Source organism: Bacillus rossius, chromosome 14 (assembly GCF_032445375.1).
Source record: "Bacillus rossius redtenbacheri isolate Brsri chromosome 14, Brsri_v3, whole genome shotgun sequence".
In the NCBI taxonomy this organism is placed as follows: domain Eukaryota; kingdom Metazoa; phylum Arthropoda; class Insecta; order Phasmatodea; family Bacillidae; genus Bacillus; species Bacillus rossius.
The window spans coordinates 3,663,392-3,946,463 of record NC_086341.1 but is presented as its reverse complement, the minus strand read 5'-3'; the positions used below and the strand labels follow the sequence as shown (position 1 = coordinate 3,946,463).

Sequence of the window (283,072 nt, the reverse complement as noted above, 5' to 3'; positions counted from 1 at the left end):
GACATGCCTAGATCACTCACGTATTGATGCTAGTTGTATATAAAAGGGTGATATGCTATCGCTAACTCTGCAGTCATGTCTCTTGAGGCTAGTAAGTTGGAGCGCGTCATAGAAAATGTTCGTGCAAAGTATCTACTTGCCAAACGAGCTCGTTTGGAGAGGGATGCAATTAATGAAGAAATATTCAAGTCTGTTAATTCGCGTTTGGATAAACTTGGACCTACTACATCGCTCGCACAGTCTATCGATACTGTGAAGCAGGATTCTGCGGAAGAAGCTACTGTGAAACAATATTTAGAATCAAGCGACAGTGATGACTCGAATGCTATTCCTTTAAAACATCACGGTGTTCCATATGATGATTCTTTAGGTGGAGTGCAGTCTTATTTGCAGAGCTACAACCTTCGCTCTGGTGATGGAACCTATGGTGTATCTAAACGACATAACCGCTGGTTTTTAGGGGACACGGAAGTATTTTTTCACGATAACAATATGATTCGCGTTAAAGATGAACTAATACAACCTGCTCCTGGTTTATTTGAACTTTTATTTCGCAGAGAGCCGCATACGTACTCGGAATCGGCCCTTAAACAATATGGTAATCTACTAGAGCTTACAAATGCTTATTTTAAAAAGAATGATCCTGCAACAAATCTCTATAAAAGCACGTCACATGCGAAATTTGATATCATTAAGCAACTGTTTCCACATATTGGTTCGCAGCAACGAGGAAGTGGATTGTTACATAAAACATTGGATTTAGGTCGTAAACGAGAGTTCATTTATTGGAATGATCCGAATGAGATAGTAGATCGACTCAGGTTGTTAATGGCCTCGCAGGCTTCTGGCCACACCGGACACAATAACGAAATCCTTTCGATACTTGAAGAGTTACAAGAATCAGGATACATTGCAAAATGAGCGACGCACAGCGTGGGATTGCATACGAGCTTCACCGAGGCAAGCGTATTATATTTCCTCGCAGAAGGGTTTTACATATGGACTCCATGATTTACTACAGATTGATTTGGTAGAAATGATACCATACAGTAAAGTGAACAGTGGTTACAAGTACATCCTGACTGCCATAGATGTGTACAGCAAACGTGCTTATGCAGTTCCAGTTAAACAAAAGACAGGTGTGATGGTTACTGCTGCCATGAGAAGTATTTTGAAAGAAGCAGGAAGTTTTAAAAGTATTCAAAGTGATGCGGGAACAGAATTTTATAACTCAACTTTCAGAGCTCTTATGAAAAGAAAAAATATTAATCATTATTCCACTCACAGTGAGATTAAAGCAAGTGTGGTAGAGCGGTTTAATAGATCTCTAAAATCGCTGCTTTTTCGCGAGTTTTCAGCTCAAGGAAATTATAAGTGGCTTAAAATTTTACCACAAGTTCTACGTGTCTACAATAACAGATTCCACCGCACCATTGGCATGGCTCCGAATCAAGTGAAGGATGACTCTTTGCTACAAAGTGTTTACAAATATGTAAAGACAATTGACCCTAGAAAACCTAAGGCTCGTGTGGGGGATCATGTACGCGTGTCACGAAACAAGAAAGTTTTTGAAAAGGGGTTTACACCGAATTGGTCTCACGAAGTGTTTAAAGTAACAGCTATGAGGTCCAGCTTTCCGCGTGTGTATAACTTGAGTGATATGGATGGAAATGAAATACAAGGTGTTTTTTATGCTTCAGAAATTCGAATTACAAAATACCCCGATACATACTTGGTAAATAAAATTCATCGAAAGTGTGGTGAAAGATTCCAGGTGTCTTGGAAGGGGTTTCCCGATACCGTGAGGACATGGGTAAATAGAAAGGATATGGGAGTTTAAGATTACATATACACATTTTATTTTACCTTATTGCTTGTTCTCAATCGAAGCATATTCTATGGAATCGTTTGTGTGGGCTGTTGTTGAGATTCTATTCCTGCAATGTATTTATAATGTGTGGACTACTTCCTGAACACGACCCAGCACTCTGCAGCTTGGGATCAACAAGCTGTGACGTCAGCCCGCGCTGGGCGCCTCATTGGAATGTGTAGCGCGACATCGGGGTTGCATGTCATCTTTCCGTCAAGACCAGGTCAACTATAGTCTTCATTCTGTCTCTGACAATTCCATAATGAACATGGCTGCTTTTGAGGAAATGCGCGATTGCATTGAATATGCGCTTCATGCTTGCATCGGCATGAATATAGATGCGATAGTACACCATCTAGAGGTCTCCGCGATCAATTTGTTCGCTGCATTTCCAGAGGAATACGAGTTTCTAACATACCTTTACAACGGTATTATAGCATGCTTTGAAGCTGTAATGGAGGCTCAAGAGCAAGTGGAGCCAGATGATGGAGTGGACAGCGGCTTGGGAGAGAGTGACGGTGAAGCATAATGCTTGCGCCCTTGTTAAACATGGAAAATAGGCCTCTCGGGGAAACTCGCCATGTATAAAAAAAAGGAGTTAACGCATCTAATGCTGTACCTCCTGAGACATAGTCTCTAAGGTGATGTGGAAAGCAGCATACCACTATAAATTCAAACACAAGTTTTTATTTATTTATTTTTTTTTTCAGCTTACACTCCAGAGAATCTTCCGCCACGTCGAGATGAAGAGAATGAGACTACACATCATAGTTATAAATTCACTATCACTAAATAATAATAATGAGCTTACACTATTATTAAATGCATTACAGGAAAGCTAACACTAAAGTATGCCTATAAGAAAAAATTTCTTATGCCTGCTTCTGATGCATATAAAGGAACACATATCATGATCATTCAATATGGTGCACTCTGTGCATGTAAGGGAACAATCTTTTCGGTGCACTCTGTGCATGTATTGGAACGAGTCCTTGGGTGTATCATGTGCTTCCAAGATGGTGGGGCTGTTGAATCCAAGATGGCGGAGAATTGTTTAAAGGTTGTAATATTTTTTAAATTTAAATATCGCGCCCTCTGGTAGCAACACTTGTTACTAAATATATCGATTAGCATTCGACCTATCGAATGGTGCTGCGCCCTGGCAGCTAAAATATGAAATAAAAGTAAATATATCGATTAGCATTCGACCTATCGAATGGCGCTGCACCATGGCAGCTGAAATATGAAATAAAAGTAAATATATCGATTAGCATTCGACCTATCGAATGGTGCTGCGCCCTGGCAGCTGAAATATGAAATAAAAGTAAATATATCGATTAGCATTCGACCTATCGAATGGTGCTGCGCCCTGGCAGCTGAAATATGAAATAAAAGTAAATATATCGATTAGCATTCGAACTATCGAATGGTGCTGTGCCCTGGCAGCTGAAATATGAAATAAAGATGGCGACGGTGGCACACTCTGGTAGCCAACTTGAGAATCAAGATGGCGGCGCCTCTGGCAACTAATTTTTGAATTTGCCGCGCGATACTAGCGACATCTACCAGCCAACTTGAGAACCAAGATGGCGGCGCCTCTGACAACTAATTTTTTGAATTTAGCGCCATCTGGTAGTCTGTGCTGGAATTAAAGATGGCGGCTGTATAATAATTTTTAATTTCAAATGTGGCGCCTTAGGTATGCATTAAGGAAGGCAAAAATACCCTCCCCCCATTTATCATCAACTTGCCGTCAGTACATAGCATATATAGATTATTTATTCCACCATATTCCAATTGGTCTCGTGGTCTAGTGGTCAAGGCGTCCGCCTCGTAACCACGACATCCTGGACGTTTTCACGTCCCATGGATCGAATCCCAGCCTCGGCACTGAAAATATTTTAGTTAAAATAAAATAATACCTGCTGCTACCTGGTGGCGACCAACAGAACTATATGACGTCACACAAGATGGCGGCCTCCAGCAGCCGAAACAAGATGGCGACCAGGAAAAATCAAGATGGCGGCCTCCAGCAGACGAAACAAGATGGCGGCCAGAAGAAATCAAGGTGGCAGCCTCCAGCAGACGAAACAAGATGGCGACCAGGAAAAATCAAGATGGCGGCCTCCAGCAGACGACACAAAATCATGACGTCACGATTCGAAGTTGGTGGAAATTTCTAGAAATATAAAATGGCGGATTTGCGGATTTGCGATTTGCGGATTTGCGGATTTGTGAATTTGCGGATTTGCGGATTAGCAGATTTGCGGATTTGCGGATTTGCGGATTTGCGGATTTGCGGATTTGCGAATTAGCCACTGGATTAGCGGATTAGCCACTGGATTAGCGCATAAAAAACTGGATTTGCACATAAAAAACTGGATTTGCACATAAAAAACCATAAAAAACTGGATTTGCACATAAAAAACCATAAAAAATGCGTAAAAAACCATAAAAAATGGGATAATCCCCGGATTACCCCGCTCCCCCCTCGCCTATGTTCCAGAGTCGGCACGCTCTCCCTACTTAAATGATATTTCATAATTTATAAAAGTTTTTTTTTCTCTACTAAACAAGTTCTCGTTTAAAGGTTTTTATGAACTTAAAGGCAAAATTTTTATGTCAGTCCCAACATGTTCTGAAAGCATGAGGTCAGGTGGTATACAGTTTTGTATCGACCCTTCGTATGCTGCCTTCGTCTCCAAACTCTTCATTTGCAGTACATCATTCATTAAATCAATAAAAAAATTATGTTTCCCCAAAAAAAAAAAAAAAAAACAATGAACTCAGATTTGCATAGTTTTATAATACATCTAATTTTTCATTGATTTGATGAATGATATAGTAAAATAAGTGTGTACACATACATTTTATGAAAGTTCTGCCAGTCAAAATGTAGACAAGTTTAACCATGTGGAATGTAAATATAAAATATTTACTTGGAACGGGGCATACAAACATAAGACTCCATGATCCCAGTGTCGTACACAGTAAAAAAAATCAAAAAAAAATCGTTTTAACATTTTTAAAAAATAAAATAGGATACTATTTCCCAAGAATTATTTTTTGTAAAAGTAAAAGAAAATTTCTGTAAATTCTACAGCATATTATTGGGGAATTCACAAAGAAAATTCTGCATTTATACAAAAGTGCTTGCATGGTTTCACTCAGGAAGTAACTGGAACATATGGAATGTGTTATTTGAAGTGACTGTTTAGTCAGTGAGGTCTGCGGGCAGTGTTTTGTGATGTCACTGGTCAGATGTCCCGGGGTAGGTATCTCTCGAATCAAAGGCGGATCAATATTGAAGTGTCAGGGGCAGTGGCGGATCCAGGGGGGGGGGGGGGGGGGGGGGCCACCAGGGGCAAGTGCCCCCCCCCCCCGAAAAACAAGTTGTTTGCTACATTAATATTGCCGACAAAAATGATTGTTACTGAAAGCAATAAAATATTTTAATATAATTAATGAATTTATTGTAGAATCATAAAATCTGGTGGTTGGATGTTATGTGTAGTGAGTATATTAAATACAAATGTAGTAATTTTAAGACATTTTTTCTCTGGCTACTCTGAAATCCTAGAGTGCCCCTCCGAGGCGAACCTCTGGATCCGCCCCCTCCCCCCCCCCCCCCCAAAAAAAATGGTTGTTTGTAAAGTCGGTTTACGGACGATAGTTTAACGTGACGTCATAACAAAACATTGATGAAATGATTGCATACTTTTAAGAATAAAACTGAATCATTTTTATTGAATTATCACTATTTTGTATTGATACAAAGAAGGAGTGAAATGAAATCTACAATTTAATTGATAATTTTACTTTTATTTGCACTCATTAATTCAAATATGTTTATTACTTTAACGAATAGATTATTTTAACGATAACTTTTATACATGTTTGCTATTTAACTTCTTCCAATCTGTGTTATTCTGTTAAGGATAGGACGATGATAGGAAAAGTAGGAAACGAATGGGAGTGTTTCAAGTTTAATGTGCCTCGAAAAAGTCAAATCGATGGTTGTTCCAATCGAGTGGAAGAGAGATAGATGCGGCGCAAGCGTACAATGAGCGTAACGGGACACAGGGTACCGGAACACAACCAGAGGCGCAACTACTAAATTTCCAAAGGGGGGGCAATATACCTTTTTATAAAGAAGCATCGATCCCCCCTATTGGGTCCTCCCCCGGGAAAATTTGTATTTCAAGGTGGAAAATGGTGCTATTTAAGCAGTTTTATTATCTAAAATTTTATTAAACAGCACTTTCTTTGCCTCCGTTTACCCCCACTACAAGGTTTCAGAGGGGGGGCAAAATACCATTGCCCCCCTGTTGTTGCGCCCCTGGACACAACGTAACGGGACACTTTCTTGTGCGTACAGCCGGCGTTCATCGATTTATTAGACGTTGTCACGTCAAAAAAAAAGTGTTTGCAAAGGGGTTTGAGTTGGAAGACTGACAATATTGGCCACTATACCCCCCCCCCCCCCCCTTTCCCCATAAGGCCGGTATTCGCCTTTTCGGGGACCGCCAGTTTCTAAAGGTGGGTAGCCAAATGTTGCAAGATATCTGTTGCGTGGCACCGTTAGGTATCACCCTTGTGACAATACATGGTGCAACGATGTTGGAATTCCCGCCACGTCGTTTATCCGTTACATCGTACCCGGATCATAAACAGATGTTAAACGTATTATATTTGAAAGATTTGTGCAATGGGAGTGCATGACTTGATGTAAGCTTTTGGACATTGCTTAGCAATGGCGTGCCTATGTCCAAAAGCTTACATCGAGTCAGATGTTACAACGTCCCGTGGACACACCAGAAGGATGATTCATCAGCAGCCTTTAGCGCAGATTAACTTGCAGCGGCCGTACCTCTCGCTTGAAAAGAAGCCAGAAGAGAAAGACAACCTCTGAGGTGGATGTCAAAAAGTGCGGAGCCGCACGGTGATTCGTGTTTGTCGGCTGATTCGAAGTTCCAAGCGGTGAGTGGACTGTACAGGAACTTTACGAGGATTAATTCGACGGGGATTTTAATTAATTTTTCTTTGACGTGATAACGTCTTGTAAATCGATGAACGCCGGCTGCACGCACGAAAAAGCATGACTCATTATCACGTTCCGCCTGAGCCGAGCGTGCAAAAACCGGCCAACCACCGTGCGAGAAAATCTTCTATAATATCAAACAGGTTAAGTCGGGCTTTTTTAAAAGCAGCAATTTTAAAAAAAAATTGACATATGTGTCCAATTTCGTCATTTCAAAATTAACAATTTATTGACATTTCAGTTTATTTCTATAAAAAATTGTTCGTGATTATCTATATTTAAACAAATGATTTAAATTAAATTTGCAAAAACTGTAAATAATATTTGAAAATCAAAAAGTGTGCAATTTTTCATCAATGTTTTCTTATGACTAGAGACCTGTAAAATACGCGGATTCATTTCGCGATAGGATAGAGTCCAAATACTTTTGACATTATTTTGCTTCAGTGATTGGGCCACAGTTTATCTGAAGGACTCTGGGCCAATGAAAAATATTTAACAGAAGAATAAGCGAATCACGATCATTCCAGTCAACAGGTGTTACGAGTCGGTAACCAATCAGCAGATGTAATTTGCACGAGTGAGTAGAGGATCATGGATTTGTAGAGACCGGAAAAATTCGCGATTTCAATGACCTGTAGGATAGACTCCATGATCCTCTACGCACGCGGGAAAATGACATCTACTGACTCGTGTCGCCTGTTAACAGATACGCTAGTGATTCGATACTTCTTTTGTTAAAGGTGTTTCATTGGCCGAGTGCCATTCAGATAAACTGTGGCCCAATCACTGATGCAGTAAAGAGGCAAACGTTTTTGGATTCTAGACTATCACGAAATGAATCCGCGAATTTTTCAGGTCTCTATGGATTTGAAATCGCGAATTTTACATGTCTCTACTTATGACGTTATCACGTAAAATTATCGTCCGGTTGGGCCGGAAAAAAAAATATGAAGAAGAACGACAGGCCCCCTAGTCCACACTGGTTCACCCGTCGAGCGGCGATGTCCTCTGACGGGCGAATGACGCATCGAGCCACGTTGCGTGTATTCGTGTCAAGTTCCGACACGCAACGCTGCGACGAGTCCCCGTCCACACGTGAACGTCTCGGTTACGCAACGGGACTACGTTAAACGGTCGCTCGCAAGAACATACGAGGTGCGCTCTTCCTCTTGGCAGCGGGCCTTCTTTACATGTTCCGAAATTGACACAGGTTTAAAAACTTTTTTTTTGTTCTTATACAAATATTTTTACTTTCACAAAAATATTTTTTTATAACATTTACAATTTTTTTATATATATATTTTACTTTGTAACCAAGACTACATTTAGGTTAGGTTTTTCTACAATAAGTGCCACTCCTACCTCAGCCTTTTGAAAAGTACATCGTTGACTTTTGTATTTAAAACCATGGGCGTCGCAAGGATATATTTTTTGGGGGGACTTAAATTGATTCAGTTGTTGAGGAATATCCATCCCCTGGAAGAAAAAAAAAGCGGATTTTGGTTTTGAAGGTACAAAAAGGTGGTTTTTAGGCATTTTTCTTTCCTAAATATTCTAATTATAGTTGGTTGCAATATATAATTTATTTGTTATAAAAATTATTTTCAGAGAACAAATTTGTAAATACACAGTTAACATATCTTTCTGGTGCTATATCCACACAAAATCATTAATTTAAACATCAGGAGAAACCTGAATGTTACACTTAAATGACGCAGCAGTATTAATAATATTTCGCACATGTACACAAGCATAAGTAATAAAGTGATTATATTCACTATTATTGTAGTATCTCTCCTCGGTATCGGACCTGATTTTGATTTTACACGAAGATCGAATTAAAAAGTGCTCACATTACCACGATTGGACTAAATGCACCATGCGCAACATATGGGTTATATGACAGAAATCATATTTTTAATATACCTACGAAACTAAATAAATTATTGGAGGGGACGAAATTGAAGACTTTTATTATTGGGGGGGACGTGTCCCCCCGTCCCCGTCCCCCCCCCCCCCCGGTTGCGACGCCCATGCTAAAACTATCTAATGCCCGACATGCGTTGAAGTGCCTCAATTATTATTTTTTTGTAATTTGTTTTAAATAGATGCACATATACAACACATTTCTCTCTCTCTCTCTCTAACATATATATATATATATATATTAATAATTCTCTATCTCTATCTATTCTCTATATATTTGTACCTCTGTCTAGCTCTCTAAACATATATATTCATATACATATCTATATCTCTCTCCTCTTTATACTTTTACCTGTCACAGGCGTGACATAGCTTTGTAAAAATACGCGCGTATTCGTATCCAACGCTGTGTGTCAAAATTTCAAAGCAATCGGTGAGGAACTTTCGAAAATTCAAGATTTCGAACGAATGGATAATTACATTGTTATTTATATTGTCATGAACGCAGACAGGAGCAGAACGCGACGCCAGGTTCCGAGCTTGCTTGCGGCCCTGCACGGCCACTGGCGTTACGCGCTATGTCACGTGCCAGCCACTGACGTGAGGTATGCCACGCGTGCCTGGCCGGATCACGAGGGTCGTCGCTACCTCCCCTTCCCCCTTACACGCCCACGCATCGTCCTTACTCGGCGCTGTTATCTGTCGCTGAGCGGCCTTGGGAATTCCGCGGGGCCGCCGCGCGGAGTGGCGTGAACGAGCACCGCCTTTCTCGATGTTTCGGGCGTCGGGTCGGCCCCGGGATGACGCGACTCGTCACGGCCGCTCTCGTCGGTTCGAGAAGGACGCCTCAGGTATTTAAGCAGCGACGCCGGCCATCGCGGCAGTCCCGCGACGGAGTCCCATGACGAGTTCCGCGACAGTGTCGCGACAGTTCCGAGCGGATCCCGAGCGAAGGGAAGTGCGAGATCGGCGAAGAGGGTGAGAGACCCCCTTTGAGAGTGGCGCGACGCGGAGCGACGGGATCTATTTTGGTGAAGTAAGAATTACAAACAAAAAAAAACACCGAAATCCTCTGTTTTGAAAACGAAATTGGAATAAAAATAAAACCATAATTTTTTTTCTAGCACCTAGAAAAAAAGGCAAATGACTGCTGCAGATAAAAATTGATGACTAAGTTCGCAAGAACTACACTACTCACCAATTACATTAAACAAAACTGTGTGCGGTTTTAACTATGAATGGTTTAGTAACAATTGAAAATGCATGTACGTATATGTGACACTTTGTGTTTTTATTACATAATTTTCTTACGATTTTAAAACATTTTTACTAGCAAAGCCTCATAAAATAAATGTTTGAGAATGATATTTGTGATTATATTTACATTAATTTACAAATGTTTGTTTATTACATATATAAAACCACTAAGTTTCTATATCTAGTGCTTATTATTAACATGCGAAAGAAATGTCCGTGTTTTGTCTTGAAAACGAAATAGTTAAAGTTCTGACATATTAATATTAAACTAAAAAATATGAAAATTGACATAATTTCCCGCTTAAGACAGGACCTAAGATAAAATAAATGTCTGACTTAAAATTGCATGTATTTATCTTCACTTACATGATGTTTTGGGCTGGTGTTTCTCTGTCTTTCATCCAAAAAAAATTTCTAACAATGTAGATGTACCTAAGATAATGTCCTCTTATTTGGAGGTTTGTTTGTTCTAAAGTCTTTTCTCTCAAATTTGTTAAAAAATAATTCTTGAATTATTCAGAATTTTTTTTATTAAAGGATTTTTGAGAAAAAGTTCGATAAACAGAATAAATACGCCAAAGACAATTCCAAGACCAAGGCAGATAAATGGTGCCTGAACATGTTTCATCGCAATCACCTTGACCTGGGACTTTTTTTGAAGTACGTACGAGGATAGTTCGGACTGACGAATAAAGTCACGCCGCCACTTCCCCACCAGACCAGCCTCAACCAGATGTCTGATCACGGAGTTCATTTTTGCCAAGAATGGGCTACTGGGAGAGGACGCAATGAAATACGATGGGAGTTTTATCACACAGGAGTCCATGATGTGAACTATGCAACGGCCATTCTTGTACCACTCTGGCTTGTTGAAGTCGTAGGTCCCTGAGAAACTGTCCATCAGAGAGAATGCTTTGTTCTCGACGCCAATCAACTTCCCGACTTCCTCGAAACTAGAAGCGAATGTAAGCCTGTCCGCCAGGAACACGATGTCATCGTCATCGATATCCAAATCTGAAGATATGTTGCCCACGTCATCCAAATTGATGTAAATGGAGAATACAAGATCAGAACGTCTGACTTCATCGATGGTATTCATGTCGGGATAGAAGTGATCCATCGTGAGGAAACTGGTCATTGATCCCAGGTACACGTTGCCGAGTATGACTTGAAAGAACAGGGCAAGAAAGATGATCGACCGATGGGTGAAGAGGACTGGCATGCGATGCGTGCCTCCTTGAAGGAATAGTCGCACACATTCCATCACAGTAAAGAAGTTCACGTCACGTTTAACGCCAAACGTTTCAAATACGTACCATGCAGTACAAATGAGTACTATCGAAGCAAAGTAAAGAAACCACATTTCCTTACTGAATGGTAAAATAACGTTCATATATTCTGGAATGGGCCTTCCTCTCGGGACAATAAGAGCGATGCAACCTTCTTCGAACGCATATGTTACTTGGTCCACTATAGTACTTGTAATGAAAACTGAGTTGATAACAAAACTTTTAGTTGAAGCATCTCCCTTAGAGTTGTAATTCTGTAGGGGAGGATTGAGAGCCATGGTGCCGTTCATATTCTTCACGAGGGTGGTTATGATCACACCATCTGGGCCTTTCAGTTCAACATTCCCCATAGTGTCTTTTTCTATGAAAAGTGTTGGATGAACCTTGTTGAAGTCCAAGTGTAATTTATAGCCCCGAATGTCAGCAAGCTTTTCTGAGTACAGTTTGGAACCAGTTCCGTGCAGCATATTCCTACAAGATGAAAAGGTCGGACGATCTTGAAATATGTTGTATGTTGCAGCGTAGATGTTGCGAGTCTGGTGGTCAACACTCTCTTCAGTCACCAGCACCGCCAGGTTGAGCATGTTGAACCACTCCCAGCAGTCACGGAACATGGCGGCGAGGTCCCAGTGCCCAGCGGGCAGTGCTGATGTGATTACGAGAAGGAACCGCGACCGGGGGTTCCAGAAGGGGAGCGAGGTCCACCGGCTGTTGACGAAGCACTTGCCGCTGAGGCTGGACGCGAAGGCAATGAACCCCACGCCGTCCTCGTAGTTGTCGCTGCGTCTGAGGGCGCCGAAGTACCGGTGACCCCACGACTGCTGGATATTGACGACTGGTGCGATGGTCCTGCCGTGGACGTGACGTGTCACGTCAGTGTGCAGCGGCGTGGCCTCCGAAACATTTTTGCTGACAACTATGAAGTACAGACCGCTGTTGAAGTAGTTGTCAACCACGTGAGCAATGCAGTCAAACATCTGCGGTGAGGAAATGTGTTGATGAAGTCTGTTGTCCGGTTGTTGGCATGTGACAACTCCGAGCTGCAGCAGCACAGTTAACACTTTGGCTGCGTTCTGCTGCCAATACTTTGGGAAGAGTTTCATCTGGAATGACATACAAAGAACTAATTATTTTGAATTAGTAGTTTCAATTTAAGTTTATCACTAAACAAAAATAAAATTATAAGTTAGCCCACGAAAGTGGATTCGTTGATACTCAATTCATATCTTACTTCCCACATGTTTAGGCATGTTATACTAAGAAATTGTATGGAGGACTATAATTTACGATTTGGAAACATTTTTTGAAGTGCTGCAATTATTATATTTTGTTTTATATTTAAAATTTACACATAATTTTTTTTCGAAAATTAAAAATTCATAGGAAGTTTCACCAATAGAACTTTATAACGTGTTAAAAAAAAAATTTAAGCAAAATAACATTTTTTAAAATTACCAGACGTATAATTGATTTTTCAATTTCGTTGACAAATGTTGTGCATGATCTAAAGACATTCGCAGAATAAAAGAAATTGGTTTACTTCGATGAACATTCGTCTACGGTGACAAAGGGCCGCGGCCAGTATCTTGAGAAGGAGGAGGGACATTGTAAGTATTACATCATTTTTATGCGCAAATTTTCTTTACAATTGAATTTTAAATTAAAATTGACCGTCACACTAAATTCTCGGGGAATCGTTGACCTTCAGAACTCCAACGTTTTACACACAGAAATTTAAGCAATGATTTGGCATGAGAAAAGGAAACTGAACGTTTTATATTTTGGTTTTTATTTGATCGTTTTAATACTTTGTTCCCAAGTAAATTATATGAATAAATTAAAAAAAAAGTAATAAATACATATTACTAGCTGCAGTACCCGACGTTGCTCAGGCTGAACACAGGGGTGATATAATATATATATATTGCCTGCGAATTGAAGCAAAATGGATAGTTCTATACGACAGTGTGGTGGACATAGAGAAATGACGCACAATTGCAATTTGCATGTATATAAAACTATAAATTTCTGTTTGCAAATGGCGATCGGTTGAACGGTTTGAAAGTTGATGCGTCGCAGCGCCATCTAGCAGCGAGTTACAAAAAAAATGGATAGCATAATAACCTTCTCCATGGAAATTTAAAAAAAAACCTTCGATGGGCCAACTTTCTCGAAGATCGGTCAATGTGTGTCCGAGTTTATCGACGAGATACATACCAACATACAATTATATATAATCATGTTTAGTGTAAACGTGAATTGTGCACAGGATTGCAAACAGGAATTAAATCTAGACTATTTGGAAAAGGAATTCCTTCCACTTTTGTGTGTGTGAGTCTTTGGGGGGCTGTAATGGGTAGGATAGACACTAATGTAGCCCACGAAGGATTTAAAAAAAAAAATTGGTTGTCTGTAAAGTCGGTTTACGGACGATAGTTTAACGTGACGTCATAACAAAACATTGATGAGATTATTGTATACTTTTATGAATAAAATTGAATCATTTTTATTGAATTATCACTATTTTGTATGGATACAAAGGAGTGAAATGAAATCTACAATTTAATTGATAAATGTACTTTTATTTGCACTCATTAATTCAAATATGTTTATTAGGTACTTTAACGAAGAGATTATTTTAACCATAACTTTTATACATGTTTGCTATTTTAACTTCTTCCAATCTGTGTTATTTCTGTTAAGGATAAGAACGATGATAGGAAAAGCAAGAAAACGAATGGGAGTGTTTCAAGTTTAATGTGCCTCTCGAAAAAGTCAAATCGATGGTTGTTCCAATCGAGTGGAACAGAGAGTTAGATGCGGCGTAAGCGCACAATGAGCGTAACGGGACAATGTGCGTTAAAGGGACGCTTTTTCGTGCGTGCAGCCGGCGTTCATCGATTTATTAGACGTTTGTCACGTCAAAAAAAAAAAATCCTTCCAAGACGATATTTTCGTACCCTTGTATAGTTTGGGTGGATGGGAGGGTTCCGGAGACATCGCGGACATGGGGGCTCTCTTACCTCGGACGACTCGGCAGCCGGCAAAGAACTGCGGAGCACTCGGGGGTCGATGGCTGCGGGTTGCACCACCGGGGGTCCCCCCGTCACACGCCAGCCAACCCCCGGGACCTCGGAGCTAAACGCACAGCGATTATGACTGGCGCCGGTTGCCCCGATGCCACGGCCATTAACCAACAGTTCCGGCACTTAAAAAGTGTGGCTGTGACGAGCGATACGCTACAGTTGGTTGGGAAACACACAGAACTTAGCATTTTTGGATTTTTTATCGCGCTGTTTAGGTTTTTAAGTGTAGGTTTTTTTTTTTTTGTTATTCACGTCCACGCTCTTATAGTACCGTACAAGCCCTGTTAAAGTTAGGTATTGGAAAACTTCCATTTTCGAGAGAGAGAGAGAGATAAAATCTTATTCGGTTGAGCATAAGAAAGGGTAGAGCCAAATAGGTATGCCAGAAAGGCTATAGAAACATAAGGGCGACATGTTCGTAGACTGCCTACCTAAAGCCTGAAAACAATCACTTGTTTTTATCAAAGGTACACTGGTCTAGACACAGAGAAAACAGTTACAGTGTTGTTTGGGTTCATGTTTTTTTGAAAAAAAAATTGGTATCATTGTGTACTAACTCCACAAAATGTATAAAACAAGAGAGCAGAGTTATTAAAGAAATTAAACGCATTTGTTTATTCTGAGGCTATTTACATAAACATACTCCTTAAAATTATTCAATATGACATGTCAAAATTTGTTTTTCAACTATCAGAAAATATATTACTGTCTACTGGCTTCGGGATTACGCCTGGAACGTGAGCTGCGGTCCTGCTTCCAGGTATAGAGGCTGCAGGCCAAACACTCATGACGCACCGGTTCTTCAGATTAAGGACGCGGTTACACGGAACAAGTTTAAGTAAACTTGTTTACAAACGCGAAAGTTTACGGTTACGCGGCAGCTGGTAGGAAGTGTGTCCAACTACAAAACCCGACTGTCTACTGTCACCGAATGAATGTGCTGTGGATCCTACTTATTAAGCAATTGTACCTCTTTTAAAGAATTACCATCAGCATTAATTTTAAAACAATGAAATATCTACCTTTTGATCTTTTATGTTGCAGTCGGAAAAATATTACACGAACTTGTGCCTAGACATTTTCCATCTTGCGTTTTTTCGCAGAGGATTGTTTATACTCTCAACGTCTCAACATTCAACAGCCCATCAGTTTAGGTTGAAATAGTAATGGCCTCGAACTGGACATGTTCAAACTGTGTCCAACCGGACGCAGAAGTTGAACATGTTTACTTGTAGTAGCTCGGAGTACCGTGTTAACTACGCCCTAAAACTCCTCATAACGAGGGCTTAGAGCCCCAAAAATTGTTAAGCCCCCTTTTTCGCTCATGTTGAGTTTCTGGTGTTTCCTGAAGTATCGAAGGCATCCATGACCTGTGGACAGGCATAGTATGCATTTCAAAATAAACTGAAGACAGTCGCCAGACCGTTATGCACCGTCGTCATCCCAGTAGTGCGTGTGCTACGACAGCATGTGGGAACACACCCGATGCAACTCGGCGCGGCGACTATCGACGTGCGGTAGTCGACACGGTGTTTCCAGAAGTTTTCAGGGCATTATTAAACATTATGGCTGCATCCGAATACTGGCCTGGGTTCACAATTAAAAAAATTAAGCGAGTGCATAGCAAGCCATGCACACGACCTGTGCGAACTGTGAAATCGGTTCACAATTGAATTCTTACTGTTAATTTCAGCCAATGAAATTTCGCGAACTATGCGACATCTGTTAGCAGTATTAATAAATAAACATATTAACTTTCAAAACAACGAAAATACTATTATTGTCTCGACATTTTCTTACCACAATATGGTTAATAAATATAAACATATATCTAGTCCCGCCTACAAAAACACCCTGCTGTTCTCTCATTGGCTTTTGTGCCATGCGTACGCGACCGAAATAAAATATATTCATTTCACTCCTATGCGCACGACCTCGCTCCCATGCACACGACCAACTCTCTGCTATTGTGAATCGTTAGGTTAGGAAACATGGCGTTCATATCCTATGCACACGACTTACTGTTACTGTTATTTTTTCAATTGTGAACCCAGCCTAATGGATCCCTTAGCTAAGGGATCCACTAAAAGTGCATCGTAGTGGACGCGGCCATCTTTGGGTTGAATCCGAATTATCACAAGGGATGCCGATGCATTCCTTCACGCATCCACTAATTCGAGATGTCTAGGGATGCGACACTCGCATCCACTAACGCGTCCCTACATCCATTAGCTTCGGAATCGGGTTTTATTTTGTTTGTGTATATTATTACTTCAGATTTTCAGCATAAGATTTGTTTAAAACATTATAAGCGAAAGTGATAACTTAAACAGAGACAAATGAAGATGTTAAAAAATATAATCAAAATACGAAATTAAACTTAAAGTATAATTCAAAACTCATAAGTATTTTTAAAAGTTTACAATTTATAAAATATATTTTATTTGGGTCGCTAACATGTATAACATGCACGTTACATTATTTTTTAATTGGTAGGTATTTATTATTTACGTTTTGCTGAATATTCGTAGATATCCCTACACAAAATGGCTGCGTGAACATTAGTACGACTGAAAGTAACAGGTGGTGCTAGCAGTAAAAGTATTCGGATACTATCCATCCATTAGAAATGCGTCCATACATTGTGGCTGCATTTGCTAAGGGATGTAGGGATGTGTGTGCTAAGGACGCATCCCTATGTATTTGGATACAGCCTATGAATCACAACATCGGCCTGTAAAATTACGGAAGCCTAAGATGTCCAACAAATTCTGTCCCTGCCCGAACACGCCCAAATATTCACCTTCGGCCAACTTCGGGATTTGTTTTATTTTTGCGCAGGAAAAATGAATTCAAATATTAAAAGTGGTCGGTTAGGTTAGCTACATTAAAACGCTTTAAAATACTATGGACGGTTAATTAGGTTAGTATAGCTACATTAAAAAAAACAGAGAAATATAAATATAGAAGAAGGGGGGGGCAAGATGGGGTCGTGAGGCAAGATGGGGCAGGTGTTTATTTGTCTGCATGGTGCTGCCATCTTACGGGAAAGGATTTAATATCGAAGAGCAAGTCACGCTGGCTCGGCGTACAAGATTTTAGTAAGCTTGGAGTATTTAGTTGTGTTCGGTGGCCATTTTATTGTATCTCACTGTTTTGATCTTATTTTAATTGGTTTTGGCAAGGCCAACAGGTAAGCCACGATTTAAAATGTTATATTTCTTGGCTTGTATTGAATAACATTGTGTTTGAGGTATTTAATACTGTAACCGCGGAACTGACTAAAAAAGCTGTAAAGTTATTATACTTCTTTTAAGTATTATGCTACAGTTGAGGCAAGATGGGGACGTCCCCATCTTGCCCCTTAACATTGCTCCCATCTTGCTCCTTAAAAGCTCCTAAATATTGTCATGCCAAGAGTAATGCTTTTGATAAGTTGTAGTTATATTATAGGTTTAAAAACCATACCTGCTCGTTTGTAATAGTCTAGTAAAAACCAATTTTTTTAACTATTAGGACAGCTGTATGACCAATACCAAATTACTCCAGACAGAGTGTACAACTGCGATGAAACAAGTGTGTCATCAGTGCCAAAGTGAAGATCGAAAATCATCTCTTCGAAAGGAAGAAAACAAGTTGGAGCTCTGAAATCGGCAGAGAGAGGACAAACAGTAACTGTAGAACTTTATGTCCGTGCACCAGGCGTTTACATGCCACCGATGATATTTCCTCGACAGAGAATGAAAGACGAACTGTTGGATGGGTCTGCACCTGGAACTTGGGCCGAATGTCATCCATCAGGCTGGATGCAGTCCGACATTTTTGTAAGGTGGTTCAAGCGGTTTATGCAATTTACTAACGCCTCCAAAAATAATCGTGTTTTATTACTGTTTGACGGCCATTCTACACAAACAAAAAATCTTGAACTAATTGATCTAGCAAGAGTAAACGGGGTTATCCTCCTCTGTTTCCCGCCGCACTGCACACATCGTTTCCAGCCACTGGACGTTACATTCATGAAGCCACTCAGCACATATTATGAAGTTGCAGTAACCATTGGTTGCGATGCCACCCAGGGCGTGTTGTCACAATGTATCAGATAGCCAGCTTGTTTGGAAGTGCTATTCTACGAGAAGCCACAATGACGACAGCCATCAATGGTTTCAAAACCACGGGAATATGGCCAATACACCCTGAGGTCTTTCAGGATAGTGATTTCTTGCCTTCCGAAACAACTGACAGACCAGCGCCTAGTGTCGTTGAAGGAGCCAGCATACCAGAATCTTCGGGTTCTCAAGTATGGAAGGATAATTCTGTTCCTAGTTGTTCGTCCAAAACTACTGACAGAATGATGCCTGATAATGTCACTGAAAAAGATAGCATACCAGAGTCCTCGAATCCTGTAGTAAACAAGAATTGCATATTTCCTAGCTGTTCGTTCTCCACTGTACAAAATAACACTGGTGCATTGAGTCGAGTATCCCCAAAAGATACAATGCCGTTTCCCCATTTCGGCAAAGAAAGGAACAATTATAGTGATCGGCGCCGTGGGAAAACTGTTATTTTAACTGAATCGCCATATATAAATGACCTGAAAGCTCAAACTGGGAAACGTGCTGTTTCTTGCAAAAACAAGCTGAACCTAGAGCACAGAATGATGACAACAAAGAAGAGTAGGCCCACCCAAAGAGAAAAAGGACAAAGGTTCTGAAGTGAAAGAAACTGACGATGCTAAGTGTATTTTTTGTGGTCATTTGTTTTCTGAATCAACGGAAGCTTGGGTTAAGTGTATAGAATGTCAAGGGTGGGCTCACTGTGCATGTGCTGGAGAAGACGATGAGGACGAAGACACTGCTTATGTATGTGACATGTGTAAATAATGGCACCCCATCTTGCCCCAAGTTATGCCCCATCTTGCCCCATGTATGGGGCAAGATGGGGTGTTATTGTGAGATCGTAAATGTTTTGCCATTGTTTTCAGTGAGTAATCTGTAACTATCATTTTAGTTTACAAAGATAGCCTGACATTTTGTGCACCTGTAGAAATATTTGTCGCCATATTAGCAACAACCATTATTTTTTTAAGGCAATTTCTTCTTAGCGTCCCCATCTTGCCCCCCCTTCCCCTATATAAATAAACCCGAGGTTGGCCGAAGGTGAATATTCGGGCGTGTTCGAGCAGGGACAGAACTTGATGGACATCTTAGGTTTCCCGTAAAATTACAGACGATGTAATCGTTCATTAACGAGTCCTTGATCAACCTCCTGTTCGATTTGCGATCTCCCCGTTAATCGAGTCCCTGGTAGCAACGCACGGCCAGAGGCTATCCAGAATCCAGTTCCACACCACCACCTGCAGAACTTAGGCCGGGTTTATAGAAAACGCAAGAATGCAGAAACGCAAGAACGCAGGACGCGACAACCGCAAGAAATTCACAGTCGTTTATAAAAAACGCAAGGACGCCGGCCGTCGCCAACGTCAAAATATAAAATTTCAGGAATAAGTCATGAAAATTTTTAAAATTTTTGTTGTACTTATCGTACAGGCAGGGAAAATTTTTGGATAAGCTGAACAAGAAATTCATCAGCTTCTTCCATTGTGCTGTATTCACTAGAATAATGCCAGCCCAAAACATAAATAAAGAAACACAAGCGTAACGATTACAATCACAGAGCCTTCTATATGCATTACATGACAGTTTCAGTTTTTCACATACTAAAGCAACCAGTATAGAAGGCCGAAACGCAAGGAGAAAATGCAAGAAGTAGAAAATTGAACAACTTCTGAGTTGCGTTCTTGCGTGTCTTGCGTTTTTTTTAAACGTGCTGGTAGAAGAGTTAAGGTTGGACTTTTACCGTAGTTGCGTTTCTTGCGTTTCTGCGTTCTTGCGTTTTCTATAAACCCGGCCTTAGACGTGGGTGACCCTAAGGGGGCCCAACACTCTTTGTTAACTCGCTGACCAGTCACTGCAATGGCTTCCATCAACCTAACCATGATTCAAGGCTCTGCAGTCAATCACCCGTGATGTTTAAAGTACCAGTTGCTTACTCAGATTGTACTGCCGTCAATTATTTTTTGCATTACATAAGCTCTGTTGGGGCACTATTCGTAACACATCCTTCATCTTACTTAATTGTGGCCATGCTGATCTACCACTGTTTCACCCTTGAGGGGGTTTCTACCCAAGGACAACCAGTGTATGAACTTTGGGGTAATATACCGGGTCGGGTAGGAACTGCTCGTAACACTGCAACCCACGTGGCTTCAACTTTGGACCCCGCCTCAAGCTGTTAAGTATAGAGTAAATAATGTGCTCCGTGACACACGATTGAACTTTGTGGTAGTTTACAGGGACCGCCAGCAGCAATTCAACCCATGTGGACATCAGCTTAATTTCAGCCTCCGGGCACATTGACAGTCAACTGTCAAACGTGGTCCCATGTCCCTCAGACAGAAGAGCGCTGATCAAGAAAAGTGCAACGGGCCATCACTCATCCATGCTGACCCCGTGCCACTAGGCTATGTCACTACCCAGCGAGAGACACTTTTTCTGTGCACCGGCGCGCAGTTGAAACACCCGCTATTGGGCGCCCGGCTCAACACGTGACAACTGCACATAAAAAAGGGTTTCGCAAACCTTCATGTCGTGATTTGTCGAAACTAAATACACTGGAAACTAAATGTTTGTGCACTAAGCCATCACTACGTGTTCTTGATCCTCTACCTTATTGTGTTGCCAAAGCTAACATATAAATATTTTTCCTCATATGAGATTCAGAATTTTTAATTACCATGCTAGAAAAATTATATTAAATAAATATAGTTTAAAAAACTAAAGAAACATGCTTTTAAAGATTATCAAACTAAAAAGTAAAAAATAATTTTAAAATTTAATTTATGACAATAGCATATAAGCAATACTAGTATAAATGAGAAAAAAGCTTGAAGCGCTTTGTGCCATATTTTTTGTATATTAATCGCCCCATGCTTTTTTCTCATTTATACTAGTATTGCTTATATACTATTGTCATAAATTAAATTTTAAAATTATTTTTTACTTTTTAGTTTGATATTCTTTAAAAACATGTTTTTTTTAGTTTTTTAAACTCTATTTATGTATAATTATCATAGGGAAATGATTTACCGACACTACCTATTACCATCTGAGATAACTATTTGGAGTTGCAACGTCACAAAGAAATGGTAAAGTCTCTCCGAATCATTTACAGTTAGATGTATGGATATAATCTTAGAATTTACGGGAAAAAAAAAAACATTTTTTTTTCGGCGTGGCCGGGAGTAGAACCCACGATCCCTGAATCTGAAAACTAACGTCACAGAAGTCGCGCACCTTAGACCGCTCGGCTAACGAACGTAATGAAATTGGTGGGACATTTTACAGTGATGAGCCACTCACTCTTAGTCGAAAGAGTTACAGACGGACAGACAAACAAACATACAGGTGAAGCTAATATAAAGCATAATAAAAAAAGCACTCATTAAAGATAAAAATGTTTTCTTGAACCCATCCCAAAAGGGGTTCGAGAGTAAATAAGTCGACCTTGAAACCAATCATGATCAGGCAGGAGCATGGATGTCACTGCGACCACCTAGCTCCTAACTGGACTGAAAACCCATAAATAAGAAAAACATTTCACATTTTTCATTTCAATTTTCCATAAGACTGAACCACACAATTCCATAATGTAAAGTCACAAAACGTCCGGACAGCTTGTATATTTGGTTCCTCCCGATCTTACACCAATTCGACCAGATATAGCATTATTTCAATATGTCGGTCAGTTGCTCATTGGCTATGTGCATGTTATTCCTAGTGAGAACATTAAGAAGCTGTCTACTTTTCACAAGCAGAGAGACGTATTACCTGGAGGGTTAGGAGACTGTGTGTGCTCAGAAATTTTTTTGTTGACTAAGACAGGTAGTTACCATTGTAATTTTAATCAGTACCCCTACTACATGTCTTCACGCACAATATGGCCACACATATCATTATGCCTACTGTCATGGCCACCAACTGTTATGAAAAATACTAATATATACGCATATTTTGATCAACAAAGTGCTAATGTCTTAATGCCCGAAGATTTGCCTACCCTATACCATCGTGTTCACAATAAAATAATCTACATTTATATACATAATTACACAAGTAAACATGAGGCTAAATTACTCATACACATTTATCTGTTTTATCCCTGGCAAACTTACATTATTGCCTGGGAAAAACGTGGGCAACCTTACTTTGGCATTTTATTTACATCTTTTACTCTTGATTGGTGCTAAATGCTTTGAAGAATCTGCATGACAGTAACTATCTAAACAATTCAATTAAATCATTCTTAATTTAAAAAAAGCTATGCAGTGATATGGGGCGGCAACGATATGGGGCGGCAACCCCGGCACGTTTTGTTTATTTATAAACTATATTGCGAAAAATACAATTTATTAGGAAACTCGTTGAGGGAAGTTCGATTTAAGTCAGGTTCTTGTACTATAACATTTGACACAAAACATTTGGACCAACATGGTGCTCCCATAGTTCGGAAGTCAGTACTGGGCAGAGAAGTTGGAGAAGCGATGCCTGGCTTGTTCACTATATCCAAGTGGGGAAAAGTAATCGCAACTGATGGACACATTTATCCAGAAAAAGCATTTTTTGTTTCTAGCATTGCCTCTCTGACATCACAGATGTAAAATGACACAGACCCTTGACACAATAAGACATCCTGAATGACGTCTGTGTCATTAGTGCCACAGAAGCCCAGTCCGTTGCTATATTTAATTACACAGACCCTTGACACAATAAGACATCCTGAATGCCGTCTGTGTTATTAGTGCCACAGAAGCCCAGTCCGTTGCTATATTTAATTACACAGACCCTTGACACAATAAGACATCCTGAATGCCGTCTGTGTCATTAGTGCCACAGAAGCCCAGTCCGTTGCTATATTTAATTACACAGACCCTTGACACAATAAGACATCCTGAATGCCGTCTGTGTCATTAGTGCCACAGAAGCCCAGTCCGTTGCTATATTTAATTACACAGACCCTTGACACAATAAGACATCCTGAATGCCGTCTGTGTCATTAGTGCCACAGAAGCCCAGCCCGTTGCTATATTTAATTACACAGACCCTTGACACAATAAGACATCCTGAATGACGTCTGTGTTATTAGTGTCACAGAAGCCCAGTCCGTTGCTATATTTAATTACACAGACCCTTGACACAATAAGACATCCTGAATGCCGTCTGTGTTATTAGTGCCACAGAAGCCCAGTCCGTTGCTATATTTAATTACACAGACCCATGACACAATAAGACATCCTGAATGCCGTCTGTGTTATTAGTGTCACAGAAGCCCAGTCCGTTGCTATATTTAATTACACAGACCCTTGACACAATAAGACATCCTGAATGACGTCTGTGTCATTAGTGCCACAGAAGCCCAGTCCGTTGCTATATTTAATTACACAGACTCTTGACACAATAAGACATCCTGAATGACGTCTGTGTCATTAGTGCCACAGAAGCCCAGTCCGTTGCTATATTTAATTACACAGACCCATGACACAATAAGACATCCTGAATGCCGTCTGTGTTATTAGTGTCACAGAAGCCCAGTCCGTTGCTATATTTAATTACACAGACCCTTGACACAATAAGACATCCTGAATGACGTCTGTGTCATTAGTGCCACAGAAGCCCAGTCCGTTGCTATATTTAATTACACAGACTCTTGACACAATAAGACATCCTGAATGACGTCTGTGTCATTAGTGCCACAGAAGCCCAGTCCGTTGCTATATTTAATTACACAGACCCTTGACACAATAAGACATCCTGAATGCCGTCTGTGTTATTAGTGTCACAGAAGCCCAGTCCGTTGCTATATTTAATTACACAGACTCTTGACACAATAAGACATCCTGAATGCCGTCTGTGTTATTAGTGCCACAGAAGCCCAGTCCGTTGCTATATTTAATTACACAGACCCTTGACACAATAAGACATCCTGAATGCCGTCTGTTTTATTAGTGCCACAGAAGCCCAGTCCGTTGCTATATTTAATTACACAGACTCTTGACACAATAAGACATCCTGAATGCCGTCTGTGTTATTAGTGCCACAGAAGCCCAGTCCGTTGCTATATTTAATTACACAGACCCTTGACACAATAAGACATCCTGAATGACGTCTGTGTCATTAGTGTCACAGAAGCCCAGTCCGTTGCTATATTTAATTACACAGACCCATGACACAATAAGACATCCTGAATGCCGTCTGTGTTATTAGTGCCACAGAAGCCCAGTCCGTTGCTATATTTAATTACACAGACCCTTGACACAATAAGACATCCTGAATGACGTCTGTGTCATTAGTGCCACAGAAGCCCAGTCTGTTGCTATATTTAATTACACAGACCCTTGACACAATAAGACATCCTGAATGACGTCTGTGTCATTAGTGTCACAGAAGCCCAGTCCGTTGCTATATTTAATTACACAGACCCATGACACAATAAGACATCCTGAATGCCGTCTGTGTTATTAGTGCCACAGAAGCCCAGTCCGTTGCTATATTTAATTACACAGACCCTTGACACAATAAGACATCCTGAATGACGTCTGTGTCATTAGTGCCACAGAAGCCCAGTCTGTTGCTATATTTAATTACACAGACCCTTGACACAATAAGACATCCTGAATGCCGTCTGTGTTATTAGTGCCACAGAAGCCCAGTCCGTTGCTATATTTAATTACACAGACCCTTGACACAATAAGACATCCTGAATGCCGTCTGTGTCATTAGTGCCACAGAAGCCCAGTCCGATTCTATATTTAATATGGCTATCTTTCTTTACTTACATCGACATGTATAATGTACAGGGACAAGACTGTATGGTGAGTTGCGATAAAACCGAAATAACACCTGAAAACGTGTCCAAACACTGCATAACAACGAAATGCAGGTTAATAAACCTATAGCACAGAAATGCAAGTTGTACCATGAAATTAAGTAACATTTAACAATGTTTGAAACTCAAATAACGTCATTTCCAGATAAATTTTTTTTTATCAAAGTGCGTAGATCAGAAAAATTAAATTAATTTGTTTTATTGTGCATCTCTTATTAAACCAATTTTAAACCAGAAATGATCATTCATTTATTTTTATTGTTCTAATCATATCTGTTTTAGACCAATAAATATAAAATTGTTTAACATAAAAGTGCAGAATATAAATTTAACCCCTATTTTGGTAGAATAAGTATTAAAATACCACTTTCATAAAAATAATCTCCCATTTTAAAAACGAAATTGGACTAAAAATAAAACTATAAAATCTTGTCTCTATAATTTTTATGTAAACATGTTAGCTGATCAAAAAATATTATTTTTTAATTACAGAACAAGCTCACAAATTGTAGTGAACAGCACATATTTCTTGTCCGGCATTGTGCATTTTAACAAACAATGATCATGTATTGTTTTTTATAATAATCATTACTTGGATCTAAACTTCCACAGAAATAACACTAATTTTTTAAAAAGACGCTGTTTCATCTCAATTTTTCTTGCAACAAACAGTAAAATCATGGTCTCAAGCACAGTTGTTTTTTCTGAAGTGTTTTAAAATTGATATTATTGTATATAATTATGTAAAAATGAAATAATTAATGTAAAACATCTCTTAACAGATATAGACACATTTCTGTGTATGTTTAACTAATCAACAAGTTGGACATGTATTAGGTAAATTGCACCGCACCTTAACTTTACTTAAACTAAAAAAAAAAAAGTTTAATGTTACAAAATATTTTTAATATTATCACAATCATGCAAGAAAATAATACCAAAAAACCCCAAAAAAAGTTTACATTTCATTGTTGTAAATGAAAAAAAAAAAAAAAAAAAAGGCAGATATATATCATTGGCATGTACATATACAATTCAAAAGAATATATATTACGTTTACGTATATTGAACTCAAGTACAAACAGTGAGTATCATTCTCAACAAAAACAATATAAAAACATAACAACTAAAGACAAATATGTAGTTATTAGTGTGGAATACCATTTGAATACCATCTTGATCATACCCTTAGAATTACTGTGTGCATGATATTTATTCAAAAAAGGTTTTTTAATTCTAAGTATCGGAAGAAGAGGTATGAAAATGAAATCTCTAATAACCTCGCCACCTCACTAGGAACCCCAAAAAATGGTGATACACGAAATTCACGAAATGCGATAAAAATTATGTGGTTTACAACATTATTTGCGAGATTTCCAAAATTTTTGTGGAAACAAAGTTTTGCAAAAAAAGTTACAATTTTTTAATGTGTGTAAATCAATACCCTTTCTGAAAACCTCTCATGATGCATCATAGATTTTTAACACAAAAAACTAACTTCGATACCAAAGTATTTTTATATTCCGAAATTAGGATTTTTTCTACAATAGTGCCAATTGATAGTACTCATGGATGGCACAGATCTGAAGAAAAATTTTCTTCATGGAAAAGTCAGAAAAAAAATGGGTGTGTGTACTTATGTAAGCACGTGAGAAGTTATACTTCTTTACTTTGGCATCATTTAAAAATAGTTTTTAATTGCATGCAAATAATTAATTACAATAAAATAATAAAAGGGCTGGAAAAAATTAGTCAACACAGTCAATAAAGTTCAGTTTAAATTTGAAAATTTAAATAAATAAAATTTAGAGAATAATAAATATGTATGACATAATTTGTACTAAATATTATAAGATTCTTAATTTTAAATTATTATTATAGATTATTTAATATTTTAAAAGAAAATAAATAAAATTAATAATAAATTTAAAAATTTAATTTAAGTTTATTAATTTTTTAAATATTTATTATTTTCTTAATTTTATATTTACTTTTCATTTTCATCAAAAAGTTTTCATTAAATTTGTTCATTTATTTTTATAAATATTTATTATTTATTCAATTTAATAATAAATATTAAAATTTAATATTTTAATTTGATGTTCATTTTAATTTTAATCACAAATTTTTTATAAAATGTTTTATTACATGTATTTCTTTATTTTGTAAATATTAAATAATCAATTATAAATATTTAACATTAATAATTTAATAATATTTTGTTTTAATTATATTAAATAATAATATTTTAATTTATATCAATGAATAATACATACGGATAGTTCACCTCAATTACATTGGATTACTTAAAAATTATAAAGGCACAATTTTTTTTACTAATTTTTACGAATAGTAAATAATATTAATCAAAATATTTAATTTAAATCACTACTGAATATAATTTATTAGCAAATTTATAATTCGCACTTGTATGAAACTAAAACACTTGTTGTGAATGTAGAAACTAGAAACATGTAGATAAATATTATAAATATGAAAACAGTGATCAGAGGCAACGAGCGTGCCAACATGTGCGACTAATAAAGGGTCTATTTATATTTAGTTGGTAGATTTTTTATTTTTTTTCGAGACTTAATGAGCGGTTTAGCAGGCAGCTTCAACCTGTTAATTTTGTGTTACAGTGATGTGCGCGCATGTTAAAATTTCTCTCTCATCATTTTTTCATAACGCGCCTAAAGAAGTATAACTTCAAAAAAAGGAAGCAAATATTAATACTGAACAAACCTATCTTATTTGTTTATGCTTAGCATTTTATTAATTTTATATTTTAGATAGCCAAGATAAAAACTGTTCATACCTAATATAAATGTTATCATACCCTGAATTTTAAATATATATTGTGTTCTCTCTTTGTTTACATTTGATTTAAATATTGTGCACCTGTTTATGCCAGATTATAGGAGTAAGTGAGCTGCTTTATTAAGTAATTACCAACTATTTGTCTTCAGGATTCAACAGTAAACTGTATGTTAATTTGTTGGTTGAATTTCACATTGGCTGTAGACATTTAGAACCTAATTATTTCAAGAGATTTTTGGGGATGATTTCTGTTACCTTACACTGTTGATATAAAATAAATAATGCTACACTTGATGCATAGAGGCTAAAGACTACAAAATAAATAATAAAGGCAAAAATGAACATTTTATACCAACTTTCGGAAATTACGTTAAAATAATTACACTGGTTTTTCACTTCGCTTCTAGGTTTTTACACAGCTTTTGTAGAATTTTGGGACCACAACTCTGGTTTGCTGGATGCTTTCCAACAAGCAAGCTAACCACTCTCTAAATGGTTACTTAAGGTTGTAAGTCACACCACATTTTACATTTTGTTTTGCATAAAGAACTACCCCACATCATCACTTGTACCTAGAATTTACCCTGTACCTCAACATCCCAGCTCGTTGCGAGTATAGGTCTGGCTAATCCGTGGACTAACAATGGAAATGGAATGCAGAATGATTTCTTTTCTTCTGCACGGGGGCAACCTACCCCTTACAACCTGCCGACAGAAACTGTCAAAATTCAGCTGATGTAGGCAAGGCTGTGTGTGATTCTTTAAAATGGTACACCAACACACACAGTCACACACACAAACCTTTTTTCTAATAAAAAATTTAAAAAAAAATAAAATTAAAAATTAAGTTCTTTTAGCCAACAGCCGAATAATGCACCACAACCCTGTACAACTTATGTATGCAAAATTTCAACACATTCGGACGTCGAAAAGTGGGTAAAAACTGGATGGAAAGATTTTATTACATAGTCCATTCGTTCATACATACAGGTCAAGCTAATAAAAGATTGGTAAAAAAAGGGGATTACAACCTGCCATCGTGAATTGCAGAACATTTTTTCCACAGCCTGACCAGTTTTCATATTACTGTAAATGTTTTGACTTGACTATGCACCTAGTTTATGGGTGTTTGCTGAAGCCAACATTTGTGACCTGGGGTAACTGTTGTGACACTTTAAATCACCCTCGCAAAACAATCGGTTAGGTCCTTCTGGTGTATGTCACGCTCAGATTGCAGTACAGGCAAATTGTGTCCGCTGTTGCCCGAATAATATTACCAAACATGTTAACATTTTAAATCTTATCTTGTATTCCATCATTAATTATAATAAGCTTTGTTTTTTATTATGCTATTTTTTTTTTTAAATATTTCTAAGACTATAAAATAGTGTTTAAACAGTATTATTACAGCTGTATACATTCTGAAAGAAGAAAAAAAATAATTCAATTGCTAATCACCAGCTGTTATTTCACAGGAGAAACTATTTGTAGTAGTCAGTCGCTATTAATAGCAAGGCATCCCATGTGCTATGCTCAAACACAGCCAAAATTTTCAATACTACATTACATAAAAATTTGACAAAAATGGCTGAAACCAAGATGGAGTCTTTCAGTTAAGTCTCCTTAGAAGTGAAAAATTGAATATTATCAGATGATCTTGATAAAAAAAAATATATCTATATACCTCCAGAATTTTCATCATAATTATTCTTTAAAAATAAATTTTTCAAATTCATTTTAAAATACTTTTCTTTAAATTAAAAAGGTGAGACTAAAACTTCTGTGCTCGATCTTTGTGGTGTACACCTGGCAACAGAGCACAGTGAAACAAGGACAGCTAATGGCAGATAGCATTGGAAAGAGACAATAAATTCCCTTTTAAAAGGTAATCAACAAACTAAGGATGAAACAAGCTTACAGTATATACATATGTATCCGATTTTAATGACGTGTAAAAACTTGGGAATTTATTTGCACCTTTTTTTAGCACATAATTTGGATAAAAATTTCAAAATTGCAATCACAGCAGAAAATTCAAAATCCATAAATTGTGGAACCAACGCTCCTTCATTTTTAGCCGACGTGAAGCAGTGATTTAATGCATGGCATACTAGTAATGAAACACCAAGCACTTATTGCAATTTAAGTCAGACATACACAGAGTTAAGGGAGTTTATTGCGAGTCGCATCAGCTTTTCGACAGTTCTGTCGGCAAACAAGCCGTTCAGTCTCAACACTTCCCCGGTCAGCAGCCGGCGTGCGCGGTCCACCTCCAGGGATGGACACGGCGAGGGAAGCCGTGCCAGCTACTGCTTCCGGACGAAGTGGGCGTACAGTCCCAGGATGGGGCAGCCAGTGCCTTCGTCGGTCGAGGTCGTGGCGGACGGAGCTATGTCGAGGTGAGTGTACTTCAGCGGCCGGTCTGAGTCCAGGCCGTGCTGTGTCCGAGCGGGCGGGGAAAAAAAAAAATAACCAGTGGAAATTGGACTTTCATAAACAATGCAGAACTCAAATACTTCGACTTTCATAAACAACGCCAAACTCAATAATTCTGCACTATGCTGTAAACATAACCAGGTTGATGCTTTTACGATGACATACAAGTAAGAAGTGAATTTACTCACTTCTAGACCAACTTTATTTTTACACTTATTGTACTTTGAAAATAAGGTGCTTCTTACAATAAATTGCATTCTCAATTCGTCAACATTTATTTGACGCTACGGTGCACCTTTGTTGCAACTTTTGAAGTCAAGCGCATCTTTAACGGGTCGTCTTAAAATTGACAAGTGTCTTAAATTTGAGTACAAACAATATAGAGAAACACCCATGAAAAGAGAGGATTGAATGAAATGGTTTGGTCGTAAGTGGCGGAAGGAAATTGAGGAACTGTGAAAGGAGTTGATAGACTTGGAAATATAAGGTATAAAGACTTTTCAAAATGACCGAGAGAGACATGGATAAAGGGAGTGTGAAGAAGTGTGCGGATGTTGGGTTGAACATGGGTAATTTTGGGCTGGATATCATTTTTAAGTGATTATAAAGTATGAACATTTTGTTTATATCATAAATGTCTTGAAAGGTTAACCGTTCAGCATTAATAACATCACTAACTGAGAAGAATCTGTGGATGCTGCTTAATCTACACAGATTCAACCTTGCATGCACTTGTGCATGTCACAGAGCGGTTATCAACACCATAGCACTACCGTCTCTCAAATCTCATCCACACACACACACACACACTGCCTACGTCACGCCCTAAACATAAGCATTTGCTGGGACCATGCACTTCACAGATGACTCTATAGACATACGTCAAGACCCCTATGACATCATTGTTTACTGACATATATGAGACAGCTTGCTGATCAATTCTTTGATTCACACTACACATACTTGGTTATATTGGAAGAATTAACATGTTTCTTTGCCTGAACATTACACCAGATACTGTCAAGTCCAAAATGTTCATTGCAGCTGGGCTTGTCTACAAGAAAAGAAGTTACACTTCATCCCAGAAGACTTTGGATTATTTTTTTTATTTAAACAGCTGGGTTCTGTGTTCCGTAAGTGCAGCGGATTTATTCTTTCCCTTTCCCACCCTACTGTTATGTTTTTACAAAAAAAATATAAGCGTCAAAAGTATCTGGGTTATCAAGGTACTACGATTGTGCGAGTGCCACGATTATGCGATAAAAGAGGGTAAATTATGGTAACAGTTTTTATAGAAGGTTATCATTACATAGGACAACAGAAAACTGGTGTAAAGCACAGTAGATTTTAAAAACAATGAGTGTAATATATTGAATAACACAATAAGGATCACAAAACCGTTAATTTCGACACAACATATTTTTCTGCGTACAAGTCGGGAGCTTGATGGAAGTATGCAGAACTTATAGCTGCTGTTCCTCTTAAATGACACGTCGTCTTATGTGATGGCAATCTTAAGTCACTGTTGCACAAATAAGAATGGGCAAGAGCTTTTTTTTTTTTTAATTAATTTATAACTTGAACTAATTTTTACCCTTGTATCCAAAATTATTATAACCTTCACATGTTGGTTTTCTTTGTTTGTAATGCTTTACTTTATGATTCTGTTGAACAGAATTCCATTTAAAAACATTATAACAAATTTCCCCTCTTTTGTTTATAAAACTGCCGGTCACCAAATATTAAGTAAACAGATTCTCCAATATTTTAGAGAGCCACAACATGTATTTTCTCTGTATCTGCATGGAATTTTGAAATGTTAAAAAAAGGAGAGAAAATCAAAATATTTTATTCACAAATGAACATAAAGTCTTAAAAATAAAGGCTACTTAGGGGAAAAAAAGTATAAAATACGGTAGTCATTAGTAGAGCTCTACTGATAAAACAAACTAATCTATTTTAATTAATTAATTATTAAAATAATAAAAAACACCTGGGCAAGTGCGGTGGCAGGTGTTGATACAGCAGGGTACAGGTAGCATTTTCACGACGTGCGTTTCGACTGTGCAGTTTGATTTTGTTCGGCATTTTTTTGTTTGCGCTGTGGCAAGAGCTGTAGGAGCCGTAGAATGCGGCTCGCGAGCTCACTCCAGACCCAGTGCAACTGCGGTGCCGTGAAGGGCAACCCACAGAGAGCGCGAGGCCAACGGGAAAGGGGTCGTCCATTAATCACGTGATGTTTTTTTTAGCAAATTTTTAATCCACCCTCCCCCCTAGTGATTTGTGGTAAGGTTTTAGACTTACACCCCCCCCCCCCCCCCAAAAAAAAAAATCACGTGTATTTTTTCGGTACAAAATATTTTTAAAAATTTCAGAATATTATCTTTAAATATAGGTATAATCTAATTTAATTCTGGAAAATTAAGCACAGCATGTATATTCGGCGCCAAAATCACAGTCTTACTGGCGACTGGCAAGCCAAGCCGGGCGGGGATATTGTTGCCTGGCTACGGCGAGTCAAGGTTTAGCAGAAATCGCGTGAAAAAATAAACACACGTGATGTGTCTCTACACCCCTCCTCCCCCCTTGTGATATATCGTGATTTTTTTTCCGAAACCCCCCCCCCCTCCCCCCTGTTCGAGCCTCACGTGATTGATGGACGATCCCAAACGAAGGGGGGAAAGCGACACGTACCTCGTCCAGCCCCGACGCCAGGACCAGGAAGGTGCCCGCCCCCTGATGGCCCCGCGACAGCTTGGTCGCCGACTTGTTGTCCAGCTGCAGCACGTCAACGCCCTCGTTGCCTGCCAACACGACAAGACACTCGCCGTCGCCCGCGCTCCTCGGCCAGAGACGTAACATAGACTAGTTTCCATCATCATGGGCGCCCCTTCACCTTTTTTTTCCTTTCAAACCAACCAAACCCGAAAAATTCTCGACAACACCTCTTATCGCCACCAAAATTTTAATTCCAATATTCCAAGTTTTTTGATTCAACTTAGTGTGTGAAAAAATGCCAGTTTTTTTTTTTTAATATTTGACGTTATACACACATGTACATTTCAATACAAATAATTCAGTTCATATTTTTTTTGTTTTTGTTTTTTAACAATCTGATATTCAAGTATATACATATTTATTGCAAGAATTACTACTCTGCCACTTAAACACCCCCCCCCCCCCCGCCCCCTTGGTTACGTCCCTGATCTCAGCCGTTATCGGGCAGCAGGCAAGCAGGACTTTCCTACGGGCTAGCAACGATCGTAAAGTAGGAATCAAAATTGCAATAAACTCGAAAAACATTGCGAACTGTTACGTTCTTAAGTCAAAATGTGATTTTCTAAAATTTTTTTCTGTAAATTTCATTAATTTCTACAAACGTAAACGAACGTTACATTTCCGACTATGCTCAAGTTTTTGTACCTCTTCTCCCTAACATCAAGAAGCATCAGGACTGGAACAGCTTAGTTGAAAAACTACACGCTCTGCATCTAAACTGTCTAAACTGTGTTACTTCGCTGTTGTTTTTCTTTACGACATTTAAAGGGTCGGTCGTAAGCAATGTTGAAGTGTTATCTATGCTGTCTTTTGATGACTAAATTCAACAATTACAATTGCAATTTTTATGCACCTTTAGTTTTAAATGTAGTAAAATAAATCAATTACAAAACAGATTTTTAAGTTATGTTAAAGTTTAATATTTTTTAAAAAAAACTCTGTATTATCAGGACTAACCATAAGTGATGACTAATTTCCCACTGTTATTAATTTCTACCAGTAATTTTGTCACAGTGGTTTTTCAAATACAGTAAAACCTTGTTTTTCCAGCCCTCGACCCTTCGTTGATCAGGATCTCCGGACTATCCGTTATATCAGATTTGTAGACATTTTATTTAATGTACATATAAAATTTTTTTTGACTATGTTAGCAAGAATGTAACTGTAAGTACTCCAAATATTCACTTTTCAGTTTGATTCAATGTACACTTCCTGCATAGATGGTAGAACTACGGTAATAAAATGATTTTTGTTGAGTTTAAGAAAGCATATCAGCTGACAAACATAAAGGCGTGGTCTGTACGAATATCAGATTTTTTAGTCCGTATTAAATACGAATATCAAATTACGTATTCTTGAATAGTAATTTTTTCTTTTCACATATAAAAAATACATATTGAAAGAAAAGGTGAATGTGTAGTGTAGTGACTTATGGGAAATTAGATAACTAATACTAAAAAGAAAGGTTGGTTAGGTTAAGCTGGCTACAATTACTATTGGTAAAATTTTGTTGAAATATTCAAATTTTGAAAAGAAAATACAATTAATTTATTTTTCATAGTACGTAATAAATATATGATCTGCATAAAAAAAAAACAAATATGTAAGCCAATTGCAGTATGTGCGAAGAAACTTCGAGGGTGAGATTAAAAAGAATGTACAGTGAGCAGGTTTAATCTATAGTTAAATATGACGTATGTCTAAAAAAAAATTTAAAAAATTGTTTGTTTGAATTTTTTTTCACTGTGTGAAAATAAATCAATATTTTTGTATCAACATACTATCATTTATGGATTTTTTTTTTTCGGGGGAGGGAGGGGGGGGGGGGGCCCTTGTTTAAACTTAAGTTTAGGAACACTGCTTTGTTTTTTCCTCTTTTTTTTCCTGTCCAGTGTTGGTAAAAGAGGCACCCACCGTGGCCCGAGTAGTTCTTGACGTCCTCCCGCCGCAGGGTGCTGATCTCGAACATGTCCCCCAGACTCTCGCCGCGTTCCTGCAGCTTCTGGGCCGTCTTCAGCTGCCTCGCCGGCCCGTTGTCCATCGCTATCTGCACACGCAACCAGCCTTCGCACACTTATATACATACATACATACATACATACATACATACATACATACATACACACACACACACACATATACACACACACATATACAGTAGAACCCCTGTCATACACTTTTCAACGGAGGGCACAAAAATGGTGTATGATGCGGGAAAGTGTATGAAAAGGGAATAGCAATAATGAAATTTTTTTCCAATCCAGCATATCAGCACAGTGCCAGATTAAACATAAATATATATGTGTAAATAATTGCATTATATTAATGAATGATATGAATTCATCATTATATTATACATATAATAAAACCACCAGAAATGTAAAATACAGTCCATAATCAAGTAAAGCTGACATGAGAAACAGTGGCCTTAAAAAATGTTATGAAGTCCTTTCTTGGAGGGGGGGAAAAGTCACCAAGACTAAATTAGAAATTTAAAAAATTAGGCTATTGTAAAAAAAAAATCAGAAATTTTTGCTTGTTTTTTACATTTTACAAACAACTTTATGCAACAGAACAATTTTCAATAAAATTTTAACTTGAGAAACGTAAAATTCAAAACAATCCAATCGTAAAAAAACAATAACAAACGGATATATTCAGTTCAAAGATAAACGACTGCACAAAATATGAGATCCGTGCCTTGGTAAAGCACGTGCACCATTTTCATGATAATTTCTTGTTTGCGCCACTAGTCTCGCTTGGTGCTGGCCATAGATGCTACTAGCGAAGTGCACAGTCTTCCTGATACTATCCATATCTATGGTGTGATAGTTATTGGCTGTATCCAAATACTGGCCTAATGGATCCCTTAGCTAAGGGATCCACTAAAAATGCATCGTAGTGGACGCGGCCATCTTTGTGTTGAATCCGAATTCTCACAAGGGATGCCGATGCACCCCTTCACGCATCCACTAATTCGAGATTTCTAGGGATGCGACACTCGCATCCACTAACGCGTCCCTACATCCATTAGCTTTGGAATCGGGTTTTATTTTGTTTGTGTATAAAATTACTTCAGATTTTCAGCATAAGATTTGTTTAAAACATTATAAGCGAAAGTGATAGGTAACTTAAACAGAGACAAATTAAGACGTTAATAAATATAATAAAAATACAAATTTAAACTTAAAGGATAATTCAAAACTCATAAGTATTTATAAAGTTTACAATTTATAAAATGTATTTTAATTGAATCGCTAACATGTATAACATACACGTTACATTATTTTTTAATTGGTAGGTATTTATTATTTACGTTTTGCTGAATATTCGTAGATATCCCTACACAAAATGGCTGCGTAAACATTAGTACGACTGGCAGTCAACAGGTGGTGCTAGCAGTAAAAGTATTCGGATACTATCCATCCATTAGAAATGCGTCCTCTACATTGTGGCTGCATTTGCTAAGGGATGTAGGGATGTGTGTGCTAAGGACGCATCCCTATGTATTCGGATACAGCCATTTTCTTTCGTTTGCAAATGTAAACAATGATCGTTTTTCAAAATAAAAGCATTAAAACTGAGTTTATAAGGAGGAATATAAAAATTTTTTGTGGATTTTAGGACTTTTCCGCTTCGTAAAAACGTATGAAACGGGAAATTAATGGTTTTATAAGTGTATGTTCCGGGAAAGTAAACCATTGTAAATATACTACTTTCGGCGGGACCGAAATTTATCGGCGTATGACACGGGAAAATGTATGAAACGGGAACGTATCATCGAGGTTCTACTGTATATATAGTTTTGCTTTTTAAGATAACTATTGATTTTTTTTTTCTGCACATGAAGCCATCATTGGCTTACAATTTACCAGAAGAATTTTCAATACCAGCCGATGCAAACATTGGCACCTGCTTTTGTTCACATATGGTACTTCAACATATATATACACACACACACACTTGACTTAAAACCATTGAATGTTGAGTGATATTCTGATGCAGAACGTATTCAATAACTGCCATGATTCATGACATTTACTGACCGTTCTAGTGACGAATAAGTCATTCAATGGTGGATTCAAAGGTTCTCTAGTGTGCGGATTACATGCTAGCGCTACATCCATATTTAGTCTATGCTCCCAACCCACAAGCTGTTAATCTAAACAGATGCTACCCTGCAGCGTACTCACTCAAAAATAGACACTTATTGCATACTGCGCACGCACAGGGACATCGTGAGAAACAGAGAGCTCCTAATATAAGATTTTTAAAACAAACACAATTTAAATTTAAAAAAAATAGGTTTGCAGTAAATTCTAACAAATTATTAATTTAGTCCAACTATTAAAAACAATCTCGAAACTCAACTGAGACCTCCCCCCACCCACTACTCACCCTCTCGACAGCCTTGACTACATACCAGAGCAACCCCAGGCAACACAAGGACATTAGAGCACAACTATGGACTTCACCCGGCAGCGCTGTGGAGAGAGGGCGTAACAGGGTCGATTCAGTGCTGCCACAACACGTAAAGAACACCATGGAAACATCAACCACGATGACAAGAGTGTTCCCCCTGCAGTACCCAAGGTGCACCAGTTATTCGGCACGCTGCGAACACAGAGCACATCTGACACTCACCGTGTAGCCCTTCCCGACGGAGCGCTCCGCGTGGCCGGTTAGGGTCGCGATGGTCACCAGGTGGGGCTGCGTCACACTCACCGCCATCTCCTTCGCCTGGAGCAAACGCCGGTGCGTGAACACGCGTTGCCGCAGCCCGGCTCTTGCACTCGCATGCAGCTTCGTCACACAACTCCCACACGTGACATCAGTAGCATAGCCAGGATTTGTGTATGGGGGGGGGGGGGGGTTAAGAAGCACGGTCCGCACCCCCCTATTAAAGCGGGGGGGCCCAGGGGTCCTCCCCCGGAAAAAATTGGATATTAAGGTGTAAAATAGTGCTATTTGAGCAGCTTTCGGTACTTAACTTTAAATATTGTAATGGTAAATATATTTTATTAGTTTATTAATAAAAAAATTGTTTGAGTGATGAAGTAAGAAATGAATTAATGATATTTCAATCAATCCAAGTGCCTTGTCCACGTCCCACTCAAAATCATAAATCATGCTCGAAGCTCGACAATACAACAAAAAAGGAATAAAAAGGGTTGGGTTTCGGCAGAACTGGCCTATTCCTGGAAACAATTAGCTTTAGCTTGAAGAGTTACCCAGTCACCACCTGCTTATAATTACCGCTCTGGTTAAATACAGTAGGTGTAAGATATTTGAAAACTTGGGACCCTTCACGGCGTCACAACCTTATAGCTTCTGCTCGTGACAGGGGTAAGGGGAAGGGAAGGAGAATCGGTAGGGCTCGCTTACTCTTCCCCTCCAGTGCAGTGGCCGGTGATAGCAGTAAGACACCCAGGCTTTTAGCTAACCTGCTTTCAGATAAGAAAAAAAATAATGGCTAAAATGGGGTTTAGAACCCCTAAAACCCCCCTCTGGCTACGCCCCTGCATGACACGCTATTACTGGGCTTCTGCGAAACCTCTTTTCATGACATGCATCACATTTCGAGTCCTATATAAAATTATTCACGAAAATTAAATAATTTTGATATTTAATTTAAACGTGCAGTAAAAATTTTTTTCTTCACACTCCACAGAAGTTCAACAAAAAATTATGCAAAATACAGTAGAATAATAACTGTTGTAATATATTTTGCGATACCACATTTGTATACTTTATTTATTGTTTTTTTTTTACTATGATTGAAACTTCTCAGGCATAGTAAAGTATACTTCAGCCCTACCTATTTTAATGTAGAACATGATACCGAAGTATATATTACAAACTTATATTTTAATTTCTCACTACAATAACTCTTGCAAAACCACATGTGTATTTGCACATCCAAAATGCTCATTCCCAGGCTTGTACTATAAGAATGTACAGGTCATAATTATTTCAGCACAGCCTTGCGATGTGTGTCTACATATATATATATATAAAATTAGCTCACCTACCCCCACAAATACTTTTCTTTTGTTTCTATCACTTCAATGGTTGGAAAACTAACCTTAAGGAAAAGAGCCATTTTTACATTAACGAATAAATTTTATAATTCACCTACCCAAAGAAAAAATTCCACTTAATATCGCAAATAAAACACATAATACATCTAACCCAACACAGCAAACAAAATGCACATAAAACACAACTAAACTCACAAACATTTAAAAGCCATGAAAACCACTTACATTTATTGGCTTTACGGCAATACCGTATTTACTCGTGTATAGCGCGCACCACGATTTTTGCAACTAATTCCAAAGAAAAAAAAAATTGAAATTTTTTTTTCCCCCATAAATAAATTTTACTAACATTTTGTGGTACCTGATTATTTAAATTGATGTGTGGTGATGCGTCAGGAAAATACATAAACTCTGCTGTCTAAACGGAAGATAATGAAGCGCTATATCGTCACAACTGGTACGTGGAAGGAAGGAAGGGAGGGAGGCGTGCCGCGCTACGTTGCTAAGCTGGCGCGGAGAACTTGATGACTCACCGGTGAGGAATGGAGGAAGCGAAGAAGCTGGCCGGGGGGGGGGGGTGGGGGGAGGGAACTGGTGACAACATTCTCTCTCTCTCTCTCTCTCTCTTTTTTTACTACTTCTGAGCTGGCTATCTGAAAAGGGGGGAGGTCTAAAAATAAACAAGAGACCATGATGTGCGAGCTTGCGCGCGCGCGCGTGTGTGTGTGTGTGTGTGTGTGTGTGTGTGTGTGTGAAAGAGAGGCCTTGTTGCTTGTGCGTTGTGTGGGGGCTGGCCAGAAACGTCACCCGTCACCCGGCAGTTAACGACTTCCACTCCTCCCCCCCCCCCCCCCCAAAAATTTTTTTTTCCGTGTATAGCGCGCATCCTTATTTTTTTCCTTTACTTGAGGGGAAAAAAGGGCGCGCTATACACGAGTATATACGGTAATCATTTACTGTCAATATTTATTTTATATATATTAATATTAAACCTACACAAAAATTTTTTCAATCCTCCAATTCATTCATTCGGTATCACGAAAAACGAACCATTGTGTTCCTGGTCACAACTACAATTACAACCACTTTCTTTCTCTACAATTTTTCTAATTCAATATAAATAAACACAACCTTGATATTATCTCGTGACTGCTGACTGCCTATGCAATTTTCATTCAAATGTTGTGAATGGGTACCACTTACTGCATTTAAGTATAACAAATAATTTTGAAATATTAGCAGACCCCAAATTACATCTTACATGTGACCAGAATGGAGGGCTCCATATTTTATAAAACAGATTTTTAAGATTAAATGAGGTACCGTAATTACATTTGATAACAATTAAAATAAATTCGGTTTTGGTTTTCACTGTTTATAATATGTGATTCTAAAGCAATTTCAAAAAAATACTTATAACTAGACACCTCAGTGGCACTCATTTGACACAGGATGTCAATAAGTATCGATACTTGGCATTAATATTGGCAATATAGACCTTATTCATAATTTAATTCTAAGTGAAGATGTCATCCTTTCAAAACACTACCACTTCTATCTCTTGTTTTTTTTAGTCCCTAAATGTTGCTCGGTTCCCACACCATAGTCCGTAACGCACTCAATGTCACCGACACATTTCAGAAACACGTCGTGAACTTACCTGAACACTTAAATGATTCTGCAATTGTTCAGAAATGTGTGACGAACTTAGTAATGCAAAGTGTTTGCACTCCCGGACTACGGGTTTTCTTTATGTTTTTTTTCATAACTAGAAGGTGTTTTTGTGTTGGGAAATTTGGCAGAGTAAGATGTGGTGCAACAGAATTTAGATTGAGAAGGTTGGTGTGGCCAGATGTGGTTTTTTTTTTTTTTTTTGAAAAAGATACAACAATGGTGGTGGAGAGTGATGAAGAAGCTTGGGTTTGTGTTCCGTCGTGAATAAAAAAAAAATGTCTTTGGAACTTAAAACCTGAGCATTTTGTTATTCGTGAGTGGTATCGTAAGGTGTTACTAAGAGCAACGAAATAAACAAACAGGAGGAAAAGGAAAACGGCGTCAAGGAGCCGGTACCATAGCAATGCTAGGAATCGCGAATGTTTCTTCGCTTGCGTTTGCGGTCGGGCTGAAACGAAGAACGCCGCCAACCCAAGGCTCGACTTGAACGACCCCGAAGCATTACAGTTACGTCGCCACGGCCACACAGTAAAACGTCGAGGACTTCACGGGATCCTGGCGACCACTACGGTAGCGCCCGTGGGAATCGGCGGGGAGGAGGCGACTACTCACGTGGCACAGGACGTCCGCGAGGATCATCCGGCCCTCGGCGTCGGTGTTGACTACGCGGACCCGCTTCCCGCTCCTGGCGGTGATGATCTCGTCCGCCACGTAGCACTCCGCCCCGATGTTGTTCCTGACCAGGGGCATGGCTCCCACCACCTTGACGCCTTCCGGCCGGAGCAGCGACAGCACCTGGCACACGGGGCGGTTCCCTTCACTCCGCCGGCTTCGCACTCTGGAAGATACTACTTCAACATCACACAATTAAAAAAAAACTTTTCCTGATAGTGTCCAGTCAATTTTGTTACCTTATCCCAACTTGCTGATAAACTTGGCTGGCAGGGTTCCTACTAAAACATGATAAATCAAAATTTCTAATTTTTTTTTTTTGACAATTTTAAAAATTCTCGAATCATATAAATATAAATGGTGTACATAAAGTGCAAAAACCTTTCCAACAAACTCAACAAGCATTCTTGAACAGCTGATTTTAAACAGTGCCGTTTTAAACAACAATATTTATTTTAAAAAAAATTGTTTTCACTTAACTAGGCAACCATGCAGAGTAAAAGATTTAAGTCGTGATTGATTTTGGTTTAAATCAAACAGGGATTTTTAATTTTAATCTTTTTTTTTTTTCCAAATTGAACTCATTCTGAGACAGTAAATCTTCATACTATCCATGTAATTTACAGACTTCTGTCCATATCTTAGTTTTTTTAAACTTTTACCGATATTTTAATTCCCAAGTCTGGAAATATAACAGGACCGTTTTCTAAAAATTTTCGACGTAACTGAACATCTCTCCTGGCCACGTGAACTCATGCATCCCATACAAAATATTTCTGTAGCCATAACTTAGAAACATACAAATTAGAAAACAGATGACTTATAGAAACGCATAAGATACAATTTTTCCAAGTTGTGCTTGTTCTAAGTTGTATGGTTCTGAGTTATGACAGTTATACGTTGCGTGTTTCTAAGTTACGACGTTTCTAAGTTATGCCAGTTATAAGTTGTATGGTTCTAAGTTATGACAGTTATACGTTGCGTGTTTCTAAGTAATGACGTTTCTTAGTTATGTTGTTATAGGTTGTGTGGTTCTAAGTTATGACAGTTATACGTTGCATGTTTCTAAGTTATGACATTTCTAAGTTATGCCTGTTCTAAGTTGTACGGTTCTAAGTTACGACAGTTATACATTGCGTGTTTCTAAGTTATGACGTTTCTAAGTTATCTACTATATAAAAATAAGTCGGGTTTTCCTTCCTGACGCTATAACTCCAGAACGCACGAACCGATTTCCACGGTTTTGCAGTCGTTGGAAAGGTCTCGGGCTCCGTGAGGTTTATAGCAAAGAAAATTCAGGAAAAATTCAGGACAAACCAACATTTTAAGTAGATGGCGCCGGTGCGTGATACATTGTTTGACAGCTACTCATTGTTCTCTGCTCAGTTAATTTCATGTGACAAACCGGTATTGTGTTCACTGTGAAATTGTGAAAAAAAAGAAAAAAAAATAAGTTATTCGTTTCCAAACATTTCAATTGGAAACCATCAAATCAACTACTCATTGTTCTCTGCTCAGTTAATTTCATGTGACAAACCGGTATTGTGTATACTGTGAAATTGTGAAAAAAAAAAGAAAAAAAAAAGTTATTCGTTTCCTAACATTTGCCGATTTGTAGACTCTCAATTAGCTCTTATAGAAAATGTTTTCCCAAACATTAGTGAGAATTATCAGAATTATGCTTGGTTAAGTCAACGAGCAATTCTTGCCGCAAAGAATAATGATGTACACGCACTGAATTTCACCATTCAATCAAAAATTTCTGGCGATTTGGTGACATACAAATCCGTTGATTCCATAACAAATCTCGATGATGTAGTAAATTATCCAACGGAGTTTTTGAACTCTCTGGAGTTACCAGGATTTCCACCACATAACTTGCTACTCAAAGTTGGTACAGTTATTATGATATTGCGTAATTTTAATCCACCGCGACTTTGCAACGGTACTCGACTTTCGGTAAAAAGACTTATGCTGAATTTGATTGAGGCAACCATTATTAACGGAAAGTACGCAGGTTAAAATGTATGTATTCCTCGAATACCAATGATTCCGACTGATCTTCCGTTTGACTTCAAACGATTGCAATTTCCAGTTCGCCTTGCGTTCGCAATGACAATTAACAAGTCGCAAGGCCAATCGCTTAGTGTTTGCGGAATAAATTTAGAAAATCATTGTTTTTCACATGGGCAGTTATACGTTGCGTGTTCACGAGTTGGGAAACCATCCGCTTTGTTTGTGTTAACGTCAGACCAAAAAACAAAAAATGTGGTTTACCAAAGAGCACTTCAATGAAACGGATAATTTGCGGACACGTATAACGCTTCGATTCAGTATTTACTTTGGATTCACTTTCATTTACTTAGAGAAGTTCAACTACATAACACTTCATTTTTGTTATCAAAATGAATTCATTACTTTTGTGAAATGAAATAAAAATTTTCCTTTTCAAATATAAAACAAAAAAAATTTTTTTTTCATCTTTTAATCACCAAACGAAATGTTACATAAAACGAAGCTATCTGGTGGCGAAACGGAGTTCGCCGGGTTTGCTAGTGTTGTTATAAGTTTTTTTCCCCAATATGCGAGCGAATGGGGGGCGAGCGTTGCGCACCTTCATGAATCCGGCCACGGCCGCTGCCCCGCACTTGTCGCGCGACATGCCGATCATGTTGCCGGTGATCTTGATGTCCGCGCCACCCATGTCGTAGGTCACGCCCTTGCCCACCAGGTACAGCGTCTCCCGCACAGCGCCGCGCGGCTCGTACGTCAGGTAGACGATCCTGCCCTGGTAGCGCTCCACCGCTGAGGAGGAGGAAACACAACGCTGCATCATCCCTTGATCCTGATGGCACTGTCACCACTCACCACCTCTGGCTGGCTCAAAATTAGGTGATGAGTGGAACATGCAGGTTAGTAGCAGGTCACGAAAAAATTTATATGCAATTTTCAATGTATTACCTGCTTTCTTTTTATTCATGTAAAACTTCCAATATCTTTCGCACAAACAGAATGAATATTAATTATATGTACATTAAAAAAAAAAAGATAAAACACGGAGCCATCGCCCGAACAACGACCGCTCGGCCCGGTGCTCGGACAATGACTGATCTTACAGCCTTCCTTCCCTTTGTGCGGGCAGTGCCCTCGGCTAGCTGACGTTAGTTCTCAGCCAATCACGGCGCATGGCAACAAAAACTTCCACGAAATGCTTACTTCTGTACCCACGACACAGCGATTTTGTCTCTTTTTATCACACTGCCGTGACCGTGACTCACACGCCTAGCGTGTGAATCAAAGCCTCGGTCGTGGAAGAAACGAAGGAGAATTATGTCAGCTTGCCTTCCTGCACAAAGAAGCCATAAAAAAAAACCTTCAAAAATAAACTTATGCATTTTAAAAATAGAAACAATAAATCCGGTGAATTATGTTCACAATAAGTTTTGAAAGGAAAAATTTTTACATCCAACCTGAAATCTGAAAAAAAAAAATTATAACAAATTATTATTACTGGATTGCATGGGGAAGGATGTAATCTGGGTTATTACAGCATGATCCTGTGGTACATGATGCTTGCTGTTATAATATAGCACGTCGAAAGATCCTGGACACAATAAAAATATTACAATACAAACAATGCTGATACGATGATACAGTCATAACTCATTGTTAAGTCACAATTTTTTTTTTATATTCGGGATCTTTCGATGTACTAAATTAACACAGCAAGCATAATGTACCACAGGATCAACGTATTCAGGATCATGTCATTCGGATCAAGGGATAGGCTTGAATACGCAATACAAAACTTTTACCCATGCTGTTTCCTAATACATACTCCTTAAGGGATCCTTTAGCTTAAAAGAGCTTTGAAAAGTGCATTTTAAAGGGATGTCAGCCATATTTGATATTTGCCGACCTTCCCAATAGTTGCAAGATTCAGAATAACTGATGCAGCCTTTTGTGAAAGGTAGTTTCCATTGCAATGTTTGGAAATGCAGTGCTGCCAAAGACCTTTCAAAATATTTCTAATGTAAAATTAACATCGTGGAACATGCATGTGGACACCATATTTCCAGGAATTTGGTAGGTTGCTATAAAAAGTATTTTAAATATGGCACAGTAATTCACTGTTTATGTAAAACTTACATATAAAAATTAATTTAATGTATAATGCATTAAAGTCTAAAGGGGAGATATATAAAAATAAACTTAAATTTCACTTTCACATCACCAATTTTTCTGTTCACCGAGGTACATTGCACAAAAAAGAAATGTTAAAGTTGTTTACAACGGCAACAGAAGCTGCAGTGACCACGTTCACGAAGTAATGCACAATAACTAAACTTCACACCATTCGCTTTCAACTTTTTTTTTGTTCCGTCCAAAATTTTCTGATGGCTTTTGCTATTACATAAATGCAACGCTGTTGCAAACGTAAACTGCAGGAAATGCTTCGACATAAAGCAGGAAAGCAATGCATTGATGACTGTGCAGGTAAAAAAATCACGGAATTTCGTGAACACAGGTCACGTAAAAATTAGGTTCTACTGTATCTTGATATCTTGTCAGAAGTTAAATTGCCAAAAAAAAGGAAAAGTTGGGGGTTGCGGCAACCTGGATTTGTGGAGTGCTGCCTTTTCTTGGGGTGGTCAATACCCCAGGTGACAAAATTAGCTAGCTTGGGCTGATTTTGTTGGTACATCTGATTTAACTGACTTTTTCTCACTTCTGCTTGATAATTTAAAAGATGTGAATATTTTCCTGAAGAATGGCCAACTCATTTTTTTTGCCTTCGGATGTTGTGTGATAGAGATCATCGTTCGACCAGTCACGCGTCAGGAGACACACGCCGGGAACTCGGGTCGGGCCGAGGCGGGGCCCCGAGAGGGGGAGAAGCGACTCACCCCGGCTGGCTCGGTCCACGGCCGAGAACAGCGGGTACTCCTTCAGCAGCCGGCCCGCGTCCATGACCACCTCCAGCTTGACGTCCGAGCCTCGGAACACTTCCTCCACATACTCCTGGACCTTGGCGGGGCTCATCCGCTCCGGGTCGCTGGCGCCCACGTCGCGAGCCACCTTCCTGCGACACACGTCACCAGGGACGCAACTAGGAGGGGGGGGGGGGGGCAAGTGGGGCGTACGCCCCGGGCGCAAAGCTGTGGGGGGCGCCGAAATCGCCGGCTTGCATTGTAATTCATACTAATACTGGTAACCGGTAAAAAAGTTTTTTTAACTCGCATGCCAGGAACGTCCAATCTGATTTACAACATAACGTCTCAACAAATATTTAACGAACAAGTCTATGTGATCATACGGACTACTTTACGGACATGGCGGGTTCGTGCACAGAAGGTACAGTAGCACAGAAACTGTTACACGTAGGTATTGAAAGTGCTTAAATAGCACCATTTTTTCCGTGGGAGGGCCCCCCGGACCCTACCCCCCCGCTTTATCGGTGTGGTACGTGCAAAAAAAAAAGAGGGGGGGGGGGGGGAGCGCATGAACCCATTCATGCCCCCGGGGTGCCAGAGACTCTAGTTGCGGCCCTGCACGTCACAGCCGCGCGGATGACCATCACGCCGCGACGTCCACGTTGTAATCATAACGGGGGCCTCTAGTCAGGGGTGTATTTGTGTGGGTGGAGCGGGATGATAAGTGCGACGCTCGCTGGCGCTCGTTTCAGAAAACAGACACAGGTATCCTGTACGGTAAGCTGTGAGTGCCTCGAATTTTTTACATTACCCACCAGCGCGCTCGCGTTCCTCCATGTTCGACCAGCAGCGGAGAGAGCGGCTGTTGAGACAGTCCCTGCATTCCCCGCATAGATAGCGCTACCTGTCGTGAATTTCACATTCCTTTCGGAGACTTGGCGTGTTTCCAATGGCAAAAAATTGTTTGAAGAAACAGTTTAACACACGCAGTTTATCTTTCTGGTGGGAGTATTTTCAACAGTGAGTAATATTTATTATTAATTAACCAATATTGATTGATCAATGATTATTGTCATCCAGAGCATTTATTTTTAAGTGAGTAAAAGTTTTGTTAATTCATGCTTACTTAGAAAACTGTCTTCTTTCTCTCTCTTTCTCTCTGCTGTTTTACCCCCTCATGATATACTTACAAGGCGAGGTTTGAATTGCCAAAGAAGTTTCACTTCTATCAAGTGTACTCAGTTATAAGAGCTTTTTTTATTTTATATGTATATATATGTGTGTACGTAGTGTGTGTATATATGTGTGTGTATGTGTGTATATTAGCAACTGTAGAGGAGCACCACCACAACCCCTCTGTAACATTCACTGACTTTCTCACGAGAACCAAGCTCCTAAACCGAGTGCAAGATGTCCTGTTGTCCACCCTCGGAGCTCGATGGAACTAGTGCCGTGCACTCACCTGCCACACTCCAGCGCCGTCGCCAGCTTGACGATCTCCGCGCCGTCTTTGCCCCGCGTCCACACGCCCAGCTTCGAGAGCTTGGAGCTCTTCGCCGGCACGTCCTCCCTCAACTGGAGGGGCTGGCGGGCGGGAACAAGTCAGTCACACACACGCACTCGGGAAGAAGCTAACACAGGAATGTACTACTGTATTCCACAGTTAGAGACAACATTTTATGGTTTCATTTTCAGTGCAACTTCAATTTTGGAACAAGAGGATTTCGGTGCTATTGCATTTATTTTTATAAAAGCTGTTTTGTTATATTCACTCCACCAAAACAGTGGTAAAATTAATACGCTGCACTTTTAGAATAAAATAATTTTCAACAAATTGGTCTAAAACAGATAAATCCAGAACAAAAATTAATTAGCGAGCATTTTTTTTGTTTCGAATGTGACACGTTTAATCTTTAATGACGATAAAGACGAAATCCACTAGTTTTAATGACAAAATTTACTTTTTTATAACACCGTAAAATCTTGGCTCTAGGCACAGGTTTTATGGAAACTCTGTTGACTTATGACCATTATATGTACGTACCAAACACTATAGTGTCCCTCATCCTTAGATTACAATGTGTATTATTTTCCAATGCACAATATTTGTTACTAGCCCTGTCCTTGATTCAGTGTGTTCTGTTGTCAGATATACACCACAGAGCACAAAAGTTTTAGATACAACTAAATAATGTAGGTAATAATAATTTTTTAAGATATATTTTAAACAATTAATTTTGCGAAGGAAAATTACCTATGAATGAGAATTTTGGAAATGAATTTTCTTATATTTCATCAACATCATATTATGTTATTAATTTTTTACATCGAAAAAATGTAACAAAGATGCCAACGTAGTTGCAATAGTTTTTGTCATCAAATATTTTTCTATCTTTGAATATTACAAATTAAATTATGGCTGTGTTTGACCAAAGCACATAATTCTTGTGATGCCTTGTTATTAATAGTTGCCAACCGCTAGAAATAGTTTCTCATGTGAAATAAACAATTGGTGTTTGGAATTGATATTTCTTTTAGAATGTATAAAAGTGTAATAACACTGTCAAAAGACACTACTTTACAGTCTTCAACCAACAGTATAAATTTAAAAAAAATTATTATAATCATTGATGGTATATAAAATATAATATTTTAATGTTACTAAACCAGGTAGTACTATCAATTTGGCAACAATTGGCACTATTTGTTCTGTACTGCAAACTAAGGGTAAGGCTGACTATATAAAATGTAAATGCAGTATTTTTTTTCCTGAACACGTACCACATACAGAGCTTCCAAAGCTCCGAGCAGTGATGCCAACTGACACGAGGGAAACCACTTGTGTTCAGGCAGAACCAACAGTGGGGCTTTGGCCCCCGCTTCCAACGCCCTGAAAAAACAGTAAAAAAATTATCACTTCTCTATGATCGCGAGGTCACGAGAGATTTATTTATTTAATGTAACATGCCTGTCTACAGTTTAAACCAAAACCTAATCTGATAGGCACAACATACTGAACACACATATACTAGCAACGCAACATGAAAACAAATCATGAAATATCAGTAAAGCACCTTGCTATGGCCTATGGCTGCGGCTATGGATATGGATATTGATATGGCTATGGCTATGGACCTATCCCTGTATTTTACTAGCATGACTTAGGGAAACCAACAAAATTTAAGAATCAGTACCTAGAACAGGAATGGTTAACCTTAATTGGTTAATGTGCTATTTTTTATGAGAAAAATTTTTTTACACAATGTGCCCTCAAAAAATCTTGACTTAGTGATAATAATAATGGATAAAAATATAACTAGATGCTATTTATTACCTTAAACTCTTTTATTTACAACTCAAAATTTGTACAGCAATGGAAATATTTACTATTTTATGTTTATTTAAATGAAAGAAAAGATTGGTGTGATTGCTGCAGTAGCAAATTAGATATTTTATATTTTATATTTATATATCTGTATATATTTTATAGGCTCGTGCTTTGTTACTTTTAGCGATCAAGTGCATAGATTCTTTAATTATTAGCGTGCCCCAATTATTTTGTAGCGTGCCACACATTTCACTGGTTCACCATTTTTGTCACCTGGAGCATGATCATCAGACTAACACCAGAAATACAATAGCTTGTCAGGTCCAGCCATCTTCTGTCTGTCCACCGTCCATCCATTCATTAACCGCAGAGCCATTTACAACACGCTGTTCATCCATAATTTACGACACTCCGTCCGTCATAATATTATTCCATTTAAATACTGCCAAATAATGAGAAAACTTAAATTTTGGAGAAAATATATATTGTATAGTTAGATTAGTTTTGACAATCATGTAAGCTATGCACTTGTAATTCATTAAACACAAATTTTTTTTTCACTGTGGTGTTTAAACATTTTCAGAGTTACCACACATAACCAATTACACTTCTATGACACTAACAATTTTGATGACAAAAAAATATTCAAATTTTAATAAAATATATGTTGAAAAATAATTATGTAATAAACTAAACAATAGAGATGTACGAACCTGCAAATTTTTAAGGCGAGTCGAGTCGAGTCGAATTTTACAATAATTACCTAGTTCGAGTTGATTCGAGTCGAGTTTGTAGATCATAAATTCAAGTCGAGTCGATTCGAGTCTGAATTTTTATTTGAATCTTTGACACATAAGTCGAGCTTGAATATTTTCACTTTATTGCTAAGAGTCCTTAGATGGTTGTCTTGTTATATCATGGCCCACTTAATCAAATATATTTAAAATACAAGTATTAATACAAATAATTCATTTAGGTTAAATTCTTAACTGATATAATACAATTCAATAATTGAGGTATAGAGCATAGAATAAAAGTATTTTCGGAATTTTTAAATTTTATTTAACAAATATCGCCCAAATGTGAAAATTAAAAAATTCGATATATCCTCAAGTATTTGGAATTTCTTATATCCGCCAGCTTTAATGAAAAGAGGAATTTAAAGAGCATATAATAAAAGTATTTTCAGATTTTTAACATTTTTTTTTCGCAAATACCACTCAACTACATATTTACCTTATTTTGAACCGAACGAGTTAGCTGCGGCCTGTAGCATTCACGAGTCAATAAAAAACATTGAATATAATTTAGGCTTGTTGGCGCGAAGGTTAGGGTAAGTTTCACATAATCATTAGAACATTTTTGAAAACTTTCACTTATGGGAAGTGTAAGGCCGTGCAACAATTGGCGCAACATTACAATAAACGTTCCCATAACAAATATAATACATTTAAAGATTTTTGCTACAACACTAACGCCGTTATGTTGCCGGCCAATCGCAAGCTGGCACTTCCAACCAATACATGCTTTTGTATTTGTATTGAATAGTTACACTTTATAAAATACTTTATACTTCATAATTAATTTTAACTTGCCACTTAACTTGGATAGCAAACAATTATACAAAACGCAATCTCGCCGAACGTAATAATTTAAACAAACACGGAAAAAAAATTCATGTTCGCCAACCTATACTTCCTAAAATTAGTGGAGCAAAGTTTTTTTAAATGCCATTTCATGATTGGTGGCGTATCAGTCGCAAACATGCGCACAAATATAACGCTACAGTTAATTTATTATTGTAACGTTGCGCCGATTGTAGCACGGATTTACTAAAAAAAAAAGTAATATTTCTGCCGATATTATGATTATAAAATTTAATTCGTGTTTTGTTTATTAAAAATGTGTTCGTCTTCTTTGCTATGTGGTCACACCTGTTAAGTTGGTAATATGTAAAACTAAAATATAAATAATATGGCCGATTGTCGTCATTGTTTGTAAGTACGTGATTCGGTCTTACGTACGTATTTTTAGTGTCGGCCGAAGTCACGTAAGGAGATTTTAAGAATTTATTGTAATTCAATTTTATTATATTTTATCATCGAGTTTTACCCGAATTTCCTTTCGATTTTCGCCCCGTCGAGTAAAATAAACTCGAATGCCGAGCCGAGCCGAGCCGAGCTGATGCTACTCGCTCGACTCGACTCGAATTTTCGAGTCTCGGCCCATCACTACTAAACAATTAAACAAACTTTAAAACCTTCTAATATAGTATAATTTGACATGCAAATCCTTTGCAGACATTTGGAGGTTGTAATTTAATCCGTCCGTCTGTCCGTCAAAAGTATGAAGTCACCAAGCTTTTGTCGATCGTCCGTCAATCATGTGATCTTCCGGCTATCAGATGACTTGAAAAAGTCCATCCGTCCGTCTGTCAAAAGTTTGGTGACTTCATACTTTTGACGGACAGACGGACGGATGGACTTTTTCAGGTCATCTGATGGCCGGAAGATCACACGGTTGACGGACGCATGACGCTGTAGTTCTGGCTCACCCCTGAATTAACGGCATCAGTTTTTACCTGGTAACCCCAGAGCTGGTAGCCTCCGCGAACGAGCGCACATCGTGGTAGTCCCTGACCAGCTTCCCCACCGGCGAGTAGACCAGCCGGCGAGCGGGCAGCCCGACTTCGAGAACCGAAATGTGCTCTTGGATCGCAGAATCAAGCTGGTCACACAGACAGTAACCATCACTGTTTAACAGTACACTCTCAATTTGTACAGCTATCAAGATCTTTGCTTTATCTGGCAAAAACAAACAAATCCTCACATATATAAATGTTAAATAAAATAGAAACACTATAATGATAATACTCGGAAAGTTCTTAAATTGTAAAACTGTTTACATGTGCCAATAGTAAAAATATTGTATTAAAATACATTTAATAAATCAAAATACAAATAAACTTGATTAATAGTCCACAGCTGTCCTAAGTTAATTGCACTAAAGTGGAAATACAAAATCATAATATTTCTAGGTCTTCCCTAGCCATTAAAGAAGCTCTGTGAATGCTTACAAGAATTTACAAAACGCTCACAGATAAGAGTATATTTTTGCTGGAATACAAACTATTCTGATTATTTTTATTCCAGACACAGGGAATCGAATCAAAGCTTTACTTGGTAACAAAACACGTTAATTCACAACTATAGTTAATATCACGTCAAAGCTTCTTTACTAAGTTTTCCTCATCACTCTTCACACCAAAAAAAATTATTGTAAAATTGTACATTTTCTCACACGGGATGCAACATGAGACATGCATGAGTGCAGACCAACAACATTTCTGTGCCCTGAAATAAGCCCGGCCCCTGCAGCAGAAAGATTGAGATATGCCATTACACACACACGTCCAAACACGAAAATCTTGGCGAGTGAAAATTCTGATACAGGAAACTAGTCATAGTCTGTATACAACCCAAGTGTTACAAATGTCAGTTAAGATGATCCGTGCCGTTGTGATTATCACTGGATAAATAGTGGGGCATACCGCCCAGACATTTGGCTCGGACAGTACATACGTTTACAGTGGTTAATATATTTTTCTAAGCTACAAAGCTGAAGCTAGCAGCAGCAACAAAAAGTTTCTCTTGCAATTGCCACTTATCTACAGCATAAAATTACTTTAATACTCTTCAAGAATAAATAAATGGTAGGATGGAAAATATTTAATAAAGCTGGACTCTCAATGATACATCACATTCGTACGTCAACAAGCCGAGCAATTCACAATGATCCGCATGTCCGTTACAATATTTTTCTACTTGAATACCGCCAAAAACTATGAAGGCTTATATTTTTGAGGAAATCTCACTCGTAAGTAAAATTTTACCAGTTGGACAATTGAGTACACTAAAAAAAACTTATGATTAAACAAACTCTAAAATATTTATTTTAATTTATTTTCTAGTTACCATGCTTTATTGATTACTTCTGTATCTCGGGACAATTTTTTTTTTTAGACATCAGACTAAAAAACGTTTTCACAAGCAAGTTGAAAACATAATACGGAAGCAGCGTTTCATTTGCTCGACCGTCTTGAGTTAAAGCTTGGCAAAGGTTATGACAGTCGGACAGGTGGAAAATTTTTCGGGCCATCTGATTGGCCGAATGTCACGTGATTGGCGGATGGATGGAAGAGACGGATCATTGATAGTCCAACTTATCTCGACACTGTGGGGGGAAGGGGAAGTACAACAATTTTCCAGACCATTTGGGAGTTTATTTTGACTGTTTTAAAGATTCTAATATTTCTTAAATTTTCTGAGTTTTCTCGATTTCGGCCACACTGTGACCAGCTCAGGCTTCTGCACGTTTGCGTTCTCGTCGGGACGAGCGGCCGCAGCGACACGGACCTGCGCGGCCTTGTCCAAGGCTGCCTTCACGGGCCGCAGCTGCGCCTCGCTGTCCAGTTCCGTGCTGGCGACGAACACCACCGCGTCGTAGTCGCCGCTCGCCAGGTCACCCTCCTCCTGCACGGCGTAGCCGAGGCTGCGGGCACGGCGCGACACGCCTCGGGTCAACACCGTGTCCGCCCAGGTGCAGGAACACAGCCTGAACTAGCGACCGCACATCTACCCCGCTCTGCGTCTTCACGAAACACACAAACTGTCCGATAACTAGAGACCGGAAAAATTCGCGGGTTCAATGACCTTCAGGATGGACTCCAATATCCTCTACACACTCGGGCAAATGCCAACTGTTCATTGGCTGCTGTCTTGTGAGTCGTCTCGATTGTGTGGGCCTGTGATTCGACGCTTCTATGAGTGATGGGTCTCTAATTGGTCCTCAGTCTTCCAGATTAACAGTGAACCAATGGCAGAAGCAGCACTAAGGTATAATTATTAGAATTTTAGCATAACACGAAATGAATCCGCGAATTTTTCAGGTCTCTAGACTAGCCGTAACATCTCCTCGGCATCAGGGGGGTAAATGAGATGAGAATGTACCATCAAAAGAACGATCAGATGGAGGAAACAGGACTACCTCAAGACAACCCACAACAAAGTCCATCACATTTCCCCACTTTCGAGGAATCTGGGATTGATTTAAACCCGGATCGTTTTCATAGGAGACAACCAAGCTGATCACTAGACCAATGTGGCAAATATATAATACCTCTTACCAGTTCCATACCTATTCCCTTGGAAAAATAAGTGGTTCATTTCCCATACCATAAAAAAATTTATAGCCGAGTACAAATGATTATTAATGTGACACAGTGATTAATCACATAGTACACATTAAGCAAATTAAAAACCACAACTGTGGGAAATCTTGGAATGGATAGTGACTTTCATGATATTCACAATTCATAACTTATTTTTGTTTTAAGGACTTTTTTTTGTGACATATTAATTCAAAACTAAACTTGGAGATGTTTGCACAGCATTGTCAGCACATCAGGAAAAGACATAGAAAGATCAGAAACAAATAAAATTAGTTTATTCTTCTTTTAAATGTGCAACGATAATATTTGGGGAGGTGGTTCAAAATAAAGTCGTGAAGTTTATCAAGGAAATGACATTTATAGGTTCAGCTATTTTCCACAAGTGAAATTTAAATTTTTTTAGTGTTTAAGAAAGAAAATAGTACATGTTGTAAAAAAAGTTGTCAACATTTTCTGTGTTCATGTTGTAAATGGTGAAATTTGTGCTGTGAAAAATCTGCAACATTCTACTTTGTTGATTTTCTTCTGTCAAAATCAAGCTGAAAATAAAAAACAGAAATCATTTGCCAACACAACAGGCGGGAAGCAATGAGGTTATGAAACAGTGCTGTCTAATTCCACTCACGCTCCGGTAAGCAGTGCTGAAGATTCACTAAGTATATAAAACAAGTAAAAATTATATCATACACAATTATTCGGAAAAAATTTATTAAAATAAATAGTAAACAATAAATAGGGGTGTACTATTTCTGTCAAGTGGCTACAGCTATTTACAATCAAAAATATTTCTAGGGAGGTTCAGTCTGTGTTCAAATTGGCAGGTATTATAGGAAAAATGTTCACATGTCCTTATCTTGGGTAAATATTTACTTGGGCGGTATTTCCGAGAAAAAAATGTTAAAAATCCGAAAATACCTTTATTTTGTGCTCTTCAACTTCCTCTTTTCATTAAAAGTGGCGGAGGTAAGAAATTCCAAATACTTTAGGAGATATCGAATTTTTATATTTCATCATATGTAGTTGAGCGGTATTTGCGAAAATAAATGTTAAAAATCCGAAAATACCTTTATCATATGCTCTTCAACTTCCTCTTTTCATTAAAAGCGGCGGAGATAAGAAATTCCAAATACTTTAGGAGATATAGAATTTTTTAATTTTGCAATACAAGACCTGTGGAACCATTCGAGCGGCGCCATTTTTGTTATTTTGCCGTGTGTTCGTGAATACATGAATCGTGAATGCGTAATTAATAAAATGGTTGATTAGGTCAGGTCAGTTACATTATTAATACTTTCAAACTAAGCCGACATTAAAAATTATTTTGTGAATTAATTTTAATGGCTGTTTAGTTTTAAAATATTTATAATGTAACTGACCTGACCAAACAAACCCGGACAGAGGGTGAACAGTAAACTAAAATGGTCGATTAGGTCAGGTCAGTTACATTATAAATACTTTCAAACTAAGGTGATATTAAAAATAATGTGAATTAATTTTAATTATTCTTTAGTTTTAAATTATTTATAGTGTAACTGACCTTACATAACAAACCCGTAACAAAGGATGTTCCAACTCACGTAAATTTTTTTGTTACTTATTACTTGCGCAACAATATCAAAATAACAAATAAGACTTTAAAATTAGAAACGTTAAAAACTCACCTAAGTTGGAGGCGGTAATTAAACACCGTTTTAAACAATAATTGAACTAAATAATCACGTATTAGTTCATTTGAATTCTGGCCTATCACGAACAATCACGTGACATCATTATCCAATAAAAAAATAGATACTCGTACGTAAACAAGAAACAATGGTTCACGCACGCCACAGGAATGCGCTGGTTTTGTGCTGAAATTTAAAAATTCAATATCTCCTAAAGTATTTGGAATTTCTAATCTCCGCCGCTTTTAATGAAAAGAGGAATTTGAAGAGCATATAATAAAAAAAATTTCGGATTTTTAACATTTTTTTTCGCAAATACCGCTCAACTACATATGAAGAAATTTAAAAATTCGATATCTCCTAAAGTATTTGGAATTTCTAATCTCCGCCGATTTTAATGAAAAGAGGAAGTTGAAGAGCATAAAATAAAGGTATTTTCGGATTTTTTAACAGTTTTTTTCGGAAATACCGCCCAAGTAAATATTTACCTTATCTTGTATACAAAAATGGTAAAGTATTTTGTAAATCTTTTTTCCTTATTTTGTATCAAACAAAACTCACACTAAAAGTTACAAAACATTAAATTAATTATGATGAATTTAAACCTTACCTATAAGTATTGAAAATGAACTTTCTTTTTATTATTAACTTATTACAAAATTACAAATTAAACACAATAATCCAAACATGCCTAAGTAATATAACTTAGGCTGATGTTTGCCACTATAATTAGCTTTACATTTTTTTTATTATTTCAATAAATACAACTGCAGTACGTATATAACATTTTATGCATTTGAATAATTTATTTTGCCAATAATATTCAAATGTATTTCCTCCAAAAATATTTATATTTATTTTTAAATTATTTCATATTATCCATACAAAACTTAAAAGTGTTGTTAATGAGTGTGACTGCTGAATACATTCCAGAACTACAAATAAACCAATTGGAACACAGCCTCAGGAAGTGAGAACGTAACTGGAAAATTGCGATAGAAAAAGGCATTCAGTTGTCAAATGACCTGTGGTAAGTAAAGTAGGGCAGTTAAGGAAAAGTGCATTAAGATAGTAGGGCAGAATGTGCGCCACTTACAGCAAGCCCGGCTAAAAATTGAAGTTTTGTCTGAATTCAGAAGAAAAAAGAAACTTATGGTCTTAAATGTGCCTAAAAAAATTTTCTGATGCAGTTATTTTTAAGGGTGGATGAGGAAATTTGTTAAATCAAACCCTACCATCAAACACAGTAGTTAGAAAGAATAACGTACAAATTTTAAAACATTGACTTCTAAGTCATTTTTAAAAAAATTACCTATGCCACAAAAATATTTCATTAACACAAAAAAAAATTCCGACGAGGCAGCCGTGTCTAATATCAAATTCACAGTGAATTGCTTACATATATAATATAATATCAATAAACTTATTTAAAATTACGGTTTTCTAAATTATTTACTCACCAACTTTTCGCTGCATCCATTTAAATTACTTTACGAAAGGAAAATTAAAATGCCGCTTAACCTTTAACGCGCAGATTACCTCCGCTTTCAATTCGTTCACTTCAGTAGTCTGAACAATAAAATGCTACAGGCGCTGATAGTGCCTCGATAAAGCTGATAACAAGGGCGTTGACTTCGTTATCTCAAATACTTCTTTATCCCATCTGTCAAGTTTCAAAAAGGCATTTATCATGTGCACTCTCGCACTGGTGGTTAGATGCATCAACTACAGCACAGAACAGGGAACATCCAGTTTTATACTTGCAGCTGCGTTTAGCGCTACAAGCGATGGTATGCACAACTAACTCAGTAGTATACCCCAACAATGGACTTTTAAACACCAAAATGTTCATAACGACCAGGAAGTAAAACATAATAATTATTCATTACCTTACAAGAGCAAAAAAAATTTGCAAACTCGTGAATTTTTTAAAAAAATTAACTTCTATTACAGCGCTCACTGCGGAAGCGCGCAGTACTACATTGCCTCACAATACTCATTTAAAAATCCAACATCCTGGTCCAGAGCTATGTCCAGAGTCCAATTCCGGTAGCAAGGGTCAAAGATCGAACTAGGAAAACACCATGGAGTTAAGAAGTTCCCTCCATGGAAAACACTGAGTAGAGAGTATTCATGCAGAGGACAGAAGAGTAGGGAAAATGTCCGACCAATTGTGGAATATCCCAATTGTCACTAGCTCAATGAGTGTCTAAAAAAATAAATCCCAAGGACACACTCTGAGGACACAGCTAATATCGAACATTCGAACTATTGTCAGTGCTTAATTTCTAAAGTTTTAGGTGTGGGAACTCTAAAGCGGGATGCTCAGACCGGGGGGGTCTGGAATACCCCCCAGGAAGGAGGAGGGTCCGGGGGCCCTCCCCCGGGAAAAAGTTTTGAAAATTATAACTGTAAACCCGCGTTTTTAGGCCATCCAGACATAATACTACAATTATTTTTATAAAAAATTGATATTTTAATGGTGATTACTTTTTAAAGTGCTTGATTATGATGTAAGAAAATAAAAACATGAATTTAAATTGAGTTCACCCTTTGCTCCATTAACATCTTGTTGACTACTTTCACTGACCATTTTAAACAAAGCATAATATTGATCCAACGTAATTGTTTTTTAAACTTTTAGTTTTAAGTGCGTTCCCTTGCGTTCCGGCACTCTTGGGAGGTAAGGGAACGCCGTTCCCTTGCGTTCCCACTGAAATTAACCCCTGACTATTGTGGCTTAGATTTCCCGCTATCCACTCCTTTTCGAGGAGGCAACTAAGTTATAAATCAAAGGTCTGATTTCGATACTAGTCGGCAGTGGCGGATACAAGAATTTTTTTTTTTCGGGCGGGAAATAAAAAAAAATTTGTCAGAAACAAGTATAGCTTGGAAAGTTATAAAATCATTCTCATCATGCATTCCTGCCATTGTGGTTTGAGACTCCAGGTGTTGTAAGATTCACCTTCCATCACCCAAAATAACATACTTCCTTCGCCCAGATCTTACACACATTTCATAATTTCAGGGAAGAGATATCCCCCCTACCCGAATCCAACCCCTTGGGTCCACCATTGCTCGTTGAGGGAAGCCTACAATTCACAGGGATGAAAGCCACTCCCGAAAGCGGTTCCGAATTTCTGTTTGACGATCGCTCGAGAGATAAATTACAATAATTTATATCCTTTACAGCCATAGAGATTTTAAAGAATGCTAAAACCTAGCCTTACCAATCCTTAATTTTAGTTACAATAACATAACCTAACCTACCCTAACCTCATGGAAAAATAATAACAAACTATTATTTGTTATACTGACCAAACCTAATTTAAACTATCCTTTTACTTCGGTGAACTTCGGATCTGTTCGGGTTGTGGTTGTAGCTTTGAACCCCGCGAGTGGGAAACATGGTGGATGTTGCCATGAGCCAGTGGGTTGGTTTTTTCACGTTACTTTCGTTTCTCCCCCTTCCGTTCATTCTGTTAATGCTCCATACTAATCTAACCGAACCTTATCTTCTCTAATGCCTACGATGTTGATGTGACATTAAGATATCTTAATACATTATTACCTCAAATTGCACAACTGTAATCGTGCGGCGAGTGACAGAGTAGATATAACGCAAGGCACGCAAATTTAAAAGGAATAATACCTCACCATAGGATTTTGAATATTAGCCCCAGCTTAGGCCGATTTTAGAATGGCACAGGAGCGGAGATGGATCATGTAAATGGAGACAGATCTCACGGAACAGAGAATCTATAATGTCACGCATGCGAACACCAGTGGCGTAGCCAGGATTTGTGTATGGGGGGTGTTAAGAAGCATGCCGGCCCCCCCGTATTAAAGCGGGGGGTCCGGGGGTCCTCCCCCGGGAAAATTTGGATTTTAAGGTGTAAAATAGTGCCATTTTAGCAGTTTTCGGTTCTTAAATTTAAATATTGTAATGGTAAATTTTTTATTAATTTTAATATGAAATTTGTTTAAGTGATGAATAAGAAATTAATTAAAGATTTGGTGCTAGGGGGGGGGGGGGGGCCTTGAACCCCTAACCCCCCCGCCCTGGCTAAGATGGCCGCCGTGACGTCATAATCCAAGATGGCGGTCGACACCACGGCACCGCAGCCTGAAGTCTGGCGCAAGATGAACTATTATACATTATTCAGAAAAACGTTTTAGAGAAAAAAATTGTAAGATTTTCATAAAAATTTAACAGTTTCGACAGTGTGCCTATAAGGTAGTTATAAATTTTCTTGTCATTCAACCCCTGCTTATTCCACCCCTTGCAGTAACGGTTGGTCGTATAAAACATTATATCAGTCGAAAGTTCAAGATAATAATTTAATATTTTGCAACAAATCAGAACGGATTTGATAGTGTATATGGCACAGAATTGATTAACTTTTTTAAATTATATTTTATAACCCCCTACAACAATAGCTCACATTGACAAAAAAATGTTGTAGACAAAAGATTTAGGTAAAACTTATGAAATTTACAAACAATTTGGACGGATTCGATAGTGTGAATATACTAAGGGAGTTATGATTTTTCTTTAATTCTGCCCCTTTTTTTCAACCCCTTGCAGCAATGGTTCATCTAATCAAAAGTTGTTTCAGACAATAAGTTTTACATAAAAATCATAAGAATTACAAACAATTTGAACAGATTCGATGGTTTTCCTACGAAGGGAGCATTGATTTTTTTTGTCCTCCAACCCTTGTTTATTTCCCCCACCCCTTGTAGTTATGGTTGGTCGTATCAACATTGTATTTAGACAAAACAAATTTTGGAATTACTCCTACAAATTACAATACGTGCAAACGGATGAGATATTCTTCATATTATGGGAGTTACAGCGATTTTTCTGTTTTTCAAAAAACCTTCCCTTTTTCTACCTCTTAGGTCGGATATTGCTCAGTAACGAACTCGACCGAGATTTTTCACTACTATATGTTATGTGTCAGTTTGGAAGTGATTTGTGAAAAATTGCGGCAGTTATCTGAATCTTTGTAGAAAATGCGCCGTATTTCAACTCCTGAGGTGTATGTTTCGTTATAAACAAAGGTAAACACACACGTGGACAAAAAAAAAAGTGTTCTTACTGTAGACTTGACACGATTCCGAATGTTTTATTAATATTGAAAGATAATTCTTTGTGATTTATGTTCAAGGTTAGAATTTTTTTTTTTAACCTAACTAAAACTAAGTGTATTTTGGAGGGGTCCGGGTTAGGGAGGGACCTAGGTGCGTCTCAGGCCGAAGCCTATACGCCTAGTCATGCTGGTATTAGCCATGCAAGGAGAGGGTCGCATGCATCGTGTGCTAGGAGGGGATTGGCCAGCCATGGCAGCGATTGGCGCCATGACTAACTCCCCTCACTCTTAAATCTAGACTATAACTATAGATAGGTTGGGCCCAGGTAAAACCTACATAGACACAGGGAAAACCCTGGGCGCATTCATGCGGGATGCAAATTGGCATGGATTACGTGTAGGAATTTACAGGAGACAGAGGATGGTCTGGATGAAGTGTTGGACGGAGTAGAAAACAGTCTACCATGCGGGGGGTTGGGCACTTGGACTTCAAGGTTAGTGACCTCAGTGTACTTACGTAAATTTACGAAAATAGCCGTAGATTTACGAAGATACCTCGATAATATGCAACCAGCGTTGTTCGTAAAGTCAAGGCTAAAACTTTTAGCACTGCAGGTGAGGTGGGTGTGGTGCTGAACGCACTAACAAATGTTAGACGTTTCTAATCTTCTTAAGCAGCGCGAGAATTGACGGTCCTGTTCCGTGCTAATTAGGGCGTCCTTTCTAATTGTCACCGTCGTGCCATCTTGTAGGGAAAAAATGGGGGGAGGGGGGACATGGCTAAAGAAAAAAAAAATTGGTTGTCTGTAAAGTCGGTTTACGGACGATAGTTTAACGTGACGTCATAACAAAACATTGATGAAATGATTGATCCAGAAGAAAAGGAAATATCATATTCGGCCTGAGACTGAGCAGTAATAGGTTTTTACAACCAAACCATTTAGGCATTAAAAATATAATATTATTTGAGGAAGAATTTTTTTTTTTAATTTTTCTATCTTTTGTATGATAAAATCTACCTCTGGTTACTTTTATGAATAAAATTGAATAATTTTTATTTAATTATCACTATTTTGTATGGATAAAAAGAAGGAGTGAAATGAAATATACAATTTAATTAATAAATTTACTTTTATTTGCATTCATTAATGAAGTTTCGCGCGCGGTATTTAATTTTACAAGTACAAATAAAATTCGCATCGGCCGAGAATCGAACCGTCAACTTTTGGATTGTTTTTTTTAAATAGTTAATAAGTTGTTTATTCACGTGCTCTTTTACATTTTACAAGTTTGGTACATTTTTTATTGATATTCCAGCACACAGTGCTCCTTTGTCAGGGTATGTTTATGAATATTTACAGTAATTGGATTATGTTATAATTTAGTTTACTTGAGTTATAAATAAAAGGAAAAATTTAAAAAAATCTTTTGTTAAGTGTTTTTGGAGCCTTTGGTTCAATGTTTCTTCAATGGGATGTTGTCAAATATAGAAACGCTTATGATAATTACATTATTTACAGACACTTATGATAGGTACATTATTTACAGACGTTTATGATAAGTGGATTGGTAGTCAGCTATGATAACCGCACGGCCACGAGGCCATATTGAAAATTATTGTTACAGATGTTACATATATATAAATTTTGTTTTGTGTTGTGGGAGTTTTAAAAATGTATGTAGTCCGCCATCTTTATTTCTTTAGTGGTAGGCGGGAAATTAAAAATATATTGTCGGCTGCAAATCGGTGGGCGATCGTTAAATTACATAATATTAATAATTCAGACGACGAAAATATTATTGAAAAGTCAAATCGATTGTTGTTTCAATCGAGTGGAAGAGAGATGCCACGCATGCTTACAATGAGCAAAACAGGACACATCCGTAGTGGGACATCTGTAGTTGGACAATGTGCTTTACGGGACACTTTTTCGTGCGTGCAGCCGGCGTTCATCGATTTATTAGACGTTGTCACGTCAAAAAACCTTCAAGCTGCATTGTGGCCTGTTTTTACATGTTCTCTCCTTTTCTCTTAGTTTCTTTTCCTCTGGCTTCATCGTTGTGTTTTTTTATCTTGCTCGTTCCTTTACGTTTCTTAATTTTCTTCCACTTTCATTTCTTTGGTCTTCTCATCCCTCTTTCTCTTATTTAACATAACTTTTTCTTCTGATTTTTATTATTATTTTTTTATTTTCCAAAACTTTTGTCTCTAGTAGTTAGATTATGTACCCCCGGGGCCATTGGAATGAGTATCAGGATTTAGGATTCGTGACCTTTGACCCCTGACATCACCGCCGCCATATTGGATTACGTCATTTCCGACTGAAATTTTTGGTTTCATCATTTCCGATCACCATCATGGATTACCATCATTTCATATTGGATTATGTTATTTCCGGCAACCATCTTTTTTTTTTTTCGTTTGTCGGATCTAGCAACCCAGTCTTTTTTTGGTTTTTTTTTAACTCTGTCCTAGACGGAGCACAGAGTAAAACAGATCAAAGGCATTCCTAGGAAAAGGGCGGGTTACACTACTCATGGCGAGTTGAACCTGCCGTCCACCTGATTGGCTGACATCTAACAAGCTATATGCACCCGCCCCCGTCTAGGACCAAGCCCCTTCCGAAACTCACCCCCTCCCCACAGGGAAATTTCATCTTTTTATACCCTGGTGCCTTCTCTTCCCACTTACCCCCTCCCCTCACCCAACTTCACCACTTCCACCCTCTCTCAACCCGAGCAATTCCCGCTTTTATTAAATCTTCCCTTTACTAAGCTTTGCATTATTTTTCTCGTCTCGCCCCTTCATTTTTCTTGAATATATATTTCATGGCTCATCGCGAAAGGATATTGGCTTTCTTTTTTTTTTAACATAACAAAGTTGTTTCTGATTTTTTTTTTTTTTTTCATTATTCGTCTCAGCGATACAATCGCGTTAACACACCCATAAATTTTTCTTTTTTTTCTTTGGGTCCAGAAAATGATTTCTAGAGACGTGCGAAGTTGTCGGACTCGTTCTTGGAAGCTTGTGGTGTCTACTCGCCTCGCGAGCAATCCACGCACGCCACAGGAATTATCTGGAATCCCACAAATAGCCTACATCAGGGGCGTAACTGGGTTAGCGAGAAACAAAAGTATAAGTCATTGGTAACGGGGAAGGGAACCCGACAGGTTCATTCGCCCCCCGGGGCCTTAATTCCTCTCGAAGGCTCAGGTAGCATGGACCGTGTCTCATGATTGGTTGTGATTATTTCAGGCGCCAGTTTACAGCAGGCAGAACCACATAAACAATTTTTTTGTAGGTTTTTCAAATGATCTGACTTTTAGAAACCAGTCGACAAGAAATATTTTACAGCCTAATACTAAACGAAAAAAATCTTGTGTATTAGCTGCTTTTGCATACAAGAAATATGTTTAGAAATTGGTTTTAAAAAAAAATTTGCTTTGATGACACATCATTTAATATATAAAATTATTCGCCCATTTTCGTAAGAAATACTTAGTATCATATTTGAAAAAAAAAGTACTGATATATGTAAAAAAAAAAACTATAACCATGTGTTTGTTGTGCATAGTTGCAATATATATTTCTTGTAGTATTGCAAACTGTTGTCCGAAGTAATATTTTGTAAAAATAAAGGCAATTATTAGAGACCGGAAAATTCGCAATTTCAATGACCTGTAGGATATACTCCATGATCCTCTATGCACGCGGGAAAATTACACCTGCCCATTGGCTACTGACTCGTGACACCTGTTAACTGGGCCGCCAGTGAATCGATACTTCTTTTTGTTGAAGGTATTTCATTGGCCGAGTATCATTCAGATAAACTGTGGCCCCAATCACTGATGCGGTAAAAAGGCAAACGTTTTTGGATTCTAGACTTATCACGAAATGAATCCGCGAATTTTTCCGGTCTCTAGCAATTATATATTTTTTTCTTCTATGCGCCGTTCTCAGCTTGATGAGGTTGGCCTGGCGGGGGAAGGGGATTGTGAAGGGATGTTGAAGGGAGTGAGGGGTGGGGTTTATCTGGACACCCCCCCCCCCCCCCACCTCTCCCGCGGGTATGAAGAGACCGTAGAGAGCGAGAGAGAGAGAACAAACTCCGTGTTCGCGAACAAGTTGAGGGTCGAACGATGGAATAGCCCCTTCGTCCTGCGGCAGATAATCCGGTATTAGCAGCCTCGGCAATATGTTTGTTCTGCCCCCCCCCCCCCTTCCAATTTCTGTCTCTCACCTACCTCACAACCCACGAAATCCATTTTTCCAACGTGACACACAACTGCTTGCGTCATCGCGTAAGTCGGCTATAACTAGAGACCGGAAAAATTCGCGATTACAATGACCTGTAGGATGGACTCCATGATCCTCTATGCACGCGGGGAAATTACATCTGCTCATTGGCTACTGACTCGTGACACCTGTTAACTGGGATGCTAGTGATTCGATACTTCTTTTGTTAAAGGTTTTTCATTGGCCGAGTGTCATTCAGATAAACTGTGGCCCAATCACTGATGCAGTATAAAGGCAAACGTTTTTGGATTCTAGACTATCACGAAATGAATCCGCGAATTTTTCCTGTCTTTAGCTATAACATTACAACTGATTTCTTCAAAATCGAGTTACCAAAAAAATTCTTACAGATAGTCAACAAACGTAACACACCCCATTGGAATACGTATAATTATTTTTTTTATAATCAAGAACAGGCCAGTATTGTACTCTCCCAAATTATGACTAACACGGAGTGTAACGTATTTTTTTTTGAAAACTAATTAAAAATAAAAATGTTAGTGTACAAAGACCCCAACTTCAGCATAACATAAGTAGCTGCACACAATTAAATATGTTTTTTATTTTTGTATTTCGAAAAAAAAAAACTCTAAGTAACAGTTGCAAACACTGTGCTCGACTATTACACACTACTGTAAATAATTTCAGAGCTAAAAAGTTAAAATCTTGCAAAATTTTTCGCCTCAAATACAATTTACATAAATTCACCTTCCTTGCCTTTCGTTGGTATAACAATAAAAAAAATAATCCAAATACTGTAGAAAAACACAAAAAAATATTTACAACGTATATTGTTATAGTCTCACTTGTAATATAGGTTTAAAATAAATCAATAAACAATTAGCGTTTTTTAAGGCCAAAGCCATCTTTGCTAATTCGCAATTTTCTACTTTGTGATTGTGTGAGTTTCATATTATACAGTATAAGAAAAAAGAATTTACGAAATACATCTCCGATTTTGTGAAACAAAATCGTATCACGTGACCAGTTTGTTTACAAATTCTTCCTAGTCAAACGCGGAATCATTGAGTGCGCGAGGTGGCACAGGGAGGGGAGGAGGAGGTAAGTAGAAGGAAAACAGTGGTTCGGCCGCATGGTTTTAACTCCATTATAAAGCGTGTTCTCACCTACTGCCGAGGGAAATCTAATGTTAGAGACCTGAAAAATTCGCGGATTCATTCGGTGATAGGCTAGAATTCAAACACATATACCTCTTAGATAATTTTGCAATTGGCTTACTGTTCATCTTGGTGAATCTCAACCAGTTATAAACCCTCAACCAAAGAAGGATCGAATCACAGACAAACCAGCTGAGACGACTTACAAGTCGGCAGCCAATGAACTTGCGTTATTTGCCCAGTGTACAGGAGAATGTGCAGTCTATCCTGAAGGCCATCGAAACCGCGAATTTTGAAGGTCTCTACGTAATGGTGCTCGACGGGGCGTGCGCGCGTCTCTGGCGACACCCAGCCCCCCTCCTCCCTCTGCCTATGGTACATCCGAGTGTAGTGTGACACGAATCAAGCTGGTAACTATCAACACTCACACACAAACATGTCGCGGAGTCAGTACGCATTCTACCGGCTGGACTTGAGTCACCTGGATTCAGTGATGAGTGGCCTGTGATCAAAAACTCATGGCCCCCCCCCCCCCCCTTCCTTCAGTGAAGTATTCATTTTATAATCATGAAAAGTGAAGACTAGTAGGGGGAGAAAGTGAGTTCTGCGCCACTGCTTGCAAACCCCCCCCCCCCCCCGGGTCAAATATTCTATACATGGAGCTGCATAGATGTAGACGTCACAAATTCTTTCTGCGCCCGTTAAATTACCTATTTCTTCTTGCTCTTACGATCGGAATAAATATTAAGTTTATATTTTTTCCTAACAACGGACGTCCCATAACTGTAAAGCTTTGTCTCGTTGTCTGCAGTTGAGAGTGTAAATAGCTTTTCATCGTTGATCACAACTAAAAGGAAAAAAAAAAAGAAAAGCAAATACGGACAGTTGTGTAGAAGTCTATCAAACAGTAAATATTTCCCGCGAAGTCAATTTTTGACGTGATAACGTCTTATAAATCCATGAACGCCGGCTGCACGCACGAAAAATTGTCACGTTCCGCCTGAGCCGAGCGTGCAAGAACCGGCCAACTACCGTGCGAGAAAATCTTCTATAATATCAAACAGGTTAAGAGCGGGCTTTTTAATTAATTTTTCGTGATTATATTTAAACAAATTATTTAAATTAAATTTGTAAAAAACTGTAAATAATATTTGAGAATTAAAAAGTATGCAATTTTTCATCAATGTTTTCTTGACATTATCACGTAAAATTATCGTCCGTAAACCGACTTTACAGACAAGACCTCTTTTTTTTAAACGGTGAAAGATAGAGTGCTTTGACAAACCTCTTGACCAATGAAATATGCAGAATCCCCACACGCAGCCATATGACAGCGATAATGGTCCTTGTCTAACCGAGGTATACTGACAAAGCTCGAACTATAAATGTACATACCCCCTCCCTTCCACATTTTTTTCTTCTTCTCGGGAGCTGGAAAGCCTACTGTAACTTAGCCCAGGTTCCGGATATCCACGCGAGGGGCTCAAAGCAGGCGAGAGCAGGCTTTAAGAGAGCCCGCTGGCTCGGTTGTAACGAAGCCAATCAAAGGAACACTGTAATTAGCGATTCGCAAAGAGGTTCGACAAACGCAGCGCTCCTCCGCAAGGCTGCCAACTGTTCGGGAAGTTCTCTCCTCCCCGCGCAAGGAGCGGGGCTTTGAGCTCCTTCCACCCGGATCTTTCCAGAAGGGGAGGGGGGGGGGGAAGCTGTGCACAGTGACACTACAGAGGAGCAACCATCCACACTACTGCAGCAACTTAGAAACACACAACTTAGACACAAACAAGATAGAATTTTCTATGTTATGGATATGGACACCTGTATTTCGCGATTTCATTTCATGTCTAGGTATTTCACAAAACACTGTAGCTTCATCTAAGAGTAATGGCAAATTGTGAGGGTGCAGCAGTACGGTGACCACATTCTCATTGGCCCCGTCAAGAGCGGGACGACACCTCTCACCGACCTCAGCCAATAACCACAGGAGAAAAGGTGAAATACCTTGACACGAAATGTATTCGCGAAATACAGGTGTCCCTAGTTATGGAAGTTCTAAGTTATGACTTTCTAAGTTGTGTGTTTCGGCATTGTGGGTTTCTAAGTTATGCGTTTCCGAGTTATGACAGTTCGAAGTCGAGTGTTTTGGCATTGTGTGTTTCTAAGTTATGAATTTCTAAGTAGTGATAGTTCTTAAGTTATGATTTTCTAAGTCATGGTGTTTATAAGTTCCGTGTTTCGGCATTGTACATGTCTAAGTTACATTTTTCTAAGCCAAGATAGTTCTAACTTATGTTTTTTTCCCGATAATTTTAAGTTGTGATTTTCTAAGTTGTCTGGGGATTCCCAACTGCGTCACCGAGTAGAAACTCTATGTCTCACGTGCCACAATGGTTATTTTATTTTCTTGCAATGACTATTATTTAAGGGATATTCCTGTTAATTTAATCCGACAAATTTGTTTAATTTCTTGTTTGGTCACAAATGTTATCACCACAAATTTACTAAACTTATTTTCTGAGTTGTGAAAGAACACGTATTGATTGTAATTATGAATGCGTGCGTGACATTTTACCACAAATGGATGATGTTTAGCAGATGTCTGTTAAAAAATGTTTCAGGCGTGATAAATTGTCGAGAAAAGCCCTCGAATAATATTAATGATTGGAAAAAATTAATGAACCATATGACGTGAGATGTCGAGCCATAGCTCACAATATTTCCACACATTTAAGTTCTTTCCGTCTTGACGCCCAGCGAGAGAAACAACTCAGTGGTGGGAAGGGGATGTGGTATACTGGGGGGGACGCGGGCAGGCAGCAGATAGTGTTTGTTCATTTATTCATCGGCGCAAGCAGGCCATTAGAGAGCTCCCCCCCCCCCCCCCTCCTTGATACCCGTGGCAGCCATGTTGGAACATGGCATTTCCACGTCATTGCTACACGAGAGGCGTTGTCGCGGGAGTTATTATTAGAGACCTGTAAAAATCGCGATTTCAAATCCCAAAAGGATAGACTCCATGATCCTCTATGCACTCGTGCAAATAACATCTGCTGATTGGTTACCGACTCGTAACACCTGTTGACTGGAATGATCGTGATTCACTAATTCTTCTGTTAAAGATTTTTCATTGGCTCAGAGTCCTTCACATAAACTGTGACCCAATCACTGAAGCAAAATAATGTCAAAAGTATTTGGACTCTATCCTATCGTGAAATGAATCCGCGAATTTTACAGGTATCTAGTTATTATTGTTGTAACTTTGTACTTTTTTTTTTACTTTAAATGTTAATTTCTATTGAATTATATTTTCATTTGTTCATGAAACAACGTTAGCCCATATTTTATACGTAGGCATATTTTTTTTACGTTATACGTTATATTGAATTTTTAATCAATTGCTTTTTTTAACTTTAATATTTATAAAACAAATGTACGGTTTCTTAGGTTTATTTTATATTATTATTTCTCAGTTATTACAAATTTATAAATGTTTACTTTCGTCAAACAACCGCATGTAGGCTAATTTTTAAGTGACTAGATGCACTCACATACAAAATTGCTTTTGTGAGTGCTAAATTTCCTGGCTAATAAAAGTAAATATTGTTAAGAATGTGTAAAAAAAAAGGAAATTATAATTATTATATTATTATAGAATCTCACCATTCGATGTCCATCGAGACACTTCTACGTGTCTGCAATGTTGCTTTTCTTATTAGCTTCGATCGGCGAAAGGAGCTTTTTCAAAGCAAAAAATTTCCTTCTAATATTTCTTGGTTTTTCAAACGGTGTTAAGATAAATTCATAATATAAACATATTTAATTATTTATAAAAAAATTCTACTTAAAAAGTTTTTTATGAAATTAGGGGCAATTTTTTATGTCAGTACCAGCGTGCTATGAAAGCATTAATTAGCCTACTTTATTCTTAGTAAATCAACAATTTAATCAAGATAATTAGTTTGAGACATAACTAGGGTTTAGAAAATTTCGCGGTTTCGATGACCCGGAGTATTGACCACTCAGTTATACGAAAAAACGTATAATATGTTCAGTTTATTGACTGCTGACTTGTGAGTCGTGTCAAAACTGGCATGCCTGTGATTCGAAACTTCTTTGACTGAGGTTTTCTCATTGACTCAGAGTCGTCCAGATGAACAGTAAGACAATAGCCATTCGCGAAATTAATCCACGAAGTTTTCCGGTCTGCAAGGCCATAACATCTCGGAAACCTTGATTCACGAATGCTATAAAAAAAAAACGAAAATGCAGTCATGGGGACTGTCGACAGAAGTGGAAACTTAAAACTTAGTTTTTAAATGTTTAATATGACATCATCACTGACACAGTATTAAGATAAACGAGTTTGGATTCCAGCCTGTCTCGAAAGGAATCTGCGAATTTTTCCGGTACCCACCAATGAGCACATGTAATTTCCCCGCGTGCATGGAGAATGATGGAGTACCTATATCTAGGGACACCTGTATTTCGCGAATACATTTCATGTCAAGGTATTTCACAAAACACTGTAGCTTTTTCTAAGAGTCATGGCAAATTGTGAGGGTGCAGCAGTACGGTGACCACATTCTCGTTGGCCCCGTCAAGAGCGGGGCGACACCTCTCCCCGACCTCAGCCAATAACCACAGGAGAAAAGCTACAGTATTTTGTGAAATACCTTGACACGAAATATATTCGCGAAATACAGGTGTCCCTACCCATAAGTTTTGCCCGTACCAAAAATCGCTCAACGCTGATAAAAAAGTTTTCTCTTAAAAAAAAAAAGTATTTGAAGTTTAGAGGTTAGGTGTAGTCTGGACAGGGGTGGATGCATTTTGTCTCTCGCGATTTGTTTAGTTCTATCGGTCGTGTGAAGGGTGTGGCGGGGGTGGAGGGGAAGTCAGGGGGGCTGAATGATTGTGGAGGGAGGGAGGCAGGTGCGAGTGGTACCGCGCGCCGCCGCCAGATAGCTCTGCCCGCCTCCAAGTCGCCAGTGGCGCAGCGGCGATAGGCCAGGCGGCCCGCGCTACACGGCCGCCGGGTCGCGTCGCCCTTTTACCGTGTAACACGGGCTTCTTCAGCCGCGAGAACAAACAACACGTCTTTCTTTCCACCCCCCGCCCGGCGCGCAACTTCTGTTTCTTTCAACAACCGACAGTGGGCCAGAATGTTGACGCCATAGACAACAACAACAAAAAAAACTTCGATTCGCACGTGAAGTAGCCGTGAGTAGATAAAAAAAAAATAAACATTATAAATGTCTCCTCACCGACCATCAGAACTCTTTCTCCTGTGGAGCGTCTCGTTGAGTTGACTTCTCGATGCGCGGAGTGTGGAAGCGTCGCTGTGGACGGCGGACGATGGAGACCTCTGTCGGACTGTTCCTGAAGCTCGCGGGGTTCGTGCTGGTGCTGCTGTCGCCGCGCGCGTGCGGTGAGTCCCGCGCCATAGAGCAACGAACACGAAGAGTCGCCACTCTAATTTTCCTTGGAGATCAGCGAACTGTGCGGTGTTCATAACCAACCTGACAATCTAAAAAGTCGTTAACTTTTCGAAAGTAAACATTGGCTACCTTGATTGTTAGAGAACGGAAAAATTCGCGGGTTCAATGACCTTCAGAATAGACTCCAATATCCTCTAGACACTCGGGCAAATGCCAACTGTTCATTGGCTGCTGACTTGTGAGTCGTCTGGACTGGGTGGTCTGTGATTCGACACTTCTATGAGTGAGGGTCTCTAGTTGGCCCTCAGAAGCAGCACTACGGTATAATTATTTTAATATTAGCAAAACACGAAATGAACCCGCGAATGTTTCAGTTCTCTATTGATTATTATTATTTCACTGTTTTGGCCGTTCGTTGCCAGGAATATCCACCATAAATGTTTCAGATTATCTGTTTTCCGAAGCGGAACAACAAAAAAAAACACTATCTTAAAGTCCTTTGTCTTTCGTTTCAAAACTTAAAAACTGGGATGCTCGTGGTTCGATACTTCTTTTGTTGAAGGTTTTTCATTGGCCGAGTATCATTCAGATAAACTGTGGGCCAATCACTGATGCAGTAAAAAGGCAAACGTTTATGGATTCTAGCCTATCCCGAAATGAATCAGCGATTTTTTTTTTTCCGGTCTCTAGTACACACTGTGGCTTCAGATAATAACAACAATTTCCCTCTCCTTCCTTACTGTTGGCGGCCCTGGCTGGCGCGCGCAGCCCAGGAGGATGCTGGACGTACGCGTCGCTGCGCCTCTTCACTTGTGGCTGTTCTGTGCGCACCACCACCACCCTCGCCGGAGCGGCCTAAGGGAGATTGATGCGAAAATAAGCCTTCGTCCCAGCTACGCCCCGCCCCGATACTTGTCCCGTCGAGCCGCGCCAATCGAAAATCGGTTCCGCTCCGACGGGGTCTCGCAGGGGAATTGCGCCGCGGGTAATATTGAAAAGAAGGAGGGGGAGAGGGGATGAAAGGCGTGCCGATGTGCTGAGAAGATCGTGAGGAGTTAGCACCCCTTTCTCCTCCCCTAACAAACCACCCCTCCCCCAAAACACTCCAACGGACCCGTCTCGTATCACTAGAGACCGGAAAAATTCGCGATGTCAATGACCTGTAGGATCAGGGCCGGCGCGTCCACACAGGCGAACTAGGCCTAGGGCGCCAAGTAGCTGGGGGCGGCGCAGCACGACACATAACAGCTGATATAACATGTTTAACGATTATTGAAACTAGATGAAAATTGATTTTTATATAACAGTTTGGAATGTTTATATTGACATAAGTAATTATTTAAAGTCCACGGTGACCTGTTTATGATTTGTAATAAGTAAAAAAGTAAAAAAAAAAAAAAAACACAAGCCTGCTTACATTTTATTGGTGACAAAATCTTAGGCTTATGTGATGTATTTTGAGGCAAGAGAATTTTTTTCTTTTGTCCCGGGGGGGGGGGGAGGCACTAAGATTTTTCGCCTAGGGCGCCAATTTACCTTGCACCGGCCCTGTGTAGGATATACTCCATGATCCTATATGCACGCTGGTAAATTACACCTGCTCATTGGCTACTGACTCGTGTCACGTGTTAACTAGGACGTTAGTGATTCGATACTTCTTTTGTTGAAAGTTTTTCATTGGCCGTGTGTCATTCAGAAAAACTGTGGCCCAATCACTGATGCAGTAAAGAGGCAAACACTTTTTGGATTCTAGTCTATCACGAAATGAATACGCGAATTTTTCAGGTCTCTACGTATCACTAAAGGCCCTGCCTGTCACTCTGTTCCAACTTGCGATTCCAAACGCCTTTCGATATGTCGCGTCGGACAGAGTTTGGGAGCGCGTGTTGTGACGTCACCGACGTCACCAGCGCGCGGGGAAAGTTTGTCTGACAAGTTGGATGACTTGAGCTTGCACCGAACTCTTGCTAGGAGTGACGTGAGTTGCGTAGCTGGAAATAAAATTTAAAAAAAATATTTGGCCCCGGGAGTGAAGGGGTGAATTTACAACACTTGTGGGGAATAAAAAAATATAAATAATCACAAAATCTAAAAAAAAAAAAAAACATATATATTATTAGTTTACATGCATTGCCTCTAAAGTGCAATATTTCGCTCAACGCCCTGTCACACTGTCAAATATTTGTCTACAATATACATTAGACAATAGACAATATACAAGATACAACAGAGTTTAAAGGGACGTATTGGACGGAAAATGGCTTCTAATTCTCTCAATCAAATATATTTCGAAAGATAACCTTAAATATGTTTTAAATCATGTCACACCACCAAAGTTTTTTTTTGTCAGAGCTAGGTATCTCAAACTTTTCAAAAAAAAAATTCTCAATTCGGAACTTAAATAATGCAAACATAATTTCATTTTTACGCATGAAATGTTTTCGCACTCATCATTCAAATAAACATTATTTGAGTTAACATTTTTTTAACCACTTTGATGAGTAGAGACCGGAAAAATTCGCGGATTCATTTCGTGATAGTCTAGAATCCAAAAACGTTTGCCTTTTTACCGCATCAGTGATTGGGACACAGTTTATCTGAATGAAACTCGGCCAATGAAAAACCTCTAACAAAAGAAGTATCGAATCACTAGCGTCCCAGTTAACAGGCGACACGAGTCAGTAGCCAATGAGCAAATTTAATTTCTCCGCGTGCATAGAGGATCATGGAGTATATCCGACAGGTCATTCAAATCGCGAATTTATCGGTCTCTAGTCAAATCATATGCGCTCTTCGCCATTTTAAAGAATCGTTGTGATGGACACGGAAGTTAGTTCCATTTTCGCTTGGCACAATTTTGATTGGCCGATCGCATCCAACATCCAATTGGCTGTGCTAGTGACGTATAATTAGGACCATGAAAATTTCGCGAAAAGATCCCGAGAGTGGCTGGAAGTTAAAACACTGTAGCATCGTCTGTTTCGTGATTGGGTGAGTTACTTTGAGGTGCATGTCGATTGTTACAACAACCAATCACACTAATTCAGTGTGGACGTAAATTTGTCCTTACTGGCTCGTGCAAACAAGGCAACGACTTTTCTCGCAGACGGCCGCCAATCACAAGGAAGAAACCACTGGTGTGGGTATACCTTGTTGCAGTCTATTAGGCGTTCAGATTTTTTCGCGAAAATTTCCTGCCCCTACGTATAACCCTCCACTTTTATTTAACACGAAATACTGGAAGGTGTTGGAATGGAAAATTTGATAGTGATAGAGCTTTTAGTATTTAAGAGTTATATTTATATTTTAAAAAAATTTTTGCTAACCTAATTTTCAAACATTTTCTGTGTTAGGAGCCTCGGACACGTATTTCCAAACCCTAGATTGATTCGCAAGCTGGCCATTGAAGCGTGTTGGGATCGGTCACATCACAGGCACGGTTGAGAAGGAGGTGGGGGGGGGGGGGGGTTTACGGCTAGGATCACCGTGCCTAGCTTAAATTCAAATGGCGTCTGTTTCCATCCCAACGAATCTTTAAATATGGCCAAGGACACATATGCGATTAAAGAGGTTATAAAATGTGCATATGAATTTTTTGTGCAAAATTATTTAACTTAGTAAAAGGACATAATTTTTCCCCCCCTTTCTTTTTCTATAGTGAGAATATCTTGGCTTCTGGGTTGTAGCCGTGTCCTTGGAAAAATGATTCACCAACGTTTCGGTCGAATATTGCAGTTGCCATCATCAGGGAGCAGTTACCTAATGATGGCGAAACGTCGGTGAATTATTCTTAAGGACGTGGCTACAACCCAGAAGCCAAGCTACTTCAGACAATGGCCGTGGAGAGCCATGCGAACATTATTATAGTGAGAATAGTGTTGTGAACTAGTGAGCAGTTACGTCCCCTGACCGCGGAGTCAGGAGTTCTGCTAGCACTGCTTTCCCGGTCACGTGAGGCATCCGGGTGTTGGGGCGATCAATGGCGCGGCGCGGGGCGTTAATAACCTCCGAGGAATCCCTCCGCGGGAATATCCCCGGCTATAGTCCCTGTGCACCTCCCCCCACCCCTACCCTATCCCCCCACCCCTCCACATGCACACGAACAACACTCTCGCTCACGTACCGGCGTCCGGCTACCGTCCCGTCGTTTATGGTCCGTTTCCCCCCCCCCCCCACCCTAACCCCCTCTTCCGGCTGAGAGTTGTTTGCGGGAGGAGGGGGGGGGGGGGGTGCGCGGGACATTGCAACCGCGGTCAGAGAGAAGCACCGACTGGGGAACGGGGAGAAGGGAAAGAGAGACAGAGGTTCGAAATTTCACTTTTCGAAGAGTTTGGGTTTCAGGAGGGAACGTGGAATGGTTGGGGGGAGGGGGGGGGAGGTTGGAATGCGTCCGATAACATTCCAATTATCTGCGGGCGTGGGAAACGTCCCGTCCCCTTCTTCGCGCGCAAGAGTGGCTCAAGTGCCGAAATCGTAAAACACTTCACAACCGCTCGGCGAGAACTACGGGATACAGCTGATAAACCACGCATGTTATAGACAGTTAAGACCTTATAGTTTTATTGCAAAAAAAAAATAACAAAATTTCAAAAAACTTATGTTGAGAACCTATTTAAAAATAGTCTATTAACTCAATATGGACCTACAAAACTTTTTTCTCAATATTCTTTAACGTTATTAACTATTTTTTTACGTGAATTTAAAAGGACATTTTTAGATTGCCTAGCAAAAGTTAACGAAATTCCATAGATTACAGGACAACACTTTTAGTAGGGCGACGACAGAGACATAGGCACTACGAGGGACCTTGTAGTCAGAAGTCATGGAAATAGTTTGAAGAGGCTCATATTGACGCTCTTCACTGACCGACTCCGTAACGCTGTCAAGATGGCGCCTGCCTGTGGCACGACAGAGTGCGGCGGGAAGTCGACACACAGCAAAGCTTTCATTTTCTTATGTGCGCTAAGATGAGCATTTGATTTTTTTTATTTTTTTTACCAAAAAGTGGCGCTGGAAGTTAAAGAATTTTTTTTAATTTAAGGGTTTTATCATTATTTTACTTCCCTAATTCGATCAATTAACATTGCAAAGTAAGTAAATATTCACTTTATCGCTGAAAATCAATTTTCATTACGTGAGTGTATCGTTATAGTTCATAAAAGATTAACGAATGAAACAATTCACACGCGTTGTAGTTTTTCAAGAGGTTATTCATTAAAACAATTTTTTTTGTCAAATATTTTTTTTTATCATTTCATATACATCAGAAATAGTTCCCATTTGCACAATATATTAAAGAATGTAGAAATTTTGCTAAATATTTCGAGTACATTAAATTAAAATGTTTGCTGTATTCACTATCAACTAGTGTGTCTATATACATATCCATAGCACAGTAATAGAACACACCGAATGTGTGTCCGTGTAAGCGGTGCCAGTGAGGATAGAGTGCACTGTTCTCCGCACACGCGGGCGAATAACGCCAGTTGATTGGCTGCTGATACTTGCAAGACGTCCCAACTGGGTCACCTGTGGTTCGACACTTCTTAGGTTGAGGGTTTCTCATTGGCTCGAGCGTCCTACAGAAAAGCTGTGAGCCATAATGAAATAAGTGAAAACTTTGTCGCAATGATTTTAAGAAAAAATATTATCACACAACAATTTTGTTTCATCACGTTAGTAAAATAACTCCTAAATTACTATAAAATACGCATTGCATAGTAATTGTAGGTATTAAAATAAATAAATAATGATGTTCTTAGTTTTTAGGTTATATTGCTACAAAGACTCCGTTTTCTTCGTTATTCAAACTATACATCTATATGAGAATATTAATATATTTTATACTCACTTTTTACTGCGCAGTAATCGTATACTTAACATTTAAAATAAAAATTGAACAAAAACACAATTTGAACACTAATGGGAACAGATATAGTGTTATCGTTAACACGTCACGTGACCATGTCGATGACGACTTACATGAATTTACTCCCTATCCAAACCTTCCCATAGAGGTTTTCACTTCAAAAAAAGCACAAATGTATGAGTAGCCTATTAAAATTATTTTAGCCCTTCTTTTCCCGGCCTGTACCAATGACACCTCTAGACGTGAGAATCAGCTGGAGTGCTGGTAAGTAGAGACCGGAAAAATTCGCGGATTCATTTCGTGATAGTCTAGAATCCAAAAAACGTTTGCCTTTTTACTGCATCAGTGATTGGGCCACAGTTCATCTGAATGACACTCGGCCAATGAAAAACCTTTAACAAACGAAGTATCGAATCACTAGCGTTCCAGTTAAACAGGTTACACGTGTCAGTAGCCGATGAGCAGGTGTAATTTTCCCGCGTGCATAGAGGATCATGGAGTGTATCCTACAGGTCCTTGAAATCGCGAATTTTTCTGGTCTCTACTGGTAAGGAATATCTTGCCACGTGGCGTTTCCTGGAGTTTAACTGCATCTATGTGTTTTTTTTTCCCGTCGAGCGTAAAACCCATCGTCGCTCCAAAGCTCCGTGTTTGTCCTTCTCTCGAGCCGGACTCGCTATCTCGTCCTGGAAGGACGAGCGAGTCCTGACCTCGCATTCACCGGCGGATCACACGACCGATCGAGTGTGTGTCTGTCCGCCTCTCGCTCCTTCCACCATCTTTTATCTTTCTCTCTCTCTATCTCTCTCTCTCCGCCGAACGAGAGCTTTTCCCCCTTCACTCGGCTGAAGGGAGAAACAAGAAATCATTTGTTGGTTTGTCGACGTGATCGGTGTGTCTCCTTCCTCCACGGACGGGCCGGCTCAGGAACGAAACACTGTTACTAGGGACAGGCATTTTTCGCGAATAAATCTGAACGCCTATTAGACTGCAACAAGTTATACTCACACCAGCGGTTTCTTCCTCGCGATTGGCGGACGTCTGCGAGAGAAGTCGTTGCCTTGTTTGACCTGAGCCAACTCAGGACGCGTTCGCTTCCGCACTGACTCGCTGTGATTGGCGTTGTAACAATCGATATTGACCTGAAAGAAAGAAACTCACCCGATCACTAGACACAGACGATGCTACAGTGTTCTAACTTTCAGCTATTCTCGGAATCTTTTCGCGAAATATGCACAGTACTAAGAATAAAGTAACTTCTTCCTCGCTGCCCACGAACACCGCCTTAAACAGTCAATGAAAGTGCACACTGCACACCAGGTCCGCGGACACACAGACAACCACGCCATGTTCGCCATGTTCGCTGCGCCGGGTGCGGCCAGACGGGGCAGTCTGGTTCGCCCATGTCGGAGACACGCATGCCGTGGGATTCCAGTGGTGATTACGACGACGATGATATTCTTTTGTCTCTCACAGAATGTAGACGTAAAAAAAAGAAATTGTTTCATGAGTCAGATATAAGAAGAAGAAGAAGAAGAAGAAGAAGAAGAAGAAGAAAGAATTTGATCAATTTCGTCATTTGATGAAGCAGTTACTTGTGAATTCGAAACCAAATTTATGGATTATTTCAGGATAGATTCAACTTAGTCTGGTAGCATTCCCTTGGAATCAATTCCCAGGCATTATATATATAGGCCTATGTATATATATATATATATATATATATATATATGTGTGTGTGTGTGTGTTCGCGATGTTCGCCACGCGAGCAGAATACAGCCAGCTGCATCTCAGGTATCATTGGCCACACAAGCCAAATGGCCAGCGGCATCGAACTCCAACGGTTTCTGATCCCGATCGGGCATGCCCGGGTAGGAGATAGGATGGATCTTTTACGTGTCCTATTTCGGAGAACCTAATATCGGGCATGGGTTCCGAGAACCGGGAAACAGATTATCCAATCGCGGCACGGATTCTGACAACCGAACAGCTACGTACGGGCGTGCGCACAGTGAGATAGCGTGGCGCATAATTGAACAAAGAGGCTCGCGCAAATGTGTGAATAATCTTGCGAATACTTCTTGTCTTCACGCACGGTAACAGTTTTTCAAGCTTGCGAGGCCTCAGGATAAAGGCCGTTCGAAAAGTGGATAGAATACAATTTGGGCAAATTGTAGATTTTATGCAAATCAATTTTCTTCATGTTTTAAATTTTAATGCCCATTTTATTACTGTAATATTGTAGCACTCATTGAGACCAGAACATATCGTCGCCTGAGAATTGGAGTGTTCTGTGTCCATTGAAGTCAGAACTGAGATATAAGCATTTGAAAGTTCAAATAACTATGAATATCATGGCATAGAACACAATAATATTGGTCTTAAATTAAGAACAAACATTTTTATGTGCGTAGACGTGTGTGGATATAGTACAAATGAATACTAATTTTAATTTCGTGTCCATAGCATAAAAAACCTAAAAAGTGGACATAGAACACTCCAATACTCAGGAGGCGATATATACTTGTCTGCTATATAACAGCACAGCGCCTTTGCGTGGCCGTTACTCGAGGACGCAACCCGCACAGCACGGCCGTGGTGCGGGTTGCGTCGCGGTCTCCGCCAGGGAAAGCCTCTTGCCTCGCAACCCCCCTCCTCCTCATTTTCCATCAAGGCTAGGCTAGGCTAGCACTCCGGCAGCGCGCTCTGACGAATTAATTGGCCGGCCGACAGGCGTGGCCAATCAATAGCGCTCTTCGCCGGTCTCTTATCAACCGGCCGCTCCATTAGCGGACCGCTGCTAGGCCTGTGACCACTCCTGCGCCGGCGACAGAGCGCCGACATCAACGTCACAAAGGACGCACGTTCGGTCGCATTCGTCATGGTCAACGTGTTGTTGGGCCACGGGAAAAAAAAATATTATCTCCAAAATTTAGAATTTCGATTTCTTAATTGAAATAACAAAAAAATAATAATAAGATTAACAAAAAAAAATCCGATCAACATTTTAGTATTTTAAGTAGCTTGGCTTCTGGGTTGTAGCCGTGTCCTTGGCGAATAATTCACCCGACGTTTCGGTCGACATCGCAGTCGCCATCATCAGGGAGCAGTTACCTACTAAGATTCTTAGGTAACTTCTCCCTGATGATGTCGACCGAAACGTCGGGTGAATTATTCGCCAAGGACACGGCTACAACCAAGAAGCCAAGCTACTTCAGACAATGGCCGCGAAAGCCTGCGAACATTATTTTAGCATTTTGTCTTATGGATTCCGCTTCTCTCAGGACTTCTTGCACATAGAGGAGCAATTAAATGTCCCGCCAGGACTTCAGACGTTGGACAGTTCGCCATTGAAGGGTACTTGCTCGTCAACTTCAAGAGAGGGTGACATCCCAACACATTTCGCTGAATCGTGAACTAGCGTGTGAAGGATCACACCCCTCCCCCCCCCTTCCGATCCACCCTCAGCAACATTTCTGCTGAAAGACCGCAGACGTCACCACCATCGGCGTCATCTCTCTCGCAGAGATCTCTGACGTCACAGATGGATATTGCGACCCATTAAAGGAAATTTTTGTGTTCTGTAAGTTCCATAACGACGCTGGTAGGAAACAGAACATCGACCTTGCATGCGCGGGGAAGAGCGACGCTAGCGTACTTTCGGGAAGCAACACCAATAAAAAAAAACACGGCGGCAATCGTCGGATGAGAACAAGATGGCTGCCGCCACCAAGATGGTTGCCTCCAGCAGACAGAAACAATATGGCGATGCCACCGTAACGGAAAGCGCGTGCGACAATCAAGACAGGGTAGTTCGATGGTAATGCCAACGTAAAGGAAAAGTTCAACGTTTTTAGGAGTGGGACACTCGATTACAAAATACAGGCCGAAAATTATGCAACCCAAGTTGCAACTGGAAGATGGCCGCCGAGGTCAAAGGTCAGTGTCATCGAAGATGGCCACCGCCTATCTCTGGATTCAGAGCTGTGAGCCATTGTTCCCATACTACCGATAACTACCGATAGGTACTAACATTTTCGGTCGTACGACTCTAGGGAAAGTATAAGTAGAGAACGGAAAAATTCGTGGATTCGTTTCGCAATAGTCTAGAATCCAAAAAAGTTTGCCTTTTTACTGCATCAGTGATTGGGCCACAGTTCATCTGAATGATACTCGGCCAATGAAATACCTTTAACAAAAGAAGTTTCGAATCACGAGCATCCCAGTTAACATGTGTCACGAGTCAGTAGCTAATGAGCAGATGTAATTTTCCCGCGTGCATAGAAGATCATGGAGTAGCCTATATCCTATAGGTCATCGAAATCGCGAGTTTTTCCGGTCTCTAAGTACAAGTGTAGCGCAACTGACTCAAGCCAAGGGACTATCAGCTGAACAGCTGCCGACCACGTGACGTGCTGTACTAGCAGGCCAAGTGTGGTTGGGCGCCTGACGGCGGAGATACCAGGGGGACCAATCAGCTCGATCCTGTGAGGGGCTCTGGGCTCGGATCGCATTTAAAGTGCAGCATTACCCCCTCCCCTGTTCCACCCTCTCTCCCGACTCTGGGAACCAATTAAAGGGCAGCGAGTCCTATGTAAGCCGTTTGTTCTCTGGCCGGGGACGGAGAAAAAAAGGGGCAAGCATAATCTGTAGAAGAAAATATCCGGACCAAGGTTTTTTTTATTGTTTTTTTTTTTTTTGGATTTGAGACTGAGTTTTGTTCTTAAACAGAAAATAACATTTCCTGTACTATTATAAAAAAATTTTTGGTAACCAGTTGCCAAGAAATTGTTTGTAATACTGCAAGAAAGATATTGTAACGTTGAACAACACATTTTTGCATGTACGAAAAACTGGCGCATAATTTTATATTTTAACGCATCCGTTTTCTTTCCTATAAACGATAGCTAGTAAAAATTTTGTGACATCATCATTCGATGTTTCTGCATTCTTGGCGATGATGGATCACGATGGGTTATTTTGGGAGGGGGTGGATGGGGGAAGGCGTGGATTTCATGAGCTGGAAACAATTTTAAATCACGTCAGAAAACGGCTCTCGTAGTCTTCTGTCGCCGAACACACACGCGCGCTCTCGGCAGGAATTGAAATGCAGAATAAAGTGCGAAACGTTGTGCTGAGGGTTAGGGGATGTGTATGGAGGGGGGGATAGGGGGCTAATCTCTTGTCGACACGGGCGAAGAGAAATGGGTGGAGGGAGAATGACATCCAGCCAACACATCTCCCCCACCACCACCACCCACCCACCCCACATCGACACAGGTCCATCAGTATCACCGGCGCTGGGACTAGCACCACTGAGCCCCCTGCATATTTCAGCGCAGCTGGCCGGCTCGGGCACGGCGCGGCGTTGCCACATCTGCCTGCGACGCTCCATGGTTGCCGGCTCGCCTGTGCCTCGCCCTGCAGTGGTCTGTCTCTTGCGCTCAGACCGGGTTCACAACAGCAGGCCAGGCGCACCACCTGTGCGAAGCTATTGTCACAATTGCAATACATATCTTTGCTGTTAATTTCAGCCGATGTATCCACATCTGTTGGCAGTGTTGGTAATCAACTATATTTAGAGACCGGAAAAATTCGCGGATTCATTTCACGACAGCCTAAAATTCAGATAGTTGTACCTCAGTGCTGCCTCTGCTATTGGCTCACAACTCACCTGGACGTCTCTGGGCCAGCGAGAAACACTCAACCGAAGCTGTATCGAATCACAGGCCGCCACATCGGGACACCTTCACAAGACAGCAGCCAATGAGAGGGTGAAATTTGACCGAGTGTATGTAGAACTATAAAGTTCATCCTAGAGGTCATTGAACTCGCGAATTTTTCCAGTCCTTAACTATATTAACTACCGAATGATTATTCCGTGACGTCTGACCAGCAGTTTGTGAGCGCAGTTAGACCGAGTCTTGAATCACACTTCCTAATTCCTGTTAACGACAGCTGTATTCACAAACCAAAATTACGTAAAATCTTGTAAAAAAAAAAAGTATGCCCTGTCGAGAAAGTGGGGAAGCATCGAATCGACAGATCTCGGCCGAGCAGCCAATGAACAGGTGACATTTGCCTGAGTGCACAGAAAAAAAGTTTTTCCCGCACTTCAACAAAAGATTTCTTCGGAAACCTATTGCCAAGAAATAGTTTGAAACACTACAAAAAAGACATTGTAACATCGTACAACACATGGGTCTGGTTAATTTTGCAAGTATGAAATACTTTTTTCTTGCGAAAATTGCCGCATGATTTTTAAATTTTTGATTGACGTTTCATTCAACCATAATTTTGCTAAACCACGGACAAGATAGTCAAATATTTAATTATTGGACTTTATTTGATTTTTATAAATGCCCATATTATGGTGCGCGGTTAATACTGGAAAGACATTCAGGGAACGGATCAGCTATTGGAGGAACAGAGACAATACAAATCATAAACGCACGGATAAGAACCAGTACGACCGCGAACACTATTATGTGGTGATACAGTTGATTTTCATTTAAATGCAAAAATAAAAATTTACAAATATCCGTGATTTTACGTTAATATTTCTGTTTGACGTGACGTCTAATAAATCGATGAACGCCGGCTGCACGCACGAAAAAGTGTCCCGTTACGCTGTGTCCCGTTACGCTCATTGTACGCTTGCGCCGCATCTATCTCTCTTCCACTCGACTGTTTATAAAGTGAAGTGAAAAGTTAATGTGGTTTTCCTTGCTTATTACAACAACAATTTCGGCAATAAAGGTTAATTATTCTTGCATTTAAAAAATCTGATTACTAGTATAATTTCAAGTAATTATTCTTTTATTATTAAAATAAAAATGATTCAATTTTATTCATAAAGTATGCAATCATTTCATCAATTTTTTGTTATGACGTTGTCACGTTAAACTATTGTCCGTAAACCGACTTTACAGACAACCAATTTTTATATATATAAAAAACTGGAGTGTATGCAGAGGACTGTGTAGTCCATCATAGCTGTTGTTCCTGATAGTCCTGGAGAGGCTGGTTCGAAATAGAGACCGGAAAAATTCGCGGATCCCTTTCGAGACAGGCTGCGAAATCCAAACTCGTTCAGCTTAATGCTGCGTGTCAGTGATTGGACCGCGAATTTACCTGAAGGACTCTGAGCCAATGGCAAACACTCAACAAAAGAATTAAATCGCAGTAAACAGGTTGTCCCGAGTCGGTAGCCAATGACCAGGTGATAGTTGCCCCGAGTACATAGAGAATCGTGTAGTGTATCCTAGTGGTCATTGAAACCGCGAATTTTTCCAGTCCCTAGTTCGAGCTGTGTATCCTGCCGGCTGGTAAATAGCTCTCCGGGGTTGGGTGAAGGGTGGGGGAGAGTTGGGGGTGAAGGACTCGGGGGAGAAACAGGAAGTGTCCTCAGCGGAGGAGGAGGAGGGGACAGCGAGGGGAATGCGCGGGTCTCATGAAGAAGCTCTTTAATATCCTGGGGGTGAGGGCACCTCAGGGCTTCGCACGGACCGGAAATTGATATTCCTTCAGCGGCGATGTTGATGGCGCGCCCTTTTTAGGGCGGGAAGCAGCGGAGGTCTTCCGCGACCAGAAGAATCACCTCGCGGTCAAAAAAGCCTCCCCCCCCCCCACCCCCAAGGTGGAAGGGCAAGTTACGGCGATAGCAACCCCACACACCCTCCGGTGCTTCATCCATCACCATTCGAAGCTGTATCGCTTCCACCTAAAAGGGACCAGCGCAGAATGAAAAATAAAAATAAAAATTCAAAAGCCTTTCTCGGGAGCGGAGAGTTGTCCCTCTGGCGATAAGAAGAGGCGTCGAGAGAGAAACCGCGCTCTGTGTGCGACTCGAGCAGTCCACGTCGCGTGGTCACTTGTAACACACGGACATTTTGGAAAAGAAAAAAAAGACAGCTAGCCTTTCGCTACTCGCCAGAGACGTGTTAACATTCTAACCTCCGTGACGAGAAAAAATTCATTTTTTTCTCATCTTGCAAATAGACTTTATAACTAGGGACTGAAAAAATTCGCGGGTTCAATGACCTCTTGGATGAACTTCATAGTTATACGTACACTCGGTCAAATGTCACCCTATCATCGGCTGCTGTCTTGTGAAGGTGTCCCAGTGTAGTGGCCTGTGATTCGATACAGCTTCGGTTGAGTGTTTCTCACTGGGCCGGAGTCATCCAGATGAGTTGTGAGCCAATAGCAGAGGCAGCACTGAGGTACAACTATATGAATTTTAGGCTGTCGTGAAATGAATCCGCGAATTTTTCCGGTCTCTACTTATAACGCAAAACTCGGACACCGAAATTAACGTCGAATACCTTAAAAATAATGCCGGCCGTGAGAAATACACGTAAAAATTTGTGTTTCCAAATACATTTTCTTGACGCGGATCGCACGTAGTTTCCGCAGCTACGTCGACTATTGAATCAATTGATAAGCAGACTGAATGTTTTAACTATTTAATGAAAAAAAAAGTGAAGAATACTTGGAAAAAAAAATTACTAAACCCGGGCTTTTTACAGGTTTTTTTTTCCTTCGACCGAAATTTTATTAAATACTTTCCATTTTGTTAAAAATCATTAAACAGTTAATTCGCTTGTCTCCGAGGTATACGCATATCTTTGGTGTCACAGAGTCAGCGAGTCAGCGATTCAGCGAAGAGCGTTAAGGGGCCCGCCTCGTCAGGGGTGTATGTGTGTCGGCGAGGCGGGATGATAAGCGCGACGCTCGCTGGTGCTTCTAGCGCGGTGTCGCCTCTGGACTGGCGCGCAGTCTTCTCGTCGTGCACATGAGCGGTGACCGTAACATTATAAGGCCGAGAAATGAAGATAAAGGTGTAATGCAAAGTAACTTAAGTGCTTTCAAGAATCTGTACCGGTTGTTTTACGCCTAAAAATTACTCCGAAAACATGCGTTTTAGCCATTTTAAGTGTTCTAAAAATACAGTTTAAAAACTTAATCCGAAATCAAAAGTACTTTTTGGCCCTCAGCGAACTCTTAAATGCTTTTCGTAAACAGACCCCACCACGATATCTTTAGTAGTTTTGAAATCGCGTTGTTTTTCCTGAAGCCCTGTGCACCGCGTGTGTGCGCGGGCGGGCGGGGGCCTTAACTACGTGTAGGATTGGTGAGAAGGGCTCCTCCCGTTTTCCTGGCTCGCCCGGTGATAAAGCTGCGGTCGCTTCGCTGCAAGACGTCCGTTATTGTACGGAAAGGTGAGGTGGGAACCACACATAACTTAGAAACACACAACTTAGAACAGTCATAACTTAGAAACCTAGAAAAAAATATCCACGTAACTTAGAACTGTCATAATTTAGAACGATCATAAACTTAGAAACACGTAACTTAGAAACACGCAACGCAGAATCACACAACTAAGAAATGCGTCGTTACACAGAAAGTCATAACTTAGAACTATCACAACTTAGAACTGTCATAACTTAGAAACAAGTAACTTAAAAACACACAACTTAGAACAGGTATAACTTAGAAGATTCTAGCTTGTGTGTTTCTAAGTTGTGTGTTTCTAATGTAGTATGTCTGCTACCCCTAGATTATTTATTTTTATTTTAGCTTTGTGAGCCCGGAACTTGTTATTAAATGACTGGTAATTTTTTTTATGTTTAATTTAGTTTTGTTTCCAATTTTTAAATATTTTAATTGGCCATTAGAGGCGGGCCGAAAGCCATCGTGATAGCTTTAGAAAGTTTTGTGTTAATTAATTCAGTTTTTTTTTTAAATTTGTTTTACTATTATTAGTTTTATTTATTGCCTGGTTTATTTAAGTTACACTAAGTTGTGACAGCACCCCAGGTGAGGTCATCCGAGCCAGCGAGAGAGTTTGTAAAATGGCGGCAGGAGCTGAGAGTGAAGCCAGGCCGAGGCGACCAAAAGGAGGGGGGGGGGGGTAATTCGGCTGTAACGAGCGTTACTCGCGCTTTGTTGGCCCCGGAATTAATTTCCGCGCCGGGATAATGATCGCTGCTCTAGGCCTGGGCCTAATGACACCGCGTCACGATATTTCCCGCGCACCACCCTCCTTTTAATTACTACGTCTTCAACCACACCTCACCCGAGGCGCTTCTTCAGCAAACAACTCCACGTCACACGCCAACCAAGGGAAGCAACGCACACGCGCCAATCCGTTCTGTGGATGATTCCTGACGTGCAGCATCTTAGCTCCCGGTACACGTGAAGGGGTAATTTCGTCCGGGAACAGAAACGTGTAACAACGACGCGAATTGAAGTTAAAAAAAAAAAAACTAAAATGAATATTTAATGAATTTTTAACAAGACTGGCAGTATTTTAATGAAGTTAATTTGTTCGAAAATCACGTCCAAAGCAAGTGTCTAGTAATTTTTTTTCAAGTCTTTATCACTTTTACCACAGCCGTTTCATTAGATAGTTCAAATATTTCTCTGTACAAATCGAATGATTACGGACTGCAATGTCCAAGCCCCCAATTCCCTCGCATGGTAGACTCTTTTCTACTCTGTCCAACTCTTCTTCCAGAACCATCCTTCTGATGGGTTGTAGCCGTGTCCTTGGTCGAAAAATTCACCGACGTTTCGGTCGACATTGCAGTCGCCATCATCAGGGAGCACTGCAATGTCGACCGAAACGTCGGGTGAATTACTCGCCTTGGACGCGGCTACAATACAGAAGCCACAAGCTACTACAGACAATGGCCGTGAAAGCCTGCGAACATTATTACATTTCATGCCGTCGTTGACGAGTCCCGAAAGTACCGAGAGAACCGGGAATCGATGCTGAATTCTCCGGGTGTTCTGCTGTATCGATAGTAAAGCCCTGGTCGCCATCTCTTCGAGCTGGAGGTCGAGTCCGGCCGACGAAGAGGCGCCACCCCGGGAAACAAACAGCCAATCAGGTCGCTCCAATCCCGGGTCTTTTCATCGACGAGTGAGTCTCCCCCCCGTGTTCAGACGAGACCCTTGGGGGACCCTTTTCTTCGCCCTCAAGGGCTTCCGCGTCCTCGTCTGGGCGATACAACCCCTTCGTGCGTGTGTGAGGTGCTTCGAACCTGGCGCGAATACAGATCACGTCTGCTCCCGGGTCCTCTCCCCCCCTCCCCCCTCGGCCACCCTGCAGGCCAGAAACACGCCTCCAACAACCGCGCGGAGCACTCGTTTCCCAAAAAATCTGACAGGGGCACGCGTATTTCGCGGAAAGATTCCGAGGTCAGCTGAAAGTTACAACAATGGAGCGTCGTCTGTGTCTCGTGATTGGGCAGAGTTTCATTTCAGGTACACGTCGATTGTGACAACACCAATCACAGAGAGTCAAACACGTCATGAGTAGAGACCGGAAAAAATTCGCGATTTCAATGACCTGTAGGATAGACTCCACGATCCTCTATGCACGCGGGGAAATTACATTTGATCATTGGCTACTGACTCGCGACACATGTTAACTGGGACGTTAATGATTCGATACTTCTTTTGTTGAAGGTTTTTCCATTGGCCGAGTGTCATTCAGATAAACTTTGGCCCAATCACTGATGCGGTAAAAAGGCAAACGTTTTTGGATTCTAGACTGTCGCGAAATGAATCCGCGAAATTTTTCCGGTCTCTAGATGTAACTTGATAGTTGGCTGCCGGCTTGAGATGCGCGCATCAACTGCGGGGTTGGCTGCGGTTCAGTACTTCTCTGGATGAGGGTTCCTCGTCTAGAGACCCAGAGGACCTCCGGACCGAGTTCCCCGCTGCGCAGGTGCTGACGGGGAGGAGGACCTGCCGTCGACGGGGAACGACAGCCTCTCGCCCCACTTCGACCTGGACGTGGCCCGCGAGGTGACGGCGGCCGCGGGTCGCACGGCCTTCCTGCGCTGCCGCGTGCAGCAGCTGGGGGACAAGGCGGTGAGTGGCCGGACGACACAATTTTATTTTATCGTATGAAATGTGCGGCGAATATAAAACGGAGGCACAGAGTTAGGAAAGCTTCCATCTATAGACAACAAAACATTGGCAAGCAAAAATCATTTTGAGCGCGCGAACGAGTACTTAAAGCGTAGCCGATTTTTTTACTTTATTTACAGACTCGTGTAGTGAAGTAGCGTTTTTCGTCTCTTTTCAAATTAACGACACCTGCTGTTAGCGCTGCCTTTGTCTCGCTGTGCTATGTTGTCAGATGTACGCCAAAGAGCAAAACAGTTCTAGACACAGCTATAAAATGTAGTTTCAATTTTTTTAATGTACTTAAACAAATTATTTTGTAAAAGGAAAATTTTGAATGAGAATTTTGGAAATAATATTGTATTTCATCAAGGGCCTCATATTATAGTGTTCAATTCTTTCTTCAAATGAAACACAGTTGAAATAATCAATTTTGATTTCAAACTTTTCATAAAGTATTTTTATTTAATTTCATTTTAAAATTTTTGGTTCTGTTTGATAGAATCTCATTATAAACATAATGCCTTGTTATTAATAGTGACCAACTGTTTCAAATAGTTTACCCTGTGAATGAATAACTGATGTTAAGAATTCATATAATTTTTTTTCTTTCAGAATATATGCAAACACATTAATACTATCAAAATACACTATTTAATTGTCTTATAAAATCAACAAATCGAAAATTTTTAAAACGTGTGGATACTAAAACGTCTTATAATTACTGATCGTACACAAAATAAGTATTTTAATCGTAACGAACCGGGTAGCTTCAATCTGGCAACAGTGTGTGCCATCTACCCTGTGCTGAAATCTGAGCGTGAGACAGATTGTAACAGTAGCACAGCTCCTGGTGCTACTCCCCCCTCCCACCCCGCACCCCCCCAGCATTGGTCGTGACGTACCCTCACCGCTGCTTCTGACAGTCAGCTGCAGATGACTAGGGAAGATGTCTGCTGAGAGGGGTGAGTGAAGTGTTGTTAAAGGGGGGTGGGATGCGACTAAATTAAAGTGAAGCTATCAATTACCATCCGCCATGGAGGAAGAGGGGCGGGGAAAGGGGAGTGGGTGCTGGTTGGTTGAAAGAGTACTTCACCTCCTCCTTCCCTTCCAAAAAAAAAAAAAACCCACTGCGCAGAAGACATTTCGGCAACTCCATTAAAATTCGCCTGCCAGCCACCGATTTGTCATGAGCGGCGACGCAAACACTTCCGGCGATATTCCTCCACAGACTGATTCCTGGCGAACTGATACCTCTCCTGTCCCCCTTCCCCACCGACGAACACACATTCAACCCCCTCCTTCCTCTCTCTTCCTTCTCTTCCGCGCCAGAAGTTCGCACCCTGGTTCTGTTTACCCTCTTCATCACTTCCTCCCCCCCCCCCCCCTTCGTACGGTCAACCCACAGCGAACAACCGCGTCGGGAAATTTTAATGAAAATTTCCCTGAGAGTCGTCCCATAGCCTTCGAGTCTAGTCGGCGCGCGGTTACCACCGCGTGTTTGTTTACGGAACTATTTCCAGCGGAAGCACACACTTGCACTCCTGAAGACAGTCTCTGAATAACAAAATAGACCGGTTAAATTTTCAAAAGTTTAATTCATAGAGACCAAAAAAAAAATAAAATTCGCGATTTCAATGACCTGTAGGATATATACTCCGTGATCCTCTATGCACGAGGGGAAATTACATCTGCTCGTTGGCTACTGACTCGTGACACCTGTTAACTGTGACGTTATTGATTCGATACTTCTTTCGTTGAAGGTTTTGTTCACTGGCCGAGTGTCATTCAGATAAACTGTGGCCCAATCAATGATGCAGTAAAAAGGCAAACGTTTTTGGATTCTAGCCTATCACGAAATGAATCCGCGAATTTTTACGGTATCTATTAATTCATATATTACTAGCGACTCGCCCTGGCTTCGCGCGTGGCGTCATTTATATTTAATAAGTAAGTACTTATAAGTGTTAAAGTTCTCGTAACAGATTAACTGACAAAAATAATATCGCGCAAAAAAGCACGGTTTGGTGGCTCACTTATCATATGGACATATGGTGTAAATTTTAATTATGGTCTAAATTAAACGACTAAGGTAACTAACAGTATTTATCGGATAAGTATTTTTACTGTGTCGGTCACAACAGCTTCGCAAATAACTCGTTGTTTTCGAACAAAATTACGAAAGATAAAAATGGTTTCTGTAAGTAATCTGATGTAATGTATTTCGTACTTTTCTGTTTTTTTTTTAATACCTACTACAATTCCGTGGTACATTAATTTGACGTATCCGTCATGTAGGCGCCGTATGTGTCTTACGTTCTTTAACTCATATTTATTTATTCATACATCATTATTTGTAAAATTTATTTTGTACTGCTTTTTTTTTTTTTTTTTTAAGCGATTCACTCTGACGTTGTTTTTGGCAAATTTTAATCTTTTAGTTTGATCTATATTTGTGTATGTTGTGTCATTTTGTGGCTGTGTCCTTTGCGTATTGCGTATTTATTTGTGTCGTGTTTTTGTCTTTATTTTGTGCCTAACTCTTATATTTTAAAACTGTCGGTAGGCATGTTACAAATAAATAAAATTAATTGAAATAAATGGTTGCAGCCGCAGGTTCCGTGTTCACGTGCCACGATAAAATATAAATTGAGACCGGAAAAATTCGCGGATTCGTTTCGTGATAGTCTAGAATCCAAAAACGTTTGCCTTTTAACCGCATCAGTGATTGGGCCACAGTTTATCTGAATGACACTCGGCCAGTGAAAAACCTTTCAACAAAAGAAGTATCGAATCACTAGCGTCCCAGTTAAACAGGTGTCACGAGTCAGTAGCCAATGAGCAGATGTAATTTCCCCGCGTGCGTAGAGGATCATGGAGTATCCTACAGGTAATTGAAATCGCGAATTTTTCCGGTCTCTAAATATAAATTATTATTTTCATGACGGGCACGGCGGGTGGCGAAGCGCTCGAGTGGACACGAGGAGAGCCAGCAAACTCGACCAGGAGAGGTGGAGTCAAACACTGTGACAGTCAGCCGACTGTTGATCTCTGCGGACAATGGCCCGTTCTGTCGTAAACAGATTTTTTTTTTTTCATTTCACGAGTGGGGAAAACAGGTCCGGTAGGCTATAGCCCAATCAGTTAATTGCATTTCACCAGCTAATATTTACACTATTGATTAAATTACGTCAATCTAAAATTATGTCCACAATTTTAATCACAGTTTCAATTAAGTCCACTTCTTCCTCTTCCCACCAGTGGCTCTCTCTCTCTCTCTCTCTCTCTCTCTCTCTCTCTCTCTCTCTCTCTCTCTCTCTGTGGTTCGCGCACCTCGGTCCCAGCACACTGCCTCGCACCACTCACCCGTCCGCCGCGCACACAACACCACCCCGATGCACCAGTCTTCACGCGCGAAGCCAGTCGCTCGTCGCCCGTCATCGCTCGCCAAAAAGGATCACCTTTTTGCCGTCGCAGGTCACACGGAACCCACTCGCTCACCTCTCAGCCCGGCCCCCGGGAAAAAAAGGTCTCGCAGCCCTTGGAAGAGTCGCGTCATCGGAAATTCCTCGACTGCGAGAAAAATGGCGTCCTAGTTACGCCACTTCGCGCAGACGGGGCTCTAGAACATAAATCTCTGATGACCTCGGCCGCCAAAACTAAACAACCATCTTGGATTATGGAATATCCCGCCATCTCAGATTCTATAAAATTCCACCAATTTAATTTCAGAAAATTCTATTTCCCGCCATATTGGATTGTGACACCGTCACCATAAAAAAGATAATAACAACGTAGAAAGTAGTATAATTTATAAAATAGTTAAACGCTAAATCTTGCTTACGACATCGTTTACGGAGTCCTTGGATCGAACCCGGTAAAAATTAAAATGTGTTTAATAGTGGCCAGGACTTGGACTACGTTTATTGGGATGACCCAAAGGAAATACTCGATAGCCAGACTGTAGCTGGCTTCAATAAATGCAGGGAACTTTTCACACAAGAATGAGATAGTCACTATAGCCTACTTGAAGAACTGGGTCAAACTGGAATTTCTCTGGAAGTTTGCGCTCTTGCAATTTGCAAAAAAAAAAAAAAACCGTCGCAAAGTTATAGTGAGTGAATTTTATGATTTATTCCTGGCAGACCTTGTTGAGTTGAATTAATACGCCCGTATGAATGAAGGATTCAAGTAATACATATTGAGATTCATCGACGTGTACGGCCAGTTCACGTTGTAAAATCTATGAAAGCTCTTGATGTACCCGAATCCAAGGCAGACATTTTGTGCGATAGATCCATACATAATTAAAACAGAAATATATTTGTACATTTGTACATTTACATGAAAACGACTGTATCACTACAAAATGGTGTTCGCAGTAATACTGTGTTCAGATTATTACCCGGGCATTTATGCTTTGTGTTGTCCCAGTACTTCCAATAGTTAAAGTTATTTGTAAACCGTTCCCTTTATAGCTTTCCGCGTAATAAGCACGATACAACAAAATAAAGTAAAATTGTTTAACATTTGATTATCTTTTCCATAGTTTAAAAAATTATGCTAGAATGGAACATAAACTTTAATATAAAAAATATGCGCCAATTTTCGTACGAAATATTCAGTATTATCTCGAAAAACGTATTTCGTACATGCAAAAATAACCATAGTCATGTGTTGTACAAACGTACAATATCTTTCTTATAGTATTACAAACAATTTCTTGGCAACTGGTTGCCAGATGAATATTTTTTAAAAGTACAGATTTTTTTTTTTGCGAACAAATCTTACAAATGAATCTGCAATGCGGCCATCGAGGATTTGACGAAACATGGAATCAAACACTACTCTACGTTTAGTAGTAGTTGAAAGGTTCCACAGAACTCTAAGCACCAGGATGTGACCGGATATCACAGCTAATGGAAATGACAAGTGGTTGGAACATTATTAGCAAGTGAAAAATTGCACGATGCACACAGAAGACAGAACCCAATATGGCGGCTAATGTAGCTGCCATGACAAGAGACAGGAAAAATTCGCGATTTCAATTACCTGTAGGATAGACTCCATGATCCTCTATACACGCGAGAAAATAACATTTGCTCATTGGCTACTGACTCGTGACACCTGTTAACTGGGACGCTAGTGATTCGATACTTTTTTTTGTTAAAGGTTTTGCACTGGCCTAGTGTCATTCAGATAAACTGTGGCCCAATCACTGATGCGGTAAAAATGCAAACGTTTTTGGATTCTAGACTGTCACGAAATAAATCCGCGAATTTTTCCGGTCTCTAACCATTACATACCTCCGCGAGACAAGCGATGCCCCTAGCCATGCAAACAATTTTGTTAGTACAATATATTAAAGCTTTCATTTCACTTAAATTGCTGCTTATTTTATATAAATTATTTTGAAACATGAATTAATATTCAGGCATACGAAAAATACATAACAGTATTCTTTTCATTACAAGAAGATTCCCCCCCCCCCCCTCAAGAATTTAGATTAAAAAACGTGCCTAAGTCATGGAGGTGTTACTTTTCCCCTCCATGGCCTAATAAGTCATCCATTAAAACCAGAGATTAAGAAAGGACACAGATGGAGCATTAGTCGTTAGACGTGAAGCAGTTTTTTTCTTTTTTCAATTTATTTATTAATTTCACATACCAATATGGTGGACATTTGTTTATATATATATATATATGTGTGTGTGTGTGTGTGTGTGTGTTTCTGCTTTTATTAACGACTGTAGTTGTTCAGAAGAAATAAAATAAAAATATTACTGGTTAATATGTTTATATATAGGCCTACATATTAAAAGTCCGAAAAGATTTTTCATAATACAAGTGTAATGACATGAGATTTCATTTTTCTCCAATTTACCCTCCAATATAGGTACAGATGGTATATTTGTAAACAAATGGCTGCCATATTTGTAGGTGTAGTACACTGATCTTCCCCTCCCCTTTTGGCTTCAACCCTCCCCCCCCCCCCCCTCGTCTAGAATCGGACCTTATGTCCCATCTGTATATTTCCCTCATCTCTGATTAAAACGTACCTACACAAATTCTTATTTCACGCGTGTGCATAGAGCTCACGCCGCTAGGAGCGCTGTAGCAGCCCTGAGTTTCCGATATTGTCTTCCACAATATTTGGCCCTAGTACGCGGCAAAGCACGTCGACGAATAAAAAAAAAAACTCAATTTGTTTCCGAGGCCCGAAAGTTCTATATTTGCGATGACCGCAGTAACGAAGTTAACGGGTTTGTCAACAAATTGAACCCGCCAACACGAAGCGTGTTTCGGGCCGTGATTGGGTGAAAAGGGGAGGGAGGGGGAAAATGTGTGGATTTGATCAATCCGATGTGGCAACAGTCGTCATCATTAATTATTCCGGCCGAGCTTGAAACGGAACTCGCCATTCTATTTTGGCGTGCCAAGTCGTCCCGGAGTGTGAGCACGTGAGTGCGCCTCCATGGCTGGCGTAGGGACGGGTGCGTTCCCAAACAAGCTGGGAACCTGGGTTTGCGATGATAACGATAGGCTTGGTCACATTTTGTCGATATTCACCCAAAATATCGTCCAAAAAAACAATAATTACTACTGACAGCACTTGTTGGGAAGGGACTCCATCCTGGTTGCACAAATAAAGTTTACAGGTCCACCCTTTGATAATCGGGGAAAGAGCCATTCTTTCGTGCTGCAATCGAGAGAGAGAGAAAAAAAACAAAGCAGTATTCGCGCATGTGCTTCATATAAAACTGTTAAGGGTGACCTTGAACCAACACTCCACAACTATTGAAAATCGATACTATTAAATATTATAACGTGAACATTCTTTTTAATGATGGTAGTATACTAATGTCGGTCCTGCTACTGGGTTCCGGGTGAGGTGCAACAAAATGGCGGGAAAAAACAAAATAGCGAGAAAAAAAAGTGCGGGGGAAACTAAATAGCGGGAAAAACAATATGGTGGTAAAACAAAATGGCGGGAAAACAAAATGGCGGGGAAACTAAATAGCGGGTAAAACAAAATGGTGGAAAAACCAAAATGGCGGGGATAGAAAATGGTGGGAAAACAAAATGGCGGGGGAACTAAATAGCGGGAAAACAAAATGGTGGAAAAACAAAATGGCGGATAAAGAAAAAGGCGGGGGAACAAAATGGCGGGGGGAAAACAAAATGGCGGGGGGAAAACAAAATGGCGGGGGGAAACAAAATGGCGGAATGCAAGATGGCGGACGGCCCAGAGCCCAGCAGCAGGACCGCGCCGTGAGGACGGACGGTGACCGCTCGGCCTGCAGGTGTCGTGGATCAGGCAGAGGGACCTGCACATCCTCACCGTCGGCCTGCTCACCTACACGAGCGACGAGCGCTTCCAGGCGGTGCGCCCCCGCGGCTCCGACACGTGGACCCTGCAGCTGAGGTACCCGCAGCTGCGCGACTCCGGGGTGTACGAGTGCCAGGTGAACACCGAGCCCAAGATCAGCCTGGCCTTCCAGCTGCGCGTCGTGGGTGAGTCCCTTCGAGGCCCGTGGTGTCTGTCCTAGCTCGGAGACACGCCGCTTGGAAACACACAAGTTTTGGCAGTACCAAGTTATGACGTTTCTAAATTGTGTGTTTTGGACGTTGTGTTTCTACGTTGGATAGTTCTTATTATTTATTTCTTAGTTATGAATGTTCTGTGTGTGTTTCGGCGTTGTGTGTTTCTAAGATATGTGTTTATTAGTTATGACAGCTATAAGTTGCGTGTTTCTACGTTGGTGTAGTTATTATTTTTTTCCTAATTTTTACTGTTCAAAGTTGTGTGTTTATAAGTTACGTGTTTGACAGTTATAAGTTGCTTGTCTCTAAGTTGGGATAGTTCTAAGTTATGACTGTTCTAAGTATGTGTTTTTCGGCGTTGTGTGTTTCTGAATTACGTGTTTATAAGTTACGACAGTTCTAAGTTGTGTGTTTTTAAGTTGTGATAGTTCGAAGTTATTTTTTTAAGTTGCGTGTTTCAGTGTTGTGTGTTCCTAAGTTACATGCGTTTTAACTTATGATTTTCCAAGTAATATGTTTTTTTTTTTTATTTCAAGAATTCTAAGTTATGGCACATTTGGTATGTACCCTAATGTTAACGAAAGTGTCCACACACGGGTTTATATTGCTAAGCGTGGGTCCGCCATCTTTGTGTCACATTTCCGTTCCATTTTTCATGAAATTACTCCTACCAAATGTTTACACACCAAAGAAAAGTTACGTACATTAATATTATAAATTGTCCACGATACGATACTAAATGAGACGTAAGTTGTCTACGCACGCCGCAAAAACAGCCTACTTTAATGTTCCCGCGCACTCACACCGGTCGCGCGGTGATTGTCTGCGGGGACTGATCATTGTTGCGTGAGTTACAACCAGCGAATGCCCGCGGCTTTGCACGCAAAAGTACTGCCAATAATCGCCGATGTGAAATCCGGCTCTGGTCGCGGTGTCCATATTTTAAACATATGAACTGCGTGTTTTGGGGCCGACAAATTCATGGCCGCAAAAATAAAAACAAATGAAAAAGAGGGAGTGAGTGGGGGGAAATCCCGCCCGCAGCGTGGGAAATGCGGCCAGTTTCGCGCGGTATTTATCGCTGTAATGTTGGCGAGGGCGTCGCGGGCATTCTGTTGCACGGTCGGAGGAGGGGAAGTGAGGGGGAGTAACCCCTCTCCCCCTTTCTAGCCGCGACGATAAATTAACGGACGACCTATTCATACCTCGAGCGGTGATTCAGCCCCTTCCAGCCCGCAGTTGGCCGGCCTGGAACAACGGCTAGCGAGGTTAGGGCTCTGGAAACACACAGCCAAGGAAGATAGAATCGCAACTCAATGCTATGACTATGACTAGGTTCCCAATAAAAAAAAATGAAACGAGCGCCTTGCAGATCACGCGCACGACCTGTTGAAAACTATGTGGTTTTTCAGAAATAATATTTTAGGAATAAAATTCATGTGCCTTTATAAAAAAAATTTCGCCAAAAACTTTTAAAACACTTCATTACAAAGGTGTTGGTCAATAGTTATAACTAAAATAATACTGAAAGAAAATATATACCGATAAATGGTTGAACACACAACCACTTACTGACTGATACAATCTTAATTCAAATATTTTATGTACAAAACCAAACATTTTTTTAAAATGTTTTAAATGTTTGTTTGAGATTTATTCATGATAATGCTACAGTTACAAAACCTAAAAAAATATATTTTTGCAAAACTCCGTTCCCCCGGAGAAACCCCCGGAATGGCCACCGTATGGAAGACACCGGGAAGGTTTTTTTCTGTTCCACCCACCGTTTCTTTGGTAGCCTAACGTGTTACAAGGGATCGTATTCCTACCAGAGAAAATGCCACCATTTCATCTGGGCAATCCGCCTTGGAGGAGCCGGGGCGCGAACCCGGGTCCTACAAGTAACAAGGCAGGCGCTCTACCCCAGAACCAGAGTGGTAGAGCGGATACTTGCAGTCTTAGGGCGCGGTTACACGGGACCCTGAACTACTTCAGGTGAACATGTTTAAGTAAACACGTTTACAAACGCGAAAGTGTACGGTTACACGGTAGTTGCTGAAGTGTGTTTAGCTCTAAAACCGATTGTCTACTGTCAACGAATGACTGTGTTGTATCCAGAAAACGCGGGATTTTCTCACTTGTTTATACAGCATTATCAGCAGAAATGGAATGTGTTTACATATTGCTCAATATTTTTTTACAAATCGGGAATGCAAACAACATGCACAGTAAAATTTTTAAACTTATTTTTTATTATTTTTGAGCGAAAGTACCTATCTAAGTTTTAAGAAAATTAAGGTCAGGATCAATTAAAATATATATATATATATAATTATCTGTTGATTTTTTTGTTGCATTCGGTAAAATATTACTCGAACTTGTGCCAGAAACACTTTACATCTTGAATTTCTGCAAAAGACTGTTTATATTCTAAACAGCCAATCAGAGGCTAATGTAGAAGATATGTCGATCTGAACTACTTTGCCAACCTGTTTAAGTTAAATGGGAAATGGCCTCGAACGAAACATGTTCAGACTGTGTGTAACCGCACTCAACAGCTGAACATGTTCACCTGAAGTAGTTCAGACTCCCGTGTAACCGCGCCATTATTAACACTGACATGATATTATTCCTCGAGTTTACTGTAGTTTCGTGTGTCATTAACACGTGCAGTAACATCTAACCTCGGTAACGAACAAATTTATGTGTTCTTATGTTGTTCGTTCAGCATGATTTATGTAATTTCATAACAGTGAAATATTTGTATAACTAGTCTGCAAATTTTTTAGTTGATTTCCCGCAAACAAACTTACAGTCTCGTTGTACAATAATTATATAGAAATATAGACGTAAAAAAATACGTAAGAGCTTACACTGTCGATGGTAAAGTTATTTTGAAATAAATGTTAGATATTAAAAGAGTGTGTTTAGTTAAAATATGTGTGCGCTTAGAAGTATAAAGTTATTGTATAAATAAGGTTGTATACATGAATGGTTAGAATTTGAGACGTGTGTCTCTTCGAGGTTCTTTATTAAAAAGCCTTACATTATCCTAATTAAAAATCAAATATCTAAATTAAATGAAGAGAAAAAAATACAACTTTTTATACAAGTAACTAAAATGACTTAGGTACAAAAAAAACTCTGTGGAAAATTATATTATCATCCGTCAAAAATGTTTTCAACTAGCGGTCACTATTAACAAGTAAATTTTCGAGTTTTAAACTATTAAACACACACACTTAGAAATTACGGTACGTAGGTTTACGGATTTTTTCTTACGAAGAATTCACTTCAATAAATTGGTAATTTCATAAAACTGAATCTTTGTAGAAAACTAGGCCGTGTTTCGACTTAAAAGTTCTGTTTTTGGATTAAACACACTGCTGGAATACGTAAATAAAATAGTTTTTTGCACAAGTCTTAACACGTTTTTGAATGTTTTGCTGGTACACCAAAATTATATTCATGGATTCAATTTCAAAGTCAATTAACTTAGTTTACGAATAAACCGTCAACTTACGAAGATCCTTGGATAATATATAACAGTTCTTCGAAAATTTAAGGTGAAAATTTTTAACAGTGCATAAGACAGTCGCGCAAGGCGTTTTTGATTAGATGGCTCACAGTAATTATTTTCCCCCCTCAAGACGACAATCCGGAGAGAAGCCCTGAAGCTGTTCATTATTTAAATTGCAGCGAGGCGGGGTCGGTCTAATGAAGGGCCTCTAGTTGGCAGGCTGGCAGCGCCTCGCGCGGCTGTTCCGACAAGCTTCGCTCGGCGTGGCGACTGATGGCTCGTTCCGCGCACCTGCCGCGCCGCACTAGCGCTGCCTAACGGCGAAACTTTGCACCACGTGACGTGCCAGCGCGGGCGACGGAGAAATTCCCAACCAAGCTTTCTCTCGCGAAGGCTGAGTGACATGGCAACCCTCTTCTGTTAGGTTGTTGAAGAGATTAAGGGGGAGCTATCTAATCCAAAGTATTTTTCTTCTAATAGTTTGTGGTTTTTCTACATTATTTATGGAATCATAAAATAACATATATAAATTTTTATAAAAGTTATTTTTACTTAAAAAAAAAAAAAAAAGTCCTTAATAGTTTTTATGAACTTAAAGCCAAATTATATCTGTCAGCCCTAGCATGTACTGAAAGCACGAAATTTTTAGTGTACAGTTTTGGATAAACAACTTTTAGTATATGATACATTAAATTTTAAAAAAAGTTTTTTTTTCAAAACCATATAAACCAATTAATTTCTAGATTTTGGAAAACCCTAATTTTTATTTATTTATGAAAGATATACTAAAAATAAAGAATTTCAATGTGGAGGCCACGTACAAACGGTTAACGCAAAACTTAATACCACACGATTTCATGCTTTCATTACTTGACATAAAAATGCCTTTTAAGTTCATCAAATACTTTTAAATAAGTCATTGTTTAGTGGAAACACCTTTTTTAAGCAATTAAATATTGTAATATGATGATTTTATTTAAAATAATAAGCAAAAACAAGAAATGTTAAGAGCAAAATAATTTAGGATACAACCACTTACAGGAACTTTAACACTAAAACGCAGACATTTGGGCCAGGTTGGCGTAAAAATAATAAACACAGTAAATATTAAATTATATTTACTCCATCATTGCTAACATTTTATTTCCCTTCCCAATCAAATTGCAGACGGAATAATATGCAGATATTCTGCTCAAAACCATAATGGTTTATCATACAGCATATTTTAAATTGTTAAGGTCGTTTTCGAACCTTCAACTATAATTTGTTTTAAGTACAAAACTTTTCCTGACATCACTATCGCCACCACACATTAATTAGATTACAATTTTCCAATTGTATTTGCGATTTAATTTAGAGGTTAAAGAAATAGATTTATATGCAGTCATTTCAATTTCAATACATCGCGATTTGGATAGTACGCGAAATGTACCAATTGTTAAATATCCCCAAATAAGTGCTGCCAACAATTCATGTTTAACTCTTGAAGATTTATATAGATATTGTTTGCTGTGTATGTCGTGTTTATGTACGTAGGTATTGTATTACAATTTCCTCGGAAAAATTCAGTCGTCATTTAATTGTTTGAATGTGATTTAACTCTATTTATCACAACTCTGTATATAACCTCTAAGGCCCCACAAAGTGGCATGACAAATTTTAAGTTATATGAATTATGACGGTTACTGCGGCCCTCTAGTATATGCGTGGAACGACATTTAACAGCTAGCAAAATACATACTTTATCTATGGTCAGGATTAGATTCATACATATAAAATATCTGCAATAACAAATTGATATTTATTCAAAAATAAACATAAAGAAATAGCAATTGGGTCACTACAGCACACTATAATAATGACAATCCGTATGATGACCAAGGAAGAAATAATGTTCAAAGCTAGTTGCCGTTACGGTGCACACAATTATTTCAAAAGTTCATTTATATTTACAATGTTCTAAAAATCTCAGGGAATGTTTTTCTTAAACTGCTCCGGCGTAGTTCGGTAAGGTATTTCAACGAAACGAATCTTTCAGGACTACTAGTCTTGGTAACTCTAGCGTGTGAAAATGTATAATTGAATTTGTTAAAATGTCAAAATAGTTCACCTTGAAGTCCTAAAGTCACTAGGGAAACGTGATATAACGTGGCGTCACCTCAAAACGTAGTAGCAACAGCCTACCTTAGCCGAGGGATGCTGGGGTCCAGATGTGAACGCAGATATCGCACTCACGCACGTAATAATCGCGGAGATTATTACAAACAAATGTTCACGGCGATTTCGCGAAACCGATTTAATATGACAAGAGTGTCAGTGCGCGGATTATTAACAAAATATCCCGATTGCCGAGACACCGTCGGCACGGCACGGCACGCACTCAGCCGTCCAGGAAACCTTCTATATTTTACATTGTCGCTTTCGTACCGGCCGCACCTCGGCCGCCCAATCACGACGCACCATCGCGGAAACGGCGGTTGAAGTTCTAATTAATTTCTTTATTTACTGAAAATGGCTTAAATTAGCGCAAATAAAACGTCCCAATGTATTTAAAATTAAAATTAATAAGTCTGGAATGTTTAGTGTTTATATTTGTAACAAATAAAGTTTGTTGCTAGGCAACGATGGTAAAAACGTAAGACACGGCGGGCGGACAGTGTTAGAACTCGGTAATATAGTAGATACATGTTACAGTGAGTTTTAAGAAACTGTAATGTTATTATACAAAACATCTGAACGACCTTCAAAAACACCACAGGCCTGTATTCTGGTTACAATTGATTGCCGCGGCCAAAACCATAGTTATAATCAATCTGTCTGTTAGGAGTTAAGCTGGGTTTACGATTGATTTCCTTAAGAATTATAACTTAACATCGAGCACACGATTAAGTCAAAACTACATTTTCCAGTTTATGATTGACATAGAAGTCGTTAATTCTAACCAATCACAGCACGAAACACATGGTCGGCCATTGTTCGAAACGGAGAAGCAGGTTTGAAATAGGTTATTGACAAATGGGCTATCTATTTTTCGAAATGGATGACGATTACAAATGACAAATATACGAATTCTAACCCAAAATACTGCCTCACTCGGTCCAATAGTAAGACATAAACTTCCGGTTGAAAGGCTCCGGTTTGTTGTGATTGGTCGCTTCCCTTAAGTCTTAACGAAAAATATAAAATATAACCATTTCTGTTAAGTCTTAAGTCATCATATGGTTCGCACACGACCCGTCTAAATTCACAAACGACAATCATAAACCATTCCACTAGTTTACATAGAGTCATATGGTAAGTATACAACTAAGTCTTAAGTCTTAATTCTTAATTTTCAATCGTAAACCCACCTTTAGAGCTTGCTAAATTTTTGACGGACGGACGGGTAGACTTTTTTGGGCGATCCGACTAGCTGCAGGTCACATGACTGACGGACGGAGGGCACAGGCTATTGTAATTCCGCCTTAAGTTATTCAGTTCATCTGCCCTGCAACATTTTTTCATGTTGATATTCAAGTATATATCTATAGTAAAAAAAAATATCCCACTGAAGAGATTCGACCAACATCCTGCGAGGTTAACAAACGCGCGTCTTACCGCTGAGCTATTCAGTGAATAAAGAAATTAAAAAGAGAGTCTGGTTATAATGTTTGTAATGCCATGTTTCTAAGGTATTTGAACATTTCAGCTTTACCTTTTACTGTGACCATTTTAGTTTAGCCTACTAAATGTATTCCAGGATAGTTCCACTATCATAAAGTGTCATTTGGTGCACCAAATTTAAGGCCCTTGAAGCTGAAAAAAATCAGATAAATGCCTAGATCCTGATATTGTCCAGGATAAACCTACTTTTCTTTGGGTATTATGCTGTATGGTTCGCAGTGTCAGAATCGTTAGTGATCGTTTTCACAGAGAAAAAAAAAAGATTATGTTTAACGTGGGACAGATATCTGTTTACTTCTATACTCATTGTCCCTGGCTGCGATTTTGGAACGGCAGGAAGGAGCGAGGAATGATCAGGAATTAGGGTCTGATTCTAGGATACGGTGTGATGCCAAAAGGGGACTGGGATTTCAGTGTATTACACATACCAATATGGCTGCCGTTTGTTTACAAATTTACCAGCTGTACGTGTATTGGAGGTTAAATTGGAGAAAAATGTCATCACATTTGTGTTATGAAGATTCATTTTGAAATTTGAATGTATGTAAACATATTACCCAGTAATATTTTGATCTGTTTTTGCTCCGAACAGCTTAACTAGTATTTAATAAAAGCAGTATGGAACAGCTATATGTACTAATGTCCGCCATATTGGTACGGTAAAATCAGAAGAATGAGGGAAGCCTTCATTTCACAGACGAGAGAGCCACACCCGAAGTTCCCCGAAATTCATGCTCGCTTTTTTTTCCCGTTCTATCTCATTGTATAAACCGGTGTGGCATTAAATTTTACCCTCGATTAGGATAGGTTAGGTTTGCTACATTATAAATACTTTAAAACATTGTGGATGGTTGGTTATATTAGGTAAGTATAGCCAGTGGCGGATCCAGGATTTTGGTTTGGGAGGGGCTTGACCCAGCTGAGGCTAGGCTTTACCTATCAAGGCAAACACTAAAACAATAGTGGACCCAGATGCTTTTTGAGGGGGCTTGAGCCCCTTAGCCCCCCTCTGGATCTGCTAGTGAGTATAGCTACATTAAAAATACTATAAAATCATTTTTATTGTTGCTTAGCAAATAACTTTTTAATCTGTAGCTATCCAGCGCTAGGAAACCGTTTACATGGCTATCCTAACCAAATCAACCGTTCACAATGTTTTAAAGTATTTATAATGTAGCTAACCTAACCTTATACGATGAACAAAAAAATAAACCCGAAGACGCACGACTGGGTGTTTGACTCTCTCGTCTGTGAAAAGAAGGCTTCCCGAAGTGTGAGATAGGTGGGTTCACGCGTGCACGTGTTGCCCGCAGAGTGGAGGGCGCGCCTGCTGGGGCCGGCGGACCTGTACGTGCGCAGCGGCAGCTCCGTCGCGCTGACCTGCGTGGTGGGGCAGGGCCCGCACGACCTGGGCACGGTGCTGTGGTACCGCGAGGGGTCCCCGCTGGGCCCCCCGCGCGCCGTCGTGCACGCCGAGTGGCGGGCCGGGGAGCTCACCTCGCGCCTCGTCGTGCCGCGCGCCGCCCCGCGCGACTCGGGCAACTACAGCTGCGTGCCCACGGCGGCGCGCGGGGCCAGCGCCCTCGTGCACGTCATCAGCGGTACGTGCCGCGCCCCGACACCGCGGCCGAGCAGTCCGCACTTTGTCACCATCTCAAACTGAAAACTTCATTTTTGATGCCAGACCTGTCTGAGGAGAAAAGCCTAAGATGTCCATCAAGTTCTGTCCCTGCCCGAACACGCCCGAATATTCACCTTCGGCCAACCTCGAGATTTGTTTTATTTTTGCGCAGGAAAAATTAATCCAAATATTAAAAGTGGTCGGTTAGGTTAGATACATTAAAACACTTTAAGACACTATGGACGGTTAGTTAGGTTAGTATAGCTACATTAAAATAAACAGAGAAATATAAATATATATAAATAAACCCGAGGTTGGCCGAAGGTGAATATTCGGGCGTGTTCGGGCAGGTACAGAGCTTGATGTACATCTTAGGCTTCCCACCTGAGAAGGGGAGGCCTTCTTTTCAAAGACGAGACAGCCAAACGTCCGATCGTGCACCTTCGGTTGTTTTTTTGTTTTATTTTAAAAGGTTAGGTTAGCTACATTATAAATACTTTAAAACATTGCGGACCGTTGATTTGGTTAGGATAGCTACATTAAAGTTACTGTGAAATCATGTAAACCATTTCCTAGCCCTGGATTATAGCTACATATTAAAAAGTTATTTGCTAAGCAACCATAAAATGATTTTACAGTATTTTTAATGTAGCTATACTTACCTAATGTAACCAACCATCTAAAATGTTTTAAAGTATTTATAATGTAGCTAAGCTATCCTAATCGACCGCAAAATTTAATGCCACATCGGTTTATACAATGAGATAGAACGGAAAAAAAAAGCGAGCATGAACTTTGGGTCTTCGTCTGTGAAATGAAGGCTTCCCGTCTGAGGGGGGCTGTTTATTGTTATCTCTGTTAAGAGGGCAATAAGAATTATCTGTTCTGTTTTTTTTTATAGGGGAATACCCGGCGGCCATGCAGCACGGAAACAGTCCGTCTCGAAGCGTGTCTTTATCTGTCTATGTCGTCGTCTGCTGCTACACTGTTATGTTAATAAAGAGTATGAGATGACATGTTTGTTAGAATTTTTTTTAAAGTGTGTTAAGACTTTTGCCCACCTATTGTTCTTGTAGCCAACTTATTTGCATTCAACTATGTAAAAAATCTATTATTTTGGTTAAGCTGAACATTCCCCGATTGGGCGAACAGTAACAGATTAAGCTCTAGAAAATAGCGGTTTGCTGGAAATGTATAATTTTCAGGTTATTTGTGCTGCTTTTTTCTTTTTTTCTTTTATCATAATTTATGTTGATGGCTGCATTTTGTTTGGTTGGCTTATGAATCATTTGGTTGGGAAGTTGATTGGAATGATAAGATTTCCCTACATTGTATCTAAAGTTAACTAGTCAGTTCAAAGTGAGATTCCACTAGTTTGTTTGATCCGGCATGATTTGACAGTTTTCTCATTAAAGTTTTGCAAGAAAATCTACAAAATCAACAATTTCACTTCAGAGAGAAATTCAAGCGATTGAGACATGGTGATGACAGCAGTTCAATCCAGAATCCAAGTGGCTAACAATGGAATGGCATATTTTAATCTTCCCGGCGACTCAAAAAATACGCCGCCTGGGCCAGTCTTGGTTCAAGAAAAAGATAGATAAACTTCTTTGTCAGTGAGGCATCAGCCACGAGGAAATAATTTCTGCAGGACAAACAGTAAATGCAGCGGTCTACCAGGAACTTTCGGAACATTTCACAAGGCATTCCGAGTGTTCTGCCAGAGAGTTGTACGAGGCTTCTAGTCGGTGAACGTTGCTGCGTGGAATGCCCTTGTTCAGTGCGATCCCTGAGCACCAGTTCTTGGCTGAGTGCAGCGGGTCTGTTTTCGAACACCACCGCAATGACCTGATTGGGTGCCTGCATCAAGTGTCCTAACCCAACGAAGGATGTAAATAGAAATCAAGGCCCGTCCAAGCATTCCGGGCTTGTATTTACATCACAAGAGCGCTCTGCGGTTGCGCAGGCAACCGAGAGGAAAAAACCACAGCAAAGGAGGAGAAGGGGTGACGATGACACTAGGAAAGCCTGAGGGGGGGAGGGTGGGAAGGGGCAGGTAGGTAGGTTTTTATTCCCACGACAAACTTCAATTGATTTAGTTGTTGAGGAATATCTATCCCCTGGAAAAAAAAAGTGGGACCCCCGGGAAAATATGGGGTTTGAAGGTGCATAAAGGTGGTTTTTAGGCATTTTTCTTTCCTAAATATTCTAATTATAGTTGGTTGCAATATATAATTTATTTTTTATAAAAAATATTTTCAGAGAGCAAATTTGTAAAAACACAGTTAACATATCTGCTGGTGCTATATCCACACAAAATCATTAATTTAAACATCCGGAGAAACTACGGAACTAAATATATTATTGGAGGGGCCGAAATTGAAGACTTTTATAATCGGGGGGGGGGGGGGTGTCCCCCCCCCCCGTCTCCCCGTCCCCTCCCCCGGTTGTGACGCCCATGGTAACGGGGAGATCTGCAGGTACGCCGTCTTCAACTTTCTACTCTTTCCAGCAGTAGGTAACTCTGTAAGTTAATACCTTCTGTTTATCGACTTTCTTTACACTGAAGATTTCCTGGAGACCTGCAAAGCGATGATTTTAATGAATCGCACTTAAAATTCCACAGCTACTTTGGTCAGAATTGATCCTGGTGTTTCAGGATTGGGAGGCGGGCTTACGACCGATACTTTATCAAGTCTGCTTTCAGAAAGAAAGAAATTAATTTGGTTTGAAAAAGGTACCAAAAATTATAAAAATTAAAAAATCGGGATCATTAGGGGCGATGGATTTGGACAAAAACCACATAAATATCTCACTGTATCTGTTGCTCGTAACCTACCATTAAGCATTTTTAGACCCTCTTCACTTTTGTGTATTAAAGTGAAATTATTCACTTACAAAACAAGTACTAAAAATGCAGGTTGAATATAAAAACAGGTGTGAGTTGTTTATTGCCTTCAAACATGCGCATGAGCAATACCTGGGTAACTCACTGATTTCACTGCACACTTACAATTGCAAATGTTTAAAAACAAAAAAAAAAATATTTCAACACAACACTGCTTTGGATTTTGTATGATGGTGTTATAAGAGTATATAATTCCCATTTATGTAAATACAATTTTTTTTTTTTACAATATCTATTGAACATCAAAATAAAGTATATTTTAAAAATAAGCTCTAGAAGATAATTCAAAATATACACATATTATAAAACATTATTTTTGACTAGTGATATCACTACAAATGCAAAATGGTTACAAATATATATGCTTAGCATTCAAAAAAAGACATATTACATAAACACACTATAAAACCTCGCTGTACCTAGCAAGATGTCATGAAGGTAGGCACCTAAATATACTAAATATACGAAAATACTTTTGCACAGATCAGAACTCATGACACCACAAAAAACACAATACAAACCTTACCACACCCTCTTTTTGGATCTAATATATAAAATATGGAAAAAAAACTGTTATTTGTCACAAACCAGTGACGTAAGAATTTCATTGTTAATGAACTTACATATTTTGTTTATTTAGAGGTGAACTAATATTTAAAAAAGTGAAATCTGATTATAGTTCAAGGTGAACACATTAACAAAACACATCTGACTATTTTCACAAATTATAAAACAGCAACCAAATTGAACTGAGTGAAAAAAAAGTTAAATTTTTGAAAAGTAATAGATTAGATTCAAATATAAATAGTTTAAAATTGTATTTAAAAAAAAGAAGAAAGAAACGTTATATTTTCTTCCCAAAAACACTGTGATTTAGTTTTTGCAGTTTAAAAAGGGTAAGATTATTGATGTTTCATATTTTGCTCACACTGATACCCTACCAATATGGCTATAGAAGTCTATATGAATGAATGCACTCTCAAACGGGTACACTCTCAAACTAACTTTGCGTCATTACGCTACAGGATGTCTGAGAATCTGGGCGATCACATGCAAAACATGGTTCTTTGTGCGAAAGGCCTCCGTGTTAAGCAAAGAAACATACCTATTTAGGTTCATGTCACTACAATTGAAGCTTTCAACTAACACCGTCAAAAACATCAAATACAAAATTTTAATACCAAGTCTAGCACAGAAACCAACGTACATTTCAAAAACACATTTACATTTTGTTGATAAAGTGACTAAATACACCAAACTTAAAATGATAAAAGACTTTTTTTCTCACTATAACAATACTTTATGTAAGCATACCAACACTTTCACATCATTACAAGTTTCAACAGTGAATGAAACACAATAATATACTCTCACCTACCAAACACAAGCTTTAAAAAAATTCACACTTAACTAACAAAAAAAATAATAATATTGGATTCATTTGATAAACAATTCATGCAACAAAAAATAAAACCAAAGAAATAATTTTTATTGACGATAAGTTTGCAGTAAAATGCCAGCGAAGATACTATGTAATAGCAGCACAAAACAATGTTTAGGGACCCCAAATTTCTAGTGACGATACAAGTAGATTTCACTACTACCACACATTACTTAACTAACAAAAAAAATAATAATATTGGATTCATTTGATAAACAATTCATGCAACAAAAAATAAAACCAAAGAAATAATTTTTATTGACGATAAGTTTGCAGTAAAATGCCAGCGAAGATACTATGTAATAGCAGCACAAAACAATGTTTAGGGACCCCAAATTTCTAGTGACGATACAAGTAGATTTCACTACTACCACACATTTCACTAAACATAAATGAGCTACAAAACCCGACCAAGACAACAACCTCGATACACAAAATAAAAAGGAAGGGGGGGGGGGGGGGGGGGAAATACGTACAAGCAGCTACGTTCTGCCATCAAGTGCAGTTACTTTTTGAGTATTACTCAGTCTAGTTGTACGTGGAACAATGCATGGTGACTACAAATTATTTATTGTCACTTGGCTAACAATACCGCCTAATCAACATTTTAGTAACTTACAGGAGGGTTAAAAGAACTGCTTATTTTTGAGTACACATTGCGTGTATTGAATGTAATGCAATTTTTATTTTAAAACAACACTTCGAATACATTTTTTTTTTTACTATGAAGCAACGGGCAACCAATGACACTCCTCTTATCACCTGAGCCTGGAGCCTATTGCTCTTAGTAAGTCTGCTTTGTGTATTTACGAGGTCCCATTTTTGTGCGGTGGTGCAGCTATCCCGATGATTTTTGCCGTAGGAATGGTATCGGTGGATGCAAAACATCTGTTAGAATGCGTTTGAACCAATTAGTCTTATTTCGTTAAAAATGTCAGTTTGGCAGTACTGTTAGCTAAGCTACGATAGGCTACTATAACACCAGTTTGTCACCAACGTTTTTTCTCTTCGCAGATGACCACGGATTACTCCCAAGTAAAATAATGTACTGTACGTGAAAATCTTATTTTTGTAACTTTTGACATGCACTTAATAAAAAAAAAAAGTTTACATTTATTTTGTACGTCACATGCTACGACCTCCAGCTGAAATCACAAGTGGTTCTTGAGAAAGAAAAACCACACAACAGCCAGAAAACTGAAGAGCAATGCACTATTGACTGGGAGGGGCTCGGAGGTAGTGTTCGATCCTGTCGTTAACAAATGCCAAAAAATTCTCTGCGGCACAGCCAACCGTGGAAACTTAACTTCTTTTTCCAACCCTCTGGTTGAAACATTTGTAGTTTGTGATGTACGGCGCTCACAAAAACTAACATTATAAAATATTTTATATCTTATGACTAGAGACCGGAAAAATTCGCGATTTCGATTACCTGTAGGATAGACTCCATGATCCTCTACGCATGCGGGAAAATTACATCTGCTCATTGGCTACTGACTCGTGTCGCCTGTTAACTGGGACGTTAATCATTCGATACTTATTTTGTTGAAAGTTTTTCATTGGCCGAGTGTCATTTAGAAAAACTGTGGCCCAATCACTGATGCAGTAAAAAGGCAAACGTTTTTGATTCTAGACTATCACGAAATGAATCCGCGAATTTTTCAGGTCTCTACTTTGACACTACTGAAACATATTTAACATGCAATTTTTCTTGCGTTTCGTGAATCCATGTAGTGAGAAGAAAAAAAAGTGTTTGGGATAACGACAATCGAAAGTAAACAGTTCCTACCAACTACTGAAGGAAAAAAATAAATGGTAATGCATGTTTGCTGCAGTGTCAGGCACGACGACTGCGATGGATCCGCGTCGCTAGTTGCATCCGCGTCGCTAGTTGCATCCGCCAGCCGGCTGCAGCGTCGGCGTAGCTCGCTTCGTCTGGGCAACCAACTGCAGCCAGTTCGGGACGGAGTTGGGCCTGCAGACGAGAAATAAACACTCTTGGCATCTCATTTTGTACGCGCTTGAATCAACAACGAAATCTTGGATCCTTTATAAAAACACTATTGTTCCTGGTAAGATTACATCCGTCCATAAATATAATGAGACTCCAATCACAGGAGTTGTTGATATTAACGAGGCATTTAACACAGTTTCCGACATACACGAGCTGTCGAGAGGAATGTGGGTTAAGGGGGGGAGGGCCACTACCAGGGGGCCCTTTTGAGTTTAGAGATTTTTTTTTAATGCGCGAGTTTATTCTGATGGCAGGATGAAAAACTACACGGACAAAGAAACGGACTAGAACTGCCAGCGAGAAGAAAAACTAGTCCAGGTTAAGTTGGATTACAAGTACGCAACAACTGCTCTTCTTTCCTAAGCATGTCAAATTGTAAATATAATTGATACTTTTCAGTTAAACTGTGTCTTTCAGGCCATTATGAATAATTTAATTCATACCAATTTTTAAAAATTAATAATTAGTGTCAGTAATACTTGTTCATTTGTTTTGAATAAACTACTGAAAATTTTTTTTTTGCTGTATTGTATAACTTAAAATACATTTGAATTTGATTATCCGTGATATTCGCTTATCCATGCTGACCTTCCCTCCATTACCCGAGTTAATCAAGGTTCTACTGTAACTTAATTATTTTGCAATTTTCCGAAAGAAATACAGAAAATCAAGCCTCCTCCATCCCCCATGGCTGGCGTGGTTCAAACAGAACCTCGCATACATCATATTACAGTGCGTATGACTATGTGCTAAGAAAAACACCTAAAAAAATGCTTTCGGAATCTGGGTGATGGCAGACTGTAGCATGATATTTTCCCCTCAATTTACTATCACTGGGAAAATTCCACTACTATTCAAAGAATTTCAAGTTAATTCCCTGACTTTCCCTGACCGAATCAAAACTTCCCTGACTCTTTACACATTTCCCCTGACTTTCCATAATGTGGACAACCTACTTCAGTTAAGGTTACTTTTTCGTGACTTTTGTGACGAGACACCCTGCGAGATATTCGGGTTTATGTTACTTTTCTGGGGCAAAAAAAAAAATTGTGAGCGAGTGTTTTAGTACTCACCAGTGATCTGCAAACATCTAACCTCAGTAACGAGCAAATTGATGTAGTCTCGTGTTGCAGATAAAATTATAATACGAAACTCTGACACCAAAACAATGCAGAGCATGATAAATACATGAAAAATATTCATTTTAGGGAAAACCAGTAAATTTTTTTTTTTCCTTTTTAAAACCTAACTATGATTTTGTACAAGATTTTATGGCGACCATATAACATTGATTTATTAATATTTTAATTGTCCAAACATTATTCAACCATAAAATGGGCATTAAAAAACTATGGCGTGACAATTGTATGATTTTAAGAATTATTAAAAATTTACTACAAAACAAAATTAAATTCATACATTTTTATAAACGTTTAGTAGCAGTCACAGCCCCGCGTGTGTAACCGACACGTAGTGGAGCGTCGTGGAACTGACGTGATTCTATTTGCAAAGAAATCACGTGCTGCAAATATTTGGCAACACGCAGGGCCGGCGCGTCCATACAGGCGAACCAGGCGACCGCCCAGGGCGCCAAGTAGCTGGGGGCGGCGCGGCACGACACACAACAGCTGATACAACATGTTTAACGATTATTGAAACTAGATGAAAATGGAATTTTTGTAACAGTTTGGAATGTTTATATTGATATAAGTAATTATTTATAAAGTCAACGGTGGTGACCTGTTTATGATTTTTAATAAGTAAAAAAAAAAAAAAAAAAAAAACACAAGCCTGCTAGCATTTCATTGTCGACAAAATCTTAGGCTTACCTGATGTATTTTGAGGCAAGGAAAATGTTTTTGGGGTGTCCGGCCTGGGCGGGGGGGGGGGTTCATTAAGGTTTTTCGCCTAGGGCACCAGTTTACCTTGCACCGGCCCTGGCAACACGACTGCGTGTCTGGTACTCACACGGGGGTGAAGCGGCCCACGGAGGACTGCATCTGCTTGGGCCGGGACACGGCGAAGGGGGCGAGGTCCCGGGGAACGCTCGCCTCGGAGACCGCCATCTCTTCGTCGTCGTCGGACGGGCGCTGCTCCGCCGCTCGCAGCAGCTTCACGTCGAACTTCAGCGCGGCTGCGGGAACACACGGCACAGCTCGACTGAGGACCCGCCGTGCCGGCTTCACAGGGTTTATGTTGATTCAATTGTTTAATACCGGTGTGGGTCATGCAGAGATCCGAGTTGAGGGCACACTCACAGACGTCGACGGGCCCCAGGCGCTCGGCCGCGGCGTAAACGGCGTCGGCCGTCCAGAAGTCGGGGACGCGCGCGAACGCCTTGCCCGAGTCGGCGGGCAGGTGAAAGCCCAGGCGGTGCAGCAGCTGCGCGAAGCACGGGCGCTGCATGGCGGCGCGCTGGCGCCCGCTCCACGGCACCACCGGGATCGACTGCCGCAGCACTGCGCAGCGGAGAACACACCGCCCGCCCTGTCTCACAACACTGGGGGGCCTGCGGTGCGGAGGGGACCCCCCCCCCCCCCCCCCGCTCTCGCCGCGGTCCCGGGTTCCCTTCCTCGCCGCGGCCTCCCGCAACACCCGCGCAACAGCATGGCGACAACACTGGGCCTGCGATACGGAGGGACCCCCGTTCTCGCCGCGGTCTCCCGGAAAAAACTCCAGACGCTGAGGTGGTTTCTTACACTAGGCCAGGGGTTGGCTCGCTAGCCGCATGTGGCTCTTTTCACAGTATTTTACGGCTCTACGACTCACTAGACTGTCACAACACCGGACAAAACCAAGCGGGCCCAATCACTACAGAGGGACCCCCCCGCTCGGCGGTCTCGGGTTCCCTTTCTCGCCGCCGTCTCCCGGATAAACTCCAGGCAGACGCTGAGGTGGTTTCTTACACTAGGCCAGCGTTCGGCTCGTAACCCGCATGTGGCTCTCTTCACAGTATTTTACACAGCTCTACGACTCGCTACACTGTCACAACACCGGACAAAACCAAGCGGCAGAATCACAAGACTTGTCCTGAACCTGCGCACCGGACCCTACCACCGTAAACGACCAGGGGCTTTTTTTTATTTTAATGATTAATGAATTTAAATAATTTAGGTTTTCTTGTTCTATCAGCAGTGCTCTACAAATGACTACCATATTTATGACATTTACATTTTTTTTTTTACCTAAGTAGACTTTATTTCAAGTCTTTATGTTGAATTTGCGAAAAAAATATTTTTGGTATTATCTCGTTCATCGTCTTAAAATTTCCAAGTGGACGCAGAGGAAATACACGTTGCGGCTCTCTGAAAATTTTGGAGAATCTGTTCACTTGATATTTGGCTCATCTCGCTCGGAGGTCTGCCCACCCCTGCACTAGGGCAATGGCTGAATTCTTTAGCAATATCGCTGGTCCTGGGTTGCTGTCGACGAAATGCTACACCCACAAAAAATTAAAAGATCGAGCTCATGATTGGTATGGACCAGCAATGGCCAAGAATGGCCCACATTTAACACCTCCCGCCTAAAGAACCTTTCAAGACAGTAATATATTCAGGTATAATGTTATGTGTTAGACACCTTTGTTTGCATGTATGTGGTATAAGTTGTTAGCACAAAAAAAAAAAACCATTATTTTTTAATAATACTAAATTATTACTTCTATTTATGTTATACATATAGTTTTATGGAGATTATTTATAAATAATTAATTTGTTTAAATTTCTTGTGAATACTGTTTTTTGAAGTCTTATTCATCACTTCAGCACATGCCGCATATATAGGGGTAATATTATACTGTGAATTGCGATAAAACAGAATAAACACAGAAAATCATGTCAATACAACATTTAACACTTAAATGCAAGTTAATACACCATTATGCCTCAAAATTTAAATACAAACGTGAACTAAATCAGCAATTTGACAGAACTTGACTCAAATGACAACAGTATTAACTTTCACTATAAATGGATTCAAATAATTTTTATATTATTTTTTTTTTCATCTTCACATTTTACATTTGACACCAACAGGCAGATTTTCTTTAAAATTTATATGATCATGATAAGGAAACAGAAAAAAAAAAGCACAAAATATTAATTATTGAAGTTGATAAAGTTTTCTGTCTGAAAGTGGGAAAATTTTTGGACTTATTTAAATTACTTTTGGATAGAAAAATGTACCTAAATCTTGAAATTATAAAGAAATATAAAACATACTGTTCGTAAAGTATTTGAAAAGTAATAAGCATGGTATTTTAAGTTATATTTATGTTTTCCTTGCAAGAATTACAGAGACAAATTTTAACACACATGGTAGTAGGTAATTAAAATAATATATTCTGGATTCTAGGCATTTTAAATTTGTCTTAAATTACAATGTTTTAAAATCAGATTTAGGATTAGTATTATTTTCCTTTACTGAAACCGTAATACCAACGTAGTCTTATTGTTAATCAATTCCTGTTTCTTATGATCATCTTCCAAGTACACAACTATTCCAGACATGGACTGCTGGGAGGAATACTGTGGTAAGCCTGTGGGGAAACCCAAGGGAAGGTAATGGGAAGTTGGTGGGAAGCCTTGTAAGCACATGAGAAGCTAGTGAGAACCCAAGGGAGGCCAGTCGGAAGCCGGTGGGAATCACTACTCACTGGCGTGCACCAGCGGGATGGGCTCGGTGACGGCGTCACCCTCGGCCGGGCCGCCGCGCGCCACGCACAGCTTCACGTGGCACGTCTCCAGCAGCAGCCGCTGCAGCCACGCCACCACGTCACCCATGCCCTCCGCTCGGAGCTCACCTGCGCGCAAGGCACGTCCCCTCTAGTCCCCGGCTCTCACTCGTTCACTACATGATCTGACCGTACATACTTCAAAAACTCACCAGCTATTGCAATTGAAAGAACGTAAATCTGAAGTAGAAATTAAATAAAATGATATACCCAGATTACAAAAAAAAATAATTCAGAAGAGATTTAAAAAAATAATAATAATTTAAAAGCTCATAATCAATTTTAATGTCAAATTAACAAAGGTGTGTTGCATTTAAATGTTTGTACAGGTATTCAATAATTTATAAGGTTTATAGGAAAAATTTAATCAACAAATGTTTCTTTGCGAATAGTACAGCATTCGTAAGAATGCCTACACATTCCAACACCGCTACAATGCAGATCATTTCATCTTAACAGCCCCTGCGGAAAAATGAAAATGGAAAAACCACCAGTTGATGCTACCCTTAGGTTTAGCTCTAAGAAAACGGCGATGGGAGTTTGGATACTTTGATACTGTGATACTTGTCGATATCACGGCGAATCAACAGTATCGAGTATCGATAAAATCATAGAAACCTAGAAACATGTTACACCGGAAGCATCAACTAGTGATTCTTATCCTACTTCGGTTAGAAAAAAAGTCCTTCAAGCACCACCAGCTGCTCTTGAGTCTGAAAAAATGTTCAGTGCAGCTGGACTTGTCAACAACATAAAGATATGATAAAAAAAGCCTCTCAACACATATTTGTAATTTTTTAATTTCTACCTAATAATAAGTTAGGTTTGATTAGATATTTTATTTAAAAAAATTTCAGGAACATAATGGACGTAGTTACGCAAAAAAGGAACCAACCCACAATTTTGTTATATTTTATTTGGAAAAAAATTAAAATAGTACAAGGTTGATCGTACCGTCGTTGCTATTATTATATATCAGTATTTATACTAGACCATTAAAATTTATACCCACATTATATTATCAATAGGAGAATTACAATTTATAATTAACTTTAACTTCAAAATACTTCAGAATAGGTTTCATGTGGGTTGGTTCCTTTTTTGCATAACTACGTCGATATACAACAGTATAAACTACTAACGACAATCAAAATTATTCTGTCATCACAAATCTACAAAAACCAAATTTTAAAGGTTATTAAAAAGAAATCGAAATGTGAATATACTTACCTATCAACTCTTTCATGTCATCCGAAGAGGACGGGCGGTTCTCATCCGCGCCGCGCTCACCCTCGGAGGATTCGTCCATCCTGACGCCGCCGACGTCACCCGCGACGGCCGAGCCGGACTCCTGGGAGCAGTCAAGGGCACAACGCTGAAGCCAACAACACTCCCCGAGACCCGGGAGGACGCAGCACGGACGACAGAACGGCTGAGGTGCCTGGGCTTACCGCCGCCTCCGTCTTCAGCAGTTGCTCGTGCCGTTCCGGGGAAATCACCTTCTGCACGAAAAGCTGGCGGATGATCTGCAACCAACGAAAGGGCGCAAATTACCAAAAGGTTTACTCCCGACAAAGGCTGTGGTACCTAACTTCTGTCGCCCTCCAGGGTATGTCGTGGACCCAGGGGAAGAAGCTCCGTCAGTCAGCCACGGCCTGTAGGCGGCTCTCTCTGTTCACGGAGCCACTGGCTAGCCAACAGCTCCAAGGGACGTCCCAGAAGAGGTTCCTTTTTGTGATCTCTGGCTTTACTGGTAATTAGGTAATTTGTTTCGGCAATATGGGAATCACCAACAACTTTATGTGAACTACATCTGGTATCAAATCGTCTTGATGTTGGGGGAAAAAATGTAAAATAACAGACAATCTTTCATACGGTTTTGAAGTACTTAAATATGACTGGAAATTTTCCTTTGAATATTATGTAGTTTAAATTTTTGAGTCATTGATTTTGCCAAACATTTTAAATGTTCTCTGTCATTTTATCTCTTAAAGTTTTTTTTAGGCCAATTCACACGCTAACATGGTTCGTACCCTATGTGCAATCAAAAATTAAGAACTTCTTAAGGACCTTTTACTTCATCACATTCACCACTATCAAGAGGTAAAAAACTATTTGTAATGTCAAAAACTCCTCAAGAAAATAATAATGTTAGATACCGAATAATAATAAAAAAAGAACTTTCTTGGTTAGTAAAATTCTTACACATACATGCCTGTTATCCATAATTATATCTGGAACATACAGGTATATCTAACCCAAGCATAGTATCTATCCAAAATTTGAAGCTTTAACATTTTATTTGATCACATTTACTTTATAAGTTCAAAGTAAGACAGTAAAACACATGTTTTCAGTTTGAAGCTGAGATACAAAACACGAAAAGAATGAATTCATAAAATCTAATCATTTGGTGCAACATTAAAATGTGCATATTTATTCATTACGTGCAAGCTATCAGTCTTTATTAAAGGAGTTTTTTAGGAAAGGTTCTTAGTGAAATTTAAGGAAGTTTAAAGGCCCTTTATTCAATTAATGACAAAGTAGGGACTTTTTAAGGATATTAATGGCCCCGCCTACCTGGACACACATAGACGTGCAAAGCTTCAGGAAAAACCACGCAATTTGAAAACTAATCAAAATATCCGAGTGGGGTGTGTTTACGAAAAGCATTTAAGAATTTGCCGAGGGCCGGTACGTAGTTTTGTTACGGATTAAGTTTTTAAACTGTATTTTTAGAAGAGTTAAAATAGCTAAAAGCCGTGTCTTCAGAGGAATTTTTAGGAATGAAACAACCGGCACAGATTCTTGAAAGCACTCAAGGGACTTGCGTGACGCCTTTATCTTCATTTCTCCGCCTTATAATTTCATAGTGGCACTATGCACGACGAGAAGACTGCGCGCCAGCTCAGAGGAGACACCTCACACACACACACACACACACACACACACACAGACACGCCCCTGACAAGGCGGTGCCACGGCGCCACGCCGGGAAGCGAGCGCGTACTCACGTCGGCGCGGGGCTTGGTGACTCCGTCCTCGGCGAACAGCTGCCTCACCCGCCCGACCGGGTCCTGGCCGTCGCAGCTCCGGCAGTAGAACCAGGACAGCTTCTCCCAGTCCTCCCGCGACCACCTGCAGCGAGAGAGTCTCCATGGCACGGTGCTGGATACGGTACACATACACTGAAGTTACCGCACGATCGTCGCACATTCTATACTAAAATGAAGTCTGAAAAGAAGGTGTGGGATTTTTACGTGAAATTTGTTTAAGTAAAGTTATACATAAAAACAAAACCTATTTGTGGAAAGTACATTTATTTAAAAAAAATAGAGTTTTCTAATGCACTCCAAAAAATTACATTTATAAGTAATGCAACAAAAAACATTTTGATCAACTTTAAATAGAAAAGAACGAAAACCATGAACAAAACGCGAGATGAAACTAACGCGTAACTATCATCGTAGTACTAACTCACCACAAAAGAGTGCGTGTTATCAAATGTAGTTTACTCTGCAATAGACAGAGCGTGCGTTGCGTGCAATCGGCAAGCTATCGATATTGATGTTCGACCTTCTATACGGAAATCAACATAACCAAACATGAATGATGCCAACTAGCGCTGGCTACATATTTATATGCGGTACACAGCAGCGACGAAGACGTATAGATAAATGTTCAAACGTTTGAAATTATCTTTAAAAGAAAATTTACACATCAGAAAACCTCATATTTCTGTAAATTAAATAAGTAAGCGGTAATATCCAAGTGAATATTAGGTTTCAACTTTAAAATACACTGTTTTATACGGGAAAACTACCTACTCAAAATGCTGGGAATCTAACAACGGGACCAAAAACATCATGTGAAGTTTATGCGAGAATTTTTTTCTCCAAATTTTGATGCCCTAAACCATTGGCGTAGCTGTGTTCATAAAGTTGGGGGGGACAAATAATGATTTTGATGTCATGTAAACCCATTCCCCTGTTGCTAAGACGGGGGGTCCGGGGGTCCTCCACCGGAAAATTTTGGTTTTAAAAGTGCAAAATAGCGCTTTCTAAGCAGTTTTTGTATTTAACCATTGAATACATCGATGTTAAAATTATTATTTTTTCTTTAAGATAAAATTTGATGAGTGAAGAAATTACAAATAAAGTTGGGCAAAATAATATTATAAAATAAAAATATCACGGTCTAGAAAGTTGGGGGGGACAGTCCCCTCCACCCAAAAAGTTCAGGGGGACACGTCCCCCCTGTCCCCCCCGGTTCCTACTCCCCTGCCCTAAACTAACAATGCGACGATTATGCGCGTGCGATGATCGCGCGATAAGACACTATGCACTGTCGCCGGCGCCGGCACTCACCCAGCGTCGTCCGCCCCCAGGGGACCGCTGACGCTCTCGGCCGGCGCGCGGACGTCTTCAGGCAACGCCTTGGCCCGCTGCGGGGCGTTCACGAACTTGTTGACCACGTACCCTATGAGGTCGGACCAGTCCTGCAACACACAGGCCGCGGTTCGCAAGTTCGCTGGCTCGGGCGCCCGCGTCAGAACTGCCAAAATGGCGGACCCTCAGTCAGTGTCTTTCACATGTTCTGAAGTACTAAAACATGAGTGGTCATTTCCTCATACTAATAGTAGTGTTTTTGTAATTTAAATTCTTGATGCACTGATTTGCCGAAAATTCTCTCACGTGATGAAACTAGACAGTTAGGAGCTGCGTTCAGGAAAGCCGGAATCACAATACGCCGTCTGCCTGTCAGCCACTGAGCAATTTACAACATTTCACTTGTTTGTCATAATGTTTTTTTTTTTTTTCATTTCAACGGTGCCAAGATTTTAGAAAATTTGTCTTGTATAATTAGATTAATTTGGCAGTCCTATAAGTTATTCACACAACAAATTACACTCGAATTTTTTCACTAGAGTATTTATTTTAACATGTCCGAAAATCCATTGTGTAATAAATTACATTTCTGTGACTCACAGGATTTTTGTTTAAAAAAAAAAAAAAAAAAAAAAACACTTGTACTAAGTTTAAACATAAGTTGAAAAAATAATTACTGAAGCAGCTTAGCAATTAACTAAACTTCAAAACCTTCTAAAATAATATTTGACTAGCAGAAAAACCTTGCAGACATTTATTGGTTATATTTTCATCCGTGCGTCCATCAAGAGCATGAAGTTACCCAACATTGAAGGATGGACGGAGGCGGCGACGGACTACTGTAATTCTGGCTTGGCTGGTTCTCTGAAGTCGGAGCGCCCTTAAAAAGCTCATTTAAAACCATTTGTTTCATAGTGGTATTACTATGATACCACTTTATAAATATGTTACTATTTGCAATGTTCCAGTGTTATCGCCGAAATACCTCGCCTGAGTAAGCCTTGTGCTGCTATCTGGTGATCCTAACAAGAACAAGCAACATTGGCTGCTTTAATTTTTCCTTAAAAAGTTACACAATAGATTCTAATTCTGTGTATCCGTACCATGTGCGTCTCTGCCTGAGGATGGGAGCAGATAGCAGTTCCTGAAACGTCGCTTGTTTCTGTTTTGGTAAAACTATTGTATTTGTTTGACTTTTCGTTTTGTCGTGTTTTTGTCTCGTTTCAACTGTTGTGCTGAATTATTTTGGGTTCAATATTTTTGTGTTGTCATCATTTGTGGGTTTTTTTTTTTTCGTTCTCTTAGTACATTTTTCTTTGTTTGTTGACCATATTCCTGTTTCGGAATATTTTGTGGTGTTCATATCCTTGTTGAAAACAGCAATTGTTTGCTTAATTTTGTGTTGTTTTTTTTTTGTCTTTTTTGGGTATTTTTATTTATTTATTTTATTTATTAGTTTTTCTTCAACAGAAAAAGTTCTTAGCAATGGCGTACGTCCAAAAACTTACATCAAGTCATGCACTCCCATTGCTCAAATCTTTTAAAGATAACAGATTCTAATTTATTTTAATATATTTCTGTGTGCCTCAAAGGGTTTTGACTCGAACACCAGGGAAGGACACTCACGTCGCAGACCCCGAAGTCGGTCTCCCAGATGTGCGAGAAGGTCTTGAGGATGCCGGGCTGGAAGAGGGCGGAGGCCTGCCCCATGTCGCCCGCCACGTGGTGCATCATGGTGAAGACGCAGTCGTTGACGAACTCACCGTTCTCCCGGAAGTCCTCGAGGAGCAGGCCGTACTTGTGCATCATGTCCACGGTCGCGAACCTGAGCAAGCGACAGTCCACCTTACAGCATGCTTCACCTCGCCACGTGTACTCCACCGTGAGACACCACTGATTCCAGGGGCGTAGCCAGGAGGGGGGTTTTAGGGGTTCATCCCCCCCCCCTCCAGCACCAAAACTTTATTTAAATTTCTTATTCATCACCCAAACAAATTTCATATTAAAAATTAATAAAATTTTTACCATTACAACATTTAAATTTAAGTACCGAAAACTGCTAAAATAGCACTATTTTACACCTTAAAATCCAAACTTTCCCGCGGGAGGACCCCCCCCCGGACCCCCCGGCTTTAATACGGGGTGGACCATGCTTCTTAACACCCCCCCCCCCCCATACACAAATCCTGGCTACGCCACTGACTGATTCCAAGGTGCATCAAAATGCAAAACATCTGTTGTACAATACATACTATACGAGCCCACGGTCACTTATGTGGCAAAAGACTTGGACTGTAAACAAGAGAGTTGCTGGAGAAGAAGTTCAGGTACGCACATGAGTGTTATTTCTCGCCTCACGTTTTGGTTCACGTGTAACTAACTGTTTTATTTTTCGCTTGTGCTTGCTGTAGTGACGTAATTTACAGTGTCGCTTATTAGCTGATTTCAACAAGATACATACCTGATCCTGTTGTCGCCGCCTGACTGTTTACGTGATGCTACGTGCAACATGATCTTGTGGTTCTCTAGAGATCCTTACGAGAACATTGTAGCCAAGGCTGTTTTATAACAGACACAGATGTTTGATGTCAGTATGTTATGACCCGGGCAAGACTTTTTCCCACCCTAATACCCTAATAAGGCACAATTAGGGTGGAAAACCAACTAGGGCAGAAAACAGTCTTGGCCCCGGTCATAACGTACTGACGTTAAACATCCCTGTCTTTTAGGAAACAGCTCGGCTATGCTGTATTGTAAAAAATCTGGTGGACCACAGGATCATGTTTCAGGTAGTATCAAGTAAACAGTAGGGCGGTGAAAACAGGCTATACAATATATCCATTGTTGAAAACAGTCTCGGGTGCAGTAAACAATACCAACATGGTGACGGCCGCATCACTGCACAGGCAACCTATTTATACCTATAAACAATAGTTTGTCTGACTGCAATATGAATTTTGTAATGCTGTACCTTGAGGTATGATCTGTATTGTAACGCTGTACCTTGAGATAGGGTCTGTTTTGTAATGCTGTACCTTGAGATAGGGTCTTTTTTGTAATGCTCTACCTTGAGATAGAGTCTGTTTTGTAATGCTGTACCTTGAGGTAGGGTCTGTTTTGTAATGCTGTACCTTGAGGTAGGGTCTGTTTTGTAATGCTGTACCTTGAGGTAGGGTCTGTTTTGTAAAGCTGTACTTTGAGATAGGGTATGTGATTTGTAATGCTGTACCTTGAGATAGGGTCTGTTTTGTAATGTTGTACCTTGAGATAGGGTCTGTTTTGTAATGTTGTACCTTGAGATAGGGTATTTTTTGTAAAGCTGTACTTTGAGATAGGGTATGTGATTTGTAACACTGTACCTTGAGATAGGGTCTGTTTTTTAATGCTGTAACTTGAGATAGTGTCTGTATTGTAATGCTGTACCTTGAGGTAGAGTCAGTAGTGTTGAAGGGTACCTTGTTGATAGGGTACCTTGTCGATAGGGTACCTTGAGGTAGGTCTGTAGTGTTTAAGAAAGCTACTTTAGAAATTTTATTATTTCATCTACGGGAAAGTATGTTCTTGGTTCCCTCAAGCAACACTGGACTCTGACACCCGTCCACCTCGCCAGCGGACTCTGACACCCGTCCACCTCGCCAGCGGACTCGGACACCCGTCCACCTCGCCAGCGGACCCTGACACCCGTCCACCTCGCCAGCGGACCCTGACACCCGTCCACCTCAGCAGCGGACTCGGACACCCGTCCACCTCGCCAGCGGACTCTGACACCCGCCCAGCTCGCCAGCGGACTCTGACACCCGCCCACCTCGCCAGCGCACTCGGACACCCGTCCACCTCAGCAGCGGACTCGGACACCCGTCCACCTCGCCAGCGGACTCTGACACCCGCCCAGCTCGCCAGCGGACTCTGACACCCGCCCAGCTCGCCAGCGGACTCTGACACCCGCCCACCTCGCCAGCGGACTCTGACACCCGCCCACCTCGCCAGCGGACTCTGACACCCGCCCAGCTCGCCAGCGGACTCGGACACCCGTCCACCTCGCCAGCGGACTCTGACACCCGTCCACCTCGCCAGCGGACTCTGACACCCGTCCACCTCGCCAGCGGACTCGGACACCCGTCCACCTCGCCAGCGGACTCTGACACCCGTCCACCTCGCCAGCGGACTCTGACACCCGTCCACCTCGCCAGCGGACTCGGACACCCGTCCACCTCGCCAGCGGACCCTGACACCCGTCCACCTCGCCAGCGGACTCTGACACCCGTCCACCTCGCCAGCGGACTCGGACACACGTCCACCTCGCCAGCGGACCCTGACACCCGTCCACCTCGCCAGCGGACACTGACACCCGCCCACCTCGCCAGCGGACTCTGACACACGTCCACCTCGCCAGCGGACACTGACACCCGTCCACCTCGCCAGCGGACTCTGACACCCGTCCACCTCGCCAGCGGACCCTGACACCCGCCCACCTCGCCAGCGGACCCTGACACCCGTCCACCTCGCCAGCGGACTCTGACACCCGCCCACCTCGCCAGCGGACTCTGACACCCGTCCACCTCGCCAGCGGACTCTGACACCCGCCCACCTCGCCAGCGGACTCTGACACCCGTTCACCTCGCCAGCGGACTCTGACACCCGCCCACCTCGCCAGCGGACTCTGACACCCGTCCACCTCGCCAGCGGACTCTGACACCCGCCCACCTCGCCAGCGGACTCTGACACCCGTCCACCTCGCCAGCGGACTCTGACACCCGCCCACCTCGCCAGCGGACTCTGACACCCGTCCACCTCGCCAGCGGACTCTGACACCCGCCCACCTCGCCAGCGGACTCTGACACCCGTCCACCTCACCAGCGGACTCGGACGCGGACTCACAGCTCGACGTGCTGGCCGAGGCTGGCCGGGCCGCGGTACTCTGGCTGCTTGTAGACGTCGTCGAGGAACAGCATCAGCGCGTGGTTGGTCACGACCAGGTCCTGCAGGAACTGCTTGCTGTGCACGCCCGGCTTGTACTGGCCCAGCAGCAGGGCGAACAGTCCCTTCAGGTCCTCCATGGCAGCCACCTTCACTGCGGCACGGCAACGACAAACCACGTGATACATTCACATGTCGTAGTTCATTTAGCATGAAGTCCAGGGGCGTAGCCAGAGGGAGAGGGGGTTTAGGGGTTCAACCCCCCCCCCCCCCCCCCCTTGCAACAAATCTTTAATTAATTTCTTATTCATCACTAAAACAAATTTCATATTAAAATTAATAAAAAATTTTAACATTACAATATTTAAATTTAAGTACCGAAAACTGCTAAAATAGCACTATTTTACACCTTAAATTACAAATTTTCCCGGGGGAGGACCCCCGGACCACCCGCTTTAATACATAGGGGAGGGGGGGGGCATGCTTCTTAACACCCTCCCATACACAAATCCTGGCTACGCCACTGATGAAGTCATTACCAAAATCTCTGAATAGCATAAAACAAAGTTGCAGTCTGTTTCTGTTTCCCTGCTTTTTCTAAACCATACAACGGATACCACACAACGGATTACGATACGGTTTTCACCAATGGAAAAAGCGTTAAATGAGGAAGGATTGTATATATAATTTGTAGATACTTTTTGCAAAATTTATGAACTATTACGGTGTTTTGTCAATAAAGCAGCGCTTTACCCTATAGCAGAGAACATTTAGTAAAGATAACACAATTTTTTTTTCTTTAAATTTATTATTCTCTCTAAATAGTATAAAAAAAAGTCGCTGCATATATTTATTGTCCCTGTTTTAAAATAAAAAAAAGAGAGTAATATACATGGAAACATTAGCAAAGAGGTGTAAAATAAAGGAAATTAAAAAAAGAAAACAACCTGGCAATGCATTTTGCTGAACAAGTGAATTTTGTTTCAAAGTTGTTTTGTTGATCTGGTTACATACATTAAATATAATAATATTAATAATTTTAAATCATAATCATTAATTATATGTTAAATATAAAACAAAGTGTAAATAACATTGCAGTACAAATCAAATTTTATCAATCATCTTAGCCTCATAAAAGTTAATTTTTTTTTTTAATAATTATTTTTTATGAATGTGTCTGACATTGTGTATGCCTATCTATTGGTAACAAATAATTTGGAAAAAAAAATTTATATTTTAAATGTTGAATTGAATATCAAAATACCTACTAACAAACATCAAATATTTTTCAAGTACTCACAGACCTGTAATAGTTTCAAGAAATAAAAGGTCCAAACACCAGTTAAGTTCACAATCAGTTTACAGAGAACCAAATTATGCATACTTATGATTTCCGTACGGAGAAACAATTCTAGTAATTGACACTAGGCCTCAAGAGTTTTGTTGGTCACATAATGAATAGGCCTACTGCAGATGTGTGTTCACAAGGTGCTAATCTCAACTTTATTTTGCACCAAGTCTTAGAACACAGTATGTCCATGAATGAATATCCCAGTCATAAATTTTAATAACATAAACTCTAAGCATTGTAGTGTGTTTGTTCATTGTCACAATAAAAGAGTCACTCAGTTTAAGATGACAACATGCGCGAGTACTCGATTGTTGTTTTCTCACTCGCAGCGCTACCTACGCAAAATGACAAGTCCTGAGAGTAATTAGTAGAGACCTGAAAAATTCGCGGATTAATTTCGTGTTATGCTGAAATTCAAATAATTATACCTTAGAGCTGCTTCTGCCATTGGTTCACTGTTAATCTGGATAACTGTGGTCCAATTAGAGACCCTCACTCATAGACGTGTCGAATCACAGGCCACCCAGTCGAGACGACTCACAAGTCAGCAGCCAATGAACAGTTGGCATTTGCCCGAAAGTGTAGTGGATATTGGAGTGTATCCTGAAGGTCATTGAACCCGCGAATTTTTCCGGTCTCCAGTAATTAGTAGAGGGTAGGATGAACTTGTAAACTTTATTTGGAAAAAGAATGGAGCCCTGTCCATTGGAATCTCTTTGTACAAGAGTGTTTAAACATTAAACATCGAAGTCCCTGGCCGTTGGAGTGGTCGTAATGGTCGAGATGATTGAGCTCTTTTTTCGCTGACCTCCACAGTCACCCGACATAACGCCGAAAAATTTTTTTTTTCATTTTGGGCTTTATAAATTATGTCTACGTTCCGCCGCTACCTAATGATTTGCCAGAGTTGGGACACGGAATCGAAGAGGCTGTTGCTTCCATTACTTCGGACGTGTTAACCGCAGTGTGGGGAGAGTTGGACTTTAGGTTGGATGTGTGCCGTATAGGCTAAAGGTGCACACACTGAACCATCGTAAGAAAAAACTAGGTTAGTTTACCAACAATTTGATGTATGATTTGCTGTAAATAATCTAAACTGAACTGCAATAATATAGCATCAGAGGACACCCCAACATTAGGGTGATGCAAATACGATCCCAGCCGACGCTACCGTGGCCGTGCTCCTACGTAACGTCGTAAAGTCACCCGAGCCGGGAGATGTCTTACGCTGTAGTTTCTGAAGGTGCTCCCTGTTCTCGGGACTGAGGTGCGGCATTCTCTTGAAGGCGGTGACCCTCTCCAGGAACTCTCTGATCGCCGTCACCACCTGCAAGGCAACACTCGGCCATCGGTCGATCCTCCCGCCCGCTTGACGACTTTGCCCTGAACCCTTTCAATGCAAAAAAAAAAATAAAATAAACTGATACATTGTGTGACAAACGTAAAGCCAATCATTTTTCGGATGAACTACTCAGCAAATCAATTCAGCTGTTTTTTACAAAGCACATTACGAAAGGCTGAACGTCGTACAAAAAAAAATCACACATTAAAGTTAGGAAACCCCCGAAACAAACGCACTATTATAAGCCAATTTGCAAATTTAAAAACCATGTGGAACCAGGGGCACAACAACTAAATTTCCAAAAGGGGAGGGGGTGGGGGGTGGGGGGAAATATACCTTTCTATAAAGAATCATCGATCCCCCCCCCTATTAAAGCGAGGGGTCCCGGGGTCCTCCCCAGGGGAAAATTTGTATTTCAAGGTGGAAAATGGTGCTATTTAAGCAGTTTTATCATCTAAAAATTGATTACACAGCACTTTCTTTGCCCCCGTTTGCCCCCACTTCAAGGTTTCAGAGGGGGGGGGGGGGCAAAAAACCCTTGCATTCCCCCCCCACCTCCCCTGTTGTTGCGCCCCTGTGTGGAATGAAAATTAGCAACTTCCAACTTTCTTTCAAAAAAACAATATTGGACTGAGAGCAAAAATCCTGTCCCGAGGCGGGAGCGAGGCAGGAAACGTGAAACGCGCTCACCAGGTGCATCCGCCTGAGGTACGGCTTGACGTCCTGTCCCGGGAAGAAGGCAGCCGTCTCGAGCTGCTCGCACACGTGGGCGCCCTCGTACACCAGGTACGCCATCACGTCCCAGGACAGCACCTCACTGCGGGCACACGACACCAACACACGGCCCGGCTCAGCGCAACGCGCGACTAACCAGCCACAACCCTCTCCCCGCGAGCACGCCGCCATCGGCAGGGGCAAGAGCGCACGGTAGACACCGGCGAAACAACGAAAACACAGATATGGAAGTTGATACACGCAGGGGTGTAGCCAGGGGGGGGGGGGGGTAAGGGGTTCAAACCCCCCCCCCCCCCCTTTAGCACCAAATCTTTAATTAATTTCTTATTCATCACTCAAACAAATTTCAATATTAAAATTAATAAAAAAATTTTAACATTACAATATTTAAATTTAAGAACAGAAAACTGCTAAAATAGAGCACTATTTTAAACTTTAAAATCCAAATTTTCCCGAGGGAGGGACCCCCGGACACCCCGCTTTAATACGGGGAGGGGGGGGGCATGCTTCTTAACACCCCCCATACACAAATCCTGGCTATGCCACTGGATACACGGCACAGCAACAAAGTGCAAGGCCAAAAAAAAAAAAAATTAAAATTAAAATTCACCCTATTCATTTGGGTTCATCTATTAAAAATATAGAATTCATTTAATAAATCTTAAGTTTAGGTTTTTAATTTCGAGAACTTAAAATGTACGAACTGAGTAAAAAAAAAAGTCGTTGAGTTTGAAGTTGATGATTGGTGTGTACAAATGCAGTAACTGCATCCCTAAATCGGTACTGTGATGTCATTTAACCCCTAATCCAGAAGACAAGTGACCTTATACCCTGTACACCCTGACAGGTCAAAAATTGTTTTATTAGCACAGGCTGCACCTTCCACCACGCTGCAACCAAGACATTCTACTGATGGGTGCAACTACACCTTACACAACTACTTGTGCGGTGGTGGAGAAGGTGCAAGGGATATAATTTGAATAACGGGTATCGCATGAAACTAAAGTTATCAATCAGTTGGTTTTTCGAACATTTCCCAGTCAGCGCTGGGTAGACCTAGGTGTACACAGGTAAATGCCGAACACAAATTTATTTCAGTTATTATTCTAAACTTTAACCGACAAACTTGGATAATGAAACCTAAGTTACATCCTTCTTCTAGCATTACCAGTAACATATACACCCATGTACCCCCGTGGGAAGAGGTACAGCAGGAGGCGCATGGAGGCGGGCCACAACTAGAGTCTCTGGCACCCGGGGCATGAATGGATTCATGCGCTCCCTCTCTCTTTTTTTGCACATACCACACCAATAAAGCGGGGGTCCGGGGCCCTCCCACGGAAAAATGGTTCTATTTAAGCATTTTCCATGCCTACATGTAACAGTTTCTGTGCTACTGTACCTTCCATGCATGAACCCACTATGTCCATAAAGTAGTCCGTATAATCACTAGACTTGTTCATTATATATATATGTTGAGACGTTATATTGTAAATCAGATTAGAGTTTCCTGTTACCAGTTGTAGTAGGAATTACAATGCAAGCGATTTCGGCGCCCCCCACAGCTTTCCGCCCGGGTGGTATGCCGTGCTTGCCCCCCCCCCCCCTCCCCTTAGTTGCGGCCCTGCGTGGAGGGCGGGCTACCTGACGTGCTTGAAGTCGAGCTCTAGCTGCGCCGCGAACTTGAGGAAGTAGGTGACGAGCCAGAAGAAGTGGGAGGTGTCGACGAGCTGCGCCCCGCTGACGTTGTCGACCAGCTGCCGGTACAGCTCGCGCACCAGGCAGCCGTAGCCCTTCAGCAGGAAGTCCACCGTGAACTCCTTCAGCAGGTGGAAGATGTCCTCGTCCATGGGCGTGTGGTGGACCAGCGCCTTCACGTTCACCCTGCGGCCCCGCGCGTCACTCACTCCTTCCGCTATCTCCGAATATCCCTGTTTCAACGTAACAGGCCTATTTTAAACTAACCAAACTCACGAAAATCATAAAATTTACCCCTCCGTCCATTTCTGATTTTTTGTAATAATTGGCCCAAAAGACAATATGAAGGGGCAAGTGTGGATGAAGGTGTTATGTTACAAAACTATTGTTCTGAGGAAAAGGCTCCGAAAGTAATTTGTTTGCTACTTGTTTATGTGTACATAGCATCTTTATCAACACGTAACTATTGTATGTTATTTTTGAAGTTAGAGGGAAGGTGTCTTTACCATTACATGGAATGCATCATAACACCTTCATCCCTGGACTTAGTGCTTAGTAACATAACACCTTCATCCATTTACCCCTTCAATTCTACTTGTGTGTGTCTCTACAGTAATCTGTCGTAAATATGCATAGAACTCATTTTTTTTTTTATATATCCAGACATAATAATTCAACAATTTATTGTAATGATAATAATTCAACAGCGGGAGCAACAAAAATGATCTCCGGTTGAGGCTTTTTCCAAAAATGCCAGCAGGCACAGCGAGCCCATATCCATTACTAGTCAGGCAAACTTCAAATTGTGTGATTTGTTATAGCGATAATAAATATTGAAACAAAAGTCATTGTAATACTTTTGACAAAATCCTGCAAATAAATCGAAGAATGCCACGTTTTCACGTAAAACCTTGGTTCTTTCACATGACTTAGCCCGTCCCAATTTTTTTGCTTAGGGTAAAATTCTTTCCAGACGCTTTACATTATCGTCATGCAGAAGTTTTCATCACCTTGCCACAACGCATGAAACGTAAAGCATAACCCTGCTGAAGGCTCGTACTTTTGCACACTTTAAACATGCTGTATAAGTATGTGTAAGTATTTATTCTACTGTATTGTTTCAATTAAGGGGGTGCATCACATATTAGGTCATTGTCTTGTATTTAAATGAAATGCTGGTAAACATGTAGACTTTTTGAATGGATTAACATCCATGAAACAAAAAATATTTAAATCGCATAATTTTTGCATAAGAAGATGTCAGATACATTTTTATTGTTTTTGAGGCGTACAAATAAAGAAAATCAACTTGAAAACAGGACTAAAATTTTCTAGGTTTAACAGCAATCCTACTGGCTAATTCAAGAAATGGTTGGAAATTCTTTTCAAAAAATGTTATTTAATTTTACCTGGCCTTTCAAAATCCTCATTTTGTGATGTTTTTGACAAATAAGCAAAATAAAATAAGTTTCTTACGTGATAACTTCTTATAAATCGATGAACGCCGGCTGCACGCACAAAAAAGCATGACTCATTGTCACGTTCCGCCTGAGCCGAGCGTGCAAGCGAGAGCGCGGAACAAGCGATAGAGAGGCACGATCGGCTTGTGACGCATCTATCTCTTTTCCACTCCATCGGCCGATGTGTCCGAGTAGAAGAGAGAGACAACCTACACGTGAACTGTATTTCAACTGTTGATAAAGTGAAGTGAAAAGTTAATGTGGTTTCCATACTTTATTACAAAAACAACCGTGGCAAAAAAAAGTAATTAATTCTTGCATTTTAAGAATTTGATTAGCGATATAATCTCATAAATTTGTTCTTTGATTATTAAAAAAAAAGTAGCATCGGTCGGCGAGTGCAGTAATAATAGGTTATGTTACAATTTTGACTAAAAAATTATTATCTCATATAAACTATCGTAAAAAAATTCAACTGCTTTTATTTAGTATTCAATGAAAAAAAAATTGTTATTTTCAATTAAATCATTTTGTATTACACAAAATAATGATAATTCAGTGATAATAATTCAATTAAATTCATAAAAGTATGCAATTTTTTCATCAATGCTTTCTCATGACGTTATCACGTAAAATTATTGTCCGTAAACCCTGACTTTACGGACCACCCACCCCTTTTTTTTTTGTAATAAATGAACATACCCTATCATGAAGTAGCTAGTACTATTTTATTTAAACCTAAAAAAGTTTTAGTCCTGTTTTCCAGTTAATTCTCATCTGTTCAGGCACCCCCCCCCCCCTCCCCACCAAAAAAAAATTAAACTTTGGCAGCTAATTATGCAAAAAGAATGCAATCATTATACTATTAATTTTGTAAAAGTTAAACAATTTAAAAAATCTACAAGTTTGTCTGTAAATATGAAATGACCTGGAATGGGAGGCACCCCCTCAAGACTAAATGCCGCCAGGGCCCTCACATGGAGGTCTTGCTCCGCTTCACCAGCTTCTTCCTCCGCAGCTCCTTCTTGTCCTGGGGACCGGCGACCTTGCTGCTGTTCGGCCGGCTCTTCTGCACCATGTGCGGCTTCTGGTGGACCGGCCTGCAAGCAGGTCCACCAACACTACATACAGCCTCCGCGAGTCGAGGCGTCGGAACTCCTTCGGATGGGAGCACGGTTGAGAAAACAACAGTAACCGTAGGTCATCTGCACACGATATGACCACCGCCAATATTTTCGAACTTACTGATTCACAACGGTCGAGAGACAAGATTTTACGGTTTTATTTTCAGTCTAACTTCCAGAGTGTTATTTTTTTTTTATTTTGTAAAAGATGTTTTGTTATACTTACTCCACCAAAATAACAGTAAAATACATATGCTGCATTTTTTTACATAAAATAATTTGAGTTCAAATGGTCCAAAACAAACGCATTCTGAACAATAAAAATTAATTGGCCAGCATTAGTGATTCAATGAGCTCCAGGATAAAACAAATTAAATTCATATTTCTTATACGTGCACTTTGTCTTTTGTTGGATGCAGAGCTAGGTATGGAGACCGCAATGTCCACCGAAATGCCAGTGATGTGTATTCGCCTTGAACACACGGCTACGACCCAGAAGCCAAGCTACTTCAGACAATGGCCGCATAAAGCCTGCGATCTTTATTAACATTTGTAATGTTTGAACTAATTGGGGTCTATATACGATTCTATTAAAAATTAAAAATTATCACGCATAATATTATCGAGCATTACATAAAAGCAAATGCAGTGCATTCTTTTGATTTTTTTTTTTAAGCGACTAACTTTGTTCTAGCAACAAGTATAAAAAACGAACAAAATATTTTTTAATAATTTCTAGAGCGAATCTTGGGTTTCCAATGTTTTAAAACTTTTGCAACCAACGTGAAGCTCCACATCAGACGCAAATCTTCACATTACAACCGAAGATTCGAATAAAATGAAAAACCTGGTGAAGTGAAGTGGAATAATATCTTTGAAAGATTTGTGCAATGGGAGTGCATGACTTGATGTAAGTTTTTGGACATATGCCATTGCTAAGAACTTTTTCTGTTGAAGAAAAACTAAAAAAATAAAAAATAACCCCCCCCCCCCCAAAAAAAAGACAAAAAAAAAACACAAAAATTAAGCAAAAAAATTGCTGTTGCCAACGAGGGTATAAACACCACAAAATATTCCGTAACAGGAATGTGGTCAACAAAAGTGGAGTATTGAAAAGAGCCACTGTTTATTCGCGCGGACCCGGACGAGGGCAGACGGGGGCACGCACCTCTTGAAGTCCGGCGCGTCGTCCTCGTTGCTCGAAGTCGACACGGACTCCTGGTTCTCAGCCTGCGTGACGTACCCGCAGTCCACGGCGTCCGACGGCGACGGCGACAACTTGGGGCAGCCGGGTTGGCCCCCCTGCGCACAGCGACACACGTGGTCAAACACACTAGAGACTAAAGGTGGGTTTACAATTGAAAATTAAGAATTAAGAATTAAAACTTAGTCGTGTACTTACCATATGACTCTATGTAAACTAGTGGAATGGTTTATGATTGTCGTGTGTGAATTTTGACGGGTCGTGTGCGAACCATATGATGACTTAAGACTTAACAGAAATGGTTATATTTTATATTTTTCGTTAAGACTTAAGGGAAGCAACCAATCACAACAAGCCGGAACCTTTCAGCCGGAAGTTTATGTCTTATTATTGGACCGAGCGAGGCAGTATTTTGGGTTAGAATTCGTATATTTGTCATTTTTAATCATCATCCATTTCGAAAAATAGATACTATCCCATTTGTCAATAACCTATTTCAAACCTGCTTCTCCGTTTCGAACAATGGCCGACCATGTGTTTTGTGCTGTGATTGGTTAGAATTAACGACTTCTATGTCAATCATAAACTGGAAAATGTAGTTTTGACTTAATTGTGTGCTCGATGTTAAGTTATAATTCTTAAGGAAATCAATCGTAAACCCAGCTTAACACCGGGCAGCTCTATACTAACACAGGCGAGTGTGTGAAAAATAACCTAGCGGCAAGAGGTGTAACTAGAAACATATTATATATATATAGTGTCAAATTATATATAATATAATCTAGTGTCAAACATTATTAATTTAATTTTTAAAAATTTAAGAACTGGAGGTTTTATATCTCTCATAAATCTGTACTATGATTAAAAAAAAAAAGTTTTTCCAAGAGAAAAGAAAGTTTTTTTTTGTTGCCATAATGTTGGTACCATATGTATCTAAACAGATACATTGTTAATACCGGGCATACCATTTGCCATCTTATCGGACTGACGTGACAACAATGCAGAGGTTTTCACACAATTTTTTTGGAGCTGTCCGGTATCAGTCTCTAGTGTATTTGATGTGGTGGCACTCGTGGGGGCAGCCGAGTAGAGAGTGTAGCCAAACATCGTGACGAGACAACACGGGAAACTGCTGGCCAATCGGCACTGGCGAAGCGGGAGACAATTCACTGCATTGCTTTCTAGCTATTTCCCACTCCAAGCCGCTAGATGCTACTGCTGGAACCAGTCTCACGCACTTTTAAAAACGTAAACACACTCCACACCAGGTTCGCTGAATTCACTTGTCTCGCGTATTTCTTACCAGTTTCCCAATCTATCCCTAATGTAATACAATATTTGGTGTCGCAGACTACGGTCTGTCTCACACTTAGATTGCAGTACAGTGAAAATAGCACCCACTGTTACCGGATTGCTATTTCCCGGCTCGTTATCATTAAACATATTATTTTGTATATGACTGATAATTACAAAGAGTTATAAAACTTTTTTTCATTTCTGAGACCATAAAAGAAAGGCTTTTGACAGTATCATTACAGTTGTAAATATTCTGAAAGAAAAATATCGCAATTCTAAAATCCAATTATTATTTCAAGCATTTTTAATATTAAAATATACATAAAACTTTGATGACATAAACAAGATGGTTGAAAACAAGATGGAATCATCTAGTTACGTTTCCTTAAAAGTAAGAATAGAATATTTTCAGATGATGCAACAATATTAAGTATTTTCAAAATTCTCAATCCAATTTTTTTCTTTCAAAAATAATTTTATTGTTCCTTTTTTTTACACTTTTAATTACATTATACAGTGAAATCTCATTACAACGAACTTGAAAAAAACGCACATTTTTAGTACTTAATAATGAAAGTACTTTATCCTGAACTGTTACTAAATGTAAAACATCTTGTTTGTACCTGAAAACATATATGTACTTAAAACATAGCCTGTATACAAGTTATTTTAAAATTATGGTTACACATCAAAATTACTGATATATTTCATTAAATGATATTTTTGAACTCGAAACTAGGAGGTAACAAATGAACAACCGCAGTTACTATCATTATCGCCATCACTGCAGCTCACTTTCTCTTCACTGCCGGTTGCACTTTCTTATGTACTGACAGAACATTTCCGGCTAACAAACAACTCGCAACTCATTAATTTGTAGCTTAAAAACGATTTATTTTTAAAAAGGATTTTACACCATTGTAAAATTTCAGAAACTTTCCAACATGCAGAGTGAAACACACTTTTTTTTTAAAGTACCCTATACTGAATATATTTTTTGGTTTTCTTGCAATTTCTGGAATGCCAACAAACTAGAAATCAGGTGTGCATTTTTTCTTTACAAATTTATGGAAAAAATTTCCAACTTATACAATATGCCCATAAAAAAAATGTTCCAGTTTTAATTTTTAATAGTATAAACTGTGCGTCACCTACGCAAAATGGGTACTCCTGAGCGTAATTAGTAGAGGGGGAACCTGTAAACTTTATTTGGCAACAGGATGGAGCCACTCCCATTGAAATCTCTTTGTTCGAGAGTGGTTGACCGTCCAAGTCCCTGGCCGTTGGATTGGTCGTAATGGTCGAGACGACAAGAGCTCTTTTCCCGCTGGCCTCCACGTTCACCGGACATAACGCCATGCAATTTTTTTTATCCTTTCGGGGCTTCATAAAATACAGTGTCTACGTTCCACCGCTACCTAACGATTTTCCAGAGTTGAGACGCACAATCGAAGAGGCCATTGCTTTCATTACCCCGGACTTGCTAACCAAAGTGTGGGAAGAATTTGACTTTAGATAGGATTGTGCCTTATGATTTGTTGTAAATAGTCTAAATCAGGGCTGCCACCACTTTGAAAACAATATCCTTGATTGAAATGTGAAATATCCTGTAATATCCTCGTTTTGAACATAAAATATCCTGTAAAATCCTGTACATTAAAAAAATAAAAAAAAATGCAATTTTTATGAAAATTACTCCATCATAATGTAAGTAACTATACTTCAATCAAAACATCACAATTTTTAACACTTTATACAAGTATTTACACACACACATGTAGCCTACACTTCACCACTGGCAGTATTTAAATATCACTTTTTCAGATGTTTTGCCCTATTCCTCATTTCTTCTGTTGGCTGGAATTCTGCCATATTCTTCCTAGAAGAGATATGCAACAAAGCAATTGAGCATTGGCGATTCAAGACATGGATGTCTTGATGAGGTTGAGCTTACCAAATTACCTTTCCACCCCTGCATTGCTGTGTGGAAGAATAAAGCATTGCCTTTGCAAGTTTGCAAAGCAGCGGAAAACATATTTTCCCGTTAATTTCATACTGTGACACTTTATGGCCAAATTAAACTGCTGTAATATACCACTGAAACTCTTGACGTTCTTTTACGGACACTCTTGTGTTCAGGACAATAGGGAGAGTTCCCGGGAACGGAGCCCCCTGGTGACACGGCGACACCTCGGCTCGCTGCGTACCTTGCGGGCGGGCGAGGAGAGGAGGGAAGACTGTCCGCTGTCGACACTGGGACGCTCCTTCCTGCGGGCGGGGCGCAGCGCCTGGATCGAGTCCATCGCGGCACCTGCGCAAGCCAGCGGCACGCACCAATCACAACGCGGCGGCCGAGGGGGCCGGTCCCGGTGGGATCGCAACCGCGTCGTTCGCGAGTGGTAAACACGACAGCGACGAGCCGGCCAGTTTCCTCATGGTTTACGGTAAGGTCTCGAATAACCAAGTCAAAAATTTTTCACCTAGGGTGGAAGAAGCATTCACCACTTTAAATAACTACAGCATTCATCTTACACACTGATCGTACTCATTTTTTAAAATTAATTTCATCCAAGCCCCCATCTTAGAATGTAAAATATTAGCACGAAAACGGAATTTTATTACCATTCTATCGTTTTGGTACTACCCAAAATAACATTTTTTTAAACCTGGGAATCCCAAACCTTTTACATCTGCAGATCCCTCAACTTATTCATTGTTTTTGACGGTGCCTCCAAAACAAAAACCAGTATGAGGTTTGTCTCAAAAATCGTTAAAACAAACTTAATAGCACAAACCCACTGATTTGAAGGTCTCCATTTTAATTTTAATTGTTTTATACAATTTAAAATTGTAATTTAAATTAATGAAAATATTAATTAACAAAAGCTATTTTATAAATAAATAATATTAGATGGTGGAAAGAAGAGTTGAAGAAAAGAGCACATAGTGTTACATTCCAGATTGGCCCGGCAAAACAACCCAAAATAGTAACAAATTATTTGAAAACTTGATGTTTGTATGCAATAACTTTAATATTATTTTTAAGTTACGTCTTCAAACCAAAATTAGATACTTGGAAAAGTTTTTTTTTATTTTGAAAAATTAATGAGTTAACTTCCTTTGTTTATTACTTCCTTAAAAAATATATATTATAAAACTTATACACGGTACCAATAGGTCCTGACCAGCAGGCGTTACATGGTCACTTCACATATTCCTCATGATATTTTCATGAGTTGCCAACGACGCAACCGCATGCTGCATCAATCGAGCGACAACTGCCTTGCACTACGCAGTTACCTTCCTTTACAAAGTTAGAAATAAAAGGGAGACAATCCCGTGGTCACCCTGGCCAATAATTTAAATGGCTATGCCTAATAAAAGAAACAAGATAAAAAATTAATTACCAACAAAAAAAATATTACGGAAATAAGTTAAAATATTAGCAGAGGGCAGGAGTTTTGCTATGTCACAATAGAAACAGTATGTGTAACACAGTTAAGGTAGTGCATGCTTACAATCTCTTACGTTGCTAGCTAAGTTATTCACACAGGTCAGTCAATCGAGCGAGTGATTGTGTGATAGAAAAAAACCAGCTGCGCTGCGGCACACAATTTGGGAAACCCTGTTGTGAACCAAAACACTTTAACAAGATAAAAGACCTGACTGATAACAAACATAAAATTTAAGAACATTTTTGGTGAACAATTTGACTTTTCTGGTCCAGCAGACACGACCGGGCTGAGACATTCTCTCGTACCTCCGTCATCGCTTGGTGACAGGCGACATTGCTTCCTCGTCTTGCGCTGCAACACACAAACAGCCGCGTCACGACAAACACTTCCCGTGCAGTCGCTCACTAATCACAGCAAAGACCTTTACAGGGTTGCTACAAGCTTGAAATTCCAAAATTGCCTCATGTTTACAGCTTTACCAGATTTAAATCGACAAGTTTCCCTAATGTTCAAAACACAAATTATCCTATGGCTCACTTGGTGTTGCTTTCTTGGGGGTAAAAAGACGTATGTGCTTTTGAATGTGTAACCTTAGCAACATTAACAACATTTTAGATAGATATATGTGTTTGTATGCAACAGTTATAGATTCATCTAAAGCTATCGAATGTAGGCTATCGAACTTGTACGTAAGCATTCGGGAATGAGTTTATCCCATTTGTGTATACAGTGAAAAGACCAGGGTTTGAGGCGCCTGAACGTTGACGGAAATGGTATTTTCGGTTTAATTTTGTACTCACAAGTAAGAATTACAGAAATATTCGGTGATTTCCCTGACTTTTCCATGTATTTCCTAACCATTTTAATTTCCCCGACTTTTCCCTATTTTTTCTGTTTTACATACCTGCAGCAACACTGCTTTATGATGCAATCACAACTGTGTGACGGTGCAACCCGTACAACACAATGCGAAGAAAAATTTCGTGTTTTTGAAAACAATGCTAAGAACAAGAACATCCCCAAGATTCACTCAACTAAGGTAATAAAAATATATTGAGCATAAAAACATTCCTTAATTATAGTTTTAGTGCAGACTACTAACCAGAATGAATTTTATAATTATTTGGTTTATGGTGAACATAAGTTCTTTAAAAAAAATGATTTATTAACTTAAAAATATTTGTTTCCTATTCTCTTCTACTTTTTTCAAAAATTTATTTAAATAAACAACTACGAGGGAAGTTCCAAAAGTAAGTTTCGTAATTTTTTTTTTAGAAAGAGCAGATGGTACACCACGTGAAACAAACAAACGCCATAGGTATCCACACCCGTTGCTGGTTCAACGACGGAAGCAGTGTCAACGAAGGAGGAAGGACGCATGTGCAGAGCGCCGAAGAGGAAACAGTAGCAGCAGACCGGAATGCCCGAGGTTATTCGACCACAAGTCCCGATGGCAGACAGACATGTGCTGACCTCATGGTCGCCAATGGAGGTGCGAGCTGTTGTCCCTGCAGTAAAAAGCTGCACTCTCGGGACGTCACTTCAAAATCAATGCTGATGTGGAGCAGGCTGTGCGACAGTTCCTTCCATCGCCGGGCACCGAGTTTCACCAGAGCGGTTTCTCCAAACTGACTGCACGCTACGACAAATGTCTCAATGTCGGTGGCGACCATGTAGGAAAATAGTGCAAGGTGTATAGCTCATGATGCCATGGTGCATTCATTTTTGGCAATAGAGTTTTCGTGTGAAAAAAAATTTACGAAACTTACTTTCGGAACGTCCCTCATACATTGATTTTAACCAAAGCCACAATACAATTTGTTAACATCAAAAGGAGGCTTCGATTTTCAACTGAAAAACGTGATGCGCAGTAATATCATGCACTGTATTCCCCCACGATATTACCCCGCAAAAATTAATCGGGAAAGTACATACTGAATAATTTCTTCAAAAATAATAGCAGTTAAATACATTTATGGTGATAATGATGCCAAATTTACACAGTAACACAAAAATAATTGGAAAAACAACCGGTTTTCACTCAATATCAATGAATACAATGAAGTAATTACGAAGAAAGGATAGACAGCACTCAGTTTATGCGAGAAAATGGGATCTCTTTACACTACTGCTGCTATGTCCCTGCTGCAAGTGAGCGATATTAAATGCATTCGAGGTAAGTCGAACGATGCAGTTAAAGAGTCGACCAGCAGGCCGCTAGCCGGCCGTCGCTGCTACGGAGAACTCCTGCGTGGAGCCACGCCACAGAGGCGGGCCACAGTCACCTTGAAGTCGGAGTCGCAGTCGGCAGAGGAGAGCGAGCTCATCTTCTCCACGCTGCCGCCGCCGTTGTCCGACGAGTCCGAGGTCGGGTCGGAGGTCAGCACGGGCGAGGAGTTGACGGAGCCCTGCGCCTGGGACACGGACCACTCCTCAGCCACGACGGGACACAATGTCACATTTACGTGAAACGACGTGAACGCCTGCTGCTTGCACGAGAAGACAAGACGTGTACGTTTACTTACCGCTCGAACCTGTAAAAGAATCGTCGAGGGAAAAAAAAAAATACCACGTGAAATAAAAATGTTTTAAGAAAATAAGATATATTTATTGCTATTATTTTGATTTTACAAAAAAAAATGGTTGTAAAGTCGGTTTACGGACGATAGTTTAACGTGACAACGTCATAACAAAACATTGGTGAAATAATAGTTTAGTTAAAGTACTAAATTTAAAAGCTACTTTTGAAAAGGCCGCCTTAACCTATTTAATATAATAGTACATTCATAGGCCAATCAAGCGGAAGAGAGATAGATGCGGCGCAAGCGTACAATGAGCGTAACGGGACACAGAATAACGGGACACCTATTCGTGCGTGCAGCCGGCGTTCATCGATTTATGAGACGTTGTCACGTCAAAAAATAATCAAGGAATTTAGCAATACAGAAAAGTTATAAAGAATTTTTACTGTTTTTTGTTATTCAGCTGCTACAATTAACTATCATTAATTAGTTTTAATCTAAACAATATAGACGTCTTCATGCACTCGCATACAGCGGATCATGTACGAACCCACAACTGAGTGCAGTTTGAAGACTGTCTTCTGATGGGGCTTGGTTTCCAAATTCTCCTTACACACGCAAAACTCAAGTCAGCGTCCGCGCTGTCTTGCTGCACTATTTAGCAACTTGGTTAATAGGAATTTTGAGAATTTATTGATGACAATAAAGAAGCATAATTAATGCATTACATTCAAATTTCATATTGTTTCCATATTGACATAATTTATGCATCGTGCTTATGGGAACATCACTCTGATGATAGTTGTAGTCACCCGCGTAAAAAATAATAACTTGCTTCTTTGCGGCATAAACAGACTGGATCCTGTTGGTAAATGTGTGGCTGCAACAAGTTAAATAAAGTCCGGGAGATTTGATTCATGTCTTGGCATGCAGAAAATCGGGAAAAATAGTTCAAACTTAGAATTATAGCAAAAAAAAAATGAGAAATGAAAAATCCAAGCTGGCGAGACTAAATCCCCCGTAAGATACTACATGTGAAATTGCTGACGGCTACTGTTTCGCAGCCAATTTATTGTCGTTTGCCCTGTGTTTCCCAAGTTTCTAGGACAACATTTCATATCTCCGGAGTTAGCCCTGTGAGCGGGAACCATAGAGACGCGGGCAGGGCCGCAACTAGGGGGGTGCAAGCGGGGCATACGCCCCGGGCGCAAAGCTGTGGGGGCGCCGAAATCGCTTGCATTGTAATTCCTACTACAACTGGTAACTGGTAAAAGATTTTTTAACTTGCATGCCAGGAATGTCTAATCTGATCTACAATATAACGTCTCAACATAGCACCATTTATCCGTGGGAGGGCCCCCGGACCCCCTGCTTTATTGGTGTGGTATGTGCAAAAAAAGCGGGTGTGGGGGGGGGGGGGGGCGCATGAACCCATTCATGCCTCGGGTGCCAGAGACTCTAGTTGCGGCCCTGGACGCGGGATGAAGGACAACGGGGTTCTCGTTGTCCTGGACATGTTGAACTGAGGTGACGGGGGGATGAAGGACGGGGGTCAGACGCTCACCCGCGGGGAGGTGTTGCTCTCGTTGTCCTCGGAGCTGTCGCTCAGCGACGCCTCGAACCACTGGTTGAGCAGCTTCTGCAGCAGCCCCACCTGCTGGTCCTTGTACATGAGGGCAACGAGCTGCACCAGGGTCACCGCCCACCGCGACTGCCGGCACAACACAGGCGTTGTGTCACGCGCTACATCTTAGCATGTGCTGCGTGGGGTACTGCGAGAATCGTGTGCCGACCCTCGACGAAACTCTCATCATTTTGTCGTAGAACCGATGACAAGACAATAATTTAAGGAGTATTATCTGCAGAGGTGTAAGGGGGAGGGGGGTTCGGAGGCTATGTGCAGTAGCCATTCTTTTTGTGTATCCATGAAACCGGGGCATGGTGGGAAATTTTACCCAAATTCGACTACCCCTTCATGGCGGAAGGGTGGGAGGGGGGGAAATGTAGATTCTACAAAATTTCAAAAATAGTTTCTCTTTCGATTTGTAGTGTTTCCGAACCATTAGGGGGACCTGAATCTACCCCCTTACCCCCTCTTCCGCAACCGCAGTTGGTCAGAGAGCGAGGCAAGGCTTGGACATGTGTGGGATTTACGATCACAGAGGATCATCGATTATCCGAACCTCGGTCAACCCAACGATCAGTTAACCGAACGCGTTCCAGAAGGCAATTTGCTGCAAAAGCGAAAGGAAATTTTGGGACTTCTTTTCTTAAAATGTATTTAGACCTAGAGTACTTTTAATTCTCTGCAGATTTCTTTGATCATTTTAGTACTTACATGATTGATTACATATTTTGTGTACTGGAATTTGTTTACATATTAATTCTTGTGCGAGCGTTGCAGTACAAAAAAATACATGATACATATTTGCGTTTATCGCTGTTTCATTGTTTCACTGTGCTCATATAACCCAAGTATATTTGAATGGCTATCCGAAATATTGTTTATCAGAACAAACCAAGTTACCCATTAGTTTGGATAGTTGATGCTCCACTGTATTTATTTTGAACTTCTACCACATGATGGCATTATCTTATTTTTTTCCCCAGCTTACGTATTTTTTTTTGCCTCCGATACCATTCAACACATCTAGGGGACGCCTCGCAGGGAGCGTGGCTGGAGAGAGAGAGTGAGAGTGTACCTTGTGCGGGCCTGTGATGAGGCTGATCATGACCTTGTCGACACTGTGCGTGAACAGGTTCCACATGATCTGGTTCTGCAGGCGGCAGCGCTGGCCCCCGTTCCCCCACCACTGCGGGATGTGCAGCACGTTGCGCAGCAGCAGCAGGCAGTTGTTGATGCTGTCGCACTCGGCGGGGCTCAGGTCTGCCTCCTGGGGACGCGGGCAGGCAAACACAACTCGACAACCGTCGAATATATGGTTTTATCTTCTGTCCAGTTTCCGTTTTTGAATAACAGAGAATTACTGCATTTGGTTTTTATCTTTATAAAAACTATTTTTTTAATACTTAACCCTACCAAAAAAAAAAGATAACATTTATAAGCTGCATTTTTTTTTACGATGGAACTATGTATTTATGCATGATAGAGAGAGACCTGCAAAATTTGCGGATTCATTGACCTCTAGGATAGACTCCACAGTCCTTTAAATACTCGCGGAAATGACACCTGTTCATTGACTACTGACGCGTGAGACGTCACAACTAGGCTGTTTGTAATTCGGCACTTTCTTGGTTTAGTGTTTCCCATTGGCTCACAGTTCCCCGGATAAAATGTGGGCCAATCGCAGAAGCGGTACGAGGGTATAGTTGTTTTGATGCTAGCCTATCGCGAAATGAATCCGCGAATTTTGCATGTCTCTAATAATAGATACTACATAGAACTATAGATACTATATAATAGCTACTATTAGAACTTTTCTGCTTTGTTATGTTCCAAAATATATTACAAATTTGTGATACTGTTTACCCCTCTGATCCTATTCACCTCGCCCTGGGAAAGAGAGAGGCCGGCCGACACCAGCCCAAGGCCACAGCCAGCGGCGTAGGAACCGGGGGGGGGGGGGGGGGGGGGGGGGAGGACAGGGTGGAACGTGTCCCCCTGAACTTTTTGGGTGGAGGGGGACTGTCCCCCCCCCCAACTTTCTAGATCGTGATATTTTTATTTTATAATATTATTCTGCCCAACTTCATTTGTAATTTCTTTACTCATCAAATTTTACCTTAAGGAAACAACAATAATAATTTCAACATCGTCGTATCCGATGGTTAGATGCAAAAACTGCTTGAAAAGCGCTATTTTGCACTTTTGAAATCAAAAATTTTCTGGTGGAGGACCCCCTGATGGCCCGTCTCAGTAAGAGGGGGAATGGGTTTACATGACATCAAAACCATTATTTGTTGTCCCCCCGGACTTTACGAACACAGCCGCGCCGATGGGGGCCCGGCAGCGACGCACGTACCTTCTCCAGACAGCCGCGCATGTGCTCGACGACGCAGCGAGTGACGCGCGCATCCGCGAACGCCTCCTTGGATGTGACCAGCAGGTGGTTGATCTCGAACACGGCGATGCGGCCGGCGTCCGTCCGGCAGGCGGGCTCCACCGCCAGCAGGCACTCCGCGGGAAGGGTCAGGTTCACCAGGACCCTGCGCGGACGCACGGCGCGGGTCAACACACCCGCTCGCCGTCCCCCCGGTCTCCCCTGTCTCATCCCCTCCCCCGCGCGGCCGTGAGCACATCTCAAACTGCACAGGATGATCTACCGCTTCAAGTAAGAGGATCGTCCATTAATCACGCGTTGCTCGAAAGGGAGGGGGGGAGGGGGTCGGGAAAAATCACGAAACATCACAGGGGGGGGAGGGGGGAGGTGTGTGTGTGTGTGTGTGTGTGTAGAGAGAGAGATATCACGTGCATTTATTTTTTTCGCGCAATTTCTACTAAACCGAAAAGCGACGCGTGACCTTGACTCGCCGTAGCCAGGCAACAATATCCCCGCCCGCCGCAACATGAACCACCCGGCTCGGCTTGCCAGCCGCCAGTAAGACTGTGATTTTGGCGCCGAATACATGCTGTGCTTAATTTTCCAGAATTAAATTAGATTATTACCTATATTTAAAGATAATATTCTGAAATTTATAAAAAAAAATTTTGTACAAAAAAAAATACACGTGATTTATTGCGAAGGGGGGGGGGGGGGGGGTAAATCTAAAACCTCACCACAAATCACTAGGGGGGAGGGGGGGTTAAAAATTTGCTAAAAAAAATCACGTGATTAATGGACGACCCCTAACGCACTTGTGTACACAAAAAAAATTAACACTGAATGATACTAGACACCTATAACTACCCTTACATAAAAATCTTCATTCCAATCCATTTCATTATTTAGGTGTGACCAAGTTAAAAAAAAAAGAAAATATCTCTTATTATATTGCAGTAAGGAAACAAAAATGTGAGTATAACCTACAAGTGGAAAATTTTGAAAAACTAACTTTTAAGAAAACAATTCCCAAGAGCTCTCGACTGGTACTCCACCGGTACGTACGTACGTAGTCAGGGTTTACTTACCGAACACGGCCAGAGACGACGACGGCTGGTGCGGGGGTAACGCGAGTGCCAATGAGAAAAGAGGACCATCGGACGTCACCGACGTGAAAGCTCGATACATCCCGGCGACAGTTGCCAGAGACGACCATCGGTACTCCAAAACGCCCGACAACTTTTTTTTTCTCTTTTCTTTTTTTTTTGGTTTTTCAGCTAACTCCTCCAAGTATTTATGAAGTAATTATCCAAGAAAATGGGACAGTGGAAAAGTTTTGTATGCAACGCAGTAGTGGAAACACGGAAAATTAACTTTTCCTTAGTGATTACGATGCTATTAGTGGGTAAAAGGAAACTTTAAAAATTATGAACAATTACCTCAATTTACACATATCTGACGCAAGGAAAAAACTAGACTAGTTTCCACCCGGGGCAAGAACTTATCTTGGCACATACCCAACCCCCCCCCCCCCCCCCTTTTTTTTAAAAAAAACCAACCAAACTTAAACCCTGACAACACCTCATATCACTACCAAATATCAATTCCACCATTACAAATATTTTTGATTCAACTTGTGTGGGGATTCATTTTAGTCATTTAATTTTCAAGACATCACAGTTGGAAAGTTACCTTAAAAATACCAATTATCGGCCATCCAAATTTTTTTATGTGTGTTACAACATTACGATATTCAATTAAATATCTATATTAAAAATTACTCTGCCAGTTAGGTGCCCGGGCCACAAGTCCCATGTGCCTCTCTCTAGTCGCGTGCCTGATCTGACGAGCAGTACCTATATATCTGGTACAAAAATTAACACCACAAAAAATTTTGAATGCTTATATATTAAAAAATCTGCGGGAGTTGCAATATAGTAAAAAATAAAGATGAGAACTGGAATGACCCATCAAGGCGGGTGAAGGTCATCAATACTCAGGCACTTCCGCAAATCCACTAGTCACAATCGCTTCATTCTTCCCGAAAAAAATGTCTCTCTATTCCTGAACTGATAACTCATTTGCACCAAAACAAACATGCATGATACTTTTTGTGAACTCCGGACTGTGTGGTAGTGATAGGCAACCAGTGTGTGCAGTGTGAACGCCATTCAGAACGAAATATGTCTGTAAACATGCAAGTAAAAAAAAAAAAAAAAAAAAAAAAAATTTAACATTCAGGAGAGAGAATTCTGATACTTGCCCCAAACTCACTCTAAACTACACAGAAAACTACCCACTAACTAACTAACACGTATGCAACTAGACTGGACAAACTATCATGCCTATCTACCTCTTCCGAACGATGCCACCTTACTAACCCACTCACCATATTCCCTCGCCATGCAACGCTCTACTGCAAAATGACAGCGCTTGTAAGGTGAGAAAAAAAAATGATACCCACATGTTCATAAGAATTCTACTTACTGGTACTAGCCTTTGACTAGGATTTATTCTGACAAAGCAACAGGCAAAATAAAGCTGTAGAAGGTTACATACTGAAACATCATCTTGACACATGTGCGGTATTTTCAAATGCAAAGAGGAAAATAAAAGGTGGAGCAAATATGACAGTCCCAGAAAGTGCGTACGAAAGGAAACTGCTTCTATGATCTCGGAGTTAAGTACGATCTCAGTCACGGAATCAGCACGTGACATCACAACTTGAGGGGGCCTGCCTTACTCGAGACTCGGCCGAACCCCGGGACAGGGTTTTACGTGTTAGATAATATACTGCATCATTAAGCCATTTTCGATGTGTAACATCTTAGCTCTCGGTATACGGCATTTGGTGGAAGTCATTTAGCGAATGGAACGGAAGTCGCGAGGAAAGGAAACGTGTAACAACCACGGTGCTGCCATCTGTGGCGGATAGCGTGAACTAGAGTTCACAAAGACAAAGGGGAAACTTTACAGTATTAACTGTTTAATAAACTTCAACAAAATGGGCCATATTTTAATGAAATACCTTGTCATAAGCTGCGGTTGAGTTTTTTTTCAAGTCTTTTTTTTGGTCTTATCAAAGCCGTTTCATTATACAGTTTAACCTTTCACTCTGCAAATCAAATAATTCTATAATCAATGTAGCTAATCCAGAAGCGAATTCTAGCAGTGGGAGCAGAAACTGTGTGTGATTTGCTTCTAGAAATTTAATTGAAAACACAATTTGCGTATATTTATCGTACTCTTGCATTATTTTAAAGAATTCTACGTGTTGTTTCGTGTCCGGGTTTTCTTATTGAACGTGTATTTGCAACACGAGAACACATGAATATGCTGGTTATCGAGGTTAGATGTTACACATCACTGGCTAGTACTGAAATACTTGCTCTCATTTTTTTCATAATATCACTTATAAAATATAACAGCACTGCGCATTGCAGCGATACGAACATGGCTATAAAAGGAAAATTATGACAAAGTCTTGTAGGTTTCTTTTTCCATATTTGTTTTTGAAATTTTAAACACTGTAGGAACACTGTGACACATAACAACAAAATTTTTCTCATACTTTTTTATACCCATGTTTTTCACTTAGCCACGCACATTGTGGGTTTGGCTGAAAGTGATATTTTGAAAAACGGCAGAACCAAGCCTTTAGTTACTGAACGAGTAAAACCGTATCCTGGGGCACAGCTTGGTCCGAGGGATGCAAGCCTGCTTAGGGTGGTCGCTTAAGCCAGCCCCACACGATACCCATTTCCTCGGCAGTTTTCATACCTATTTTTCTGTTTGCACGCCTGTTCCCACGTAGGTAACATTCCAGCACCCTTCCAAGGGGTCTGGATCTGGTTATAAAAATATTTCATACCCTAAGTCTTGGCCAAAACTGTAATAGAACGTGTTCTATTTTTCTGCTATGCCCACGAGCGGAAGTCATCAAGATTGTGGACCCACGTGTAGCAATATAAACCCTTCTATAGTCCCTTTTGTAAAAGTAAGGGCATGTAACAAATGCAATGGTATACCAAATGAAACTTTATGATAGTCAAACTATCCTGGAATATATTTTGTAAATTAAAATTATTGTTGAAATATATAATCGCAATTAAAAAAATCCTTCACTTTAGATTCAAGTTTATTATGCGAACTATTTGGGTATTAGGTATGTCTCACTGGGTTACAAAAATTGTTAGTTAAAATTTCTCAAATAAAGTAGTAAAATAAGTTAGTAATCAAGTAACATTTATAAAATATGTGAATCATAGCATATTTTTAAGATTATAATGATATTTGCACAAATAATACTGTGAATTAGCTAGATGAAATGTCTGATTGATGTATTATTATAAATAATTCACAAAGAAACTGCATTAAAGCAAACCTAATATCCTTTGTAACCTTTAAATTTTATATTACCAGATTTTGAAACTAACCTAAGAATAAAAAATGCAATCTTGTTAATTTATAAATTGCTCTGTATATGTTTCTAAATACTAGATCAAATTTTTTTTAATATTTTTGCAAGTGAAATGTAGAAAATAAAATATAAAAATACAATCCACCAGGTTACATAATTTTTAAAATACAGAGCTGCAATTTTCATATTTTTTTTTTCTCCCAGTATTTGGTTAAACAGACAGCAACATGTTTATCCTACCCCGATATGCTTTCTTTGGTCGGTAACTGCGCTGGCTGGTTTTCTGTTAACATTCTGGGCATCGTGTGTACGGAGTTAAGAATTCTTTCTTTCTCTTCTGCTAAGCAAACTTCAATGCCCACTTCTACGCCCATGGGTATAGCAGAAGTTACAGCAGAAAATGGGCATCGTGTGGGGGTGGGCTTTAGAGACACCATCCTCCCCCGTCAAAGTACTGTTTCACCCTGGAGGAGCAAAGACACTAAAGGTCGACACCCTCCACTTAAAGGCATTGCAATCCACGCGGGGCCCTTGGAGTCGTGACACCTGCGGCAGAAAACAACATCTGAGGCCCCTTGAGTACTGTCATCCAACAAGTTCAGCTTCACGCCAATATAATACAGTTATATTTTCTCATCGCCATTACAACAACTTTGCACACAAATAAAAAATTGCTGCCATTAAAAGACTATCTAAACTTTCAACTTGCTTTTGTGTATGCAAGTTTCAACATAACAAATACAAGTTAGATCATAATAGATTACATGAATGCATGCTGTCTAAAAAATCTGAAATACTATCGCAAAGCAAAGTCTTATTGCTAGAGACCTGCAAAATTCGCGGATTCATTCGGTGATAGGCTAGAACTCAAACACATATACCTCCTAGATAATTTTGCTATTGGCTTACTGTTCATCTGGACGAATCTCAACCAGTTATAAACCCTCAACCAAAGAAGGATCGAATCACAGACAAACCAGCTGAGACGACTTACAAGTCGGCAGCAAATGAACTTGCGTTATTTGCCCGAGTGTACAGGGGTATGTGCAGTCTATCCTGAAGGCCATCGAAACCGCGAATTTTGCAGGTCTCTACTTATTGCTTGTATTATTTATTATGTGTAGAGCTTCTGAAAAGTATGACACCAAATTTTTAAATGTCAATTCTCTTTATGCAATTAAAATTCAGATAATTTTCTAAGGAATGGTGCGTGGGACAAACAACCCCATGCACAACCCTGAATCCACGCACATTTAACAAAAGCCTTAGTAACGAATAAAAAAATAAAAATGAAAACATTAAAATGGGAAATAAATTAAACCAACGGAAGAGATTTGACGCTTGCAAATTTCAAAACCATTCCTGCAGACTATCTGTAGGTGCAATAAATACAGAAACATGACCTTAGATCATTACGGTATTTAAAACTGGAATCAGTACAAAATTAATAATAATACCCACAGCTACTGTGAATAAACATGAAACATTTAATAATAATTAGGATTAGTATCAGTAATATAAAATTATTTCCTTGCTATACATCTACATAGTTGAGCAGTACACATGAACTGCAAAAAAATCAGGAAAGTATTTAATATAGAAACTTTTGCTGAATTAATTGCAATTTTTAAACGTGCACTTGAGAAGCAACTATTTCCCAGTTTCCATAGAAATAAACAAAGCTATTCTTCTGTAATAAGAATAATTCCCTTCACAGCCTGACACCGGCAGTTAAATTAAAAATAAGCTAATACTATACAAACAGTAAACAGCCAATAAAGAAGCTATGTAGTAGTGATGGGACAATTTCACATTCGCCTGGATCTCTGCTCATGTACCATGTCAGAGATTCCAGTCAGAGATTCCAGATTTTGGTTTTTGAGTTTTATTTCATTAACGTACTTTACACTAGTCAAACTTTTTGTGCCTCACAGACTCCACTTTCTTAGCTTCATATGTCTTTTACTTGGCATTATCCAATCTGGCGCACCATTAGTTCTGAACTGAACACTAAGCAGTCGTATTGCTCGTCCAGATGTGGCACTCAATAACAATAATTTATTACAACAGATAAGCTCAATTGAAGGAAATAAAAATGTGGCCAGCATTCACTGTCATCCAATTTATATATTAGGAATATTTCATGAACCTAATAATTATTTTTTTGTTTATCAACACAGGCAAGTCAAGTTGATTATCAGAAATTAGGAACCAAAACTATTAAATCGGCAAGTTCTTCTCGCGAGGAACACTTTTAGGTCGAGGACTCGTCACTTCTGGGCAGAATGGTCCGAAGCTCTTGCAAGACTCCCTGTCCAGACATCTTAAAACATCAACGGAAATCAAAATATGCATTTTTTTTTCCTGCTGGTTTTCTAGCCTTGCCAGTATTCCGTGATTCTAGCTGCGAGTCTGTGACAACATCATCACTACAGCTCTACAAGAAGTACAGTTTGGAGTATCGGCCAGTCTGCGTTATGACTCGCGGGTTGAACGCACCAAGCCCGACAAGGGAGCAACTATCGAGCGGGCTTCGTCCACCGCATTAATTAAGGTATCTAACGTTCAGCAGCAAACGCAGGCAGGCTGTGCCCGGGGTGGCTTTTGAGATCGGCGACCAGCCAAAGAGGTTTTGTCCCCGCACACTGTTTGCAAGTTACGCCGCACCCTTTCGCCAGGTGGCGACACTCGCCGCAGGTCTTCCGAGGAGACGTGTCGTGTCGCAGTGGACGGCACCGCCAGGCGTGAGTTGCCGCAACGGAGTCTCTCCCGAGGCCTGGTCCGGTGCGCGCTTCCCTAACGCACACGTTCTAAGATTCCCGACAACACCGACCCTGCACCGGTCACAATCACTTCCTGGAAACTGAAGAATTACTGCGTGTTTATCACCAACACTTTCGTGTTCACAAAAAAAAAAATGCAGCAACATAAAACCTTTAAGTGCTTGAAAAAAATAACATACAAGTTAAACTAGACGCAACATAACTCCGAGCCTGGGTGACGGTTAGAAAATCGTTGTGTGTATGTGAGTCCCGACACTGGAGAAGGCAGACGTGGCGCGGCAGTGAGAGATAATGCGTAACTTGATAACAGGGGCTACACGCTACTGCACAGAGTGAAAACTTAGTCCTTCGGTGAAATCCGACGAATACGTTGGTACTTACTAAACGTTTTCGTTTACAGTTTGGATCTGAGGTTTGTATGCATGTAGTGTATCACTTTTGTTCAGAGCCAGTGTTACATATGTAGTGCAGTACTTCAGTAAAGTACAACTTTATACATAAAATGCCTCCAGTGTTGTCAAAAGTTAAGAGTAAAAAACTGCACTCGCAGGCGCGGGAAATCGTCTATAACGTTCTGCAGTTTATGGAAAATGAAGCGCGATTGCAGGAACCCTCCATTTCACTAGAGAAAGCACAGCTGAGAACAGCAAATGCGACGGGTGTGTCTCGCACGACTGTACAAACAATATGAAAAATGGCTCACCGAACAATTAATACAAAATCTTCCACCAAACATTGTTGTTGTGATAGATAATCACAATGTAAAAATAAATAAAAGACCCACCTCCAGCTCGACAAAATTGGAAATGCAGCAGTGGTTAAGTAAGGAGAATATTTCCTTTACTAGCGACATGCTCAAACCAAACTTGTATAACCTCATAAAGAAGCACAAACCTTCGCAAGTGCAGTACTCGGCAGACAGACGATTGGTAAATAGTGGCCACACATTACTTCGTCTGCCCCCTTATCATCCGGATTTGAATCCGATAGAAAGCATATGGGCTAAAGTTAAAGGAGAAGTCGCTTCAAGAAATGTTACTTGTAATTTGGCAAATGTAAAAAAAAAACTTTGCGAGGAAATATTTAACCGAATGGGTCCAGAAGATTGGATACCGATTTGCAATCACGCCAAGACACTCGAGAACGAATACTGGGATAAGGATGTGCGTTTTGACATTGAAATTGATAAAGCGATTGTTCAGTTAGGTGATGCAAACAGTGACAGCAGTGACGTTTACACATCAGACTCTTCGGATGGAACAGTCAGTGGCGTTGAAGAACTGAGGTAGTGCTTGGAACGTCAGTGGTAAGTGGTCAATGTTTTCTGCTTTTCTCTACCTGCTGTGCAAGGTCGCCGTATCTGCTTATACCCCCTCCTCATCCACCCGACCCCCCACACGTGTTGCAGTCAACACTCCTCATGTGTGACGTAGCTCAAGCTCGGAGTTATATTGCGCCTAGTATACACATGCTTTTCTTTTTCAATACTTACCTGTAAAAAAAACAATTTCATATTACTTTTAAAAACCAACCGTTCTTCTACAAATATGCACAACTGCATTCACAAACATTTTATTTTTCCATCTTTCTCCGCAGATGTTAAGATAAGTTTTGTTTACCAGTGGATTCATGCCAGCAGTATAAAACAGTACTTTATGAAAGAAAGTCTTGTTAAATGAAGTTTCTTCCTTTCGTAAACACTGCGAATGAACATGCCCATGCATAGAGATGATGCGAACCACGAGCTACTTCAAACCATGCATATACACGTGTCTGGCTGAGGAAGGTCTGGACGGAACAATACAGATGCATGTTCTAGGTGAAAGGTAGAAGGCTGAAACGCTCGAGACAGAATTCCTAACTTAGCGCCGTTACAGGAACTTACGCTTGCGTAACACAGCTCGTTCGTGTGGACAACCAGAGACCTGGTCTTGATGTAAGCTTTTGGACATACGCCATTGCTAAAGCACATGTATGTATGTATGTAGAAGAAAACTCACATCTCTAATGAGGAATGCATGTTTTCGATCTCACAGCATGAATGTGTGTCGCGGCACCCAAGAAGAGAATTCTGTCTCGTGCGAGCCAGGGGTGGTGAGGAACGTGCTGCTCGACCGTGCGAGCAGGAAGGACGAGGCAGTGGTCGACACCGCCACGCCCCCTGGAGACCAGACACAGAACCCCCAGCCAGGCCGACCCCGGCGAAAACCCCCCGAGCAACAAGGACACAACTCCCACCTCGAAGGTGCTACCCAGAGTGCTACAAGCCGTAACGTAAGAATGTCTCACCTCACCGTGGCATCGAGCACTTTTACATTATCTTTAGTGTTGATCAAAAGGGGCAGTAAATCCTGAAAATTAAAAAAATATATATAAATAAATGATTTAAACCACCAGTCAAAGCAACCAAATCAGAACACTTAAAAATAAAATTTTTTTTAACAAAATTTAGAGGGGGAAAAAAAATCTTACCTTCTTTATAACCTGAGAAAACCCGAGAGTTCTTCTGTACTTCTGGGCAGTTTTATCCTCATTTAGTAATTTCTCGAGGATCTCATTAAGAACAGCTGGAAAGAGAAAGGACTCTTACAACACAGCCTGCTTTAAAACTCACACACCTCATTACTCTCTTCACATTCCAAATCCATTATCTCCTGAAGCAATAAAGGTTCTTCGAAACCATGGTAGGGATGATAATGAAAACACACTTTATTTTTATAACTGAAAAGGCTTAGTCTTAGAAGCTTATTTAATTTTTTTAATTTTCTTGATATTACTATTAATAAAGATATTTCCCTGCAAATATATTCTGATAGCTCTCTTTTGCATTTGTTGCTGGATCACAAATTTTCTCACCAGATATTTACTCAATGATATTTCTGACATATAAATGTCACGCAAGTAATTGTAATTAAAAACACTGGTGCAATTTGTTGCCGCTATTAGCCACATAATATTTATTAAATACCTGTTGAGAAAATTTAAGATGAAACGTAACACGCAAGAGAACTATCGAGATGAATTCAGAGGGAAAGCCCTTAATAAAAGTAACTACAACTAAAAGTTATCAAACGGATATTAAGAAAACTCTAATTGTGAGCTGGTAGTTTTAAAGGCAGCATGTTGTTAAAAAATTGCACCCTAAATTTAAGAAGAGCTCTAATAAAAACTATGTAAAAAAACTGATTTCTTGAAACAAAATTCATGAAATTTATAGAACATCAATTAAATCATAACTTAGTTTCAACAATGTCTTCCTACAAAGATGAGGATGTTCTAATGCCGTATTAGTGGCTGCAAAATAATAAAAAAAAGGAAACGTTTTTACTGGGTACAACCACTTATTCGTTATGTAGTTCCAAAGTAATTAAGTGTCGATAAAGAAAAATACAATTTTTTTTTTTTTACAGAATGTCTCAAATATAATTTAACATCATCATCAAAAGAAGAAAGAACTAAAAGCACACCAATTATATTAATATCTGTGAATAAAAGTCAATGATTCCAGTTGGAACTTGAAATTTCCATAAGAAACTGATGAAACTATGTTGCATGAAACCAAAATTACAAATTTTATGAACCTATGGTTGTGCAACTATGTGACATCTTGGTGTCGTAAAACTTGGCGTGCATACTTATTGGGTTTTGCCAGGGTTGGCTGATTAAAACCACAGTATATACCATGGTTTAAGCTACCATTTTTATAAAAAAAAAGTTTTTTAAATAATGTATTTTTAAATAGAATATCTTAATTTTTTTTAATGAAAGGTCTAATTCCACTCTAATAAAAAAAGTTTGGTCATTAATGTTTCTGGTGATTAACACAAACAAAAAATTATATACTAATCAAGATGTTATCATTTAAATTATCTGAATAAGTTGTAAAACACACCCAGCTAAATACTCCTCTAAAAATAAAAAAAATATTAAATAGTTAAATCCTATTCTGTCGGAAATCCCTGACTATAGTGTGAATCTATATTCTGTGGGGAAACAGCCATTCTATGGAGAATCCTCCTCCTGTGGAGAAATACCCTTTCTGTGGTTAAGTCCCAGTCAGATGTGCAGATTTTCTGGGATCGGTTCTTTGATTTTATAACTTTTCGGTTCAACATGAGCGACAGAAAGCAGGATGTCGCATGGCTTTCATTCGAACTTGCTGAGAACCAAAATAACTAACATCATAAAGAAAAAAACCCTGGTTTGAACCCAAGAAAACCTATTTTCAAAAAAAATTTTGGATTTTTTTTATTCCAACCCTAGTTTTTGCTCTGAACACTCTAAAAAAAAAAATTTGTTCTTTTACAAGGGAAATTCTTGGAAACCCTGTTGCCAAGGATATTTCTTGCAAAACTACAAGGCAGAAGCCTTGCAAAATCGCACATGGTACAAAGCTCTGCCTTGTAGTTTTACAAGTAATATCCTTGGCAACAGGGTTTTTCCATGGATTTTCCTTGTGAAATATACAAAAAATGTCTTTCAGTGGATGGTTTCATGAAAAATTAAAGTTTCACATTTAACAAAACCGGTTTTTTCATCGTAGAAGATTCTTCGATGTTTCGAAATAATCCCCCGCGGCTGGGAGCTCACCGAGACAGTCCTCGTTGGCGACGTACGAGTCTCCCACCTGCACGCCGAGCGCGAACGTGCTGTGCACCTCCAGTGGGTTTATCACCATCCACTCCATGTCGGCGGTTGGTCGGCCTGCGGACGAGAGAGCAGCGTCGAGCACGCCGGCCCCGAGCCCACGACCGAGCTACACAAAACTGCTACCAAACATCTCAACACGCCTTGAACATTCGTACGACACCGAGATCGTAACACTGCAAAAGTACTCACTACACACGTCCCCGCAAAAAATTCTAGAAACCAAAATTATAAAATAAAAAAAGGGGGTTGTCCGTAAAGTCGGTTTACGGACGATAATTTCAAGTGATTAATGTAATGAGAAAAAATTGACGAAAAATTGCATACTTTTTAATTTTCTAATATTATTTACAGTTTTTTGCAAATTTAATTTTTAAAATTTATTTTTAAATATAATCACGAAAAATTAGTCAAAAAGCCCGCCTTAACCTGTTTGATATTATAGAAGATTTTCTCGCACGGTAGATTGGCCGGTTCTTGCACGCTCGGCTCATGCGGAACGCGAGACTTTTTCGTGCGTGCAGCCGGCGTTCATCGATTTATAAGACGTTATCACGTCAAAAATAAAATGATACATGTATTCATATACAAGCATTAGAATTATACTTCGCCATAATTCAAAGAAGCATAAAAAGTAGTGACGAGTCAAACCACAATTTTCTCTAATTCGAATCCCAAAGAGTACCTCGAAAACACACCCTCGAATCTGAGTCTACATCTCAAAGGTCAAAATAAAATAATATGCAAGAAATTTAAAAAAATCAATTAACTATGGTGTTTTAACATTCAACCCTTTAAATGTTTGTTTCACAAACTAAGTTTTCAGAATCAATACATATGATAACTTTATTTATGTATCACCTGTTAAAAGTGCAATATCTTGGGGAATGGTAACAGGATATGCATGAAGGAAAAAATTAATCTAGTAAACTTCAGATATAATCAGTGTTGAATTGTTTAATTTACTTTATTTTTCTCCAAATCATCTTTAATGAATATTAAAACCTTGGAATACTAAGGAAATGAGGTTTTTGAGAATTACATTGGCCATTTTTTTAATAAATAGTCCAAATCAAAATTAAGAGATAGGTAACATTAGTCATATTAAAACAAACCAACCGAGTGGTAAATGTCAATGACGTCTTGTTTGTTCTGACACAAATTTCTTGACTAACAAATTATAGGTAAGCCCAAAGGAAACCAAATTACAGAATCTGTGTAACCTGGTTAAAGCATTATATAAAAAAAATAGGTACAAGTAGTTGCAACTCAGGTTTGTAGGATTTTGGGAAAACCAATTTTTAATTGATTTATGAGTTGTAGTCAAACAATAAAGTAAAACATGTCAAAGGCTACACATAAACGATTAATTTAAAACTGTATATAACATGATAACATGCTCTTACTTAGTTGATGCTAGGGTTGACATAAAAAATGGCCTTTAAATTTCTAAAAACTATTAAATAAACACATATTAAAAATATAAAACATTTTACAAATAATTAACAATAGTTAGGACCATTCTTGTTAATTGTTTAGGGTGTATGTATCATTATAATTCATTATTTTATTTTTTACATTTAACATGGTTAAACTTGTAGACTTTATGAGTGGCCGAAATTCAACAAAATGAAAAAATAAGTGTATAGCGCATAATTTTGCATAATTAGCTGGGATAGTTGAATTTTTAACATTTTTGTGCAGTATGGATCAGCAGAACCAAATGGAATTAAATAACTGAAAATGTTTGTGTTTAAAGGAAATACTGGTGGCTTAAAATTCTCTCAGAAAAAAATTATTTAATTTTATTCAGCCCTTTAAAATCACAAAAATTCTGATGATTTTAAAAAGCCACGTAAAATTAAAAAAATTATATTCTGAATGAAACTAAACCATATGACATAGCAGCCAATAAAATTGATTTCAAACCTAAAAAATTACAGTTTTTTATTCCATTTAAATTCTCATTATCCATATAGGACAAACATGTTAAAAATTCAATATTACACATATTAAATATTTAATGTTAAAATATGCAAAACGTATGCTCTATATGTACACACACACACATACATACACACACACACACTTTTTTTTGTGTGAAAGTTCAGCTACCCAAAGAGTTGGGACGTTTAACAGTGTGGAAACTACATATATAAAAATGGATGTTGGTATGTACGTACGTGTATGTGCATGACATTGATAAACTCTTGACACCGTTTGACTGATCACCATGAAAGTGGGCACATCAAAGTGTTTTTTTCAGGGAGACGGTTTTTTATGCTATCCATTTTGCTATAACTCGTCACTAGATGACGCTGCAGTAGCAACATCTACACCGTTCTACCAATCTCCAAGAAACTTTGTATATATACAGATATTATACAGAGAATATTTTCACGGTATACATTTTTCTACAACTTCTACCGTTCAATCACAATGGGTAAACAGAAAATCATAGGTCATAGACATGCAAACAGCAATTGTGTATCATTTCTCTATGTCCACCACACCGTCATAAAGCACTATCCATTTTGCTTTAACTCGCGGACAAAATATCACCCTGTGTTCAGCCCGGGCAACGCCAGGTACTGCAGCTATGAAAACTGGTATATTGTGATTTTTACTGTCCTTAATCCTCAATAACAACAAATAGTGATTGTAACTGTGATTAGTATTTGGTGAGTGAGTTTAACATGGAATACCATTTCAAACGCTTTATAGATTCTAGGTTACATACAAACAATCCATTTAATATACACAGAGGTATATAAATAAACCACAGCAGGAGACAACATCTGCCGAGTTCTGCTAGTGTAAATATAAACTAATGAATTGGAACATGACATACACCCTTAGGTAAAACTTCTTGACAGCAAGATCCGAATATTAAGTATTCTGTGATGGCACTCCAACGCTTCGATATAAACATGCCCATGAACCTACCCACACCCTTCGTACCTTCAAAGGAGATCGCAGGAGATCGGACCAATCAAACACCAGCTTCACCAACTGCTTGTTCTAGTGTTCCGCCTGCAGTTTGACGCTCGCGAAACAGATTGCTTCCCTGGATGTTGATTGGTCATCAGTGGTTCCCTCGCAGGGCATTCCCTGGACTCAGCGGACGTGCGTCTAGCGATGTCTCCGCTCGCCATACAGCTCGGACAGAACGCCTGCCAGACAAACCAACCAGCGATGTTCATTCACTTTTTATTTAAATAATTCATGTTAGTGGGTAGTACCTAAACTTATTTTGCTTCTGATAATTTTTTTTCACAAGATTTTAAATAAATTCATAATATAACCACATTTAACTGTTAACAAAAGGTGTTTTCAACTAAACAAGTCATTAATGTTTTTTATGACCTTATAAACAATTTTTTTCTGTCAATCCTAACATGTACTGAAAGCATGAAAATTTGTGGAATAAAGTTTTGAATTAACCATTTGTATGTAGCCTTTGTTTTCAAACTCTTTTGTTTAATAGATCATTCATAAAACAATAAAAAATGAGGTTTTCCCAAGACCCTGAAAAACACAAGTTGATATGGTTTTAGGAAAACCTAGGTACTTTTTTTTAATTTAATGAATGGTATACTAAAAACAGAATTTAAAGACAAATTAAATACTAAAAGGTTAATCCAAAACTGTATTACACAAGATTTCATTCTTTCAGGACATGCTATGACTGACATAAAAATGTCTCCAACTTTATAAAATCATTAAATAAAGACTTGCATAGTAGAAAACCTTATAAATAATTAAATAAGGGTATATCATGAATTTATTAAAATAATGTGAAAAAAACACAAAATAATAGAAGCAAACTAATTTAGGGCTCTACCCCATTAAATTCACCTTTTTCATTACCAAAGCTACATAAACTCTTCCACATAACAGCTAAAAATCAAAACAATTATAAATTTATTTTATTTTCTGTCACACACATTAAAATTATAATGTAATTTAGTATTATGGTAGGTATCATTAATATCTTTATCATAAATATAAGTGTTGAAAATATAAACATAAAAAAATAATTGTACACCGCAAAAATCAAGCAAGCAAATTTTAAAACTAAGTTTGCTTATAACAGTATATTTCAATATTAGATGTATTGGAAATGCATTGCAACTTATTGAAGTGAAAACTTATTTAGCCCCGTTGAGCGATTTTTGGTAGGGGCAAAACTTATGGGTTCGCGTCACCGACATGCTAGTGATGTGTTGCGCTAGACTGGCGAATCGCAGCGGCCTGTGTACGTGTTTACGCATATACACACTAATACATTGTATATACTCGACTGTATCATGTGCGTGTTGGGCTCTTTTTTTTGATGGGTAAAATCTTGTGAGTTCGCATCACCGACATGCTGTAGTAGCAGTAAGTTAACTTAATTTGACCTGAATACATGACCTAGGTCTGACATCACTGGTAAGTCATAGCTAGGTAGTGAATTTTTTTTTACGTAATTTTTACATACCACTGGCATCTTTTGTGACTAAAAAATGATGTAAGGATAAATTATATCATGCTGACATCGTACTGATATATAGAGACCGGAAAAATTCACGATTTCAATGGCCTGTAGGATAGACTCCATGATCCTCTACGCACGCGGGAAAATTACACCTGCTCATTGGCTACTGACTCGTGACACCTGTTAACTGGGACGCTAATGATTCGATACTTCCTTTGTTAAAGGTTTTTCATTGGCCGAGTGTCATTCAGATAAACTGTGGCCCAATCACTGATGCGGTACAAAGGCAAACGTTTTTGGATTCTAGCCTATCGCGAAATGAAGCCGCGAATTTTTCCGGTCTCTACGGGTGATGTAATACGAAAATCATTTTCTTACGTACATCTGACGTAGAAATGACGTCATACTGCACGTTTAAAAAACAAAGCTTTTAAGTTTTCACTTCTGTTGACAGTCCCCGTGACTGGCTATTTCTTTTTCTTTTTTAATTTAACGGAAGCAAAAAAAAACCCCCACCGGCGAGTGCTGGGAGGGTGCGGGGAGGGGGAAGTTGTGGCGTGGGCGGGTCCGGTCCGGACGGGGGGTTACGTAACAGCAGCGGGGGGAGTTGTCGTCAGCAGAAGGTCGAAGGCCACGTGACAGCGGCGGTCACGTGGCACGCGGTCGGGAGAGAGGGGGGGGGGAGGGGGGAGATTGCGCGGATTCTCGTCTCGACACGACGCTGCTTTCTGCTGTTCGCCCGCCAGGCTGTCCACAGTCAGTACTTTCATACTAGATCTAGTACTTTCATCATTTCGACGTGACGACGTCTAATAAATCGATGCACGCCGGCTGCACGCACGAAAAAAGGATGACTCATTGTCCCCTTACGCTCATTGTACGCTTGCGCCGCATCTATCTCTCTTTCCACTCGATTGGAACAACGCATCGATTTGACTTTTTTCGAGGCACATTAAACTTGAAACACTCCCATTCGTTTCCTACTTTTCCTATCATTGTCCTATCCTCAACAGAATAACACAGATTGGGAAGAAGTTAAACAGCTAACGTGTATGAAAGTTATAGTTAAAATAAATCTCTTCGTTAAAGTGATAAACATATTTGAATTAATGAGTGCAAATAAAAGTAAATTTATCAATGAAATTGTAGATTTCATTTCACTCCTTTGTATCCATACAAAATAGTGATAATAAAATACAAATTATTCAATTTTATTCATAAAAGTATGCAATCATTACATTAATGTTTTGTTATAACGTTGTCACGTTCAACTATAGTCCGTAAACCGACTTTACAGACAACCAATTTTTTTTTTAGTGGTCTAGTACATTTACGCTCAGATCTAGTACTTTTTTCTTCAATATAAAAATATTACAATAACTACAATACGTTTTATTATTAAGCGTAATTATTTTTAAAAAAACTATGGAATGTATGTGTGTGTGGTGTGATATTTAAGTTCGAGCATTGCAATGTCATAGTAACTTCCTTAATTGTTAAAACCATAACAAATTATAATTTAGTACTTTTTTTTAAAAAATCTAGTACTTTTTTCTCGCCTAAGTTGGTACGAAATATTTTTTTCCTTGTGGACACCCTGTCACCCACTGACTCCGAGCCGGTGGGAAAACCCCTCAGCCGAACCAGTCCGGCGACTGCTCGCAAGTCAGCAGCCAATGAACTAGAGTTATTTGCCACAGTACTGCGAAACCTCATTTTAAAAAAATGGGTGCGTGTACTTAGGTACGCGCGTGAGAAGTTATAATTCTTTGGCATCATTAAAAAAATAGTTTTTAATTGCATGCAAAAATAGTGCGTCGAGTCCCTCCGCGCGGAAGAAGTGAAACTTCGTGATGTGGAAATGAAATTAGGAAGGGGTAGAAATTGATTTTTAGTGAAATCATATTGTATCAAATCAAACTAAAATAAATCATGAAATCATTCAACGATAAAAGCTGTTTATTTAATTAAGCGGACGGGTTCGCCCCATGGAGAAAATTGACGCGGCGAGACCTCGTGGACATAGAGAAATGACACACACTCACTATTTATGTGCGTCTATGAAACACGCATTCACTCTCGCTCTGTCTCTTTCTATTCCCCCCTCCCCAGGAGCGTTAAACATTTAACACAACCTTGTTGGAAGTCGCATTAGAAGTTTCACTTCAAAAACTGTGGACCCATCCCCCTCCCACCCACCGTTCCCGTTAACATTCTTGGATGTGTCCCTTAATGTGACGTAGTGCCAGCTTTCGCGATGCCCACGCCTGAGGTATAGGCAACCCGGCGCGCACCCAAGAAAAAAGTGTCAGTGTAAAAAAAAAACAATAAAACTGATTCACCGGCATTATTTAAATAGTTTTACAAACAAGTTCGGGTTTTCTAAATCAGAGGTGCTTACCCCCCCCCCCCCCAAACACTATGACTCACCCCCCCTAACCTAATGATGCGCCCCCCTCCCCCCCGAAATTCTTTATGCCATTTTCTCAATGATTTACTCAATTATTTTATATTATACTTTTTTAGTATTATATTTGATCACATTTCGCATTAATTTAAACTGATTTTCTAATAATAATAATAATTTTGGTCATATCAGGTAATATTTCCATCCTGAACCGACAGATGCCAAACTGCTTTTGTTGAGGAAAGTGCGGGGTTGCCAATTTGATTTACAAGATCCCTTTCAATTATCAAAGCACCAGAAACGTATTTTCAAATTAGAAGCTATAATTATGTTAATAATATATACATTTTTATCTTCTTTTAACCACCCCCCCCCCCCCCCCGAATTTTTAATGACGCAGTCTGCGTCGTTACCCCCCCCCCCCCCCTTGTGGGCACCCCTGTCTAAATTGTACGTACCTCTTTGTGGCACGAATTTGAGCCATTTCATCCTCTCTGTGCTTATATCTGCCCGGGGTATGACAAAATTTTCAAGGCGTGTACTTACACAGGAAGTGACGACAACTTTCCTCCCGTGGTGATGTTCCGACGTCGGTATTTCATTTTTCTGAACGGAAAACGTTAACAATGGAAGACACGCGTCTCTTACGTTTCTAAAGGCTTCTAATTGTTTGCAGCATCTATGCGCGCTTTTACTACACCTCTGTGGCACCACCTGAGTCAACTATAGCGTCAGGGCTTTGGGGAATTAATACCAGATCATGTATGAATGTGTGTGTTAGTATGTGTAGAGACCCGAAAAATTTTCGGATTTATTTCGCGATAGGCTAGAATCCAAAAACGTTTGCCTTTTTACTGCATCATTGATTGGGCCACAGTTTATCTGAATGACACTCGGCCAATGAAAAACTTTCAACAAAAGAAGTATCGAATCACGAGCGTCTCACTTAACATGTGTCGCGAGTCAGTAGCCAATGAGCAGAAGTAATTTTCCCGCGTGCATAGAGGATCATGGAGTGTATCCTGCAGGTCATTGAAATCGCGAATTTTTCCGGTCTCTAATTATTAGTGCAAAATTACTACTACATCGCGTTGTTTTACACCAAATATGGGTTGATGTTTCAAAAACCTCAAAATTCGTGTAAAAATACAAGGTGGCCGTGTAAATTAACGATTTTTCTGATAGTTTTACACCCACAATGTTATAATAAAAATTTCACTAACATGAAGTAAATTAAGAAGTTATGTTGTGACCATAATACACCAGCGGGGTGTGAGTAATTCAACACAAACAGTATGCATTTCAAAACACTATCTGTAGGGGCATGCATATTTCACGAAAAGATTACGAGACTAACTGAAAGTTAGAACACTGTAGCATCGTTTGTGTCTCGTGATTGGGTGAGTTTCTTTCAGGTCAATATCGATTCTTACAACACCAATCACAGCGAGTCAGTGCGGATGCAAACACTTCCTGAGTGGCTCAGGTCAAATAAGGCAACGACTTCCCTCGCAGACGTCCGCCAATCACAAGGAAGAAACCGCTGGTGCGGGTATAACTTGTTGCAGTCTAATAGGCGTTCAGATTTATTCGCGAAAAATGCCTGCCCTTAACTATTAGCTAACCAGTAGTAGGCCAGCGCCTATACCTCCCTCTCCATCACGACGCCGCTGTGATGCGGGTGCACTATACGCGCGGCGCACTGGTTCCCGCGTCAAGACTTATCGCGCCTCCCTACTAGTCCACCCGCCTCACAGCGGTGTCGAGGAGGAGAGAGAGGTACAGGCGCTGGCCCTATATCTCTATTCACTGGCGGCTGACTTCTTCGAAGAAGGCATCAAGAAGCTTGTGCACGATATGACCAATGCCTCAATCGTTTTGGCGATTATTTAGAAAAATAGGTAAGACCCTGCTGTACTTTTGGTGACAAAATTACTATGTTATGTAAATTTGTCTTTTTTCATAGCCCATCGGAGGTTGGGAAAAAAAGCCCTTGTACTTACAACTCGCCATTCGTCTTCCAAAATATTAAAATACTCCTTACCCAGAGACAGGAAAAAAATTGTGGATTAATTTCGCCGTAGGTTAAAATTCAAATACAGATACATTTAAAGCTGCTTTAGCTAATGGCTCGCTGTTCATCTGGAAGACTTTGGCCGATGAGAGAACCTCAACCAAAGAAGTGTCGAATGACATGCAAACCAGTTGAGACGACCCGCAAGTCAGCGGCCAATGAGCTGGCGCTATTTGCCCCGAGAATACTGAGAACTGTGTAGTCCATCCTGAAGGTCGTCGAAACAGCGAATTTTTTTTTCACTCCCCCTAATCCATACCTTCAGGTCTAGCACCCATACCCTCAAAAAAATGGGGGGGGGGGGGTGTTTGTCTGTAAAGTCAGTTTACGGACGATAATTTTACGTGATAACGTCATATCAAATTTTTTAAATTGCTGCTTTTAAAAAGCCCACCTTAACCTGTTTGATATTATAGAAGATTTTCTCGCATGGTGGTTGGCCGGTTATTGCACGCTCGGCTCAGGCGGAACGTGACAATCAATGCGTCATGCTTTTTCGTGCGTGCAGCCGGCGTTCATCGATTTATAAGTAGAGACCGGAAAAATTCGCGGATTCATTTCGCGATAGGCTAGAATCCAAAAACGTTTTGCCTTTTTACCGCGTCAGTGATTGGGCCACAGTTTATCTGAATGACACTCGGCCAATGAAAAACTTTCAACAAAAGAAGTATCGAACCACGAGCGTCCCAGTTAACAGGTGTCACGAGTCAGTAGCCAATGAGCAGGTGTAATTTCCTCTCGTGCATAGAGGATCATGGAGATCCTACACGTCATTGAAATCGCGATTTTTTTTTTCCGGTCTCTAGTTGTCACGTCCAAAACAATAAAAACAACTATCATGTGGGCGCCCTTACCTCTAGTCACTGTTTCGAGAGTTCGGTGACCCGCGGAGACTCGCGGTCAAGGTGAAGGCTGCAGGGTCGCCGAGTGACGTCAGCGGGTGCTGCGGACAGACGCCGACGACCGACTGACGCAGCCAGAGAGCCGCAGGGAGGACCTCGTACCTTCGCCTCCCTCCCCTGCCCCTTTCCCATCACCACTCACCCCTCCACCCTACTCCCAACAACAATGGAGAAGCCAAAGATGTACTTCAAGTTCTGTCCCTGCCCGAACACGCCCGAATATCCACCCTTCGGCCAACCTCGGGATCTGTTTTATTTTTGCGCAGGAAAAATGAATTCGAATATTGAAAGTGGTCGGTTAGGTTAGCTACATTAAAACACTTTAAAAACACCATGGACGGTTAGTTAGGTTAGTATAGCCACATTAAAATAAACAGAGAAATATAAATAGGTATATAAATGAACCCGAGGTTGGCCGAAGGTGAATTGTTCGGCCGTGTTCGGGCAGGGACAGAACTTGATGTACATCTTAGGCTTCCCGCAACAATGAGTCTCTCTGGAACATCCAGAGGAGCGCAACTGCACGGGCCGAATATGGCTGTGCGGTCTGAGAGATGCCAACATCGAAAATTAAGTTTTAAATATAATATAAATAAAAAATTAAAAAATCTCTTTAAAATGATGACTTAAATAACAATAATTAATTTTTACAAACATTCTTGCTTCAGAAATTATTTAATGGTACACGAGGGGAAAGTTTTTTACTTCAACATGATGGAATGGTACACGAGGGTTGTCTGAAAAGTTTTTGACTTCAATATGAAGATGGTAGCACTCAACAAAAATTGGGGGATGTGTTTGCGCATGCTCTGGAATGTACTCCCTGTAATCACACGCAGTTTTTTTTTTTTTTTAATCGTTTGCCTGAGTCTTTGCAAAATAGTTGTTTACGAACGTGAATACCTCATCGTTCGACAAAAATCTCTGATCTCTGCGAGCGACGTTTAGCCTAGGGAACAAAAATAAATGTCAGTTGGGTGCAGATCTGGTGGGCAGGGAGGCTGGTCAAGCTTTTCAAGACGCATTTAGTGTATTTTCGTCATGGCGACCACTGAGGTGTGAGCTGTTGCGTTGTCTTGGCGAAACAATTTTTTTTTGTTTCTGAAAATGTGACGTTTTTTTCTGCCATTTCTGCCTTCAGCTTGTCGAGTAATGGTGCGTAGTATGCTACTGTCATTTCGCCTCCCCCCCCCCCCCCTTTTTTTCCGAGATAATTGATTAAGACAATTCCATAACTATCCTAGAAAACAGACATAACTTTCCCGGCCAAAGAAACAGTCTTTGCCTTTCTTGGAGACCGGAAAAATTCGCGATTTCAATGACCTGTACCATGAACCTCTATGCACGTGGGAAAATAACATGCGCTCATTGGCTACTGACTCGTGTCACCTGTTAACTGGGACGCTAGTGAATCGATACTTCTTTTGTTAAAGTTTTTTCATTGGTCAAGTGTCATTCAGATAAACTGTGTCCCAAACACTGATGCTGTAAAAAGGCAAACGTTTTTGGATTCTAGACTATCACGAAATGAATCCGCGAATTTTTCCGGTCTCTACGCTATGGGTAGAGACATGCAAAATTCGCGGATTAATTTCGCGATAGGCTAGCATCAAAACAACTATACCTTCGTACCGCTTCTGCGATTGGCCCACATTTTATCCGGTGAACTGTGAGCCAATGGGAAACACTAAACCAAGAAAGTGCCGAATTACGGACAGCCTAGTTGAGACGTCTCACGCGTCAGTAGCCAATGAACAGGTGTCTTTTCCGCGAGTATTTAAAGGACTGTGGAGTCTATCCTAGAGGTCAATGAATCCGCGAATTTTGCAGGTCTCTAGCTATGGGTATAGACCTGCAAAATTCGCGGATTCATTCGGTGATAGGCTAGAATTCAAACACATATACCTCTTAGATATTTTTGCTATTGGCTTACTGTTCATCTGGACAAATCTCAACCAGTTATAAACCCTCAACCAAAGAAGGATCGAATCACAGACAAACCAGCCGAGACGACTTACAAGTCGGCAGCCAATGAACTTGCGTTATTTGCCCGAGTGTACAGGGGTATGTGCAGTCTATCCTGAAGGCCATCGAAACCGCGAATTTTGAAGGTCTCTAGCTATGGGTCACTGAGATCGTGAATTTTTGAGGGTCTCTATCGATTAGTCGAGCCGCGATTATGCCACGCGTAATGTCTTTACTCCAGGATGGACTCGGCTGTCGCTCACGGAACGAGCCCCACCTGGTCTCAGCTGCAGTCGGCAGCTTCACAGCGATGCGAGATGCGCCGTCGACCTTGGCTCCTCCCCCATCACCCACCACCACCAACCACCAGCCGCGGTACATTTCCCCTAGTGGGATGGACGAGGCGACCTCGACATTTCGCGTTCTCCGGCCCTGGACCAGATGCTCCGTCTCCCGTTGCATTCGACCACCACGACTGACTCCGCGCTCCTCTGCACTGTTTGGTAGGGACAGGAAAAATTCGCGGGTTCATTTCGCGATAGGCTAGAATCCAAGTGCGTGTAACTTATTACCGCTTCAGTGATTGGGACACAGTTTGCCTGAAGGACTGAGAGCCAATGAATGACCCTCAACGTAAGAAGTATCGAATCATAAGCATCCCAGTTAGCAGGTGTCACGAGTCAATAGCCAATGAGCTGGTGTAATATTCCCGCCTACATAGAGGATCGTGGAGTCCATCCTAGAGGTCATTCAAACCGCGAATTTTTCCAGTCCCTACTGTTTGGAACAACTGCAAACCCGCGGACTTTTCAACGAAGAACTAACCTCAAATAAACGAAGAGTCCTTCCGCAATCTCAGACAACAGGATCTTCGTAGCACTCACGCCGGCTTCCGACTTCCGAAAATAAGGCAGACGCACACGCGGAAGAAAAACAAAGAAGGTTTTTGCTGTAGGCTTAACAAGTTTTTGAATGCTTTGTTAGTGTACTCTATCGGATTCGTCTGGCCTCAGGGTAGAATCCAAAGTCACGGGTGTGCTCAACCCATTGTTTGCTTTCCCATTGGTTGATTTTTTTTTTTAGCGAGAACTTATTTATCATTGATAATTGACACCACCTGATTCGCTTACTTCTCTCCTGGCTGGGCGTCGTTGGCTCACGGTCGTGGAGGGGCGTGTCCAAATAACTTCAGACCAATCACAACACAGTGCGAAAGTGAGAAGATTTGCATTTGCATTTCATTTATAGAGACCGGAAAAATTCGCGGATTCATTTCGTGATAGTCTATAATCCAAAAAAGTTTGCCTTTTTACTGCATCAGTAGAGACCTGCAAAATTCGCGGATTCATTGACCTCTAGGATAGACTCCACAGTCCTTTAAATACTCGCGGAAATGACACCTGTTCATTGGCTACTGACGCGTGAGACGTCTCAACTAGGCTGTCCGTAATTCGGCACTTTCTTGGTTTAGTGTTTCCCATTGGCTCACAGTTCCCCGGATAAAATGTGGGCCAATCGCAGAAGCGGTACGAAGGTATAGTTGTTTTGATGCTAGCATATCGCGAAATGAATCCGCGAATTTTGCATGTCTCTATGCATCAGTGATTCGGCCACAGTTTATCTGAATGACACTCGGCCAATGAAAAACCTTCAACAAAAGAAGTATCGAATCACTAGCGTCCCAGTTAACAGGTGTGACGAGTCAGTAGCCAATGAGAAGCTGTAATTTGCCCGAGTGCATAGAGGATCATGGAGTATATCCTACAGGTCCTTGAAATCGCGAATTTTTCTGGTCTCCATTCATTTAACATGAAAATTTTTTTTAATCAAATCATTACCGCATGCTTAAATATATATATATATATATATATATATATATATATATATATATATATATATATATATATATATATAATTTTTCACTTCTATCTTCTGCACCTTAAATTCTCCCGCTGCTCAAAAACTGCCGGATTGTGAATCGGGGCCAGACTTACATATCACGATACCGCTGGCTGTCGCGACAGCGATATCGGAAGCGGAAGTGAACCCAAGGTCGCCGGCCATGGCCACAAGAGTTGAAGACCATTGCGGGAATAACAAAACATTGTTTGTTCGTTTTGTCTGCTGTAAATTCGTTTATTTCTGCTTTTCACACGATACGGTGATGCATTTATACACTGAAACAATGTTCCAATGATAGGACGATGATAGGAAAAGTAGGAAACGAATGGGAGTGTTTCAAGTTTAATGTGCCTCGAAAAAGTCAAATCGATGGTTGTTCCAATCGAGTGGAAGAGAGATAGATGCGGCGAAAGCGTACAATGAGCGTAACGGGACAAAGCGTAACGGGACAATGTGCGTAACGGGACAATGAGTCATTCTTTTTCGTGCGTGCAGCCGGCGTTCTTCGATTTATTAGACGTTGTCACGTCAAAAATAATACGGTAAACGTAACCATTAATGTAATCAAAACGTATCACATCACTTGTAAGGTTTCCAATGAATTTTATCAGCAACAGCTTGTAATTTTGTTCTACTTTCAGTATTCTCACGCATTAAGAAAAAATCTCCAAACTCAACATTCCCCCCCCCCCCCCCCCCCCCCCCCAAAAAAAAAAGAAGCAAAGGTTGTTCAAAGTTCCAATAGTAGTCAGGTCACGCGTGGTTAGCGAATCAAAGGTGCTGAGTTTGATTCTCTGATGAGCCGGAAATATCTCACGAATATTCATAGTACAAATTTTTTTATTCAAATGGTGATAAATAATTTCTTAACATTAACATGAATTTGATTGTCAACCAAGGTTTTTATGGTAGCTGTAGCTGTAGTTAATAAGTAACAAAGACGGACTTCCTATTTCAAGTATGTATGTATGCCTTTGCTTCTTAGGTTTGTTACGTAACTTTGGTACAGTCTGTACTTAAATGAATTCGTATATTACACATTGGTATGACATTCACTGAATATACTATAATATTTTTCGTACATATAGTGATTTGCAGAATGTACTTGACTGATTTTATCTCCGTTCACTGCCTCCGCAGAGTTCTAAAGTAGGCCTACATTTATACACAATGAGAGCACAAAATAAGGCTGCGCGTCAGCTTATAAAACATTTCCTGGAATGTGCAGCTATTCAAAAATAAATACTCCAAATTATTCAACGGATATATGCCTATTATATTTGTACGTATAAGGTGAACTAAAGACTATATTGTAGCAGTAGCTACTTGAGGGCTAATTTAGTTTGCTTATATAGCGGTAAAACTTACCTTAACAATATTGCTCCTTAACCACTATTCGGTAGGAAACTATGACTGCATCAAATCACTTTTAATTTATTTCAAAATATTACACATATTGCTTACAGTTGTACTACTGTCACAAACACACAACTTTGCCACCTGCGTACATTCAACACATCACGTTTGTCACGTGTACTGGCAACGTGAGTTTGATTGCTTGAGGTAGTTTTACAGTCTGGGCAAACTGAGCGCCCGAATAAATCAAGGACATGTTAGTTTATGGGACAATTAACTTAATACTTCAAGGCATGAAACATTTAAAATTTAATAATTGTCCATTTAAAAGTGTATGATATACCTTTTTTTTAATGAAAGATCCGTGATCATTTACGCAAATAAATTTCTCAAACTAACTTTTTTTTTTGTACTGTATGCGTGTACGTTGTTAAGTTATATAATTGGGCACATACTTCATGTGTACTTCTATGGTATAATGGGGTTGTGTTTACAAATGGTGTTGCCATGAAATTTAAAACGTCAAATTTAGACGATCCTAAGCATAATGCTTTAGTTTGTTGTGTAGGTTGGTGCAATGCTGAGGAAGTGTATTCTTGTGGGTAAGATTATTTTTGTTCCATGAAGGAAATAGAGATTTGAATAGTTTCTTTTTAACCTGTTAGAATATGGTAGAGCATTGAGCTTTCAAGAAGTTTATTATTTCTAGACACACATCACACAAAAAACACTTGAGGTGTCACAATTGTAGTTCTATGCTGCGAATAAAGCTAGCTACTGCGTGCACAGTCGTAAAACATGTTAGAATCGTCCCATTTTACAAAAAAAAAAATGTATGCAATTGTTACAGAATAACTTATTGAAAGAGACAGGAAAAAATTCGCGATTTCATTTAACTATAGGCTAGAATTGAAATAATGTATGCCATTGTGCTGCGTCTGCTATTAGTAGGGGCAGGCCTTTTTCGCGAATAAATCTGAACGCCTATTAGACTGCAACAAGGTACACCCGCATTAGTGGTTTCTTGTGATTGGCGGCCGTCTGCGGGAGAAGTCGTTGCCTTGTTTGACCGAGCCATTCAGGACGCGTTTGCTTCCCCACTCAATTACTGTGATTGGTCGTGTAACAATTGCCATGCGCCTGAAAGAAATTCATCCAATTACGAAACAGAGACGATGCTACAGTGTTTTAACTTATAACAAATCTCGGAATCTTTTCACGAAATATGCATGGCCCTAGCTATTAGCTTACAGTTTATCAGGAGGAATGGACCAATGAGAAACTCTTAAGGGCTCCGCCTATCTGGGCACAAACACGGTCAGGAAAAACAAAGTGTTTATCGTTATTGTCAGTTTTCATTTCAGTGCAGTTTTTTTCCTGTTTTGCAGTGGGTTACAATTTGTATTTCACATGTACATTTCCTTAATTATTGTTTAAAGGAGACCAATGATTTTCTGTATTTTTTCTTCCTTTAGAGCAGGTTATTACAACTTATTTGAAGTACCATTGTGTTGTATATTAATTTTTCTTTGTGATCCCCCTTGGAACTATATTGATGTGTGATGATTTTTCAAACTCACTAATCCGACATGGTTCTGTTCCAATTAAATTAAAACCTTTCACTATTCTTAGAGCATTTAACTACCTTTTATAGATCACTGCCAACTTAAGTACTCATAGGCATCCTATGCCATACATTAAATATGTTAATTATTACTCTCCTTGATACCTAATGTTTTTTTAAATTCTTGAATTTATTCATATTAGCTATAACTCAGTATGGAGAAAAAAAGTTCACTTATAAAGGTAATGTGGAAATAAATGGTTTGAAATTGAATATTTAAATATTCTTTTACAGTTATTACTATTTAACTAAGACAAATGAAACAAGGAGTCAAAGAATACAAATTGATTTTTTAAATCCTGTTTTCTTTTGCTTATTTAACTTAAAAATCAACTTTCCTAGAAGTGGGGTGAAAACTATTACAATTGTGTTTTGATTGCGTAAACAGATGTCTCTGATTGATCAGCACAAACTCAGTTAGGTATGTTGGTTATCAGGGCCAGTGCAAGGTAAATTGGCGCTCTAGGCGAAAAACCTTAAACCCCCCCCCCCCCCCCCCAACCCGCCGGACACCCCAAAAAAAATTATCCTTGCCTCAAAATACATCACGTAAGCCTAATATTTTGTCAACAATCAAATGTAAGCAGGCTTGTGTTTTTTTTTTTTACTTTTTTACTTATTACAAATTCATAAACAGGTCACAGTGGACTCTAAATAATTACTTATATCAATATATAAGCATTCCAAACTGTTACAAAAATTCCATTTTCATCTAGTTTCAATAATCGTTAAACATGTTGTATCAGCTGTTGTGTGTCGTGCTGCGCCGCCCCCAGCTACTTGGCGCCCTGGGCGGTCGCCTGGTTCGCCTGTGCGGACGCGCCGGCCCTGTTGGTGATGTAAGTTGTACGTAATTTTGTCCTAAAATCTGGGTAAACACGAGCAAAAAAAAATTTTCTGAACTCTACCAGTCCCCCCCCTCCCCTCCCCCTGGTGATCAGACCCCGGGGATGTCGGAGGCCCTGACAGTGCTCAAGAAGCGTCTCTGTGCTGGCCCAGGGACGACCACCTGCTGCTGAGGTGGAACCCGGCGACGAAGGAGACGGCGACGGTGGCCGAGCTGCCCCCGGAGGTGTTCCCCACGGACATGGACTGGTTCCCGCGGCCGCAGGCGGGCGGCAAGAAGCAAGGCCTCGACCTGCTCCTGCTGACGGCGGCCGACGGTGAGTCGCGGCCCGCCGACATCACCTGACCAGAGTCCCGTGACCTCCAGGATAGACTCCAATATCCTCTACACACTCGGGCAAATGCCAGCTGTTCATCGGCTGCTGACTTGTGAGTCGTCTTGACTGGGCGGCCTGTGATTCGACACTTCTATCAGTGAGGGTCTCTAATTGGCCCTCAGTCCTCCGGATTAACAGTGAACCAATGACAGAAGCAACACTAAGGTATAATTATTTGAATTTTAGCATAACACGAAATGAACCCGCCAATTTCACGGGTCTCTACTAATCATATTTATGAAAAGATGAAGACTTCAGGTCACCTGTGTATATTGTATCGATAAATGAAATTCCCATTGCAAGTGTTGATCTAAAATATCTGTCCATTATCTACATTTTTATCCACAAATAATACGAATAACAAAGCTTCATAAAAAAAATCAGTTCTTACTGGCTTCTTAAACCTCAACTTCATTGTGGCCACAATTCGTAAGAATGTTGGCTATCTCTATTATAACTGATGTCTTTGTTTAGTTTCAAACTGAATATCAATCTAATATTTTCAATTTGAATTTAAACATTATCTCACCCCCTAATAATACTAATAGACCATCTGTTTAATTAGCAAACCCTTTTTGCTGAAGTCAAAAATTTACAGCAGAATTAAGACTTTAACTGAAACCGTACTTCTGGTTGTAGAAATATACATACATACCTCATAGTTCCTTAATATTTTATATTTTCATTGAGAATTAGCAATGGAAGAATAAATAAAATACTAAATTTTATGTAAAACCTGATAAAAATAAATACCTAATTATTAAGATTTTTCAGCATACATTAAAATACCTTAAATGCCTGTACATAATAGATGAGACATGGTTACAAAATAATCAGGAACTCTGAATAAGGAAATCGTACAAGCAACCTAACACACATTAGTAGCTGAAAAGTGTTGTTAACAGGGGGCAGGAGTTAAGCCATTTTACAAGGTTAACAGCTGGAATCCACTGAAATAGAGCGGTTCCTTTGCTGCCGGATTGGAAAACGTGCTGAGCAATAGAATGTTGGTTGTTAAGACCATTCACTGTTATACTGGGCAAGTTAAAAAAACATGCTTAAATACTCAAATTAACCGGTTACATTGAAAATCCAAGCTAATTTTTTAAAAACAAACATTAATTCACGTTGGGAGGTGTAGGAACTGCCAATTTGATTTTTAGACCATTGGAGCGAAGAGGTTTTTTTTGGATTGGATTGCTTTTGCAGCACGTACAGAAAAAAAAGTTCTGAGGAACTTAATGTGCAAAAAAAAAAAAAAGTAAAATCGCAAAAATTGCAGTTAAAAGGTCTGCTAGGTTGGCTGACTTATACCCATTGGAGGGTTTGGTCAATGTTTTGTGGCCGCTCTGATTGACGAGCTAGGAGGAGATTGTGGACTACAAATTGGAGGGTTTGGTCAATGTTTTGTGGCCGCTCTGATTTACAAAATAGGAGGAGATTGTGGACTACAGTACACATTGGAGGGTTTGGTCAATGTTTTGTGGCCGCTCTGATTTACAAACTAGGAGGAGATTGTGGACTACAGTACACATTGGAGGGTTTGGTCAATGTTTTGTGGCCGCTCTGATTTACAAACTAGGAGGAGATTGTGGACTACAGTACACATTGGAGGGTTTGGTCAATGTTTTGTGGCCGCTGTGATTGACGAGCTAGGAGGAGTTTGTGGACGGTGTGTCGGCAGGCAAGTTCCACCTGATCGGTAAGAGCGGGCGCGTGGAGAAGAGCGTGGACGCGCACAAGGGCGCGGTGCTGGCCGGCCGCTGGAGCCACGACGGCGCGGGGTTCCTCACGGGTACGTGCGTGCGACGCTCGTTGTCGTTGGCGTCCCTTGTTCGTCCCCCCGAGTGTTTCGCAGGACACTCCTATTCCTTATTTGTAGAGACTGGAAAAATTCGCGATTTCAATGACCTGTCGGATATGCTCCATGATCCTCTACGCACGCGGGGAAAATCACACCTGCTCATTGGCTGCTGACTCGTGACACCTGTTTAACTGGGACGTTAATGATTCGATACTTCTTTTGTTGAAGGTTTTTCCATTGGCCGAGTGTCATTCAGATAAACTGTGGCCCAATCACTGATGCGGTAAAAAGGCAAACATTTTTGGATTCTAGACTATCGCGAAATGAATCCGCGAATTTTTCCGGTCTCTACTTATTTGTCATGAGATAGCACTGTGGTTGTGCTTTCCAGAATGATAAGTTTTATTTATGGTCTTTAATGTTGTATTTAACCAACCAATCAGACACTTTGATTAAATTTTAATTGAATTATGAAACTTCTAACATGAGAAATCTTGCTTCCAATAATATTTGTGTTTGATGAAGTTTATTATTCATTAATTGGAAGATGTGACTTTTTTTTAAGGAAAAAATTCATTGCCATGTCATAAAAGTTGACTATTGTTGTAGTTGAAGACATTTAAAAAAAAATGACTAGGCAATATATTTTTATTATAAATGTTTCAATATTAATTATCAGTAACTTTCAACTGTAGTGCAACAAAACCAAAACAGTATTTTTTTGTAAAAAAAATTGCTCGACTATCATTGATAATACTGTATGACGTGTTTCAGCTTTACTGAGTATGAGCATTTGCTGCAAACTTTTAGCTAAGTAAAGTATGCTACCAAAATATAATTAATTATATATAGCACTGATTTTCATGGTATTTGGTTGTGTATTTCCAGATTTTCTTCTATTCTTACATTCTTAGTAGTTATATCACATTTAAAGAATTGTTTTTAAAGTTTTCTGGTGGTTAATTTTTTTTCCTCTAGGTTTTAAAATCATCGCTAAAGAATTGTTAGAATTTTTTTTTTTTTTTTAATCAGGGATATTATAGCTGTGAGAGAATTTTCAAATGAAGAATTCAAGTATCATTCCTGTATGCCTTTTTATGATTTTATAAGTATATCACAGCAAATCAGAACACTTCTAAGTTATTTTCTGTCGAGAAGGCATTATAGCCGTTTGTCCTGATAACAGTTTGTTGGAACGGTTGTAAGAGACACAAGGTTTTAGTTGTGTTTGGTGCAGTTGTTGGCAGAAATGACTGTCGGAACTCAGTCCCAAAATGTTCGGATTGGCTGCCATGCAAAATGTAGGTGAAAAAGGTTTAAAGCTGTGTGACATTTAGAACTGCCGACCTCCGTAGCGTAGTCGGATGCACACCGGCTTACGGTGCGAGGGGTCCTGGGTTCGAGTCCCGGGTAAGGCATGGGTGTACCATACATATTCTGATATTTGAATACGAGTTGAAATTGAGATTCACACTGAAAATGATGACCCTTTGGCTGTTGGCGAAAAGCTGTAGGCCACAATAAATAAATAAAAAATAAAAAATAAAAAAAAAACATTTAGAACTTGATGTCGATCGTCCAAGTTGTGCACCTTGATGAAAGTTCGACATGTCAGTGCTGCAGATATTAGTGAATATTTCAAAAACATTGACCCTCGCACTCAACATATGTACTAGCTTGAATATATCGGTCTCTACATGGTGGCCTTGACATGTTGTTCTCAACGTGTGCTGCAACATCGCCATATGATTTTCACCTTTAAGATTTAATTACTTAAGTAGTTAACTTATCATGGAAATAAATATTTTTGAACTGAAACTTCTTTGCTGAGGCGGCTACAATTATGAGCATTACGAAAATTCTAATCTCATGAGGGGAATAGTCATGTAAGCGGTGGGGGAACCGGTAGAAGAGGTGAGTGCGTCAGCGGCGACGCCACTCCAATGCATGCGCTAGCGGTTCGAATGGGAAGACGGCAACTGGGGTAGAAATGACTCAGCAGTGAAGCTACGGAATTCTTGTAACGCTGCCTGTGTCTGTCTACTTGTCAGCTTTTGTAACGGTTAAAGATTCTGTTATTTAATTTAAAGTATCTGGAATTTATTTATTTTTTGTGGAAAAGAGTTATTGATTTATGCAATTAAATTTATAAGTATCGTTCATTTTTCTGTGAATACTGTAATTTAAAATGTAAAAAAGACAAATAGACTTAAGATGCTAACTTTATTAGTGTAATTTATTTTTGGTATGTAAACAACGTGATTTGAAATTTTAAAAGGAAATAGATTTGTGAGATAGACTTAAAATTAGTGTAATTTATGTTTGATTTAAGTGTTTTTTTTTTCTTTTTATTTAGCTGGAAATGATGATTTAAAATCATGCCTAAATATAATAAAAAGAAAAAAGCAGATTAGAGGTATCATCAAAGGCAATGTGAGAATAAACCGCCCAAAGAGACACCAAAAAGAGCCAGTGAATGGATTCGAGAGTACGGATTGCTGAAAAAATGCATTTTTTTCAATTGAGATCATACCTGCATCCTTACTATTCTCAGTTATTATCTCTTGTTTGAAAAATACTTATAATTTATCTTTGTCTGTACCTAAAAAGCAAGAAGTTTCACTTCTGTCGAGTGTGGACTTAAGGCACATATTTTTTTTTTAACGCATCTAAATTTTTATATTAGTTTTCACAGTATAGACCAAAAAAATAAATTATTTTATGATAAAAAATACAGGATAAAAAGATGTTTCACATCTTGTCAGCCTCTTGTCAGCACCACTTCACAAGCAGAACAGTCGCAGGTACTGAGAAAAGGTGTGGATTAGTTGCGGGTACTGAGAGGACCTGTGGGGTATTTTCTGGGACTGAAGTAGGACCTGTGGATTAGTTGCGGGTACTGAGAGGACCTGTGGGGTATTTTCCGGGGCTGAAGGAGGACCTGTGGATTAGTTGCGGGTACTGAGAGGACCTGTGGGGTATTTTCTGGGACTGAAGGAGGACCTGTGGATTAGTTGCGGGTACTGAGAGGACCTGTGGGGTATTTTCTGGGACTGAGAGGACCTGTGGATTAGTTGCGGGTACTGAGAGGACCTGTGGGGTATTTTCTGGGACTGAAGTAGGACCTGTGGATTAGTTGCGGGTACTGAGAGGACCTGTGGGGTATTTTCCGGGGCTGAAGGAGGACCTGTGGATTAGTTGCGGGTACTGAGAGGACCTGTGGGGTATTTTCTGGGACTGAAGGAGGACCTGTGGATTAGTTGCGGGTACTGAGAGGACCTGTGGGGTATTTTCTGGGACTGAGAGGACCTGTGGATTAGTTGCGGGTACTGAGAGGACCTGTGGGGTATTTTCTGGGGCTGAAGGAGGACCTGTGGATTAGTTTCGGGTACTGAGAGGACCTGTGGGGTATTTTCTAGGACTGAAGGAGGACCTGTGCATTAGTTGCGGGTACTGAGAGGACCTGTGGGGTATTTTCTGGGACTGAGAGGACCTGTGGATTAGTTGCGGGTACTGAGAGGACCTGTGGGGTATTTTCTGGGGCTGAAGGAGGACCTGTGGATTAGTTTCGGGTACTGAGAGGAACTGTGGGGTATTTTCTGGGACTGAAGGAGGACCTGTGGATTAGTTGCGGGTACTGAGAGGACTTGTGGGGTATTTTCTGGGGCTGAAGGAGGACCTGTGGATTAGTTGCGGGTACTGAGAGGACCTGTGGGGTATTTTCTGGGACTGAAGGAGGACCTGTGGATTAGTTGCGGGTACTGAGAGGACCTGTGGGGTATTTTCTGGTGCTGAATGAGGACATGTGGATTAGTTGCGGGTACTGAGAGGACCTGTGGGGTATTTTCTGGTGCTGAATGAGGACCTGTGGATTAGTTGCGGGTACTGAGAGGACCTGTGGGGTATTTTCTGGGACTGAAGGAGGACCTGTGGATTAGTTGCGGGTACTGAGAGGACCTGTGTGGAAATTTTCTGGGACTAAGGAGGACCTGTGCATTAGTTCCGGGTACTGAGAGGACCTGTGGGGTATTTTCTGGGACTGAAGGAGGACCTGTGGATTAGTTGCGGGTACTGAGAGGACCTGTGGGGAAATTTTCTGGGACTGAAGGAGGACCTGTGCATTAGTTGCGGGTACTGAGAGGACCTGTGGGGTATTTTCTGGGACTGAAGGAGGACCTGTGGATTAGTTGCGGGTACTGAGAGGACCTGTGGGGTATTTTCTGGGACTGAAGGAGGACCTGTGGATTAGTTGCGGGTACTGAGAGGACCTGTGGGGTATTTTCTGGGACTGAGAGGACCTGTGGATTAGTTGTGGGTACTGAGAGGACCTGTGGGGTATTTTCTGGGGCTGAAGGAGGACCTGTGGATTAGTTGCGGGTACTGAGAGGACCTGTGGGGTATTTTCTGGGACTGAAGGAGGACCTGTGGATTAGTTGCGGGTACTGAGAGGACCTGTGGGGTATTTTCTGGGACTGAAGGAGGACCTTTGGATTAGTTGCGGGTACTGAGAGGACCTGTGGGGTATTTTCTGGGGCTGAAGGAGGACCTGTGGATTAGTTTCGGGTACTGAGAGGACCTGTGGGGTATTTTCTGGGACTGAGAGGAGGACCTGTGGATTAGTCACGGGTACTGAGAAGTGGTGTGGAGTGAGGGAGGACCCGCGAAGGAGACTGGGGGAGTCCCGGGGGGCCGGCTGCTTGCAGTGGGGGAGGACGGCCAGGCCAAGGTGTGGTCCCGCAGCGGGATGCTGCGCTCCACGGTGGTCCAGGGGGACAGCCCCGTGTACAGCGCGGCGTGGAGCCCGGACGGGACCCAGCTGCTGCACACGCAGGGCAAGGCGCTCGTCATCAAGGCGCTGGCCCCCAACAGCAAGCCCCACCGGGTGAGTGTCCGGGGGGTCGGCAGACACCCTCGTGAGTTCCAGCGTTCCGTCTCCCACGTAACAGCCATTCTAGATTATTGTTTTTACACTCTCATGCTCTCATGTGATCGCCTCTTCGAAAAATCATCACCGAAATGTACCCGTGAAATGTGAAACGCCAAACGTAACCCACTAGAAAACATGAAACACTTGTGCTGAAATGCAAACAAATTAGCAACGGTAAACTCTCGAGTTAACTAAGAAATGCCAGCAGCGCAGTTGTGCAACCCGGCGATAGGCCCGCGCGTAGCTTCGACCGAGCGAATCAATCGAAGCTCGTTGTTTCAATGTTGGTTTGGTTTGAAGCTTCAGTTGTGATTCAAAGCTTCGCATCTGATGTGAAGCTATATGTTTGTTGCAAAGCTTTAACACATTGAAAACCTGAGATTCACTTATGAAAATATTTAGTTTATTTTTATATGTACGTTTTTCTTGAATATGATGTTTACTTAAAAAAACAAAAGAAGTCACTCTACGTTTGCTTTTATAAATTTTCAATACTAATATTATGCATAGTTATTTCATCATTTTTATTGAATGATGTTATATATATATATATATATATATATATATATATATATATATATATATATATATATATATATATATATATATATATATGACCCAATTGATTAATCGCTTAATCAATACAAACATTATAATGGTTAAACAATTATTTTTGCTTGAATACAGTAGAACCCTGTTATAATGTTCCTGTATATAATGTTTTCCTGCTTATAATGTCATATTTTTAAAGTCCCAATATTTCCCCCATAAGGACAATGTATTTATTTCCTGCATATAACGTTCATAAATAGTGTAATTTCCTGATTATAATGTTTGCTTTCTAACATTCAATAAATGGGGAAAAAATGTTTTAAAACCAAATTATTCCAACACTTACGATAAAGAGTTTCCTTTATGTATGTTTATGTTTATAATCACTGCCATACAATACATGAAGTTTGTTAAAATACAATTTTATGCAATATACTGAAGGTACACAATGTTCATAGTTACATGACAGTTAGCACCCTTAGTCAACTCTTCTCTTCCTTGCCATTCCAGTGGGTATTCAGATTCACGTACATAGTCCTACGATATTTAAGTTGCAAACCATTGAGCGAGGGCATAACTAAAAGTGTTTTCTATTGCTTACAAATAATTTATTTTTTTCGTTCATACGTAGGAATCCCAAAATTAAACATTTTCAGGTGGCGAAGGAGTAGACGTTCTCACTCTTCATGTTGTCATCATGAATCGTGAGACAATTTTACAAAAAATGTGGCAGTGTATCTTTAAAAACAAACAAAATGTAACCAGGGAACAAGAAGTTGAAAAATTGTTCGCTTGTTTCAGAAAATTCATGTATCAAGTATAATATCTTTGGTTTTAACATTAAAGTTGTTTACATAGCTTGGTGAGTTCATTGGCACTAAGCTCGAACATTGTTAAGTGCTGAATTGAGATTTCCTGCTTATAATGTTTTCCTGCTTATAATGTTTTTTTCTTGTGCTCCCTTGAAAAACATTATAACAGGGTTCTACTGTACTTTACTTTGTAAAATAAATGTAAAACAGCTTCGCAGAGGAAGATATTTGCAATCCGATTTGATATCGCGAATATTTTAAACATTCAATTGGGTTTTCAATTCGCATCAAAAGACTATTATTCGTACAGGTCTACCTGACGACCAAGGTCAACGCCGGAAAGCACTCAAAAATATCTCGATTGGTGCAAAATCACAGAATGTGCTGAGCTATAGGATTTAGTTTTAAAGACATTTCACTGTACTGAAAGTAAATTAGCGATTAAATATTTGCTGTGATTAGACATAGCGTACAACTAAACAAATTGCTGGAAATTGATAGTGTTTTCTTTTGATTTTGGAATCTGAGGAATCATTATGGTTAAATAACTATTAGCAACAACAGTTGATTACACCTATCCCTCACTTAGCACATCTTCAGATTGCGCGGATTCATTTAACGCGATGTGAATTTTACTGCCCCAGTCTTGAATAGCATGTCTGTAAATTTCAGTTAGCAAGAAATCTCGGCAGGCAAAAAAAAAGTTGAGCACGACGCCACTAAGTCTGTTTCAATTCCTGTAAATAACAGATGTGCCCTGGGATAGGTTGGCCAAACAAGGGGGGAAGAGATGCGTGCGTAGGTCTGTCTACGCTATCGGCTGTTGTACAAATATCAGCTATGGCAATTTAAATTGCGGCTATGGAGTGTAGAGGACCAAATGTTTTTACGTCCGTGTATATGCTGCCGTGCCGTGCCGTTGTCGCCTGGCCACAAACCGGGCCATGAACTCAGTCTAGCCAGTGGCAGGGAATTCACTCAAACAAAAGCAACATCTGCCCATTCAGCTGCCGGTAACTGTACGTGCTTGCTCACTCATAATGCATCGCGATCAAGTATTTGAGACAAAACTAGAAGTATTACAGCGTGCAGATTGTCATGAAGGCCACGCTTATGTTGGTCGCACTTGAATTTTAAGCAAGTCAACTGTGCGCATAATCGTACGAAATAAGGACTTTTACCAAATGTTTTTATAAGTCTGATGCTGTTGGTTGTACTAGCGGGAATATATTTGACATTAGATACCGGAACAGAAATGAACAGATGAAATGAACGTAGAAAAGGTTGTTAAATAATTGATGCAATGAAAAATAATCATTGGCCCGACAGGATTGGTGTGAACCAGGTGGTGATACGCGAATAAGCACTTTAATTTTTGAAAAATTAAAATGTAATTATCTGAACAGTAATATCGGTTTCACTGTCAGTAAAGGATGGTTTTGATAGGTACGCGACGTGAGTTGAAGGTCACGTCCGGGCGGGCAAGTCAGCCAGCCGACTGACGATAAAGTACACAACCACGTATCTCCCATTACACTGTGTCGTATTTGTCATACAAAGTGCAATGGGAGGCATATAATGATAAATAGTGTGACATATTTATAGTTGAGTGTTTTAAATGCATTTATATTATGTAAAGTATATTTTCCTAGACAATTTTGGAACACATTAAATAAATTAGCCTTGCTATTTATGGAAACTAATGCTTCAGAATATGCGATTTCAGATAACACGAGCATTTTTAGGAACGAATTAGTCGTGCTAAGTGAGGGATAGGTGTACTTAACTTTTCTGAAATTCATTGGTGTATTGCTTATTTATACAGTAACACCTCATTAACAAAATCCGTGTTAATACAAAACTATCAATCATACAAAGTGTTTTCGCAGTCCCAATAAATTATATAGGATTTATAATACTTAGAAATTTCTTTAATACAAAAGTATGGTTATCAAGTAATACAAAATTATGTTTGTTACAAGGGTAAACAATAAAATGTAGTAAATGATGATTAATACAAAATCTCAGAATTAATGTAAAAAAAAATGTGCTGTTTCAACTAAAATAATACGGATGCCATTACTTTGGTTGGTTATTTCATAATGTTGGTAGTATGTCTTTTTTGTAGGTAATTTATAAAACTTTTCTTCAATTTTCTGCATTTAATCCTTTTTAGTGTGAAACCATAGAAAAATTTTTTTTCTGAACCACGGGCGTAGCCATTCTAAAATTGTATTTTACAACCCTAAAAAAACAGTACATTTGGCGCAGTATAAAATTATGTGCAAGTTTTAACTTTATTTAAAATTGATTTAGAAATTATAAAAAAATAAAAAATTGGGATTAATTTTTTTAATAGTTTGTGTATTACAAACTTTGTTATTGCAAAGTGACAAAAATTATGGACCAGGTTTGTTTTATTGAGTTTTGATGTGTATCACGCAGAAGGTAATTTGTGAAGTGATGAGTAGATCCAGGGGCGAAACAACAAAATTTCGAAAGGGGGGGGCAAATACCTTTTTATAAAGAATCATGGATCCCCCCTATTGAAGCGGGGGGTCAGGGGGCCCTCCCCCGGGAAAATTTGTATTTCAAGGTGAAAAATGGTGCTATTTAAGCAGTTTTACTATCTAAAAATTGATTTCACAGCACTTTCTTTGCTCCCGTTTGCCCCCACTTCAAGGTTTCGGGGGGGGGGGGGGGGGGGGGGGGGTAAAAAAATACCCTTGCCCCCCCTGTTGTTGCGCCCCTGAGTAGATCTCAAAGCGGTGCCCTCGCTCTCGCGAATTGTCCCTCGTGCGGAGCCGAACAAATGAGTGCGTTGTTTCTCGCAGTGGAAGGCACACGACGGGCTGATCCTGAAGGTCGCTTGGAATCCCAGCAACAACCTCATCATCTCCGGCGGCGAGGATTGTCGCTACAAGGTCAGCCACGACTTTCATCTCCTCGCCAACTTGCGCGTCGTGGAGCGAAGTTACTTTGCTCCGGGGGTTGTCGAAAGAATTTTTCAAGTGAAACTTCTTTGTGCGCGTTGAGAGTCTGCTAGATCAAGTTTTTAATTTTAACAAATTGGTTGTCTGTAAAGTCGGTTTACGGACGATAGTTTAACTTTACAACGTCATAACAAAACATTGATGAAATGATTGCATACTTTTATGAATAAAATTGAATAATTTTTATTGTATTATCACTATTTTGTATGGATACAAAGGAGTGAAATGAAATCTACAATTTCATTGATAAATTTACTTTTATTTGCACTCATTAATTCAAATATGTTTATTACTTTAATGAACAGATTATTTTAACTATAACTTTTATACATGTTTGCTATTTAACTTCTTCCAATCTGTGTCATTCTTTTAAGGATGGGGCGATGATAGGAAAAGTAGGAAACGAAAAGGGAGTGTTTCAAGTTTAATGTGCCTCGAAAAAGGTCAAATCGATGGTTGTTCCAATCGAGTGGAAGAGAGAGATAGATGCGGCGCAAACGTACAATGAGTGTAACGGGACAAAGTGCGTAAGGGGACACTTTTTGTGCGTGCGGCCGGCGTTCATCGATCTATTAGACGTCACGTCAAAAAGTACTTTGATTTATTTTGCTAGTAATATCGTTATCGTAGTACATCTGTATTTTTGGTGGGACAGCGAAAACGGGGAGGGGGGGGAAATCAGGGATGGTGAGCTGAAGTAAGGGCGTGGGCTCCCCGGTACCTGTCCTGCCCGACGTTCAGACCGGACCGGGACTGCCCCGCTCGGTGACCGGAGGGGCTCGCGCCGTGATTGGTCCGCAGGTGTGGGACACGTACGGGCGGCAGCTCTACGCCAGCCCGGCCCACGACCACCCCGTAACCGCGCTGTCGTGGGCCCCCGACGGGGACCTGTTTGCGGTCGGCTCCTTCAACACCCTGCGGCTGTGCGACAGGGCCGGCGTGAGTAGCCGCGTCGGGGAGCAACCACCAGCCCCCCGCCCCGAGTGCCCCATTCCTGTGGTGTTATAAACTAGCACTTTTACTAACTACCAAGAACCAGAAATTTTTATTTGCAAGTATTTTACAATGATTTTTCACTGTATTAAGTTTTTTTTAGTATTCTCAATGACGAATTCAAAATTGAAATCAAAACATTTTGAAAATGTATAACATATATTCATTATTTTTATTATTGTTTGAATGTCGCATCTTCTTATTGCTTCCGCGAGAATGGCTATTTAATGATGATGATCGTATATACCATACATAACCAAACAAATATGTAAACTTAGGTTTTTTTTTTTTTCGTACTATAAATATCTCTGGCTTGTGTAATTCCTTTGAAAAGAAATTAAACCTTACGTAAAGAACTTCAAATAAATATAATTTATGAAAATTCTTTTCAGAGTTAATTTTGTTTTGCAAACCTGTGTTTTTTTTTTTAAATTAGTTAATGACTGGATCAACTTGTTTCTGTATAGGAGTGAGAGTTAATTATTTTTGTAGAGTTTAGTATTTGGCATGTTTTATTGTATGCATGAATGTGATTGCTGATGTGTAGAGACAATATGATATGGTGAATTGTGATAAAACCTAAATAACACCACAAAACATGTCAGAACAACATGTAACACTGAAATGCAAGTTACACCATTTAGCACCAAAATGTAACTAAAAACATGAAATCAATCAGCAGTTTGACAAATCTTAGCTAAAAATAAAAATTTTATTATGGTAAATTAGTTATAAGTACATAATTTATTTAGCATGAATTTTTTACCAAAATGTATGTATAATCTATATATACATGGATTAGAAAAAAAATAAGATTATCATTGTTTGATCTTGCATCTCTTTTTAGGAACATGTTTTGTCATTACTGGTCAGCACATTTTTCAAACACACAAAAATGTACTGGTTTATTTATATATTTTTTTTCACTAGTTCTGTTTGAAGCATGCTTTGTAGGAACTAATGATTTTATGCTATTTTAAAAGGTGACTATTTTGTTGAAATAAGTACTAAGAGATATTTTAGATTCATATTTGTTGAATAATACACTTATCTTTATGACTAAAGGCACCGTATAAAAATAAAAACAATAACACCGAAATCTCATGTTTTGAAAACACAATTGAGCTAAAAATAAAACCATAAAATCTCGTCCCTACTGATGGCTCGAGATCGGAACAATTCGCGGATTCATCTCAACACAGGTTAAAAATTCAGACACACGTGCCTTTAAGCTGCTTTTGCTATTGGCTCACTGTTTGTCTGGACGACTCTGGGCTGACGAGAAACCCTCAGCCAAATCAAGTACCGAACCACGGGCAAAACCGGTTGAGACGACTCGCAATTCAGCGGCCAGCGAGCTGGCGTTATTATGGCCCCGAGAACGCGGTAAATGGCGTGGTCTGCCCCTGGAGGTCGTTTGGGAAGCCGCGAATTGTTCCCGGGTCCCGTGCCGACGGGCGTGCCGTCAAGTTGGCAGCGCTGCCGTTGCCCGGCCGCGACGTCGAGCTCTGTTCTGCGTGTGTTGCAGTGGTCGCACTCGCTGGAGAAGCCCAGCACGGGCAGCATATTCAACATCGCGTGGTCGAGCGACGGCACGCAGGTGGCCGGGGCCTGCGGGAACGGCCACGTCGTGTTCGCCCACATCGTAGAGAGGTGCGGAGCCACTCTCGCGAGCACTGCCTTCAGGAGCGTGCGCAGGATCTCATTTCGGTGGGGGGGGAGGGGATGGTACATATACACCTGCCGTTCCTCTCTCGTGCATACACCCCTGATTGACTTTGCGAGATATATGTACTTCAGAAAAAATAATTTTTGGCTCTAGAAACACTGCGATTTCGAGATCAAAACTCGTTTAATTTATTTTTTCCTCTTGTGTTCTGGAAATACGGAATTAGCCCACTGGAAACTATATACAGTCGTACTGAGCGTGATCTAAAATGTTTGTGTGCCATTGTGGTGAATTTGTTGCTGAACAGTTAATTTTACTACGGCACACATCTATTTCTGTTTCTGATAGTCAGGAGTAAGTTTTCCCCACTACTCTCTTTCTCTCTTCCTTCTCTCTTTTCCTTCTCTCTCTCTCTCTTCCTTCTCTCTCTCTCTCTCAAACACAGGTAAATTTCCTTGCGTAAGCCCTAATAATGGATAAAGTATCTGGTATGCTTGTTTTCATGTGTTGGCTAACTGTGAATGTCCGTACCTGCTGTGGTTTCATCTCATGCAGAGCCTGCTTACTTTTATACTGATGAGATGGAGTGTCCATGTACTTGCAGTGACCATTTTTGTGCCTGTTTTTAGTTTTGTATTATTCTTATTGTCCTTTGTTTTCTTTTTTTGTACCTGTCTGAATTTGTTGTGCCCACTGCTAAATCCATAGGCTGTTGGTGCATGTTACAATCACAAACTAAAATAAATAAATTTAAAAAAAAAAATAAAAACATCTTTCACACATCAGTGAAAGTTCCACTCGTCCGTCTGTTATGTCCGGCTGCCGCTGTGTCCCTAGCTTCCTCGCAGCCGGACTGTTGTGGGTTCTAGTACCGAGCGGAGTTCTAATTGCTAGCCGAATTTAAGGGGTAAGGTCACCCTAAAGAAGGAACTACAGCATTAAGTGTGCAGCCACTCATTTCCATTTGACTTCAACTTACACAGCTCTCACTAGACTTAAACAGGCTTACAAGCATAGGCGGAATTGGGGGAGCACGGGGGTACGTTTCCCCCCCTCCTTTTTTCCTGATGCTAAAAAAAATTGACAAGGAGTTTAATGCAGTCCTGCTAAAATTACGCTCATTACAACCCTTACACACCCCCCTCCCCAGAATAACCATTTTGCCCCCCCCTCTATAAAATTAAAAACCCTTGTATCCCCTAGAAAAACCCTTGTGCCCTCCAGAAAATTGCTTGTGCCGTCCAGAAAATTGCTTGTGCCCCCCAGAAAAATCCTTGTGCCCTAAAGTAATACCCTTGTCGCCCCCCAGCAAATTTCTGTGCCTCAAGAAAAACGCATGTGGTCCCCCTCAGAAAAACCCTTGTGCCCCTGAAAAAATCTTGGATCTGCCCTTGCTTACAAGCAACATATTGCGAGATCCCTACATCAAGTCCTCTGTGCTGCGTCACCAGCAGACCTTATCAGAGTTCAGCGTGCCACGTGCCAGGATCACCTCTATAGCCCGTCCCACTCTTAGATTGCAGTACACGGCTTATGGCGCGCGCTGTTGCCGAATCTTTAAAAAACATTACGAATATCAGGAGATGTGTGTCTTTGTAATTCGGATCGAACAAGAAGCATTTTAAGAAATCATATCGTAATTTATAATATTTTATACTATTACACTTATAAATTTGTAATAATGCCACTTTTATGTAAATTTCAAATAAAAACTACCTATTGTAGACGAAAATTTCTTATAGTTTTCTTTTATGTTCTAAAAATCCCATATATATCACATTTTCATGGGCCCGATAAATGCCGTATTTTTGGACAAGTCATGTCCAAAATGATAAATAAAATACTGTAATAGAAATTCTCGGTTGAGTAAGTTATGGGAAAAATCCAAACAATTGGGTCGAAATGGGGAAGATTTTTTGAAAAACAGAAAAATTACAACAACTCCCATAATATGAATAATATTGCATCCGTTTTAACGTATGATAACTCGGAGTACCTAATGCCAAAAAATGTTTTCTAAATAAATTTTTGATACGACCAGCCATAACTGCATGGGTTCGAAAAATATTTTCACCGGACAAAAAAAAACGTAACTGTCTTAGTAGACACCTTATCAAATCTGTTTAAATTGTTTGTAAATATCATAATTATTTTCCAAAACTTTGTCAAAAACAATGTTTGATAAGATGCTTGGTGTTGAGAAGGATAAAAAAATAATTCAAAATTTTGTACCATCATTGCAATTAAATTCCTTCGTATTTATTTGATACATTTTACATATTATGTTCAAGATTCGATTAAAATATATTTTGTAACAACCATTACTGCAAGGGGAAGAAAAAAATATAAGTTTAAGGATATAAAAATCCCGTTTTGTTCTAATGTAAAGAAATATAATCATCAAAATCTTCCTGCGCCTTTAGGCTGTGCCGATAAGGAATTTTTTTTAACTTTAACTTACAACAAGAATCTGTTCACACACATTTAATTCATAGGAATTTATACAATAAATCTAACGTTAACTTGATTAAGAAATTAATAACATCACATACCTTTTAATCACTATTGCTACCGCTGACCAATGTTGATACCCCTTCCATAAGAGTAGCACAGAGCTGACCAGAAGAATGGTATGCTTCCTTAATTGCATTGCACACACTCATATTTTTGGAAAAATACTCAAATACATTCAACACAATCTTGCGCTCCCTCCCACGTAGCCTACCGATATAATTTCTTTTCGGTGTTCTAACTTCCATATTTTATATGTACGTAATAAAAATAAATGTAGAAAATAAAATCACGTATGTTAATATATAATTTGTCAAAATTATAACTGTAACGAGTCACAGGACACAATGCGTTGCTTCGTCGCGAGACGCGATACTAACTGGCAGGCTGGTTTTCAGAAATGCATGTCTAAGGAAATACATGGTTGACTAAGGAAGCCATGTATTTGAAATTGCTTGCAGGACAGAACCCCACTTATCTAAACACACGACCCTGTTTCCTCTTACAACGGCAGCGAGAAACCTCTATTGCAGCGCGCTCTTGTACTGATAAGACACATCTTTAACAGCTATTTCCACTGAAACTGTAGAAGCAATTGAGATGGAGCTGCTTTTAAAAACTAATTCAATTCATTGTGAACATTTTTCACGCTTTCGTCCCCCATCTATCTTTAATAGAAAAAAAGTTTTCCGCTGGTCAACTTTTTGATGTGTCAGTTTGTAAGAAAATGCATTTCAATATATTAAAAAAAATTATTTAAGTGAAACCTGTATAGTTTTTGTCTTAACATTTGTTCGGTGGCGTCCTAAGGCATTAATTTATTAATAAAAAAAATCTGAATGAAATACACATGTAGGTGATTTTTTTTGGATGTGAAACATCTCGGAATACTTCAAAATAGTTTGCAGTGAATAAGTTATGTTTTTTAATTTTTTTGGACACTTAAAATATTGTTAAGTATTCAAAATAAGCATTGCCTGATGCGTATTTCGATGCTATACAATATGAAAAAAAGCTTGGTCCCAAAATTAAAATTTTAATTTCGTTTGATATTTGGCAACAACGCACGAAGAAACAAGGACAGCGCTAACGGCAATCGGCGTGTGTTACAGAGAGAGAGAGAGAATGCGCCCATTTACTTCCACACTGCAATCTAAGAGTGGGTTGCTCTTTAGAAGCTGCCACAATTCCAAGTACACACACGAAGATTCATCCGCTCATTTACACAGCGTGTTGAGTAAAGTGAATTTGTTTGCGCACACGGTCGCCGAAACATCCGTACTCTGACCTCTGCCGTCAACACATTTGCCCACAATTTCTGTACAAACATTTTCTACGCATCAGCAAGCCAACTGCGTACATGCCATCCGAGCAGTCTTTCTCTAGAGAAATTATAACAATAGAACATTCCTTTGAACTACATTTGCTCAAATTTCAAACTAAATTACACTAGACTTATTTAAAATAATTCCATGTTATTTCCATTAACTTCTAAAATAAAACAGTTAAACATTTAACATATCTCAATGATGTCATCAGTGGTTCCAAAAATCTTGTTCTCCACAGATCAGTCTGGATGTTGAAATGGCTGTCCCAGTGTGTCAGTACATTTTCTTCTCTTTTAATGAAAATAGGTAATAATTTTTTAAAACCTAAGATTCTATTTTTTTAATTTTTTCATGCTTTTAGTGAAGTATTCTAAAATCTAACTTTTTTTTATAATTATAAATGAAAACCCAATTACAGCCTCCAGCACATTCATCGTGACACATTCTATGTCAGCCTTGAGACATGCAGTTAAACATTGCTGTCCACCTCGAGATGTCACCCTTGACGTATCTACCTCGAAGTGTCAAACTTAACGTATTTCTGGCATGTGAGACGAGAGTGTCATGAAAGTTTGAAGAGCTTAAAAAGCTGCTAGTCATATTACACTTATGTCGCAGTTGCACGGATTCCACACACCTAGCTGTACTTATGCTGCTGTTGCATGGTATAGTTCAACCTGAGCCACACGCCGCCACGTGGAGCCCGCTCAAGGAATTGGGGGCTGACGACCTCTCTGTCTATACCATCAGCGACCTAATCTCCGTCCTTTTTCGCGCTAGAACAGTGGCGTAGCAAGCGGGTGGCAGGGATGGCCCCCGCCCGCCAGGGACGTTCGAGCAGGGGGGGGGGGGGGGGCCGCCGCCGCAACGGTTTCGCATTACTGAACACCCCCCTCCCCTCCCCCCTCTTTTAATCCAAGAGGGGGCGCCATTTTCAATTCTGCCACGTCACCGCGCCGGAAATGTTTCACAGACAATGTTTCACGGAAAACGTTGCATCAAAACCATTTGTTCCAAATAGTGGTATTTCTACGATACCACTTCATAAATACGTCACCATGTTTGCAATGTTCCAGCGTTATCGGCCGAAATACCTCGCGTGAGTGTAAGCCTCGTGCTGCTCGCCATCTGGTGGTGATCCTAACAAGAAAACAAGCAACATTGGCTGCTTTAATTTATTGTTCCTTGTTAAAAAGTTACACAATAAGATTCTAATTTATTTCTAATATATTTCTGTGTGCCCCTCAAAGGGTTAATCCAAGAGGGGGCGCCGTTTCCAATTCTGGCCAGTGGCGCCAGTCACCTCAGCTGCGTCACCGCGCTGGAAACATTTCACGAAAATGTTTCACGGGAAAAGTTGCGTTAAGAAAGTCGGCCTTTAAATTCTTGCTGCCGTCGCAGTGGAAGGAGCTCCGCTCGAGGGAACGGGGACGCCGGGGTTGCAGGCAGCTCCAGTGGAAGCGCCTGGAGGCGACCCAGACGGCTCCCGAGGCGGTGGAGCTCCGCGAGGTGGGCTCGGAGGGACGCGAGCAGCTCGAGTTCCCCGGGCGCGTCGTGAAGCTGGCCCTGGGGCACGGCCGGCTGGTGGTGGTCACCCCCTCGCAGTGCCTGGTGCACAGCGCCGCCAACTGGAGCACGCCGGCCGTCGTCGAGCTGCGGCAGTCGTCCGTGCGCCTGGTGCTGCTGGCTCCCAGGTGCGTGCCCCCCGACGTCTCGGAGAGGGGACCTCAGTGGCGTGGCCAGGATTCGTGTATGGGGGGTGTTAAGAAGCATGCCCCCCCCCCCTCCCGGGTATTAAAGCGGGGGGTGTCCAGGGGTCCTCCCCCTGGCAAAATTAGGATTTTAAGGTGTAAAATAGTGCTATTTTAGCAGTTTTCGGTACTTAAATTTAAATATTGTAATGGTAAAAAATTTTATTAATTTTAATATGAAATTTTATTTGAGTGATGAATAAGAAATTAATTAAAGATTTGGCGCTAAGAGGGGGGTTTGAACCTCTAAAACCCCCATCTGGCTACGCCCCTGGGTGACCTGCCAGCTGGGTGTCCACAAGGAAAAAAAAAAATATTTCGTACCAACTCCGGCAAGAAAAAAAGTACCAGATTTGAAAAAAAAAACGTACCAAATTCTAATTCGTTGCGGTTTTTAACAATTCAGGAAGTTATTATGACGTTGCAATGCTCGAACTTAAACAACACACCACACACACACATACATTCCATAGTTTTTAAAAATAATCACGCTTAAATAAAAAACATATTGGAGTTACTGTAGTATAATTATATTAAAGAAAAATGTACTAGATCTAGTACTAGACCACTAAAAAAGTTATAAAAGTACTAGATCTAGTAAGGAAGTACTAACTGAGGGCACCCTGCCTACCAGGGGCCGGAAAGATTCAGGAGACCTCCCCTGCTATATTTGAAAATAAACTCTTAATAAAACAACATTTTCAAGCCAGTGTGGAACTTTAATCACAGTTTTAATGCAGATATTTTTGGACATTGCATGAATCATTTAGAGAACGTTTCAATAACGGCGATCGTTATGCTAATTTATCTCAAGAAATGTTGATTTTAAAATTTTAATAAATTTATCTGTAATGCATAATAAAGAGTACCCTACATAATTGTGGCAGTTTGACAGGTCCGCGATCCTCGCATGCGTGCAAGCCACTGGGCCTGTAGGAACGTCTGATTGGTCACGGCTGAGGAACACGGAACCGTGGGTTTAAGCAGGCTGTTCCAAAAGTGGGGTGGGAGTCCCGGGCGACCTTGCATCAGAGTCCAGGACTGAGAGCGCATCTTCACTTCTGTGGCTGGCACTCCAGCACGATAACGGCAATAGCTTCTGGAATAAATTTGTGATAATGCGGTTATAAGCAAAAATTAAGTAAAAAAAAACATCAAAAAGCAACAAAATAACCCATTCATAACGAAAAAAGTGTCCTTTAATAGAAACGAAACATTTGCGAAAGTTAACAATTTCATAAACATTTAGTTCCGCATCGGTGTGAAATGACTAATTCTAAGCTCCGATCTGTTTATACTAGACAGAGACCAACCAGAACCTTTACTGACGTAGTCTTCCTCTTCTTGACAGAGTTTCTGGATACCGTGTTTAACAGATTGCTTCACATAATTAGAAATGTATATTAACACTTTCAGCGCAACTGAATGTAGAAAGGTTGTGTGGATTCGGATTTCTTGTTGATACTTCGTTTCTGCTGCACGTCGCTTTGGGGACGTTTCAAAATCCCGCTTTAGATATTTCTAATATTTCAAACGCAATTTTTAAAACGTAATCCCATTCAACCCTACTGGTATTCTATTATTATTTTCTTGATAGAAGAACATGCTATCTCAATAAACTTTTCTTTAGTTGCAAAATTTTGTACATTGCAAATTCGTGGGCTCATGATAATTACTAACTTGTCTTGCCTAGTGTTCGTATAACAGCTTTGTGAAAATTATCTAGGGATAATGAAAACTGGTGACACTTTGAGTGCAAAAATTTCTGATTCATTATACACCTACTTTACTGCTCATTTCAGTGAACTACAAAAATTTTTTGTGTGAAAAATCTTTTATAATTGTCTTGAGGCTTGCATGATTTTCTGTGAACATTACCGGGAATATATATTTATTTTCAATCTTAAGGACAGTTTGTGTGTGGCATTAAGAGGAATACCATCTAAATGTAGTAAGAAAGAAATGTTCTCATTTTGTCTGAAAATGTTTTTGATAGCATGTAATCTCAGGTTATCGATACTTGGATTTTTAGACAGCTGTGCGTAAATGATAGTCATTGCTCTTTGTTGAGATAATTCGCAGTATTGTAGTTGATGTACTAGTTATATTATTGTACTTTGTTTCCCTCCCGCCCACTCCCAGCTCTAGCACTCCACTTTCCAAACAGCAAAAGATACAAAATGAACACATTGTGTGGTGCCTAAAGCATTTTCAGAAAACAGCATTCTCACTGTCATTATGTAATTAAAGTGTAAATTGTGCATTCAAACCGTCGTTTCACTTGAAAAACCTGTTTTACTCCGGAAATTTCTTTGTATCCAACAGAATAGAAAAACTAAGGGAAATCATAAGAATACAGAAAACGTAATATGTTTACTACGCAAGGTTCAGATGTCATTGTAGTTTTGAAGGTTCCGTCGCATTAAGCCTTTACGTGGGTGTGTGTGCTCCTTGATAAGGCTAATCTGTATCTGCCAAACATGTCCACTGATGACGTTACAGTTACGTATATGTGCACTGGTTCAAATTCTTCTAGATGTTTAACAACTCACTGTAAAATAAAATAACTATTTTGAACTTTCAGTTGGTTTTTCTAATAATTGTCAACTTGGAAATTGGAGTCGGAGTTAAACATTTCCATAAAATTGGATTTTTGTAATTTTAGATTCTTTGAAATTTATTTTCACAAATTTTTTTATTAAAAGTATCCTTTCAATTTTAGTGATCAGCATGTGATAATCGGTGCTGATGATTGGTCGCATCCGATGAACTAGACCAGGGGTCGGCAGACCGCAGCTCTGTTCACGGGATTTCACGGCTCTACGGCTCACTGCGCTGCCGCAGTGCCGAACAAAACCAAACGGGCCCAATCACGAGCCATGTCCCTCGACCCGCGCGCTGAACCTACCACCGTATACTCACCCAGCTAAATTTTTTTTTTATTTTAATAATTAAAATAATTAAAAATAATTTAGCTTTTTTTTTTTATCAGTAGAGCTTCACTTTTATGTGTGTGTTTTTTTTCTTCTAAGTAGCCTTTATTTTTTAAAACTGTATGTTGAATATTTGTGAATAAAACATTATGATTTTTATTTATTTCTTTCATCCTCTTAAAAAGCCCGTGCAGATACAGAGAAAATACATTTTGCAGCTTGTTAAAAAAAATTGGAGAATCTGTTTAACATCTGGTCCATCTCGGTGGGAAGACTGCCGAACCCTGCAGCAACACACCTAGTCTAACCTAACCTAGTCTAACCTAACCTAGTCTAACCTAACCTAAAATTGGAGAATCTGTTTACCTGACATCCTGGAGTGGCCCATCTCGGTGGGAAGACTCCCGAACCCTGCAGCAACACACCTAGTCTAACCTAAACTAGTCTAACCTAACCTAAAATTGGAGAATCTGTTTAACATCTGGTCCATATCTGTGGGAAGACTGCCGAACCCTGCAGCAACACACCTAGTCTAACCTAACCTAGTCTAACCTAACCTAGTCTAACCTAACCTAGTCTAACCTAACCTAGTCTAACCTAACCTAGTCTAACCTAACCTAAAATTGGAGAATCTGTTTACCTGACGTCCTGGAGTGGCCCATCTCGGCGGGAGGTCCGCCGAACCCTGCGCAGCGTGCAGCGACACGGGAGAGTGTGCCGTGTGTCGCAGGCACTTCCTGCTGGTGGACAGTGCCGGGCTGGCGCTCTACAGCTACGAGGGCCGGCTGCTGGCGTCGCCCCGCTGGGCCGGCATGCAGCCCGACGCCCTCACCGGCGCCACCGTCAGCCTCAGCAACGACACCATCGCCGTGCGGGACCAGCTGGACGACAAGTGTGCGTGGCGTTCCCCTCGCTCCTTTCCCCGTGGACCTCTTGTCTCACGTACCAGGGGGGACACGAAAAAAAAAAATTGGTTGTCTGTAAAGTCGGTTTACGGACGATAGTTTAACGTGACAACGTCATAACAAAACGTTGACGAAATGATCGTATAGTTTCTTATGAATAAAATTGAATCATTTTTATTGAATTATCACTTTTTTGTATGGATACAAAGAAGGAGTGAAATTAAATCTACAATTTAATTGATGAATCCACTTTCATTTGCACTCATTAATTCAAATATGTTTATTACTTTAACGAAGAGAATATTTTGACTATAACTTTTATACATGTTTGCTATTTAACTTCTTCCAATCTGTGTTACTCTGTTAAGGATGGGACGATGATAGGAAAAGTAGGAAACGAATGGGAGTGTTTCAAGTTTAATGTGCCTCGGAAAATGTCAAATCGATGGTTGTTCCAATCGAGTGGAAGAGAGGTAGATGTGGCGCAAGCGTAAAATGAGCGTAATGGGACAAAGAGTAATGGGACAATGTGCATAACGGGACAATGAGTCATCCTTTTTCATGCGTGCAGCCGGCGTTCATCGATTTATTAGACACTGTCACGTCAAAAAAAAACGGAATTTTTTTCTCATTATAAATTTATTTATTACCTTTTCTTTTTACAAAATTCCTTCGGTCAGCTTCAAAGTACTCGCCATTAGATGCAGTAAGCACCTCTGGAACTCTTCAACTTTGATATATCCTCCAGTGCCCTTTTTTTTTACTGCCTCCATGTCATCAAAACACTTTCGTTTTAGATTTTTCTTCGTTCTCAGGAACAGGAAAAAGTCGCACAAGGCTAGGTCTGGTGAATATATAGAGTGGGGAACAATAGACCACATCTGAGAAGCCAATAAAATAGTGGTTCACTCGTAAGGCCGTGCACTTGGGGACGTTGTCGTGATGAAGGAACCGGTCAACTAATCGCCAAAGTTCCAGGTGTTTCCTCCGCACATCCTCTCGCAAACGTCTTAAAAATTTCCAAATAAAAGTGCTCGTTAAAACAGTCTGGCCAGGGGGAACCAATTCCCGGTGCACATTTCCACGAACATCAAAAAAGACAATCATCGTCGTCTTTAACATTTGACCTCACTTTTTTTTTTTTTTTTTTTTTTCTGGGGGAGTTGGAAGTCTTCTGGCTTGACGCTTGTTTAGTCTCTGGGTCATACCCGTAACAACAACTCTCATCACCTGTAACGACTTTGGTCAAAAAATTTCGATCACTTTCAATCTCTTTTTTCAAGTCCTTTAATTTACATTGTAAATTATTACATTTATTATTTAATAAATAACTAAAAAAATTTGTTATTACTTTACTGTATGAAATAATTTAACTTAATTTAATTTTTTTTTTAATTTGTTTGAATTTTTATTTTACCAACCGTATTTGTTGATATCACGCCAGTCGTTTTATTATTTTATTTCTGTTAATTATTTGCATGCAGAATTAAAGTTAGTTTTTTGTTGTTGTTTAGACAAGTAAGTATGAGTTATAACTTACGTACATAAGTGCGTGTGTGTGTGAGCGAGTGGCGAGGTGCCGAGGTGCCGAGGACGCCAGGACGGGCGGGGCTGGTTGCAGGCGTGCGGCTGCTGGAGCTGGCCCAGGGGGCGCGCGCCCCCACGGAGCTGCCCGCCCTGCAGCACTGGCTCGGGGTGTCGGAGCTCGCCCTCAGCCAGGCGGGGCCGCCCGCCGAGCGGCAGCTGGCGCTGGTCGACCGCAACCGCGACCTGTACCTGCGCCACGTGCACGGCCCCGCGCACCGCTCCCTCCGCAAGCTGGGTGCGCCCTTCCTTCCCCCTCCGCCTCTCCCTCCGCCCGGTAGCTCATAGACTGTCTCGTGCTCGTACTGTAAGACACTGCTCTTGGGTGTTCCAATCATGACAAGAAACAATTCTCATTCTAACTGAAAGGTTGTATCATAGATTATATGTATGCAGTCAAATCTCAATAATACAAACCTGAAGGGACCATAAATTTGTCATTTCGCAATAACGAGGTTTGTATCGACCAAACTATTACAAAATTATTATGTAATTGTTTTAATAAATTTTTGAAATTGCACACAATTTTTTACTGCACAAATATATATATATATATATATTTTTTTTTTTTTTTTTTTTCCAGAATTTGTAAAATACTATTTTATGAGAGCTGCACCTGTGGCTTCAAAAAAATAATTATTTTTCTCTTGTATCACACTTAAAAATATTTAATATGGCTAAACAAAACCAAGGAAAATAATTATTATGTACAAAAAGACATACTTCCATCAAATTGGGAAGAATAAAAGTTCTTCACCGATTGCGATTGCTTTGAAATTTTGACACAGCATTGCATTTTAATACGCGTGTGTTTTTATATACCAGTGTCACATCTGTGACAGTTTAAATGATAGGTAAAAATATATATATGTGTAAATTAATGTTTGTGTGTTCGTCTTCTGTTTTGTAAATATAAACAATATATAGAGGTATAGAGAGAAAGGGAGATATACGGATAGTTATAGATAATGAGGGATATATATAGATATATAGAAATTTTTATACATATATAAAGAGAGAAATAGTATAAGATTTATAGAAGGACATATATATATATATATATATATATATATATGTATGTGTGTGTGTGTGTGTGTGTGTATGTATATATATCTTAACTATTTGAATGTGTTCATAAATTACTGAATCGCTGTGGCGATAGTTTGTTATAATGCTCTGTTATTTATTTTGTATACTCTTGGTGCGTTTGAAACTTAATAACGTGAAACATTACTACGTTGTTAATTAAATTAATTATATATATATATATATGTGTGTGTGTGTGTGTGTGTGTGTGTGTGTACCTACTTCAAAAAATTACAAAAAAAATTGAAAAAGACATAGTAATGCATGCCGTGCATTAGCTGGTTGTTGTAGTAAATTCATAAAAATCTTTTCCATGATTAAGTTATTATTTTGTCCAAAGAACTTTTACTGCCAAGCTTGCCAGGCATGTGAAATGTGCTCCAGAACCAGTAGAGCAGAGGTGTGTGTTGGTTATTGCCGCTGGCGGCGACGAGCGTGGGAGCCGAGCGAAGCGCGACCGTCCTCTCGTGTGTGGTGCTGCCGCAGCCCCGATGGTGCAGTCCCTCTGCTGGAACAGCGACACGAACGTGCTGGCGACCGTGCAGGACACCAGCCTCACCGTGTGGTTCTTCCCGGCCGTGCTGCACGTCGACTCCCAGCTCGTCAAGAGGACGGTGCTCGTCAGGGACGCCAGGTGAGTCGCGGCTAGACCATGACGGAACCTCGCCCGCACGGACCTTTTTTGTAAAAAAATACTGGTAGATTTGGTAACGCAAAGAGAGACGGCAGCCGAAAGAAAACAATTTTCAAAATTTTTTATCTGTCTCCCAATGTTAATTCGTTAACAGCATCATACTAATCTATCAAAAATCAATTATTGATCGCGACTGGACGTGTAATGAAACCGTGACGGACCCCTGCCTGCACGGACGATTTTTGTAAAAAAATACTGGTAGATTTGGTAACGCAAAGAGAGACGGCAGCCGAAAGAAAACAATTTTCAAAATTTTTTATCTGTCTCCCTATGTAAATTCCTTAACAGCATCATACTAATCTATCAATAATCAATTATTGATCGCGACTGGACGTGTGATGAAACTGTGACGGACCCCTGCCTGCACGGACGATTTTTGTAAAAAAAATACTGGTAGATTTGGTAATGCAAAGAGAGACGGCAGCCGAAAGAAAACAATTTTCAAAATATTGATCTGTCTCCCTATGTTAAATTGTTAACAGCATCATACAAATCTATCGATTGATTTTTATTTTTATGAAATTTTGCTCCATGATATATTTCGCGGGTGCCCGGGAATAAGGGGATGAGTCAAATATTGGCAAAAATGTTTTTTTACGGTATGAAATAAAGGAGATTAAGCTCTACAATTTGGTCCAAATGGGTCAAGTCTAGCACCCTTGTGTGTAATGCTATGGCACTGAACTTTTGGAATGATTAATTATTGATCTTGCATAATTGGAAGAACTTAAAAAGGTTTAATATCTTAATTGAAGTAATTTTGACATATCCCCTTTTTCCCGCGCACCCGCGATTTGTGTGTGTGTGTGTCTCTCTCTCTCTCAACATTTAGAACTCGTTATATCCTGGTAAGTTACAAACTGTTTATTCTTGTTAAGAAGTTTCTCAAGTTACTTAGAAAGTTAGATTCATTAACAGGGAGCAAAGAAAATTTGTATGTCTTAATAGGTCAGTGCTTAATTTTTTTTAAATTTATCATGCAGGAAATTTTCTTAATAGAGTCGTTCTTTTGTTCCCACAGGAGGAGACACACATTTGTTTTTGCCCACACAGCTATAAAACATTTCAGCATGATTCCCTCAGGGTTCAGTTCCCCGGCGATGTCACACGTGGATTTTGGCCAGTGGGAAACATGGCTGATGTTGCCCTGAGCCAGAGTAGGTACTCCCATTTCCCTCACCTTCGATCAGTGCTCCGTCCTCGCTTGTCGTCACCTCTGCAACACGTAGCCAGCCTCCAAGACTTGCTGTGGACTGAAAGAGCAAAAATGGCAGAAAGTGTACGCAACAGGCGGCCGAACCATAGCTCGGACCCTCCCGGCTATTCCAAGCAATTCATCTACATATATAAATAAAATTGTAAATGTTCATTCTTTTAAAATATCAAATCTTCGGAAGTTCGTCGCCGATTTCTTTGAAATTTTTGACACAACGTGCATGTTTTTTATATACATATGTCACACTTTTGACTGGTAAAAAGATGGATGAAAATACCTTTCCAGTAACCTTTTCCAGTTTTGCGCAGTATCCTCACACCCGCTGGTTCTTATGCTGTTGTTGCGAACGAAGGATCGGGAAGAGAAATTTTTGTATTGGATTGACTATGTGGCTTGAGCCTGGTTTTATCCTTGTATCCTCTCCTGCGGCCTCCGCGCGTTTGTGGTCTGTGTCTATCGTGCCGTGTGTTGTGCGTTGCGAAGGGAGAGTGAACGCCCGGTAAAGTTTACACGGCCAACTAAGGATGAGATATCGTCGGCTTACTTCTAAAACCTCGTAACTCCATTTCAGTCAATTTTACTGGAGAACTTATGAGCTTTTGGAGCACGGGTTTCGACTGACAAAGATACGAGGTTTTTATAATAAATTTGTGAATAGAAAAGAGACTACGTAGAGTTTACTTACAAGGTTTTAATCAGTGTATGCACTATGAAAAAAATGAAAAAAAAAATACATACACCAAACACATCCGGAATGTAAAACCGGGAAAATCTGGACTTACGAGGTTTTTGGAAGTAAGCTGACGCTATGTGGCTTGAGCCTGGTTTCATCCTTGTATCCTTCTCCTGCGGCCTCCGCACGTTGGCGGTCTGTGTCTTGTCGTGCCAGTGTGTTGTGCATTGCGAAGAGGGAGTGAACGCCCGGTGAAGTGTGCACGGCCAACCAGGGATGAGTGGTGCCACAGCCGTGGAAGGCCGGCAGCTGCGTGGGTGGTCGGGGGGGATCTCTCGGTGCCGCGACTGAGGTGTGTGTCGCACGTCTGCCCCCGGCAGCGAGTTCGGCAAGGCGCCGGCCGTGGTGAGCTTCGCGGGCAACCACCTGGGGGTGCGGCGCGCCGACGGCGCCCTGGTGAGCAGCGCCGTGTCGCCCTACCCTGCCGTGCTGCACGGCTACGCGTCCGCCGGCCGGTGGGACGACGCGCTCCGCCTCTGCCGCTTCGTCAAGGTGCGCCCGTCTCGAGGTCCCCGGGGCCCTCCCCCTCGCGTCTCGTCCAGTCACTGCGTTCTGTAACGTTTCAAACTGCTCCAGGGTGGCTAGCAACAGGGCCAAGTCAGGAAAGCCGTGTAATCTCTTATGTAGTAAGGGAATGTTTTCGACTGTGACTTCACTGAAAAATTTAAATTCATAACGGAGACGTACCTTGTTTAGATTTGTATTGGTTCCATGTACATATCCCCCTTCTTCCTCCTTTTCAACCCGTGGAGTTACAAACATTTTCCCTCCCATTCCTGTTTACTCATAAGTAGCTTCAGCAGCTTTATTCATCCACATTGCCTTCAGTGCGGTTGACAGTAAGAGCGATATAAAATAATTGATGCACACCTGTTGCAATAGTCTACAAGTCACGATTATTAATTTAAATTTTTGATGGTTATTGGCAACTAATAAATATAAGTGGACTGGTTTTATTTATTTATATATATATAATGTGGGTGGGAGAGGAGTAGATGCAGTGGCGGATCCAGGATTTTGGTTTGGGGAGGGGCTTGACCCAGCTGAGGCTAGGCTTTATCAAGGCAAACATTAAAACAATAGTGGACCCAGATGCTTTTGGAGGGGGCTCGAGCCCCTTGGCCCCCCCCCCCACCCCCTCTGGATCCGCTACTGGGTGGACGCATGCCCGGGCTGGACAGTGCGGCAGCTGGTCGGGGGAAAGGGGGGTCTGAACCCGGGCGAAGAGGGAGCCCTGGATCCGCGGCCGTGCGACGCTGAAGCGCGCCTCGCGGCCGTGCCCCACAGGACGCGACGCTGTGGGCGTGCCTGGCGGCGATGGCGGCGCAGGCCAAGCAGCTGGAGGCCGCGGAGGAGGCGTACGCAGCCATCGACGAGGTCGACAAGGTCCTGTACCTGCAGCACATCAGGGTGAGCCCTCGTTCACTTGCTCGTGTGCCGGCAGTTCGCGTCAGACATTGTATATGTGCAACTACTTCGAAAAATTACAAAAAAAAAAAAAAAAAAATTGGTTGTCTGTAAAGTCGGTTTACGGACGATAGTTTAACGTGACAACGTCATAACAAAACATTGATGAAATGATTGATCCAGAAGAAAAGGAAATATCATATTCGGCCTGAGACTGAGCCGTAATAGGTTTTTGCAACCAAACCATTTAGGCATTAAAAATATTATATTATTTGAGGAAGAATTTTTTTTTTTTAATTTTTCTATCTTTTGTATGATAAAATCTACCTCTGCATACTTTTATGAATAAAATAGAATCATTTTTATTGAATTATTACTATTTTGTATGGATACAAAGAAGGAGTGAAATGAAATGTACAATTTAATTAATAAATTTACTTTTATTTGCATTCATTATTCAAATATATTTATTACTTTTGAAATGTTACGTGCGACGTATTTTTTTTTTTTTTTTTCAAGTTAAAAAAAAAAAAATTCACACCTGCCGGGATTCGAACTGACAACCTAGCGATTAGATAATAGCACCACTGACCGCTCAGCCATGAGGCCATATTTGATAATTGATAGTTTCAGATGTTATATGTATCTTTATAAAAATTTTGTTCACGTTAGGGGAATAATATTATTTTGTTTTAATAACTCGGTTCTATAAAAAATATGCATCCCAAATACACCAAACTTATTTATAAGTTATTAAAATATTTTTTAAAACATTGTGCAAAAGATCCTGGTTGTAATTTGAATTATTATATGTAACTGTAAAACACCATTGTTGGTTCAAAACATATTTGAATATTCAACATTACTTTTAAATAACTGTACCGATTGTGCTGAAAATCGGTGGAGGATCGTTAAATTACATAATATTAATAATTCAAACGGCAAAAATATGACTGAAAAGTCAAATCGATGGTCGTTCCAATGGAGTTTGGCCGTTTCTTATACAAATATACTGTTTTACTCTGCTCTCCATATAAATTTGAACACTTGACCTTTGGAACATGAAGAAAGGTCACTGTTTACGTGAGAGATAGAGAAAACCACCCTTTAACGCAGAATTTCGGTTGCTATTACATTTTTAATGCTTTCTTCGTCTCAATGGCAATTTCATTTTTTTTTTTTTTTCGCACACCACGGCACTGCTTGTGCAGTGTGGAGACTATTAGGAGTGAGGATAGTTGCCATTGCTAAATCTGTGGACATTCTTCCCCCACCCTGACGGCACCAAGAGCACGCTGGCACAGATGCGAGCGCAAATAGGCCAACTACGGGGGTGAGGAGGCCACAAAACCGTCGCGACCCAAATCAAGACCGCACGTACACAAGCACGAGAACAAACAATAAAAATTGCTATAATAGTAGCAATATAACTGAGGGATACACTTTTGAACATGAAAAATATATAGTAAAAATAATATGTAAAACAATTATTGAAATAGTTTCAAAAAATAAATTTAGATTGAATTTGTTTGAATTAGAGACAATTGTTACAATTATGAACTGTACACAGAGCTATTGTTAATCGGCTATTAAACTGGGGCACTCTAAAAATACATATGACGCATAGTTTGGCCGGAAATCGTGTTTAAGTGAATTTTTTCAGAACTAAAATTTATAGCTTTTGATGCGTTACAATATTTTTACGTTCAGTTTTATAATTTTAACAATTATAAACAGAGCATCTAAATAAGCTCTCTGTTCTCAAAGTTAATTTAAAGAAAGATTGTAAAAATGTTTTAGAGTTAAAATTTTAGTAATTTTATTTTGGATGTCCTCAGTTTTATTACTATAAAGTGGCGTTAATGTTATTCCATATAACTGGGGGCAGGCATTTTTCGTGAATAAATCTGAACGCCTATTAGACTTCAACAAGCTATACTGACACCAGCGGTTTCTTCCTTGTGATTCGCGCACGTCTGCGAGGGAAGTCTTTGCCTTGTTTGACCTGAGCCACTCAGGACGCGTTTGCTTCCGCACTGACTCACTGTGATTGGCGTTGTAACAATTGATATTGACCTGAAAGAAACTCGCCCAATCACAAGACACAAACAATGCTAGTGTTCTAACTTTCAGTTAGTCTCGTAATCTTGTCGTGAAATATGCATGCCCCCGCATATGACAGAGTAATAATCTAACACCAGCTATCATTCAGTTCCAGCATGCCGCATAAAATTATTAAGCTCTCCTGAAGATAGTTAAGAGCTCCGCTTACCCGGTCACACACACGGTGCGCAGAGCTTCAGGAAAAACAACGCGATTTCAAAACTACTCGAGATATCCGAGTGGGGTCTGCTCACGAAAGGCATTTAAGAGTTCGCTGAGGGCCGAAAAGTACTTTTGATTTCGGATGAAGTTTTTAAACTGTATTTTTAGAAGAGCGAAAATGTCTAAAACGCATGTTTTCAGAGTAATTTTAGACGTAAAACAATCGCTACAGATTCTTTAGAGCACTTAAGGGGGACTTGCATTACACATTTATCTTCATTTCTCCGCAATATAACGTATGTCACCGCTCAAATTAAACAGTTATCCTGTAACTACGACAAGACTGCGCGCCAGTCCAGAGGAGACACCGCGCTAGAAGCACCAGCGAGCGTCGCGCTTATCGTCCCGCCTCACTGACACACATACACCCCTGACGAGGCGGGGCCCTTAAGCGACGATCTGTAACTTGACGGAGTGATGACGATGATTGACGACGAGTTGCGCCGTGCCCAGGAGGTGCCGGTGAGCGCGGCGCGGCTGGCGGAGATGTGCCTGCTGGGCGGGAACACGCAGGAGGCGGAAGGCGTGCTGCTGCAGAACGGGCTGGTGTTCCGTGCTATCATGATGAACCTGCGCGTACACAACTGGAACAGGTGCGAAGCCACAGTTCCGCCAGCGTTTCGAGAACCTATACATACATGAAAATGGATGTTGGTATGCGTGACGTTGATAAACTCCGACGTTTCGCTGATCATTGTGAAAGTTGGCACATCAAAGTGTTTTTTTTTTATGGAGAAGGTTTTTCGTGCAATCCATTTTGCTATAACTCGCCACTAGATGGTGCTGCAGCGCATCAAGTTCTAAACCGTTCGACCGATCGCCATGAAAATGGTTATTCAAAGATTTGTATTTTGACACTGAGAATATTTTCCAAAAATATTGTTTATCCACTTGCGTTACACTAGATATTAGTAACAGTTTGATTTATTTAAAATAAATTATTTTCTGGTAAAGAAATATAAATTGGGCACCATGAGAGAAAAATTTCAAGGCAGAATTTTAATGCAACTTTTTTGTGAAACATTTTTATGAAAACGTTTCTGATGCAAAAAGGACAGTGAATAGGTACTTGGCCAAAGGGATATAAAAGAGCAATATGCTATATTACGTTGCTGGGCTTGTTTTTGTCTCTTCTTTGTGTGATGATTCATTTATCGCCTAAAATAAAATATAACCGAGAGAGATGGATGAACGAAAGAATAAGGCATAGTGTGTGCGCATGCACTTGTTTCAGAAAATAGATATAGGTATCCTGTACAGTCAGATGTGAGTGCCTTGAATTTTATATTTGCTACCAGCGCGCTCATAGCATGTGGCCTGTTCTGAATGGCAGAATTGTTTGAAGAAACATTAACCAAAAAATTGTTTCTATATGGTGTGAGTATTTCAACAGTGAGTAATATTTATTGTTAATTAATCATTATTGATTTATCAATATTTATTGATATCCTGAGCAGTTATTTTTTTAGTAAGTAATAATTTTGTTAATTCATGTTTATTTGGAAAATTGTCTTCTTTCCCTCTTTCTATCTGCATTTTTACTCCTTATGATAAACTTACGAGTCGAGGTTTGAATTGCCAAAAAATGTTTCACTTCTATCACATGTACCAAGTTACATGTGCTCTTTTTGCATCATTACTTTTTATTTAGTGTCTATGTCAAAAATTTTAACATGCATTTGTTGTTCTGCCACATATATTTTCAACAGATATAACAATCAGTGTAATATTGTGTGTATAAAAAGTCGCACAAGTGATAATAATTACGAAAACTTGCGCGAATTTTTACACCCGTTTTATAACACTTAGTAAACATTTGTTGAACGTATTTGTGAGAGTACAACAAATGCCAGGGAGGTATCATGTTAAAATTTCAGTTTTATGTCTTGAATAAAAGTAATTGTGAAAAAATAAGGCATGTCTTATGTTGTAAAATGTCTTTACCATGTTACCGCCACATATTTACTGACGGACTCTTAGTCTGTAAGCGCCGTGAGAAAGCTGGCGACTACAGTTATCTTGATTATCACACCAGTTCACAAGTGTTTACTTCAACAAGTAGCCAAAGCTGAGTCGTACGCCATGTTGAACCAAAAAAATTCAGCACGAATGATTAATCGCAGTCAGTATGAACAGTGACGTAGCCAGAATTTGTGTATGGGGGGTGTTAAGAAGCATGCGCGCGCGCCCCCCCCCCCTTCCCCCCCCCCCCTCCGTATTAAAGTGGGACGGGAAAATTTGTTTTTTAAGGTGTAAAATAGTGCTATTTTAGCAGTTTTCTGTACTTAAATTTAAATATTGTAATGGTAAAAAACAAAAAATTTTATTAATTTTAATATGAAATTTGTTTGAATGATGAATAAGAAATTAATTAAAGATTTGTTGCTATGAGAGGGGGGGCGGGGTTTGAACCCCAAAACCCCCCTCTTGGCTATGCCCCTGAGTATGAAACTGTTTTAAATTGCGAGATGGCGAGGTGTGATCACTGTTAATCCCTCACCGCCTGAGTCCTACTCCATGTTGAATTTAAAAAATTCAGCACGGATGGTTAGTTGCAGTCAGTATGAAAGTGTTTTAAATCGGGAGGTGGCGAGGCGTGATCCCCGCCCCGTCGCGACGGGACTGTGGAGGGGGGAAGGTGTTGCGTGCAGGGCGCTGGAGCTGGCGGCCAAGCACAAGACCCACGTCGACACGGTGCTGCTGCACCGGCGCGACTACCTGCGCGCCTTCGGCAAGCCGGAGACCAACGAGCGGTTCCTGCACTTTGCCGCGGAGGTGAGGCCCGCTCCGTCCCTGGCCCGTCCCTGGCCCGCTCCGGCGGCCGTCTCACCTCTCTCGACGGCACGGACGTCTCCCACGGCACGGCAGCCGGGCTTTCGCCCGGGGCCCCCGTGCCCGTGCCTCTTGTTCGTCTGGTGTTCTGTCGAACACGCGGACACTGACGGGAGAACGAAAATCAAATTTTTACAATCTTGTAACCTAATGTGCTGGTCAGCACCTAAATGCAGGGACACCTGTGTTTCGCGAATACATTTCGTGTCAAGGTATGTCACAAAACACTGTAGCTTTTCCTTAGAGTAATGGTGAATCGTGCGCGCGCAGCAGTACGGTATCTGCATCCCCGTTGGCCCCGTCAAGCGCGGGGAAAAAACACCTCTCGCCGACCGCAGCCGATAACTACAAGAGAAAAACTGCGGTGTTTTGCGATGTACCTGGACACGAAATGTACTCGCGAAATACAGGTGTCCCTACCTAAATGATGTCGGTAAAGTCAAGGTGCAGAGTTATGAACGCTTCTTGTGGCTGGCGAAAACGAAACGGAAAGCTCGAAACTTGCGCTTAGTTGGACAGCATCACAGAGAGTTTCTGTTCTATGATGTGCAACGGTGTGCGTGAATTTTTTTTGTGGCGAAGATTTCACATTTGTATCTTGTTGGTTTGCCTTCCGGTGACCGGTCGAAAGTGCGCCATGACTTTACAGACACTTTGCATTACCATTTCGAAGATTTGTTTCAACGTGTGTTGTGATTATACCGGAAATTTTGTCTTGAGCATTTATAAAACTGACCAGAGGATAATTTATCAGGAAAGAATATCAAAGTATTCTAAGATAAGTTAGCAAAACCATAGTCGAAATAACAAGTTCCAAGCTGGGTTAAAAAAATGTTTGAAAGAGTAAATTTTTTAAATTTTCCGGGGGAGGGCCTCGAAAAAAGTAAACAGCCCTGGGCTGTGTGAAGTGTAAGTCACTTCTACTCGACAGTGGGAGTGTGTTCCCGGTTGTGTCTGTCGTTAGGCACACGTAAAATCATTGTGTTCGTGACAGTACAATTCAGTCCTATCTTCACAGTTTTAAAATAAACCTTCTTGTAACAACGTATAGTTCAACGCAAACATTACCAGGTTTATACTTGTCAAGCTGCCAGCTAATAATAAAATGGGGTTTCTCGACTTAGTCCTATTGATCGTACTGTATTAAAAAATGTTTGTCCCACTGAAGTGTGTATCTTTTGGTTCATGAACATCAGAATTAAGATTCATATTTGTAAATGCTTGTCAGTTTTTCATGATCAGTTAGTGCTTAAAAGTCACTAAGCATGTTGCAATGTTGAATTCACCATCTGGCGGATTAACGCCAAGATTAAATTATAAGCAGGGCTTTAATAATGTTTACTTACTTTAGCGAAGCCTTGACACCTGTATTCATTCTGTTGTGTATTATGCTCGACAAAATGAAGTTTCCTGGAGAAGGAACGGGTTTAGGACTATATAAAAAAAAAAACATTAATTCAGTAGTTTGTGAACACAAGCCTTTCTTCTTAAGCTGCTTGATGGAGGGCGTGACTGACTTTTACTTCCTTCCCCCACCCCACCCTCTGACACTCTTGTGTAAAGAAATTTTGTTTGATTTTAAAGTTACAGAAAAAAATTTTCTTTGCAGCTTAATATTGTGGATTGAGCCTAGCTCTTTCCTTCGTGTTGTTTGCTAAGCTGTCGCAAATCCTGTTGACCTGAATTACCTGCCTGCTGTAAATTGCATTGTAATTTTTTTTTTATAGTTTGCATCAGAATTTACTAGTTTAGATTATTCAAATTTTGTAATTGTTGTTACTCATATATAGGGACACCTGTATTTCGCGATTTTATTTCATGTCAAGGTATTTCACAAAACACTGTAGCTTCTTTCTAAGGGTCGTGGCAAATTGTGAGGGTGCAGCAGTACGGTGACCACATTCCCATTGGCCCCGTCAAGAGCGGGACGACACCTCTCACCGACCTCAGCCAATAACCACAGGAGAAAAGCTACAGTATTTTGTGAGATACCTTGACACGAAATGTATTCGCGAAGTACAGGTGTCCCTACTCATATATAATTACAAACCTTTCAGTATATGAAGTGATTGCTTGTGTTGAGGTGGTGTGGAACTAACGCGGTGTGCCACTTTCTTGAACGCACGCTCGGCCTCCAGGTGGAACTTGACGAGGAGAACATCGCCCGGAAGGTGGAACTCGAGTACGAGAAGGAGAGAGAGAACGGCTAACGAATCACAGCATCGACCGCGCTGTTCTCCAACTGACCTGGCACTGGAAGCCTCTCTGCACGCGTGTGTGTGTTTGATTTCATCTTTACGTAATGTGACTTTATTTATTTGCTGTTTGGAAGATTATCTGAATTACAAATTTTTTTTTTTTAACATTACACTGTTTCTTTTATTTTATTTTTTTTTTTCTTCGTGTGTAGTGTGAAAAGAGCTCATCAAAACAGAGATCGCAGGATCTTTCACGGCCATTGTCTGCATTTTCTTGGCTTCTGGGTGTAGGACATGCCAGGTAATTGTCTTGAGACGTTTCGGCAGTCATTGAAGCTGCCGTCATCAGGTAGACTAAGTCTTGACTGACATCTGACTGACATCGGTCAGACTTGGTCTACCTGATGATGGGAGCTGCAATGACTGCCGAAACGTCGCAAGGCACTTACCTGGCACGGCCCGCGCCCAGAAGCCGAGAAATTGCTCATCAAAACAGTTTTGAAATCTTGCGGATTATTTCTTTCCTTCAAAAACTGTTAGAACATTAAACTGATTGTACTAATCAACTGATATGTTGTCAGTTGGACGAGGTTGAAGACAGGCTGTGTTTACGAAGAGTTATGTCCATTCGCCGCCAGGAATGACTTAGAAGTTGATTCCAAAGTGCGCAGCTCAAGGTGGGATGCACTATAGATCTTTATTTTTGGTTTCGTGTATTTATCGTATGAGCGTGCCACCTCCGCCACGATTCCTGCCGAGCCCGAGGCAGCCAATGACAAGTGGCGATTGGGACCCTGCACTGCAGGTAAACGGCACAAGTGTGGAACGGGTTTGAGTGCCGACTCGACAGCAAGGACCGAGAGCACGTGCAGTGAAACCTCATTAATAGAAATTGTGCTAATGCAAGATTCTCATTAATACAAAGTGTTTTCACAGTCCCTGTGAAAGACATAGGAGTTATAGTGCTAAGTAGCTTTTTTAATACAAAGGTATGGTTATAATGTAATACAAATTTTTTTATGTTACAAGAGTAGACAAACACATCCAGTAAAGGATGATTAGTACAAATATCCCAGAATAATTTTAAAAAACTATGTGAAGTTTCAACTAAAATAATAATTACTTTGGTTCATTTTAGGTTGGGGAAAAAAAGCTTAGAAATTTTATCATACCAAATTTGATGGTAGTATATAGGTATTTTGTAGGTAGGTAATAATCTATACCTTTGCTTTATTCTTCTTAAATCCTTTCAAGTGTGATACAGAAGAAAATTTTTTTGGAGCCATGAATGTAGTCATCGTACAATTGTATTTTACGATAACTAAAAAAAGTAAATTTGGTGTAGTATAAAATTGGTGCAGGTTTTAACTTTATTTGAATTTTATTTAAAAATTGTGATAAAATTTTGTAATAGTTTGGTTAATATGAACCTCGTTAATGCAAAGTGACAAAATTATAGTCCCTTCAGGTTTTTATTATTGAGGTTTGACTGTATTGAGTTGCTGTAACCCACAAGGAAATAAAACAAACAGAGATTCTCTATTGACTGAAAAATGTTTATGGTAAATCTAATGTACCGTTTCCTTTGTATGCTATTTCCAAAGTGTGAAGATAGTTTTTCCCTCACTTGATACACTTAAATATAATTTTATAATCTCTGAAGGTACATTTAAATTTTGGTGACAGTCAAATTCAAATAAAAATTTTGGGATTGTATGAAAGCTGTTTTACTCCAATGAAACAGTGATGAAACATTTCATGGAAATGAAAATGCAGTCATTTTAGGGTACACCACTTAATTAAAGTTACTTCTATACCCATGAATAGTACAGTATTTTTGGATATTAAAAAAATGTATTATTTAATAAAATAATTTTTATTTACTGTGCAATATATATATTTTTTTTAATTCCAAAACTTTGATGATTATGTAATATTATTAGACCAAAATAAGAGTATTAATATTTTGAATTTTTTTTTGTATTATATTTCAGATATCTTATTATTTAAGGTCTTCTTACTGTTGAGATTCCCATTTAGTTAGATGTGGATTACTTTAATGGTTGTCTTATATTTAAGAATTTCATATAAACTTAAAAAAAAAATTTATTAGAAACTGGAATAATCATTTATCAGAAATTTTTTGTTTCATTGATTTCAAATTTTACCGATTTTATTTTCTTGTTAATACTGAACATTTTTCCGCCTGGTGCTAGTCCACTCAGTTGTTCCTGGTATGCTTTATTTAGCAAGTAAAGTACAGTTAAACCTCGTTTCTTCTGGACTAACTGGGACCAAAGACAATCCGGATAATCCAATTAATATGGATTATAAAGCAAAAAAAATTAATAAGCATACTTATAATTTATCATGATAAAAAAAACTAGGTTTTTTGTTGTTTTTTTAACAAAATTGCAAAATATACATGCCCTACATTGTTTACAATAATTAAAATATATAAAAATACCTTTTTACATTATTTCTTAACAAAGCATTTGTCAACTTTCTTGTTTCAAACATGTATGGCGTTTGAATGAAGCATGGTCAGGTACATTATCGTGTCCTAACCGCCTTTGTATAGATGATGAATACAACTGCCATTTTTATGTGAAAATTAAATGAAATGTCTACAAATCTGATCCGGATAAAAGAGGTTTTACCACTGTCTATCTAATAATTAGGTTTTTTTTTTTCATATCATATTTCAGAAAAGCAGATGTCAGATGATTATTGCACAGGTAATAAATAACTGCAGTGATGTGTAAGTGGGAAGTAAGCCATGCTGTCTTGTATTTAAAAGTGTGAGCCACAGTCTCCAGTACAGGTTTGTTATTCATCTGCGAGGCTTGACAGAGCTCTGTACCTGTCTCTAGAGAGCTCAAAGCCAGGTATAACTAAGGACTGGAAAAATTTGCGGTTTCAATGACCACTAGGATAGACTCCACGATTCTCTATGTACTCGGGGCAACTATCACCTGGTCATTGGCTACCGACTCGGAACACCCGTTTACTGCGATTCTTATGATTCGATACTTCTTTTGTTGAATGTTCGCCATTGGCTCAGAGTCCTTCAGGTAAATTGCGGTCCAATCACTGACGCAGCATTAAGCTAAACGAGTTTGGATTGCAGCCCTTCTGGAAAGGAATCCGCGAATTTTTCCGGTCTCTAGGTATAACTCCCAACTACAAATTTTTGGAGTGGATGTTTTGGGGGAAGGGGAAGGGATGTGTGATGACCAGAGGGTTTGGGTGGTATTTGAGGTTTTCTTTCTGGACATATCCCATGGCTGGTTACACTGTACGTCGTAAGAAACTTCGATAACGAGTAAAAAAAAAAAAAAATTTGATATGCTTGGGGATTAGTAGACTTTTAGTGCTCCAACGTTTACCCGTAAAATGTTTGTTTAAGTTATGATATTGCTTTAGAAAAGAAAACTGGATATATTTTGTTTGTTTTTAATTTTATTGTATTAAAAAAATTTTTCTTAAGTCCATTGTCCCTCCTCTTCCCCAGCTACATCCCTGGTTGTAGCCTTAATAACTTTGTTCAAGAGTCAACACTGAGTGTCATTCACCACGTACTTTTAGTTCGCTTCTAATTTCAGAATTTTATGAATAAATATTTCAATATTATGAATATAGAAGCTTAAATCCACTAAGTTAAAAAAATAAGGTGGGGGGGGGGGGGGTGGTCTAAGAAACATTAATAATAGGCTACTCCTGAAAACACAGACAAAAATCTGTAGGATTTCCTGGAGGGAGCCCGCGGTATAACGTTTATCATTTCCATTTCACAGTTTCAAATTTGAAATGGCAAGCGGATTCCTCAGAGAGGGGCTTTTTGTTTTCAGGGGAGGCCCGGGACCCCCTTTCCCCCCATTCCACGGTATCTATGCCCATGCCTGAAAATTTTTAGCAGAAAATGGAGAAGAAAAAAAACCTCCAGAAGCTCAAGTTAACTATTGCACACCATGCCTCTGTTTCTCTGCTGCCAGCGAGGGCAAACCCAGAGGATGCCAATGGCATGACACCCTTACCTAGATACATAAACAAAATTTCAGAAAAAAAATGTATTAACAGTTTTAAATTAAATTATTGCTTGTGTTTTGTGTCCTGGCTACAGATATATCTGTGGGGGGAAAAATGTTCGTAAAATCTGCACCCCCATTGTTACAACTCTGGCTACGCAATGTTAATTTCGAAACAACTTACATTTATACTAACTATAAAAACTATTTTAAATTTTAAAGGAAGTAAATTATCATAAGGCATCTAGAGACAATATCTCGGTAATGTGAACACGGATGATAGTCCAGCATTGTAAGATGATATAAGAATGTATGTGAATCCCAGCCAGAGTGTCAAATGATTTATTGGAAAATTCCGAAAATCGCTTGGAAATTGGTTGTTGGTATTTCAATACCTTAAAAGAAACTAATAACGAAATAAAGACGGCATAATCTGTAAGGAGTCTAAGGAACTACAATCCATGAAAGAGTTGGAATTAAAAAAAAAATTCATTGTGAGCGAGTTTTACATTACTCGCTGGTGATGATCTAACGTAAGTAAGGAGCAAGTTCGTGTGTTCTCATGTTGTTCATGTTGCAAATAAACATATAACATGCATTACTTGCGTTATTGAATTTCTTGCGTAGTTTCCAAACAGGGCCTTAGGTAAAGCACATGGTAATGCATTCCGCTGTTCAATGCAGAGCGTGATAAATATTCATTTTTCAAGTACACTTTCTCCCCGCTGCTATGTATTTAATAATACTATAGCAATAACATTAATAAATAAAATGTATTCATATATGTATTTTTTTCTCAAAGCACAATTTGTATAATCCAGTAATCTGTTATCAACAAAGGTATAAAAAAAGTTCTTTTTTTCCAGTGACAAGCTTTGAACCATGTCAAACATTATCCCAAAATATTTTCTACCACTGCGCTATCTTGACAATTTATGTTGGGAAGCAGACTTATCAATAGTGTAATGCCAGTTTTCTTATGTATTTATAACTTGGTGATTACTTTTTACATTGGCTATTTTAGTTTTGCAAAATATATTCCATTGTATCTGGTTTCACTATCATAAAGTTTCATTTGGCACACCAGTACGTTTGGTACGAACCCTATAGTGTTTACGAAAGTGACTATATACGGGTCTATGTTGCTGCTACACGTGGGACAGCCGTCTTTTTGTCACATTTCCGTCCATCGGCTTCCCACTCCTACCAGACGCTGTATACCGAGAACTAGAGATGTTTGGCACGTCATGAAAAAAATGTTGCCACTGGCAGTGTTTATTGTTTATCAGCGAGCTGATAGAGCGCGTGGCCGTGTAAGGGGGGGAGGGGGGGTGGGTACGTGACCTCTGGCCGTGACGGATATCCGCCATGTTTGGCGCGCGCGCCTGCTTCGGCGGTGGTCCGCCAGACGCCAGCAGTGTCCGCGCGACGCACCAGCTGTTCGACCGGCGGGGAAAGCCAGCCTGCGACCAGGTACGTCGCAAAACTGAGCCTAGCGCGGTCCGCGTCCATCTTGTGGTGCAACACCACAATCATTAGTAGAGACCAGATCAATGACCTGTAGGATATACGGATGAATTAACGGCGTTTTGTAGACTATCGCGAACCAAAAGCAGACAGAAGACAAAAGAGTGGAGACACAGACGGACTGGATTGTGCATGATTGATTACTAGAGACCTGAAAAATTCGCGGATTCATTTCGTGATTGGCTAGAATCCAAAAACGTTTGCTGTTTTACCGCATCACTGATTGGCCCACAGTTTATCTGAATGACACTCGGCCAATGAAAAACCTTTAACAAAAGAATTATCGAATCACTAGCGTCCCAGTTAAACAGGTGTCACGAGTCAGTAGCCAATGAGCAGATGTAATTTCCCCGCGTGCATAGAGGATCATGGAGTATATCCTGCAGGTCATTGAAATCGCGAATTTTTCCGGTCTCTATTTATGGAAATTTCGAGCATTCGTTTGGTCGCAGGTTAGAATGCAAACCTTCACAATCTCTCACCGTGTACATGATTGGGCTCCTCTACGACCGAGAGCCAACAATGCCCAGCTAGGAGAGAAGAAAGCGTATTATCGTATTAGTTAGTGTCAATTAACAAGGGTAGAAATGTTTTCGCTATGAAATCAACCAAAGGGAAAGCAAACACAGTTTGAGCACACCCATGACTTTGAATTATACCCTGTGGCCAGACGAATCCGCGAAATTTTCGAGTCTCTATACATAATTGTGTACATTCTAGCTGGTCACACAAGCATACAAGTGTTATAACCTTAGCCTGTAGTTTTTTTATTTCTTTTTCTTTTATTTTTAAATTCAGTACATTCCCAAGGTCTTTAATTCTGGTAGAAACCATACGGATGTGAAGCAAGTCAATTTTACTTGGAATAATTTACAAATTAAACAGCAAAATAAAAACCACATCAGTACACGAATATTTTTCGTCAGTTACTTATGATTAAATGGACCGCATAGGCAGAGGTGTTTCTGTGTTTGTTAGGCGGAATGTGATAAGAGTGACGCTCGCTGGTGCTTCTAGCGCGGTATCGCCTCTAAGCGCAAGGCTGTGGATTGACGCGCAGTCTTCTCGTATCGCATAGGACAATATGAGAATTGAGCGGTAATCACAACATTACATGGCGGGGAAAATGAAGATAAAGTTATAATGCAAGGCCCTTGAGTGCTTTCATCTGTACCGGTCGTTTCGTGTCTAAAAACATATTTTGAAAACACGCGTTTTAGTTATTTTCACTCTCCTAACAATACAGTATAAAAACCAAATATGTAAACAGAATTACTCGTTCACCCTCAGATGTTTTTCGTTATCAGACCCCACTTGGAGATCTCGAGCAGTTTTCAAACAGCGGGGGCCTTAAATGTGAGTAAACTGCCTCGGGAAGTATTCCAGCTTTCTCCACGACAGCTGTTAATCATGAGTAGTCGCTACTATTTCGCAATATTTATTAGCCACTGGGCATCGTTACTTTCAGGGGCGTCTCCATTTTTTTTTACTTTCCGCGTTTTTCTAGTGTTCTGTCAAATATCTGGACATAAATCGGAACACGGAAAAAGTAAATTTTTATTCGCACCTTATCTTTTAAAACGCTGTTTCAATACCTACCTATTTCAATTCATAATGTCTTATTAGAAAAAAAAAACTTCAAAAGCTTTTGTATCTCCTACAGCGACGCGATGTTACCACAGTTTGATGGTAATAATTCCTAAAACTAACCGGTGGATAATTTATTAGAAAAGAATAGCTCTTTTTTTAAAAAAAAAAAATTATCGAAACCATTGTTGAAACTGAAGTTTTAGAATTGCTTCAACAACATGTGGGAGAACTTGTGGTTATTCCGTAAATTCCCCCCCCCCCCCCAAGTCCACAGTTAGCACCATTTTCAAAATCTGCCCCCGCACAAGTAAATGGGTGAGAATCTCACGAGCGCTGTGTTGGTTGGTCCGTGGCCCCCCACATGGGTGGGGCTGGGTGGATCCCTGGGTCCCTGTTTATTTCTAAATGTTTAACTATTATATATTTTTTTATCAAACTAGAAAAAACATACTGAATATGTTACAAACAAAGCTTAGTTTGGACTTATAAAATAGTAACCATAATTTTACCCTGTATTTTCAGGTTAAATAACAATCTAAAAAGAGTGTAGGTAAGACATAACCATTCAATTATAATTAGAGACCGGAAAAATCGCGGTTTCATTTCGCGATATGCTGAAATGCAAATAATTGTACCTTTATGCAACTTCACTGTTAATCTGGAGGACTGTGGGCCAACTATAGACCCTCAGTCAAAGCAGTATCGAATCACGAGTCTCCCAATTGAGACGCCTCACAAGTCACCAGCCAATGAACAGGGGACGTTTGCCCGAGTGTGCACTGGATCGTGGAGTCTATCCTGGAGGTCACTTAACCCGCGAATTTTTCCAGTCCCTAATTATAATGTAGCACCTAGCACGTGACTGTAAAATTGGGTGGGAAAAGGGGGGGGGGGGGGGGGGCGTCTCCGATCCTGGGTCCAGGGCCAGTAGTCGAATGTGGGGGGCCATGGTTTGGTCCTCTGTCTTGATTCGCGTCACGTGCGAGAAGACGGCCGGCGAGCAATTACGAGACCCTCCGGGACAGTGATGCCAACTCCTACAGAGTGTTCCCCCTAGGACCAACTTCAAATCCCCCTAGATTTAGATTTAAAAAAAAAAAAACCTTAAAGTTTTTATTGTACACTCTGTTTGAGAGCTAAAATTATTTTCGCCACTTGTGTTGCTGTTCTTTCTTCACTTTGTTTTCAAGATATACACTTTAAATTCACGCCCTCAAAAATTTTCTTAAATAATGTACCCGCTAAAAAATCCCCCTAAATAAATTTACCCCCTAAAAAAAACAGCATTGCAGCTTTGTTCCCCCCAAATTTGGGGGGAAAACCCCCAAGTTGGCATCCCTGCTCCGGGAGTTCTCGCGGTGTTCGTTTTGTCATCCGGAGCAGCGTGACTGTGCTCCTTGTGTCCGCCTGCAGTTCGAGCCGCGTTCCTCCGGCCGCCTTGCTCGGCTGATCGCTGCCTGCGCCGGCGCGTCTGTTAACAACTGTCACACCGGCGATCCGCGGCCTCTCTCTCACTGCGCGGGTGACAAGTACTGCATTCACCAGCCCTCTTCACTGCCTTGGAAGTGGAGGCCGGAAAAAAATTCGCGATATCAATGACCTGTAGGATAGACTCCATGATCCTCTATGCACGCGGGAAAATTACACCTTCTCATTGGCTACTGACTCGCGACAACTGTTTTAACTGGGACGCTAGTGATTCGATACTTCTTTCGTTGAAGGTTTTTTTCACTGGCCGAGTGTCATTCAGATAAACTGTGGCCCAATTACTGATGCGGTAAAAAGGCAAACGTTTTTGGATTCTAGCCTATCACGAAATGAATCCGCGAATTTTTCAGGTCTCTATATAGTATTTAGAAATCAAATGAAAAGTTTTAAAAAAATGTTGTTGGTTCGTCTGTTTTTTTTTTTTTTTTTGCATTATTTAATGGATTTCTAAGAAACTTTATTTGTTAGTAAGAACTTTCGAAATTTACGACTTTACGAATAAATCAAATGACGTCAAAAGGGTATAATATATTGCTAGAGTATTTAATTATAGCTCCAACCTAATCAAACAAAATTCAGGTTATTTCTTACAAATATTAAATATAAAATAATAATTACCAAATTAGATTTATCTTCTTTTTTTTAATTCGACTCGTGGTTGGGTGTAAGCATTGGCGTAGCTGTGTTCATAAAGTTGGGGGGGGGGGGGGGGACAAATAATGATTTTAATGTCATGTAAACCCATTCCCCTCTTACTAAGACGGGGGGTCCGGGGGTCCTCCACCGGAAAATTTTGATTTTAAATGTGCAAAATAGCATTTTTTAAGCAGTTTTTGTATCTAACCATCGGATACATCGATGTTAAAATTATTATTGTTTCCTTAAGATAAAATTTGAGAGTGAAGAAATTACAAATAAAGTTGGGCAGAATAATATTAGGAAATAAAAATATCACGGTCTAGAAAGTTGGGGGGGACAGTCCCCTCCACCCAAAAATTTCAGGGGGACACGTCCCCCCCCCCCCCCCCCCCCCGGTTCTTACGCCCCTGGGTGTAAGCGGGGTAATTTTTTTTTAAGATTTCAAAAGAGCGTCACTCCCATCTTCCCAGATTATTCCTGTCACGTCAGCACTGTCGCTTTGATCGCCATCTCCCCCCCCCCCCTCCCTCGCAGTCACCGTGACAGGGACATCAACACTTCAGACGGCGATGCGGATGTTTTCGTGAAGTATTTCGTTTCTCGCCTATCGCTAATGCGCGTGTTTACGAAACCGCCACGTTCCGCCCTGCCTGTGTTATTGAAACTTCAGAACAAGGACACGAGGAGATAAGAAACAACACAAACGCGCTCTTTGTTTCGACCAAAGCTCTCGTTTTCTTCATTTTGTGATGTGGTGTTTGGGGGGGGGGGGGGGGGAAGAGAAAAGCATGCAGTATTTCACATCTTGTTCGAGTCAGGCGTGGCTCCAGTTTGGCGGGCGTGATAGTGAAGGGGGGAAGGGGGGATAGTCCCGACCACGAAATTTTTAAAATTTGTTTCGGTAGGTAATTTTATGTTTACCTAGGTAGGTACTGAAATTCACGTGTTAAACCTTTTTTTCCCTAATCTTAAGTTGTATGAAAATATTAACGTTCAGTATTTGAGGCCACGAATTTGTAAATATTCCAAGGCCAATCTCTGACTTAAAAAAAAAAAAAAAACTTTTAATCAAATTCTTGACTTTTTTTGTGATAATAATAAATACGTTTCGCAAAAAAAAAAAAAAAAAACACGACCGCAGCAGAAACATTGCCCATCGACTTGAGTTTCACCTACTGTTTCTAAGCAGTTATCACTTACGAGCCAAAAAAAAATAAGTTTCTTAAAAAAATAAGCAAGCGGAAAAGTTCTTTTTTTTTTTTCTACTGATTTTCATTTTCTAGTTGTAGGTTTAGGGTTGGAGACGTCATGCGACAAGCGTGATTTTCGTTGTGTTAGTTGCGTGTTTAGCCCCTGTCACACGATGGAAGTTTCCTTGGAAGATCTACTATGGCAGCTAATGTGGATGGTTCTGTGGAAGAATAAGAATGCTTGCCGTATTCATGGATATTTTTTTTTTTTTGGTAATGGGTCGTGTTCAAATTTATGCGGAAGGTTTCGTAGGTAGGAATATCGTCCAGTCACATTAAAGTGGTACTGAATGTCCCCATATTGGAGAGATTGAAGTTATCTTGAGTACGTAGTGATTTGAAATGTTGTGAACATGTGGTCTGTTGAAGCGGTTACAGCATTAAGCGACAGTTGTGAGAAACATCCATGTTTATACAATACTAAAAGTATTAACTGTTATAATAAAACCATTCGCACAAGCTAGGACTAGGCTACACCAGAGATTAGGAAAGGATACAGTTGGAGCATTAGCCGTCAGACATGAAACAGTTTTTCTGATTTTCTGATACCAATATGGCTGACTTTTTTTTTAAATATTTGTTTCAGCTATTATAGCCTGCTTATATTAACGACTATAGTTAAGATGTTCGGAAGAAAGTTGGATCAAAATATTACAAGTCAATATGTTAGAGATATAAAAAGTCCAAAACGAATCTTCATAATTGAAAATGTAATGATATGAGTTGACACTTTTCTCCAATTTAACCTCCGATAAATGATACGTTTTAAAACAAACGGCCGCCATAATGGTACGTGCAGTACAATGAAATTTCTCTTCCCTTTTGGCTTCAGCCCCTCGACTAGTGTCGGATCTTATCCAACGCCTGTATATTTCCCTAATCTCTGCCCCGCGCTTGTGGAAACGAGAAGCCTAAGATGTACATCAAGGTCTGTCCCTGCCCGTACACGCCTGAATATTCACAATTCGGCCAACCTCGGGATTTGTTTTATTTTTGCGCAGGAAAAATGAATTCAAATATTAAAAGTTGGTCGGTTAGGTAAGCTACATTAAAACACTTTAAAACACCATGGACAGTTAGTTAGGTTAGGGACAGGGACAGAACTTGATGTACATCTTAGGCTTCCCTTGTGGAAACATACAGGGTTTGCTAGCAGACAGTGGCGTAGCTAAGGTGACTGGCGCCCCTGGCCAGACTTGAAAATGATTAAAACAGAGGGGGGAGCATTCAGTAACCGTGAAACCGTCGCTGCGGCGCCCCCCCTGCTCCGGCGCGCCTGGCGGGGGCCATCCCTGCCACCAGCCTGCTACGCCATTGTTAGCAGTCTCGCCGAAAGCAGACCCCGGCCCAGCAGGCCCGGAGGAGCGAGATGCCCGAGCTGGACAGGTTCCTGGTGGACGGCCGACCCCCGGGCTTCGTGGTGGGCGAGCACACCCTCACGCTGGAGGTGGGGCTGATGGGCGAGGACTTCCAGCGCCTGGCCGCCCGGGAGCTGCGGGAGTCCCCCGACGTGGTGCGGGACGCGCTGACGCAGCTCAGGGAGCTCCTGAGAGGTGGGTCACCTCCCGCCATTAGCGGATCCAGAGGGGGGGCTAAGGGGCTCAAGCCCCCTCCAAAAGCATCTGGGTCCACTATTGTTTAAGTGTTTGCCTTGATAAAGCCTAGCCTCAGCTGGGCCAAGCCCCTCCCTAACCAAAATCCTGGATCCGCCACTGCCTCCCGCTGCCTCCCCTCTTTCAATAGTCTCACGATGATAGCAGGTGGAGGTGGCCGTGACATCTGAATCCAATATGGCGACCTCCAGCTGACGAAAACAAAATGGTGACTTTGATATTATAATCCAAGATGGTGGAAGATTTTAAAAAACAAAATGGCGGAATACAAGGTGGCAGAAGGTTCTAGAAAACAAAACGGTGGAATCTAAAATGTTGCATTCCAATATGGAGGAATCCAAAATAATAGCGAACAAGGTCAAGGTCATTCAATATGATAGCCATAAGTTCTCAGTCCAAGATGGCGGACAACAATCCAAATCCTTGCCCTGAACCCTGCTGCAGAACACCCATTTATACACTATTCACATACCTACTCTGTGGTTCCTAATGTAGGCTGTATTATTAATGGTGTCAGATGCAGTTGTTGCAGGCAGACCTGTGTGAACTCCCACGTTCGAGTTCGCCAGCTCTGATCAGATAGATCAACTACAAATGAATCCATGAATGCCCATGGGCACTTGATGTCATGGGTCACATGAACCAATCAGATGATTTATTTGCATAAACACCAATTAACTCTTAAAAGATAAAACCATGCTTCTTATTGATATGGTCCAATGAGAGCCCTGATATATTCTTAATCTTGGTATTGTTTTAATGGATTAATTTATTGGTTTCTATCCATCTACCTACAGCCTCTTCAACTGATGATGTTCCTTCTTAGTAGTACTATTAATGTAGGTCTCGATACTGCCAATTTGATACGTAATGCACTCTGCAGGAGAAAACAGGCATGCCAAAAAAAACCTCAAGTTGCTAAAATTGCCACCAGTGTGAATGTTAAAGCCTTTTGTAACTTCGATTTTGAGGATAAAAGCTTTTGTTTAACTGCCCGTAATGCAGTTCCGGCAACATGAAGGCAGCTTTCTGGCTGCACTGCTTCAGACACAGAGCGGCCAGTCACAACAGCCGATGTTGTTCGCAGGCGAGAAGCAACTGGACGTGCCCTTGGATGACGAAAACCTGCTGCTCACCTTCCTGAGGCCGTGCAAGTTCTACCCTCACAGCGCCTTCGACCGTGTAAGTGTGGTTTTGACAATGTGTCCTTCGTCCATGTAGGTGTGTTCTTTGACCATGTAAGTGTGGCCTTCAACTGTGTAAATGTGGCCTTTGATCTTGTAATTGTGGCCTTCAACTGTGTGTGGCCTTTGACCTTGTAAGTACGGAAAAGCAGCGAAAACTACAAATATGCTACTTCTTAGCTTTGACAGTGAATTTTAAATATGTCAGAAATAAGTTATTATGCCAATTTTTGATGCGATTATTTTTCAAATTGTTGGACATCCCATTTAACCGGGAGATATTCCGAACCACTTGGAATCTTCCAGTCATTCGCCCCTCCCAAAATTAGAAGCTGTGTCCGCCCCTGGTTTTTGGTTTGAACTAGGCCTGCTGTGCTAGCTTGACACAGGCTTGATCCACACTTGCTGGAAGCTAACGTACTTTCACCACAAGCGTGCTGGGTTGTCACTGCAATCTTGAGGCAAGCTTTTTCTGCAGTCAGCGGCTACAGGGCGGGGCAAGCCGGGCCCCACAATTGCTTTATCGTTTTTATTTTCCTCTTCTGTCTATTATTACATAAAAAGAATATGGACATTAATTGTAAAGGGAGAATAAAATTGTTATTAGCAAATTATTTGAAGTGCTGGTCAATACCTTCTGACCAGTAGTGGATCCAGACGGGGGGCTAAGGGGCTCAAGCCCCCTCCAAAAGCATCTGGGTCCACTATTGTTTTAGTGTTCGCCTTGATAAAGCCTAGCCTCAGCTGGGTCAAGCCCCTCCCAAACCAAAATCCTGGATCCGCCACTGCTTCTGACTGAGTTTTAATTATTGCACATTAGAAATTGATGAATATAATTTATAAAACCAATTTAAGTGTAATTTTACAGGAAAAGGATATAGAACAATTTAAAGATAAATAAGAAAACCATCTTCGAAATTTAATTTTCAGTTTGGCTTGAAAATGTTTGTTGTTTTAAAAGACCTTATTTTTAAAATTTTTCTAGGGAGAGCCTCCGAACCCACAACCTCTCTTTATCTCTGGACGTTATTCAATATTCCCTCAGCCCCCTTCTCTTTAGGTCACCCTGGTAAGGCCCCTCTCAAAAATATTAGGGCTCTGTAAAGTCTAGAGCCACCCCTGCTGGGAAAGGAAGGCGTCACTGACTTCAGAGCGTGCGAACCAAGACGGTGTCTTACAGATGCGGAAGTACTACCGGTTCGCGCAGAAGAACCCGCGGCTGTCGGGGCAGCTGACGCCGGGGCAGACCCCCGGGGTGTTCGAGCAGGACCTGCTGAGCGTCCTGCCGAGGAGGGACCAGCACGGCCGGAGGATCCTGCTGCTGGAGGCCGGCGGTGAGGGTCCTTCACACGTCCTTCACACGTCCTTCAACGGGAGAGAGAGGGCAGTTTGGCTTAACCCTCTTTAGGCTGTGACAATTTTCTGCCTTTAGTTTTTTTTTTATATATAATTTGGTTTCATTACAGCAAAGAATAAAATTAAATTGAATGCCTGAAGTAAATAATGACTTGTTTGTTAAATAAGTTTCCCTTTGAAGCCCTAACTAGTTAATTTTGGTATTTTGGGAAAGGCAAGGGGGGATGGTTTCATTTTAAAATATCTTGATGTGTGATATATGCATTACTGAAGAGACTTCATGGATTGAATGCTTTCAAATCACCATACATACACACACACACACACACACACTCGTTACTTTTTTTTTTAGTTAAAATAGTTGCTCCAGAGATGAGAAGTATTTCTTCAAAAATTGAGTAATCTGCTTCACCTACTTCATGCACTATACATCACTGTGGAAACAAAGAAATGACACAATGTCCCGTTTATGCTGCATATTTACAGCCATTTTTGTAGTATAGATGTATTGGTGATGTTCCAGTAATGTTTCTTGGAAACGCTACGTTTTAGCAAGTTGGCCGGGACGTGTCAGCTGTTAGTTGCTAAACGGGACCTCATTGTGTGCTACAGGGCCTGGGATCTAACTTTGAAGTGGTGCTGCATGCAGGGCTCGATTTTAGCGCCTGTCCGCCTGCCCGGGACAGGCAAAATCTTGTCCGGGCAGGCAAAATAAAAAAGGCAACTGTCCGGTGGACAGGTGCAACTTGTGACGCCGAGGTTATTCGCACGCACTAATGCAGCAGAGGTGATTAATAACACATAAAACGTCTTTTACAATATCTATAAATAAACAATAATGGCTACTCTTTTGTGACGGACGACTCTGGCTATTGTATACCGTGGAAAAAAAAAAAGTAGGTTATGTTCAAACCGTGCTGAAATCTTCTGAATCATAATTCTTAAAATCTTACGTTCACGTCATGATTCACGTAACATAGTCGTATTCGTATGCTAGAGATGCAAAACGTCTCACACCGATGAAGTTTGTTTTTGTTGCCATGTTTTAATATTAATTTCGTTGCAGTGCAGCCAACAATTACGTAATTTACCATTGTATACTTTCAAAATATAATTTTTAAATTTATTGTCTTTATAAATCGCGACTTTACTAATTCCTTGCTCTACTTTAACATAGTTTGTTAACAGAAAAGCGTTTTCGCGTGGTTAACATTTCACGGCGTACTCCAGATGCAGCTGACAGTGGCCGCAGTGACTGCGACTGCTTGAAAATTCGCCTGTAACTGTTGCATCAAAAAATAAATATTACTTGTTTACAGAGGACACGGTAATCTTTTACAGTTTATCTTGTCACGGCGATTGTTTAAGTATTTAATTAACTGCGTTACACAATGTGGAAATTCATTACTGGTGCTTCAAAACCACCAGAAAAGAAAAGAAAAACGGACGAGGACAAGTCAGAATATAATGTTAAATATGACAAAATCGCCCGGTCCCGTACCTTTTTAACGTCGTGGTGTTCCGAGTTTCTTTGGCTTTGTTACGACACAGAAACAAAACAAATGTTTTCAAAGTCTGCGAAACGCATTCAAAATCATCTGGATCAGTTTTTGTTACGGGCTGCTCAAGTTTTCGCAAGGAAAACCTAACGTCGCATGCTACAAGCAGTGCCCACAAGTCTCAAGATATGGAAGATGCAATACTGACAAAACCTGGACAATCCAAAGCAGAGATGACCTGACAAAGTATTCAAAAGAATGTTTTCACTACACTGGAAATACTGTTTCGTACGTCTCATGCCCTGGCTAAACATGGGCGACCTTTCACAGACTTTGTTTGGCAGTGTATACTTGACACAAAGAAAGGCCTGGATGTTGGTAATACTTACCGCACTGACAATAAGTGCAAAGAATTTCTGGGTTCCATTGCAGAAATAGAATGCCAGGAATTGGAAAATAACTTAAGAAGTGCTCCATATATTTCAGTAATGTGTGATGAGTCTACAGACAGTGCTGTAGAAGAATAGGTCATTGTTTATGTAAGGTTTGCTGTTAAAGGGGAAATACATTGTAAGTTTGTAGGTGTTAAACATGTAGAAAGGCCTAATGCAGCCCTGATTTATGACTTCATATTGTGTGTTTTAATGAGTATTGTGGGTTCACCATTTCAGATTTAAAGCTGCATTTGGTAGGCTTTGCAAGTGATGGTGCAGCAGTGATGTGAGGATTGCATAATGGAGTTAGTACCAAATTGAAGCAATCAATTCAGCCCAATTTGGTTGCTATACATTGTCTAGCACACCGTCTTGAACTCGCATTGAAGGCTGCACTTTCTGAAACACCATTGAATCTCAAAGTGGAAAATTTCTTAAAGAAATTATATGCATTCTTCCACCACAGTCCAGTGCACCGAGCGATCTTGAAAAAAATATTGTGAAACTCTGAGAATCAAGTTCTGCGTACCTACCAGAGTTGGAGGCACTCGTTGGGTTTCTCACACCAAACGAGCCTTGAAAAATGTGCTCAAGATTGTTCCTGCACTTATCCTCACTGCAGAAAATTTACGACAGGAATCAACATGTAATGCATCAACTGCTGGTTCATGCAAATTTATCGAAGATGCACTGAACAATTTGGAATTTTTTCAGTATATTCACTTCTTTTGCGATGTAACCTCCATTTTGAGTTTCTTTTCACAACTTTTGCAACATCCTTATTTGACTGTAGCAGAAACACAAAAGTCACTGTGTGATACTATCACCATGTTGCAGAAGCTCTGTGACAAAGATGGCTGTCATCTCCGTGCATGCAAAAAAAATAATTGAAGATGAAGCTAAGCAGTTGTAAGGAGCTCCTTTGCAGACACCCAAGAAAACAGCTGTTATAAATGCAATTGTTGAAAATTTAGAATCTCGCCTTGGAGATAAGAAAACTGGACTCTGTGAATTACTGACTGCTACAAATTTGTGTAGTTTTAAAACGTGGCCTACAAGCATTCAGCCAGAGTTTGGTGACACTTGCATCGTAAGGTTGATACACTTTTTTTCTCCCTCCCTTGTGAATAATGGAGTAAAGTGTGAAATGATTGAGTTGGAATGGACAAGTCTAAAGACCACAGTTTACCAGCTGTATAATCCAGTAACCAAAGCAAATTGGAGTGATATCAATCTCAAATACCACACTGAGTATGAAAATGTACTCTCTCTCATTGATCTTGTGCTATCCCTGCCAGCTCACACTGCAGATTGTGAGTGAGGGTTCTCGCTCATGAAGTCTATAAGGACAGACTGGCGAAACTGTCTAAATGATGATACACTGTCTGCCCTCTTGCGTGTTCAAATACAGTCACCTTCTGAAAGTGAGTTTGATCCAGCACCAGCAATAAATCTCTGGTATCATAATGTTCAGAGAAAACGTCGACCCTTTCAGCCTCCTTATCGAAGATGTTCAAGACAGAATCAGCCAAGTAATTCGTGCAGTGACTCAGACAGTGACTCGTCTGAAAATGACGATTAAATAAGGATGTTAAGTTTGTGATAAAAATAGGTGCAAAATATAGCAAAAATCCTTTTTTCTCACTTTTACAGCGATTTTGAATTTTTTTTTATTTGGGTAAAACAGCGGACAGGCAAAATGGATGGCGGACAGGCAAATTTTCGATTACACCTGTCCGTTGGGCAGGTTAAAATATTCCTTAAAATCTAGCCCTGGCTGCATGTAATGCTGGCGTATCTCGAAGAATGTGTCCGTCAATAGCTGATCTCTAGTCCCTGCAGTGACATTTGATTATTGGCAGCGGGTTACGTTATCTTGTGTATACAGGTCAGTTGACCTAAACTGACACTCTGCCCACCATTACCACCGAAGGACTTCGTACACAGAACATTGGTCTCTGATAATGACATGCTACGTGATAAGGCTGTACAACAGTAAATAAAAGAAACGGTCGCAAGTTATTCCGACTTGAAAAATGGAAAGATTAAAGTACCGAGTGCCACCAACACATTCCATGTCATGTACTGAAACCACTTAAAGGAATAATATACAGGATACAATATTAAGAGATTTGTAAGTATGTATAAATAGTTGTAAAACCAAACCAATTAAACCACTTCTTTGATAAATTAACGTCATTTGTTGTGGTGTCATGCCCTATAAAATAAAAAGGTGTCACCACCTCTATTTTATAATAACACGCAGCAGGTAAATAATGTAAAATGAGGCATTTAACAAAAGCAAAAAAACATAACTTTATTAGTGTGATGAGGACTGTCATTGCTTGAGGCGCATCCAGAATTTGAATCCGGGAAATTCAGATTGTTTATTTATTCAGACAGTTTTTCTCAAACTCTGCTAACATTACGAGATTACGTATTTTAACTACAATGAAAGCCGCACACATTCATGAATACAATTTAAAAAAAAAAAGGAAGCTACCCATAAATTAAAACCTAAACAGGGCAAGAAACTTTATTTTTATGGTTAATAGTTTGTTTTCAATGTTCCGACGCATCCAATGGTGGATCCAGGGTTTTTGGTTTGGGAGTGGCTTGACCCAGCTGAGGGCCTTCTTATAGAAATTTTAAATTTTAAAACATACTACAACTACCTACTTAAAATGGATTAGGTAGTAAGTAGGTATAAATGATGAAAACTGAACTGTAGGTAGTGTAGTACTAAGAATGTAAGATAATATTAAATTTAATTTGAGATTGTCAGGGTTGTCAGGGTTGGACCCAGATGCAGATGCTTTTGGGTGGGAGGGAGCTACCTTCAGCCCCTTAATTACCCCCCCCCCTTCCCCTTATCAACCCTGAACGTGACTACAATGTCTTGTTCCTCCCCTGCCCCTGGGAATGTAACGGCAGAGCTAATACATGCTGATATATTTAAATAATTATATATATTATAATAAGATCTTATTAATATATAAATACTATTCCTTTTTTAATTGAAGTATTTTACACGTCTATATATTAATAGTACTATTATAAATCCAATCTCATTATTTTAATGAGACAGATATCTTATTTTTATAGGTAAATTAAAATAAATTGAATTAATTATAGTTAATAATGGAATGCTTTATAAAGAGATTATTTTGATGTAATAAAAAATGTATAAAATATTACTTCCATTATATTTAATAGAATTGAACTATCACCTAAAGTATCAAAAACTTGTATGCATCATACAACAAAATAGAGAAAAATAAGCTAAGATTAAGCTAATGGGTTCACACCTCGCCCTGAACGTGAGAGGATGCGCAGGCAAGTGGAAGACGGGCGCGGTGTCGGCCAGCGACATCCACCGCGCGCTGTGGCTGGTGCTGGGGGCGTCGGCCCTGGAGCCGCGCACGCAGGTGGCCGGCGCGGTGGTGCTGCTAGACATGCACGGCCTGGCCGCGCAGCACGTGTGGCAGATCAGCCCGGCCTTCGCCCGCAACCTGGCACACTGGGTGCAGGTCAGCTGTCCCTCTTCCCTTCCGGGGTCTGAAATAACAATAAGACAGCAAAAGCAGAACTAGAAAATAACATCAATTCAGCTACTGTTATGTATTGAGACTGTCGTGTTTGAGTAAAGTATTAATCTAGCTTAAGAGGCCACTCCAGTGTTCCAGGGGCACTACGCAACCCGCGTTAACCTCGTAAGATTCAATGCTATTTTCATTTTGCTTATAACTAATTAACTAATATAAATATTGAAATGATGCTTGCTTGATATGCAAGACAACGATGTTCTTATCAAAGCCCCTTTCTTCAAAAACGTGCATAAATTATGGTTTTATATTAATCTTTACTAATATGCATAAGTGTATTGTCTAGGTTTGAACCATAAATTATGCACATTTTTGAAGAAAGGGGCTTTGATAAGAGCATCGTTGTCTTACATATCAAGCAAGCATCATTTCTAAATCTATATTAGTTAATAAGTTATAAGCAAAATGAAAATAGCATTGAATCTTATGAGGTTAACGCCGGTTGTGTAGTGCCCCTGGAACACTGGAGTGGCTTCTTAAGTTGGTAGCTAGGGTGTGTATATGTGGCAACGTGGTGAATGACTGCCTGGAAAATGGATGCGGTGTAAGGTCACCACGATAAATGGAAATTAAGACAATCTTGAGAGTGGTTAGGTGTAGAACACAACAGCTACATATTTATTATTTTAATCTTTAGTGGGAAACGTGTATTTCAGCTCTCATACACAGGAACAGCAAGAATCGAGTTTCCAAATAGTAGTGTCTATATTTCATGCCAGTTTGCACATGTGTAGGTCTTTCATGTATTTATTAACATTAATATGTATAAATGTATTGAAGATATGTCTGAATGAAATCAAACAATTGGCTTTTACGAACACAGTATTAAAACAATTACGTCCAGGTTTCTTTTCAAAAATAAAATCATTACTTGAAAATTCTACGTGTTAACATTTGGTGTGCTAAAGGGGGAAATTTCAATCTTTAACACCCTGCAAAACTTTGTAGAACTTATTGTTCAAATGCGTGAAATTTTAATTTTTAATGGCCCCAGCAACCTTCCTTGAGAGCTGAATTTCCTGAAATCCTTTCTTAGGGGATGTCTACGGTAGCAAAAAGGAAATGCACGCGCCACATTTCAAGTAACTAGCGTAGGGCTATCTGTGAACCCTGGAACAAAGTCAATGTGATTTCGCTTTAGTTTTTTTTCAACACACGAAAGTCTAGCAGCGTGCAGGTAAATTCACTGGTTTCACATAACTCTGTTAACATAGTGTGTTTCTAGTCATCAAAAAAAGTTATCTTACAGGTCACCCTCATCACGTTGACAGTCAAATTAACCACATTTATCCATTTGTCGAACGTGACATGTTAAAAGCAGTCAAGCTCTCAAAAAGTCAAGAAAACTTGGGCGACTGTCATGCATTCACCACATCAAGCAAAACAATTTAGATGTCAGGTCGGAAATAGCACAAACAAAATGGGGGTAAGCCGTGCTCAAGCCGTGCCGTGACTAAGACCGGGCACGCACAGAAAGTAAGCGTCTCTGCGCGCTGGGCCCACAGGAGTGCATCCCCGCGCGGCTGAAGGCCGTACACATCGTGCGGCAGCCGTACGTCTTCAACATGCTGTTCGCCGTCTTCAAGCCGTTCCTGCAAGAGAAGCTGCGCAACAGGGTCGGTATCAGCACAGTCCTCCTACCTGTCTGCGCTCCTGGACATTCTGTTCGGTTCTTCTCGATAGGAAATTTGCAACCGTAACAGTTTTGCAGAACCGGGAATTTCGGTACTAGTCCTCAACGGAAGAGAGAATTCCCGGTTACTTTCGGTACTAGCTAGGTTTTTTAAAAAAATTTATTAATAGGGCAGCAGTTGGTGATTGAAGTAGTATAGGTTTGTTTAGAACAATTAAACAAGTTTTAGGGACCAAATGTAAAAAAAAAAAAAATAAACATTGTTACAATTTTTTAATTGCAAAAAGTATATATGTACTACTGTGATCAAATCACTTTATTCTCAGCCTTACTCTCAATCTTTAACTTTATAAAGAAATATGTATATCTTTTTAAAACATGCAAAATCATAGAATTATTAACTTAAAATAACATTTCTTCCTTTCATAACAAGCTAAAAGAAAGAATATCGTTATTGGAAGAGTACTGGTGCAACAACCACCAGCACTCGCTCTGCCGGCATCACTCGCCTCGCCAGAGGAGAGTAGCACGTGAAGTTAACCTCAGCCCGCAATAAAAAAACAATATTTTATGTTGTCGTTCCCGAGTGCCGAAATTATTGGGCATTGATTTTTAAATCCCGGTTCTATTACTATATCTTTCGAGACCGGGAGTTCCCCCGGTTCTGAACCCTGCTTGTAAAGTAATGCAGTACTCTCTCAAGCAGGAGTGGATCCACAGCCGGGCAAACCGAGCAATGCCCCAGGCTGCCAGGAAAATCAATTATCTACTTTCTTACTACAAGTACTACGCTAACAGAACATTCTAATTTGAGAGTCAAACTGCTTCTATTCCAAAGTTTCATCGTGTTTCATGTTAACATGTGTATAGAACATTGAATACTTTGATCACCTAACATACTTAAAAATTAAAATTTTCTCAACTATAATTCCAGTATGTTGGGTAAAAACAGCGAGATTAAATCAATTAACTTTGCACACAATGTGTGTACCGTTTAAATCAATGGTTCGAGGATCAATTTTCTACTTAAATTGGACTGAAACAGTATAAATGTCTGCACATGTCGTCCATCAAAGGGCCCAGCGGTGCCACGCAGTGTGTGCGAGACATCGCGAGCATCAGGGGCGTAGAAACCGGGGGGGGGACAGGGAGGACGTGTCCCCCTGAACTTTTTGGTTGGAGGGGACTTTCCCCCCCAACTTTCTAGACCGTGATATTTTTTATTTTATAATATTATTCTGCCCAACTTTATTTGTAATTTCTTCACTCATCAAATTTTATCTTAAGGAAACAATAATAATAATTTTAACATCGATGTATCCAATGGTTAGATACAAAAACTGCTTCAAAGAGTGCTGTTTTGCACTTTTAAAATCAAAATTTTCCGGTGGAGGACCCCCCGGACAACCCCCCGTCTCAGTAAAAGGGGGAATGGGTTTACATGACATCAAAATCATTATTTGTCCCCCCCTCCCCCCACCCCCCAACTTCATGAACACAGCTACGCCGATGGTGACCGTCTGCCCGCAGATCCACTTCCACGGCACCGACTGGGGCTCGCTGCACCGGCAAGTGGTCCCGGGGAGCCTGCCCCGGCAGTTCGGGGGCGAGCTGGACGTGCCGGCGGGCACTGCCTCCAAGCTGCACAGCACGCTCTGCCTCTTCGAGGACGTCTTCCGAGGTGAGGCACGCCTGCCGCTGAACAAGGATACCGTCTTCAGGCTTCACGACCTGTCCACCTCAAGGCGGTTAGACACAACGAGGGCTGATACGAGAATGAAGCAGCGATGGAACGGGATGACTGAAACATGAGTACCCCAAGAAAACCCAGAGACCGCTGGGTTCTCCACTTATGAAATTAATCGGGACTTGTATTTCAGTGTTACGTGGTGCCGAGTAAAGTTGACACACACCACTTAGCACCTGAATGTGACTAAAAACCTGAATCAATCCAGCTATTTGATAAAACTTAAATTTTATCAAGGTAAAATAATTGAATGCAATTTATTTAGCATGAATTTTGTACCAGAATGTATGATCTGAATTGATTGGAAAGAAATTAATGATATTTTCTGATCTCTCATCGCTTACATGATTTTTTTTTTTTTTTTTTTTTACATTAGTAACAGCCCATGTTTCAAGCACACAAAAATCTGCCAATTCATTTCTATAGTAGTTCTGCTCTAGCCATGATTATTAGTATTACTACTAACGATTTTACTGTATATGTGCATCAGATAAAATAAGTTCAAAGAAATATTTTATTTTCATATTTGTTGAATAATACAATTTTTTTTAAAATGAATAAAGGCAGTATGTATAGATAAAAACAATAACACTAAAATCTCCTGTTTTAAACAACTAAATAGTCACCAAAATAAAACCTTAAAATCTGGTCCATATTTTGTATTTATTGTACACATTCTAGGGCAGCTTTCTAAAACCTACAAGAATGTGATTTTTTATTTATTTTTTTTCCAGAATATTCAGAGTATGGATACAAGCAATAAGAGGATACAATGGCGGACTACTTTCTCCAGCTTGGAAACAGTTTGCACAGGAGCCGCTATGTGCTCAAGAGTCCTACGATACCAGGGCCGATGTGTGTCTCAAAGCCTCGGCAAGCGTACCTGCAATTTCCCACACAGTTCTCCCTAATATTTTTGCCATCAGTAAGGATCCGTTTACTCACGGCTGGAAAACATCTAACGTATGAAGTATTTGTAATAATAATTATTTGGAAAATATATAAGTGTTCAAAAAGTCACCAGATGCAGAAACTGGTCAGCGGGAAACAAACACTGCCACAAATAGTCAAAACAGCTGTACTTTTGTTTCTGATTGTAAGTGAAAAATGGCTGACTAGGTGTCTTTCCTTCCAAGTGTTGGTCTGTGTGTATGAATGCTACTGTCCATTTTCGTTAATTTTAATGTCTGTGAAAACCTATGCGAGACCGTCCTTGGAACCTTTGAATGTGGTTTAACACTTGCCTTTCTATTCTAATCTAAAATTATTTTTGCTGCCCCAGTGTCATAGTCAGAAACGTCGTACACTTTCAGATAGGATTTTGGGGGGAAAACACCACAAGGTAAAAACAAAGAAACAATTCAATCAAGCTTTATTGTACCCGATTCAACAAAACTATGTATGTAGGTATCGCTACATGTTAACATAAGAGCTGCATATTTACTTCTATATCACAGATGTTTATTTGGCTATGGCATGAAAAAAAAAACATCTGCTCGTACGACAAGCTTATCTCGTCGGTAGCAAGCATTACGCATTCTGGGCTACGTGTAAGAATTGAAGTTCTGATTGGATAACTTGGTCTCCAAAATGGTCAGGTGTGCAACAATCTCTTTTTTTTGTAGAATTTCATGAAACAATTCACTGATTAATCGCTGTAGCAAATATAGTCTTAAAATTTGTATACTTGTTGCACGGTACAGCGATCAAAATAAATTTTAAATGTAGTCTAAATGCTGCACTCAGTATTTAAGACTGGCTTACGTAATACTATAGAGTATTTTTATAAATTTTTATACAAAAAATTATATTATAATTTTTACAACAGGTATTTAAATAAAAATATTTACATTATGAGTATGGAAAATAAACTACCAAATTTCATACCTGAGCTTACCAAAAAAAAAAAAACATGCTGCAAAATAAATTAAAACCCAAATGTAATGTGAGGTAATTTTTTTCTTAGAGAGTATAAAGTAAAACTAAACAAACTAAAAAAAAAATTTACCAGACTACATTATGATATCACGTGAAACTGACACTAATTGTATAGCTAACAACTGATAAGCTTAGTGTTGGCAAAGTGCCGACAACATTAAAAATTTGATTCATATGTGGGATGGATTTCTGGTCAAAATACCTACTTCTTGCAAATTTTGTCAGACAAGTTTCACAAGTCATGTGCGAATATTCAAAAAATCACATGTTCACTGTCAGAATGTAAAATATTATCAGTGTGTGGAACATTATGCCATTTTGGTTGTTTTACCTTCTGCAGAGGCAATACTCAAACAGTGCCAATCTGAGACCAATATGGAGTGAATAAGCGAATAAATTATCACTTTTCTTTCGAGACAAAGACAAGACTATCTGCGAGCGTCTTTCTGCAGCACTCAAAAGGTCCTTACAAGTGTTAGTGAGAGCAGAAAAGTGAGCAACTTGATAACAGGGAATAATAATGAATGGATGAGAAGACCATTGACCTAACAACACCCTACAACACAATTTGTATGACTCAAAGAGCACAGGTTTTTTTTTTTGTGTTTTTGTAACTTATATGTTAGTAAACATTATTAGTTATTAAGCAGGAATGGTTAATCTGGCTATCAAAAATGAAGTATTGTTATCAACCATGGGCATGGCCCAGGGAAGGGGGGGGGGAGGGGAATGGGGCCTCCTGAAATTAAGAAGCCATGCTGAGGGGGCCCGCTTGCATTTTCAAAATCATGACTACTGTGAAATGGGGTCAATAAATGTAAACATTAAAACTATGTTTCATGGAAAAATTTCTGAATATTTTAAAGTTTTCTGCTTATTGCATGCATATTAGCCAGAACATGGGCAGTATACAACATACAAGCACCGTATTCAGAGATGACTTGTGACAGATAAAATCCTATCACAAATTTCCGTGGAACTCCCCCCCCCTCCCCCTAAGGGGAGCCATCAGATTTGCACCCCTGTGAACTATATCTATATGTTTGCTACTTAACGTGTAATATGTAAAGGATCTATTAAATTTTGTTAACATTGGGCTCAAAGTCACTTGCATCCGTTCTTTCCTGCCTTGTTAGGGTTTCCTGTTCCTTTAGTGATACCTGTGACAAAAGCTTATGTGGCATAGCTTCAATTTGAACCTGGAACAACTATGTATAATGAGCACATTTGTGTTGCAAAAAAAAAAAAATTTAAACTGCACTTTTCAATGTCTTAATTATTTTCGCTGAACAGAAATATGCATACAAACTACCAATTTTTTTATTTTGTAAAAATGATATGCCTTTAAATTAAAGAAAAAAAATGTATACATTTTATAAAATATCTTCAGAAAATTAATAAAATAATATTTTTTAATTTATGTATTTTCATGTTATGTTCTAAATATTCGCACATGCTTGTTTTTACTTTATCTGTACAAATGAACAAAGCAGCCGAGACAAAAACTACACAAAATGGTAACAAATGTTTCTAATCACGCTTTATGCTAAAACACATTATTCTCTTGCTAAATGCTCAACACCTTTAACCCGAAAACCACAACAAATATCTACAGGATGTGAACTCCCAAAAGTAAATACACATCACCTAACACCTACGCGAACGGCTGCAAATATCTTTTCGGGCATTTTCTAGGAAATGACTACACGACTAAGGCAGTGACCGAACCAATGGCAGTCGAAGATTCAAAGACCTGAACCGCCAGTCACGCAACGACTCAATAGTCGGGAACATTCTGCTCTGTCTTCCGAACCCCTTGCAGGTACACTTCACTCAAGAGCACCACTTGTTAAAATTATCACATTAGAAAAAAAAAAAAAAAAAAAACAAATTTAAAAATAAAATGCAATAAAATCTGGTAACATTTTCCATCAACGATCAAAGCACCACATTAATATTAATTGAGAATTAACAGTTCCAACTTATCACAGTTCAAACACCTAGTTCCATCACAAATACAATGCCTCTCTCTTTCACAGTCGCATATCAACAACAAGCATTTCAACAAGTCACGAGACAAAACAACAAACTAAAAAGTATTTACAATCTTAGTACGTATGGATTTTATCCGCTTAATACATCAAACATGTAAGAAAATAAAAACGAGTATTAATGATATACATAATACTATAATCCTCATTTAACATAGAAATGTGTTATTTAAAATGAAGTGCATCTTAAAATGCATTCAAGCAAATTTTCTTTGGAGAAGATACAAATTTTTTTTTTTAATAATCAATGGTATATTAGACCTGACTTGCACAGTTGAGACTTGAGGCAAATGAAAGTAACTGTTCCATTTGATTAACCTGCAAACTTTGTGATTAGGTTTTACTTGCACGACTGAACAAATCAGACCTTAACCTCACTTAAATACATGATCTTGAGCTCAGTGAATATGTCACCTTTCACAAACCCACATTTTACATCCATTTTGCGCTGTATGAATCATCCTCGGCTCGTTTGATGCTCATATGGTAGCCAGTATGCCTTAACCACACTCCGAAATGTTAAGGTATGTTCAAAGCCGCACGCTCAAACCTACCCAGGGGCGTAGGAACCGGGGGGGACAGGGTGGAAGTGTCCCCCTGAACTTTTTGGGTGGAGGGGTCTGTCCCCCCCAACTTTCTAGACCGTGATATTTTTATTTTATAATATTATTCTGCCCAACTTTATTTGTAATTTCTTCACTCATCAAATTTTATCTTAAGGAAACTACAATAATTTTAACATCGATGTATCCAATGGTTAGATACAAAAACTGCTTAAAAAGCGCTATTTTGCACTTTTAAAATCAAAATTTTCCGGTGGAGGACCCCCGGACCCCCTTCTTAGTAGGAGGGGAATGGGTTTACATGACATGAAAATCATTATTGGGTCCCCAACTTCATGAACACAGCTACGCCAATGAACCTACCGACTCCCTGGTAGGGGTGAACCAATCAGAATGTGCATTCATCTGGATCGGCAGCTATGGCTTACATGTGAATAACCTGCATCAGAAAAAAAATACGGGCTATCGCTGGCCTTACCAACTATGTGAACCAAGACTGATATGACATTTCTACACGTTGAGATTAAAATATAAAATAACACACCTTTTTAAGCCTTTTTTTCAATGCTAGTTATGGTATGATCTGAAGTACTGAATACCTAAAAAAAATTATCAGTTTTAAATATGGTAAATTTTTTTTTTTATAATTTTATATCTTACTTTACTTTTTTAAAGTAGTAAATTTTTTGCTTGCTGTTATACAAATCGTATGAACAGAGGTGGATTTTTTTGGTTGTGAGCTAGAATGCGCGAGGGACGCCATTGCGCCCGGTCACCGGGGGGTGGGGGAGTGGGGTATGGGGTAGTGGGGATTGGGGAGTGGGGAGTGGGGGAGGACAGAGAGGCGGGAGGACAGAGGCGGGCGACTAGTCGGGCAGAAGCAGCACCGTCTCGTGGATCGCCTTGGCCAGGTAGTCGATGTTGTGGGGCGTCACCCCGCACATGCTGACGCGGCCCGACTTGAGCAGGTAGACGTGGTAGTGCCCCACCAGGTGCTCCACCTGCCGCGCTGCCAACACGACAATGCCGCGCCGTCACCTCACCTTCATCGAGGATTAATACGCACAGCCTGATTTATGAAGTGAAACTTCTTTGGGCACAATTCAATGCAAATTTTTTCATGAAACACTGTATAAGTAAGACAGTAAAACACACCTTTTAATTTTAAAGGTGTGAAGATAGTAGTTAAAAATTAATTCAGAACATTTCTTACGTATAAAATCCAATCTGGGGACTGGAAATTCACCAGTTTTACTGCACATGCGCACAACTTAGTTCGCTGCCAAGTCGGAAACGAAAGAACATTAAAACACCAGTATTTATCCAGTACTTGTGTGCTATCAGGATTATTAGTGAAATTTAAGTCTCGTTTAAGGGCCCCTGTCAGTTAAAGACAAGTTAAGGACTATCCAAGGACATCGAGGAGGCGTACGACACGGTACTCACGCGTGAGGCCGGTGTAGGAGAACATGCCGATCTGCGTCTCGATGTGGTCCCAGCCGCCGGGCGTGCCCAGCGCCTGCAGCCGCTGCCTCAGCCCCTTCCGCATCGCCAGGATGCGGTTCGCCATCGTGCGGATGCACTCCTTCCTGCGACACACGCCGCGCAGTCCGCCTCAGTGCCTGTCCACTGCAGCTCGCTTCCCCAGGTCTTCCTCGCTTCCCTGTCCCGTCCAACCCTCGCCCGTCAGGGACAAGATTACACAGAGAACTGCGATAGAACCGAATTAACCCCGCAAAAAACCTTTTCAATACAACATTTATCACCCAAATGCAAGTTACTACACCATTAAGCCCTGAAATGCAACTAAAAACATGAAACCAAGTTTGACAGCACTTAACTGGAATTCAAAAGTTTTTTTTTTTTCTTTTATCATGATGAATTCATTGAATGTAATTTTTACCAAAATGTATTAAATACTTGGCTTGGAAAAATTCAATATGACACTGTTTCATTTCGCATCACTTTTTCAGTAACACATTTTTTTACATTAATTATGGCACATTTCTCAAAAACACCAAAACTTGCCGAATAATTTTTTTTTCAGACATTCTTATTACATTACTAATGATTTTACTGTACAAGTGCATCATGTGTCAGTCAAAATGTGGATATTTTAGTGGAAAAAGTATTTAGAAATATTTTAGATCCATATTACCTAAATACATAAAACATTTTTTTTTATGAATAAAGGCAATGTATAAAAATAAAAAAAAATAAAAATCTCTTGTTTTAAATTTAAATTAGGTAACTTAAAAATAAAAATTCCCTACTCATGGTCTCTCTGGCAAAATAACAGACACACAGTAAAACGTCATCCATTCGGACTAACTGGGACACAATTAAAATGTTTTTAGTATTTCCGATCTGGTGACCACCTATGGTTGTTGATGTTATGATCATTCAGATGTTACTCAACATGATAAGAGAAGGTGATAAACACCTGTTCAAAATTGCTAATAAATTGTTCGGGTGTTTCAAAAGATCTGTACAATATTAGACTTGAAGAACTGCATAAATGATAAGCTCTAATGTTCCGAAGTACCTAACTACTTATAATACAGGATAATAATTGCTTACATTCCGACTTTTTAAGTTTAACTGAAATTTACAGTTTCTTTAATATATGGCTTACTTTAAATTTACAACCAATTTTACTATCATGTATTTTTTGTCTGTCAATTTCCAATTTTCTCGAATTTGAATTCCAGAGCGTACCTCGAATCTGAATCTAGGTGTCGAAGGTCAAAAATAAAATAATGTACAAGAACTGAAAAATATTAACTATGGTGTTGAAACATTCTCCTCTTTAAAATGGCAGTTTCATGAACAAAGTTTCCAGAACCAATACATATCGTTATTTTATCTATAAAACTACATGTTAAAAGTACAATATCTTGTGGAATGGTAGCAGGATGGGTATGAAAGGAAAAAAAAAATTGCCCCAGTAAACTTCAGTGGTTATCAGTGTCGAATTTTTTTAATTTACTTTTATTTCCTCTAATAATTTTCTTTAATTTTTTTTTCCTGAAATATTGAATACTAAGGATTTGGTGGTATTTGAGGATCTGACTGACCCATCACTAATTTATGCATACCTATATTCTATTGGTAGGGACCGGAAAATTTCGCGGGTTCAATGACCTCCAGGATGAACTCCATAGTTCTACGTACACTCGGTCAAATGCCACCCACTCGTTGGCTGCTGTCTTGTGAGACGTCCCAACGTAGCAGCCTGTGATTCGATAAAGCTTTGGTTGGGTGTTTCTCATTGGCCCAGAGTCACCTAGGTGAGTTGCGAACCAATAGCAGAGGCAGCACTGAGGTATAACGATTTGTATTTTAGCCTATCGCGAAGTGAATTCGCGAATTTTTCCGGTCTATATCTATTGGCCCCTTGAAAAGTGTATACAACAAGATTCACTGTGTCACGGTGAGAAACACGAACGGCACAAAGAGCGGAGAGAGAGAGAGAGAGTGAGAAATAGAGAGAGAGCAAGAGAGAGCGAGAGAGAGCAAGAGAGAGCAAGAGAGGGCGAGAGTGCAAGTTGGCGAGAGAGAGAGGGCGAGAGGGAGGGAGAGAGGGAGGGAGAGAGGGAGCGAGAGAGGGAGCGAGAGAGGGAGAGCGAGAGAGGGTGAGAGAGAGAGACACGCACCACTCCTCAAACAGCTGCGGGTTGTTGAGCACCGTGGCCACGATGCGCCCGCCGTGGTTGGGCGGGTTGGAGTACATGCCCCGCACGATCAGCGTCACCTGGGACTTCACCTGGGGCACCAGCTGCTTGTCGTTCAGCACCATGGTCAGGTTGCCGACACGCTCGTCTGCGACAGTCGCGCGCGGGCGCGGCCGTCACGCTCGAGAACACACTCTGCTCGGCAACACTCTGATCAACCGTTACTTGTTCAACCATCAGTTGTTTTCTCTATCAGTCATCGTGTAACAAGAATGTGAGAGTCTTCCAGTACTCACCAGAGACGTGTCAACATCTAACCTCGGTAACGAGCAAATTCATGTGATCTCATGTTGTTCATGTTTGCAAATAAATTCTGTGGTGTTATGGAAGAGAGGGTTAAGTAAAAAACATCAAATTTTAAGAGAGGTGGAAGAAAGTCAAGGATTATTTGAAGGATATGCCTTTTGACACTTTATATAGTTTGTAGTTTTGTGTTGCCTGTATAAGATATTAATAATTAATAATATAACGACTAATATTTGATTGTGAAAATAATATTAGACTTTCTTCCACCTCTCTTAAAATTTAAATTTTTTGACTTAACCCTCTCTTCCAAACACCACAAAATTTACATCACACAGACGTACTTTCTGCGCCCGCAGCAAGACTTCGCTGCCTGAATAGTAAACATTGCTTGCCATCAACAACCACAGATGGCAGCACGAAACAATCTGAAATTTCAAACTATTATAAATGGCTCCGATAAAAGCGACAAAACATTTAAAATCCTTAACCCCGGTTCTGTACCTGATTTTCGACAAGGAATTTTATTAAAATACTGCGGGAAGTAGCTTGGCTTCTGGGTTGTAGCCATGTCCTTGGCGAATAATTCACTGACGTTTCGGTCGACATTGCAGTCGCCATCATCAGGGAGCAGTTACCTAATTATGATGGCGACTACAATGTCGACCGAAACATCTGTGAATTATTCACCAAGGACACGGCTACAACCCAGAAGCAAAGCTACTTCAGACAATGGCCGTGAAAGCCTGCGAACATTATCAAAATACTGTGAGGTTGACATATTGCAAGAGACAAACATTTAAAATCCTAAACTCCGGTTTTGTACCTCATTTTCAACAAGGAACATAAACTTGCATGTTTACTTCCATGACAGCAACTATCTACTTGTTATCTTGTATTGTTTACTACACTCCGTTCAAGATAAGGTGCTTTAGAGGCTGCTTTCTCGGAAATTCTGAATTATTTGCTCAATATTTCTGCTAAATATAAAAAAAATACAGATACGTAATTACATATTAATCAAATAAAGTTCATTTTAAGAGAATATTTAACAGTTTAGGCTTAATTGTTCGCTGAAGCACATTGAAAACAAGTCTAACCTAATCAGGAACAGACAGCATGCCGGCGGGGGGAAAAAAAAAACAGGCGAATATCAACCCTCTGCAATGATTCAATTAATCACTAAAACTTGATCTACAAACAGCTGTGAGAAAAGAAAAGAAAAAAACTAAGGTTGGTACTTGAGCTGCCTTGTTTCAGAAAACTGTGTTTCAAGCCACACCTTTTATTCTACGTATTATTAGAGACCCGTGAATTTCGCGGATTCATTTCGTGTTATGCTAAAATTCAAAAATTTATACCTTAGTGCTGCTTCTGTCATTGGTTCTCTTGTTAATATATGACTGAGGGCCAATTAGAGACCCTCACTCATAGAAGTGTCGAATCACAGGCCACCCAGTCGAGACGACTCACAAGTCAACAGCCAATGAACAGTTGGCATTTGCCCGAGTGTGTAGAGGATATTGGAGTCTATCCTGGAATCATTGAATCCGCAAAATTCACGGGTCTCTACGTATTATTGTTCCACCAGCTGACACTCCTAAGCATTCATCGGAAACACAGCATCTCCCTGCATGCACTCACTGTAGAGGCCGAAGTTCTTGGCGAAGGACTGGGCGCACACGAACTCGAACCCCCGGCCGGCGAAGTACCTGACCGCCCAGGCGTCCTTGTCCAGGTCCCCGGACGCGAACCCCTGGTACGCCGAGTCGAAGAACGGGAACAGCTTCTTCTCCTGCAAGCAAGCAACCAGCCACCAGCTCGTACCACACTCCAACAAGATTACACGGTGAATAGAAATACAGTAGAATCCCGCTGATGCGACCCCTCGCGGTTTCCGGAAAAACGGACTTATAAACGGAATGGTCGCAATAGAGAATTCGGGCCAATTTTAACCCCCCCCCCCCCCCCCCCCCTCTACGCCCAAATATAAAGTGAATTATCGTCCACGAGTTCGGCTATGCTAGCCGGCTGGTAGTTATTTTCGTTCAAAACGTGGCGAAGGAACTGGTGTGGATCAGGTAGAAAACATTAGGCTATAAACGAAAGATATAAGAACAATGCTATCCTGAAATGCAGTGACATGTTTTTGGAGTAGATAATCACAGCGACAGACCGACAGGATGCGCTCGCGCCCTTGCCGTCAGCGATGTTTATTTTGACAGCTCAAGCAATTATCTTTTCCACGGCCCTTCGCAGTGTAAAAAAAAAAAAAAAACACGTTGGAATGCAGATGGAAAAGTAACTATGCAGTAAAATAAATATATTTACTGCACTGCTAAATTTTTCTATTCAAAAAATTCGAGGTATTAGTGATTTTTCAGCAGAAACTGCTGTGTGACTAATAAACAAATTATATATATATATATATATTATATAAAATATATATATTATATATATTTTACTTATAATTTATTTATTAACAGCGAAGGACAGTCGTATAAGCCCATAAAAATATTTATTTTACCGAGAATGGACTATACAACCTGGCTTTTGCCGCACGCGGTGTGGGAGGGGAGGAGGATGCTGACAGTTTTTGAATGTGTTAAAATGTTAGTTGGAAAAGGGGAGGAGGGGGGGTGTTTTTACATGGTTTGTGGCTCTGGGAGGGATGAACCTTGAAGAATTAGCAGGGGATGGGAGAGGTAAGCGTCGCGTCACGTCACGTATGAATCAAGCCGGCGCTACCGCCAGCCTGGCCGGACGAGTTTCTTACGCTCTCGCAGAAGCTACCGCAGCGGCTTTTCATGCGGGCAGGTAAGATAACATGACAGCTGAGACGGCTTTCCGTGCGATAGTGGACGCGCCGAGCTCGGCTAGACACTGCCGCGTGGACAGTCTAGAGGGGTGGTATCTATTTTTAGCAGTCTTTTGTATGCTTGCCTGCTTACAGTACAGCTCTCGCCAAGATAAACGTGAACACATAGCGCCCAAAAAAGTGTAACAGACTTGTTTTTCAGTCGATTTTACTCAAATTTTCGACTTTCTCTGCTCAAATTTTTCATGGTTTCTCAAAAAACGGTCGTATAAACTGAATGGACGCATTAGAGGGGGGTCGCATTGGCGGGATTCTACTGTAAAACTGAAAAAAAAACAGTGAAATTAACTCATTACAATACTTAACCCAGAAATGGAAGTATATAACACTTAAATTACCACATATAAACTATTAAAATATAGAATCCATTTCACAAATCTTAGAATTTGGTTTTATTTAAAAAAATAAAATGTAAAGCGTGCATGCGGGTGTGTGTTTGTGTGTCTGTGTGTATAAATCATAAATTACTTATTACTTTCATTAGCACAATATTAAAACTACGTAATTGAATTTTGGTACTTGCGTATTAACGCCGTTGTTCGCACGCACACACAGTTATTTTTGGATTCTTTGTTGCCTTGTTGTTTGCTGATTTTTGACGCCAATATTTTAGTGCTTCGAAAATGTGTATTTGGGATTTGCCAAAAACAGTACAAGATGCAATTTAATTTTTTCAGAAGCAACATATTTTACAAAAAAAAAAATGAAAATATACTAATTCCAATTACATGAAACTTTATTTTGAAAATGTAATTCAAGACAGTGTGAAAATGTTAGGTGTAGATTGGCGACACTTAAAAAACCGCCAAATCTGTAACTGCGGTGGCGTTAATACGTAAGTACCTTAATTTTTAATGAATATGTAGTGTATATTAAATTAAAACGTTTGTTATATTCATAATTTTTCGATGGGCACCTCAGGTGCCTTACAAATAACTATAGTACTATTTAACTAATTGTCAATTTAGTATGGTAATTCACACCGAAGTGAATAGACATGGATGCCCACCACAGTGCCATGTATGTATATAGTTACATTTTTGTTTCTTAGAGTCAGTGCAAATTATTATATTATGAACAGTGAAAGACAAAGCGTTTGTAAGAATGTGTAAACAGTGTAAATGTTTCTTTTTAGGTATAAGATCAAAACCAAGACGTTGAGCCGAGGCTCCAAAGGACACCGTGACTGGACGCCCGACCTTCATGACGTCCGCTATCTGCTCCCACTGCTCGCGCGAGGGGTCGCAGCCGGTGGGGTTGTGCGCGCAGGCGTGCAGGATGACCACGGCGTTCTCGGGCGCCGCCCGCAAGTCCTCCAGCAGGCCCGCGAAGTCCACCGTCCTGCCGGCGGCGTCCCAGTAGCGGTACTCGCGGCACTCCGCGAACCCCGCGTTCAGGAACACCAGCTTGTGGTTCCCTGGGGAGGGGGGGCACGTCCTTCCTCTCCATCCTTCCGACTACACCTCGCAGTCACGCCTGCCGTCCCTTGGTCCAGCCCGGCTCTTTCTTCACTCCCTTTGTAACGTCCTTACAGCACGGCTTTTCCGTCAAGTAATGATGAAATTACGAAAATATTTTTTTCTCCGACACTAGACACGTTCCTATATCCGTGCTTGTTGCGTAAAAGCGGTTAAGTCCAAAATCATAGTTTTGAGAAAATCAGATTGAAAATTATCAGCCTTTTTGAAGTCAGGTTTTTTTAATATTTATTAACTGCTTTAGAACTTTGGAAACTCATTAATTGTTATAAAATAATGTCTCTAATCTCCCTTATCAATTAGAAATAAAAAAATAATCCAATTTTAAAAATGTATAACGTGTTTTATCGCAGAATCGTCGCATGCGCGTAATCGTCGCAACCATATTTTAGGCTGTCAAAATTGGGATAAAAAAACTTCTCGTGTAAACGTTGCATGATGTTTTTGGTCCCGCTAGTAGATGCCGAATGCTTTGTGTAAGCATCTTTTCCGTATAAAACGATGTAATTTAAAGTAGAAATCTAATATTTATTCGGTCATTACCACTTACTTAATAAATTAACGGAAAAATACGATGTTGTTTGGCGTGTAAATTTTCTTATAAAGACGTTTTTAAAAGTTATTTCCTTTATATGATCGTCTGCGTCGCCGCGGTGTAGGTGTAATCTAAAATTTAATTTCGGTCATTACCACTTATTTATTTAATAAATGGAAATACAAAGTTGTCTGGCGTGTAAATTTTCTTTTAAAGACTTTTTAAACAGTATTTCCATTACCTGATTGTCTGCGTTGCCGCAGTGTACCGCTTATAAAAATGTAGCCAGCGCATCATTCATGTTTGGTTATGTTGCTTCCCGTATAGAGCGCGCGCACGTAGTCAAATATCGATATCTCGCCGATTGGATGCAACGCGCGCTATCTGTCAGGCGCCGAATTAACTACATTTGATGGCCTGCATTCTTTCGTGGCAAGTGTGTACTACGACACGTTAGTTCACGTCAGATTCTAGTGGCTTGTGTTCGCGTTAAGAGTTTTTAATGTTGAAGAAAGGTTTTTGTTTAAGGAATTATTAATATAGATTGTTTGGCGTGCTCTTGTATACTCCACCTTTTTTTAAATAAACCTACTTTCCATGAACGGGTTTAGTTTTTATAAATAACTTTACCTAGCAAAAAAAATTTTTCCGCACAATGGTCGCACCCCTACTTTTCAAACTTGATTTTAGAATAAAATCTGCGACGATTATGCGAGAAAACACGGTATTTATTTTTAACCGTTTTTGACTTAACCACCTTTACGCAACAAGCATAGATATTTGTCCTAAAAACAGGTTTCTGAGAAATCACTGTTAATATTGTTACGAATGTGAGCAAGGCCACGACACGTGCAGGTGCACAGCTGGCTGACATCATGTGGCCGTGCAACATGGGAAGTTCCGCGCGCACCTGGGTCGCTGCTTCCCCTCCCTCCAGCCATCAGCTCCCCACGCGGCGCTGTTAGTTTGACCTCCGAAACCTGACAGCTGCGGAGTCACGCGAACCGCCGACACGTGTTTCGAGAGATTTCTGCCGTCGGGTCGGCACGGAATGATGCGTCTGACCCCAGCTGCGCTCGTGATTTCTGGAAAGCACCTGGGCTGATATATAAGACGAGAATGCCGGCCTGAGTCAGTCGGAGTTCATCTGGGAGCTGGGAGTGTTCCCGCGGCGGAGTTTCCGGGCGATAGTGCCGCGGGTGCGGCAGAGTGGCGAAGTCCTTGGATGAAGGTTCCAGGGCAGGAGTTCAGTGGAGTCGGGAGTTTTCCCGCGGAGGAGTTTCCGGACGATAAAGCAGCGAAGTCCCTGAACGAATGTTCCAGGGCGAAGAATTCAGTTCCGGGCAATAGTGTCGCGGGCGCGGTGGAGTTCCGAGCAAAGTTCCAAGCAAGGCGTCAAGTGGGATCTCGGCGAAGGGTGCTGCGACGGAGAGCTGCGACGGAGTCCTGCAACGGAGGTCCATGAGGTGTGCTGCGGCGAGAGTTGCGCCAGAGGTGCGGCCCAGCGAGGTGTGCGGTGTGTGGAAACTGAGTGACTGGGGAAGCAACATTTTTAAGTGCAATAGATTATTTGCCATTTTGGAAGATTATTTGTAAGTGACATAAGTAGTGGCCATCAATAAAACTGTTTAGTGATAAAATCTTTAATTGGGCTATCCTTTACGAACCCCGCGGTAAATAGTAACAATATATTACATTACAATACCTGTCCGTTGACGTGGCCGCCGCCTTTTTTTTTTTTCGCTTTCCTGTGTGGGTGGGTCTGTGTGTGTGCGAGTATGATTTGGAGAACTTTAGTTAAATTGTGAAAATGATTGGTAACTTCAAAACATTATGAACAGTTGGTTGGGTTAGTACAGCTTTGTTAAAAAAATACTGTGAAAAATTTTTTAATGGTTGCTTAGAAATAACCAATATAAGCTGTAGCTATCATGACTTTAACAACCATTCACGTGATTTTACATTATTTTTAATGAACTAACCCAACCAAACGTCCCCAATGTTTTGAAGTATTTTAATGTAACTAATGTAACCTATCAGCCATTCTCACAATTTATGTCAAGCTCTCCAAATTACACACACACAGACCCGCACAGGAGAGCGAAAAATGGCGACAGCTGCATCAATGCACACGCTTTGTAATGTCAGTTATTAACTGTGATTTCTCAGAAACTGGTAAGAATTCGGAAACGCTGTTTTCAAGGTAAATACAGGAACGTCTCTAGTAATTGAAAAAAAGTATTTTCGGAATTTTATAATTGCTTCTTTGAAGGCTGTAAGAATATTACAAATATCTTTAATAATATGATGAAATTTCTATGCAACTTAATTAACGGGACTGGAGAGAAACTCGACAAATGAAATTATAGATGACACACATGAATTGACATAGTTCACAGGGTTAAGATGCACCTTTTACATGCCTTTTGGTACTTGAATATGAGGCTAGTCTTTAAACACATGGCATTCTCCTTTATCGAATTCACTTGATTCTAAGTATAACCTATGTTGTGAAATGGCATGCAGCACATTTGCAGGCCAACTCATCAACATTACTGGAAAAACTATAAATAAATAATTATTATGGAAAAAATTCAGGATGATGCTCAAAATATACCGTCTTAAATATATCCTGTCTTAAATCCTTTTAAACATTACAGTGCAGTACAAAAAAATTTTTTAGCCACAGGTGTAACATCCTAAAATTGTATTTTTACAATCCCTAGAAAAAGTACATATTCGGCATAAAGAAGTCAAGGCTCTACATACTGAAAACTTATTGTAAGTGTAATTCGTACAAAATGAATATCTTATTCTCTTTGGATTTTTAATAAACAAAAAGAAGTCGTTTAGTAATGGAACATTAGTAAATAGTGGCCTGATAGTTAAAGTTATAGAGAATGGAAAAATTTGCGTTCAATGACCTTCAGGATAGATTCCACAATCCTCTACACACCCGGGCAAATGTCAACAGTTCATTGGCTGTTGACTTGAGTCATCTCGACTGGCAGCCTGTGATTCGTCACTTCTACAAGTGAGGGTCTCTAATTGGCCCTCATTACTCCAGATTAACAATGAACCAATGGCAGGAGCAGCACTAAGGTATAATTATTTGAATTGAAGCATCTCACGAAATGAATCCGCGAATTTTCCAGGTCTCTATGAAGTTAGTTTAATAGTACAGAGACATTGCAGAAACACGCAGTGTTTGGGGTTTAGCACCATGCTGAACTACGAGATATCTGCGACCGGCTGATGAACGCGACGGAAACGGCTACTCACCCCAGCTGGGGTTGGACATGTAGAAGGTGGAGTACTTGAGCTGGCGGGTGAGGAACTCTGCCCCCACTCGCAGTGCCCCCGTGCCACTCAGCGTTTGCACGCCGAACGCCTGCCGGGAAGACACGACCACTCACGTCCAAGTTCCCACGCTAGCAGAGACTACATTTTATGGTTCAATTTACAGGCCCATTTCATTTTCGAAACAGGAGATTTCGGTGTTATTTTTTTTATTTTTTTAAGAATTCTGTTTATTCACAAAGATTCCATATTATTGAACATATAAGACATAAATGTATTATGTTTATTTCACTAATATTTGACTGATAGATGATGCACTCGGAAAAATAAAAATAAATCTGCAAGTACTTGTTTGGAAAATGAATCAACTTTTTAATGTAAAAACGAGTCATTAATAACAGTTGTAAGATCAGAAAAAAGTAAAATTTTTCCAATCTACTTAGTACATACATTTTTTGTTAAATCTTCATACTAAATACATTATATCTATTGAATTTAATATATTAAATATTACATTTTTTGTTATTTAAGTTAGTTTTTGATTTAAAATGCTAATTAATCTCATGGCAGTAGTTGCATTTCTGTGTTTCATGGTGCATTACCTTACATTTTGGTGTAATGTGGTGTACTGACAGGCTTTTTGGAGTTATTGCAATTCACCACATAATCTTATCGTAACACATTAGCGATTCAAGACCTCGGGTGAAAACAGAGATAAAAACCCTCGAAAGAACCAAATTCCAGAGTGTCTTAAGGCGAGATGTGCACATTCCCAAAAGTACAAACAACAAAGCTTCATGAAACATTTGTTTTAGCTGATTTCCAACACATAACTAACTCCCGTGTGGCCACAAGTCACAAGCATGTTGGTAATCACTATTTACACCTAATGTGCTCAATAATCGAAAAATCACTAATCAAAACTTACACAGGCATGTGTGCTGCAATATTTTTCTACCTGTACAATGTGCAAATGGAACACCTCACAACATGTTAATTCTATTGGTAAATGAGCAATCTGATGTTCGGACAAAATGTAACCTTTCTGGGTTTGACTTGCGTTTCACACCGCTCTCTGTAGCTGCAAGTCATGTTATTAAAATGTTACCTAACTCTACATAGCGATGTGAAATAACCAAAATAACATGAAATGAAACAAATGGAAATGAAATACAACCACATAAACCAAAATGAATCAAAACCTTTTTTTTTTCAAACAATATGAATTGATACAATACAATTGAAATGATATGTACCCAAATATAATTGATACATGAAATAAAGAAAACTTACATGATACAGCATCAATAGAAACCAATTGTAATGAAATAAAACTATTTTAACTGATATTATCTTTGAAAAATTTGTGCAATGGGAAATAATGACTTGATGTAAGCTTTTGGACATACGCCATTGCTAAGCACATGTATGTCTGTAGAAGAAAACTACATGTCATCATTTGTGGGGGGTTTTTTCGTTCTCTTCTGTTTTGGAAATCTATTGTGTTTGTTTCATCTTTTTTTTTTGTTTGTCGTGATTTTGTCTCGTTTCAACTGTTGTGCTGAATTTTTTTTTTTATATTTTTGTGCTGTCATCATTAGTGGGGGTTTTTTTCTTCGTTCTCTTAGTCCATTTTTCTTTGTTTGTTGACCATTTTCCTGTTCTGGAATATCATGTGGTGTTTATATCCTGTTGACAATACAGCAATTTTTTGCTTAATTTGTGGTTCTGTAGTTTGAGTTTTTTGTAGTTTTCTTCTACAGACATACATGTGCTTAGCAATGGCAGTGGCGTAGCCAAGATTTGTGTATGGGGGATGTTAAGAAGCATGCCCCCCCCCCCCCCCCCCCCCCGTGTTAAAGCGTAGGGTCCGGGGGGTGGGGGGAGTCCTCCCCCGGGAAAATTCGGATTTTAAGGTGTAAAACAGAGCTAATTTTAGCAGTTTTCGGTACTTAAATTTAAATATTGTACTGGTAAAAATTTTATTAATTTTTAATATGAAATTTGTTTTGAGTGATGAATAAGAAATTTAATTAAAGATTTGGTGCTAGGGGCGGGGGGGGGGGGGGGGCCTGAGCAATGGCGTATGTCCAAAAGCTTACATCAAGTTATTTGATTGAATTGATTTTCAATGAATGAAATGTTTCGGGTGTCGCTCACCCGGCCCTCGGCGACGGCGGGGTGGTCCGGCCCCAGCAGCATGCCCGTGGCAGCGCTCGAGAACGCCTCCAGCCCCAGCACGGGCAGGTACTCGTGGTTCAGCGTGCAGTCGTCCGCCATCGCGCGCTCCGTCTTGCGCACCACGGGCAGCACCCACGGCTTGCCCTCGTCGTCGCGGTACGCTGCACGGGCGCACACGCACACGCCCCGTCACTCTCCGCCGCGCCCCCCTTCCCGAGGCAACACGGAGCACTCCTCTACTCCTCTGCCATCTCCGAGTTTAACCCTGAGGTCACCAGATACCCGGCCACACATAAAACCATGCTATTTAAAAACTGCTCAACATATCAGAGAGGGGTCTGTTTACGAAAAGCATTCAAGAACACGTTGAGTGCAGATGAGTAGGGGCATGCATATTTCGCGAAAAGATTACGAGACAAACTGAAAGTTAGAACAATGTAGCATCGTCTGTGTCTCGTGATGTGGTGAATTTCTTTCAGGTCAATATCGATTGTTACAACACCAATCACAGTCAGTCAATGAGAAAGTAAACGCGTCCTGAGTGGCTCGGGTCAAATAAGGCAACGACTTCCCTCGCAGATGGCTGCCAATCACAAGGAAGAAACCGCTGGTGCGGGTATAACTTGTTGGAGTCTAATAGGCGTTCAGGTTTATTCGCGAAAAAAGTCCTGCCCCTACGGATGAGTATTTCTGTTTTTGTATTCCTTTTTTGAACTGTATTTTTAAGGAGACATGTTTTTGGAATATTATTTAGGCATTAAATACCCGGTATACGTTCTTGCAAGCACTGATGGGACTTGCATTATTACACCTTTGTCTTCAGTTCTCCACCATATGATGTAATGGTCACCCCTTTAAAATCCCATAGTTGCCCTATGGGCTATTAAGAGACGATACTGTAGCACTTATCATGCCTCACCTAAAACAAACACACCCCTGACTAGGCAGGCATCTTAAGTGACGTGAAACGAGCAGCAACAGAGTGCGTCGTCGGAAAACCATGAAGAGTGCTGTGAGAAAGCCCATCGACTGAGGCTTAAGTCACACTTGCAGGGGGGGAGGGGGGGGGAGCCAGGTTTTGCCCGTTTGGGATTCGAACGCTGATCAACTTGGAGAGACGCAAGTGGTCTGATTCTGATGCTCAACCACCTTGGTGTACACAGAATTTCATTTTCGGTGTAGGAAGGTTGGTGGGGGAGGGGGGGGGGGGGGAAAGTACCACTTGGTCTACTTGTTGCTTTCAAATTATTTCCTTTACTTAGTGGGAATTATTTTTTTATAGCTTTTTTAGGATTTCGGGAGAGGGGGAAAATAAATTCCCCCCATCCATCCATCCTTCTACATATGCTTCTGTCTTCCAAGTCATTCCCGTCAACAACACGTGTCTTTCACCTACTACAACTTATAACATATAAACAACAGTCTGAGCACAAGGATGACTTGGATCATATGTTAACTAAAATAATTCCAGTTGGACAGACCAAAAATATCCACGCTGTGATACCAATTGCTCCATACATAATTGCACATCGGCACTATTCATCATCATCCCAGAAATTGATTCATCATTTCAAAAAGCAATCTTTAACAAATCGGAATATTGCACAGGAACCTGAAAAACATCCACAGTTATTTCAAGGAGTTTTTTCTTTGGTATCCTATGCTGGAAAAAGAAGCACTCATTTTTTTGTGGGCCAGGTTACTGATACCGAGACAGAAACATATGAAATCTCATTTCAAAGAAAAAGTAATGAATTCGGGAACATCTTTGCATTTCCAGCTAAAAAAGATAAATGTTAAGTAGAAGCAGACCAAATTATTATAAAACTTCTGTCACCTACTATCGATCAGAGGAATAAACACCATTTTCCTTGCCCTGTCACTACAGCAGAATGAAGTTGTCATTCCGTTACCAAGTAGTGTCATTCCGTTACTGTTTTGTTTATTTTTGTATACTGTCAATAAAGGTGTGAAACATTTAAGGAATATGTAATTTTGTTCCTCTTTCTTTCCTAATATTTAATTTTTGTATGAGTTTGTATCCAGTTAGTGAGCTGAATTATTGTATTGTATGGGAGAACAAAATGCATGTCCAAAATGATGTCATTCCATTACCTGCAACTGTTTCGTATATAGCCACAGTTCTGCTAATAACTAATAAATTGTAAAATGCTTAAAAATTAAGTTTTCCACTTCCGTTGAGAAACTAGTAAGTAACTATTCTCAATTTAATTTTCTAGTGGTTCAAATCAGTGTTTACAATGTAAAGATAATTCAAAACTGTCATTCCGTTACTCATGGAACTTCCCATAACCTATGAATCGTTCGATACTACGTAATTAAAAAACCAATACTTTAAATAATAATATGTCCAAAAAAACTTTCTTAATTCAATGACATTTGGACGAACAACCAACAAACAGAAAATATAAGCATTAAAATTCCCTACAACTGCAATGCGCCGTCATATTAACTACTTTTATAATAAAACAATTCCTCCGTTGACTCAAGTTCTCTAAATGAACACAGACACCAGTATGGGTAAACTATAAAAGACGGGGACATCGTCAATACACAGTATAAGTTGAAACGGTGATTTCTCACAAACTATTACGTATTTACAAACACGTTTTCAGGGTAAATACAAGAATGTTTCTAGTAGGCTATATGGAAAACATATATTCCAATTTTTTTCGGGTAAACAATAAATGGAGGCTGCAATGTAAAAAGCACAGGTATTGTAATGTAAGATATAAAAATTCAATTTTCTCACAAACTAGTAGGAATTACCAAACCAACCCTTTGGAGTAAATTTTGGGACGTTCTAAAAAGCTGTGATACCCGAGTATTATCGAAAATGGTATTTTCATAATTTTATTTTAATTTCGTACAAAGATGCAACGTAAGATATTTACCTCTAATTAAGTTGCATTAGGTTTTTAATACTTCTTAATATTATTTTCTAAATGTTTGGTTGATATGAGGGAAAATATCTCATGTATGCATCTGAATTGAAACCTAGCAAATCATTTATTGACTAATTTAAATACAGATTCATATTTATCTTTAAATAACCCAATTCTCACAAATTTTATTCAAAATGGGGTGTCGAATCAGCATGACAAGCTATTAATCATGTAGAAGCATGAGGCAAGACCAAATACTTAACACAATATTGTAACAATAAAATACTTGCACTATTAAAACATAACTCTATATTTTTGTATACCAAACAAAAGGATAAACAAGTACCCAATATTCATACTATACTAAAAAATTAATTGGCCAAGATGTACACTATACTTAAAAAAATTCATTTATTTATGAGATATGTTTATATTTCAATAAATTAGTTTTGAAGCCAATGTGTAAAACGATTTACATAAGACACTCTTAAACGAATTCCCTTAAAAAATTATTTTTATATGTGTATGACAAAGATTATATAATCTTGAGTAATATTACCTCCAACGGTCATATTAATTTTATCAGGGTGAGGATCATCGACGCATGCTTTGTTCACAGCAAAAACTTCAATCGGTGGTCCAAGTTTGACGTCTGCGAATCTCGATGCCATTTTTGCCTGAATTCCAGCAATTACACGCGCCGCTAAAACACCTCACTTGCGTGACCTCTTTATGAAGGACAGACCTGCGCAAACAACAGCTGATATATTGAAAGTCGAAATTTACATAATCGATTATATAAAGTGCGATATTTACAATACGATGTCTCGATATTGATAACCGCAAATGAACGAAATGTTCGAATAAGTACCATACAAAAACATAAAAATCTACAAATTCGTAGTCCCAAAACTAAAATATCATTGTACGTCCCATGGATAAAATGTTTGGTCATAGCTCACTGGTATGGATTCTAGTCTGTATTAGTAAAAGTGTTGTGTTGTTATAATAATGTGGTTCTGCCCTGGACAGAAGGCCAGGGTTCCAGTACCATCTACCCAACCATTGTAGGAGTACACCTTCTGATATCGCAAACCTGTTGCCGTTAGTGTTGCGTTAAATTAACTGTATTCTTTTGTTTTAAGATTATAAGCAGAAGGTGGACTGGGTTATGAATTCAAATGTAATTACGGTATGTGTTCTTTTACATATATCCAGACATATCCAGATCCCCCAAAAAATTACTCGTTTGGATGTACCTACCTCTGATGCTAGTGAATCACGGTTCCCACCAGTCCGTAGCAAACCCATTCCCTAACAAGGCAACCCGCAAGGCACTACGATTCAAGTGTAAAACCCTGCGTGACATGCAGATGTCATACCCCTTTTATTTTGTGTGACCATCCCGTAGAGTCTGTTCTCAAATATTCACATGAACACCCAGTAAATAAATATCACCGGATTTTTCCCCCACACAAGAATATGCATCTTAGAATATGTGTGTTGGCCCAATAAGCCACATTGTTTTCATGAATATAGTTAATTTGCCTTTGTGCCATGGGCCACAATAAACTCACACTTTCACATAATTAAGTTAACAATTAATAAAACAATCTGACAACGCACTTCCTGCGATAGTAGAGCCCGGTTCAACCCTGCCAGTACCAGTCTCTGGTGGTGGAACGCACCCCTCGCACACACTGCGCGAGTCAACAGTGTGAACGCCAATTAACGACTGAAATTCAAAAAATTCTAATCACATGATAATTAAAGAAAACTGACCAAATTAAAGCTAGGTTAGTCACTGACAACAAATAGATAAGTTACAACACTAACAAACAGTCTCTGAATTGAATCAGAATTGTAAATTATACTGTAACTTAAAAACAACTACAGCATACTTACACCCTCAGCAAAGTGTTTTCGCACCCTAGTTTTATTGAAGGTTTTTGTATTGTGTTTAGTTTTTGAGTTTTATGTAAACATTATTATTCTTGTTTGGTATGGTTTAACACAGGGTGATGTTGCACCACTCCCCTGCACAGCAACCACCTTCCGGCCTTCAGTCCATGATCCAGGGCGGTCCCATTGTGAGCTTGCAATTTAATATTCACTGATTCTTGATCCATGTAATTATAATTTGTTTAACCTAAACCTTCTCTTTTAGATCCCCACGCACCCCTCGATCATTTCTGCGGAGACAGGCCTATCCCGACCACCTTTAACTGCATGTTCCAATGCACTGTCTATTAGCGGAACGAGCCTCACTCTTAAAGTATCGTAAGCGACAGAGAATGGAGTCCATAACAAAAGTTTGCATCACTGGACAACAATAACGGTGCTCAAAGGATGTGGCCTTTAATAAAAGCACATGGACATTGTACCCAACAGTAGGGACACGAAAGACCATCAGTTCACACAAGGTACTCATTGCATATGGACACGGAGTGTCAAGTGCACCATTTACACTGAGCGTATTGGTTACATATTATGCTTGGGTAGATGGTCCCTGTAAGTTCGCAGTGGACCCACCCTTCCTGCTAAGCCCCAAGTTGAAAACTAATTAAGAAATTATAGTTCACATGTTCAGGCGGCTATCAACATATAGGCCGCCGGGCCGTTCTCTCCACTGCACTTCACCAGCAGCCGTAGGGGGTATGGGGGCAAAGCTCTGGAGGAATGACAATGGACAACAACAGCCTAAGCGACTGGAGGGAGCACTAGAAGCGACATCAGTGTATTCACTTAACTTTTTTTAGATAGTTTTGGCATGCGAGTGATGCTATAATCTATCGCACGCCAAACTCTAACGACAGTGTAGCGCAGGCTACATACCAGGGCGGACACATCATTCTGTGGGGAAAAATCTACTTTGATCAATCGATCCATCATTCTAATAATAATAATAGTCGTCTCAAGCAGTGCATATAGGGAGCTGAAGATAAAGGTTTAAGTACGTAGATTTATAATTACCATAATTAATGAGATCATTTGAAGTTAAGTTATAGGCTCCCAACGAAACAGCATGTCCGCTCCGGGCCTTGAGCTGATAAAAACATAAGTATGGGTTGGGGGGGGGGGGGGGCACGAGGGACGGAGAAAGTGTCACTTTGTACCAAAACCAAAGAAAAAATGTAAATAGGAAAATCTAAAATCTAAATAGAAAAAATATCAAGCTAAAATTACTCTGATAAAAACATTGTTAATTATGTTACAATCAGTGACGGATCCAGAGGTTCACCTCTGAGGAGGCACTCTAGGATTTCAGAGTAGCCAGAGAAAAAAATGTCTTAAAATTACTTAATTTGTATTTAATCTACTCACACTACACATAACATCCAACCACCAGATTTTATGATTCTACAAGAATTTCATTAATTATACTAAAATATTTTATTGGTTTCAGAAACAATCATTTTTGTCGGCAATATTAATGTAGCAGACAACTGGTTTTTAGGGGGGGGGGGGCACTTGCACCTGGTGCCCCCCCCCCCTCTTCCCTTTTGGATACGCCACTGGTTACGATCATAGTCCATCATAGTCCTTTAAAATTACTTCAGTTTGTAATTGTTATTTAATTCACATAAGAGTTCAAGTTGGTGGTTGTTAGAGGCGGGTTGCTTATCTGAGCCATGGCCATTGGTCAGTGGGTGCATTCCACAGACAGAAGTGACTACTGGTTGAGGGGAGGACAGGGCTTCAGACCTGGTAAGAGGTAAATTGAAAGTTTTTTTTTTTTTCATTTTGCTCAATCAGCAAGGTAAACTTACACGTGGGCATCATTTCCAATAAATAGATAACAAAGCAGAGCATTCTGCATTTAAGTGAATTGTAGCAAAATGTGTTTTGCTACAACTAGGGGATGTGGTAGTTCTCATTAGCCTAAGTATTTATTTGTTAATGTGGCTAACATTTCACACATGCCAGAATTCCAAATTCTTAACACCATGATAACATGGAGTTTACATGATAACAACATAATGGTAACACATCTGCAAGAAAATGTCGTAAATATTTAGTATAAAAAATTGTTTTTCTATCCTGATATGAAAAGGCGGTGCAGAGGGTCGTTTCCATTTTGACTTCAAGTGTTCAAATATAAATGTGGCAAAGATTTCATGAGAAAAAAAATATTTGGATCTTAATGGCCACATTTCATTTCACGCTAATTAATAACAACTACAATTGTTCGAATACATGTATTTAGATTGACCATGGTATTAAATAGGTTATAGTACTCACCTCCCACCAAGTTGGGGTCAAGAATGTATGGAGCAAAACTAGTATATCTTCTGCAAGTAGTAGTGGCAAACGTTGTGTGAGCCCAGTGGCGCAACAACAAGGGGGGTGGGCAAGGGTATTTTGCCCCCCCCCCCCCCTCTGAAACCTTGAAGTGGGGGCAAACGGGGGCAAAGAAAGTGCTGTGTAATCAATTTTTAGAAAATAAAACTGCTTAAATAGCACCATTTTCCACCTTGAAATACAAATTTTCCCGGGGGAGGACCCCCGGATCCCCCGCTTCAATAGGGGGGATCGATGATTCTTTATAAAAAGGTATATTGCCCCCCCTTTGGAAATTTAGTTGTTGCACCCCTGTGTGAGCCGATGGGTTTTCTTAGGGGTTCTCTCATTTCTCCCTGCCAATGCATTACTTCACACTTCACCATTTAGTCCCTCATGTGTCTCTAATGACCTCGATATCAAAGAGACATTAAACACCTCATTCATTCGTTCATTCGTTGCTCAGATGTTTAAATGTTACAATAATTAAACATGTAACAATGACAAGCGATTAGCGATGAAAGCAGTTATTTTTCTTTTTGACTTGAAGCAAAATTGCCAACGAAAAAATGGTAAAAATTTTGACAACAAAATTAAGTTATGTAAATAACTTGGTGAAATTATAATGTAGACATAAATTAACCTTAGGAAAGCATTGAATTTTAAATTGAAAATGTTCAACTTTACTATCCATTTAGTTATCTTTGAGGGGTCTTACCAATTATAATAATAATTTGACATATTTATAAGCAAAAAAAAGGGGGTTGTCTGTAAAGTCGGTTTACGGACGATAATTTTACGTGATAACGTGAGTGGAAGAGAGATAGATGCGTCACAAGCCGAACGCTTAGGCCGATCGTGCCTCTCTATCGCTTGTTCCGCGCTCTCGCTTGCACGCTCGGCTCAGGCGGAACGTGACAATGAGTCATGCTTTTTCTGCGTGCAGCTGGCGTTCATCGATTTATAAAACGTTCTCAAGTCAAAAATTGGAAATTGAGTTTTTTTATTTTGTGAAAATGATGTAAATTCAAAGTATACGAATGGACAGTGTTGCATGTACACTTACTAAATAATGAAGTATATATAGTGCCAATGATTTTTAAGCATCCTGGAAAAAATTTGCAACCATTCTGATTACATTAAGCTTCCATTTTACTGGATTATTTCTTTTAATGACCTTGCTTCGTATATTTTACCAAATCTTTATCCTTTGCACTATCTGCTATGGTTACAATACTATTAAAGGCTATAATTGGAAGCAGGGATATACTTAGCTCGCTAATATACAGATAAACTTAAGGCGATTTGACATCGGATATTAATTTTTGACTCTAAACTACAGTGTAGCCATTTTTTGGCTACGCATTTTAATCGAACCCGTGACACCTGAATTTTAAACTTTCAAAGCTCGAAACCTGGACCAAACGATGTCTTCATTACTGTATTCATGATTCACTTGCCTTACCCGATATTGGATACCAGATCCCCTGGCGACGAAGATGGCCGTAGAGACCCTATCACACGATGGAAGTTTTCTTGGAAGGTCTTCCAAAGCAGCTGGTAACGATGTGTCTGAGAAAGAACTACCAGAGCGCTGTTCATATTCATGGAAGTTTTGGTAATCGGTGGTGTTCAAATTTCTGTAAATGCTTTCGTCCAAGATGGAAATATTATCCAATCAGAATGAAGTGGCAGTGTTCCCCTAGTGTTAAAATTGTAATTTATTTCGGAGGGATTTAAGTTATCTTGGTTGCTGATTTGGATCTCGGTGAATATGTGGTTTGCTGAAGCAGTTGCATCATTATGCAAGAATTATGATAAATACCCATGTTTATACAATACAAAAAGTATTAACTATCATAGTAAAAACATTCACACAACCTAGGTCTACACCAGTCACAATTCTGTGTGTGATGGTTTCTTCCATAGAAAAATCCATACCTGCTGCAATGGAGGCCTGGCCAGCAGTTTTGCTGGAAGCTTCTAGCAGAGTCTTGTGAAACCATCCACCACGTGATACAGGCTTTACTTCAACCAACTGCGCCAAAGTGCACTTGATTTTATCTTTTTATGTTTGGAGTAAGGAGAAGGTTACGCTAAAGTAAAATAGAAAAAAATTAATCAACTTGAATAATTTGTGAAGTGTTTATTGCCCAAAATGGAGTTGTTTATGTACAAGAGAGCAGCAGCTGACAGCGCCAACGAAGCGCGAACAACAGGTGACAGTCGCTCGGACCTGGGTCACGAGTAGACCGCCAGACGATCTTCTACTGTTCCCTCAGGTTCCGCCACAGCATGCAGGGGATGTACATCTGGAAACATCGAGACGACATATTTGCGCTGTGGAAACAATACATTTCTTTATTTGTATATATCCACGTGTTGTGCACAACTGCTGTACCTACGTAATGAAGTGAACTACAGAACAGAACCTTATAGAAGTTATAACGTCGAAATTCTTTAGTCTTTTACCTTCCCAGACTCTTGGAAATAAATTGCTGTGTAAACTAAGGGCCGTATTCCAAGACACAAAAATAAGGGTTTAGGTGTTGAATATGCAATACCTGTAATCTAACCATATTCCAAGTGCACGATAGAACACGGCCAGTCCCTTATTTTTAGGGCACTGATTTTTGGTGTCCTAACTGTTGCCGATTTGATCCATAACTGTATATATATTTTTTCCTTTTTAATGAACTTTAACGGAACTTTTACGATTACAATTTCTCCCCCTAATATCTTAAAAAACAGCAAACATAAATACGGCCAAAAATTCATCGTTTATTCTTGTACAACCAAAATTAAATATTTTATTTCACATTATAATTCCATAGTTTTAAAAAATAAGCTAAAATTACGATGGATTCCACAAAGTACAACTGTTTATAGCCTCGCACAAGTCCTCGTTTATTAAAACGGCTGCCGATCTGATACCTTACAGGGGTTCAGTTAGGACATGTTTTGGAATATGACCCGAGAGTTAGGGTACGGCAGTTGCCCAAAAAGGCAGTGCATATTCGCTACCTTACTCAAACGTCTTGGAATACCGCCCTAAGTCTATTTTCACGATCTTGAAACTGTTTTATGTGCAAAAATCATGGAATTGAACGAATACATTGAGAGATGAAAAATTGCTGTTCCTTTTTCCAAACTGACCATCCAAGAACCTTATAGAAGTGATATGGTCGAAATTCAACAGTCTTTTACCATCTCGGACCCTTGGTAATAAATTGCCTCGTAAACTAAGTCTATTTTCGCATTACTAGAACTGTCTTCTTGCAAAAATCAATGATTTGAACGAATAGATGCAGAGATAAAAAATTGCAGTTCTTTTTTACAAAGTGACCAGTCCAAGAACCTTATAGGGGTGATATTATCGAATATTTTTTATTCTTTTACCCTCCCGGACTCATGGAAATAATTGCCGCAAAACTAAGTCAATTTTCGCTTTCCTTGGACTGTTTTCCGTGCAAAAATCATGGAATTAGACGAATAGATGCAGAAATAAAACACTCTGTTTCCTTTTTTTAAAGTGTCCCATCCAAGATCCTCATAGGGGTGATAAAGTCAAAATTATTTTGTCTTTTTTTTTCCCTCCGGGACCCTCTGAAATAAATTTCCGGCTGTGATCTTGGCTAAGAAGATGACACCAGTGATGATGATGGGTAATGAATTCACTGATGGTGGTGGTGGTGAGAGTGATGAAAGCCATGATCTTGGCAAATAAGGTGACACCAGGAATTGTGATGGGTAATGAATTCACTGATGGTGGTGGTGGTGAGAGTGATGAAAGCAATTATCTTGGCAAATAAGGTGACACTAGAAATTGTAATGGGTAATAAATACACTGATGGTGGTGGGAGTGATGAAAGCCATGATCTTGACATTGAAGATGACACCAGTGGTGGTGTTGGGTAATGAATACACTGATGGTGGTGTTGGTGAGAGTAATGAAAGACAAGATCGTGGCCTTGAAGATGACACTAGCAATGATGATGGGTAATGAATACACTGATGGTGGTGGTGGTGGGAGTGATGAAAGCCATGATCGTGGCCTTGAAGATGATGCCAGTGATGATGTTTGGTAATGAATACACTGATGGTGGTGGTAGTGGGAGTAATGAAAGCCTCGATCGTTGCCTTGAAGATGACGCCAGTGGTGGTGTTGGGTGACGGAGACACTGATGGTGGTGTTGGTCGGGAGGGGCAGCCCGCCCTCACCTGCTGACCGTCGCGCTCCGCCACCACGTACTTGACCCAGGCGGCCTGGCAGGGGTCGGGGTCGCCCTCCCGGGGCTCCGCCCTCTCCACCACGGGCTCCTCGAGCCTCGGCGAGCCGCCGGACCTCTTGCGGCCGTTGGTCCAGCCGTGCGAGTACTGGAAGGTCTGCGCCAGCACGACCCCCACCATGCACGCCAGCACCAGCAGCAGAGACGTGTGGAGCGCCATCCTGCCTGCAGGTTCGAGAAGTGGCTGTCAGGGAGAGTCCATAGCCCCTTCTAGAGCTTTCCATTGCAGGATAGGTATAAAATATGTGTTGGCCACAGCTCCCTCTAGAGCTTTCCATTGTAGGATAGGTATAAAATATGGGCTGTGGCTGTGCCATGGACACGTAAATACGTGTACATAACAGGTAATATTTTCTATACAAATTATAAAATACTTGATCACTAAGAAGTCATCATCCACATGCATAATTTCAACCGCCCCAGCTGCAGATGTACTGGCACCGTCCGTCGTTGATCCGCTCGGCCTCATTCGTTCTTTTACGTTCCCGGCACTGTTTCACTCGGTCATATGGTGTTTTATTGGTATCATTCGATTCCTTTTGGGAAGCCCTTTTCCAACCGTATACTATCTCTGTATTTGTATTTGGCTTTTTGACGCTTATAGGCAGAGAAAATACATTTTTGATTATTTTTTTTATTTAACACCATATATATTCACTGTAACTATTTTACACTAATGTTTTCTATATGCAGTCGATATTTTTTGACGTGAGCTGACGATTTAAACCCAAGCGAACGTCGTAGCTTCTCCGAGTCAAAAGTTATACTAAATGAAAATCTCGAGACGTAGCAAAATAACCTCATAATGGCGGCGATTCCCCCACTACCGCGCGCGATGCGTCATAGTCCTCACTTAGCGTAACGAATTCTTTAATCCTTTAGCTATCCAGTGGTGTAATTAAATTTTGGATGGAGATTTTTTTTCCTTTCTTAATAAATATAAGAAATTGCTTGACATGTCATGTCTATGGTTATGTATAAAATAAATAATGTTATATTTGTAATTCAGATTATCTGAAAAAAAATTATTACTATTTGTTTTACTTCAAAGTTATGTGTATGTAAAACTGTGTACATGCAAAACTATATGTATATTTATAACTGTAAATATGTAAATGACATGTTCCATAGCATTATGGGTTCTACCAAAAGAAGGCTCAATGAAATACAAATAAATAAATAAATGATATATATATGTAGCTGCAACACCAAACTGTACCCCTCGATTTTGTTATCATTCCTTTTTTGAATTGCCTCCCATTATGGGTACTCTCCCAAATGTGACTCTGTGGAATCTACTCGAAATAAATTAAATTAGACTGGAAAATTGTGAAATTTACCTACTTCATCAATTACTCATTTCGTAGCAGTTCCAAGAGGTTTGAAGACAAGTGTCTGATTTTTTTGTAATTTTCACAGTTAAATATTTTTTTCGTCCTCGTCCGAATAATAAAATTTTCTGCACATCCTGTTTTTTTATAGTCGAACTCAGAACCCAATTGCTGTGTGGAAGGGGGGGGGATGGGGGGAATAAAATTTGCATTCAGACACGTCACGTGATACGACATCATAACCTGGTTTGCGATGTCATTCAGGAACTCCGAATGAAAAACAAAACAGCTAATAATACAACAAATGAAGAGCCTTCGTGGCCCTCTATTAGAAGTTTTAATAATTCTATTTAATTAATTACTTGTTCACTACAGCGGAGCAAATAAATGCCCTCCTATACAATCTTATAACAAAAGGTACGTATAATTAAAATTATTACCCGCGCAGGTCACTGTATAATCAGAATCAGGGCGGGCGTAAGCGAAGGGCAAGGTTTAAATGAAGACTCAGTTTACTGATTCTGGGAACATTTCCTGCTTGCGTCAATTAAGCTGGAATGAGCGCAAGGATTCACGGAAAATTATTCACGTAGATTTTGTGCTGAAGTTATGGATATACAAAAAAAAAAGGAGCCAAAATATCCCAATTAGTTTTAAGTCTGCAGATAAAAATCTCAACATAATTTTTTTCAGACCGTTTAATAAAACTGAAGCTATTAGAATCAATTCAGAGGTTTCAAATTGAATACATACGTACAGACGGTTTTTTTTTTTTAACTTTTAATGAGTTTTTCGTATTTTCAATAGTGAGGTCATTTAAGACGAAAAAACAAGGGGAAAAAAACACTAATTAGGCATTTTGGGTAAGGGACTATCCTCGGACTACAATTACTTCCATTCGTGTATCTTCACCGAGCATCATTACTGCTGCTACTATTGTGCGGTGAATCCTATCTAGTTGTAACACTTTTTAAATTCTCGTTTAAGAGTTTCTTTCAGTTTAAACATGGTGAGTTTAAATTCATCCGCCAAACATCAGTTGCAAGGCGATCAAAAAAAAAATTAGAAACATGATTATGTACGACTTATGATCTAAGATGTTTCAGAAGTCTGGTATATGCCTTTGAAGTTGGAGCTGAACTACTTTTTTTCTTTTTCATTTCAAATAATAGGCAAGATATTTAATATCGAACACTTATCATATGGATAATGTTTATTTGATAAAAATTTTACCACCAACGCTAAATATGTTGCTGTCGTAATATTTAACATGGGTAACAACTTGACATAAAAATGCACGGAAAAGAATGTGCTAACACCAATAATTTCAATGAAATCGTATTACGTCAGTGACAAGTTTTGCTGGCCGTTGTGGAACTTTGTTTGGTCAAACATTTATTTTTTCCAGACGCTCACTATTCAATCTTAAATACTTCTGGGACGGTGTTGCGTGCGCGGCGGACGGGTGAGTGGCACGTGGCAGCGTGTTGACGAGAGACCAGCCGTGTGTTGGTGCCGAGCTCCAGTGGGGGTAGTGAACAGCGCGCCTGTCAAACTGAGATGAGCTTTCTGGGCGGGACACTAATGAATAGAGACCGGAAAAATTCGCGATTTCAATGACCTGTAGGATAGACTCCATGATCCTCTATGTACCAGGGAAAATTACATCAGCTCATTGGCTACTGACTCGAGACACCTGTTAACTGGGACGCTAGTGATTCGATACTTCTTTTGTTAAAGGTTTTTCATTGGCCGAGTACCATTCAGATGACCTGTGGGCCAATCACTGATGCAGTATAAAGGCAAACCTTTTTTGGATTCTAGACTACCACGAAATGAATCCGCAAAATTTTCCGGTCTCTACTAATGAATAGAGACCGGAAAAATTCGCGAATTCATTTCGCGACAGGCTAAAACACAAATAGTTATACCTCAGCGCTGCCTCTGCTATTGGCTCACAACTCACCTGGATGACGCTGGGTCAATGAGAAACACCAAACCAAAGATTTATCGAATCACAGGGACGTCTCACACGACAGCAGCCAATGAGTGGGTGACATTTGACCGAGCGTACGTAGAACTATGGTGTTCATCCTGCAGGTCATTGAACCCGCGAATTTTTCCGGTCCCTCACTAATGAAACGTGGGAAATAAATTATAAGTAATTCATTTGGAATTATCATTTTTTTTTCTGAATTATAATTCCAACACGTAGCAATGTTTTGTGCCCGTCACAGAATGTGGCCTAACAATAGAATTCGTTTGGGGTGAGATTCCACGCAAGATGCGTACCTAATTATCCTCAGGGATTCACAGACGAATGGGAGGGCACTCGCTGCGAAGACAAATGGAGATGAAAAAAAGAGAGAGAATAAAAGATAGAAAGGAGGAAGTGGTCCGGTAACCCTTACTGCGCACGTAATACAGCCGCCGTAACACGCACGCAAAGAGGCCATCACTGCAGCAGCTGGGGAGGTTGCGGAAGATGCTAAGAGGCCACTCCAGTGTTTCAGGGGCACTACGCAACCCGCGTTAACCTCATAAGATTCAATGCTATTTTCATTTTGCTTAGAACTAATTAACTAATATAGATTTCGAAATGATGCTTGCTTGATATGTAAGACAACGATGCTCTTATCAAAGCCCCTTTCTTCAAAACGTGCATAAATTATGGTTCAAACCTAGACAATACACTTATGCATATTAGTAAAGATTAATATAAAACCATAATTTATGCACGTTTTTGAAGAAAGGGGCTTTGATAAGAGCATAGTTTTATTACATATCAAGCAAGCATCATTTCGAAATCTATATTAGTTAATAAGTTATAAGCAAAATGAAAATAGCATTGAATGTTATGAGGTTAACGCGGGTTGCGTAGTGCCCCTGAAACACTGGAGTGGCCTCTCTACAACATGCCGAACCTGTGTCCTTATCCCTATGTGAAGGACGTGTGGCATTGTCCCGCGGAAAACAACCCAGTCAACAGTTGTGACGTCCGATGTCCGAATGTTTTGAATCCTAGAGTAGTTACTAGAGCGAAGTAAATATTTTTAGATTTTTTTTTGCGTGAATATTTTTGACGTGAAAACGTCTAATAAATCAATGAACGCCGGCTGCACGCACGAAAAATGTCCCGTTACGCACTCTGTCCCGTTACGCACACTGTCCCGTTACGCTCATTGTACGCTTGCGCCGCATCTTTCTCTCTTCCACTCGATTGGAACAACCATCGATTTGACTTTTTCGGGGCACATTAAACTTGAAACACTCCCGTTCGTTTCCTACTTTTCCTATCATCGTCCTATCCTTAACAGAATAACACAGATTGGAAGAAGTTAAATAGCAAACATGTAAAAAAGTTATAGTTAAAATAATCTGTTCGTTAAAGCAATAAACATATTTGAATTAATGAGTGCAAATAAAAGTAAATTTATCAATAAAATTGTAGATTTCATTTCACTCCTTCTTTGTATCCATACAAAATAGTGATAATTCAATAAAAATGATTAAATTTTATTCATAAAAGTATGCAATCATTTCATCAGTGTTTTGTTATGACGTTGTCACGTTAAACTATCGTCCGTAAACCGACTTTACAGATAACCAATTTTTTTACTGAGCATGTGTTTTCTTTTAGTATACGAAAGATTCAAAAAACCTTTTATTTCATAATTATTATTTTTTTTGGATGGAATTAGCCTTAGAATTTACCGTTAAATAGAGACTGAGCCCTAAATTTAACTTTTATGTAATATTCCATACAATCATTTTTTTTTTGCTTGAATTCCAACAGACATACATACATGATATAAATTATCATAAAGTGCTACTGTAACATTTACAATATTTAGATTTTTAAATTGTGAGGTTAGAAAAGTTGTACATTAGTTAATGGTGAGTGGCCGACATAATTATCCCCCCCCCCCCCCCCCCCCGGGCCTTAGTTTCTCGCGTAGGCCCTGATTACATGCGTGGGTGGAAACCTTTTTCGACGCCTCTTTTACATGTGTGGAGTATTAATAGTTTGCTTTTTTCTCCTTCGAAGTTTTAAAAAAAGAATTTGTAGTTTGTTATGAATGCAGTATCTGCAAAAAAAAACTCAACTTTCTACTGCAAAAAAAATGTATTTTGGAATTTAAATGTGGTAAAATACTTAATTTAACTTTTTTGCAGTGGAATTCACATTTTACACAAAAAAAATCTGTTAAATTATTTTGTACATTTTAATTTAATCTATTGAAGAAACTAGCCGAGGGAAGATTTCTTGCGTCCAAAAGACTGCAGCCACAAAGGTGCTACCGAACATCTTAAATGTAGTCTTTTTGGTTCGTGTCAGGTCGTAAAAAAAAGACATAACCATCCGGCGGGCCGTGGATTGAAGACCACCGATGCGCAGGGGCAAGATATTATGGTTTTGTTTTAATTTTAGGCCCGGGCTGGACGCCTGCAGCAGACACGCGCGGACACAGAGAACAAAATGGCCGCGGCGGCGATCGTAGGACTCCGTCAGACGAGGTAGGAAACCCAGCCAGGCGTGCGCAACCACTCGATCGGACAGAGAACCACGCGGCCAGGGGCGCAGCCAGAGGGTTGGGGGGGGGGGGGGGGGGGTTAGCACCAAATCTTTAATTAATTTCTTATTCATCATTCAAACAAATTTCATATTAAAAAATTAATAAAATTTTTACCATTACAATATTTAAATTTAAGTACCGAAAACTGCTAAAATAGCACTATTTTACAACTTAAAATCCAAATTTTCCCGGGGGAGGACCCCCGGACCCTCCCGCTTTAATACGGGGGGGGGGGGGGGGGGCCGCATGCTTCTTAACACCCCCCCCCCCCGTACACAAATCCTGGCTACGCCACTGCACGTGGGCCAGGTCTCAGGTGGAGCGAGTAGCTCGCAACTCGTCTGTGTTCGGAACACGAGGAAACATTTCGGGCGAGCAGGCAGAATCTCCCGCGGTACCTAAGTGGAGAGGCAATACCTACTCCGAGGAGAATCCTTCGTGCGTAGGCCCCGAACCAGAGAGAGAGAGAGAGAGAGAGAGAGAGAGAGAGAGAAATAAACTAAAAAAAAAAATAAAATAAAACTTGCTCTTTTGTTGAAGCCGGAACACGGGATGTAGGTAATCTACCTCTCCGTGATTCGTATCTTCCTGTGTGTTTTTTTTTTTTTTTTATTTCATCCCCTTTTTCCCCCCTGGGAAGGAGGGATGGGGAGGGTGGGTGTGTGTGCGGGGGCCGAACAGCGAAGGCAATCGCCGGATTGATCGGCGATGTGTTGTAACAGTTTTCATAGTGCAGCATTGGCCAATCGCTGGCCCTCTTCTCCCCCCCCCTTTTTCCCACACACACACACACGCACGCACGCACACACGCACGTGCTGACGAGAACGTCCCGTGAGAGAAGCGGCCCGGAGGCGGGTGCGTTCCGAAAACGCGCGCCGCGGTTTAATTAACACTGAGAGCTCCGCCCGTTGTTCCCGCCGCTTCAAGAAGTGGTGGGTTAGTGGGGGGAGGGTAGTTGTTGTTTCGCCGCGCCCGTTTCCCGTGAACGACGCGAGATGAACTTCCGCGCCCGGGAGGTAGAAGAAACTTCGCTCGCCGCCGCAACGGCTCTCTACGACGACCGCCAGAAGTTTCGCGTCCGGGGGCACTTAGTAAGGCCGCCGTCCAACTCGAGCTGTTCCGCGCGCGGGCCCTGGATTCTGATTGGCTAGGACTCGTGCCTGGTGGTGGTGCTCCGATCGCTTGCAGCAGGCTCCAAGGGTTCCCTAGCCCTGTGTGAGCGACGACACAGCTCCGGTACTAGCCTGGACGGCTAGGAGAGATTGGGTAGTCCTCCACCGGACCACGGGTTCACTGGGTGTTTTGAGGGGTCCCTTATCGGGGAAGGCACCAGCAGTGCTGATAAATTCTTAGGGCTCAGGACACAGCCAACTGTCTGGTCAGCTGAGCGAGGTACGGGGCTGAGGCGGTGACTATGCTGGGTTGGTGGTCCCAGCCTCTGCTCTAATACCCTCCCGATCAAACAACAGGGAGCTATCCCTAGCAGTTCTGTTTTAAATAATAAGCTCTGGAATGCATTTACTACTTATAAAACTAACTGGAAGTTTCTCCCACCCTACCACCTTTATAGGGCGCATATGTAGGAGGGGAATGCGAGAATGCCGTTCCTCGCCGGTCAGTGCTGACGAGGTCCGAGGACTGAGGACACAGCCAACTGTCTGGTCAGCTGAGTGAGGCGGTGACTATGCTGGGTAGCCCAAGCCTGGTCGTGGCTGAATCTCCAACACCTTCCTGATCAAAGGGGGGAGTATCCCTTGAAATCTTTGTCTTAATTTAACTGTGTTCTGGAATGATAAATTGATCTGTAAGCCGACTCCCAACCTACCCTAAAAGGGCGAATATTTGTGAGGAGGGGTGGAGGGGTGCCGACCACAGGTTGAAACACAGATGTGGGGCCGCGGTAATGCGCTAAGGGCGACACTGGCCGACTCGTCGGGAGACTGTTCGCCCTTATGGGCGAGGCACCGAACTAGCGCGTTCAGTCTCTACCTCGTCGACAACTGCGAGATTCCGTGGAACGTTAAAGCGAACTGTACCAGAATTCACTTTAAAACTCTGATCATCTAGCTACGGTACACAATAAAATGAATCACTCCAGTAAACGGGAGCTCCATGATTATAGATAATAGGCTCAGAACCAATAGGTGCTCATTGACTGAACCACAACCGGCGGTTAGACCCGAACCCATGACCCTCCGCCTCGTGTGACGCGCCATTTTTCGTGGAAAGCCACGCACACACGTACACAGAACAACCGCGCACGTAGAGATTAAAACTTGCCTATGACAAGATCAATTTATTTCCTTACCCGTGGCGGAATAAACATGAATCCAGGTTAATGTTTTAAAATATAAATATAACATGACGTGCTGAACAAAATTAGGGAATTTCCATTTAGGATGCATACATTTTTGTTTGTTGGAAGCATTGTGTTAGCTACACTTAAAATACTGTAAACCTTTTTCAACTTTTTTTAAAAACTGGAGGAACACAGAAACATATAGGCAAGGTGGCGCATCTTGAAATGCTTGAAAATTTATAAATGCTAGTAAACACTGTTTTAAAGAACACTGGGAATACTTGGGACGACGGACACTCTTCGACCTTGGTGGCCTTGTGTCCGGCGGCTTTTCGTGAGTGGACGTAAATTCCTTGGAAGAGTCGCGACGTAATTCCTTTTGGAAGGGGGGAGGGAGGTGGGGAAGCGGTGACACCCGAGATATCCAGCTGACTGCAGCTATCTTTCAACCGTGTTTTTACTTGTTTCGTTCTTATTTCAGCTCATGACAACATATTGAAGCCAACATCTGTCCAGCGCCGCGGAGGCTAGGCAGTGGGGGGGATGTTTATGTCTAGGATCGGGGGGAAGGGGTGGAGAACTACTGCAGGGGAAAACAACCCCCCAGAGTACACTGCTGGTTTCGAACCCACGACCCACAGAAGGCGAGCCGGACACGCTACCCTACGACCGAACACATTCCTTGGATTCATACCCCGTTTTTTCTTCTTCAGAAGGTAATACAAGTTTACACAAAAAAAAAAGCAAAAATTTTCCTGGAGGACTACCCTTGAACTATTTTTCTTGTTCTTTATTAATTATTATTTTTTTTAAGTGAAACGTATTTATTTTCAGACAAATTTCTTTTAAATGGAATATTTTTTCTGTTGTTTCGGCGTGTGTTCATATATATAGCCCGATGTACCACTCTCTGACTGACTGACTCATCTATACGAACTCTAACCTACTTCAAGATGAGCTAGGATCCCCCAAATCCTTCTTATCGGCCCTCTCAGCGACGAAGACCTTCGGTACTCAACCACATGCGCATCCTAGAAATTGTATTTTATCCTTGTTAATTAGAATGATTGGCTCGTTCTTTAAATTAAATTAAATGGGAAAGACTGATTTGTAATTTATGACTTCTTCGTGAACGTACTTCACTGCTTGATGTCACAGAAAAACCTTTAAAGAACGAACAACAAATGTCAGTTACATGGTATCAATTCTCGCGGTTTCTGTTATGACGTCCAAGGTGAAACGAGCAGTGGCGTTACGTCCAAGATAAAAGTTTTAAAATCATCGACACGTTAGTGATTTTCAATTGCCAACGAGCCCAGAATCTACACTTCAGTAACTATATATCGTTTATAACAGATCCATCGGATGGTGATAACAGCAGTTGTGACTTACTTTGACGGTTACGAGAGACTCATCAGGGACTCGAACCCAGAACACTCGCGCCGAGAGCCCGCCTCGGCAGTCTCTCGAACCATAAAGCTGCAAGTGTAATTTTGTCTGTGATTTTTAAAATGGTTGAAAGATATACTTCTTTAGGCGTGTTATGAAGGATGAAAATAAATAAAAGCTACAAACAAATACAAATTATATATGTGCTTTTGAATCTTATACTTTAGCGACGGGGATCCTAATTCGTATGCCATCAGACGTTATCAAGCATCATTTCCGCAATGTTCTGGGTAGAACAATAGGGCGATCAACCACTTCATGGCATGCCGTCTCCTGAAAATTCTTAACTCCGTGGAAATAGGTTCCATTTATTACGGAGTAAAAAAAAAAATTGGTTGACTGTAAAGTCGGTTTACGGACGATAGTTTAACGTAACATAACAAAACATTGCTGAAATGATTGCATACTTTTATGAATAAAATTGAATCATTTTTATTGAATTATCACTATTTTGTATGGATACAAAGATGAAGTGAAATGAAATCTACAATTTTATTGATAAATTTACTTTTATTTGCACTCATTAATTAAAATATGTTTATTACTTTAACGAAAAGATTATTTTAACTATAACTTTTATACATGTTTGCTATTTAACTTCTTCCAATCTGTGTTACTCTGTTAAGGATAGGACGATGATAGGAAAAGTAGGAAACGAATGGGAGTGTTTCAAGTTTAATGTGCCTCGAAAAAGTCAAATCGATGGTTGTTCCAATCGAGTGGAAGAGAGATAGATGCGGCGCAAGCGTACAATGAGCGTAACGGGACAAAGCGCAACGGGACAATATGCGTAACGGGACAACGAGTCATCCTTTTTCGTGCGTGCAGCCGGCGTTCATTGATTTATTAGACGTTGTCACGTCAAAAACGCACACGGTATTCTCGAGACAGAAACGAACGTACTCTTTTTTTTTTACTGTTGTTTTATTCAGGGGGAATCTCAAACATTCTACAGGATGGTCGAGAAGACTCAATTGAAATTAAAGTAGACCAGCCGTGTGCTGCGATAGTTGTACCAACTTCATTTCTTCCGAGCACAACCCCGCTCCAGACGGTACAGTTATAACCCTAATTTTTTTTTTATTTCTACTCGACATTACATTACACGTACAGCGACGATGATTGGTCATCGCCACGTGGGAGGCGATCCTGATACCTTCCTGCGCTCGAGAAAGAAATTCTTCCTCAAGTAGGAAACCCCCAACGCGACCTAGAATGGAAACAGGAACTCTTGGCTGGTAATTCGATGGTAAATTTTTACCACGTTTTTATTATCTCGGTTTCTTGTCTGTTAGGTATGTATGTGTGTGTGTATACATACACACACACACACACACACACACACACACACACACATATATATATATATATATATATATATATATATATATATATATATAAACCCCTGGATTCGTGGTGTTAAGCTACGAGCAGAACAGTGCAGTGTTGCGGGATGCATAACGCAGAACTCTCAGGCGGTGCCTACTACACTATCGCCATTCCATTTGTTTGTATCGACTTAGGCATTTCATTTTACTGGAAAATAACAATTAAACAGATTGATATATTATTGGTGGGTAGGTATAACAATTTTCTATTTCAGATATTATCAAGTGAAGAGAAACTGAAATAAATTTTCAATTTGCCGAATGTCTCTGTCATAAAATCACCAAGATGATTAAAGTCGATTGCAAAATTTCACAAAACAAGATTAAATAGCAGACAATTATAATTAAATAAACATTTAGTTAATATACCATGTTTTATAAGTACTAAAATTATAAAATAATTTTTTCATAGCCCCACACAGATTCCTAACCCCCATTAAAAAATTTCCTGTAAATTTGTGATAGTGAATTTTTAATAGTTATGAAAATAAAAAGTGTAGCGCATGCAATTAAAAATGAATATGTCACCTAAGTCAAACAATATTATTGCGCTGTAAATTATAATGACTGTTGGGTGAGTTTTCTCATCGACAGCTACGCCCTAAACTCCTTACTATTTCTCGAAGTTCCATTTATTTTTCTGAGAAATATTTGATTCGTTAAGAACTAGTTTTACTGCTCTCAACACCGCATAATTTGAAGAACACCGACCTTCTTGTCTTGCCCGAGAGAGCTCTGTTAGGAACGGCATAGATGCAGATTTGGACAACATGTAACTGACTACATTTTATATCATGACAAACCTCAAGGTTATGGCATACAGTGTAATCAGCAAGGACTACATCTTAAATCAAAATCCTATTGCAAGAACCATTCAAAGAACATAGGCTATACTACCTTCTTCCCATCGTCCCTCATAAATTTTAACAATTTTTTTTTAATGATCCACTTTTTAATGAATTTTCGAAAATTCTATTCAATGCGGCTTGGACACAAATACTTTTTTTTCCAGGTTCACAAGAAATTCATATGTGATAAAAATTAATTTAAACACATATTAATATTCACTCGCTTCCATAATTTAAAGAAATTAAAACAATTGTTCAGATGAGAAAATTTAATATTTAAATACAACAATATTGAGTGACATAAACCAATTAAACATCGTATAGGTTATGTTATGAACTTTACAGAAATAAAAACGTGTGAACATATCTAGCCAGTGATTGCTAAGTATAATACTCAGTTAACAATTGTATGCACTGCTTCAGTATTATGTTTTACTTAGATACAATTTTATCGCAAGTGCAGCTTGTATTTAAAATGTCGCTTCAAATCTATCTGGCCGCGCGTATTGTTTAAAAAGCGCGCCCCTGTTTGGTGGTCGCTGTGACTGCCATCTATAGTGTCCTGTGAGAAGTTATTGCCGCCCGTAACGTACTCCAGTCGCCACGCCCTCATAATTTTTTGTTCTAGTTCGTTGCTCATTCAAGTATTGCAGAATTTTATCTCGCCGAAATTCTACCAACTCCTGCTTGCTATAAGCGAAGTTTTGGCCATACAATGATATCAGCAAATAGTTAGTGTTTAGTTTTTTCATTAACATAAAATAGTATGCTACATTTTATTCATCTGAGAATGTTACCCTTTTAAGCACTTTCACCTGAAGTTTATTTTAAGTTTATCTACTCTTAAAATTTATAGCGAACAATTTGATTGTTTACACATTTATTGGTCTATAAAAAGACCATAGGCTAAATATCACTTAAAGCTGCTACATTGAGATATGCGATAATTAATTATTTTTGAGGAAATATTTGTCAAACAAATACAATTTAAACACACTGACAGGACAGCTTAGGATATAGTTTTTTTAGATCAATTTTGTTAGTTTTTGCAAAGTTATGAAACTGTTTTTTTACGTTATGTTGTTTCCACACACTCTAGAAAAATAATTAAAAATTGTTTCTGCCTTTAGGTGTTTTTGATGGCTGCGCATTAAACAAGCAGGTTTCCTTAAAGCCAATCATAATAAATATAATAAAAGATTTCAATATTTTACTTTTAGACCATTTAATGCTATAATGCTAAAGAAACATTAAGATTTTTCCATAATCTCCATTGGCGGTCGTATGGGAGGGGGTTTAAGGAGACATAAAAAACTGAAGCGATAACGAAAATAATCTTTTCTAAGGATCACCTAAATACTGAAGTTGGTTCATTATAAAAATGTATTATTTTACATTTTTTTAAAGTGCTTCTGGTCGATTTAACTTATGTTGACATTATGTCAGAAATGCTTTAAAATAGCCTATTATGAGGTTATTAGTTTTTAAAATTTTGGACTCTATTTATTCGAGAGGAATCCAGTGCCCCTTAAAAAACCACCCGTCATCCGCCCTTCCCAAAATTCTCAGCTTGGTTCACCACTGATGACATATTTGTCATTAACTTCGGAAACATTTCGTGTTGTGTGGTAAATAAATGTCTGTACCCACAGAGCACTTACTTGCTGTTTTCTTACTGTGTTTAGAAAAGCCGCATGCCAAATTATCGAAAATTTAAAAGAAAACATGTTAACTTTACAGGTTACTGGACAGACAGTATCGAACAAGAAAATCCATACCTATTCTTCAATTTCGAGTAATTTTTTTTAATGTGGTTTTTGATACTTCGTGTCTGATTTATCCAAGGAAATTGGGTTGATTAAATTTAGGTTTTTTCCTTCATAGTACGTTATGTTACCTACCAACAATTTTGATGCAACACTATAAAATTAAATATAGTTGAGTTTTAATGTGCTCAGTTTTGTTTATATGACAGGGAGTCACGATAGCACACAACTATCAGAACTTTATTTCGCCATTCTTACGGATTTCCTTTATCGTTAAGGAACTATGAATTCCACATACTATCATACCCAGTTTAAACAAATGTTATGAACCGAACATATACAACAAATATCGCTTCATGTAAAGTTTATTTAATTTTCTACCTTTTTAGCATACTTTGCATTAATTTTTAAAAAAAATAGTTTCGCAGCCAAGAAAATTGTTTTAAAAAACTATTTTAACCTGCCGTAACTCTGTTGGCTTCTGAGCATAAATGTACTCACCTATATTGAACAGGTATGAGATCTTTGAATAATCTAGTGGCCAGGCAGGCACGCACAACTGGCTTGTAGCTGCTTCTGTTAGATTCCTCCAGTGCGGAGGACTTATATACTCACCCAATAACCCGTCAATTTTAGAGAACCTTTCATCCCTCCTCTGGCAACGGCGCCCACTCAGTGCAATTATTTTCCACCCCTTTACTAAAAAAAGTATTTGAATTTAAGGGGATGCCAAGGCA

The 283,072-nt window shown here is 40.0% G+C and overlaps 7 protein-coding genes across 15 annotated transcripts; 3 read left to right on the top strand and 4 right to left on the bottom strand.

The window, feature by feature from the left end:
- Nucleotides 1-30,159: 30,159 nt before the first annotated feature.
- Nucleotides 30,160-58,747, bottom strand: LOC134539035 (putative aminopeptidase W07G4.4). The gene is made up of 12 exons (XM_063380717.1): nucleotides 58,451-58,747; nucleotides 54,512-54,647; nucleotides 52,678-52,823; nucleotides 49,550-49,658; nucleotides 48,231-48,352; nucleotides 46,742-46,917; nucleotides 44,449-44,639; nucleotides 41,775-41,957; nucleotides 38,092-38,187; nucleotides 35,362-35,494; nucleotides 33,364-33,473; nucleotides 30,160-30,671 (listed from the first exon to the last, which is right to left on the bottom strand). The coding sequence occupies exons 1-12, from the start codon at nucleotides 58,468-58,470 to the stop codon at nucleotides 30,540-30,542; spliced, it is 1,554 nt and encodes a 517-aa protein (XP_063236787.1). The 5' UTR covers nucleotides 58,471-58,747; the 3' UTR covers nucleotides 30,160-30,539.
- Nucleotides 58,748-72,631: 13,884 nt separating this feature from the next.
- LOC134538995 (zwei Ig domain protein zig-8-like) lies at nucleotides 72,632-108,096 on the top strand. Its single transcript, XM_063380657.1, has 5 exons — nucleotides 72,632-72,929; nucleotides 90,552-90,697; nucleotides 98,038-98,248; nucleotides 106,775-107,062; nucleotides 107,984-108,096. Exons 1-5 carry the CDS (start codon nucleotides 72,818-72,820, stop codon nucleotides 108,094-108,096), a joined length of 870 nt encoding a protein of 289 aa, XP_063236727.1. The 5' UTR covers nucleotides 72,632-72,817.
- Nucleotides 108,097-110,003: 1,907 nt separating this feature from the next.
- LOC134539034 (protein timeless) lies at nucleotides 110,004-174,799 on the bottom strand. 5 transcript variants are annotated; one of them, XM_063380711.1, is made up of 27 exons: nucleotides 174,619-174,799; nucleotides 169,336-169,424; nucleotides 162,482-162,693; nucleotides 159,464-159,577; nucleotides 157,346-157,440; nucleotides 157,163-157,224; nucleotides 147,653-147,836; nucleotides 146,372-146,563; nucleotides 145,234-145,380; nucleotides 143,433-143,561; nucleotides 141,453-141,498; nucleotides 139,900-140,003; nucleotides 136,361-136,494; nucleotides 135,046-135,168; nucleotides 132,555-132,794; nucleotides 130,866-130,992; nucleotides 130,061-130,160; nucleotides 127,444-127,636; nucleotides 124,192-124,390; nucleotides 122,545-122,675; nucleotides 121,192-121,315; nucleotides 119,629-119,703; nucleotides 119,408-119,552; nucleotides 118,100-118,246; nucleotides 115,704-115,904; nucleotides 115,414-115,579; nucleotides 110,004-113,406 (listed from the first exon to the last, which is right to left on the bottom strand). In XM_063380711.1, the coding sequence occupies exons 4-27, from the start codon at nucleotides 159,558-159,560 to the stop codon at nucleotides 113,319-113,321; spliced, it is 3,249 nt and encodes a 1,082-aa protein (XP_063236781.1). In that variant the 5' UTR covers nucleotides 159,561-159,577; nucleotides 162,482-162,693; nucleotides 169,336-169,424; nucleotides 174,619-174,799; the 3' UTR covers nucleotides 110,004-113,318. The 5 variants fall into 5 exon arrangements, with proteins under 5 accessions (XP_063236781.1, XP_063236785.1, XP_063236784.1 ...); XM_063380715.1 differs by having other exon boundaries at nucleotides 119,408-119,528; XM_063380714.1 differs by having other exon boundaries at nucleotides 143,433-143,555.
- Nucleotides 174,800-175,049: 250 nt separating this feature from the next.
- Nucleotides 175,050-214,876, top strand: LOC134539033 (intraflagellar transport protein 80 homolog). 4 transcript variants are annotated; one of them, XM_063380708.1, is made up of 16 exons: nucleotides 175,051-175,208; nucleotides 177,230-177,393; nucleotides 179,138-179,248; nucleotides 183,961-184,139; nucleotides 188,383-188,472; nucleotides 189,343-189,480; nucleotides 191,063-191,187; nucleotides 196,488-196,736; nucleotides 200,457-200,620; nucleotides 202,253-202,453; nucleotides 203,788-203,935; nucleotides 206,265-206,436; nucleotides 207,232-207,354; nucleotides 210,130-210,269; nucleotides 212,328-212,451; nucleotides 214,647-214,876. In XM_063380708.1, the coding sequence occupies exons 1-16, from the start codon at nucleotides 175,114-175,116 to the stop codon at nucleotides 214,716-214,718; spliced, it is 2,295 nt and encodes a 764-aa protein (XP_063236778.1). In that variant the 5' UTR covers nucleotides 175,051-175,113; the 3' UTR covers nucleotides 214,719-214,876. The 4 variants fall into 4 exon arrangements, with proteins under 4 accessions (XP_063236779.1, XP_063236778.1, XP_063236777.1 ...); XM_063380707.1 differs by having other exon boundaries at nucleotides 189,283-189,480; XM_063380709.1 differs by lacking the exon at nucleotides 210,130-210,269 and having other exon boundaries at nucleotides 175,050-175,208; nucleotides 189,283-189,480; nucleotides 214,647-214,761.
- A 5,226-nt stretch (nucleotides 214,877-220,102) lies between these two features.
- On the top strand, nucleotides 220,103-241,340 carry LOC134539031 (alpha-tocopherol transfer protein-like). The gene is made up of 8 exons (XM_063380704.1): nucleotides 220,103-220,207; nucleotides 226,550-226,781; nucleotides 227,929-228,023; nucleotides 229,206-229,359; nucleotides 234,651-234,844; nucleotides 236,425-236,535; nucleotides 238,083-238,233; nucleotides 239,034-241,340. The coding sequence occupies exons 1-8, from the start codon at nucleotides 220,103-220,105 to the stop codon at nucleotides 239,060-239,062; spliced, it is 1,071 nt and encodes a 356-aa protein (XP_063236774.1). The 3' UTR covers nucleotides 239,063-241,340.
- Nucleotides 241,341-243,483: 2,143 nt separating this feature from the next.
- Nucleotides 243,484-260,877, bottom strand: LOC134539030 (aspartate aminotransferase, cytoplasmic). 2 transcript variants are annotated; one of them, XM_063380703.1, is made up of 8 exons: nucleotides 260,666-260,877; nucleotides 257,180-257,361; nucleotides 255,002-255,110; nucleotides 250,906-251,123; nucleotides 248,473-248,623; nucleotides 246,508-246,673; nucleotides 244,298-244,440; nucleotides 243,484-243,860 (listed from the first exon to the last, which is right to left on the bottom strand). In XM_063380703.1, exons 1-8 carry the CDS (start codon nucleotides 260,775-260,777, stop codon nucleotides 243,718-243,720), a joined length of 1,224 nt encoding a protein of 407 aa, XP_063236773.1. In that variant the 5' UTR covers nucleotides 260,778-260,877; the 3' UTR covers nucleotides 243,484-243,717. The 2 variants fall into 2 exon arrangements, with proteins under 2 accessions (XP_063236773.1, XP_063236772.1); XM_063380702.1 differs by lacking the exons at nucleotides 243,484-243,860; nucleotides 244,298-244,440 and having other exon boundaries at nucleotides 244,701-246,673.
- A 5,777-nt stretch (nucleotides 260,878-266,654) lies between these two features.
- LOC134539162 (pro-corazonin-like) lies at nucleotides 266,655-268,836 on the bottom strand. The gene is made up of 2 exons (XM_063380926.1): nucleotides 268,609-268,836; nucleotides 266,655-266,699 (listed from the first exon to the last, which is right to left on the bottom strand). Exons 1-2 carry the CDS (start codon nucleotides 268,834-268,836, stop codon nucleotides 266,655-266,657), a joined length of 273 nt encoding a protein of 90 aa, XP_063236996.1.
- Between the last annotated feature and the right edge of the window lie 14,236 nt (nucleotides 268,837-283,072).

Bases quoted from the DNA above. Each gene is read 5' to 3' on its own strand.
- LOC134539035 (XM_063380717.1), bottom strand. From the start codon at position 58,470: ATGGATGCAGCGAAAAGTTG. The intron at 33,474-35,361 runs GTGGGTGCCTCT...TCGTGTTGGCAG, and splicing joins CAAGAACTACTCGGGCCACG to GCAACGAGGGCGTTGACGTG. The intron at 30,672-33,363 runs GTACGTGTCGCT...GCTCGGACACAG, and splicing joins TGGCGTCGGGGCTGGACGAG to CACGGCCTGGACTCAGACCG.
- LOC134538995 (XM_063380657.1), top strand. From the start codon at position 72,818: ATGCGCGGAGTGTGGAAGCGTCGCTGTGGACGGCGGACGATGGAGACC. The intron at 72,930-90,551 runs GTGAGTCCCGCG...CCCGCTGCGCAG, and splicing joins GCTGTCGCCGCGCGCGTGCG to GTGCTGACGGGGAGGAGGAC. The intron at 107,063-107,983 runs GTACGTGCCGCG...TTTTTTTTATAG, and splicing joins CCTCGTGCACGTCATCAGCG to GGGAATACCCGGCGGCCATG.
- LOC134539034 (XM_063380711.1), bottom strand. From the start codon at position 159,560: ATGGAGTGGATGGTGATAAACCCACTGGAGGTGCACAGCACGTTCGCG. The intron at 132,795-135,045 runs GTGAGGGCCCTG...GCGGGGCCGCAG, and splicing joins AAGCGGAGCAAGACCTCCAT to GGTGAACGTGAAGGCGCTGG. The intron at 124,391-127,443 runs GTGAGTCCGCGT...TCGCTTGCTCAG, and splicing joins CTCGGCCAGCACGTCGAGCT to GTTCGCGACCGTGGACATGA.
- LOC134539033 (XM_063380707.1), top strand. From the start codon at position 175,114: ATGAAATTTAAAACGTCAAATTTAGACGATCCTAAGCATAATGCTTTA. The intron at 177,394-179,137 runs GTGAGTCGCGGC...GTGTGTCGGCAG, and splicing joins CCTGCTGACGGCGGCCGACG to GCAAGTTCCACCTGATCGGT. The intron at 179,249-183,960 runs GTACGTGCGTGC...GGCTGCTTGCAG, and splicing joins CGGCGCGGGGTTCCTCACGG to TGGGGGAGGACGGCCAGGCC.
- LOC134539031 (XM_063380704.1), top strand. From the start codon at position 220,103: ATGTTTGGCGCGCGCGCCTGCTTCGGCGGTGGTCCGCCAGACGCCAGC. The intron at 228,024-229,205 runs GTAAGTGTGGTT...GGTGTCTTACAG, and splicing joins CTCACAGCGCCTTCGACCGT to ATGCGGAAGTACTACCGGTT. The intron at 238,234-239,033 runs GTGAGGCACGCC...TTTTTTTTCCAG, and splicing joins CTTCGAGGACGTCTTCCGAG to AATATTCAGAGTATGGATAC.
- LOC134539030 (XM_063380702.1), bottom strand. From the start codon at position 260,777: ATGGCATCGAGATTCGCAGACGTCAAACTTGGACCACCGATTGAAGTT. The intron at 257,362-260,665 runs GTAATATTACTC...GCGCCCGTGCAG, and splicing joins AATTAATATGACCGTTGGAG to CGTACCGCGACGACGAGGGC. The intron at 248,624-250,905 runs GTCGGGCGTCCA...GCTTGCTTGCAG, and splicing joins AGATAGCGGACGTCATGAAG to GAGAAGAAGCTGTTCCCGTT.
- LOC134539162 (XM_063380926.1), bottom strand. From the start codon at position 268,836: ATGGCGCTCCACACGTCTCTGCTGCTGGTGCTGGCGTGCATGGTGGGG. The intron at 266,700-268,608 runs GTGAGGGCGGGC...CGATGTTTCCAG, and splicing joins CGGAGCGCGACGGTCAGCAG to ATGTACATCCCCTGCATGCT.